We start from the raw sequence: 288358 nt of genomic DNA on the forward strand, positions 1-288358 counted from the left end.
GTGTTGATTCTTAACTGTGTGTTGATTCTTAACTGAAGAAAAATGAAGAAAAAAATAATATTGCGGTATTTCCTCAGGAGGGTCCTCCACATTGGAGAACCCCCGTGTAATTGTTTTTCTTTTTTAATTGTGTTTATTTTTAATTCTGTGAAGCACTTTGAGTTGCATGTTATTTTATTTTAAAAAAGTGCTTCATAATAAAAGTTGAATTGATTTGATTTAGAGTCACTTGTAACATAAGATTTTAGACTGTCCAAAAGATTGTATCTTAAAAAATGGTGCTGGAGTTTCTACCTGACATGACACGTGACACACATGCATGCCTTGATGAAAAACAAATGACTCCAGCCTGGTTTGAAATTACAACACCATCCTAACCATAGATCTCCAGATGGCAATCCTGTACATTTGTTTTTTAATGAGCAGTTGTAATAACCCAGGGTTTTGTTACACTGCAGTGAACACAGCAGATTGTTGAGATGAAGGTGCACCTGAGAAATGAACAGTCCTGCTGATCCTTATAAGCCTTCAAATTTGTTAATCCTTCCACCTAAAAAATATTACATCTTCCAACAACATCACCGGCAAAATAATGAGGGATGAGTGTGAGCCAGGTGATTAGCATAAAGCCTGAAGCTGAAATGCAGCAATCTGGCCATTATAGGGCTGTGAAACAGCCGTCAGACAGCTGCATTTTTGTGAGGATTTTACTGTATGGTGAGGGACTCTACGCAGCACCCTTGAGAAAAGTATTTAACCTTTAACTGTTCCCCTTAATGTCACCATGTCACTGCAAAAGGCCAGTACACAGAAAAAGTAAAATCCTGTAGAGCTATGCTGCCTCCAACTGATGCTACTGAGAACAGCCGTGTCAAACCCCTGATCCGTCTGCAACGGGGATTAATGCAAACTATTGACAAAATGAGCTCTACGTTATATTTAAATCGAGACTAAATTTTGGAAACAAAGCCACAGATAGTAAGGTGGCTTTGAGAGTTCTGTTCAGGTTTCATTATTGTTGTTACCCAAGTCTTCAGTGTTCCTTAACATTTAAATCAAACTCTAGATCGATGTTTTTCATCTTCTGGATCACCCGTTCTTTACTTATCGCTTTGTGGTTTTAATCATCCGTTGCATTGTGAACAGATTACTAATTTATTCTTTAATACATTAACATTTATGTCTAAAATAAAATCTTAACTGACCAATGCAATGGCGTCAAAACATGATTTTTGAGCTAAATCCTGAAGTTCTTGTGAAGGATCCTCACCTTTACTGCCTATGTTTATTTTTTTATTGTTTGTTTATTACGGTTGAGGTTGAGGTTATCTTTACTTTTAAATATAGTTTGAAAGCATGCACTAATCTGGTGAGACATGTCATTTCCTCCAGAATATTTCACACCAAGGGTAACAGTCCCTACAAAGAAACATTCAGGGAGCAGATTTACTGAGACGGGCAGCAGCAGCGTCCACACGTCAACGCAACGGCTACAACAAAAACTGTTCAGACTTGTGTTATCAGTAGCCCTGGGAGTTAAATTGGATGTTTTCTTAGAAGTTTGCTTCAGTTAAGTCATTACACTAAAAGTACCTGAGATTCAATGAATGCTCCTGAATTTAGAAAACCTTTCCTAATAAAGACACAGGGTAGTTCCTGCTCCTCAGGGTAACAAGCTGCATCGTCTTGGTTTTATTTAGCAGATGCTGGTTATTATCCAGCTTTATCCTGAAACCCCCCCCCCCACACACACACACACACACACACACACACACACATACTCACACACAACAACAACAAACATAAAGAGCGAATGGTGAGGATGGGAAGCGCCCAAATTCATGTTGCTTTATTAAAAGGCTATTGAATAAGAGCATAATGTGCATTACATGTCAGAAAGCATAAGGAAATCTGATGACTTTTTAAATTCAGTTAAATTTAATATATTTGACATTACTGCAACATATAGAAAACAGACAGAAAACTAAGCTGAATTAAACCAACAAGAGATTGGTGAAGTCAGCAAGTGAAACTAACTGGGATGGAACAGGAGGAGTGACAAGGGCACAACACAGAATGCAGGAACAAAATACGGGAGATAACTCGACTTAAACATGACAGAGGACCAAAATGAAGAATAAACAACCAAACAAATCCATATTTAATAAAGAGAAAGTTTACAAAGGGATTTGCTCTGCAAGGTTCTGCCAAACATCCCTCCTCAGCACTGTTACAAAGATCTCTTGTGGCAGGATGAAAGTCTGCAGTGGCATCACAGAGTGAAGACTCAGTAAATGGTATTAAAACATTTACAAAGTGTCTCCTGATTTTCTATTGGATCTGACACATGCTACAAAGGAAATGAAAATGTGATGCAGCTACCTTTGCTTCTCAGGCGTGTTCCACGTTCATGATGATGACAAGTAGACAAGTGAGGCCACACACATCAGTAGAATTTTCAAGGACAAAAATGCTAAAATAGATGATGTTTCTGCTCCTTTTGGCTGACAATGTGTCTGTCGTCTTTTGGTAAACATAAGGAAAGCTGATCCAGCGTAGCTGTAAATGTCATGTAACCCCTAAATGCCTTCAAAACAGCACAAAGGCTTTAGGTTACCATGGGAAAATAGGCTCTGCAAATAAGCAAGTGCAATCCATTATGAATGAGATATGGAGTTAGAAATGGTGGACTTTCTCACTAATAATAGATAAAATATAATAGATCATATTTTTGCAGCTTAACCAGAAACTGAAGAACCTGCTTACACTGTGCTGAACAAGTTCCTCCATATTTTAAAATACTGCAATCCAAGATCAGATGAATATTAAATGATAAGTGATGTCTGGTCACATAAGCTGCACTCCTTTTTTGGTGATGGTTTTGAGCAAAGTAGTGTGTGCTGTCCAAGAATATGAGGAGGCTGAGCGATATAACGGATTTTTGCAGACAGGCTGCGTTCAACACCAACAGTTTTACAGATTGTTCTCAGCCCATGTAATAATATCATTTATTTGAACGTGTGTCATAAACACTGTGAACCTCATTGCCCCCAGCTTGAACATAATTTAGAATTTAGTGGACGCCTCTTTCATAGCCAATCATGACGCTATCACCTGTTTCCAATGAGCCTGTTTAACCCACTGAATGATCATCTTTTCCGTCACAGTCTATTAAGATGTAGAAATATTTTGCACGTCATATTTTTCTCCCATCATCAAGTCAGAAGTATTAAAAGTAATGGGTGACAATGCGCAAGCTTTCTGAAACTATATCTCATCACAGTGCTGTGTGATCTGTGGTTGTTTGAAACAACATGAATGAATCATGAAATTAGAGTCCTTGTCTCTGCCAGAAAACACACAGATGATTTTTTTTTCCTATTTAGATCTGAGGCAGTGACAGGATAAGTGTAACTATGGAAACTGGTAATACGAACGCATCTAAACGTGGGATATTAAAGCTGAATGTATGATATGAGAAGTCCTGCCGGTGGAGGACAAAGCTTTCACACTCTTTACATCTTTTGACGTACATCAGCAGGTACACGACTATAAATTGCACGGATTCCCACTGAGCGGTAATGAGTTGACAGCAATGCTTTAAATTCCCGCAGCAAGACAATTTCTGGAAAAAAAATGTCGGTACACTTTGTATGACTGCTTCTGATATCGTGGGGGGGGGAGTTTGAGTCACATCTCATGAGCAAAAAGAGTACCCATTTCACCTCTGCTGCGTGTTTTCAGACTGTGGGAGGAAGTTGAAGACCCGTACGGGAACCGGAAGTTATGGGAAGAAGACGTAAACTACATACAGAACTTCCCACTTTTGGAACACAACGCATTAAAAAGACGTGAAATTGTCTTTATTCAGATCTGCAGTGAGCTAACAGCGACGCTTTTAATGAATAATGTCTGGCTCTTTGAGTTCATACAGATAGTTGTAATTTAAATGTGTTTGACTCCATTGCTCAGTTTTAATTGCTGGTGTTGAAAGATTCATTTTGTGTAATTGATTGTGTAATTTAACCAGATACAAATCTCAATGGCTTTACTAATCATGAAGCAGGAACCCTACTGAGAGACGGTATTAACTTCAAATTTGTCTGTGTGTGTGTGTGTGTGTGTGTGTGTGTGTGTGTGTGTGTGTGTGTGTGTGTGTGTGTGTGTGTGTGTGTGTGTGTGTGTGTGTTTGTATCACAGCATTGATAGTCAATAGGTTCCCACATTCTCAACAAAATAGAAAATGAGTGGTAGAGAATAGGGTATGAAGTCTTTTTGAAAAACTCGTGATTAAACTCTGTTCTGGTAATCAGACCATATTGAGAAGCTTCTATTTGCACAGTGGAGGCAAAATATTTTTTCTGAAGGCTGAAAATTAAATTGGAGCCAAAACAAAGAGGTATTTTGTTTGCTTTCTTCGAGTGCTTGAAAAACACAGCTCTAAAGTAAGAAATCACATTCACAAACTTTATTCCCACAGAGCCATGTCAGAAATGTCATCTGCTATTCAAGAGGGCTCTCTTCAAGTATTTTTATTTATACAGCGCCAAAACATATAAGTTGTTTATTGACACCGGACCGCTACTCTTTCATTTACAGAATCCTACCATTTCTTCATAAACCAACATTCAGCAGCAATGAGGAAAACTTCCTGGACATAAACCTTGAAGCAGGAGGAGACTTGTAGGACACCTCCATCTGCTTTGATGGTTGAGTTGGGAGAAACAAGGTGAAGGAGGACAGAGGAGAGAGATATATCCAGTCGTAGCCAGCGCAACCATAATCATTTCCTTTGTTTAAACAGGAATCTTCATTATGACAAGATATGACAAGAAATGTTGTGTTGTTGTTGTTGTGATGAAGAGTCACAACATATAAAGCACAACATCAGAAAAGAGGAAAATCTTCATCAAAGTACACTTTAAAATAATAAATATGAGCACATCTTTTTGAAGTTTTTCCCAGACTAAGATGTGTTGCATTTAAAATGCGGAATGCCCCAAATCTGTCAAAACCCTGTGTGATTTTGAAGTCAACTACTGTACTGTAAGTGTCTTAAATTGGAGAACATTACAATGACAAAGGAAGATGCGACTGTGTTTGCTGATTCCACATATTCCTGACTGTGTTGTCCTTTTTCCTTTTTAACCACAAAGATCCTGCTGGCTCTTTTTTGACACACAGATTTTCTCATGCTTTCTTGAAGGCTGAGACCAATGGAGGTAACTCATGTCGACCACTTTTTTTTGTCCACAGGCTCCATCTTTCACTCAGCATCCAAAGTCCTTGTAAAGAAGAGTGAATCAAGATTTTGCCTTCCAGGCAGCTCTTCCTTCACAACTGCAGACGCTGCACCAATGCCCCTCTCCTTCTGATTCTGGTCTGATTTGAAATTGCTGTACGCCTCCTTTGGTTATTTGATTCAACTAATAACAAATATCGGGTTTTTTCCTTTACTGCCAAAACTGCATTATTCTCTGCTTGCCAACAATAAACATTTTTCTCTGACAGCAGAGAACAATGTCTGTCTAAGTTTCTGCTTTCATCCTTCACATCAGTGCTGGATTTTCTCTTTGCCACTTACTTCAGACTAGACCTTTTTCAGATAGACAGTTCATCAAGATGACACTTGTTGGCTGAGCGCCTCAAGGTGAAGTATTGTAGATGGCAGGTTTTTTTTTTTTTAATAATGAGTCTCTGAATGTAGCGTCTGAAGAAATGAGCCCCAAAGTTATATTGGTGTGTTCATGTCTTCAGAACGTTATTTTTAAGATTGTTTGTTGGCTTTATTGGAATAGAAATAATAGACTTGAATGCCAAAGTAGGGATTGCAATGAGCTGGCAACTCATTTGGGGTGTACCCTGCCTTTAACCCATAGCCAGCTGGGATACCAAAAGTAAAATAAAACATATAATTCTGGGCTCAAATGAATTTATATTTATGTGCATTTGTATCATTTAGGTGGGAGTGATCATTTAACATAGAACAGTATAATTTATTAATGTAATACAGGGCTTTATAGGGCCTTGTTTTTCATGCTCAGTGATTTTCAGCAGTTGAATATAAAATTTATACAATTGGACACTGCATAGAGAATTCCTCTCAACTCCTCAATATCGATCCAGATCAATCGCCAAGCGTCAAAGCTGACCCAGCGCACAACAAAATATGCTCAGTTTTGTATCACAGTGAGCAGATGAGTTGTATCACAGGAACCTTTTATGCACTTTCATGCAACATTCTCAGTCATACATAACTATTGACATCAACAGAAAACAGAAAAATGAAAAGCCAAATCTGAGATCATGCTTGGAGAAATTATATTACCATGAAAACTGGTGTATAAGTTTCTTTCAACATAAAGGTGATGGAGAGACAGAAACTTTGGCATTTGTGATGCACTATTTTGGTGATGGGTCTTCTACTAGAGGCATAAAATGAATGCTGTAGACACACAGTATCTTTGTAGGGCTTGCCGTAGGAAATGACTTTTCTCTTGTTATATCTTTGACAGCTTGTTATTAATCATCTTTGTGTGTGGATCTCACTGTGTAACCCAGGTCTGTGTCTTGCTCTTGCTGCTGTGCATCATGCTATGTTTGGGTATTTCGTATTAATTATTGGATATGTCACATGTCCAAATTTGAGGCTGCTCTCCTATAGCTGGTTTCTCTTCTGTTTTATCACTAACACTTGTAGCTCATCATCCATCCCTTGACTGACAATGATCTGACCTCCATCCAGTGGATAGTGAACCTCCTTGATGTATTTGCCTCACAGATAACACAGGATATGACATAGAATTCTCTTCAATTACCATTCTGGCTTGTTGTGTTGCAGAATCAACAAGCTTTCACAACATTTATACAGTCATAGTAAAATAACCATTTACCTTGGAACTAAATTCAGTAAATTCAAACGTTTATTGAACGCAGGTTGCTTAGCAACAGGAAATAGGTGAAGTCTGTCACAAATGATCATGATGGGTGCATCAACTGTTATCTGTCTTGTTTCTGCTCAACAGACGTTTGTTGGGTTGCTTGGGAACTTTTGTAGATCAGATGTTCTTTTGTGCAGTTTGTGTATAGACCTATATTTAAACACAGTATATATCATTTTAATTGGTTTGAAGTTATGTACTATAGCTTCCAGAAAGCAGTAGAAATTCACTAACTTTACTTTCCCTGCATCTCTTCCTGCTGTGTAGCTTGTTTAGTGAGCATTTCATTCATTTCATTATCTTGTCATGGGTGGTAAAATAAGAGTGTGCAGTTTCAAACACTGGTCTGTCAGGGTTAGGTCTGCTCATGCTCCGTTGCCGGGGGCTCACAGCTCTGTCAATCAAAGTGACACAACCTTTCATTTTCTAAAAGGAAAAAGCAACATTTTGACTCCTTTTACTTCTTTTAATAATAGATACGATATTTTATAAGTCAAATTTGCATTAATTTTGATTGTAAGACAGTTTCTTGTTGGGATTACTCTGTCACGGAATTACAGCAGATATTGCATTTAAATTCCAGCTGTTTTGCTACTATATAAAGTACATATTGTCTATGTTTTTCTCATACCCTGCACAAGATGTGAATTTACCTCACCATAAAAAAACAAAATGAAGTTTAATTGTTTGGAGTCTGCATCAGAAATTCCTGTGGTTGCAAAGATCCACCAAAACCAGGAGAGACCTTTTGTAGCCAATAACGCTGCATTTTCCACTTAAATCCAATTTATGTTATGTAGGGATACCATGTAACTAGGCAGATGAATAAACACAACCTTCACCCTGTTCACAGCGCAGCTGTTTTGTAATATATTCTCTGTGGAGGAGCTATTCGGTAAGAGGACAGAGTGGGCAGTATTTCTGGCTCAGTGTTTAGGTTAGAACTGCCAAAGAGAAGCCATAGAAGCCCAAGGGACACACACACACACACACACACACACACACACACATAAATGCGCTCATATGTAATATACGTATTGGAGCAAAGGCCAACTCCAGCTGAGCCACAATCAGGGCGGTTCAGACTGTTTGGACTCAGAGTAGAGTCTTGACAGTTTAGTAGATATTTTTGAGTGGTTTTGAGGGTGTGTCTCCTGGCAGGCATTCAGTATTGAGTTTGATATTATTCATTAAGGAAGAGCCTGCAGCCATTGACTCAGTGTACATTTATGAGACACTAAAAGAAAGGAAGCATGGTACAGCATGGCTGTGCTTAGAACAAGTTCATCTCTCTCCTCATAAGTTTGTATTTCTTGGTGTGTCTGAAGGTAACAGCCGGGTAGAGCATATAAGCCTACGGGCATTTCACACCTCGCTGCTTTCACTCCTACCGAGCAATGCCTCCACCGCGCAATAAATAAGACTGTTTAAAATAAAACAGTTCAAGCCTCCCCATGAAGTGTTTCTTGGCTTTTGTGTTGGTTGATGAAGACTTAGTGTTGATGGTGATGATGATGATGATGATGGTGATGATGATGATGACGGTAAATCCAAGCTAAACAAGCAGGTGCTCATGCTTTTCTTATAAATCATGATAGCCTCTTGCAAGTGTGCTATGCTTTTGGATATTGCAAACATGTAGTTTTTAATTAATATGTATATACTGAAATGTGCAGAGAACTTTATTTTCTTATGTTTTTTATGTTTTCTTCTACAACAGAGTTGAAACTATTAACTTCATCCATTTTACATCACTTATCAATGCAGAAGGCCAGGAAAGATAGACCCAACATCTTCTATCTACATAGCAACCTGTTCAACTCTTCCTTTTGAATTAAAAAAAGAACCACTGAATAATCATTGCGCCCGGTTCTGGGTCTGTAATGTGTTGCACCAGTCTGTAAAAGAAGACCCCTGGGTGGTGCTCTGATTTGCATTCCAGAGCACTTTAGTGAGTTCCTCTGTAAAGGAGCAGCCACTCTGTTCAGAGCTCCATCCACGAGCCCAGAGACCAAGGCTGAGCTCACACTGCAGGAGAATTAGTGCTATTTCACTCTAATTCAACCATTACAGATCCATCCATTTGCAGCAGCCCTGTTGGAAACACCTCTGACTGCAGTTATCCAAGGACTCCCTGCCTTGGAGCAATCAGCCCCAGTGTTCATGCTCCCACTACAGCCCGTATAATTACAGATAATACATACCTAGAATGGGAATGTCCATCTTGTCAAATGAAAACCTGGGTAAAACTCCCATGAACCCTCCAATAACCTTGAAACAATGAATGTTGAATACAAGGGCACCAATCCACCGGCTCTCCTGCAGGGAGGCTCAGTGTGATACCCTTGAAACTGCACATGATTAAAACCTACACCAAGCTGTGTCTACGTTAATTACGCGAAAATGGAGCAAAAAATGGCTGAAGGGCTTCTGTATTATAATTATTAACCATGTAGTTTGCAGGACTTTATAAAAGGAAACACTTTGACAAGTAATAGTAGGAACAGTGGAGGAGTAGGAACAAAAAACATCACTGTATTGCTTCTCATTTAATTTACATTACTTCCAATTAGTATATTATTATAGTTCCATATGTAACTACTGTATATATATTTACGTGTGTGTGTGTGTGTGTGTGTGTGTGTGTGTGTGTGTGTGTGTGTGTGTGTGTGTGTGTGTGTGTGTGTGTGTGTGTGTGTGTGTGTGTGTGTGTGTGTGTGTGTGTGTGTGTGTGTGGAGAGAGAGACAGAGACAGAGAAAGAAAGAAAGAAAGAAATGTAATAGTTGTATACTGTGTCAGAGATACAGAAACATTAACATGCTAAAAGCACTCATGTATTCATGTTAATGGAGAAGTGAAGAAGGGGTAGGATTAAATAAGCTTATGATTCATCTTACTACTTTTCAGACATGTTTTGTGTATTATTTTTATTATTATTACTGTTGTCTCGATTATTGTTGTTATTCTGCACGTTTGAAATAAAGTATTCATTCATACAAAATTTTAAAACTGAATTTGCTGTGAATTCAATAACATGAATGCATAACTTTAGGTCTCCTCCTACAACAGAATAGTGGTCACTCCTATATTGTTAAGAAGCATATTTTGCATATTTTTACCATATATTCCATCCATTTTGCTTCACCGATCTATCCACCGTCGCGGGTCACAGGGAGCTGGAGCCTATCCCAGTTGGCTTAGGGCGTGAGGTCGGGGAAACTCATACCTACGGTCAATTTGGAACTGGTCAATTAACCTGAAGCACATGTTTTTGGAGGTAGGAACCCAGAGAGAACCACGCAGACATGGAGAGAAAATGCAAACTCCACACAGAGCGGGACTCGAATCCGGAACCACCTTGCTGAGCGGCAACAGCGCTACCCATTGTGAAACCGTGCCGCTCTAGCATATATTAAACCCGGTAAAATGTTACACCTACACTAGCTTTAAGGATCCAGATCCCTGGAAGGAATAAAACAGAGAAAGCAGTTCTAGTTTTTTGATTACATTTGATTTTGAAATTTGCCAATCTAGATCAAGCTTTTTTTACGTCACAGGTCTGCTGGAGCATATCCCAGCTGACTTCAGGTCAGAACCTTGCTTTGAGTCAACAGTGTTACCCGCTGCGCCATCGTCTGCCTTTCATGAAATACAAAAAAAATAATACTTCACATGTTCTTTGAGGCCTGTAATAAAATAGACATGTAGTAATCGGGCATAAAACTGTTGTTCAGAACTATAATTATGTGATCTCTGCCCATTCTTCTTATCCTGATAAGGAAACACTTAAAGCAAGGTGTAAACAGGTCATTACTGGAATGTGATCTAATCTGCCTGAACAAATCTGGAGCTGTTGTATTCAGATCACTGGTAGATGTTGTGATTTTACAGCCGTAATGTTCAGATTTCTCCTCAGTGGGCGACTAGGAAATGTTCTCTGGTTCATCCACATCTTCAGCATTAGACAGGTGCACCACAGCCTCCTGTGGTACTATAAATCATAGATAAATCTTTCATTTCATTAGAATGCATCAGGGTGGATTTCTGTTGGGAGATGTTTTTCTGCTCTTAGCGATTTTCGATTTAAAAGGTTTCATTAAATTCCATTCATTTTATTCGGAGGCCAGCGGCACAAAAATAGCCCTTGACGGTATTTTGTCACAGGGGAAATTCATTTTTAGTGAGAATGTTTGGTACAATTTGAGATTTGTGTCAGTATTTCAGTCTACCTTCCTGTCAGCCCTTAAACACCAGAACACATCTCCCAGTTAATAATAAAATAATCTTCAGCATTAAGAATGTGTCATGCTCCTGGGGTGGATAGTGATAATGTACTGTCAATAAACAGCATCATGCATCCTCTAGCCTCTTTTTTTTAAACTCACTAGTGCAATAGAGAATGATAATAATATATGACTTTAAAAAAGTTTTTTGCAACAGTTTCATGAAGAAGGAAATTCTTCTAAGCATGCACACAATGTATTTTAGTGAGAAACACTGAGCATAAACACCTTGTTCTAAAAGAAACCTGCAGTTAAAAGCTGAATAGTTTTAATGTTCTTAACTATGAAGACTTGTGTTATTGTAATTTCTATTAATATGAATGTTATTAAAGGTGCAATGTAGTATTACCAGTTGGTACAACCTGCTGACTTCTTACCCTTATGAGATCAAACCCTAACATGCTTATGATGGGTTTACTTGTGCATGGGATTAGTGAATAGATGGGTGTTTTGTTTTTTTTTAATGCAAATGTTGGTATTAACAATTATAATAGTCCCATCTTTTTGGAAGCTGAGGTTTCCATTTGTCCTGGAACAACTTGTAAATGAGTAATTTAACAGGAAACCTGAAAATGTGACTTGAGATTATTTGACATTCTATAAAAAGTCATTTGCTCACAAAGTTGTTTCATTTCATGAAATCAGTCGACTACAAATGTCTCTAATGCGGTTTTGTAAAATTAGATTTTGAGTGAAAGTGCTCTGTGTCACACTGATTTCACCAAATTATAGCAATGATTTTAGACTGACTAATGATACGCTGTTAAGCATAACAGAAAAGAATTAAACTATGAAACACAAACCCAGCAATTACGGTCACACTGTCTTCTTGACAGTTTGCAGGCCTTTGTAACAGTAAGGATAAGAAATAAGTTCACAGATTCCAGTGGCTATTAAATATTTTTGCATAGTTCTACATAAATAGAATCATGGGTAATACTAACAGGTTTGTCCAATTGTGAAAAACTGCATTCCACTGTAAGAAATAAGTTGTTTATTTATGCGTAGCATTAAAGTGCTTCAAGTTGTCCTCCTATGTTTGCAAAATGACAACCATGAACCTATGGCTCCTGTTTGCTTGAACAACTCTGGCATCAGGTGCAGAAAAGGATTCAGAGTCAATAGTTTTCTTCTTCCAACCTGAAGGGTTTGTAATAGAAGTAATAGATTGTGGCAGGGAGAAAAAAAAGCAAACTGAAAAACTTAAAATTGGTTTCTTTCATCTCAAAACTTTGGAATTTAGAATATTGAATGCGGCTGCATGGTGAATACAGAGATACATTTAAATGTAGACTTGGTTGAGTAGCTTCCATGATGGACACACTTGACTCCTTGTCCTCCCAGGAGTTTCACTTTTACCAGTTGTGGCTCCAATTGTGGTGAGAAGAACCTTTAGTGTTTGTCAGCTGACTGAACATCCATCTCTTTCAGGTCTGACCTTTCAGAAGCTCGGAGACAAGAAGCTACTGATCTGCAGCTGAAGCCCTGTGATATTGGACTATTCCGCTCAACAGAACAGAGAATCAGCTTTGTCTTATCCAAACTATTCACTACTTTTAAAATGCTGCGTTTCATTTGACTGCACGGTCAGTCACGGATGGCTAAGAGTCTTTTCATCTGCAATGTAATGTTTATTAGGATTCTGATTTCCACTGTTATTACCTGGTTGAAATTTCTGTCATTCATGCTCAATCACTGTCTTGATGCATGTATGCATTATTTTTTTTATTTTTTTGTAAAACACTTTGCATATCTTGTATAAAGTTAAACCTCATGCAAAACAGATGCTGAGCATTTTGTAAAACCATTTTTGAGACAGGCAGAAATGAAAGAATGATTCACACGTCTGATTCATGGATAAAAGCCAAGCAGTAGATCCTGAAGACACACACATATCTGCTTGGTTTGTCCAGGGCAAAACTTTAATCCGTGTTATAGTGAACATGGTGAGTCCAGAGCTGCTGACGGAAGGCTGTTTCAAAATTAACCAGAAATAACGCCCATAGGCACAGACGCTAGTCAAAAAAAAACATTTGTGTAGAGGTTACTAACTGACCTTCTGTTCACCACCAACACAATGCATCATCAGTAAAACATGACTAAAAAATAAGCACCACTCAGTTTTGTGAAACAAAATCTGCAGGTCATAAAGTAGGCAAAGATAAGTGAGTATTAAACCCAAACCATTCATCATCTGTGACTTTCTGCATTTAAAAAAAAAACTGCTCTCATCATGTATACAAACATTTTATGATGGTGAAATATGTTATTAAGGTTTAAGCCATTTAGAGGACAGTCATTATCTCCTCCACATCCCCGTGTCGACTCAAGGTCAAAGGAAATTTCCATGTTCAAAGGACACTTCTGGAGCTTCACAGTAAAAGTGTTGTGGCGCTCTCCTATAAAACTAAAGACGACGTGGTGAGGAAGAGATGTTATGAAATAAACATGATTTCATACAGCTCTGGTAAATGAACACATGTTCAAACTCTGCTAATGTTTCAAGTGTTGAGGCTATAATGATGGTTTCATCTCAAGACGGTAATAAACATTTATTTCAAATCAGTGACACCGCGTGGTGATTGGCCATGAGTTGTTGGGGTTTTTTTTGCCATTTTACTGTTCAGCTCCAAATGTCTTGTAGATAAAGAATCTTGATTTTCTACAGCCAAGGGGTGAGCAGACTGAGGCTGTTTTAATTTTTGGTGAACTTTTCCTTCAGCATTGACACAACATATCTGGAAACAGATGTGGACTCCTAAACTGAGCGTGGTTTCCTTATAATTCTGCAACAGTGAAAAATTCTTACGTTGTTAGGGACTTTTAAAGAAGCAGGGATGCATTGTTGAACAAAAAAAACACTTTCAGCAGCACTGAATGTGGCATTTACTACTATTAATGTGGCAGATGTGGTCTGAAAACTGAATGAAATTGTCCCAGTTCAATATTTCAAGTGAAAATCATTTCTGTCTTCAGAACATCCCCTCAATACAACTTTTGATCTTCAGTCAGTGGACCTGCTGCTTGAAATCTCCCAATAATATTTTTTTTAAAAATCCTAAACGAAAATCCAGGATGAATTTACTATCAAACATCAGCAACACATTTCTGGTGAGGATCTGCTTCATCTTGTAATGCATAAAAATATCTGTGTTGGAGCTGTTACTACAACACACACAATTTAAACTGCACAACTGTGATGAGCTATCTCTATTTCAGAGATCCGGATGTTTGTTCAAGTTACCGCATAATTATAATTGTTCTCCAGCAGGTGGCGCCATTACATTGCAGTTTATGAGGGCAGTGTCTCAAAACCCTAAAACTGTATAAACAAACTAACATCACTGACAACAATTGGAGCTGTTACTGTATGACTGCATACCTGAAGAATGAATGAAATGTTCAACATCTGTTGCCGGGCAGAGATATTTGAAACTGTCAGGATGTAACATGAAACCACTTGCAGAAATCAATTCTCCTCCATTCATCCGGAGGTGATCAACATCTTAGATCTCTTTAAGAAATTTCTTCTGACGATTAAATATCAAATTTGACACAAAAGGTAATTCTTGCATCATGGCATGAAAGTCAAACTTCTCAAAAGTTGCTATAGGATTTAAAATCTTTTACCTTTGGAGCGTAACTTTAGTCAATGAAGAAACTTCGCTTGGGTTTTGTTTTGAGACACACCAAAATCACTCACAGTGGATCACTGGGTTTCACTACTGTGAGAGAAATTCAAACCTTAAACCAAGTTTGAAGCAACATCTTTGTTATTCTTTAACAACAAATCACCACAGAAAGGGTTACTTATAGGCATCCCAGAATTAGCTTTGATGGGAAGGATGATACTCCATCATGTTATATCAGTACAAGGCCCACAGATCTGTCAAACTTCCAACGAAGACACCGTAGTTTAACTCCGGCTTCCACAAAACAATCTAACCAAAAAGTCTGTCAGACTACAGGGACCAACTTCTTAAGAAATGAGGATTTTTTAAAAAAAAATATATATATATAGTATTTGGGACGTATTTGTGTTATGAAAACTCCACCATTGAAGGAATTGATGAGTCCACAGATGAAACCTAAAATACTGACAAAACCATGTATTGTTGCATTGAACATTCACACCGCTGAAGAATCAGTATTGTTGTTGACTCATCTTACACAGTATACAATGTAGACGTGATTAGCCAATAAGCAAAAAAAACAAACTCATTATTATTGTAACACAGGTGATGAATGTAATATATAGGTATGATAAAATCTAAATATTGTTATTTGTTTCTTTTTTAACATTGTCAATTTGCAGAAACATTATATTGATTTTATTGATAGATGACTGTGGTTCACTTTGTGTTGTATTTAAAACCCTGAACGCTAGATGGCAGTGTTTTAATCTTTCTCCACAACAAATGACTTTCGCAATGCAAGCACAAAAATCAGTCTTGGGAAATAAAATATCACTTTGCATACATAGAGATGTATTGACTCATAACCGCTGTATTGTGATGTTTATTGCACCACCAGGCTGTTGCCAATGCATAGCCCTAAATCAAAGGAGTGTGGCGCTGAAGAGTGCTGAAGCCTTTGGGATTCAGCACTGGAGACAACAAGAAAACAACAACATAAATGGATAAATTTGATGTCAAAGTTCTTTCCGCTGGGAGGAAAAGCTGACAAGATCTGCAGTCATTCCTTTAACCGCCCCATCTTCATCTGAGCTGAAATCAAAGTAACAGACAGCTTCTAGGAAGAGCTCACATTCAACAATGGTGACACTGGGAGAAAGTGTTGATTCCCAGCTGAATAAATAGCTTCTTTTTTTTTTCTCGAGTGTATATCCTATGTGTACTGGATTTCAGAAGATTAACTGCCTGCCATCCTACTACTGTTTGATGCTACACATGAGACCGCAGACATCACATACAGCTGAGATGTATGTTTTCGAGGCCTGCAGCAAAGTAGAAAAAGACGAGAGATTTGCCTTCATCAGTTAATATGCAATGCTTCTTCTCCTGTGTTCAGTATCAAGGGGCTTTCTCCAGTAACTGGATGGTTTTGAACTTCTTAAACGTCACTGTTCATCTTCCCTAATGGAGTTTCTAGCCGTCATCACACATACCAAACCAAATGTCTCCAAGTGAGAGTCTTGGAAGATGAAAACTGGAAGCTTAATGGTTCTTGGTAGAGTTCAGCTCAGGACGTTATGATGACTGTGTTCAATCGATGACGGGTAATCCATATTAATGAGCTCGGTGTGCTTCGGGATGAACTGGAGTTCAGAGTCAGTTCTCTTTCCATCCTCTCCCCCTGCCAAACATTTCTTTCACCCCAACATGAATTTCAGAGTCTCTTTTGGAGGCACAAGAGTTGGTGATAAGAGGCATCCACTTGCAACGTGATGAGACGTGTGTGAGGGGATGTGTATGTGCATGGAGGGTGGGCAGGGGTGGGGCGTGTTACCATATATGGGATTCACAGTGAGTCATTTTAATAACGCCCACCCCTCCACCGAGACGACGATAGTTCATTCCTCCGTACAACCTGAAAAGAGCAAGTGAGATGAAAATGAATGAAAAGAGGAATGTTCAAACATTCTTCAACATAAAAGATAAATTATTTTTCTAAATATTTTGCTGAATACTTTACTTTGCTAAATAATATATTTAATGTTCAGTGATGCTGGAGTGCTAAAATGCAGTGACTCAAAAATTTCTTTGAAGGAATCTACAGACTAGAAAGCAATTATTTTTCCACTCCGGGACAAATTGGATTTCACTTCAATACCAGTATCACCTGATAAAACGACTTATTATATTACACAATCACCTTTTAGCGTGTGAATGACTGACCACTACTACCACTGCCATGTTGAGTGACTCTTACCTCCATGTATTGGCATCAGGGTCGTAAACCTCGATAGTTTTGAGATAAGTTGTCCCATCAAAGCCTCCCACTGCCATCAGCTGACCGTTTACAACAGCCAAGCCGACCTGTAGAAACACACACAAGAAAATATCATTGCCTGTCTGAAAAAACATTTGAGAATATGGCACAACTGACACACACAAATCAAACACAAACACACACACACACACATACCCCACTCCGTCTGGACGTCATGGCCACGACAGGAGACCACTGGTTGGTTCTTGGGTTGTATCGCTCTGCACTGCTCAGCTCCGTGGTGTCGTCTCTCCCTCCGACAGAATAAATCATGTCCTGGTAAACGGCACAGCCAAGGTGCTTTCGTCTGGTTCCCATGGGAGACACTGTGTGCCAGCGGTTCTCTTGAGGATTGTAGCGTTCCACTACAAAATAATGAGTTTTTTTAAGAATGAAAATGACTACAAATCAGAAAATGAAGCAAATTATTCATTTTTACTCTCCCATGAAAAAGACCTGAAAAGAGGGATCAATATCAAAAGAAGACTGATCCATGTGTTCTTTTTGATTGAGGCTTCGTGCACAAAAGTTGTATCATTTCTGAGTCTCATTTGCAAGTGATACCATGAAATAACCCAGGTTGATGGCCAAAAAAAATTTCTTGAAAGACAGGTTGAAAAAGAATCTGCCACAGTGTACCTGTATTTAAGGGCGACGTCCCATCAGAGCCTCCTACAGCGTACAGGAACCCGCCCAGCACTGCAACAGCTACACCCAACCGCCTGGTGCTCATGGAGGCCACACGAGTCCACTTGTTCTCTTTGGGGTCATACCTGAAAAATATTACATTAAGATATAATTATCAACAAAAAACCCTGAAAACAATTTTATTTCTCATCATAAATAAATAACTGCTTCTAGAAGTCAGAATGATCATAGAAAACTACAAATGTTTGGGTACGAACTTGAACTGACGTACTAATCCTTTAGGCAGCAGGTTTTTACTTCAATGTCTGATTTAGATATAACCCTGATATAAGATGGTGAAAGTGTTGCGTTCTCACAGATACCTTTCTACAATGTTGAGACAGGAAACGCCATCCTGTCCTCCTACGGCATATAAATAGCCCCCCAGGACTGCCACTCCCACACTGGTACGGCAGGTGCTAGTAGGAGCCACGTCGCTGCTCCATTGATTGGTCTTGGGATCATATCTGCACACAAGACGTGGAATGAGTCGGTTATCCTTTTAATTGTCTCTTTGAGTACACAAAAACGACCATGAAATATTCATGAAAGGTAAAAGGCCTGAATGATTACCTTTCCACCGAGTTAAGGTACGATGACCCGTCGTGGCCTCCAACCGCATACAGCAAATCATCCAAAACACTAACCCCAACTCCACATCGCCGCTTGCTCATCGATGCCACCATGCGCCACTCATTGGTCTGGGGGTCATAACGCTCCACACTGGAAATGGCATCACCACTGCACCATCCACCAACTGTGAGACATGGGGACAACGGAAAATGTTAATGTAGTGATCTGTTATTAATATTAAATGGGATGCACCAACGTCATCTGACTAGATGTGTGTATACACTAACCTACACAAAATAACTATTTTATCAGACTTAATAGATGTTTTACGACAAATGTATCACTTCAGGATTTATTAGAAGGGTGGCTGCTTTATCAAGAGCTATTTCACAAAAGCTGTTTTCCACTTTTGGACGTAGATAAGAACTCCGATGTGCATTAATAGCACAGACAGCAGAGGTGAACTGATACTTTCTGTGATTAGTTTTTATTGTTTCATCCACTATTCACATTAAAAAAAAAAAAAACCTGGCCCTCAAGACACACAAGCTGCATAAATCCTGTCTCCCTTTCTCCAAGTTAAATATTTTTACATTTGCTCAACTACAGTCAAACAGTTGTTGCTGATGAGACAGACATAGCCGGGAGATCCACCACCCATAGACCAGTTTAAATAGAAATACTCTAAAGGGTTTTTCTTGTGTATGTTTTTCAAAGGGAAAAGGAGATAACATTCAAAACACACGAAGATCTGATGAACTAGATAAATCACCATTTCAGTTTATTTTAGGACTTCAGACCATGTGCTTTAGGTTATTTTCTATTGAATAAAGGTGTTGATCGACCTGCAAAAAGTACTTCTCCACAGCGGATAGGTTTCCTCGGCCGGGTTCTTGGGCCCTGCATCAAGGGCCTCTCCTGTGGCAGCAGCAAGTAGTTCTTAGCTTCATCAACCAGGTCTCTGAAATAGCAGAAAAGCAAGTACAGTACATGATATACAGGACATAATGTTGAAGGTCCCCCCTTCAGTATCTGTAGTACAAAAGATTTAAGAAACCAGAAGAAGGACCCACCTGCACTCTTCATCACTCTTAATGAGGGGGTCTGAACCAACAGTACCCACCAGGAACTTGGGGCTGAGTAACGGCAGTCGGACATGCTGCAGTACCTACACAACATACGGAACCAACATCAGTAACGGAGCCAGCAATAAAGACATTCAAGGTCATAACATGTGTCTTCGGCCACCCACCTGCGGTAGCTGTGGTCTGCGTTCCTGGATGCTGTATTTCACCCAGGCCATCACAGCATTGAAAACCTGCTCCTCACTCCGAACGTTCAGCTCATCGCTGGAAATGATGTCAATCAGCTGGTTGGCAGGAAGCAGCATGAACTCTTCGCTTTCCATAACCTGAGAGGGAAGAGCAGAACAGTCAGTCAGCAAATCTGCCAAAAAAAAAAAAAAAGACAACAGGAAATTGTGACTCTCCTTTATCAACAAATACAAATATTTCCAAAACCACAAAATTAGAGCGTTGTCAGGGTTAGATTTAAATATTAGTTACTGAACCAACCAGAATAACTAAGATTGGAACAAATGCCTGCCACCATATTTGATTGTCCCGCAGTTCCCCTTTCTGACAAAACCCCCACAGCCCCAACACTCATCTCTTCCTCAACAGGCTACAGTAGCGCGCAGTGACTCGTCAACACACACAAACACACACAGGGGGCCTACAGGCATGCGGATGATGGGAGGTAGAGCAGTGGACAGCTCTCACATGGGTTGCACCAAATGAGAAACTCGTAAGGGGACGGTGCCTAGCTCAAGAGCACCTCAGCACAACTGGTACCTCTCACTATCAGTTCACACTCCAAACTTTTAGGCCCACATGGGTCATGAACCAGCCACCCATCGACCCCCAGCCCAGACCTATTAGACTGAGCTATTGCCGCCCCAAAATGTATTTGCTTCATAAGATTTGAAATGTCTGTAATTATGTCAAATGTAAAGAACTATTTTGTATATTCAAAATGCTTTATGAATATCCTGAGATTATTCTTGTGTTTAATATGAAGTGTCTGAACATGTAAAAGATTACTATTTCACTTGTCATTAGTGTTTCTGCTTCCCAGAAATGACATAATTCTCTAAAATTATCACCTCTAGCCAGAAAGAGCACAATCTGTGAGTCAGTCGCCATGCAGCACGCATCAATTTATTTTTTTTGTGATGGTTTTTATTTCAGAGCATCATACACAAACAACAGGGGTACAGTGAAGAAATCTGGGTACCATCCAGTTGAGCCATCAATGTCTTTTGAATCCGCTGATGTTGGCGTCAGCATATGGAAGGCATACCTGGCACCTGCTCAGTAAATGAACTGACCCGAAACGTCACGGTCATGTTTCAAAACAGCCACCATCATACCAGTCCACACGTCCACAATAACGTGCCCAAATGACTACCTTACTGATGCATTTACTCTCATATGGATTAAGTGCTTTGAGAAGAGCATAAAGCAACAAATGGTCTCAAAAAACCCCTCTGGTGTCTGTTTCCTTATTCCCAGAAGCAGGTCCACCTCCAGCCACATCATCAGATAGGATGATAATACACTAGTAGTAGATCATCCTCCACTTCCACCTCCAATTACACTCCCATACAAATGAATGACTCAGCTCTGGAGGCGGAGGAGAGCACAATGTTCTCGTGATGAACATTAACCGTAACCTGAACAGAAAACACAGGACTGCTGTTGGAGAAAGCTCATCAGCATTTGCAACTCTGGCAGGAGGTTTCTCCAGTGTGAGGAACTGTTTTGTGTTGCAGGCCACAAGACACCCACAAAAACAATGAAAATACGAAAAAGCAGCTCCCGGAACTACAAGGAACGTTAAAATTTTACATACTTTATTGGAGATTTGTTAACTGTAGATACATAAAACACTTATGTTTGACAAAGAGTCTTTCTGAACTAATATTTCAGTAGTCAAAGCAACAAATATCCACAGGTAAAATGTTCATCTTAAGTATTAACATGTATCTAGCTGGACAAGGAAATATCTTATAAAAGTAGAGTGGAGCTAAAGCAGAGAAGAGGATCCTCTCTTTTTATTTTGAATGAAATCTGCCTCATATTTTGACCGATTTCAGTTAACCTGCAGCGAGAGGTGCAGCTACAAAGCTGTGGGACATCTGACAGCCTTTCTCCTCTTCTGAGCTGTTAGCGTGTCATGTAGTGTGAGTCAACACTCTGGGCTTCTCACACATCTGTTACTCTACTGTCGGACAGATAATCAACTGAATCAGATACTGTGTGCACAGATCCTGAGGCTTGGAAAAAGTGAGAGCAGTGATTAAGAGCAGCAGACATCTAAACAACTGAACGTGAGCGTCTGTCACATGATTTCCTGTCGATCACAGTTTGAAGCATGTAAAGAAACTTGATCCATGATGCTTCGTTTATGAGTTCCAGTTCGTTCTGATTGAAAGGATCCATATCTTTGCTAATCTTCCTGCGGTAACCAGATTCCAGAGTTTTAAATTGTACTTTTACATATACATACAAACATATCTGTATGCTATGACGTAGTACGACAAATCACTTACCTCTTGAAAATTGTGCTGCGTGAACTTGTCTGCGATGCGTAGCAGTTCACGACAGGAGTGTGTGTCTGCAAAGGCCCTGATACCCAGACAGTTGGAGGGGTCTAGCTGTCTCTTCAGGAACTCGCAGCAAGCCTCCTGAATCTCAGCCAGCTGAAGGAGGCAGGCAGCAGGGAGCAACGTCTGGACGTTTCCTTCTTCTACAGTCACCTGGAGGCAGGAAAGTCAGCACATCACAGACTCTAATGTTCGTCACGCTGACTGAAACCTCTTTAGTGCAGGAGCTGAAGTTACTATAAATGTCTACATATTGTTTTGAGGTCCTGTTAATGAGCCATACAGCAGTCGCTTCCTTCAGATACACTCGACGTGTCGGTTCACAGGCTTTGTCCATTTGCATGAAATTAACTTGACTGCTCTTATACTAATGTTACCTGTGAAGTGTAGGCAAAGTCAATGAGCAATTCCATGGCTCGCTCATCGATGTCACGGATCACCACTTCAGTCTGCCTGCTCTCTGCCAGCTCCCCAGTGAACATCGCCCTTAAGGGTGAGGAAATGAAAATATATTACTCATTTATGCCACAGTATTTGGATCTTCATTTGTTTGGCAGTGGATTTATTTCAAGACAATATAAAATATAGATTGTCTCTTGCCTAAAGTAGGGGCTGCAGGCGGACAGGATCACACGGTGAGCATAAATCTTCTTGGCTCCCACCACCAGCACCACGTCGCAGAGCTCACGGTGTTTCCTCAGCAAGTTGATTACCTCCAGGGTCTGTCGTGGGTGTTTGTCTGAGACATAGGGCATTCGTGCAGGCTGGGGGACCCCTTCAGGGAGCTTGTTGGGGTCCCCCAAAGTACAGCGGCTGGTGATGTCCATTCCAGTGGCGTCTTGGCGTGCACTGGCGGCCCTAAACATCAATCAAATGTCCAATGATTGAGTAATAATAACCAAAAAAACTAGAACAAATTCTGCTCATCAACATTTTAAAAATAAAATCCAACAAATTGACAAAGTTTTGATGGTCTTTATGGAGGACTGTCTACGTGATCCCTAATCAGGACTACATCAACACCACACAAACCCCCATCCCCCCATTCTATCGCTCCATTTTACACGCTTCTGTGTACAGAACACTTTGCAAATAGTATATAGTCTTTTCTTCATAACTTGTATTGACTTACATTGCATTAAATTACTGAGCAATCTGGAAAATATGATTAATTAATTATTGGCCAAATGCAAACATCTAATTTAGACGTGTACTGGTTATTTTAAATGCATTTTCTATCCTGATAAATGCAATTTGATTGCAGATTCACAGCCCCCTCAAACCTGATTTACTGTGCATATGAGATAAATATAGTCAGGCCGTTAGCCACTCGATAGCCAGTGTAAGCTTATCTAGTGCAGAACATTTACTCAATGTAACCAAACATCTGTTCAGAGCTGTGGGATCAATTTGGTTCTGGGACATGGGCCCTTCAGTACCAGCCAAGCATCCCTGTCATCTGGATGCACTGAGTACTGCATGTGGTCTAATCATTACCTGTGACACAGACGATATGTTTTCATAGTAACTGAGCATCAAATTAAGGCCACCTATTCAAAATTCAGCCAACCCGTTCATTTGTAGCATAACCCTTGCTTTCTGCTAAAGTAAAAGACCAAACAAAATCTCACTGAGATGGAGGCAGAGAAGGATAGACGTGAATTTAGTTAAAGAAAAAAAATTAAGATCTAATTTTAATTATATGAAAATCACACACAGTGCCAAATGTCATTGAGGAATAAAACACGTTTTACACCTAAACAACACACCTACCTACGCATTGGTTTTGTGTCCATGCACTGTAGAGTAATGGTTTGTGCCACAGCTTGAGGTTAACCTGCAAAGGAAACAAATCCTTAAAGCAAACTAAACAGAGAGGTTAGAAAACTGCATGTAACTGTAGCAATGTTTACGACAGAGAAGTTAAGTGAGATCCCTGTTACAGATTCAGTTTCATTTTTCCTTTTTGGGAATGTACTTGTTTTGAACATTAAAAGGTAAAAACATCCTCTTTGTTAGGGCAAATACCTTTTTTTCATTGCAGTCTGGGGCATATCCCTTACAAGGATCATCCCATGATATTCTCAGATGTAACATAAACGATCATTGTGACATTTGGATGTAGAGAAAATGGAAAATGATGTGTTTGTAGTTTCAACTAAAATCTAACTTATACCAAACTGTCGATTTCGTGCACTAGTGTACAAGTACTTTATTGACCCCAATTTATTTGAAAGATGGGGTTACTGCAACACACTGCCTTTGTGTGCTTGATAAACACTTCAGTGCAGTGATTCCTCTGAATGCACAAGACTTGCAACATCATCATATGACCAGCGTTCGGATTTGTATTCAAGTGACAAACGAGGTAATGCGAATAAATGCAAGATATAATTTAGCATTAATAAGCAACAATACAACATTTATGGAATGATTACATATAATCTTCATTTCCAGTTTTGACAACCTTTGGAATCTTCATCTATTGTTCAATAAATACACACTTGACACTCAAAACTGCTGTGTTTTGAGCAGCTGTCAAAAGTATAGTGTAGCAGAGTCCTTTAAGATATAATGAAACACAATGAAACCATTGTTAACCTTATCAGAAAACCAAAATAAACTAATTATATACTTGATTGTTGCAGATGAAGGTAACAGCAAAACAGCAGTGAAGACTTACATCAGAAATGAGTCGAAAACTACAACTGAAAAACAGAAAGTACTGAAATGTGTGTTTAATAAATTGTTTCCTTGTTTCTTCTTGGCAAAACAAACACACACAAAAATCTACTAACAGTAAAAATCCGGTTTAAGTTCCCTTTTTCATAAGAAACATGCATTTATGGGATGAGCTGCAGAGCTGAGTATGTAGCATCACTGTCAAACAATGTTTCATTGCATTGTAACAACAAAGACATAACCTTACACACATTTCCCCTTACTTTTATCTTTGTAAACTCAGCTAACCTAGTTTATAACCCGATCACTAATTCCAATTGTACGAGAAAACTTAAAATCCATTTGTGATGGGATTAATCGATGGTTGTGTCAGAGATTAATTCGCTAAATATGGAAAACACGTGCTTCAAGAGCAGTTCATCATATAATTCACTGAGCTAACTATTAATCTTACAACTTTAATTTCCCACGAATATCTGAGAAAAACTACACACGCTATGCTATCGCTAGCTCTGCGGATGGGAATCCACAGGCGATTCTTCCAAAACCCAAGCGTTTATCGGTTACACAAATTGAGAGAACCAAAGAAGAGTAATACTAAGTGACAAACAATAAAAGCAAATATTAGTTAACAGAGATATTGGGTGTAGGATACTGCTTGACTGTCAGTCACCGCATTAAATCTGACACTACGAACGCTATAAACTGTGACTGCTAATGCTAACTAACTTATGTTCAGGTCACAGCTATAACCTAAATTTAAATTATAGCTTATGGCAAAAAATATGAGAAAAGCAGACACTTTAGAAAGATTTTACCTTATATTTCCATCCTCGCGATGCTGAGAAGTCACCTGGTTTTGTTAATATTTACAATTTAACGCCCTCTGTTAAACACGGGAGGTTTCCTTCCGAGGTATCATGCGCATGGCAAATGCTAAGCGCTTCCGGGCAGGATACTTTCAAAATAAAACAGAAGTGTGTCATTACTGATAACATAAGGGAGGAACCTGTTCCAAAATGAGCTACATGTTCATGTTCCTGATGTGCTGCTTGACAATGTTATCTGACTGGGGTCAAGAAGAGAACAAGTTCTCCATTAATACTGTGCCTGCTTGATGTCCCTGACAAGAGGAAGATAATGTCATCCTTACTCGGGGTGCGATTCGTAAAAAAATAAAAATAAAAAAAGAGGGAGAAGTGTTTTTTTAATCATGGAAAATAAGGAATCAACAGGCCTAATTCTTGTTTAGGCTAATGGCACACCAAATGAAACTAAATGTTGAAGAGTTGAACATTTATATTTAATACAAACTTAAAAAGATGTCAAACGCGATGTGGAAGACGTACTTATTAGTCTTCAGGACCATGAAGACTTATGCTTTGTTTGCCTGGACTATATCTATGGCTCTGATACCCCTGTTTCCATTTCCTCTGGGAATGCATATTCTTCAGTGTTTATGTTATGTTCTTTAATTTCACATAGTCCCACTACATCACTTGAAGGACAAACTGCAGTGAAATGCTCCTTTTTGTGACACTGTAAGCACTCCACTTCTCCAGCTGGGCAGTCTTTCCATCATTGTTTGCACTTTCCACCACACCGGCCACACCTGAGAGAGCAGCACACCAAACTACTGCTACTCTTATCTTATAATTACAGAAAAAAGGGAATCTTCTGTTTATATAAATTTATGAAGTTTGGTACCTTGTCTTAACATTTGATTAGTAACTCTATCCTCTTTATCTCAACCACATTAAGCAGAACCAGTGGTTGACAATGAATGAAAGACTACAGTTGTCAGCAAAATTGGTGTTTTGTCCTGAATGACATAAAACAAAAATTTATATCTGAACTGAACTATCAAAACAATTCTTGTGTGGTTATGTTAAAGCAACCACACCCTAAATAGGTATGTTATTTATCCAAACTGAATGTAAAGTTGAGATTGAATCTTTTTCACCTGTAATAATCTACACAGCCCCTATAAGGTGAAATGTTTTATCACACACACACACATCACATGTGACAGCCATGTTCTGTAGTGGGATCTGAGGTTTAACACCAGTGGATCAATTCACCCTCACACAAACACATGCCGTATTAGATGTCACACTCTAGTTTATCATGGTGGGAAAAGTATGAATCATAAATAGATCAGTTTTGTAACTTGATACACACTTGTTTTGAGAAACATTGAAAGAACCACCAGTCTGCTACATTCTGAAGTGAAATTAAGAAAAAGTAGTCAGCTCATTCTTAAATTTCCGCATCTACAGTCACTCAGTTTAAAGAACAAAGTTAATTCAATGCAAGCTTTCGGACATGACCATGAAATTTTATTACCTATATGTCAAACATGTGAAAATCCAACGCTTCCCAGTGTGTAGTTCATACATGGCTTCTGCCGTCATCCAACAGTCACAGCATAAGAAAGCTGTTACTCATTACAATGTTATTTGTCTAACCCAAGCTCCGCTGAAAAACAGTGAGAAATGTTCATCCAAAACTCCACATGTTAATAGTTCCACAGTGGAAGTGCAGATCAGTCTAAATTAGGTCTTTATACACAACTTGTCAAAAACACAGAAGCGAACAAAATAAACTCTTGGTCTGATCTCCAGTGCTTTACTATATGAATCAATCCTGAGATTTTTGAAGATTATTTTTTGTAAATTTACAAACCAACATTTCTCTTCTCTTCAAAAACATCCTCAAACTAAAGTCTAACTGAAAACCACATGAAGTCTCCGTTTGACTCTTTACAAGAAAGTGCTTTATCTCAGTCTTCAAATAAATTAAAGAAATTCATGACATACATATTAACAAAAGTTTTTACATATATCCATATTTTACTTATTCTCACCTGTGAGTCTGTCTGTGATTTAATGAAAATTAATTCAGTGGCCCAACAAATAGATTTTTAAACATCTAGTCACAAAATAGGCAGTAAAATAAACTATTACACTTAATTGATGCTACTTTGCTGAACATTTTACATTTTAAATTTATCTAATTCTCTCAAACATTTATTTAAATGAAAGATACACTTTATATTCCAAACGTCCAGACATTCTCTTCAATTTCCAGGCTGTGGATCAGGAATGGCTGACTGGCAGCTGTGTCAAAGAATGGGAGATGAGTGGCTGCAGCAAAAGTGGGTCAGGAGTTTGAACTGGGGGATGAAAATAAAATTAACCACAAAGGGTTTTTTGTTAAAATCCATCATTTACATAAGAATTACAGAAGAAACTGTTGCTACATATTTAATGATATTAGGAGAAGCATTACAATGCATGTTCATGTTTCTTACCATCCATGTAAGTCAGTGTAGTGAGGAAGGGTGCATCCGGGGAAATATAGGCTGTGTATTGCAAATCTTCCATCAAGGGTGGTGTCAGCGGACCAGGAGTAAGTGATGTCATCATAGTGGAAGAAGCAGTATTTGGGCTTATGTATTTCTTTTGACGAGCTCGACAGTTCTGAAACCAAACCTGGATGGAGGGGACAATGGATTTATAAGTGGTCTGATCTGATTCCTCACATTTGATGTTGCTTTCACAACACTTTCCACCTACACTTTACAAACACGACACTGAGCATTATGTGCCTGTGCCATCACATCATATAACAGCACAATGGACAGATGGAGGGGATAAGGTGGGATGTTGAATAGTAAAAGAGACAGTGCATATAGTTTACTCTACTGCTCTACGCACAAAAATGCTCTGTAATAACAGCTGATCACTCTGTGACCCAACAGCTGAAGTCAAAACATCAATTTGGAAAAAACAAAAACAAAACTCAGTCGAACAACTCCTCCAGAGGCATCAGCAGTTGCTTTACCTGAATAACCCTACGGCTGAGACCAGTCCTTTCTGCTAGCTTCTGGAGAGTCTGAGCATCTGGGTTGTTATCTTTTGCAAACTGAGTTTGCATCACCTGCACATGTAGAGGTAACAGAGGGGACATATTCACATGGTGGACAGGTTAGTGAGTTTGATTACAGGATTTAGCAGGAGATGAGCTCAGAGTTAGAGTGCTGGCCTTCTGATCAAAAGCAATGTTACAAACCACTGCCACTAGAGGGCAGAAAGACATCAACGCTCAGTCGACACAGAGCAGCGTTAACCTTCAGGAGTTATTTGTCACTACCTGATCAATCTAAGCCAGATTCTGTCTCCATTGAACACATGACAATGTAAAGACAAGAGTAAATAGAACCCAACAAGTCTAGTGATGATTTGAGATGAACAAATATATGCAACACTGAGTAAAATAAATATTCTGCATTACCAGTTTTAAAGCTGTTCAGAATGTGACTTTAATAAGAAACCGTGCAGCATTGCTAGATATTTTCCATGGGTGTATTGCTGACTCCTTGCTAATGAATGGCAAACCAGACAACTTATCCAGGAGGTGATAGCCTCAATCTTCTGAGAAGGCGTGTGAAATTAACATTAAAAAGGTAAGGCTCAATCACAGCAGAGTCAGCACACACTAATTTAGTGTGGCAGTACCTGTAACTGGTCAACAGTGAAACTGGTTCTGGCTCTCTTTGCAGGTTTGGCCACAGTACTGGAGTCATCTTTATCCGTGACCTCTGCCACCTCTTTTGGATCATCTTTACAGGCACAGGACACATGATGTAGAAAGAAAACATATAAAATAAATTAATGTTTTCAGTTTGATCAATCACCAGGGATATCTAGGGGATATATCAGTTAAATGGAAAATGCTGCAATAACACTGAAAATGAGATTCTCTTAGTTTAATGAGTAAATTAAGATTTGGGTGATTCATTTTACATATTACACAAAATTTTATTTTTCACTTCATCAGATTATATCTTTTTAAAATCAGTGTATTCACTTTTGTTGTTCCATGATTCAAATGGACCATTTTAGTCATTATTTCATCCTTACACTCACCATTTTCCTTAGTGCGTTTGATGTTCTCCATCATGATGTCATAGTGTGGACGGCAGAAGACTCTGTTCTCCAGGAGTCCACATTCCTCACCAGTGGACAGCTGGCGCTTACAAGATGTGCAAGAAAAACAGGCCAGATGGAAAGTGCTGCCTCGCGCCCGACGGACCCAGTCATTGGAATGGATGTTACGTCCACAGCGAGCACAGCGGGTCCCATACCTCCTGAAGAAAGGTGACAGACAAAAAGAGAGGTCATATAAGGACAGTCAGGTTTAACTGAGGTAAGATTAGAATTGATTATGTGATTGATCAGTGAAGCTTAATATTTAGTAAACTAGAAATTTTATACAGAATTTGAATATTTATTCAGAATGAGGAACAACTCCTCACTTGTAGCGAAATCATTGAAACGAGTGTCAAAAAAAGAATTAAAAATTCCATAAAAATATTTTACCATGAGTATAATGGTGCAAATGAGACCTTCATATACTCTCATAGGTGTGTGTGTGTGTGTGTGTGTGTGTGTGTGTGTGTGTGTGTATGTTATATCATTTGTTCGAATAAATAAGTGTTATTTAAACAGCAGAGAAGCTTTTGCTCAAATCCATTTGGACTTTCCTATTAGTTGATAATTTTTGAATAGCTTCTGAGACTCAAATAAATCACAGATCAAAATCAAAAACACAACACTGGAGTACATTAATAAAATAAAAAATTCCAAAGTGAAAGAGGAAGTATTATCTAACTTGTGATAGTCTCTCATTTTCAACAAAACGTGCAGAAGTACACTTAATCCAGATCCACTGCTTGATGAAAAAAAAAAAAAAGATTACTTTATTTTTGTTTTACAAAATCACATAGGTCTCTGTGTTGAATAAAGTTAAATGGATTTGTTGGAAAAACCTGAAACATCCCATTAAGAAGTTTTTTTTAGAACTGCCGATGGGGAGTTTAACCTAAGGGGAGAGGTGAAGGCTGTTAATCGCCTCGACCACCCACACTAGGTTAAATATCTACAATAGATCATGACCTGGATAACCGAGAATTTTCACAAACACCCAAAACTACATTTCAGATCATTGATGTGGAACCATTGTGTCTTTATGATATGACGTAATGTTCAGTCATGACAACTGCACAAATAAAATAAGACATATCTCATGATATGAAATTTCAAACTTTTGACTTATTTAGTTTCTGATTTTTTATTGGTAAAATGAAGCATGGAAAATAAATTGTCTGAGGTATGACTTACCTGAAGTAGTCAAGTTTGCAGAAAACTTGTTTATCCTTGATATAGCAGCTCACGTGTCGCCCCAGTGATGTCTTACATACACTGCATGAGAGGCAGCGCACATGCCAGCACAGGTTGTTCACCTAAGATTGTTAAAACAAATGGTTAACAAGGATCATTACCTCTGCCAATAATCATCAGCGGTTATGTGATAATTCGTGTTTATGTGTCTTTTTGTTTACTTACACAAAATAATCTATTGCCTATTGCAAAAAAAATAAACAGTTGTTAAAAACTCATGATTTGGATCATAATCTAGATCTGAGAGATGAAACGATCGTTTCTGACAATGAGTTTTATCCATTAGATGTTTCTTGCTTTTATTTTCCTTAGATTGTTTTGAGTTTTGATAAGAGTGACTTTGGCAAAATGTGCCCAAGTGTCATCCGTATTTACGACATAACAATTCAAAGTATAAAATAGGTTAAAAATGTAAAAGTACTGTATATAACCAACATTAACAAGTAGTTAACTGCAGCTTATATTCACAATTAAAAGGTTCTAAAATATAAAAGAATTGTAATTTGATTAAAAGAAATAACAAACTAACAAAGCCACATTCAGCCACAGGTGACACACAGGCCTACACTTTGAACCGCCTCTGACTGTGGAAAATGTGAATAATGGTGCTTTGTGAGCTTATTTTCTTCCTTTAGATAAAATATAGACTACGGATTTTTTTTTTTCTTTCTTCAGTTTAAACCCTATGTGTGATATCTTGTCTTGATCCAATACAGTAAATCTGACCTTGAGCAGGTATCTGTCCACGATTTCCTGGCCGCAGGAGGTACACAGGGATTTCCCCTGCAGAGATGCCGCAGTGGACGAGGACGAGGATAAGGAGGACGGAGAGTAGCAGTCCTCCTCGAAGATATCCTCAGGTCCGGAGGAACCCTGTGTGGAACAACAGCTTATGAAATGCCCAATACTTAGGAAATAAGATGTGATAAAAATGAATGTCATAGGCAAGACTATTAAAGCGAAGCTGTTTGGCTATTTTTTTTTTTTTCTTCGTCTTGTTTGGCTTATGGGGCATCACTTTTTCTGGGGAGCGCACTGTCACACGGACTTGACTTCAGCCGAAGTTTTTTTACGCGTCACTTGTCGTCTTGGAGCGGAGGGGAAACAGCGTTCATTCGGTATTCAACCACCTACTGTGTCGGCAAAAATGTCCCCCCGTATGAAATCAGGCTCCGTTCCTCCAGGGTCCGACATAGTGTCAGCTGCAAATCCCGAGTGACGAACTAACCGGGAGTGACGTCGACCCCGTTCAAATTTCCATGACAACCTCAGCCTTTAGGTCGCGCGCTACTCAGGTGACACCCCCATAAACGGAACTACACCCAGACTTCTAATAAGAATCCCTGCCTCAGAATAATTCATGTGTCTGCGTTATGGAGCTGTGTGAGCAATTTTCTTTGTGTATATTGTATTTTTCTTATTATTCTAATTATTAAATCCCCCCCCCCCCCATTGAGACACACCCGGTCTTGATCACACCTGAATCAGATTCTGATTGATCACGTATCAGCCGCGCACGTGAGCTTAATCACAAGTCATCGATCGGTGCAGGTGAGTTTCCAGCGGTGTCCTCCTCACCTCACCCACATGTAGAGTTCACTCTGCTCTCTTTAAACAATACTTGGGTGGTGTAGCTCTATTATTATTATTTTTTTCTGTGAAACTTAATTTGGCAGCGTAAATTAAAAAAATAAAGAGATGAGCGCATATTTGCATTCAATAGTGTCAAGTTATTTAGTAAGACTCAACTGTTGGAATAGTTAGAGCATTGTTAATATTCTTATATGCATATACTTATTCAATTATAAGACATAAACGGTTGCCCACATGCAAAAAGTGGAATATTATTCCAATCCTGTTGTTTTTAACAAAAAAGTCCTCTTTTCACTGGCTACAGAAAATATCGGCTTTTTAAAAAAAAAAAAAAAAAAAGACTAAAACATAAAAGTTGCATTTTGACTTATTTGTCTTGTTCCAGCCTGTGATTTAAATTCATTATTTTTGTATTAATAATTAACAAGGGGGAAGCGCAACTTTCGCATTGGATTGAGATGTCTCTATCTTTACAACTAAATAAAAGACGTAGACGTCATTTGCACCATTCTCTCCTCAAAAAAGACAACCTGCAGGTTATTTTAAATGTAACCTCAAAATAAAATAAATAATATAAATTAATTCCTAAATTTGCTTAACAGTGTTTCACGCAGCATAATCCATTTAGCAGCGATTATAACGTGGAATTAATAAATTGTATAATATAACAGCATTGGCACAAGGATGTAATATTAGGTCTTTCTAAATTGTAATTTTATTTTATAGAGAAAATAAATTAATATTTGTTTTATTTAGCAACTGATGTGTTAACAAAAGCTATAATCATTTTTGATTTGTTATTTTGAATTAATATTTAATATTAAACACTTGGAAGGACAGAATGAGCTGAAAACCATCTCTAATTATAGTTCAGACTATCCGCAGCATACTCACCACGCTGTTAGAGACGGAGTTAAACATTTTCAAATAAACATCTGCTGGTTTCTCCACTGCATCCCCGTTCAGCCAGATGTTTTTATCTACAGCAGCAGATTGGGAGCCTGGGAGAAATCCACCGCGCTCCAGTTTGGCGACCCGCTTCCCCACTGAGTTTCTGCTCCTTGCAAGTCTCCTTTACGACTTTTTTTTTTCTTTTTTTTTCCCATTTTAAGCCACCCTGTGCACCTCCCACCGTCGGCCTGATCTGCCTGCTGCAGCTTCATAAAAGTACGGATGATCATGGCGCTTTATTTCTCTCTCTCTCTTCCTCTCTCTCTCTCTTTCTAGATCTCTAGAGTATTTAACTTGAAAGTAAAAGCTGCCTCATTCAAAGCAACTTCATTCAATCCAGGCACATAGAGAAGAAAAGTTACACGATGACAAACAACCAGTTTTGCACCCACCAACAGACAGTTTAGAATCACCAGTTTACTTTAACAGTATGTTTATAGACTGGAGCAATCAGAGGAACCTGTGGAGTTACAATAAAAAGAAAAGAAAAAAGCAAACCCCAAAGCCCCAGGTATGGATTTGAAACCAGAACCTTCTTTCAATAAATGAATAAATGAATGAATGAATGAATGAATGAATGAGAATAAAAATGATGTAAACCTCCAAGAAGTGTCCACTAAAAGTGTAAATATTTAAGAAAACTTAATCTTCTTAAAAAGTCAACTTTTAAAGTGATTTGTTGCCATGAACAGTATTCCTTTTTTTCCCCCTTCATGCCACTGGGGACATTATGAACACAGCTCACAGGTCGAGCTTATATTTATTTAGACATCCACACCGTCTGACCAGCACTTTCAGGGCAGCTCACAGACATGGCAAATGATGTAAACCTGCTCAGTGTGTTAACCTTACAACTTGGTTTCAGGGATTAAGTTACCTGAAGGGGAGATTCTGTTTTGTTTTTTTATGGTAATTCGAAGTTGAGTATTTTTACTTCCATGATTTAGTATTTTTAAAAATGAGAATCCATAGCTGTTATATCGTTACCTGCTTTACGGGACCATTCGATAATCCAAGAACATCAGTCAGAGGGGACCTTGTGGTGTCAAGAGGCCTGCCCTTATATAGAAAACACTCATCTACAAATACTTTGACTTTAAGTGAACATGATATAACCAAAGACCCGATCAAACATCATGGAAGAAACATTCTTGGGCTACACTTTGCCAGTGGCAATGTAGGAATCCTTTTGGGTCTTATCTATGCATTTGTCTAGAATCTGATACGTCAGTCTCCATGTCTTCCAAACAGGCTCTTTTGGACAAAATTTAATAGTCTAGAAATTGACTAATATCTAAAACAAAATTGTAAAGCATGTGAATTTAAACAAATCCCAAGTATTCATTTCATTAGTAAGGTTTAACTGATCATTTATGTTGTTATTTTTAAATAATATGTACAACACTTTGTTGAATGTAAACAACAGGATGGATTTTGTTTTAAGACTAGAAATAATACCATTACATTAAAACCTGATATTCTGGTGTCAATTCCATCTTGCCTTGATTTTCAAATATGAATTTTGGACAATAGTAATTTGCACTTTTTAATAGCATGCAATGAAATAGTCGAAGCCCAACAGACATTCATAATAAGATCTGTTTACCTACTAGCTTTACACACTGACTTATATTTTTCATGAAATTGTTGTTTTGGCATCTAAATGATTAATGACAGTTGTTCTACTTATTCTGAGACATCTATAGATTTTGATGCTACAGCCACCTGAATTATACATTTTCCAATGTTGAATTACTTTTCTGCAAATACTGTGTGGGTAGCTGCCATTGCTGAGTTTGCATTTTACATATAGATTTCTAAATTAAATAATTCTATATTTTGGAGTAAAAATACATCTTATGGATGTAATAATTTCCTCAAATATTGATTTCCTTATCCCCACTAGGAAATTCTCTAAATTTAGATTGAGAAATAAAACTATGGCATCCATTTTCACAGGGTTGAAGTATTTTGGAAAGTCCTGCTGAGAGTTTGTTTGGTTGTCTAGGTGATCATCATCATGTCATTAAGACGTCATGTTTAAGGGCCTCTGGCCTTTTGTTTAATCCACTTGGTTTTCATTCACATAACTGCCCAACAAGAATGACTTTCCTCCGACAGCCAATCAACCTGACTGAATTGTCATTTATAAATCGGTTAAATTTATCAGTCTGCTCGCCATTGTCTCCAGTTAATTTAACCCTTTACACAGCAGAATTATAATGGATTAACCACAGTGCATGGCTGCTTTGTTGACCAAATGTTCAGAGACAAGTGGGATAAGGAGTTTCGAGCGCTCAGGACAACATGAATCCTAAAGACACCTGCACCTCAATGACAGAGAGGTTCTTTACTTGTCAGACATGTTATTGAAAGCATTGTTGAAATGGCCAGTCAGAAGGGAATTCATGAAAATGCCAGATGGATATCTGGAAATAAACAAAACTAACAAGAAATTACATGATTTCTAGGTCTGATGAAACCATCTGTAAGTGTATGATGCTTGATTTAACATTACGTTATTTATTTTGACCACACAGTACAAAACTGACTAGTTACACAACACAGTGACACCCCTCCATGTCCTGTATATATATATATGGGTGTAAGTCTGCGTAGCAGGAATTAATACTAAGCCTGGACCACAAAAAAAGCAATTTTGTATTCCTGGCTTCAATAAATTCAACAGCCAAACTGTCTTGAATGAAGCGAGTATAGAAAATGAATGAATGAATCCATCCACATGCTTTTCAGTGGCTGGCATTTAGTTTTATTTTCTCTCACCTGTTTGTGTAAGACCTGATTGATGGAAATGACCAAGAAAATGTCACTACTAAAAAAAGGGTTCTTCATTGTAACAATCTGCAGTGAAACAGAAAGTTGTCGTACCCAATAGATAGAAAAAAATCAGACTGAAATTAACCCTCATGGTCATTGTTTTATTTTTAGTTTTTTAAATTAAAAAATAAATAAAATGAAAGCATTGCCTACTGATCAATGTGTTATTGAGAGCAGTCACCAGTAGTCATGATAGTGATAAGAAATGCACTTTTAAAAATATGTCAAAGTAAACAAAGCTCTTCTTCTTTTCTGTTGAAAAAACCTGGGCTGATATATAGTGACAACTTGTTAAGACAGTCTGCAGTTGATCAGTTTAGTGAGGGCATATAATGATAATACTGTATATCCCAGGCATGTTGAACTTGGTTTGTAGTGCAGACCTCCACACAGATCAGGACATTTTATTATGTTGGTATCTATTATTTATCTCTACAGAGTAAAGCCACTGTGAAGAATAGATCAAATGATATCCAATAATTAAAGGCCATTGCCCATTTCTACCTCCTGAACTGCTCAGTAGTTCTTTATCATCATGACGTCAGTGTTCGTGAGCAGTGCCAGTGTTTGTTACTGGGCTTGGTTTCCCTCCACGGCCAAAAACATCCCAGCATCCGACAAACACACAGTTGTTTTTGGTTTAAAGCAGCAGTTGCTTTTGGTTTGGCCATGACATGTCGTGCTTATCTCTGTGCTTGAAGTGTCACGATACGGGTGTGTCACCATAAATGAATCTTGTGTGTGTGTGTGTGTGTGTGTGTGTGTGTGTGTGTGTGTGTGTGTGTGTGTGTGTGTGTGTGTGTGTGTGTGTGTGTGTGTGCATGTGTGTGTTTTCATTTACATACAAGTGCATCTGAGATTACTTAGCTTGATTTCAGGGAGAGTCACTGAGGAATGATTGAATATGACGGCACGTGCAGTGTGTGTGTGTGTGTGTGTGTGTGTGTGCGTGTGTGTAAATGAAAGAGAGAGAACTTTCCTCACCGACTGCCATGTTTCCATTGGTTATCTGACCCTGACAGGAAGTGTTAAGTCGTGACAGGTATGGATGGAAGTGACATCACATGACTGGAAGATGGTGGTCCTTTCATTCTGCACACTGGAAGCAATACAGATGGTTGCAATTAGGGAGACCAGTGTGTGTGTGTTTGTATGCGTGTGTGTGTGTGTGTGTGTGTGTGTGTGTGTGTGTGTGTGTGTGTGTGTATGAGAGAGAGAGAGAGAGAGATTTTTATATATATATATATATATATATATCATTCACAGTAGATATTTTATTTTAAAACAAATAACTAAATACATTTTCAGCACTGAATTAAATCACATGACTCATGACACATGACATTCAGAACAAGATTATTAGATTACTATTTCTCCATAATCAACATAAATCTCAAATCTGAAGTGCAGCAACTGAGAAGTTGGCATTTAGATTTAAATTACTGTTTATGACTCTGACATCTCTGACATCAGTTTTACATGAGAAGCTCTACATATCAATCATCCAGACTCCACTTATAAAGCTATAAAACAATCAAAGGTTTGGTTTTCACACCAAAACTACTTGGTAAGCTTCAGAAAAAAGGTGCTTTTTCTGAAAATAGTGACATTCAATAACTTATCTTACAGGGGTGGCTGTGGGTGGCTTGGCTGCTAAAGGCAGTCCTCCATATATCAGAAGTTGCTAGTTGGATCCCAGTTCCCTTCTCAAATATTTCAAAGTATCCATGAGTGAGATGCTGGACCACATCTCATTCTTCTGCGTAAAATAGTGACAGACTTCAGTCTCAGGAATGGGTCAAATACAGAGAAGAGTTCCTCCTTCTGGGATTAAAAAAGTAGACGTGTCTATTCATTCCATTGGGTGAAGTGAATATGAACGAGGATTGATTTGATTCTTTCCTTTCCAATCAGTTTTGATCCCCTTTTCAACAAGCTATATATTTTTCTAACATTCAGATGATAAAAACATTTTTATATGATGAGCAAACCAGGAGAAATTGAACCTAGTTTGAGACCTTTGTCTTTCTGAGAAACGGATGCAACTGCCCACATTGTAAAAAAAAAACCCAAAACGTTCTTTACATCACATTCATAGTCATTACATGTAATGACTTCAAACTGACAAAAATCACAAGATTTATTCACAAAATTAATGAAAATGATAACTGAATTAACACAACAGATAAAATCAATTCCAAAATTGAGAGGCAAAACAGCATAACAGTCTAAAAAAAAAAAAATCTAGAAGAGTCTCACTCCTGATGCTGAACTGGAACGTTTAAACCCTCATCTCAGAAAGGGGCTCCTAATGATCACTCTTAAAGCAACACCTGAGCAGACATAAAGAGGAGGGAGGGGAGAAGAGAACCAGCACACAACGTAAATTCATTAAAGCTCATTTATCTCTAGTACCTATTTCATCTCAACAGTCTCCATGACAAGGAAACGTTGTGGGATTCTGGGTTCTGTACTGATGGGACAGCAAAGGATAAGGGAGTGTAGAATGGTGGAACCAGAGGAGCGCCACATCTGGCCTTCATTAGCTTCACAGGCCAATGACAGATGACATCTATTCTTTGTGGTGACACAACACTAAGCGGGATGGTGGTCTACATTAACAGAAAGGGAAATGACATCATAAATGTAAGGGAAGTGCTCTCCAGGGAGTCTTTTATTGACCTGGAGGGATTTCATGTAGTTCAGTATTAAGATCTCCTTTAAATGACAGTAGTAATTGTTTTGTGGTGGTCCAAAAGATCTTGGTGGGGTCATCCAGATTTAAGTTTACGATTGTGTGTGTCCTCCTGTTGGTTAGGGCTTGAAGTGGCCCAGTGATAATGGGTAACTCATCAGTGACTATTACAAAGACAACCATCTCATGATGCCTGTAAATACATTGCTTCACAAAACAGAATTAAAAATACCTTAAATAAAATAAACGTTAAAAAAATTAGTTGAAGAAAAGTCTTCAGCACCAGATTGTTATTATTAATATTGATCATGACAAGGATCATCATCTTGTGCTGTTAGCACGTAGCTGTAAAGGACTCAGACGCACAAATAAGATATTACGGCGCTGTATTGTCTCCTTTCATTGTCATCTGTAGTGAAAATATGCGGTGCCTTAATTTCAACATTTTTTTTCAAAGCTCCCTTGCTGCTAAAAAGGAAATCATACTTTCTCTTCTGAGCTAGTCTGCTTTGACCTCTGCTAGGATTGGTGTGGTCAGTTGAAGCCTCTGGATTTCATTGGTTTTGTTGCAACGCAAATTTGAGAGGTCATGGAAGCACTCAAATACTCAAATCATGAATAATGGATAGAGCTATCGCTTGTCTGGTGAGATTTCATTGTTTTTATAACATCCTCATAGGTTATTAGACCTGTTGGTTAGAAGTCAAGATGTCCAAAGGCTGATTTACATTTAACAATGAAAGAACACAGACTGTAGTACAGCATGAGGTCATCAGCTAACTATTGATTGAATTATTCAGATATTCCATTACAGTAGTGCCTTCAGAAATGAGTTGAATTTGTTCCGTGACTGAGCTTGTAAGTTAAACTATTTGCAACTCAAACAAATTTTTCGCATTTAAAATAACTAAAAGAATTTCAATCTGTTCCAGCCAAGTAAAAAAGCCCCAAACCCCTTTAAATTATGGAGAAAAAAACCCCACGAAAGTCAGGCGCAGACATGAGCTACGTCTGTATCCGCTGACACCACATGGGAAAGAACAAGTTGGTCCTCAGGTCAATAAAGTTGTTATTACGGTAGTCTTGGGTCCAGATATTATGTATGTGCTAGTCAAAGTATAGCATAAAATGATCAAGTAAAGAACCTTAAGGTTCTCTCTAATATTTTAATTTAATTTGATTCTTTAAGATCTTGAAAACCATTACCTGAATTGTGTTTATTCATTCACAATATATTGTAAAACAATAAGATGGACGTAATATTGTCTGGCTTGTCTTGGTACTGAAAATCAAAGCCGTCTGTTGGTTTCATCAAAAGTTTGAGTCACGTCTGCTTTTAGAAAACTTTCATCGCTTCATCTTTTAGGGCACTGGCAGTAACTCACCACCATTTATCAAATCGTATCAGTCAAACCACTTTTCACTTAGAAGTGCACTTCAAAGCCAAATGAGGATATTTTTGGTAATTCTTTTCATGCTTCTTTATTTCTTGCTTCATTACGCCAAATGTTTTTTCTTCCTTTGTTTTCCTTCTCCTAGTTTTCCTCTCTTATATTCTCCCCTCTTTGTGCAATTTACCTCTCACTTTAAACCCCCTTTCCCCTGCCTCTCTTCCTCCTATCGCTCCCTCCATCTCTTCTCGTTGACATGTCTCCATGTTTCCTGTCCTTTGTGAAACCCACCTCTCTGTCACATCTTGTTTTCCTCATTCTATCCTGTTTAAATCCAGTTCCCGCCCCCTCGAACAGCAGAGTCACGCCATTGGAGGAAATGAGCGAATAGTGGCTGCTGAGTGACAGGTTATTCTGGGCTCGCTGTAGAGGTAAACACAGAGAGGTAATGGAGGTAAACGTCTAGTCAGTTGGCTGTCTGGTCCACAAACAATAGGCCAGTAGGTACTGACTGGGCAGCACCAGCCAGGACTCCTGCTTCTTCAGACAATCCACCCAAAGTAGTACATTGTGACGACCCCAGCTGGTGGTCGTGTGGCGCTGTTCAGGGCAGCATATATTGTTTGAGTGAATTTATGTGAAATAAATATTTTGTTCTTCCTTTAAAACACGGTGTGTCTCCATATTTGGCTTTGAGAGCCAGGCTGTGACAATATGCATAGATATTTGTCTTAATACTATTGATAAGCAGCACCGTGTATTAGTGGTCTGCCTGCCTGTGACAAATCATAGATAGGCCCAAAGTTGGTGTCTTCTTTGGTTTCACAAAGACCTCACAAGAAGATTTATTACAGGCTTTATCTGTGCTCTGACATTACAAATATGTTATCTGTATGGGGACAAAATAGAGCAGACATGTATAGTAATATTTCAGGGCTTAATTATTATTGGTATACTGTATTACCGACCCCAGACTACTTTATGTTGAAAAGAAAATGAATGAAAGTTTAATTCATGACATAGTTCGAATCTTTACATTAGAATAAAGAAACAAAATAGTAAAGACCAGTCTTCAATTACCCACAATGCAACAGATTCAGTACAGCTGAAGGTGTCGGTGATGAGAGATTAGACATTTTGTATCAGAAGTAAAGGCTGTGCAAAGCCATTCCTTCAATCCAAGCAGGCGGACTGCTACGGTCAATTCAAATGCTTCTGTTTTGGTCTGACCTGCACAGCTCTGTGCAGCTGCAGATGTAAGGTGCAGAAGCATTATAGTACTGTATACACATCCAGGCAACAACACAATACATGACAAACAAGTACAGGCCTACTGCCTGCATTACATCCAACAACATATGGAACTGCTGGTTCCTGTGATATGGACACATTTTAATTTAATTATGATTATTATGATAATGATATAATTGCGATTATTCCAGGATTGATATTATGTACAAGAAGGCTAATGAATAGATACATATTCCCGAACATACATTCAACATAGCCAAAAATGTATGATTCGACAACAAGATCTTTCAAATAGGACAATTTTATTGCAAAATGAAATAACTCTGTATATTTATCTTGGAAAACGCCACCATCTTAAATTTTAGTTGGCTGTAATGGGTTTTATCAAAAGAGCACAGCAAGTAAGTGTGACAATTTTGGTGTTTGTTTCCAGAAATGACTGATTGTTACAGCTATCTGCTCCACCACAGTGGAAAATGTCTATGCATGTTCACATATTGCTTTTTTCCCTCAGGTCTGTCAGGTCAGGTCTGGCCTGCCTGTCATCCCAGTATCTGAAGATAATGTCTCTGCATGCTCAGACAGAGGACATGCTGCTACTTTTGAATAGCAAATAAGGGTTGCGTTTGTGTGTGACTACCGTGCATCCCTCTTGCTCTGTGTGTGTGTGCATGTGTGCGTGTGTGTGTGTGTGTGTGTGCGCGCGCGTGCGTGCATGCATGCGTGTGTGTGTGTGTGTGTGTGTGAGAGAGAGAGATGGCACAAGCACTGGTATGGACCACACTTTGCCACATTTGTGCTCTTGGGCTGTGTCTGTCTATGTCTTGTGTTACTGTATCTTCTTATGTGGGCTGTCTCAGTGTTATGGCTGGATGCTCTCAAAGACATCCCTGGAGATGCTAGAGATAAATGTTAAGAGAAAAAAAATGAAAAAAATGTAAAAGACTTCATGATACTCTCACAGCATGCAGGGCGGCATCAAAGAAATTAGAAAACTACTTTCATTTTAATTCAACATATTTTCTTCCTCGTCATTTCATGCCCCACAATGTGTCATGACCTTCAAAATTTCTATCAGTAATTCAGAGAGAGACAGAAATTTGGACAAATTTAAGGTCTATCCTGGATGGTACAAAGTAATGTGTGAATGTGCTTGTCATTGTCTGTCCAACAATTACATGTTACCACTGGATTCAATGTGTCTTACTGACTGAATGTCAAAAAAAAAAGAGAAAAAGGACAGGAAGTGTCTGTCTGGCATTTTGGAAGACGGTTCTCTGGCAGTGGGACCTCTCAGTTACAGTAATTTATTCACAATGTTGGCCAACACAAACCAACTCCTAGGATTACAGTCTGATTGACACTCAACAGTTTGTGTGATCCTACACACAAATATGTGCTGCCACACTCATACATTTGTTAATAATGAATATCTGTGCAAATCATGTACTGGAATAATGTCATTAAGGTATTTCAAGCAAGTCTGTTGTGGACAGAATTATTTTCTGCCTCCATTCATAGTTCAGACAGTTGTGTTAACAGTGGAACAGATGCACAGAGGCAGCATTTTCTCTTGGTTTTTGGTTTCCAGAGCAAATGATTCCTCTAAATCCTAACAGGAAGAACCATTCTTATATATTCTTAAATTTGAACTTATACAAAGTCAGTTTTAATCTGTACAGCTCCACAATAATATGATTACTTTTTGAGTACCATGTCATGCAAAGGAATAGAATTTGTAATTCATCAGACTACATTACATAAATAAATAAATAAATAGATTGCATTAGGGACAGCTTTTTTGCTATGTGACTGAAAGATAAATGTAGAAATAAAATTGTCTCATTTCTCTACAGGAATATTATAAAAAAATATTATATTATAATGGTTGTGTGTTTTTAGTGTCTGAGAAGATGACAGTCTTGTCATTCTTGGAGTGATTTAAATAAAGAAAAGTTTGAAGCAGAGTTTTGCTGCCCTCTCTAGCTGAAAGTTTCCTGCCTGTTTCACTTTTGACTGCAGCCAGATTTAAAAATGTGAGTGACTGAGTGTGATCAGAGTGTGCTCTATGTAACATGTTATATGTTTATGGACATAAAAACAGGTATCATTAATGTCATTGTTCCTATCCGTGTCTTGTCATATATTCCCATATATATTCCCATACCATCTTTTTTCACACTGTATGAATTGGTGAATAAGTCCAACTGAAACCATATGAACTGTTAAATAATGTTACTTCATTACTTAAAATAATTTAAACATTTCAAAATGACTTCATCAAATTAAATTAATTATCCAACTTGGAACTTTGTCACCAAGTGTCATTCACCCTAATACCTCCTCACTTCTCAAACCAAATACTGCTGCTGAAGGAGATACCAGGGTCTGATCACCTGCTGAAGGGCTGTGGCACATTTCCTTGTTTGGTCTGGACATCACCATCTGCAGAATTGAATCCTATTAAACAAATGTCCTTTCAAATGTTAAAATTATTTGAGCTATCACAAATTATATCTTTTAACAGAGCGAGTTGCCTGATGTAAAAGGACATAAGAATCAATTACTGACTACTACTGTTGAGACAGTGGTTTCTCTGTCTGCTGTCTTACATCTTAAATGTATATTGTAAATGTTGATGGTATGCTGTTGAACAAAAGTGGAGCTCAGTGAGATTAAGAATCATGTTTTGGTCCATGAACAAAATTTTAAGGTGAAATAGCCTGTCTGTGGAGATTCTCCGTCATCCAGGTGGTTTTGTTTTTCCAAGAAGCCTCTTGGATGAGAGGTGAAACATCTCAAAGTCCTATTGACTTTATTTGACATATACAGTAGATCTTACATGTATGTAATGACATGTAACATTGCTTGGAGGACAGAACTGATGGTGTCATGTTGCAGTATTTTTCAATGATACCAAATCAAAAGGAATGAAAGAAAACCAAAAGATGATTTTATTTTATGTTAATCGTTTATTTTACTGCTTTTTTTGCAGACTGAAAGTTTTGCCAACAAACTATGAATCAACATAATAAATGTGTGCTGCAGAAAGCTAGCAGTATGCTCACCATTTAAAGTCCAATCCTAAATCTTTACACTATATATATTACTCTTCATTAGCTTGTGAAATGAAGACATTTCATCTGTCGAAGAGAAAGAGGGAAAGAAGATTTTCTTTTCCTTGCTTTAGATCAGGAACAGAACATAATTAGCTCTTTTATTTTCTATAACTGTGGGTCTCATTCTATTTAGTGTCCATCATCCACTGCAGAGACATGGAGGATGTTTGTGTGTGAGCGGCAGAAAAATGTCCAACTCCTTAATGCATTCTTTTCATCTTCACTGCTATACATCCGTTCTAGTAAATAAATACACTCACGTAAAACACAGGAAACTACAATTATTCCAGCAACTGCACCATACTAATAGATTTTGCACACGGACAGATGTGATCTTGTCTTTAGGAAATGAATGAATGAATGAATGAATGAATGAATGAATGAATGAATGAATGAATGAATGAATGAATGAATGAATGAAATGAACCTTGTAAAAACTCACCAGTAAAGTGGAAACCATTCCAGGTGATTTCATCATGAAGCTCTTTGAGAAGGTTTGCGAAGCTGTTATCAAAGTTAAGTTTGGCTGCTTTTAAGAGTATAAAACGTAAAACATACTTCGATCTTTCACAATTTTTTATTTGATACATAATACCATACATCTTGCTTCATAGTTTTGATGTCTTTAGTATGTTTCCACAATGTAGAAATGAGTAAATATAATGAAAAATCATTGAATGAAATGGTTTATCCAAACTTTTAAATCATGATAGTGTACATAAAACAAACTATGTGTACTTTTGAACCTGTAATCTCCAGTGCAGACAAAACTTTGATGTGTTTGGCTGTGTAAATGCTCCAACAATGTTTTTAAAATGTCAAATGATTCATGCCTTTTAAAAATGAGGTACAATGATTCTCACATGCATTTTCAAACCGTTGCAATTTCTGTGGCAGACTGGAAGTGTCCTTAATCAACCGTCACATGCAGGAAAACAAAAGCATTATTTCCTGTGTCTGTGTTTTTCTTACATTCAGTCAATTAGACACATTGAAGCCACTGGTAACATGTAATTGTTGGTCAGACAATGACAGGCACATTCACACATTTCCTTGTACCATCTAGGAGGAAGCTTTACATTTGTCACTCTTAAGTCTCTCTCTCTCTCTCTCTCTGTATGTTTGTCCTACCGCCAGACTCGGAGTGTAGTAACGTGGCCGTGCAAAGGTGCTGACAAGCAGCACCGACTTATCCAACAATGGAAAATGCCTCGCTGCGAGGCTTATTCATACAAACATGGAAGCGAAGGAGGAAACCAGTTTGAATGGAATGATGAAAGAATGAGAAAGGGTAAGTGGCTCTGAGGTCTGAGTCCTGATGTCTGTGTGTTGTCTTAGAGAAAGGACCGGTTTTCATTTCAACCCATTATGATGTTTCTATCTATTCATGAATGCTCTGGTAGAACAATTTACCCAACAAACACATCCCAAGCAGGCGTGAGAAAAGTCATGTTAACTCTACTGAGATTAAAAATGAAAAATCCTATCATCTGCTGAAGTGGATTTGTAGCTGGAGTAAGCTCCTGTAGGTACACAAGAGTAAGTCAAAGTCAAGACAAAATGCACTCAAAAATAACTGCAGCAAGAAACTCCTGCACTATGGGTTCTGTCAGTGATGGCACTCTAATGACGATGTTTGGAAAAGACTTTGTAAAGATTTCATCTATTTTTTATTATTTGAGAGCAACAGTTCAATCAACTCATCATAAAGCCCCTCTCTTTCTCTGCCACCATTTTCTTGAAATTCACTGACTGGTTAACTAGTCTTTCCACAATCCAAAGACATGCAACCCTATGATGAACCTCTCACAGATATATCACCATGGAATGATTGATGGAAATTCCAATTATTTACATGTACATTGAAAAACGTCTTTTGTCCACTAGGTGGAGCTCTATAATCATGTTAGTTCTGCCCTCTGAACCTCCTTGACACTGTAATGAACAATTTTTGTTTTACTGTATTACAAAGAACCCCTCAACTGGAGATTCACTGCTGCACATCTATGTAATAATCACACCAGTAATAAAATAAACCATTTTGGAGATGACAAAGCAGGAGGATTTTGGAAAAGGATAGATGCACTGACCTGCGCTGCATAGGGCCTTGAAGGCGTTTACAGGTGCCAAGTTTGAATGTAATCTCAGGGATGCAGAGAGTGGAAGCAGATTTTCTGTGCCACAATACCACTGAAAGTCATTTACACATTTTCAAGACTGTTATAATTACAATCCTGCAAGATGTGTGACAGAAAAATGTTTGTGATGTTTGACAAGATGTTTATTCATGCTGAAGACATCTGGGATTTAAGATTGTATTAAGCTGCTTTATTATAGGGGTTAAATGAAGATAATGTCTTTTTTTTAACCCTTGTATAAGTATGAAGAAAGAACATAATTTTCATTCATTAAATTCTTGATTTATAAGGATATTTTGATTTTGTAATTGTAATGTATGTAGTCATTTGGAAGCCAGCTAGATTAGAATGTCTCTGCGGGGTTCCTGTATCTCAGACCTTCCAAAACTTGACAGTCAAGCCATACATTCCTATTTGTGAACCCAAAGCTTCCTCACCCATGTCATCATTTCCCTTCTCCCCAACTTCACACCCTTCTAACCCAGACACCCCCTGTGCAGTCTTTCCCAAATCCCCCTCCAACCTCAAAAAAAACTCTCTCTTCCAAATCTTCTTTCTCCCAGTCCTTTTTATTTCCAGATCCAAACTGCCCACATGCTGCGTATCATTAAATAAAATTATATCAATGGACCTGAAGCGTAATTAGGACATCTTCCATATCGTGGCTGGCACAAAAAATTAATCATTTCATGTCTTTTTAAGTATGCATTACATTTGAATGTTCAGCTGTTTCAGAATTTTGTTGCCTAAAATTAACCTAACAAAGAATTAGGCCTGTTGATTTCTTATTTTTTCATTCACTCCTGTCTTTTTTTTTTATTGGACCAATCTCACCCCTAGTGTATCAGCTCTTTAATCCCTCAGCCAAGCATTGACTCCACAGGGGGTTCACTCCTTAAGTAGGCCATCAGTTGGTTATTAAAGGGTTAAACTCCTTCTGATTGGTGCAGACTAAAAAGGGTGGTGTCACCTCCACCAACTGGTTGGTGTGGCCTAAATTCTGCACAACTCTCACATGCTAATGTGGCGGCCATTATCATAGTCACACTATTTTATGTGAGGTGGTGTAAAAAAATGCCCGTTATTACATAGTTTTGAAATTAGTATATTGATGTGGTTTTCCCCCTGTTGGAGCCAAATGATGTGTTGGGTCTCCTGGGGATAATAGGAGATCAGTTATAAGTAGGAACCAATGTTGGCCAGGTGTCTGCCCAGAAACATAAACTGTCTTTCAACCACTGGACTCTGAATGTTTTGCTATTTGATGTCAACTATTGGTTGAGTTAAGTGAGAAATTTAAAGGAAATAGAGTAATCAAGGATTTAGTTGAGTGATTTAAATGCTAAACATTTGTCATATCTATCATTGTGGTTTCTGTGCTACTAGTTCGATGTTTATATACAGTAATTACATTCTTTTACGAACTTGAATGGATTTATATGAAATTTGGTCGGAGCAGCGGACGTCTGACAGAGACAACTACATTATATTCTAACTTTCTTTGATATTATGGATTTTTTAATGAACTATGCACAATATACTTGAAAGATTTTCATAAAGTCTTTGAGATTGACCAGTGACCTGAATTTTGGATTAAGGTGTGATTCAGTTAAACGAGAATGTTCGGTCATCTTGCTGTATTGTGGCCTTCTTCATGTGATCATTAGGCCTTTACAGTTGCATTGCTTGACTGTTTGGGCCTCTTATCATGTCCAACTGTAGTTAGTTCTTTGGACATTGTTGACGTGTCTTATCAGAGCCTGAAGTTGCACTCTTGTCTGCATGTCATTTCATTTTAGATAGTAAGAACTATATTCAGAGAAGAACGCAATGATGAGTAAAAAAAAATGTAAGAGATGAGATATCAGATCAAAGGTATCACACCATGATGGGTTGATTCATAAAGATCAAATCCTGACCGAGAAGATCAGAGGACGTGTTTGAGAAAGCATTAAAATCAGCATTGATCAAATAAGATTAGAATTGGTAATTACATTAAGGACTGGTATTTGTGAATATTTTGCATAAAATAAAGGGTATGATAGGAATGAAAAGATATGTTCTGTACATATTAATGTATGTTATTTGATGTACAGTATGTTTGCAATGTGTTTGTGTTTGTGTACCGTACACAGTATGGCACATTTGAGACATTACAAACAAAATCATCGAATCAAATGGGAGCCATAATCCTAGATAATCCTATAGAAACCTCTGCCTCTCCAACCGACAACAAGTCATCTGGCTAGCTAGCTTCATCAGCCTGCAGCTCAGTCAGTCAGTCAGTCATTCAGTCAGTCAGTCAGTCAGTCAAGCCAACCTTCATTTTGTTCCCAATAACACTATTAAACAACACAATGACTACTGGAAGTGGAAGAACTGACAATGAAATCAGACTGTTTGGGCATTAGACAGGCACCGGATTAATTTTAATATATTTAAAATTGTAATATATAAATAAGTAATCAGAACAAATTCTCTATAATATCATGGCTGATTTATGTTTTTATGAGGTGATCTGTTTTGTTTTGGGGTTTGTTTGTTTTTTAAATTGGATGATTTAGTGGTGTGCATGAACGGACGGATGGATGATGGGTCCTTGGATGTTCCCTTTATTTTTTTCTTCCAACATGCTTTGATTTTCACATTTACGGCAGTCCCTGAAGGCACCAGCCGCCTTGCTGCCTGCAGATTCAGGGATTCAGGGCTCTTTTGGTTCGCGCACGCTGATTGGCTGAGGCGGCTGAGAAAGGATGTGCTTTGCGCCTGAGTCCTGGCACCAGTCTCCTCATCCATCAGCGAAAGGTGGAGAGATATTCACATCACACACTGATCGTTACACATACACACACACATACACACACACACACACAAGCACGTACACACTCAGCAAGGGGAACGGGATTGAATCGGTGAGTTTCGAACACATTTTGGCATTGACGTCTTTAAATATGATGTGTCGGGATTGTGGCTGGCTGCTGTATTCTCTGGCGTGTGCCCACAATGAATGATGGAATTCACGTCATATTTATGGCGTTATCGAGGTCTCTCGTTGCAGCGGCGTGGATGGATGTGTGGCGTGGATGTGGGTCATTCTTTAGATTTCTACATGGAGGACATGACATTTTATCACGCTGTCTCATCGCCGCTGGGGGGGGGGTAGGTGGGCGTGTGAGGGGGGGGGAGAGCTGGCTCCCATACGCACGTCCGTGGGTTCGCGTCCCTTTGTTATGGTGGTGCCGCAGTCGGGATGGTGCATCCCTCTTGCTGAAGAAACACCACTTAAATCCGGGAAAAAAATAAAATATTCCCGTTTTTTTCCCCCCAGTCTTGAGCTCAAGATGCATCATCTATTATTGATGCGTGTACACAAGAGTCCTTGCATCCCATAGTGTTCCAGACTTCATCCGTGTACCCATGATGTTCCCATCAGTACCAAACAGACAACAGGAGTGGATTTATCTCCATTGTATTAATGGACAACTCCAGAGAAGACTTGTTATATAAAGTTGTTGTTGTTTTTAAACCTTGTTAAGCTTACAGTTTCAGTCTGTGACGTTCTATACGGACTCATCCCGTCGTTATACAATAGAACCCCCCCCCCCCCCCATCCTCCATATACAGTACAAACTGTCCACACACACACATACAGCTCAACTACACACTCCTGTCGCTGTGTGGATTAGTACACATTATTCCATCTACTGTGTCATCCTCTGTCTGTCTAGTTGTTTCTTTTTTTTTAGTCTCTTTCACAATAGAGTTGAAAAAGAAAAGTGAGGTTTTATAATAATAAATTCCTTTTTAATTTCGTCTGTAAGTAGGCCACCACTATATATATATACAGTACACGCTGTAGGGCTAGTCTGGAACATCCTTGCTCTCCTATATATTCCTCTTAGAGTACAAGGAGATATAAAGTTTAAAGGTCATAGTGTCTTTAGAAGGTTTGTGGTCAAGATGACAACTTGAAATTATTTTCTGTGGGTTAGGGGACTTGGTGTGTGGTTAATTGATCGGCCAATGTCTCCTGCAGTATTGATTAGGCCATTTTTCTCTCACTATAGGCTGTCCACTCTCCTAGTTCAGGTTTGTCTAAGTCTGTCAGTGATCTGTTACTGGTACTGAAATTTGGAAATATCCAACAAAAATGTGCCTGACCAGCTAACTGATGATATGATGACGATGTAAAAGTAATTGTTGACACTGTCTCACACTCTCAGTTTTTTGTTCATATGTGGTTCAACTCTTGGTGAACGAGCCAGGCGGTAGCTACAAATGTGCATGTTACCTGAGGCTGCTGCAGGGACTTTGACCCATTCAACACAGTATTCTTTAGCTTTTAGATACATTTCGAGTTGCTAAGGTAGTTATATTATTTTTATATTATTATTTCTCTCATTGATATAAAGAATTTCCTTATAAGTTCCTTATATCAATGTTTGCATCTCATAATTGGTTTCTTTACTTGCTTATTGTTATATTTGAAGTACTGTTGAAAGTCATTTTTTACTTCTTTATTGTTGATATTCACAGAGTACAGGTGGTCTTCACTATAGGAACATTCAGAGTTCCCCTTTCTGCCACAACCTCGCTGAGCACCACCGCTGAGTTCGCATATCCACCGCCGAGTTGGATACGCTTAAAAAACTGGTCGAGAGTTTCTTGAAATGCTTACTTCTTCTCTCCCTCAAGGATTAAATTGTAAGGAGCTAAAGTTTACCGTAAGCTTATCTGAAATCAAAAGCAATTGCCTTAATCACCAGTGATGCTTAACTGTAAATATTGGGACAATATATTTTCACATGATTATATGTTTTTATTTGTATTTATGGTACAGTAACATCATATCATATGGTTTTGGCGGTTTCTAGTGATTTTAAGAGTCCAATATTTGCCACAGACGGACAAAGTCAAAGAAATGATGTAAAGTTGGTTTAATTTTTAATTTTTTCTGTGTATTTTTTGCAAAACCAACGTATAATCGAGAGTGACTTAACTCGACATGACCTGTACCAGTATTTTATTTTATTATGTGATGTTTTTATGTCCTCTTGTTTCTGGTAAGTCTTAGGGAATAGTACGTTTGTGTTTAGAGTACTAATGGCATTTAAATGACCTCAAATGGTGATTATAGACTGATACTTTATTTAATAAATAAAGACTTATGAACTGTTTAACTTACGAACAACCTCACAGAACCAATTGTGTTTGCATACTGAGGACTACCTGTATATACATGATAAACCCTATAATCCATTCTTATCAGCACAGATTGAGTTTTTCCAGTAAAAGCAGTAAACTGTTGGTTTGTATGTAAAACAAACAGACCTTGGAGAGATAAAAATCAAGAGATGGACAATGATATGAAAAAATGTGTCATACTATTCATGAAAAAACAAATCCTTGCACATGTGGAAGAATCTTCTAGCAGTACAGGTTAGCAGTACATCAGACAATCATCTGTTGAGTGTGAGGAGACACAAACACACGCATACAAATATTATACTTTTTTTTATAACTTTCATACATACTGTTGAAGTATCTGATGAAGTAGCACTGAGTACAAATCAATCCCTGTGGTAAAATAGCTGCAAATATCACGCAGGGAAAGTCACCTCATCCTAAAAACAATTTGTAACTACCAGTACTCTGTCAGATCTACTTTTGTTTTTCCTGCTGGGACAGTCAAAATATCTGCTGTTGAACGGTTCATTACATCTTATGAGAGCCTGTTTTCACCAAGCACAATAATCACAGGTGATGCGACTTCACGTGAAGAGGCACAACAACCAGTTGACCATGCTCCTCAGACTTTGTAAATGTTGCTAAAAGGTATCCATGGGTGTTTCTAACATTAATCACTCATGGAATACAGTCTCACAATTTGACACAATATTTACTAAAGAACAGAGTCTTCTAGCTATTGAGGATGGCAGAACAGAATCACTTGAACTGAAGACTATGCCCAAATTGATACCAAGCATAGTGTTACATTTGTACTCTATCTTTGTACTTCCGAGCTTTATGGACCATGACTTTTCAGTTATTGGTGTCAAAAGCATCTGCACCACCATGAGTGGGTTGATTGATCGAATCATAATTCATCTTGGTGGTGATGTACACTTTTATTGCCAGGGAGAAATAGACTGTAGTTAAATAGCACCTTCCAAGTTTGACAGACCATTCAAAGCCTGACTATCACATTGAAAATCTAATTTCAAATGCAATAGCTGAAATGAAATGCCTGTAAGTGAGCAAAATTGAAGATACAACATTCCAAAAAAAACAAACATTAAATATTATTTTTAAATATTTAGCTTCTCTCAGTAAGGTGGAGGTGAAATGATGATCTAAACACTGATGAGCTTCTGACTGGACTATCAGCAAAGTTCTAATGCCTACCTGGTGTGATGATGATGATGATGATGATGATGATGATGATGATGATGATGATGATACTAGTCATCTAACCATGAGTACCATGGGTACAGTCAAGTGTACAGACATGCAGGAATTCAGAGTTACTGTTAGTTGTGACTGTGAGGCAGTCAACCAATCACAGCTTCCGTCATGACAGCGTCATCATGAACAGCCCCTGGTGCCCCTGGAATTTGTCCGTTGTCCAGTCGTTTGTGTTTTCCCTAGAAGTTCATAAAAGTACACATGAACATTCAATTTTCTTCATGCCATCTGGTCTGCTACAACAGTGCAAGCAATTCAAAGTATGTGGTTTATTACGTCACCTGAGTTATAATAGAGAATTAGTACTGTTTAGTTACCTACATTAATATTCAGGAGGTTCGAGAGACAATGACATGGATGTCAGAAATTTTCAAAAACATTAACCCTGTGAAATTGACCCTCCCCCCCCAAACATTTCTGTCTATTATAAATAAACTACCTGATGGAATTTTATAAGATTTGGTAGAAAAGTTTGACATGTAGCAAGGATTAACCAGTTAAATTTAGAATTTGTATAAAGGATTGATTCAAGTTTTATTGCACACGTTTGAGTATTGAAGAGTAAGGAGTTTTTGAATGTTTTTGTCAAATATACTCGAACATATACTCGGCGTGGGTCCTGGCAGAAAGGGGAACTAATTGGAAGTGGTGCATGTTTCAAAATACAAACTTGTTTGAATCTCGAACATTTGGAGATATTTACATCCACTGTAAATATTAGCTCATGCTATCATTAGCCACATCCTCTCCATGAGAGGGGTGTGTAACAGCCAACACAGGCCTTGACAGACGGAGTTCATTAGTATTTAATGGCTAGCCCAGAAAAACAGCCTGTTCTCAATGAAACTCATATGAGCAACTTTTAGACAGCTGAAATCTGGGACCATGAGTCAGTTTGGGGCAATATATTTTAAACACAGTGTAGTTGGCCACCTGACAACTGTGTGACATTAATTTAAAGAGTATAATATGGGACCTTTAACATTTTGTAAAAGCAAGGTAGATAAGTGTTTCTGGAAATAGATTCTTTATCAATGGTGAAGTGAGATTCAGATAACTAAGTGTATTTTTAAACTCCTGTGGTGACCAATATGTTTTTGTTACAGGAAAAACGAACATGTTTATTCCGAGGACGAGTACATGAGATTTTTCGGTGACATAACATTAACTTTACCAATGGATACTGTAAACTCTTGCCCTTATATTGTGTTCAGCTAAGTACAGACGCAGCCTGTTCCATCAATTAGTCTTAATAATCTGTTGAAGGTATGTCAATGTTCTTAATGTGCTGTGTGAACTTTTATCCATTATAGATGACAACAGATAATTATGTCACCTTTGAGATATCTATTGGAAATACTTTTTTATTTCCATAACCAGATCCATGGTTCCACATTTATTATCTATTATTATTTGATAGAATAAACAGGAGTACTGTGTAGGGGTGTCATCCTGTAAACGCCAATCAACTAGATTACCACTATTGCTAGTTCTAAAATCTATATGTAGATGAGTTGGGAATATATTATTTATTTATATAAAATGAATCGTATTTTTCTTCAGCTGAAGCTCCTGTGGCGATAAGGCTGAATGTGAAATAATATAATTGAGAGGTTATGCTTGCTTCATCTTTCTATATTTGTTGTATAATTTGACGGACAAACATTTAGCTAAAAGTCAAATACCTAAATCAATGCTTATACTCAACCTTTTTAAAGAGACACAATCAATATATACCAAAATTGAGCCAATGAAGCGAAGTTCAAACTAAAAAACAGAAAAAAGGTCATTCTCTCCTGCTGAGGAAAGAGGCAGAGATTCAGACCTGACCTGACATCATACGGTACAATAGATCCAGGCTGGGATGAGACTGTTGTTTTTCCATTTTCATCATACTCTTCCTCTGCCACCGTCAGATGCGAAACAAGCAAACATCTCTTCTGTCCTGATGATCTCAGGAGCTGACATTCAGATCTGACCTGACGCAAACTATTAAGTAGAGTGAGAGAAAAAAATTCATGAAATGTCTCCTTGTATTTGGTCTCTGATGCATTAAGGGATATACCCTGTGCAGGTTGACAGTAAAAGTTCATCATTTCAGCTCAGAGTTAGTTTCTTTAGACGTTAGTGAATAAGAGAGTTGAAAATGATAATAGTTACATGCATCATGTTATTAGCTTAATTTCAGTACACATATCAAGCACAGCCAAGTGGGAATTCACCAACCGTGTGACAAATTTAACACAACAGTAACCATGAACATGGAACATCTGTAAATAATGAACCACTGCACAACAGGCAACACTACAAAATGGGAGAAACAACCAGTTATTCGGTTATCTATGCGGGAATGTGGAACTCAACCTAGCAATGGGAATATCTTAGAATAGGCAAAACAGTTTATTTTTGTATCGGAGCCCTTATGTTAGCAATTTTTATGTTTAAATAGATGCCTCATTATCATTCTACTCTTCTGTGCTCTTGACTTTTCCATTGTTTGCCCTCCTTTGGTTATTTTAATATTTCTTTTCTCTTGTGGGATTTTGATCTTTTGATCCTTTCTCATTCTTAAAACACACAAAAACATCATAGAGCCACATTTGACTGATTCGCTAATCATCGTCTGATTGAATATGCATCTTTCTCCTATATACTAATGCTTTGTGGAAGTCTGTGTGTACATGTATGTTTTGGTGTGTGTGTGGCTGGGTTGGTACAGTGTGTTGTCAGCAGTAATCTAAATTCCTGCTCATCAGAGACGCAGTGTGTGTATCAGTGCGTGTGTGTCGTGGCTTGTTCCTGTCAAGAAGGAGACAGCGAGGAGCTGCTGAGTCACCATGACGACTGGCTGGGCCATGATGGCAGGATTATATCAACTGTTTGTACTGTATATCAGGATGAAAAGGGAAACATGTGAGGAGTTACAGCCTTAGTGATGTATTTCTTTATAATTTCTATTCACCATTGATGTCCGGTTGATTTTCTTGAATCCCTGTCTGGTGGTTGTTGTAGGTTTTGTTACCAACAGAATGCCAGAATGAAGTCGTCCGGATGTCGGTAGTCTTGACCATAAGTTTCGAAGCCAGTAGCTGTGACGTTTTTAATCAGCTTTTAGACACGTTTCAGCTGTCTAGACTGATCATATCTTTGCGTGTACTGGTCCTTGTTGATGAGCACAATGGAACAGTCAGTCATTTTAGGAAATACTTTTATTTCCAAACAAGTGGATGATGTGATATTGATCTTCTGTTTAAGCCTCATTAGACCACATTATTTTAAAATGATTGATGAGGAGATTACGCTACATCTAATGCAGAAGATCATTATTAACATACAAGCAGTTGTTTCTTTACACAGCAGATCCAGATCTACACATACGTGAATATGTGTTCCCGGCCTCTTGATTAGTTAAAGGGTTAACTGTGCTTAAACAATGCTGGTTTGCTAGATTTGATGTCCAACCAAAGAAAGTTGTTCAACTACTATTTTTGATCTCCACTAGTTATTTGAAAAATAACTTTGTGAGAATAATACATAGTTCTTTAGCAGCAGCAAAAATCCCTCACTGTGTTCCCAGCGACTGTTAAACTCCTTTGTTCTGGGGTACAGATTCTTTCTAATTCAACATAGAAATGAAAATGCATTGTTAAGAAATTCTGTTCAGGTCTGTGTGACATATTTTCATTGTACAATAAAGGAATAATTATGTCATGAATGATTAAGTAGCTGTGTATATCTCTTCCAATGTAAAAAGAGAGAGAACTAACGTCACGCAGCTAGTTAACTGGTTAGTTAACGACAGTTCAGGTATAGCCAGTTAACTCTCAGTATGTTGAGTTATACAATAACTCATTTATGCTTTTTTAACTGATTGTGCTACTTTATTATTTCGATGTTAACTTGTAGACAAAGAGAACTTGAGTTGTGATGAACAAAAACACATTATGCTGCAGTAGTCCAGAAGGATTTTTTGACACTATACTCCCATTTATGGGCTTAATGGAAGCAGCTATCAAATTAAGTGCAACACCTGGTGTCTGTGGCGTTTTCATTTGAATGTTCCACTAGTCCATCTCTACTGAAAACTACTTCAGTACAGTACTGCAGTACCTCGACATAAGAGCGACTCGAAATACAAGCATGAACTGGTGGCATGTTTTTTGAATCAAACAGAGTTATGGTTGTGAATGAATGAATATTTTCTATTTTATGTTACAACAATCTCATGAATGCAGAGGGAAGCAGCACCTCAGGGCCACTACTCTCTCCATTCACTGCTGTTACATCATTAGCAGATATTATACTGTGACTCATCATTTAGCCGGACTGAGCTGCAGCTCGCCTTTACAGGCAACCTGTATCACACTGTGGAACAAAAACTGTTCGCTGTTGTGGCTTTGTTGTGATGTCTTTTGTATTTTGAGTCTTCACAGGTGTCTGTTTGCTTGTCAGCAGGATTACGTAAAATATCACGTGGATCTTCCTGAAACTTGGTAGGATGGTGTGTGACCGAGGAACTGGGTTAAGAGCTCAAAATTATGGCATTTTCAATATTGTTGCCTCATAACATGACATAAGAAAAAAGATTTCCTCTTAAGGCTGTAGATGGGTTTGGTGTGGGTTAGGCAAGCTAACCAAAAATGGATGATTGTCAGTCTAAGTATGTGCTCTACTGACTATGTGCTCTACTGACTATGTGCTCTACTGACTATGTGCTCTACTGCATAGTTGTGTTACTATCTTTGTACTTTCTTCTGACCTGTCCTCCACCTCGACACAGTGTATTGTGCAGTTCAGTCAACAACAGTGAAAATAGTAAAAGTTGAAAATCTAGTATAGATAGATAGATGTCTTTCTATTATTTTATTTAATGGTCTTATATCCCCTATAATAGTGATAGTATTATTTGACTGACAATTAGCTGAGGTTGTGCTGAAACTGAATATGTGCAAAACTTGACAATACCACAGAAAAAAATGAAATTAACGATGATAATACAGATAAAATTTTCCTTTAATCTGAGTCCTTATCCAAGAAAAAGGTTAATACTCCTCAGTAGTTTTTGGGGTTTAACCCAAGTCAATGACTTGACCTATTTGATTATAAAATAATACGATTTCATTGGACTGAGATTATGAAAATTTGATGTAAAATTTTGGAATTAGAAGTATATTTATTTAAGAATATTAAATATGTTTGATCCACGTTTACTTAGTCACAATGTTTATTTGGAGGTTTACTCAGCCCATAATCATTGAGAGAAGTACTATACAGTATTATGTCTTGTTTTTCTTTCCAGTAACAGCAGACTATGGACCTGAGCCTGCGAGATGCTCTGGGTGGAGGCGCAGGTGGGGTCCCTGCTGGGGCCCCTGCTGAGGCCCTGCTGAAGAGAGACTTTGTCGCCAAATTGGAGAAAGAGAGCTATGATGACAAGGTGGGAGAGACAGTCTCTAAGAGCGACTACCGACCCTTACTGGATGGAAAGGACATCAAGAGTGGTAAGTTGCTGTGAGCGCTACTGCAAAGACAGGAGGCAGGAGCGATCCTAATGTGATGCTCCTGCAGGGAGGTTCTGTTTTCTGGAGGAGGTTAGAGTTGAGGTGGCTGGCAGGCTTTCAGGGAAATCAGCCCCTGGATAATTTGGATAATCACTGGCATTGAAGCGAAGTTGTTTCTGTGAAATTGGCCTCAAGTTTCAAGCTTGGTAACTGATGGAAGCTGACAGTGTCACTATAATATGTGTGTTCACGGCGCCTGGAACGGACCACTCCAGTAGTTTTGTATATTTAAGCCACACGAGTACTTCTTGCCTCCCATTACCACCAATAATAATGTTATCACACTGTTGTACCTTGTGACAGCTGAAACTTTGGAAGTCATTTTGTCACATTTTCGCTTCAGCAAGTGAATACATCAGCAGCAATGATTCAGCCATTGCTTCGCTTTTAGTGACCAAACTCTATAAAGAGCAGCTTCACAAGAAAGTCAGTGTGGACACGTCTTTCTTCTTTAAGAGTTAGGATATGATGAGCAACTTTCAAGGCTTGGTAAGTTCGTGTACAACATGAACTGGAACACAAATTTCTTTTTTAACCTGGGGTTATCATGTGTAATTATTAACTAACATTCTAGATTCAAAAACTAATTTTAAATTCTTAGTTGAGTACTTACAATAGAATCTGTTAGTGTTTGTAAAGAATAATGTCCATTTTTAGGAATAAATTGACATGTCCGAACTGTGTATGCGTAAATATAAAAAAATAATTTGACTACATTCTCTCTGTCTGGTGAAATGGAGCTGTGGTGGAGGACCCTGAGTACTTCATGTTTGTTTAGCCTTGTTTAGGCTTGATCCAAACACATTTTACATGTGCCTGTACTCTCATGTTTGACTTATAAACCTATTTCTGTGTAGAAAATTAATTCATTTAAACAAGGCAGATCATTAGTTAGCATAGGAATTGCTCTAACATGGGATCACTTTAAAGTATTTCAAAGTGATTTTCCATTTTGAAAACACAGATTCTTCATCCTCAATATTGCAGGGAGGGATTATATGCCCAGCGTAAACACGTTTATCTTACATGAATGCAGTGAGCAATGGATAGATGAGAGGCCAAAGGAAATGGTAGAGCTGTGAGAGAGAGGTACTATGGATAAGAACAAACAGGATAGTTTTTGGGAAAGTACGGTGAAAGATAGAGAATAAAAGAGTAATAAGGGCTGGAGAGTTAAATAGAGCAGACACAAAAGCCCTTTTGACACAATGAGATGCGGATTATTATATTGGAAAGGGTTGTTCTATTTTAAAGTGGAGGGGGTGTCTGTTTTTGCAACAAGGGACTGCAGTAGTTTCCTCTCTCATGAGGGAACATCCGTGTGTAGCTGCAGTATTTCTCTGTGGTCCTGTACTATTGTGTAATGATGCCATGTTGGAAATATGTTGTATTTTTATTTAGAGCATCTTTTTTGTGGAATGTTAGTATGATAAACAATGTACCATTTAAATTAATCTGTCCCTGTATTGGTGCATGATGTACACAGAATTCAATAAGATAAAAATGTGACAACAAAAACACTGATGGCTGCTTTTTTTCTACAAGGAAAAAGGATCACAAATCTAGGTCAAGATTATCTAAAGAAATGTGTTTTTGTACGCTGACAGTTTAATGTGGTTTAATTTTCCTTTTATTTAAATTATGACTTCTTTAAAGTTGTGATATTTGACAACCCCAGTAGCTTCTTTAGCTAATGATCGTCTGAATCCACATCCCGATTGATGATAAAAATCGGCTTCAAATTTGAAGGCGATGTTCCTCAAAACTTTCTGGAATCTTTGGGAATCATCCCTCCGCAAGATTGAAATCCACCCAAAATATTTTGAGATATCTTGTAACAAATCCGACAAGTGAAAGTGAGTGATCACATGACCATCGACAAATAACTAAGGCAAGTAAATGTTTACAATGTATGGTTTAGCACACTAAAGCATGTTACAGATTGATTTAGACTATGTGTTCTCAATTATGTTTTTAGCAAATTTAATTGAGAACACAAAACAAAAAGTAACTGATCCTCAGATTCTGCTCTGTATTTCAGAGAAATGTGTGTGTGTGTGTGTGTGTGTGTGTGCGTGTGTGTGTGTGTGTGTGTGTGTGTGTGTGTGTGTGTGTGTGTGTGTGTGTGTGTGTGTGTGTGTGTGAATATTATGTCTTCAACACATCACCCTACCCTGTCTAGACTTAAATTAGCTGTAGGACTGTCTTTTATCTTTGTCCTCTTTATTTTTTTCCCGTCCTCATTCCATCCATATTTTTTTTAAATTCCTTTTTAAATTTCTCTTTTTTTCAGTCTATTGTTCCGCCTGTCCTCTCACTCTTTCTCTGTTCCTGTCATTGTTGCGCTGTGTCAGCCTGGAGACAGCGCTGTATTAACATCATCACCATCACTCACGCACATGAGCACCCAGCCATTGGCAGTCTGGTCAGAAGAGCTCAGTGTTAACCTGCTTTGCTGTCTGTGTTTGACATGCAACAGTCCCCAGCTGTGGGGACCAGGAGTTTGGAAGCATCTCTAATATTTCACACTTGCAGAGAGATATGTTGGCCTGATCTAGTCTGGTGATGTTTACATTCATGTTGTTGGATGACTCAAATAAGGCAACTTAAAATAAAGAAGTACAAACAGTAAGGGATGAAATACCCCGAAAGTTCCAACCAACTGTACAAAAATGAAGTTTTCTAATGAAAACTGGAAAAAAAAAACTGTTCAATATCGTTCCTCAATGAATGCATCAGGGTTGATTATTTGTCCTCCTCACTTCGCAGTTGTTCTGTGGCTGCATATTTATTAAATACACTTCTTAACTAATCTTTTATTTTGTGTACTTGTCATCCTAATGTGTAATCTTGAGTCCTTCTGAATATAACTAAGTACAAAATGTACCCAGAATTTGTTCCAGACATATGACAGTCACCAAAATGAATGTCACCAAAATGTGACCAGGCCTTTTTTCCCCCATTCTGCTTAAAGAAAATATCATATAACCACATAACAGTGATTGACGTCACCCCGGAATAGTGAGTAATGCAATCAGTAATCGCCACTGAAATCTATCACTTCATTACCTTGATACTTGCAAAGGCCTCACAGGATGGTTAATTCTAATTTAAGATTAGATGCAGTTCTCAAAGAAAGTTTTTTTGTTTGTTTATTTTTTTTGTAGAAATCTACTGATCAACGTTGGAACCCAACAAATACCAGTAATGTGTTGTTCAGTAGAACTTTGACTTGAGATATAAGGTTGCAACAATCTTAAGGTATTTCAAAAATTATTTTTACAGTAATTAAACCAAAATAAGTTTTTCTTGCTTGATGTTTTCGGAACAGCTTCACATGCATCACTACCTCCTTCTGGAGACGGACATACTGTCATTCAACAACTTAAAATTTTATTAAAAATGTAAACTGGTCCTAGGTTACAGAATGATGAACATGATTCCATGGTCAAGTGTATTAAAGTTACTCTTAGGTAATTAATAATATTTGATTCATGATGTTAAATCTGTGAAATCTACATTTATAACATATGTAGTTAGTTAGATATGAATTCACCTTCAAATGTTCTTCATGGTTGGATTGCTGGTGTCGGACTTAAGATCATCAGGGAGGAAATTTCCTTTTACTGAGGGCTCATGTTGCAGCACAACTGGGAAAGAGCTTTGTTTGCTGAGGCATGATAACTCATCCCTGCTGTGTGTGTGCTTTCTCCTCACGTATGTGCAAGGACGGTATGAGGAGGGAGGAAGAGAAAGAGCCAGACGGAGAGAGCTCTACATTAGCAAATATTGTGCGTGTGTGTGTGTGTGTGTGTGTGATACAGTACAAGACTCTGCAGTCACAAATGACTGCAGTACAGCTGAACATCACATGCAGGTACTTCTGATGAGGTCATCACTTGCACATCTTAGCTGTCAATGTCAATAATAATAAAAGAAATGTGTGTGAGAGTGCTGAGTTTGGTGAAGTATGACAAAGTTTTAAAGCACTTCTGAAGCACAACTGACTGAATGGAGGTAGGACAGACACACAGATGAAGAGTTTAAGCTAAATTTTCATTTTAATTTATTACTTTAATCAGTAATCAGCAATTACACAGCTTTTAATTAACAAACTAATTCTAAATATACTCCAGTGTGACTGCTATATTGATGATGCACATGCAGCAACACTTTTAAGACAGGATCGCCAGCAGCGAACTTTACTGAAGGAACCGCTGATGCTTTCATCCTCTCTTCGTGTATCCACGATGATGATTCCTCCAGTGATGTGTTGTGTCTGCGTGCCTCACTGTCAAAAACTGTATGAGATACACACTTTCAGGCTGGGCAGGCTGGTGTCAGGCCTGTTTGATGGTTGAACAGCTGACAGGGCAGACAAATGGGTTCAGGTGCAGTTTTCAGTCTCTCCCTATGTGGTGAGATTTAGGATGAGGCCTCCAGGCTGCATGGAAGAAATGTACTGTATATCAATCAAACTGAGTTTGTGTTTTTGTCTTTCGTAATATAAAGTAATAATAGGCATAAAATACTTTAAGCATAATATAGAAAATTCAAGTGAATGTTTACTCTGGGCAACGCTGTATAAAAGAAACTTGATCTAAGCTTCCCAAGCAGTAATCAGTTAAAAGGAAAGTACTGCAACGTCTTATTGTCATGAAGCACTGGTCACGTTTTTGGAAATCATGAATCTTCATCTGACAGATTTCAGATGAAGCACAGATTTTATATTTGGATGAACTATTTCTTTTTTATGCAGGATTAATAATTGTTTTTGGTGCTGGAATTATGAAAGAATAATTTATGTTTTGGAATTGTATGATGATTTATTTGACTAAGCTATTTTTTTCCTTTAGGTCCTGGCATGGTGTCATCGATGATGTCATTGGGGGGATGCCAAAACCCACCAGGACAGACTGCATTCAGCTCTGACTACCTGTCTGGTGAGGGCAGGATGAGTGCTGCTTATTAACCCTACTTTAATTTGCAATTTGATCAATCTCAAAATAACATCTTGAGGAGTTTGGGCCCAGTATTTAATGTATATAATTTCTCGTGAGACTAGTTCAGTGACAGCACTCAACCTACCTTAAGCAAGCTTACAAAATACGTGCAGCGATCTGTCTTAATTTCCCTCCAAGAAGGAATTAAGAAGAGGGATGAAGGAAGCACAGATACTTATTGTTTTTCCACAATTCTTTTCCCCACACAACAGCTATTTTCTCCACTCAAGTAAAACTTTATTTATAAAACACATTCAACCAACCAAAGGTTTACCACAGTGCTGTAAAAGTTGAAATAAATATAAAAGGGAAGAGCAGACTTAAAAATACAATGCTAAAACCAAATAAGTGAATGCAAGAGTATACACAAAATATTTGGCTAACATCGATGAAACAAAAAGTGTCCTTAAGTGGTTTCTTTTTTCTGTGTAGGAATATCATTTCATCACTAGTAGTTCTACATTTCTACAGTTAAAAGGTGATGTTCTGAGAGTCAGATTTGTCATAGATGAAGGTGTCTGGGATACAGCTCAAATCCATATCTAATTTTTTTTTCCACAAAACTTGATGTATACATTTACTGCTTTAATTTTCAAAATGTATTTATTTATTTATTCTTCTCTTTAAAAATGTGACATTGTCATATACAGTATATAGATCACAAGAACTGCAATAAAAAGGGACAACTCAAATCACTTCCTCCTTCATAAAATGAGCACATGGTGGGATCCTGAGTATTTTGTACTTTTTAGGGTTGTACTTCTTCATGCTGTATTCCACTGAGCCACTCCATTCTTTTCCTCATTACTCCTCATCATTCACCTCTCTCTGTCTGTTCTGCCACTCATTTTGAATTTCTCACTGGCTCTCTGCTCCACTGTCCCTCTAATGCTGTTACCTCCCATGCTTCTTCATCTGTCTGTGTGTCTCTCTCTGTCAGGTCCTAGGATGGGTGGGATGACTGATCAGTGGAGCCCGAACAAGTCAAAGGACAGCAACATGCCTGCTTCATTTCTAGGTCCACTCCACTTTCTCACCTTTATCTCTCACTCTCTCTCTCTCTCTCTCTCTCTCTCTCTCTCTCTCTCTCTCTCTCTCTCTCTCTCTCTCTCTGTCTGTCTCTCTCTCTCTCTCTGTCTGTCTCTCTGTCTCTCTCTCTCTCTCTCTCTCTCTCTCTCTCTCTCTGTTTCTCTGTCTGTTTATCTCTCAAAAACAAACAAAGCAAACAAAAACAAATCAAAAATTGAACAGAATTCAGAAGGTTAAACATATGTATGTAAGAGCTTTTTTTTTTAAAATTTCAAATCATTCAAAAATTATTCTGACATGCTAAGCTAAACTTTAAAGCAGCTGAAAGTGGCCACAGCACTTGTATAGTTGGTTCCTAGTGAAATGCAGCGTTGTGAGACCAACGTCACTTCCAGTCTGTGATAGAATATTTATTGTTCACTGTAAATTTTATTATTACATGTAATAATTTAAAGCCACTGTCCATAAATCATCATGAAACCAAAATATTCACACAGCAGTCACAAGACTATTTGTGTTCATCGGTCCAATGGCACCTGACTAATGAGCCATGGCTCTACCTTTAAGTGACCAAGTGTCCAAAGCTGACACCTACTGGACCAGTTTGGTGTCCAGCATCATGTCAATCGAGAGAGAGAGAGAGAGAGAGAACGAGAGAGAGAGAGAGAGAGAGAGAGAGAGAGAGAGAACGAGAGAGAGAGAGAGAGAGAGAGAGAGAGAGAGAGAGACAGAACACAAACATAAATGTTAGTGATATATCTCTGTCTTCCATGTCTTCCATGTCTCCATCAGGTTTCTCACAGCCAGGAATGGGAGGGACCATCGGGTCCAGCCTGCCACCAGTCCAGATCGGTACTCTTGGCCAGACTGGAATGGATACCCAGAAAAGTTCAGGCGTGCTTGGAGTGGAAAACAAAATTCCCAGTAGTACCAGTGGAGGCAGCCCTTTTAAAAGCAATGATCTGATTTCTTCGGATGGCCCAGGAATCCACTCTATGGATCATTCTACAGGTATTAGACAGAGGGCTGGTTGTATTTGTTAAAATACACCGTGGTCAGCAGGGGGCTCAGGAGAGGGAAAATCAGGAAACAGTGAATAAAGTACAGATAATTGTTTATTGTCACTTGGACCATTAGAGAGATAGTGATTGAAAGGCATCTGCCCTGAGTAATAGCGAGATAAATTCACCATCAGTGTCCAGACACTGTTAGTGGTGGTGGCGGCTGTTGACTCTGATGGGACAGATGAAATAATGAGGTGTTGAATCTACGACACCTGGGTGGTGAAGGTGAAGGATTATGCATACAGCAGCATACATACTTTAGCCATTGAGAAAACTACAATGCTATCCATTAGGGGTGGGTGATATAGCCCTAAAGTAATATTGCAATATTTCAGAGAATATTGGTGATAAAAATATGATACAATATTTTGGATAATTTGACAAAAATTTCAAAGTACAGTTGTACACAATAACTTTTTTATCAGAATAAAATGCACATATTGCTCTTTACAATGTTGCATGTCAAGTGCTGCTCACTACAAAAAAACAAAAACAAACAAACATGTCTTGTCAACAAACATAACTTTTTCTTCAAATGTTCACTGTCTAGCTTTTTATCAAGCTGTTTGAAGCCGTCCTACTCCATTCTTTGGATTGGCACCATACCTTTTGCCAAACAGATGGTGACTGCTTCGGTGATGTCTCTGCAGCATTTGCTTTTGCTATCATACAGAGTACATGTAGTCAAAGAGGAGTCAATGTCGTTTTGAACTAGCTTTTGTTTTGTGGCTAGCATTATCCATTGAGCACTCCTCTTAAGCTTTTACACACGCCTCTATCGATCAGATGCTTCTTTCTGAGATGGTAAAACAAATCTGACGCATTTCATCATTTTTTTAATAGTCTTCTTGAACTGTTTGCATTTTACCGTATCTCTGCCTTTTCACTTTTTTCAGCCATGTTTGCTTCATAATGCTAGTGTTTTTAATTCCTGCAGCTAAATAATTGTACTGGGATTGTCCTGAATGATACAATATTGCCCATCCCTATTACCCATAAAGCTGTATCACTTTTTTGTTGTATCGATTTGACCAGCATATGCATCAGAGGTAGGAATGACAGGATGTTATGTGGAATTGAAAAGGAAAGGAAATAAGAATGGGACTAATTTCACTCACAGTCAATTGTCTAAATATTTATGGGTAATGCATGTTTCTTTCTATATCTTTGTGGAGAAAATCTTTGATAAGAAAGTTTACCTGGCAATCAGAAAACCAAAATACTGAGCAGGTGTTTGTTGAACATGACACACATTTATGGAGACAGTTTACTTATCCACTAGAAAGTGAATGTGGATGTCCTGCAGCAGAGCAGCAGCTGTTGGGTTCAGAGGAACAGTCATGCTTTGAGCAGCAGAGGGCAGTCTTTTCTTGTTGTTTCCACTGTGGGTGGGACAGCTGCTCGTAGCACATGGCATCTGCTCTGTGATATTCTCTTTATCTCTTGACTCTTAGCTAAATGGGATTTATGCATGGATGTTTTAAGATAACAAAGGGGAGCAATAGCTTTTTATTCAGTAGTCAATGCAGTCCAATGGGGAAAAAAAACCCCCAGATTATTAACAATGTACTACTTTCCTATAGTATCTAGCTGTCTTTCATTATATATTATTTATGTCTAAATGATAAATAGCTTAAGTGAGTGTCAGCAAACGTTAAGTTGAATTAGTGGCTGCTGGGCAGGAAAAAACACAACTACTGTTCACTTTTTTGTGATTGGCATGCAAAGAGTTTTAAATCATATTCTACTGTAACTATTTAAATTACTCAGCATCTCACATTTAATAGCACAGGACTTACAAAACATTTACCAGCTCTTATTTGTGGGTTTTAGTTTAATTTCTTTTCTTTTTTGTTGCTGTACCAATAATAGCCCTGTCAGATTAAACCCAGCTATGGGTACAGGCTGGCTGTTATGCAACGCTTACTATGCTAGTTCATTTGTTATTGAAGCAGATATAATGCACTGCTCACACCCATTCTTCTGCACTTGTTCAAGGCTCCAGGTTAACACTCGCAAGTTGCACTTTAGCAAAGACAATATTTAAAATACAGTCAAGTTCTTAGCAGTTTTCCAGATTCCATACTAAAATGTACTCCCAATAATTACCTCATCACTTTAAATAGAAATACCAAATCCCAGACCTAGTCCATTAATGCTTATAACTGTAAGCATCATAATCCAAAGGAAGTAAATATCAACTTCAATAACTTTAAAAATACAGTAAAAGCTTCCAGATTTTAAGGAAATAGATCCTTTTCCAGATCTGAAAATAGACAATGATGAGGTGGGAGGGTGAAAACTGAGTTAGAGAAATAATGATTAAGCCAGGGATACATTGAGATGACCGAGAGAAGGTCAGCTTTATTGTTACATCCTGTCCATCTCTTTTTCTGGTTCTCCCTGCCTGTCTTTGTGTCCACTCTTCTCTGATGAAGTGCATGTCATAAGTAATTGAGAAATATGGCTTCAGAGGAAAAACGAATATCCAACTGTGATTACATCACCACAAAACAAGAGAAGATAGTGGAAGCAGACAAATAAAGGGGTCATTTAAGGGCAAACTGAATTTGCATGTACACAGTTTGGCATCATTTTGTGATTGAGAAACACTTTCTTCTTCATATCATTTAATGTGTCATTTTGGATGGATTAAGTTTTCTGCAGCTTTGACAACGTTTTTATTTTTAAACATGCATGTTCTATGTGAAATCTGCTGGATTCGTTTATTTTTCTTTTCTACCTCAATTACCTTATAGATTAGTTGTTCTCAATGTTTTGTGCATGTGACCAGCTCTGCCCGATGATGATGATGATGATGATGATGATGATGATGATGATGATGATGATACAGACTAATTTAATTCATAGTTATACATAAGACTACCACGTTTCTTATTAAGAACAAATTATAAAATATGGCCAGAATTTCAAGTCTCCTCCAAAAACATATAATCAGAGTTACTAATATTCACAGGTGGCCATGGCTGGACAGTAAAACTTGATTAAGGTACGACCATTGCAGTTGTGACTTGAAATATATGAATATGTCTTGATAATTTAAAAAGGTAAATATGTTGATCTTCAGCGAAAGGGATAAACCTAGGTTTTGAAGGAGAATAAATGTATGAATATTTGCTTTTATTTTTTAGTTGCTTTTTAATTAGACTGATGCAAAGAGAGCTTGATAAACACTACAGCAGAAACCTTGCAGCTCAATGCAAGGCTTTTAAACTACTATTATACCAGCAGAAATGTAAACTCACATCACAAGATGGCACAGGCACTGCGAACTGGTTAATGTGCTAACTTCAGTATATCTATTGAACACAATACAAAGATGTCTATGACAAAACTACAATAGTATTGCTTATTCACATTCAGTTGAATGTACTGCTTTTTGAGCAATGTAAAAAGAAATTCTAGCCATGTGAAACAATTACTTCTATTAAACAGCAGCTGTAAAGATTTGTTCATTGAACATAAATGATATATTCAGTTTGCTTTTGTAGCAAATCTGTAACAAAAAAGGTGAGCAGAAGTTGAATGTACTTATAAAAGTGGACACCATCACCGTATTTAATTATTACAAGTTTAAAATGGTCCCACATCAAAGAGATTTCAATAAATTATATTCTCCATCCTTTATAGAAACAACATCATTCGATAGGACAGAAAAAGTTGTGACACATAATAAGAGGGAGAGTGGAAAACAAAAGCCCACAAGCCAGAATTTGACCCATGAACATCTTTCAGAGACTAAATTGTCTGCACATGGGGCACACTTAAACTCTTGTCCCTGATTTTTTTATATCTAGATATCGAGCAGTATTTCCAGATACTGGATATATGTATTTACCATGGAGAATGTCTATGTGTTATTTGTTGATTTAAGACATTGTCAGATTTAAAAGCCCATTCATTCCTGTTGGCAAAACAGTGGAACTTTTAGTGGGAGCTTAGCCGTTGTTAAAGTAATGCTAAGTTAAAAGACTATTGTAACTCCCCTCAAATGAGTACACTTGTAATATATAATATACATAGGTATATAACATGGTCTCAGTGACTGTCTACATGAAAGAGGAAGAGTAATTTATATTGGTCTGGCCTAAAAACACAAGTTATTGATCCATTTACAGTTGGGATAATTGTACAAGCCCCCTCTCTGTCAAACTATCATTTAAACTGTCATGGACCTCATACTTGTGTGATCAAACATGACACTTATTTATTGCTATTAGTAGAGTGAACAGTTCAACTATGAACCAATGAATGCCATCTGTGGTAACCACAGTTTAATGGCTTTTTGGCAGGTGATTTTCTAAAACAGTATGTGATTGGTTCCTCCTCTTATAAAACCTTCCCCCCCTTGGCAGCTCCCATCCTCTCTCACAGTGGCTCAATGGATGACAGCAGTCCCACTTCCTCCAACTCTGAACCCTTCAGCCCGGAGAAAGTAGGGTTGGGGTATGATGCTGGAATGCAACAGCAGAGACAAGACAAGAAGAAGAAGAGCCACGACGAGGTTGACTTCCTGGGCAGCCACGACAATAACATCGGCCAGACTAACAAGCATAGGATGCTTGATCAGGGCAGATGGAAGTCGGAGGAGGATGAAGATGAGGAAAACTGGGAGTGGGAGATCAGAGAAAGTGGAGGAGGGGGCAGAGTTAAAGGCAAGAAGACAAAGAGTCGTGCAAGACTTCCACAGGAATGGGGAGCCCCCCAACAGCCCAGCTCCCCTAGGCTGACTCCTACCGGGGCTACAATTGCAGATTCTGGTCCTCTGTCTAGCCCTGGCCTTGTTTTGCCCTCTTACCCTGTACAAATACCAACAAGTTTCACCAATCATTCCCATGCTAGCCTTGTAACAGACTCATCTCCACGTTCTTATGAACCAATGTGTGTAAATGATTTGCCAGTGTCTCCTAAAGTTGGTTTAAAAGCAGATGAAGAGAAAGTTTCAACAGGCAAACCAGATTCTAGCAGTAGCTCTGCTGCCTTTGCTGCCACCAAGGGTTGTGTAGCTGGGGATGCTAATGGTAGTCTTGCATTGATGACAGGAGACAATCTGAGCCCAGTTTCCCAGACATTCTCTTTCCTTGATTCAGTCCTCCAGACCCCTCCAGGCTCTACTCCTGACTCACAGACCACCACCCCAATCACCAACACTCCCCCTCTTGCTACTGGTCACCTGATAAAATCCAGTCCAACAGAAGTATTCAACCCAGATTCACAAGCCAATTCTTTCTTAATCTCCCCCAAAAGTACTCAAGATCTTCTGGCTACTTCTACTTTGCACATCAGTCCCTCACCCGTATCTGTCACGTCGACTCACCTACCATCACTTGCAGCTGGATCAATCCTTAATGTTGATGCCAAACCTTTCGTCCCATCAGTTTCACTGATATCTGCTGTAACTACACCTGGTATGGCTACAGCCACTCTTGTTAGTACAGCAGAAACAGCAGGAGCCGCATCAACCACTGTCCCTGCATTCTCTACCACCCCAACCACAGCTCACAGTCCCTCCACCCCCAAAATTCCATCCACTCCCATTAGTACAGTAGGAGCCACTCCCTTTGCCCCCATCACTCCTGCAGCCCCACCCTCTCACCCTGCACACTCAGAGCACCAGGAGTCCTCATCGTCACAGCTCTCCCCATTGGAAGGTTGGTGTACTACAGAGAAGATTATGACTAACATGGGGCTAATTTTATTCAAGGTTAAGATAGCAGGAAGTAGTTACTTTTGTCTTCCTGTTTGCATGTCTCGGTTCATTGAGCACCAGATGTGTCTGGTGCTTGATTCTTTCTTTTATTTATCTATAAGAACAGGAAAGGACACGGGCAGGACAAAAAAATATAGCATTTTATTTTTGTAAGAGATTTCAAGATATTTATTTTTATTTAACCTGTGCCTTGATCTACATAAATTACAGTTTTTTACTACATTCAGATCAGTAGGAAATATGGTATAATTTCTCCTGGAACTATTGTGCCCAGATATGTAACCCATGTCTGTTGGCATCAGTGTAAGATACAAATGTACTGTTCTTGTCGGGCCGTATATACACAAATCTGCTGATGAAGTGACAAGTTGCCCATGTTAATTTTCCTCTGCCTGCCTCTGTGCATCTGTTACCATGATCATGACAACTTCCTTATTTGACCTGTTTTTGATTTATCCGATATCTATGCTTGCTCAACTGTCCACTGTTTCATTTGATTGTCAGTCACCTGTCTAATCTCCCACTATCTCCTCTTTGTCTATAGAAACACAAACATATTATGGGTCCCCTCATTGTAAAGCTAGTTTGCTAACGATGCTTTGCTTTGTAAAGCCAATATTATTGTTGATATAGTTAATCAGCTGCATAGGGCTAAAATTATGTAGTAGTGGAGAAGCTAACAGTAGATATACTGTAGGTGTGCAGTAGCATATAACATAGTTCAGATCAATAAAATGTCAATCTAAATGTCTTAAAGACTGTTTTACATATACAGTATGCTTAAATTATGAATATCAATGCTGTCTTATACTGTAAATTTCAATCTGAAGAGGTCAAAACATTGCATAACAAAACATTATGAGAGACTCACGCAACATTCCACAAGCCTTGACTAAACTCATACTGTTTAAGGGGTGCATGCATTCATTTTTCTGATAAGAGGCTAGCGGAGTAAGCTAGATACTTAAATTTTTTATCATGTCTTTTGGCATAAGCATTATCCCATCCATGAGTAGATCTCTATTACCTTCTCTGTTTTGATACAGTGCAGTAGTTAAGAAAAAATTTATTTCTAGATGTAACTGCTCGCAAAAAAGTTTATGGGTTATCTTACATAATTTCACTACAGGTGTCTTCTGTTGATACAGGATTTTACTATACCTTGAAATATATCCTCATTTAATCTGTTAAACAATAATCAGAATTTGACAAAAACAATTATGATATAAGACCATACTGTATGTCAGTGACCAAACATGTCTTCATTGAAAATCGATTTGTCTCCATCAGCAGCTTTCTTTACTCTGACATACACCAGAAATGGCCTCTAGACAAAGATGCTGAATATTGTTAAAGATCCCATATTATGCAAAATTTGCTTTATGGTTTCCCAATAAAAATTTCCTGTTTGTCTAAAGACCACCCAGATATGAGTAAAAAAACTCATCATCTTTCTCTTTTGCTTACTAAACTAGGAAATATGTCCCGGGAGGCACCACTCAAATGACACCATGGTTGAATTCATTCAGTGGACGCGAGGTTTTTTTCAAACCAGTTCTGTGTCATGTGCAACAATTTCAATGACCTCTACGATCTAGTGTACCTAATAATTTGACACTGAGTTTTCAAGGTCAATTCTTACAGTGTCTAAAATACCAATAATTGATTATTAACTATGTGGAATCTAGTGGAGTAGCCTTTCAATAAATAACTCTTTTTTTGTCCAGTTCAAATTCTATGCCACTGTAGAAACGGAAGTCTGGTAAGCTAACATAAATGATAATGCTGATCACATCAGATACCACTTCAAGTAGTTTCCCCCAGTGATTTCAGTACATTGTGGGCTTTGGGATTGTGCCAATCGTAAGATATTGTTTGGGTTAATACTTGCCATTTATATGATTCTGGCATGACTAAAAATGTATATTTCTCCCCTTTTCTTTTTTCTCTGTTTCATAACAAAATGTCACTGGACCTTGATCAACAGGTAAGATGTTCCTTTTTCTTGTATGCATATTCCATTCTCATAAAAGATGGTGTTTTACACTATAGAGACGTTACTGTGACTCCATGGTACATAGTTATTTCCAAGCGGTTTTTGGGAAATTAGGCATAATTTGTATAAAAAAGTGATAAAGTCACCAAAGATTTAGTTTTGTCGGAGCAAATTCAGAAAATGATTTACTGTTAAATGCATGCTTATTAGCATAACTTATCAGAACTGTAATACATTTATATTATTATGAATAAAGGTGGGCTGAGGAATTATTATTAAGTGATTTACCTGTCAACCCTTATAACCCTCTAACCCTGTGAAAGTGACAGTGAAGTGTTTAAATTGTCAACAAATCAGCACCAACCACAGTAAACTAACAATGACCTGGTTCTATCAATGCCATTGAGTCTGGGAGACTACTAAAGTAAGACTTTGAGTAGAGATTACCTCTGGAGACCGTTGATTGCTGTTGCGATCAGATAGTGGTCCATGCTGCTGAGGGTTATTTCAATAGCAGAGTTCTGTTGAGGCTCAGCCCTGGTTTTTGGCTCCATCAGGTGTCTGTTGGGACAACTGCAGCAGAAGCTTGGGAAAGACAAGAATGGGCAGACAGGAAAAACACATCTTGTATTCAGAAGTTCACTTTTGAAAAACTTTTACCAGACATAGCCTCAAGCATTTACAAAGAAGCGCAGCTCACTCGGCCGTCACATTCTGTTTATTTCACAAAGCCAAGATGGAGACAATTATTGTTCTTGTCTTGAGCCAGCCTATGCTGTATCATGTTGGCAGATGTTGATTTCTGTTACAGCTGACATTAAAAAACAGAGATAAGGTGCATGACATTTAGTTTTATTTTGCTTTTTTTTTTAAATTTAAACATGCATTTATGCTAATATCTTTGATACATTTGCTCATCAGTGCAAACCCTACTGACAACAACTTTGATAATTAGTTAAGTTAGTTAAGTCATTAATCAAACCATTTTCTATTGTTTATAAATCCTAGAAATGGCTATGCTCTACAGGGGTGTCAAATTAATTTTAATCAAGGGCCACATCAGCATAATGCCTGTTGCCAAAGGGCAGTTGTACCTAATAAATGTAACTAAATGTAACGTAATGTAATGTAAGATAAATGTAACTACTCCTTAATGTTAAATCATTCTGAATTTATTATTTTTTCAAGTTACAACATTGCAGTTGCACAGAAAAAATGTTTGCCTACTGCTCTGTTTAAACATGAATTCTTTTAGTCAGGTTATGAAACAGACTTAACTCCATCAGTGAAGTACTAAACTATCCAAGTGAATGAAGAAAAATAACATCAAACACAATTTAAGACATTAACTTAAAAATGTTTGTGTCAGAGTTCAAATGAGTTTAATTACTAAATTGTGGGAAATGTAGTTTCTGGTCAAAGCACTCTACCTATTTATCTTTACACACTCTGACCTATGCTCTCGGCCACAAAAAATGATGTGGCGGGCCACATTTGGCCCTGGGCCTTGAGTTTTACACATGTGCGCTACATCAATCAGCCACAACGATCGATCACAACAATACATTGTTGCTGTAGCTGTTGGTGCTTTTACTTTATGACTGAGTTATTTAATTTTAGTCGAGATCATGAGGAATGTCTTTATACTGTGGAGTGGGTGCGTACATGTGTGTGTGTGTGGTGTCATTTACGATATGACAATAGCAGCGTCACAGCTTGAAATCTATTTATTTTCTCAATGTTATCATTTGCTTTCTTCATCCCATTATTTTCCACTGACTTCATCTTCTGCATACAGTATGTGCAAAGAATTCCCGCTTTTCATTCCTTATCTTCTGCGCTTGTCAAAATGCCTAAAAAAGTATTCATCCTGCCTCCTGCTTTCCTGCCAAATCTGATACACTGAAATTTAAACTGCGATGTTAAAGCTCAAAGCTGCCGCTCTTTTCTTTTGAAGTACTGATGGAAGTATTAATTGGTGTTTTTCATCATGTTAAAGGTATCAAGTCAACATACCGTCTGATCATATCAACTCTAATTTCCCTTCATAAATAGTGTTCAAAACAAGTTACTCTAATGGAATCGACAGACTAGATTAAAGAAATGTTAGTAAGTTTATAGTTTTTGGAAATAGTTTATCATCTTGTCCTGTTTTCTTGCTCCTGTAACCCCAAATCTCTCCTTTATTATTTCTCCTCTTCTGTCTATTTGACTCTTTTGTCTCAAAGTATTTGGTTCTTTTAATCTCTCCTAACACTCCCCATACTTCCCCCTTTCTTCCTTTCCCCCATTATTGTTTATATGTTGCCCTTCATGGCATCTCATCTTTAGCTATTCCCCCATCCCCCCTCAGTCTCTGTGTACCCCCCTCTGTCCCCCAGCTTCCACCACTCTCTTCTGGTGCCCTTTCCTTTTTTGCCCTTCATCTGCATCACATCTTCCTCTCTCCTGCTCAGACTCCCTGTGTCGCTGTGGCACCATAGTAATCACCACACTGGTGATTCGGAGGAGGGGTGTTGTCAGGGAGACATGAGAGGCGGTTGTCATAGAAACAAAAAGAGTCAGGGAGAAAGAGAGAGAGAGATGGAGGGATAGCGTAGGGGTGGACTGGGTGTGACAGTCAGTGAGGTTGAAGAGTAAAAATAGAAGCTCTCTGACAAGATTCTCCTCCCTCCTTCTCTTCCTTCCCATCTCCACACCTCCATCCCTCTTATCCCCCATTGTTCTTTTGCTGTCTGCCCAGCACCATGGGCAGCCAGCTGTAGCATCTTGTCTTCAACTGATGTTCAACAGTCTGTGACCTTCAAGGATGGCTCCGAGTGACCTCTGTGATTTTTGTCTGAACTGAACACTGGCTATCAGATTTAATTTGATCTCTCTGGTGATATTCTAAATATACAACTGAGGAACATGTATTTGTCTTCCTTGTATCTCACATAGCGTCTCTCTGTTCTGAGATTTTGAGATATTTTTTCCAGGAAAACTATGTTTAACAACATTATTTTTATAATCATTAAGCAGAATTTTAACTCCACTTATTAAAGTTTTAGTTGTGTGTATCACCAGTATACAAATGAAAGTAATTAATGAATGCTATCTTAAGTCAGTTTTCTAATGTGACTTTATTTCAGCCAGTAATCTAAAAGCTATAATGATGACAAAACAGTGGTATCAAATCGGAGAACCACTATGCATTAATGTAAAGCCTACTCAAAGCTGCAGACATAAAATGGAATAGAGGAGGGAAAGGAATATGTAAATGTTTAAAAAGTGGTGTTCATCTATTTGTGAATGTAATGAGAAGGGCCATTCATGCGCTGTGTGACTGGACGGGAAGACATATAAAACTGAAAAAGTAAGGCGGGTAAAGTAAATGTCAACAGGTCCATTAGTTCATACTGAAGATTTGAACGTTTAACAGTTATAAATGTCCACAAATTTCCCCAAAGTGTCTGCAGCTGTAGTCAGGAGGAACGAGTCATTCCGCGAGGACTATTTTCAGCAGTGGATTAATCCACTCCTGCTGCTCCAGTGACTGACAGCAAGGCGGTATATGTGGCACTAAGTCAAAATAAACTTCAATGTGTGTTTTATTGGTAATGCAGGAGCACCAGGGAGGCAAAACTACATTTACTAAGATTATAACCTGTCAGTTACAGTTAGAGATGTCACTTCGTTTTTGTAATACAGTCTTTGGACAACAAATGTTTATAAATTACTGACCAGCTGAGAAATAGATTTTACCAGACGAGTGGTTTAAGGCAAAGAATTAAAAAAACAGCTATTAATGCTAATGTTTAATATTGAAAAGAAAGCATTTTAGCTTGTAATAATGAAGAAATAATATTTATTGATGCTTTCATTCGTCCAGTCTCTCTGCTGAAAAACATATTCACATAGTTTGTGGATATGGCTGTTTCTTCTCCGAAATACAATTTGGGTTTGAAATTTGAGTAAAATAATTGAATTTAGACATTGAATGTTTTAACTTCTCCACTATGAATAAAATCAATGACAGGAAATAGTCACGAGCATTAGTAAGATTGACATAACTATACAAGGTGTTGTGTGTATGGGGGTTTCAAACTGTGAGGCGTGCCTCGAAGAGGGGCTCCGACTGTGTGGGGCCACATGGAGTGACAATAGACAGATACTGAGAGGTACTGTATGTCAGTCTTCTGAGGGAAGGTGTTGTGGCAGAAACGCACAGCACATGGTTTTATATTTACAATATGGACTCTATTCTTGCATCTACATAGTGGTGTGTTGGGTCTTCTTCAGTCCTGTGCCAGAAACCTTGATTTTTGGAAATTCTGTATTATTTCTGAGTTGTTCTTACGTCTGCATTCCTCTGGACAAACGCTTCAGCTGTCAGCTCTATCATTGCTGCCACGATATGGTTCAAAGCAGTTTTAGATGGACAGAGGCACGATTATCTTTTGATAGAATCCAGTGAAATATCAGCTAAAGGTCACTAGCACGCTTTCAGATGTGACAGTTTGATAAGACTTAAGACTTGCTTTATTATTGTCGCTAAGAAGCCAGAACCTCAGTTGCCAATAATACAAATTGCTGTGCTCAAACTAGAGAATTCATTTGAATTTTGTCATATCATTGCTTAGACTGACCAAAAGTTTAAGAATATGAAAGGTGCATTTCTTGCATAACACCCACTCTCTCAAAGTCTGTGGAAACTGAACAACCCTGTCTTTCTCTCTCTGGCTGTCTCTTTCTCTGTGGTTACAGTAGACAATTTGTTTATGGAGGATTATGCAATAATTCTCATTCACAATCAGTCATGCTTGACAAATTGCTCATGCTATTTTTTTGTGCCGGCCTTGTGTCTGCTGGGGTGATGTCAAAATAGCATGAGTTGCTATTTTCATCCGTTTCTGAACATGGAAAATTAATCAGGCATTTGTTTAAGTTTTAGAATAGAGACCATAAGCTAGCTAGTGATTTTTAACATTATCAAAAGTCCCTGTCACCTCACAAAATACATATTATACTGCAATTATTACCTGGTTTTAACTCAACATCTAATAGAATAAAATAGAAAAAAATGGCAAAAAATTTTGCATTGAAAATGGTTTATTTATAAAGGTCATCTTCGCTGTGATATAATATTCTATAAAAGACATTTTTCTTGACATTATTGGATGCCACTTCTCAGGAACAGAAGGGGAGATTGTGAGCATATTTCACATTTTGTCAGGTACTGAACTGGTGACACAAAATTGAAACTCTGCTAATGCAGTGAAAGCCTCCATTTTCTCAGGAGGTAAACAAATTTCTTCGAAGTCTGTGCTGAATTTATGAGACAGGGATTTTGCAAAATGTTTTCTCACTGCGAACTCTGCATCTTTTTAGACAGGGGTGAACAAACCCTTAGCCCCAACATTAGCCTTAACCCAACCCTGAGTTTTGCACCAAAACATGAACAAAAAGGCAGGATTCTAACCTATGTTAGCACTCAACAGTTACTATTTATAGTTATATTCTATACTTTGACTCACACCTTACCTCCTTCTTCCATGAGGATTGTACTAATATCTTCTGACATACAGGAAATCAAATCCAGAGCAAGAAGGAGATTGGCAAAGATCAAACTCAGGCTAAAAACACCCAGAATACCTGTATTTGCACCTTTTCTTCCTGTGTTTGTTTGTTATCACATATAAGTTACATTACTTATGCTCAACATTATCTCACAACGTCAGTGTTGTAAATCACAGTCTTTATTAGATAGAGAGGGAGTCCACTAGTTTATCCAGGATAATTGTAGTCTTCAGTGATGTCTCAGTAATCTCTCCAAATGTCTTTCACTCTGTATCAGCATGTGAACACTTGCTCTCATATGGCAACTGAGTAACTGTGACAGACATTGAGCAGTCTGTGCGGATCCAGGTTTGCCACGGTATATGTGTGTGCAATCATATGTTTTCTTGAGTGCATGCTTGTGCACGCTTGTCACTAGGGGCTTGATGCTGAAATGATGTTCCAGCGAATGAGGAAACATTTGGGGCTGTCATGTGACTTTGTGATGTCAGAGAGAGAGAGAGGGGGAACAGAGATAAAGAGAGAGAGAACAGAGATAGAGAGAGAAAGAGAGAGAGAGCAAGGTGCAATTTAGCCCCACAGCTGATCCGTGCAGCGCTCAGAGAGAAACCGAGACGACCAGACATACAGTCACTCTCACGCCTCTGCTTTATCTTTTTCACACACACACACACACACGCACACACACACACACACACACACACACACACACACACACACATGCGTGTCATGCACATCAGCTCATTTATACATGTACACAACCGCAAGGCATTTCTTTAAAAAAGAAAGGATGTACTTCTTCTTCGACTTTCCCAGCTCAGAACACTTTGGATATTGAGGACATTTCTGCCTCCTGGACAAGTGTAAAACTGCACTTACTGGTGATAGAAAATAGCAGGAGACAGGAGGAAGAAGCAAAGACAGGTAAAGAAAAACATAAAGACTGAAAAGGCAAAGGAGAAAATAAGAGAGAAAATAAGAGAAGAGAAGAGACCAAGCCAGCAAAGAGTGAGCCAAGGGGATCTGACAACAGACCAGGAGAATGTCCTTCCTTTCTGGTTCGTCCTGGCAGCAGCCTGGCCTCACACATGGCAGCAGTGCATTTGGACAACCTTCTGCTGGGCATCAGAAACAGCAGCAGCATCAATTGCAACAAAACAATCTCTCTGGTGCCAGCATTCCTGCAGTCCTGGCCTCTTCTGCACTATCACCCTGCAGCCCAGGCTCTGACCTACAGAGTGGCTGGAACTGCCAGACCCAAATGGGAACCGGGGAGAAGGCTGCTTCTGCTGCACAGGGTGGGTCCAGAACAACACTGATGGAAGGTGAGATTAAATTAAGCCAAGGTAGGTCTGAGGGGATGTTTTCTGGGAATGTGGCGGAGGCCCCAGGAAGTCCAAGCTTCAAGATGCCAGTGTTAAAGATAGAGTATGAGGGATCCAGAGGGGCGAGGCCAAGGGAGGATGCACATATGAGAGAAGCAGGAGGGTCATTAGGGAGTTCAGGACAAAGCCCATGCAGCCCCCTTTCTCCCCACTCATCCCCTTCTTCTTCGGTACCTTCCCCCCCTGTCTCACCTGGAAGAACCTTTCCAAGTCCTGCCTTTGACCATACACTCACATCAAACTCAAAATTTGGTCAAAGTAATCAACATCAAAACTGCACTGGCAGCAAAGATGGATACATCCAGGGATCACAAGTGTCTACTCAAGCTGAACAGCTTTGGGAGAGAAATACATTAAACCCTTGCTTCAGCGGAAATGCCAGATCAAGTCCAGGAAATAAAGAGGATGAGATTAAATCTGTTACATCCTCTACATCTGCTGGCCTGCTCGGATGTGCGACAGAAGAATCTGTCCCAGTTGGAAATCAAACTATCAAGCCATATTTTGAAAAGCAATGTGTAACTGGTACAGTCCCTCCTGTTGCTGACCTAATCACTGGAAAACCTGAAACAGGCCTGCCCCCTGAGCTTCAGGTGAGGGCTGGAGGAGGTAGTGTGGAGGAAACAGAAAGCTTAGGTCACACTGAAAAGGGGAATATGGGACCAACACCAAGCAGAGGTGTTGCAGGTAATGTTGCAGTTCATTGCCTCTCTCAGGATATAAATCATGCTGATGATGGGAAAATGGAATCACGTGTTAATTTAAACAGAGAGACAAAAACTAGGCAAAGCAATGAACTACCACAGCGGACTGCAGTGAGACGTGCAATGTCTGACTGTTCACATCTGGCTGTTCCCATGGTAATGGCTGGAACATACCCTACTGGTATTGGAGGCTCACCAGTGATGGCACCCAACATGCCGAATTTTTCTCAGATGGGAACAGTGGGTCCTCCAAGAGCGCCCTACCCACATATAGCTGTTCGACGCTCACTCACAGTCACAGACGGCAGAGAACCTGCAGCTGCAATGGCAACAATGATGTCATCCACACCCATGACATCACCATTAATGCCCTCATCCCCACCTCCTAAAAGGCATCATGGGAGTTGCGAGACAAATTTTTTAATTGCTGTTCCAACCCCTGTGGGAACGTCCATTAACAGCACTCAAGATAATAAACTAAACATAACGGGTAAGAGTTTCTTCTTGTGTGCCTGTGTTGAGATGGATGTGAGAAAAGGTGTAAATAATAGTGTTTATATTTAATTACCTTAGTTTTGTTCAATATTCCTGAATCAGTGCCTGGATGTTTCATTTAAGTTATTCTGATTGGACTGATGTTATGCCTACGGATGGCTGTTTCCACCAACTGAAGAAACAATTGCCTGTTGGCTAAGGCTGCCATAATAACAGTCACTACCATAACTACATTTCTCGCTACCTAGCTACATTCACCAACAACTATGAGAAGCATGCATAACATTGACAATCGAGTAGTTTGTACATAAAGGACAAAATTAAAAATGGTCCAACAGCATCAGAATCTTGTAGGAGCAGCAGGGTTAACCAATGACCCTTATACTCTATGCACAATCCACATGACATAGAATTTCTAAGACCTGAACCACTAATGCCACTTAGCTGTACACACTTTGCTGATGTGCCTTGAATTGAGGCTGTAAATTAAACTTGCATCTTGTTTACAGCCTGATAATTACCTGAATAATTAGATTATCTGTCTCTGCAGTTACTTGTATTTTTATGTCACACAGATCTTACATACTTTTACATAGAATCCTGAAAACATGTTTCGTGTTTTCTTTCTTCATAGGAGTTTGTGTAGCCTTTCATTTTACCATCAGTTTACAGTGAGATCATAGAGTGCAATTCCATCAGGTGTCTTTACATGCGTTACATTTATTGTCACTGCTCTTTTCTGTACTAAGTTGAAATCGCATTTCATGCACAACACAACCATTGGCATCCCTTTAACATGAAATGATTTCTTGTATTCTAATAATGTTTTTAGACACAAAATGTGTAAGCTGAATACATTTTATATTCTGGAACTGGAGTCTAAACAGGAGTCTAAAGAAGCCAATGACGTAGTAACAGCCTCTAAGGTATACATTTCCCCATTTTTTAAATGCAGTAGGTCAAAAATGAAATAACTGAGCAGTAATAAAAGTCCTCAACCCATAAGATAATGAATTTTGGCTACTAACCTTATAATTAAAGGGTAAGGGCTAGGGTTAGTAATAGTAATAAATTATTACATTATTGGCCAAAAGTTATAACGTTATCGGATCAGAACTTTTTTTTTACGTTATTGGCCCATTACATTTCAAAAACGGGCAAATTAACACATTATCGACTGTTATTACTTTATCGAGTAATAAAATGTTGCTGGATTTAACAGGATCCAAAATGTATTTAATAACTATTATATTTTTATACCTAAAAGCAACAGTGCCATAATTTTCATTCATAATTTGAATGTATTAATTGCACTGTTAGCATTACCATTTGATGAACAATTTTAGAGCACTTTCAAGTAGAGGTTACTATTTATGTAATATAATGGCAATTAACTGACAATTTATTTTGCAGAATTTTCCTCTTGTTGGAAAATATTTATTTAGATTCAGTATTTAGTGTATGTTTCTCTGTCTCTGTCGTCTTTCTGTTCAGCCATGTTTTGTTTTTCTGAGTGCAGTCGGCATAGAAAAGCTGGGACATTGATTAGACATTGACTGTGACTGTGCTCTTTCAAATATAGAACAGCTATTTCCAGCATATTGTGTGTGTTTGTGTGTGTGTGTGTGTGTGTGTGTGTGTGCGTGCGTGCGTGCGTGCGTGTGTGCCTGTGTGCGTGTGCCTCTGTGTGAGATGAGCTGTGAATCTTACAGAATTTAAAGGCACACACCCCCAAAGGCATGCTGACGTAAATGGCAAAGGTGCAACTTAAGGTGTGTTTTATTTGTTTGGCACAGAAAAGCATCACCGCTGCAAAAAAATGCACAAACACTTATGCAGAAAAACACTTATGCAGAAAAATACCACAGCTGTAAGAGGAGGAGGATACAAGTGTGAGTCTTGAAGCCAGAGCTGAAATGACGCTGTGATAATACGCAACCAGTTTCATCGGGCAGATGGGCTCAGCTACCTGCAGTCTTGATTAAAAACACTTCTTAATGTTGGAACCAGTATTACTGAAACTCTTCTGCTTCCTGAAATGCTGCCTCTATGGATTTGTTTTATAACTGTTTGAGGACAGAAGAAAAAACAAACAGGACTGGACTCTTTGCTCAAAGCTTGTAGGCAACTGTTAAATGTGTGATTACTGGAAAGGAAATGAAGGAATCATGTGAATGTGAGCAGGAAAATCCATATGTAGAGACATGTCAAACATAAGTCGAGGAAAAAGGTAATAAACGGTGAATGGATGAGTAAAAATGTGGTATAGGTAGTGATGGAGATGTTATTACAGCATGAGAATTTTACAAAATGAAAGTTTGCCAGACACACTGCAACACCTCACTGAGGGTAAAGCCAGTGTTCTGTGTAATGTATATGAAATAATCATGTCAATAATTAGTCTATCACTGTCTATTGATTGTCCTGTCTATCATTTATCATGCTAGTATGACCTTCGTGTGTGTGTGTGTGTCTGTGTGTGTGTGTGTGTGTGTGTGTGTGTGTGTGTGTGTGTGTGTGTGTGTGTGTGTGTGTGTGTGTGTGTGTGTGTATAACAGAGAGAGAGAGAGAGAGAGAGAGAGAGAGAGAGAGAGAGAGAGAGAGAGGCTGCAGTTAAATATCCCTACACAGCTCCGTATCTATTAATGTCACTAATACTCTAATTACATGATGGTCAACTTGATCTCTGTCACAAACAAGCACAGACTGTTATATATGCACAGTTGCATACAAACATAGTCACACACACATACATGTAAACACACACACACACTACACACACACACACACACACACACACACACACACACACACACACACACACACACACACACACACAGATTGCCAGCAACAGCTGTGTATGGTAGCATGGTATTGGTAAGAAAGACATTAGTTTGTATTGAAGCTAAATAATGAAGTCATTGCATATTAAGTTTTTGCCCTACTGTGTGTGATATGTGTATATTTTGTGAGTTATGAACTTATTTTTGGAATTTAGCTGTTTTTTATTTAACCTATAAGAGGATGGCTTTGACCTGGATGAAACACAAGTTTTGTTTCTTTTGAGTTAGTTTTCAACTCTGGTGGGCTCACACCTGCAAAGGGAACCAAACAGGATGGGTGTAATGTGGATTGGGAGGCAGTGACAGTGGGACTCATGCTTTGTCATATGATTGTGTGATAGGAGAAATTTATGAAGATTAGTAACTTTATACGGTTTAAACTAACTTCAGAGTGAACACTGATTGATTTAAACCAAGTATCATTTAATGTCACATTTAAATTATTGCATAAAGTAGTATGACTATGCAGGTGTGCCAGTGGCTCAGGGCTGTTGGATTAGAACAGTATATCTACATCATGGAAGCAAAGAACAACACAAACTAATGCAAAGCCTGAAGAAAAAAATGAAGCCTCTTATTGACTTAAGTTATATATTATACATACATACATAGATAAAATCACATATACAACATGCACAAAGAAAGGCAAATGTAATTCTACAGTACCTTTCCACAATGAGGTAATAAAAAGACATGAGCAGTTACAATATTATTACAGTTACATCAATAAATCTACAATACATCTATAATATTCACCTGTTTTGGATTATGCATTTTCTGCTCCTGTATAATAAATATTCTACTCCTCTATATTAAGTATACTCTCCTTTATATTATAAATATTCTCCTCTATATTACAAATATTACACTATTCTATATTATGTGTAGAGTAATATAGTAATAATAAATATAATAATAAAGATAATATAGATTGGTGTAATATAAATATTGTAAATACATGTAATATACTGTAAAATATAATATTATAAATATTACACCACTCTGTATTATGTAAACTGTCCTTTATATGTACCTCGATAATATAAATATTCTCCTAATCTATATTATAATAAGGGTGTGATTTGTTGGGGAAGTGGGGGCAGATTATTTCCCCTCTGGTTGCATATCTAACAACAATAGCCAGGGTCAACTGTTGATGTTGAAGATTGATGGTAGTCTGATGCACACCATCACACCATCATCACTGTAAACATTTGACGTAGTGGAATCATTGGTCTCAACCAGTTTACCACCCAGACCTAGAATCATCTGCTGGTGTGACCTACAAACAACAACCCACAAAGACATTCCTGTCTATAAATAACTGAAATATATTTGGAAGAAGCAAATTATCTTATGTTAGATTTTGTTGTTGAAACCATTCTTACATAGTGAGCTCTAGGTGTGTCCACCACAGAGGTGGTCGACAGTGTTTCTTGAGTCAGGTACCAGATTGTGTTTTTTTGACCATTAATAACTTCATAGCAAAGTTTTTAATATTTAACCACATCTACAAAAATTCAGGAGTTCAATGACTGATTTGTTTAAATGTCTGGAATATTTTAGTATGCTCTTTAGTCTGAACCTTTCTGAAATTCTCAAACATTTACAACTACTGGGAAAAAAATCTTGTATTTAAACCACAAAGCATTGTTTAAACCAAAAGTTTAAAGTTTAAAGTTTTTTTGATAAATAAATACAATAATAATAGCAAGAAAAGGCTGTAACTGATTAATCATTCCCAATTCAATAAAAAAAAATTCTATTGCTATTGCTTCTATTACTCACTACCTAAGCAAACTTTAATAGTTTTCAAATAAATAAATTAATAAATATGTGTCTTGCAGAACAGCAAACTCTTGTATGATAAGTAGAAGGACATTCAGTCAGCTGCATACTAAAAAAATTTCAAAAAATTATTTGAATAACATGAAATTTAATCCAAATATCCAATTATTAACCAAATAAAGTGATCTGTATCAGAATAACTGGACCAAAGCCAGAATTCTAACAATATGAAATGAATCCCTTGAGAAATATGAATCCAACCCTTTATCTGGATCTATTCCCCAAATCAGTAGATCTATTCTTCTTGACCAATATGTTAACAATGATATCCCCTTTCTCATAGTGAAATCTGACAATAAAGAAAAACAGGAGAAGATAAACAAGATTAATCCCTTTGACAAAAAAGAGAAAGAAGAGCTGCAGAAGCAGAACAATGGACCAGACAAGGACCAGAAGTCTGATAAAATCATCAAAGATGAGGACAAGTTGGAAAAGATGGATGCAGAAAAAATCAAGACCAACGAGAAGGTAGAGAAGGTGGACAAACCGGAGAAGACCAACAAAGATGACAAGAAGGAAGACGAGAAAAAGCCAGCAGAGAAGAAGGAAGAGAAGGGAGGAAAAGGAACGACCAAGACTCCCCCAAGCAATGGAAAGAGTTTGCGTAGTCCTGACAGCAAGAGCAAGGTGGGTCTCACACACACACACACACACACACACACACACACACACACACACACACACACACACACACACACACACACACACACACACACACACACACACACACACCAGCAGTGCAATGCAGTTTCTGTTAAACCTTACATTTTTGTGGAAGTTTTTCGTTTTGGTATGTTGTGCCTTTGTCATATCAACTTCAGTTGAAAAGCAGTTGATCTAGCTAGCTGATTTTATTATATTCTATGGACAAATAAAACTTAAATGAGGTGTAAGTCTACAATCCATCCTAAGAAAAGGTTCCTCTGCAGCACCTAGTGAACTGCTGACACAGTAGTGAAAGAATAAGTGAGAAAAACAATGAAAGAAATGAAAGGAAATGAGATGAAATGTGAGATGAAGTGTGGGTGAAGGAGCAGAGGAGAGAACATGAAAATGTGATAGGAAAATACTGAAAAACAGGTGGGAAGACATGGTGGTTGCAGTTATTTTAGATGTGAGTTAGATGTGAATTTAATGTTTTTGCAACTACACACATTTTTAAAGAAAAAATTCATCTAAGATTCAAAAGTATTTTTCCCTATACCTGCAGTGCTATTTTCTTTTCTAGATTGTTTTGGTGTGAGGAGATATGTGCATCTTTCTGTGCAAAAAGCTCACTCTTTGTTCACATTTAACGTTGTAATTTTCCCTCATGAAGAGCAATAAAAGGTGAAAAAGTTGTCATCATTAAAGATGTTCAATCTCAGGCTCCTTCTAGCGATTTGGATAATTAGAATCTACATCACTACATTTCCAACACCACCTGCTGAATGAAGGTGCTTCTTTATTATGTTCAATGTTGGGTCTGATGTGCGCTATGTGTTTAGTGACTTCACCAAGGAGTTTATGTATTAATGTGTTCAATATCTGAGTCCTGATTTCTGTATCATGAGCTGATTGCTGCTATTGGAATGCTTCTCCTTTCATTCTATTTCAACTTACTTTTTGTTTTACTGATCATGAGCTAACATGGCTATAAATTGCTAACTTATTCTTCATTTTAATTTAAAAATGCCACATGGTTCCATGGCTGTGCCATATCATGCTGTCATTGCAATCAGTGATTGCTTTTTCTTTCTTTCTTTTTTGGTCTTTTTTCAAATTTATTTCCCTTCATTTTTGTTATTGTGGCTTCTCTTAATTCCATTATTGTCAGCCTGACCTGGGTTCCTCTAAACCAAGCTCTGCCAAATCCCGACCATCCACGCTCTCCACCAATGGAGAAGCTATCTCAGCTAAACGCCCCTCCCCTACTGCAGCCTCAACCAATAAAAAAAGTCCTGTGCCCAAGGCAACCACACCGACTGCTGCCAAGAGGCCACCAATGGCATCTGGTTCCATCAAAGCTGCAAAGGTGAGTTTAATGTCTCTGCTGGTGTTCTCAGGAATTTGGTGCATCTCATGTGGTATTCCCAGTGAAAGTAAGTACTGGATAAACTCAAATTGCCGTGGCATAGCTGACTAGATGGAATCTCAGTATCAGGTTTAAGTCCAGTATACACCTACACAGATATTTTACATTTATGCTGTGCAGGCTTTATTCATCTCGAACAAGCCTTTTATTCACAGTGGCAATGTGCAATCACCAGACTTTGGCTGAGATTCTCATGTCCGTTCCTCCTTGAACTTGTCAAGAACTAAAGGTTAACACCTGATGAATGAAAGGTCTTTTTTTATCGCAGATTTCAGCTTCTGAATCATAACATGTCAAAAAAATTTACATAAATCTTTCCTGAATGGTAGTGTTTTACAATTTTTCAATCCAGTGTCTTTAGTGCAAAGTATATCTTATTGTGTTTTTTAATGTGACTGAAAGACTGCTGTCTTTTCCCCCCTCCAGTCCAGATGAGTTTGCCATCACCTTTATTTCTTCTCTTTGCTTTCCTTCTCTGCTTCTGTCATACTTGCATGATTCACATCTCATGATGCCGGAAAATAGGACAACATATGTTTTATGCGCACAGTGGCAGCAGTACATGAAATATTTGTGTACATAAACTCTCACACCCTGCCAAACAACACACACACACACACACACAGTTAATTGCTCCTTTGGTATGATTTCCAGACTCCAGATAATGCTACAACTGAGAAACGCCCCCCTGTGCAAAAGGCTCCACCAACATCTCGTGCAACGGCCAATAAGAATGGTTTCTCTGGCACTTCTGCAACCAAAACTGCAGGTACGTACATGCACCAAAAATAATTTGTTGTATTCTATACTATCTGTTTGTCCTTTGTGCCTGACTATGTGATATGTTCTGAGAGACAGTAACTCCTCTCTGCTTTAGCAATATTTAGTGCAATATGACCTCTACAGGGACCTCAGCTCACTACATTGGCTCATAAATGACTCACTGGCACCACTCCAGGCAACAGGATAACTGAATTTCTACCATATGTTGCATTTAATTGGATTCGAGAGCCGATTTTTGAAGACACAAGACTGATATTTTTATCCGCACACCACAAATAGTATTGCACCTCTTTAAGCAGGGCAGCTATGACTCAGTCTGAGCTATGTTATTCAAACAGGTCTTTTCCTTTTGTGCACTTCAGCTCAGTACCCTCAGAGAATATGATTCATTCACACAAATCTCAATAGCGTGTTTTGGTTGCACAATTCAGCATTACTTTTGTGGAGCATTGCGTCAGACCCCATAATCCTTCAGCGTCACGATGGCAGAATACGTACAAGAGCAGTTACCCTCACATCACTAGTAGAGTTAATCGATCAAGAAAACTTGGAGAAAACTGCTGGATTTTGTTGGACAGGAAATTCATAGGTAGCCACTGTGCAATCATCAGCCATTAACATCAGCCCAAGCACATTCTTCTCCTTTTGGTGAAAAAAAAATATCTGACCACCTCTTACCACGGTTTTAGCTCAATCAGCTGTTCCTGGGTGTCAACAATGTGGCTGCAGAGTTGTAATGAAAGAACATCTAGTCATCAAACAAAACGACTAAAAAACTTAAAACCTGTATGATTATTCTAATGAAAATAAGTTAAAAAAATAAGTGGGAAACAAGTAGTGATAAAGTAATAAAGTTGCAAAAAATATAAAATGGAGCCGAGCAACTTTAACAGCCTGCAGACACGTTGGCTCATGTGCACTGAAAAATGATGCCAGATAAGTACCAAATAAAAATTTCCCCACTACAGTATATGATAAACCCTGGTACACTGATAAATACTGCCAGAATTATTTGTCTGTCTGGTGTTTTAAAGGCTGTATGCTATGATTGCTGTATGAATACACTTTTCCCCAGGGTACTGAGCATAAGTAATTTTTTTATGAATACAAGGTCTAAAATGCTGCTAATCTGAAAGCACAGCAGTGTCTTCTACATCCCTGATCAATGAACTGCTTAAACAGTTTAATAGGGCATTATGAACACATTCAGCCTGCATGATTGCTTTATGACAGGTAAAATGATGGGGTTACATATAAATCAAAAATCATCACTATTTCTGTCACCATATTTTCCACCCCTTTGCAGCCCGTCGCCCACCTTCTTCCAGTGCTCCTACTAATCAAGCCCTCTCCACTAATGGTGAGGCAAACTCCACTCATCGCCGCCGGGTTATCACCAAACCCCCTGTGCCCAAGCAGACCCCAATGGAGAAGAAACCCCCAGTGCCCCGTGCTCCTCGAACCCCCAGGCCTATCCATGCTCCTACACCTGACCTTAAGAATGTTCGCTCCAAGATCGGATCCATTGACAACATCAAGTACCAGCCTGGTGGAGGAAAGGTAGGCCAAAAGAGTATGAGACACGTCTATGAGAATTTTCCCACAGTGATAAATATGTTGAGATTCCAGGAATGATGCATGTGTTGGCAGTGGTTGCTTCGTAATTCATGTAGCTGTTTTATGATGTACATCAGAAAAAGGTTTTTAATTCAGAGAGGTTTCTCCAGACTGCTGGTATAAATGCTGATCAGTCTGCGTAAACCTGTTTTAAATGTCATGTTGCTGCATTGCAAAGTTAATCTTTTTTTTTTTTTTAATTTATTTTACATTATTTTTCCACTCTTTATAAATACACACACACGCACGCACAGACACAGACACACGCACATGAGACTTATAAGTAGTCGAGTAGATTGGGAGAGGATGATGGTAGAGCAGTTTGCTGACACATGGCGCCCGACTTGCGGGGGTTGGTGTCACTCAGCTACCACTGAGTTACACCTCCCCCCTTAAATGTTTTTTTTTTTTATTATATTGTAATTAGTTACATAATAAGGTAAATATTAATTCCATTAAGAGTGCATTTGTGCATACATTTATAGCTGATGAACTTAACTTAAATCTTCTTATATGGCTATAGGATTATCATTGAATATTATGTTCTTAGTTCATTCATGCATCTGATGTTCAAACACATAGTCCACATAATTAGCCCAGCTCTTATGCTACTTAAATGTGGTGCAGGAACACTGCTGTGGCAAATATTTTACACACAAGCCTTTCTAATTTCTAATTAAATGAAATCATCAAACAAATCCATTCATGCTGTATGTAGGGTTTAGTTTAGGTTAGAGCCTGCCATTGAAGTTAACTTCTGGGTTAAGACATGTATTGTCCATTTTTGGATGTTTTTGTTTGACACTTTTTGGTGACTGACAGTATGTTAAAAGGGAATCATCACTGATGGATTTAGAAAAGAGATGGAAACACCAAACACGAGCAGCGACAGAGTCATTTTGCCATTCACGTTTTTTTTTCTAATTGTAAACCATCATTTCTGAGCTTTTCTTACAATGGGATTGCTCTTAACACAACTTAATGAGCCATAGGAGACACAAAGTGCATTAAGCGATGCCACTGTTGATTGTGTTCCATTTATATCCAAATTAGATTTTCGGAATGTTTATCAGATTGAGCCAAAAGAGAGGAAGCGTGAGCTTTACATGCCAACTCTGAAAATGAGTCATGTGTCTCAAAATGAATGCCAAAAATGGGATCAAAGTTTAAAGCATGTACCTTAAACCTATCTACTTGCAGGCTCAACCCCGCTGATGAGAAGTTTATATCATAAATGTTTTATCTTTAGATATAAAATCTGGAGTTTTAATCCATCCAGCCAACCCTCATCAGGTAGCTTTTAGTACTTCAAGTAGTATTAAGATATTTAGCCTTTGAGTGTTGAACCTAAAGACAAATGAGTGACAAAGTGAAAGTGGAAGCAGAAAAAAACATAATATTTCTGAATTAAAAACGTGAATTTGGGCTACTTTGGCTGTGCGCTGTATTAATAACTATCAAGGAGCACTAGAACACTACATACGCTTTTGAATTCAATCCAGAGCAAAGTGGGTGCTCTCCTATTTCCAGGAGTGTTGTACATGCCTCTTATGTGAGTCTGCATAGTATGTCACAACGTGTAACAGAGACTTTAAAGCATGTGGTTAGCAGACATCCTCAGCTCATCTTCTAAAAAATGTTCCACAACATCCCAGCATGACTTGTAGATCCTTCACTTCTGCATTTTGCATTTGTTGTTGAGGTGATCGCCATCACACTCTAATTGAAAAGGTAACAGTCATCTGTATCGATAATTGTCTTTGTGTTTCCTTATGCTGGCGTTTCTCATCCATCCACCTTTTAATTATCTTTCATCCACTTCCTTCTATCCTCCTGTGTTTGCTAATTCAATCTAACATGCAATATTGGCATTGCTTGTCTCTGCATACTGCGTTCATTTGTGTCCCCTACCACCTGCTGTAACACACACACAGTGAATCATTTTCAATAACTAGTTGGAAAGTGATATTTCTCTCTCATCCCCCGTGATGAAGACGCCTAGCATGTCAAGAACTGACACACGTCAGACACTTTGCTGTATTTATCATCGCACAATCTTTGCGAGTTTGTCTTGACAAAAGGTTTGTGCAGTCGCCTTGAATCACAAATATTGTCTGCTCTCTCTCTGTAATGTTATCTGATTTAATGTGCCAGCTGGGTTCATCTGGTTTCCTGAGACTTGCTTCACCATTAATCCAATAAAATTGAGTGGAACTGTCACTCTTATTCAGTACTAATCGCATAACATTTCATTTTATGTTCAGCAAATGTAGGACAATTATTTTTTAGTAAGTTTTTTGTTGAGTTCATTAGTGCTAGCCCTCCTGGACATGGAAAAAAGGTTTACATGGCGGTGTATTAGGTTAATTTTACAAAATTGAAAACAAATAAGTTTCTTGTCAATCTGACTAAAATCATTTGATAGCACCGTCTCTTTTATTGGTTGTACATTGTTATTCAAAGGCAGTCCAATATGTAGTATTGCAGCTAGTTTTGTAGCTACTAGTGCAAAATGCCCCCCACTGCCGTTTCTAGTTTCTTGGTGCTTCACCCAGAATAACAAGGTGGGCATAAAGCACACTCATTTACATTTTTCTGTCATATTTTTCAGTTACTGTAGCTTGAAAAATATGAAACAGCTACTTTGACTGCACATGATTCCGGTCTCTATGACAGGCTAAGATAATCATCTCCTGGCTTTAGCTTCATATTTAATGGAGAGATTGGAAATGTATTAATTTTATAATCTAATATTTACAAGAACAATATGAATAAACAAAACTAAGAACATTGAATAATATTATGTATGTATTATGTACTTTATTTTAATATTGGAGCTATAAGTTTCCCTAGGTCACAGTGAGCAAAGCTTTCTATCTCTTCAAATCTTTTCCAAAATGTGGAACTTTTTGGAAGTATTTGAGCTAACCGTTACTGTGTCTTTCTTATATTTTATACTGCTTATAATTGTTTATTCTTGCAATAACTTTTAATTTTTTCTTGTTTAGCATCATATTCAAAATTAATCTGTGACCTTGTAGTCATTTCTCCATATAAATCTGGAAGTGCCTCATCTACCTCTATTGTGCTTTTATTTTCAATGTAAACATCTGCTAGTTCAGTCCGTTGGGACTGGATTTAGGAACTGGAGGGCAGCCAGCGTTGTCCACAGTATGGTAGCTAGAGAGCTGCCAGTTCATCTCCTGCTGAGGTGTTGAGTAAGGCATCGAACCCCTAACTGATCCCATGGCACCGGCCAATCACTCCACTGTCTCTTTCCAGATTGCTTGTGTATAGGCTGTGTGTGTATGTGTGTTGTTGTGTGTGTGTCTGTGTATGTGTTTATATGAAAAATAATTTCCCCATCTGTGGGAGAAATCAGAGTTGTTTTCCTGTTTCTAATACACTGACTGTAATGTGTGTAACTTTCCATGTTCTAAAATAGGTATAAGTTTACCTCCTATATATTTTGGTCATATTTGTCCATCCATCCACCTTTTTTTTTCTGCATGGTCACAGAGAAGGAGGCTAACATGAAGTTTTTTTTTAATTGGCCATCTAGGTAAACCATTGAGAAAATCATTGCAGATGTGTCATACCGTGCAGAGGGGACATCTCTCCTACTTATACAAGGAAATGATGCACATGTGCTGTTCTTAGCAACACCTTACTTTATATCCTCCCTTCCTTTACCTCTATCATATATATCTGTTTAGAAATCACATGGCCAGTTAAAGCTAGATCAATTTTGAAAAAGGGCTTCGTTCACTTCTCATATTACTCATTTACAATTGGCCTAAAATCATATTCTCTTTCCACAAGATAACATCAGAGCACAGGGAAATGGTGCATAGTCTCTGGTTATTAGCATCAAACTGTAATTTGGTAGGAAACTATTCCAGTTGGAAAGGCGGTTTGGTTCCTGTTGTGTTCTCTCTCTCAGAAATAATACTTCTTCAACTTTACTAACTACAGTTACATGTTGCACACTGTATAGTAATTATTTTGTTTAATACAGTTTCTTCAAGCTTCAGACATTTTCGGGACATTGGCAGCAAATGGTACTTATTGTGTCAAATAAAAATGTGTATCAGCATATTTTTAAAAAATTCCTGTTCTCATATTTTGGTCATATTGTCTGCACATGTATCTGTTTTTCTGGTTATTGCACTGTGCAGATATTTTGCACAAACTATATTTTATTCTTATAAATCTGCCGTAATTCATTTCCTTATTCTAAGGTGTTTCATCTTGTCTGATTTACTGCTGTCATTCATCTGCATACGTGGTGATTTCTGCTCCACAAAACATCTGCTCATTATCCTCACATTTGATTAGTTCATAATTAGGTCATTCAAGTAATTGGTGTCACTATTAGACTTAGTTGGAAGTGTTCGCCCACACACATTGGTCTAATGATTTGATTTTGAAGTTGGTTCAGTTTTTCTCCTTGAACGATCCTGTTTTTGCCGTACAACCATACAGTGTCTTTATTGTTGGTTTGGCTGCAATGCAACCTTCTACTTAGACCAAAGTTCATACATTCACCCCACCGGTGTTCATTTTCCCTCCTCCAACCACCTGCTCTTCCATTCTATTTATTGTGGTGTTTGGATGGAGGTTGTATTGACCAGGGGGTGCTTGTTTCCCCAGGTTTTGTCCTCTCAGAACAACAAGACATCAGACCCTCCCATCCCTGCTGCCAAGGCCAGAGTGAGTCCTTACCATTCACATCTTCACACCTTCTCTCAGCACACACATCACCCCTTCTACATCCATTCACCCAGTATGCACCACACCATGCTGTTCACAACAGTACTTCAACAAATGAGAATATACAGTATCTGTCCAGTTTGTCCTTCATTTCACTCTGACTTATTACAAAACAGCAGTTTTCATGATAAATGGATGACGAGGATCACGTTCAGTGCCTTTTGGCCACTAAAACAAATGCACATAGGGAACATCTCTAAACATCAACAACATTATTATTATTCATTCATTCATACTCTGCTTCATCTGCTTGACTTGTGCTGCACCTTGTTATAAACAGAATTGTATAGAAATCGTCCTGAAAATGCAAATGTGCAATGGAGCTCCAATTCAAGTCAAATAATTTCTTTATGTAGGGATTGTTTTTTGAAATTTTCATTGTAAAGTCATAATTGCCATTTCCAATCAGCTCATTTTTGCTTGATAAGAATCTATGCCAGTTCTTCAGATTAGTCCACCCGTCTTGTACATTTTAACATGTGCTACTTTATTAAATTACTTATGAGCTGCTTGTGATGTTCAGCGATTTGATGCAGAAATGCATTGTGAATGGTTGATGAACTTTCTTTAGCGAAATGAAGGAGAACTGATGAATCACAAAGTTGCAGCGGCAGGTATCACAGGTATGCTGAAATTAACAAGGCTGATAACAGTGAGAAAGGAATATGTACATATGTGTGCATTGAGCGAATGCGAGGCGCTCTATGAGTCATCCAGTGCTGGAGCCACCTGCGTCATCATGCCATTTTCATCCTGAAGAAAGAGAGAGAGACTCGGGGAAGGTGTCTTTGCTTCAGGGCATTTCACAGTGCAACCACAGAGACAATGAAGCCAATATCACAGCATAATGAGAAGGAGTTACTTTGTGTGTCTTGTGTTGGTTACTTAATCTGTCAGCATGTCTCTTTTAAACACAATAAGTGTTCATCCATTGTCTATTATTCATTGATTTATGTATTGTGTTGTCTGAATGCTTCTGTTTGGTTTTTCAGGCCCTTTTTTTGACATTCTTTGTGGAATAACCTTCTGTGACATTATTTACTCTGCTTATCAACACATGCAACACGGCTGATTGTGATCATCCATTAATATTAAATTAATCAATGGTTCAGACTCTACAATCACTGATTATTGCTTTAAAAAGCTTTCTATCCTGACCCAAACTTGTACTAGATGTTTTAAAGACGGAATGCAGGACAGGGAAACAGGCTGATAACATCTTTTTTGTCTTTTATAATCTTATTTCAGCTGCTTGTCATTGTGTCTGCATAAAGCAGCATGTGCTAACACAAAAACACTGACTTACCTGTGTACTATTGTGTTGCATGCACCATTTTGAATCACAATAACTTGTTGTATAATGTCCCAAAATATTTTTTTGCCGATGCTCTGCTCCAGTTATCACACAATACATGGAGGGATTCCTATGGAGGAATCAGTTGATTAGAATGACAGGGTCTCTTAACCTAGTTATATAGAAAACCTACTCTATTTCCTGTCACGTGAAGCTGCCTGCTGATCTGCTCTTCACTGCTGCTCTTTTCTTTTTTCTTTCCTTCTTTCTTTTGCCCTCTCTATCTCTTCAATCCCTGTCTTGTTTGGGTGTCTGCATGCCCGTCTGTAGGTCCAGTTAGTGCACAAAAAGCTGGACTTCAGCCATATTACGTCTCGCTGTGGATCCAAGGACAATATTAAACATGTCCCAGGAGGTGGCAATGTAAGTACAGCTGTAGCTGGAGGCAGACTCTGGTGAGGGTGGATATATATTGGTCTTATGCCAATTCAGTCCTTATCTTGCTTTTTGGCTGAAACTGGTAGAAAATTTTGGAATTGGGAAGCTTATTTTATCCTAGCTAGAAAAGGAGGAAATGAATAAAATAAATTAATTTGGTTGGATATTACATGCCTTTAAACCTAGTTCATTCAATTATAAGAGGATTTAAGACTAAACTGGAAAGAAATAGAATCAGGCTCACTTTGCATGAGTTTACGGTCTCCATATATCCTGTGTTATTCTTGATTGAATGGTTACAAAAAAAAAAAAATCAAAATATTGATATGGAGATGTCTTTATCTTCAGACTAACAGGATGATTGCCCTCTGGTTTGCATGTTTATTGATCCCTCTATTTCATTCCAGATGTATTTCCTTTATAGTTAACTTGCACAGGTCTTTCTGCCGATCCTTCCAGATGTTGTACTTCTAACACGTGCTTCTCTGTTATTTTCTTTCTCTGGGCTGCTCTCACAATCACCACTGTTCTGTCTTGGATTAATTCAGCAAAATGTAAAATAGATAACTGAAATGTTCAAAGAATCCCTTCAAATAAATTTATATGCTTGATCAACCACATACATTATATCACAAGACCAGCAACCTTTGTCTTAGTCATGAAAATCTACAATTTAAGTTTAATCATTGCAGACAGAATATACATGATTGAATGAACAAAATCAGCCTATTTGAATGTGAATTATTGTACCACAATATAAAAAGTCTCAATCACCTTGACTGCTCTCATAAATAGCTCCCAACCATTGTGCTATTGTATTTTGTGTGTATCTTATTTTGGTCTTCACTGTTTCATGTCCATTTCTGCCTGTCCTAATTTACACAAGATGCTCTATACTTTTTATGTGCTTTTGTTTTACATGCAAAACATCTACAACACATAAAAAGTATGTTCAAAAGCATTTTCCATGTAAACTATTGCTTATAAACAAATGCATTCTTCTAAGGTGCAAACATTAAAATGACCTGTCTTATCATGAATTTAAATATTTGTGTTTATTTTAGTGTATTTTAAATCAGATCACAAATGCAGTCTTCTTGTGAAGAAAGTTTTTTGTTTGGTCGCTGACTAATGATGCCTCCTTTCTGTCATCAACTATGTGAATATGATTGATCTTATAAAAGACCAGTTGACCCGATATTCAAATCAAATAGAACCAGCTGCCTGCAAACTAATCTGAATTACTACCTGTGCAAAGCCCCCCCTTGCGAGGTGATGATGATATAATACCTGCATTTTCCCAACCTCCAATTATAGCCTGTCCCATTTTATCTGGAAAGATGGAGCATTATGCACCAGCCTTACAAAACAAGAGGACGCCTTGTATAAAATAAAACTCGTTAGTCAGGAATAGAGATAGCAAGGTAGTCTGTTCTCCTACATACTGCATTTAACAGAATTAATGCATCCGATGCATGGCAGTATGGAATCAGTATGGTGGATTTTGAAGTAAAGACATATAGTCTGAGTGAGGTAATATAAAACTACATTATGATCTCTTCTTATTCTCAGGTGCAGATCCTGAATAAAAAGGTTGATGTGAGCAAAGTGACTTCCAAATGTGGCTCCAAGGACAACATCAAACATAAACCAGGTCAGCTTCAAAATGTTTTCTCCTCCTTATTCTCCCCTTTCATACTATTTGTGCTCTTCTTGTACTAACTTCCTTTTTTCTTCAGGTGGAGGTGAGGTGAAAATCGAATCCCATAAGGTAAACATTAAAGCGAAGTCTAAGGTTGGATCCATGGACAATGTGGGGCAAGGCAACGGACAGACCAATGGACACAAGGTCAAACATCAGCACATTACCAGTCAGCAGGCTTTGCCTTTGCTGTGTCACTGCTTTTACTTGCTGACACCACTAGATGGTGCAGTAATAAGAAATAATACAATAAAAAATGTTTTTCATGTATTCATCTTTGTGCATCTATTTTTGGCTACAGGAGGAGAAAACAGAGGCGAGCCCATCTCCAAACCCCGTTGCTGCTTTGGCAACAGCACCAGGAGGTGTTGCTAAGGAGAATGGGGTGAAAGAGCCCCCACCAACTCTTTTTGGGGGAGATGAACTGAGAGAGCCCCGCATCTTAGACAAGCGCATCGCTGAGACAAGTGAGTACACACAAGCAGAACAGTCAGTGAGAGAGTGTCTCATGTGCAGTTCACATTGAAAAGAAAGTGACTTTTAAGTATTTACAGCACAAAACTGTTCAATATGCATGCAGGTGTTACGTTGATTAAACCCTAGATGTAGACAAAACCTGAATAAATAGTAAATTACTATCATCAAACCAACCTGTAAGATGTGTTTACCAAAGAAAAGCAAGCATTTCATTATTTTTAAAACATGGCCAAACTCTGCTTTTTCCTGTAAAAAAAAAAAAATCTATTGAATTTTCGTAGTGACATGTAAAAAAAAAAAATTGAAAATAAAATGGTTTTATTAAATGTTAATATTAAAAAATATGAATATTAAATGTTAAATTTATCCATAATATTTATGAGCATTCTTAAATTGTTTACATTTGACGTGGTTCCATCACAAGCTTAAGTCGCCACAAATTGGCTGATAAGAGTCAACAATGGCAGGATACACATTGCCATAGTTGTTTACTGACCACCTGACACTGGTGACCAACCAGCAGCCTAGAGTCTCAGGATCAGTTCATTTGTCAAATGTGCTGCAACGTGTGTAGTAAAGAAGCACATTGTCCTTGGCATCAAAACAACACAGACTATCTTCCAAACTGTTGAGATACCAAGTATAGCTCCCAATTCCCTGCTGCAATAACAGGCTTATGTATCTAGTTACAGTTGCTATGCTCTGATTGGACGATAGCTATTCATGGGTTTTGCAAACGGCTAATTATGGAGACCAGTAGTCTGCACGTGTATGCACGTGTGTATGCCTTCTCTGTCCTGTGTGTTTGATGGAGTGGCATGGTAAACATAGCAGCTAATTTGCTATAAAATTAAATTATGAAGAGATCTACAGGGTCAAGATTAGCCTGTTTTAGAAGATAAATCCATCCCTGGCACTGCATCTGGCCTCCGAGTTCAGAGGAACAGCAGACTTCTACCACCCTGAGTGGTTTCCCAATCAGCTTAATTGATGGATGACTGCAATGCTAATGCAATAAAGTCAGGAATGTTTTATTATTTGTACCTTAACTCATATGAATGAGGTCCAGACAAGAAGAGCCATCGAGATCATCTAGCATAAATGAAACTAAAGGTTCAACCTCTGTTCTCTCCTTTTATGTACATCCTTTTTTTTTTATTCCGGGTGCTTACATTCTCTTATCTTAATCTTACCCATTTTCCTCCACAGATTGAATCCCATTGACCTAGATTTTGGTGGGATGCACATGGCATTTGCCGACCCCACCAATCAACCAACTAACCAGCCAACCATGGCGTAGTCACTTCCCAATGGCCCCACCCTTGATCTCGCCCACTGCAGCACCAAACAGACCAATTGCCTCTCCGTATTTCCCAGAGGTCCACCTGCTAGCTTCCTGCAACTAATCTGAACCTGGACCTCTCAGTGCCCGCAGGTTGACCTTCAGTCCTGCCTACAGCAGAGAAGACCACTTGCTATTTGTCTGTGTTTCTGTGTGAGTTTCCACCAGCATGCCAACTCATACATTTCCCTCATAAGCACTGATTCCCAAGACTGCAAGCTCAAACTCCAGTTTTAGAACCCTACTGCAATAAATCCACCATAGTTGTCAGTGCTGTATGGAAATATACAAGTATAGGTATTTTCCTTCATAAGACATTTCCATATCTCATGCTAATTACTGTTTAAACACTGATCTGAATAGCCAAAACCCTCTGCCTCAGACCTTTCTGGGGCTAACCTGCAGTCTCTCTTACAGGCTTTAACTTCCAACCTTGTCAGTAATTCTATGCTAGAGATTATTAGCTCAACCTCATTTCCACATTACATTAGTCTGTACCAGCAGAATAAATACTGTCAAGTCTGCTTTAAACATTCTAACCAGAATGTATTTCAAAATCAACGTTACCTACAACACTGCATGCTTTCTCATTATACATTATACAGCTTAACAATGTCTCCTTATACATCTCTTTGTTTCGTTGCCCCAGTTTGTCTTCCCAAGCTTTTTTACAGTAATGTTTCTTAATGTCTAGATTATTGATGTCTGAAATTAGCATTGGTGGATGCAGAGGACGGGTTGGACTGTATGGGCAGTAGAGTAGAGAGGAAACAGCTGGAGAAGTTAGGAAATGGATCTAAAGATAGATCTTAAAATCAGCACAGAATGTCAGACAAAGGCTTCCTTTGGCAATAGTTACTGCAATATTTAGAAGCTGTGCATCCGCAAAGCAGATGAATGTTCTACAGTTAGAAACAACCTATGGTGATATTAGTCTGTGATAATCAAGAAGGGTGGTGGTCAAATGATTGTGGAGCCTTGTTTCACAAAAGTATCACTAAACAGGGTTTAGGTCTTAAAGCCAGATATGATTGTTAAGTTCACAGTATTTGACTTTGAAGGAGCAAATACGAAATCCAGCTGACTCTCCAATGTTGAACAAGATATTAAACCCTTAACTATTAATCTTAAATGGCTTCTTATTGCACCTTTTAGGAGACGAAGGAGACGAAAGAATCAATGCACAGTCTACTGTATGTAGCACTTTTCTTGGAGAGCATCAATCACAATCTCACAAGCTGTTAATCAACACTAGAATTTGCAATAAAATAAAGTAAATAAAAGGCTTGTTAGCTGTGCCATTTATCCACCTTTACTGGAATATATTCTGCACATTGGGTATGAACAGTGCATCTATGTCAGTGGGACACTAGAAAGAACCTGCACCACCAGATAGTTTGCTCAAATTTCAGACCCTTTGTGAGGTTTAAAGTTTGAGTGCACGGACCCCATTTACTCTTAATCTGATCTGTCACTGTGCATGCAAACCTGTTCTGAGTCTTTGGTTCCTATATGTCTAATCTCTTTGTCCCAAAGCTGCTGTTTAACCCTCAGCGTTACTCATACACATGTCCCTATTCCTGTGAAGGACCCCAGCAAACACATGCATTTCACATTAGACTTTTAGAGTCAGTCAGACAGACAGACAGACAGAAAGCACGTGCCCTCTCTTATAGTTCTGGCACTTCCTGGTAATGTGGTTTCCCCTAGTGGAGAGGGGCTGGGGCCACAGCACCACACCCTCATTTAAGTCTTTCTACTATCTTAGAGTCCTCTCCGTGAAACCTGCTTAAGTTTTTCACACAGAGACACATTAAAACAGATGTATGCAGGAAAGCACACACATGCAGGTTGGTATGCATGCACAAATGCACATAGGCAAACAGAAATCAGCTCACACACACAATGAGACACACAAGACAAAGTAAAAGAGTATGCTGTTCATAGAAGCATATCTCAGTTCTAGATTGAAAGTCTTTATTGTATTTTGGTGGTCTATGCTGATTTTGTTAAAACAATAATGAGCTGTGTTAGTGTGCTGTTCCCATCTTAGTCACTGTCAGTCATTTTAATCATAGGCTCTCTTCAGTCAGTGGAAATTCTCATCTGTTTCCCCTTCCTGTGTTTCAATCTCTCTGACAGCAATACAGTGATGCACAGGCAGAGAGGGAAGTACAGAGATAGAGAGCAGCCATACAGATTGGCAAATAGTAAAGAGAGACATGAGTTCACTTGCAAAGAGAACTGTCAACAGAAGGGAATAATTTTACATTCATGGCAGGTGTAAAGTTGGTAATTTCTATTTAGTCTTCGTTATCTCGCAAATTGAACTCAGAGCTACTACCAAGCCACGTGAGGTGACTGCTATATAACGTTTTCTAGCTATCTATTGTCTCTGGCATAGATTTTACACAACATCTGTAGTGTAAATAGATTTAAGTAAATAGCTTTTCAAAACATATTTGTTCAGTATTTTGTGGTTTGTGGAAGGTAACACGACAAATGTTCACAGGTTATTTTATTTTTTAGTATTTTAGTACTCTGGACAGCAGGAACTGCCCAGCCCCAGGAACGCCATGAATGCATTGGTATTTCAGCAAAGCAGGGCCAAGAAGGGCTTGCAAGTACTCTCATTGGGACCACCTAGTGGTACTTAGTCTACTCAATGTCTATTCAACTGATCTGTACTTTAAACTTTAAGCCCAGTTTAGATTTTAATAAAAACATTTAATATGGTCCTAATAAACTAATAGTTGATGAGAAATACCATAAATTCCGGATTATAAGCCACTACTTTTTCACATGCTTTGAACCATGCGGCTTAAACAACTATGGGCCTAATGTAAAAATGTTTATGGGCTAACAGCCTCTAGGGGGCGCTCTAGCAGGAAGTGCAAGAGCGAGACAGACAGGGGAAGAGATGATTGACCGAAGAAGACACTAGTTTGTGTTTGAACAGACATTTTGCACATCATGCATTCCCTTAAGATGGAAAACACATGAAGAAAGCCACATGATGCATCTTTTAAGTTAGTCCTTTTAAAATGTAGTTGACGCGGCTTATATTCAGGTGCGTTTAATAATCCGGAAACTATGGTAGCCCACATTTGTCAGATATTGAAATACAGTTTTTAGATATATATTTTGCTCATTTTCCATAATTGCTGAATATATTTAAGGAATTTAGGGGAAGAAGAAGTTAGAAAGGGTTCTAATTTCAACATGTTTGGTTTATTTTATGAAATTACTAAATTCAGTTAAAGCATTTCAGATTGACTCAGAATTTATTGAAACAACACTGTGATGTGATGAACGTGCCGAAAGCGTTGTTATGTCTAAAACTTGTAGGAGTAGCCACCTTCATGGGGAAGGCCCTGTCCACTCACTGGAATCCTATGCATTGTGTATCAAAGGCTTGGTGGGTCTCCACTGAAACTATGACGGATTAGTGTTGTGTTAGTGGGGTATTGCTGTAGTTGTCAGATGTGTGAAGTGTTACTACTGCATCCATCCTGTAGAGAGCGCTGTTTAGCCTCTGAAACACTGATAGTCTGGCTCTGAGCCATGAAAATTGGCTGACTGAGAAACCTTACATCACCTGATGCTTCAGTAGTGTTACACACTGTTCTCATTTAGCTTCGATGGGCAATCAATGTTATTGTGTTGGGAATATAATCTAAATCATATTAATGATGTGCAGTTCCCCTTAAACCTCGGAAGTTATGTGCACTTTGAACACATTATTGTCCATCTATTGATGCACTGAAGTGTTATACAAGATGCTTTACTGTATATTGGTAAACCATTGTCAACTGTGTACTGTAAATGTGTGCTTTTGAGAACAAAACAGTCAGTGAGCAAATGTTCAGTTAATTGACAATAAAGATTAGACAGCTGAAAGGAAAATAGAAACTTACATCATAGTGAACTGCTCCCTTCAGATTAGCCCATAAATTTCCTAAAAGCAGAACATGATACATAAGTGTGGATTATATGTGACAAAGATAATGTGAACTTTCCTCAAGGATAGAAGAGTAGTGCGTTGAAGGCATTTTGATAGGTGTAGAGACAGTTTTTTGTATAATAAATATAAACAAGTTGTAGTTTTACCTTGTGTTTGACGCTCATTGTGAGAATATGTTGATATATGATGGGATGGTGTCTCTTGGATGACACTTTGGTCCCCTTCTTTTCTTTTCTTTTTGGGTCATTTTAGGATTTTAGTCATCAGTGTTGTACTACTGGCTATAATATAACACTCAACTATCCAGTCTGTCCTCTTGTTGTTCCTGTTGACATTCACTGGTTATTACTGTCTGGTCAAGCTACAAACTCACATGTACAAACTAGAGAGTGCCACTTGATATGCCGATATCGAAACCATTTCCATTAGAGCATTTAGTCCTTTCTCATGCTCACTCCTTACATTTATACTAAACATAGTATTATTATAGTATTATAAATTATAATCAAAATACATTTTGTCTGAAACTATGTGAAATTAATTCAAAGCTTCCTGTCCTCCTTTTATACAGCATTGTCTCATTAAAGGAGCATCCTCTCAGTGTATTGCGGGAAATTTTGGTTTAATGGAATTAACGAGTGATCGAGCTGCATGTGGAATCACTGTCAAACAGTTACTGCATTGCTCTCCATTTAAACAAATAGTAATTTTATCTTGGAGATTGAATAACCTGAAATTCAAGAGTAGCTGAATTAAATTCACTAAACATGTTTGTTATTCTTCTCACTCATATAACAGTAGCTAATGTTGTTTTGGTTGCCATGAGTACGGTACATTAGTAACATGTACAGTTTATGAAGGATTTATTTCTTGACATGAGTCCATTTAAATATCTTATTTCCGTTGTTATTGCATTGGATGTATTTTTTTCTCAATCAATTTAAGTTTTATATTAAAAAACCCAGTATTTTTCAGACTATACTTTCCAGACTGCATGCTACAGCAATAACCAAAGGAGTTATTCAGTAGTGATATTGATAAGAAAACCAATGGCACACATTGTCCCTTAAATTTAAGATTTAACATATTCAGAAAGCGTTTGGTTAGGTTTCAGCTGTAGCTTGGACAAAGGGTAATGACGAGTTTTTCTTATGTTCTGTTGAGTCCCCAGGTGTAGCATCATTCCACTTGTATTCCACCTTGTATATAGTTTCCACCATGTTTTTATTACTTCAGAAGAAAGTCAAAGAAATTAAGATAAAAAAAGACAAAAACTTGACTTCTTAACAGGATGCTGTGGGTGTCAAAAGATGAGCTTTCACATTAATAAACCTGTTAATGTTAAGATTAATATTAGTATTATCAAACGCACCAGAAAGAAGAAATGTACATTTTCCTGAGTCTGCCTTTTTTCCTCCAAGAAAAGGGCTGCTGAAGTTTCAAGAATGTTTTTAAAAATGTATTTACAAAAATGCAAGATTCTGAATACATGTATGAGGTTTGTCTCTGTTCAGTTTTGGAAAATATCACATATGGAAAGTAATTGCGGGGCAGGAAGGGAGTCAGTGTGTGTCGTGTTTGTTGTGGTCTGAAATATGACCCATTACAGAAAGAAAATCTGGGATCACAGAAAACAAAATAACACACTCCAGTACTGTCAACAGTGTGAGTACTACTGTACTCTTAACATGTTAGTACAACAGACAGAAAAACAGAAAGAAACAATCCGATTGGTGTCCACTTTGGTTTGAAATTTACCACTATTCATGTTTCACTTGACACACACTTGTCATCCCTTTCTCCTGTCTTCTGCCAACCCCTATTATAACTAACTGGACTTAATCTCTTGGTATGTGGTAGAAAGTAATGCTCTGTATTAGCTCTTTCAGACACCTTGGCATACCTACCAACATGTGAGAGAGTAAAGGCAAGACTTGATCTCTGACCAAATTGTCTTCTCAGCGAAACAAAGCCTGGAAATATTGGAAAGATTTGGAACAACTTGAACTAATGCAATGCTTATGACAAAATAACTGAATGCTGAACTGAAATAGACCTGAACTGTCCTTCTAAAAGAGACAACTAAATGCCTGATATGGGATAATATCTGGGAAGAATGAGGAAATCCAGGATTAAAGTGTTGGTAGATATGCACATGGAGCTTGTATTCGTGTCTCTTCCTAACAGAGGCTTGTCAGCATCACAGCACTGAAAAGTAGATTTCGCCGCCTGTATACTTCACCATAAAGACAGTACCATCCAGATAATATTTCAAAAAAGTAATATTTGAGCTATTTGGTAAGGAGAACATAAATACTTCAGGCATAGACTGCTCTGTACAACATTTATATTCATTTAATGCACTTTTTATAGGATTTTTTTTTCACTATTCGTACTATTTTTCAAATATGTCATTACCAATGAATAAGAAACAGGCTAAAGCATCTACATTCCAGTGTTGTGGCTTGGATCCACTCTAGTGTGTGCTGTATTATTCTGTAGGACATGACACCGTAACATGCAAAGGAAAACAACTGCTGGTTGATAGAGGCATCTGTTCTAATAAATAGGACTCATCTTCCCCATAAATTCTGAATATTTGGTGTGAAAGAGATGTTCATTGTGATTAATTGTTAACTAGTGATGTGAATATTAATCATAAATAAAAGATGAGCAAAATACAAGGCGGTGTTGTGTCATTTTTCCTACAGTGACTATACTGATTTAATGTTTTCTACTATAATTTTACATAATGTTTTAAACAAATTTAACTCCTTTGGTTTAGATAAAGTGAATATTTTGGCATTATGTACACATTTTAAATGATAAGACATGATTAGAATTCTTTGTAATTTGCTACTGTCGATGCAGGGTGGATTGAACTGCAGGTCTGAAACTGCGGTTGAATATGAACAAGGATAATGCTGTTCATGCATTAGAGATTGTCATCCCAATTCCTGCAACGTGTAAAACTGTTTCTTTTATTTCTACCACTGTAACTATTAGTTACAACTATTATTTTTAATATGTCATTGAGTTTAAAATAAGCATTATGGCCTTATTACAACTAGTTACATGTTTGCAAATGCTTAGTAGCACAGCTGCTAACATGTTTACTTATACCACTGTCAAACATGAGCTGGTTGGCATGACTATCTAGTGCTAATGCTGAATTACACCAAATAGTATTAATTTAATAGCTAATTTAATATCTTCTATGGTCAAATTAATTCTTCCTAAAGATTGTTACCATTTGTGAGACTTAGTATTCCCCTGGCTGAAGAGGAGACAGTTTTTTAATGTACTATAGTAAAAACAAAAATTTATTTGTCAGCTTTAAATCTATTTATATTAACTATATATTATTGAAAATGCATTCATAAATAAAGTATTCTGGTTGAGCCTGGAGACTGAGTTATACCGAGGTATACCCGTACATAGTTTGTCAGTGGTTGATAAATTATTCTCATCTTTTATTTATCATTTAGGTTGGGTAACATTCTCTTTCCTTTCTGATATAATGCAATACTTTGCAGTGTATAACAACATGGACTGCAATATATTGAAAAATATCTGCTTTGAGATGAAATTCTTTGTATAGTTATGGAATTGTGTCATGCTCTCGTCCTTTTGTCCTCCTAGCATTGTCCTTGCTTGGAGGACAATGTCCTAGATCAGTTGTGAAATTCCTACTGGTTGCCTTCAATTCGCTGATGATTTAGTGGACAACTTTGACAGAGGAGTGATTTATGTGGAGAGGAGCTGATGACTGGGCAAACGGGAGTCGTTACAGTAAGTTATTGGTCAACCATCTGTAATAGTAAACAACACTACAACACAAAATTACATATGCAAACTATTTACACATTTGTATTTGTATTTTGATTTTTAAAAAATGAAAATGTCACCAGTGTCACCTTTTTTCCCTAAGGGAGCATTAGGCTCATTTAAATTTGTTTCTTGTTTTTCAGGTAAGGTGAAATCCTGTAGGTAGAATTGTAATGAGCTTTTGGTTATTTCTCTGCATCAACTGTACTGTCTGATCAAGTAGAGAGGAAGGTCACCTCTGTTGACAGTGGCCGTTCCTATTTCTGTCACAGAGAGGCATACCTATGAAGCTGAAACAGTGTTATAAAGATAATATATGGTGTTTGGGAATCAAACAGATATGTAATTTGGAATGCAATGTGTGTTTTTGAAGGGAATATACACCTGGTGCAATGCAATTTTTAAAGTTGGTACTGTTTTCAAATCTGGTACGATATAGTTTCCAATCTTTCAGAGTGACATACGACTCAGCATCAGGACTGTGGATCCTGACAAAATACATAGATATTTATGTATGCCACGATTAGATAGTATCTCTGTGGACACTTCAACTTAACATTGGTTAAAGCTGGTGGTGACCATGATTTTGTTGATTATTGTATTGCCAACATTATCTCAGGAAGTACATTGGTTCGGAGAGGGGGGCATGTTTTGCTTTGTTTTTGTGTAGCAAAATTTAACATAAAAAAAAAAAAAAACCTGCACTTGTTCCATTGCAGACATGTATGACACAATTCTAAATCTCTCATTTTGTATGACCATTTACCAGAAGTCTGTATCAACTTTATTCGACAATGTTCTATTGCAGGTTCAAGGTCTGTGATAGAAGTTTTTGGCCCAGTCTGGGCTCACATTATATTTAATATTCAATTACAGCAGTTGAAGAGGGCATGGCCAAGATTCAGAAGACAATGATGGAGAGGAGAATGTAAGTGCCAAGCTACTCCCAATGTTATTCAACAAAAAACCTGTATACAGTAATGTATACACAGCCTGCAAAATAGTCGTAAAATCTCCAAAATCCTGGATTGGGTACTCTGTACATTGTACTGTACATTAAAAAATATCTAGAAAAAGACTGTATTTGTGCTGTACGGGGTTGTTCTAATGTTATCTCACATGTGTCGAATAATTTCTAAACCAAGGAAATAACCATTAATAGATTTCAGTTTGTCACACATAGCTGAAAGTTCCATCAAAGAGTGAGGAAGAACTTCCATGCATATTGCTTATTGGGACGTGAAGAACATTTGTAAAACAGCCTCTAAACATTTACAGCTTTTCATAAATGACACTGTTTAATGATTAAGACAATAAAATGTTGCTTTTCCATCTCTCAATTTTAATGCTTGTTTTATGAGAGGGTGTTGCTTGAAGCAGGTTGGCAGTGAACCAACTAGAGTTATAATCTGCTAGTGTGTCATTCTTACACATTCATTAAATGACATTCAGAAGGTCCTGATTTAGCATCGCCTTGAAAGTGAACCTTATTTACCCTTGGTAGGAACAGGATATTCTTTGTATTCCATAAGGTGGACATATACGTATATTGCTGGCAGTCTTTTTCTTCATACCAGGATACTGTGCACCTTTACTTAGCTCTAAACTATTCCAGACTTTAGTGGAAGAGTCAGGTCAGCATCAGAGGGCCCATTCCCAGCTGTCTACAGTCCTTGCATCTCTGACTTCTGGAGTTGTAGACAAGGTGTGAGGCATCTTCTCTCTCCTAAGTTTGAAATCTGATCCAGCAATGGTTTCAAAGGAGGTTGCTATTGTTAGAATTATTTCTGTTTACTGAAGGTGACTTGAGGAGGTGCTGAGTACTGGATCCTGCCTCCATGTGTCCTTCCCTTTTCTTGCTTTGGTTGCAAATCTTCATTCAGGCAGTGAAGGTAGTTGTTGGTGTGTTTGCTCTCAGCACTGGAAGCTGTAGTACAGTAGAAGGTTTTATACAGAGGACTGATAGCTGCACATACATGGATAAACAGGTAGGCTTTCAATGAACTTGTGTATTTTCCATTTTGTGAAATGCAATATGACAAAATCCAATTTATTCATGTTGAATATTCGGTTTTACAGTGTCGTGTGTTGAGACGTGCACTGAAACTGTCAGAGGAGAAAGTTTTAGAGAAATATGCTTTATTGATAAAAGTGATAACATAATGCCAACTGATTTTTGAGAACATCTCTATAAAATACACATTCATTTTGGTGGGATTAAATTATTCATTTATAAATAGAAATTTTTGCTTAAATGTCTAATATTTTACAGCAGTTCGTGGAATTCTATTGCTTTCAGATACATTCTAGGTTTTGTGAAACAAATCTTGAGATGCCTTTCAAAAAAAAACTAGTGAGGCACTTATTGAAACTGAAACATGATCATTAATATGTTGTGACGAAAGTATATTTGATAGATGTCATAATTGGAGTGACCTTTGACCTGTGATGTATGAAATACTTTCTGCATTATTGGTAAATCAGTTATGTAGATTTTAATATTCGGCACAAAACCAAATTTTATAATAACAATGTAAACCTTTTCTTCGTCACACATTTTGTTGTATCCATCAAAGTAATGGGATGAAAAGGTCTATCCAGTGCACAGTATTTACTTTAAAAAGTAAGTTCTATCGGGACAGTAATTATTGTTTTATTTTTTAGCCAAAAGACACCACATTTCTTGGATAACCCTCTATTTTTATCACTTTAGTGGCCTCCTAACAAACTAAACTCCTCCAGATTTTGAATGATGATGGTTATGATCATGTATATGAGTTTACTAGCCATGCCGGCAACTCTGACGCTGACATTCCTTCTCCATTTAATCACAGGACAGGGAATGGATGTTTTCCTCCATAAACTCAAATAAGATCTCTATCATCTTTTTAAAGTTGTAGAAAGATCTAATCTTCCTCAGGGACCAAATTCTCTTCATTTTGACCTTGCTTTGTAAATTAATTTGCTCAGCAGGGTTTATTTCAGAGGCACTTGTTGTTTTTGCTTATTTGATTTGTTGTGCAATGATTTAGTTCCATTCTTCTATTTTGTGTGCATAATAAATAAAAAGCAAATCCTCTCTAATAATCTAGCATACAATAATATTAATAAAAACAGTTAAAATGTTATTTCTATCATAAGATTTTAGTCTTGGAATACAGCTGTAAAAATTGGTAAAATACAAAAAGAGCCAAGGCCAAACAAAGTTGAGCAGCAGATAAATTTTATTCTACAGAACAAATGTCATGCTTAAGGAGACGCTGTTTAGATATCACATGCCTCAGAAAAGATTATGTTATTCCATGGGCTTCAAACTTCATCGAGTCCTTTCTGAAATAAGAAAAGAATAACCAGTTAAAAACATAATTTTTTGAAAATTAAATAATTGCTATTTAAAACTTTTAATGTCATTAAAAACTTTGAATTATGTACGTTCACTGCCCTATTCATCAGTTAGATTAATTTGTACTGTATTTACCTGTTGATTTTTAGTAACTGGCTGCCTGGTTCATCAATTATTTTCTCATGAATTACAAGTATTTCCATGTTGTATATAATATTCCATCTTTCTAATGCAACAAAGATATTATCATTTCATTAAATGACTTTTTTATATATATTTTAATAACACTAGATCATCCAGACTACAGAAACATTATTGCTGTATTTATCAATTAGATAAAAAAACATGTGTATTCACTGTGATCAACACAAAACAAAATAATAAATCAATAACTGACCTTTGACCCAACATCACGGCTCTTGGCACGCAACTTGTTGACCTGGGACTCAGCGATGTCAGCTCTCTCTTCAGCCTCATCAAGCTCATGTTGAAGTTTACGGAACTTAGCAATATTATTGTTAGCCTGTTCTTCCTGTGTTAAAGAAACATACAGTACTCATCAGTTCGACAAGCCAGTTGGAGGAAATTCCCGTACACACACCAGTACCCTTTCAAGGGTACACAGTTGGTCCAGTGTTCCACGGCCGGGGCAGAAAAACTTGGATTTGAGGTTCATTCTCTGAATGATACATTGAATTTAGTATGCAGACTCTTGCTGTGGGCCTGGACCAATCTTACTTTTTGCTTTGTTTTTTGTTTTTTTGTCCAACCTTATTTTCTATGAAATATTTAGAATACTCACTGCCCCCTCTGCGGCTTTCTTGTAGGATTTGACCTTTAACTGTAACTTGTCTGCCAGATCTTGCAGACGGACAAGATTTTTACGGTCCTCTTCTGCCTGAAAACAAGAATAAGAAAAATAATAAAATTATATATTTTTTTCAATAAAAGTTAGTCAGTATTCCATCATTTCCAAAGTGAACTGAAACCTACCTGATAGGTCAGTTCTTTGATTCGTCTCTCATATTTTCGTATTCCCTTGACAGATTCGCTGGATTTTCGTTGTTCAGCCTCAACTTCACTTTCCAGTTCTCTAATCTGTTGAGAATAAAGAAATTACAATATTGTGATACGTTTTCTTTAACTATTTTTCAGAACCTGAATAGTTATAACTTCAGTATTCCTCACCAATGCCCCTAAAATTATTTACACGTACCCTGGCCTCAAGCTTCTGCAGCTGCTTCTTGCCCCCCTTCATGGCAATCTGCTCAGCTTCATCCAGACGGTGCTGAAGGTCTTTGATGGTCTGCTCCATGTTCTTCTTCATTCTCTCCAGGTGAGCGCTGGTGTCCTGCTCCTTCTTCAGCTCCTCTGCCATCATGGCTGCATCAGTGATGGCCTTCTTGGCCTTTTCCTCCGCATTTCTGCATTCCTGCACTGCATCCTCTACTTCCGTTTGAAGCTGGGACGTATCAGCCTCCAGCTTCCGCTTTTGGTTGAGTAGACTAGTGTTCTGGATGAAGAATTTGTCAATGAATTTAGTGAAATATTTGCCAATGAGAACACAAACGAATGAACTGCATGTGTGTTACCTGTGAGTGCAGTAGCTGCACCCTCTCACTGACATCCAGCAACTCTTGCTCAGCAAGTTTACGACCTCTCTCCGTTTGCTCCAGAGCAGACCTGAGTTCCTCCAGCTCAGCCTGAAGTAGGTTGTTGCGCCGCTCAACAATGGCAATGTTCTCCTTCATCTCATCATTTGCTCGCAGATATTCATCAAGCTGGAGCTGAGCATCCTGGAAGATCATATATTTTTGAGACATGTATTATGAAACAAGTTGCAGTATATATCCACAAAGTCGCCGAAAAAATGAATACCTTGAGATGTGAGTGAATAGCCTTGAGTTGTTTCTGGGCCTCTGCTGCCTGCCTGTTGGCCTGGCTTAGCTGGATCTCCATCTCATTGAGGTCTCCCTCCATCTTCTTCTTCAAACGCAGGGCCTCATTCCTGCTGCGAGTCTCAGACTCCAGAGAGCTCTGCAGGGTGTCCACAACTCGCTGTTGATTTCGCTTCGCTTGCTCCATTTCTTCATCTTTCTCAGCCAGCTTGCGCTCAATTTCTGCTTTAACCTGATTGAAGTCGAGCTGAATTCTGAGAATCTTTCCCTCTTCGTGCTCCAGTGAGGCCTCAAGAAGATAGAAAATAAAGATAGAGTGTCAAATATTATGCAAGCTATTACCATTTGTCAAACATATTTGAGATGCAAGAACCTACCTCTGCTTCCTCCAAGTTAGTTTGTATCTCTGATTTCTCTTGTTCCAACTGTTTTCGAATTTTCTCAAGCTCATGAATAGCTTTTCCACCCTCACCAATTTGTTCAGTGAGGTCGGATATTTCCTCTAAGAAGCAGAATGTAAGTGAATGCAAATGTCATTGACTAATTCATTACAAAAAGATTTGAAAGGATGTAAGATGGTGTTTTTTCTTACCCTGCAGATTCTTATTTTCTCTCTTCATGGTTTCAAGATGTTCCAGCGATTCTTCATATGAATTTTTCAGTTTGAACAGCTCTGTGCTCAGAGACCTGGCTTCTTTCTGTGAGCTCTCCAGTTCTGTCTGAGACTCTTCATATTTCTGCTTCCACTCTGCCAAAATCTGTAAAACAATTCACATTTAATACAAAGCATCTGAAACAAGCATGTTATAGAATTTTAAATTCAACCTTGTCAAAGTTTCTTTGCTTCTTGTCCAGAGCAGCAGCAGCAGCATTAGACCTCTCCACATCCACCATCAGATCTTCGATCTCATTCTGCAGCCTGTGTTTGGTCTTCTCCAGAGAAGAACATTTAGCATTCACTGCTTCCACAGCCTCCTCAGCCTCCTGCAGACGCTGAGCCAGCTTCTTTCTGGATTGTCATTGAATTCCTTTTAGTTTTACTCGTGTTAATAATGATTTATGATCATTAATCATTTCCGAAAATTTTCGCCAATCATTACTTCACATTGATTATAATACATTTGGTCACTATCCATTGCTTTTAAACGTTGAAGCGTTTTGTGAGTGAAGATGTTTTTTACTCACTTGGCCTCCTCCAGTTCCTCGGTTCTCTGGATGGCGTCAGTTTCGTACTTCGTTCTCCACTGAGCCACCTCAGAGTTGGCCTTGGACATCCCACGCTGGAGTTCACCCTTGGCTTCCTGCTCTTCCTCATATTGCTCCCTGAGCAGATCACAGTCGTGACGAGCAGACTGCACTGCATGAGCTAATGCATTCTTGGCCTGAAATGAAAGCGTATTATAATGCCTGACATGTGCACACATTTAATTTATTTGTATTACTTAAGGTTTTAGTTGTTTGTTACCTTGAGTTCTTCCTCCAGTTGTCTTTTGAGATCCTCAATTTGTTGAGTGTAGGATTGTTTCCCTCTGCTAAGTTGAGACACTAGGGAATCCTTCTCCTCATTTTGCCTTATAAGTTCACCTTGGTTTGTGAAATAGTAAAATTAGAAATCTTTTTTTTCCCCCTAAACAAACATTTTTCCAATCTAATGCATACCATTCTCAGTTTGAAGCTTTGCTTTTTGCATTGTGAAATCATTGATGGTACGCTGTCCTTCTTCGGATTTTGTTTTGTACTCATTCATTTGATCTTCCAGAGACCTGCACATCTTCTCCAAATTGTTCTAAAAAAATGAAAACATCCATGAATAAATATTTCAAAAATGTTTCACAACAGCAATGGAGCAGAGATTAAATTAATTAAACGAGTATATAAGACACAAAAGTTTCGTACTTTAGCCTTTAAAATGTGTTCCATACTGGAGACCACATCATCCAGCTCCAGTCTCAGCTCACTCTTCTCCTTCTCCAGTTTCTGCTTGACTCTCTGCAGGTTGTCAATCTGTTCCCCCAGGTCAGCAACACTGTCAGCTTGTTTCTTCCTGAGCGTGGCAGCGGTGGATTCGTGCTGCAGAGTGGCCTCTTCAAGGTCTCTGCGGAGCTTCAAGAATTCCGCCTCCCTCTTCTTGTTCATCTCGATCTGGGCCGTTGTTGCTCCTCCAGCCTCCTCCAGCCTCTCGCTGATCTCCTCCAGCTCTCTGGCTAAATCTGCTCTCTGTTTCTCCACTTTAGCCCGAGCAGCTCGTTCTGCTTCGAGCTCTTCCTCCAGTTCTTCAATACGGGCCTAAATAAAAAGGGATTTTGTAATTGAATAATTATTATAATACATATAAACAAATGTTACATTTCTGTTCAATAAACCTCACTTCCTTCACTGGAATTACCTGTAGCTCCTTCAGTTTTTTCTGGAGCTGGGCAGTCATTGCTTGCTCATCTTCAATTTTGCTACTTAATTGGTTGATTTCAAAATCTTTCCTGTGGATAAAACAATTGTTAAATAGACCAATAGACCAATAGACCAATAGACCAATAGACCAATAGACCAGTAGACCAATAGTTTTTCAAACACTGGTGCATTTACAAGGGCAATTTTTTAAATTACTTTTTCAGCCTCTCTTCAAGTTGCTGTTTGTCATTTTCCAAGTCCATGATACTCTCTTGCGCTAACTTCAGGTCTCCTTCAAGCTTTCTCTTTGCTCTTTCTAGATCCATACGTACTTTCTTCTCTTGCTCAAGGGATCCTTCAAGCTTAAAAAAAATAGCATTTATAGTATATTAGTTGTAATTATTCATGATATTGAATTTAAGCCAAAAACCCAAATGTTTTGTTGTGTCCTCACATCATCCACTTGTTGCTCCAGCTTAGATTTGGCCTTGGTCAGAGTGTTGACTTTGTCTTCTTCACTCTGCAGATCATCCAGCGTTTGCTGATGAGCCTCCTGTAAGGCTTTCTTTTCCTTTGTCAGCTTAGCAATGATTTCATCCAAAGCAGCCATCTCCTCCACCAGGTTCTTTACCTGTGATGGTGTTGCAGTGATCAGGTTAGAAACATGTTAGTCCTTCATGCATTTGATATCCAGGAGTCTTTGTTGTACCTTGTTCTCAGTGGCGTGCTTCTCTTTCTCCACTTTAGCCAGAGTTAATTCTAAGTCATCGATATCTTTCTTCAGCTCAGAGCACTCGTCCTCCAGCTTCCTCTTCTTAGCCGTTAGCTCAGCATTCATCTCCTCTTCATCCTCCAGCCTTTCTGTCAACTCTTTGATTTTTGCTTCCAGCTGAATCTTGCTTTTGATCAGTCCTTCACATCTTTCTTCAGCATCACAAAGATTATCTTGCTCCTGTTGGTAATGCGTTAGGGATATTATACATTATTAGACACAGTGCATAATTTATATATCATTTGTAATAGATGTTTTAAACCTACTGAGTGAACTTGGAGCTGCAAGTCATTCTTCTCTTGGATAAGAGTGACCATTTTTTCTTCGAGTTCCTTTCTGCGGGCTTCTGATTTTTCAAAAGCTTCTTTAAGTTTGGTAAACTCTTCCTTCATGTTGGCCATTTCCTTCTCAGTCTCTGCCGACTTTAACAGAGGTTTAATCTTGAAATACATCTTCATCCAAGGCCAATTTTTGACTCCCATGAAGGCACGGATGTTCCATTGGATCACAAGTAATGCATCCCTACAGACAGCATATTGTGTTTTGTTTATATAGTGAATATATATTTGTCATCATCAATCATCGTGCCTCACTTTGTTCTCCTCCATTAACTAAATATGAAGTGCTGTCAATGGATTGAATTTTTTCCATTTTAATGTCTACTTAGTGTTTCATGTTGCTGTTTTATGTTTTTTTTGTAAAGCAGACTCAACCAATGTGGATTCGTTGAGCATTTTTCCCCCAACTTTGGCCTACAGGATTTGAAAGAGATTGACTATACTCAGAGAACTTTTCCATCATGGGAGAAAATACCTGCGTTCAACAATCTTCTGGAATTCAATTCTTGCCAGAAGGCCTCGTGACCTGGCTTGAATTCCAGTGATTATCAGAGCTAGTCTGTCATCTCTCATCTCCTCTAGCTGACCCAGAAGTCCAGCTTTGAAGAACACCTATTTCAAAGACAAGTGTTTGATAATTACTAATAAATGACCTGATATGGAAAAAAAAAATCATTTTTCTTTAAAATAATATTAGAAATACTGACCTTGGTGTGCCCAAGTTTGTACTGGCTGTGGTCAATATCCAGAGAACCCAACAGTTTTTCCGCCGCCTTCTTGTTGTCAATGAACTGTCCTTCAGGAATTGCATTTGGGTTCAAAATACGGTACCTTTGGTGCAAATATGAAAGATAAAAAACTTGGTTACTTTAAAACTATCCTACAAGAAATATCAATTCTTACAAATTACTTGTTCGTCCTTATAGGTATTTTGAAAATTGTTCATCATATTCAAACCTCTGTTTGAAATCTCCATAGAGGATCCTGTTGGGGAAGCCCTTCCTGCAGATCCTGATGCCCTCCAGAACACCGTTACAGCGCAGCTGGTGCATGACCAGTGGGTTCTCCATGGCCCCAGGAGTCTTGGTCTCATTGGGGATGATGCAGCGCACAAAGTGAGGGTGAGTGGACCTTAAGTTTGTCATCAGCTTGTTGAGATTCTCCTGTGGAGGTCATTTGAACAACCAGTTAATTTAAGAATTTTTTTCTTGTATACATCAAAGTAAAATAGTTTTGTCGTCACAGTCGGCAATGTGTGTATCCTAACCCGATGCAAGGCAGAGACAGTTTGGAAGGATGAACCCTTCTTCTTGCTTCCTTTGCCCTTTCCAGTATCTGGAACACAACACAATTTTACAATCCACTGGACTGCATTAACAGACACAGTAAATATCAATTCAAAGTGGAGGTTTATGTGATATAATCAACTTATTCTTACCTGAATCAGCTCCAGCATAATTTACAAACAAGAACGACAACAGCTTGAGAGTTGATTTCTGATACAGCCCCACAACCGTTTCATTCAGAGGATCCTTGTTCTTCACCAGCCAGTTACCGATGTTATAATCAACAGTTCCAGCATAATGAACCAAAGAGAAATGAGCCTCTGGTTTCCCTTTGACAATTCTGGGCTTCTGGAAATTGTTTGACTTTCCTAGATGGTTGTCATAGAGCTTAGCTTTAAAGGTGGCATCAGAGGCTTTGGGAAACATACACTCCTCTTCAAGGATGGACATGATACCCATGGGCTGATGAAGATAAAAGTTTATATTTGCTTATGCATGGCAAGAGAAAAAAAATACATAAAACATGGGTTTCATACAAAATAATTGGAATCACTCAAAGATCATCAAATAACCTTTAAACTCACCTTTTCAATCAGGTCAATACAAGCCTGCAAGTCCATGCCGAAATCAATAAACTCCCATTCAATGCCTTCTTTTTTGTACTCTTCCTGCTCCAGCACAAACATGTGGTGGTTGAAAAACTGTTGCAGTTTTTCATTGGTGAAGTTGATGCACAGCTGCTCAAAGGTGTTGAACTGTAATGACATTGTGAGTAATCAGAAATGAGCTCCAGAAATAAGATTTTATTCATGGTAACACACTTTTCAGTCTAAACTTACATCAAAGATCTCAAAGCCAGCAATGTCCAGCACACCAATGAAGTACTGACGGGGCTGCTTGGTGTCCAGGGATTGGTTAATTCTCACCACCATCCATAGAAACATCTTTTCATACACTGACTTGGACAAGGCACCCACAGCATAGTACACCTAGGGAGGAAAATCAGTAATATCTTTTAAATCTAACTTGTCATGAAATCAGTTTGTTCTATATATCATATTTTCTTCAACTCATTACCTGGGCAACATTTTGTCCCTTGGTGACCCACTCATTTCCTACTTTAACCCTCGGGTGACAGAGACCTTTAATGAGGTCAGCAGAGTTCAGGCCCATCAGATACGCAACTTTGTCAGCATCTGTGAAATTGAACATATAATGTGAACTGGTTACTTATGCATTAGTCTGCTTCTTTAACCTCACAGCTTTTGTGAGCGCCATGAACTGCTAACAATAATTGTTGATTATAACACGAATTAACATATTTTTCTATATGTAAACAACAGCCCATTATCTACTGAAAATTAGGGTCATAATACAGTATATACATATTTAAACACATAAAATGTTAACACATTTAGCAACTGTTTGACAGTTTAAACAACATTTTTACTTTTATGTCATGCACTGCACAATTCATACATATAAATACATTTTTAAATCAAAATCAACATGAAATACATTTGTTGATACAGTCTCAATTTACTTTCAGAATATTTCTAATAATTCAAAGGTTATATACACCATTTTATTCCTCTATTTTTCAAATTCCGATGATGTAAGTAAGTCATTTGTACATATCATGAGTTAAGTCCTCACTATGTCACTCGCTAATATTACTTAATCATGGATCTAAGGCTCGTTGTTGTTGTTGTTGTTTTTATTATTATTATTATTATTATTATTATTATTATTGTGTCATCATCATCATCATCACCATCATCATCAACAGCTTCTGTTTACCCTCAGTGCCATCAGCCTCTGCCTGCTCCTCTCGCTGCTTCTGCTTAAACTTCATGTTGCCATAGTGCATGATGGCACCAGTCAGTTTGTAAATGCTGTTTTTTTCCTCTTGAGTGAAGCCCAGAACATCAAAAGCATCCTGAATGAAGGTAGAGAAAGTTTTGTTTTTTACTTATATCAATAAGAAGGGTAAATTCCTCAAAAACACCATTTTTTGTTGTAAAGTTGTAAAGCTCACATCAGTGGCCATCAGCTCTTCAGCATCATTGATAGAGGCGACTGTGGTCTCTCCTTGGGAGATGAAGGCGTAGTCATAGGGGTTGTTGGTGATGAGCAGCATCTCTAAAAAGGTTTTTTGACGGAATAGAAAATATTTTTAGGATACAGTATGTGATGCAGTTACATGATATCCATGTCAGATATTTAATGTACACTACCTAGAAGCTCAGGCTTAACCTGAGACAAGATTTGGTAGAAAATATGGTAGTCCCTCTCCGCTTTTAATTGGTAGGTCACTCGAGACTTTTCCAAAAGATCTGTCAGACGTATGACATATTTTTAATAAACATTTGTGTGGCCATTTCCAGTATCACAAAGTTTAGAAAAACATTCAAATTAGATTAGATTAGTTGGATTAGAGACTCAACAGAATAGAATAGAATAGAATAGAATAGAATAGAATAGAATAGAATAGAAGGCTTTTTATTGTTATTGTACACTGTGTACAGCTCTTGGTGAAAAATGCAAGCACAAAAAAGAAACCCAGCGAAAAAAACAACACGATTAAAAAAAAACAAGTAAATTACGTAAACATATTTACACCAAGCCAACAAGAGTGAAATGCGCAACACAGAGCTCGATAACAGCAGCTATTAGATTCACTCACAAGTCTCGATGTCAGCAGATGATAACTTTCCTCTGTTGTCAAAATGAATTCTAATGAATTTACCCTGAAAAAGAAAAAGATTATTCTCATTCAATTAATGAAACAAATAGCCAGATTACTCACGTAGAGACTCACAAATCTGGATGAGTTGTCATTCCTGATGGTCTTGGCATTCCCAAAGGCCTCCAGAGCAGGGTTAGCCTGAATGATTTGATCCTCCAGGGTACCCTGATTTTATTAAAACATTAAAAAATTCATAAAATGACTGCAGGACAAAAAAAAATCCTTCACTTTTTGTTGACGTGACACTTTGGCAACATAAAATATGTGTGTTTAATACCAACCTTCTTCTCAGCAGATTGGTCTTTCTTTCCACCCGGCACAGCAGCAATGCTGGCAAAGTACTGAATGACACGTTTGGTGTTGACAGTTTTTCCGGCACCAGATTCTCCACTGAGTTGAAAAGAGTCAGAAAGTTTTAACCCTAACCCTAACCCTAACCCTAACCCTAACCCTAACCCTTCACCCCTAGCTGACAAACACAATTTTGCCCTTGTGACTTACGTGATAAGGATTGACTGGTTTTCTCTGTCTGTCAGAAAGAGATATTTTGAAATCATGAGTAAAATCTTATGTCTGAAGTAAATAATTTATCAAGATGAAGACTCAGATGAATTATCTACCTGCCAACATGTACTGGTAGGCATTGTCAGAGATGGAGAAGATGTGAGGAGGAGCCTCAGCCCTCTTCTTTCCTCTGTAGGCAACAACAACTTCTTGGTTGTAGACTGGCAGCCACTTGTAAGGGTTGACAGTCACACAGAACAGTCCAGAGTAGGTCTGTCATGTTGATGGATAGAAGATAGTGGCTTCACAGACTGAAATATCTTATGAATGAAGGTAATTACAGTTTTGCCTGTTGTCTTACATAGATCATCCATGCTGCGTAACGCTCTTTGAGGTTAAACAGCACAGCAGGCTCGTGGAGGAAGGTGAACATGGCCATGTCTTCAATTTTATCAAACTTTGGTGGATTCTGAGGGTGTACATCACACTCCTTCACTGTGACAGTCTACAGAAAGCAATAGCACAATGTTAAATAAAGGTCAAGACTCACATTAACATACATTTAGAGAGAACTGATGTTATATACTATAATGTATATACCTTTCCAAATTCAGTGTGAGCAGTGACTTTGTCACCATCACGAGAAGTGACAGATGCTTTGACATACTCGGCTTCTGGATCAGGAACAAAACACTCTTTTTTCATGTCAAATGCACGTGTCTGGGACTCCAGACGCTCCTTGTCTGACTTCCTCAGATAAGGAGCAGCAGGCCCAAACTCAGCCATGGCAGCATCACCCATTTTTTAACCTTTAAAAAAAATTAAACGTCATTTACAACCTGTAATCTATATATTTGCATGTATACATTTAGCACATTGTTATTTCACATTGGACCCAATGGGAAAAAACACCAGACAAGTGTGGGTGAAAATGGATTAAAATTTATTGGACATGAACGATCCTGGAAAATGTTTGTATCACAAAAAAGTGTTCATCATAAAAATAATTTCACAAAAACTTCTAAAATAGTGTATATATATTTTATTTTTATTTGTGTTATTTTAAATTTAAAAAAGAATGACATTACCACTAAGAATTACAAGAAAAAAATAATAGAGAAACAATTAGAAAATATCAGAATCAGAAAAGGCATTTGTTGCCCATGTATGAATGTATAGAAAGACCTGGAAATATACCAAAGATATTAAAGAAATGATGTAACTGATGTGCCACATAAAGAAAAATGATTGCATTAACATTTAAAAATATGGATGTGAATTTTACCTGAAGTGTTACACTCCACAGGAAACTGATGTTTATGTTCTGCAGACCTAATCAAACCAAATTGTGTCATATTACATTATTTCTCTATGAAGACAAAAGTTCAATTAAAGCAAAATGTACTCATTAAAATTCATTATCTAGCTATAAAATCTTAATATTTATATCGCAGACAAACATTCTTATAAGGTATTATATGATAACTAGCATGCATTATTCAGGTGATTTTTTCCTTACCTTGGACTATCAGCCTTTGTAAAATGAAATGATGACTCCAGTGGCTGACACCAGGCTGCTTCCCCATTAATAAAGGTTGTTAGTCAGCCAAATATGGGTATGAATATCATAGATATGGCATCCAGGTTGCCTATCATCAGAAGCATTCTCCAAATTGGGTGCAGCCAAGCTTAGCTATTAGTTGCTGTCACCTTGTGAACAACAGACAACCACGCCAGACAGGACAGGGCAAAGAAAGGGGAAGGCAGAAGGTGGGGGAAGGCTACAGTCCATCAAGTAACTGTGTATGGTCTCAGTTATACAAAGTGGTGTGCAGTCTAAATGAAGGCTCAGTATAACAAGGCTAATGGAAGTTAATATAATGCTGTAAATGTAATTATCCAAAGATAGTTATAATAAAATAAATCTTGTTAAAATATAATTATGATAGAGAGTAGATAAATCCATTCCAACTTGCTGATACTCGAATTGACCATGAATTAATTAAGAAGATGACCTGCAGTCCATATTTTCACTGATTAAACAAATTGGATGAAATACAATAATTCATATATTTACCACATTCTGTAGTGCAGTAATATAATGTGTAAGTTATGATCATATGGTATTATTCAATTTAGACGTGTTTTACCACAGATTGCCCCTATATTCATACCTAATTAAGTTGTCGAACATGTAAAATTTATGGCATATGACATATATTCTAAGTTCAACAATAGTATGTCAAGTCATGGGGTGTGAAATTCAAGAGGGAGAATAAAGAGCTGCAGCTGTTGTCTACAGAGAGGCAAGACAAGACCAAGGTCACAGCTGTGAAATCCCTTTATTATCACTCACCACTATTCACAGACATACAGTATGTCCTAAGGCTAATCACAGTCACTTGACATTGTTTCTTTGTTTTTTTTTACCAACAAGAGAAATTTCCATACGTTATTGCGATCAAACAACTACTGTACTTGTACTCACCTTTTTCAATAACATGAAATTACGCGTAAGTTTCCCAACCTGATAGATAAACAGATTTGTAGAAAATTTTTTATACCCAACGAAGATATGTTATGAGTCAGCTGAGATACTTGAATTCATATATTTATTTTTCAAACTTTTGAAGTTTTGCATGTGAAATAATTTCCCCTTCCTGATGCACAGTTATGCTACAGTTCAACTTTGCTGTCCTTGTATTTGGAGCTTCAAGATGCACATTTTAAAACAGGTCTTGTTTGTCGGCAGGCCAGTCTAGTACTCGGACTTCTTTACTGCAAAGCTATAAAATTGTGTAAGAAACATCCATGACAAAGATGTCTGGATGGCAGTATATGTTGTTTTAAAAACTGACTGGAACACTGCTAAATGACACAAGTCGGCAACTGATCTATACCATCATGATGGTTTTAAGCTTGGTCAGACTCATTTAGATGATCTGACATGAAACCATCTGAAAATACAACATTGTGACTGTCAAAAGCGTTTTGAAAAATGGATTCATCAGTCCATAGCACACTTCATTCATGATTCTACAAATTATTTACACTAAGCATTTATATGATTCAATATATATGTATGGTTGGCACGTTGGTGCAGTGGGTAGCGTCATCGTCTCACAGCAAAAAGGTTCCGGGTTCGAGTCCTGCTCTGTCTGTAGTTTGTATGTTCTCCCCATGTCTGATCGGGTTCTCTCCTGGTTCTCCAGCTTCCTCCCACCTCTAAAAACATGCACTTCAAGTGAATTGATTGTTGCAAATTGTCAGTTGTTGTTTGACTGCAGTGCACCGGCATCGCACCCAGAGTGTCCCCTGCCTCTCATCCATAAGTCCGCTGGGATAGGCTCCAAAAGTGAAAACATCACTTACAAATAATAATGAATGAATATATGTATCCTGAGTTTGTTTTTCATGCTCACTCAGTTATGCATAAGTGTTTGTACAATATTTTAGTTGTTTTGGCATTTGTATTTCTACAATAAGTTATGCATAACTGATGTGCATGTCATTATATTCAAACATGTGATGTGTAATTTATGAAACAATTTAGATGGCCTGTGCATGGTTATAACCGTGTTATCGTATTCCAGTATTCTTGTCACTAGTGTGATGCTTCTTGTTACATATTATAAGAAAAAAAAAGTCAGACCACAGATGCAATTACAAGGAATGATATGGATACATAATTTTATATGTGAGTACAGGTGTTTGGTGTGGGGAAAGATTTTTGGGGAAGCCCAGTTTAGATGTGTGTTCATTGGCACAGTGTAGGGTAACCAAATGAGCACCTTTGACACTCCACATATCCATTGCTGTTACATTTATGATTTTCAACATGGACACTTTCATATGCTCACAATCCTACAAAGGTTCCCATAAATGTGTACATTGTCTTATTAATTTATGCTATTCCTCAATTCCAGTAGCTTTTTTTGGTGGTGGGAGAAAAGATCCAAAAGAAGACAGTAGGAGCTTGTGGTACCAGCCATCTAGTCCATGCTAAGAGTATCCTCATTAAAACTCTGAAATAATCTCAATTTAAAAATGAAATTTTCCTGTTAGTCTGGCTTCAAATTTAATTCTAAGTTGTCTCTTAATAGACAATATGAGTTTTCTCTAGAAACTCCAAATCTTTCAATACAAAATAAGGAAAATGCAATACTTTTTGATAAAGAGACTGGCGAGCTGGCTTTTGTATGGTCTTCACACACTTTGCAGACATAGCAGTGATTAACCTCATCTGGTTGGTTCGTCAACTCATTATTCTTTTATTATTTAAGATGATTTGACCTCCTAAGGAACAAGAGAGTCTACAGTAGGAGTACAACCACTTGTTCACTGTGTAACCTGGGTTTGGGCAAGAGGTGGTCTTCCAATGTTATGAATAGCTCCGTAGAATTAAAGTGTTTTATTCAAATGGCAACCTCTTGTGAAAACTACCGGCAAAGCCTTGCTTTCCCTTGTTTTATGGAGAAAACTCCACTATAAGTGGTCTTATCTTGGAAGTCAAAAAAATTGGAATATAAATGTGTAGTTGGCTCTGGTCAAAATAAAGTAATTTAAATTACTTAGCTGCAGAGTTTTGCTTTGGGAACCAGCTGTAGTTTATTCTGGTGAATACAGCAATGACTTTTATATGACCATTAAATAAATCATAGGACAATGTTGATAAAATGTTCTGTACAATCTACATTTTGCAGATGATGGTATCCTGTTTATGTACAAAATAAAGTATTATCAAAATATATTTAATTTTTGTAATGAGGGTAGCTGTTCCTCAATACATCTTCAACTATTTTTTATCAAATAATAGCTATATTACCAGAGAAAATTTGTCTATGATCAAATGTTCATAGTGAAAACTTATTTTTGGCTTGTCACGTTTGGGGTCGCCACAGAGTCCCATCCTTTTTTTAATTTTTAGCAAAGGTTTTACACCGGATGCCCTTCCTGCCTCAACCTTCTGTATTTTACAGATTTATTTAAAAATTTGAATTTCAAGATTTTTTTTTTTTTCCTCACATGCTGTAAATTGTCATCTTGACATGCTTGATGTGCATGTTCTTCACAATGTTAGAAGCTGCACTCTATGACTTCTATGCAAAGGATGCCTGCTGGAAGTAGCCTCTGTCCCCATGGCATTGTTTTCTTCCCTTTATCCTTGAGCACAAAGATAACTTGTGAAATTCCTGCTGGCTGCCATTCGGGACTTGGTTGTTCAGTGTGTGGACAATTTGTGACGCAGGTAGTGCGAACAGGTTTAAATTCTTTGTTTGAACCACAGCAACAGGTGATAAGCTCTTGAGAAAACATTCATGTACTGTATGTAGTGAAATATTGGGTCCTTCCATTGTTTATGCATAAGAATTTAAGCAAATCTGTATTCCGGTGAAATTTTTAAAATAAGTTTGTTGTATTTTGAAGGACTGTGAAGCAAATCAACCTGAAATTGTTATAAATGATGGATAGAAATTTGAATCAAACTATCTGGAACAAATGAGCATTTACAAAAAATGTTCAATAATGTAATGAAAAACATCAAGCAACTTCATGTCTGTTCCATCATTTCTTAGTAGGTTTTTTTTTTTTTGCCTTCGCACTAGAATTTAGATTTCCTTTACTTATCCTATTATCTATTCCAGGAGCTATCTTTACACTGAGTCATCCATTGAAGGTCTCATTCTCAGCTGTCCATAGTTCTTTTGTCTCTCCCTTGTACAATCACACGGACTCACAAGGGAAGCCCTGAAGCACCTTGCCTTACTTAAGTGTGAAATATGAGCCAACATATTGTTGGTATCTTGCTTGATGTTTGAGGTCACTTCTAAGGGCGTATTGATTTGTGGTGAGGGAGAGGAGCTTGCCATTCTCATGCCTTGTCTTCTCCCTGTGTTTTGTAGACGAGGGGAGTTTTGTAAAGACGCTCCGTCTGAGTCATATTTGTCCACTGATAAGGCATCAGCCAGGACTTGACAAAATAACAGAAAGGTAATGACAAATATTTAATACATTTATTATCTTCTTTTGAAAACTTCTAACTTCAGTTTGATAAAGGTCTAATTTATTCATGTGATATACATATTTTCAATGTCCTACTTTGATCGATATGACACATTTCTTGAGTTATAGCTCTTTCTTGCAGGACTCTACCCATGAACACCAAGTGAGACATCTGACACTTCTTTGTGTTCCAGGCAACCTTCCTTCTCTCACCACTGAAAAAAAGATGCTTGCTCCTGCAGAAAGACGGATCTGCAAAGAAAAGGTAAGGTCACCTCTCCTAATAGGTATTATTTTTCAATTGCTTTTTACATCTGTAATTGATTAAGCATTCATTTTATCTTTTACACACTCTAGAGTGACATTTTTAAAGGAGTACTGGTAAAATTATACCTGTATTGTGTTATTATTGTGTTATTATTTGTATGTGTCTATATATTATGCACCTGCAATAACTGAAAATGATCCACTGATTTTCTTTTTAGAGCAATCAAAAGCTCAAAACACATGCTTTTATGTATTGGTGACTTGTTAAGTGGTGAAGTAAATACCAGAAGGCAGACTGACATACAGCTCTGCTTTTACAGAGCTTTTTTCATTCATTTTACTTAAATTCTCCTCATGGTCATTTACGAGTCCTCTTATTTTAATGTCAAGTAGGGCTTCTTTCCAACAGCTGCCAACTGGGAGATGCCCTGAGTACAAAGATAACTTGTGAAATGACATTTATCCATCTTTACAGCACACCTTCATACGAAGGAGAGAAATTTTCTCCTCAGTATTTACTCAAGACACTGGCTACCAAATTTAGTCTTCAGAAATAGTTTACTTTGTTAACTTGAATTTGCACAGTGCTAGAAAAGCAAATAATAATAGCATATAATATCATACATAAAAGAAACAATTCAGTAAATAACTTGATGCTCTGCTATATTGTTTATTTTGATGATAACTTCTTATGCGGATAACTATTAATAATAGATAATTCCATTTGTTGTGTGCTTTCTTATTTCAAATATTAATTAAATTGATTAAATGTCATATACAAAAATTAACAGTCAAGACAAAAATAGATCAGAAGTGAGACGTGTTTACTTTGTTGAAACACTGTTATATTGTACACATAAAACAGTGGATGTACAAAACAATTACATTAAATAAGAATTATAAAGGAAAACGTTTTTTCTTTGTAGCTGTGAACCACTGGAATCTTTAATATGACAAGAATTCCTTTCACGTACATGTTAGGGAGACACCATATTTCAGGAAAATCAATCTTTTGGGGGGGGGGTGTATATGTGTGTGTGTGTGTGTGTGTTTGTGTGCGTGCGTGTGTGCGTATGTGTGTGTGTGTGTGCGTGCGTGTGTGCGTGCGCGTGCGTGCGTGCGTGCGTACGTGTGTGTGTGCGTGCGTGCGTGCGTGTGTGTGTGTGTGTGCGTGCGTGCGTGCGTACGTGTGTGTATGTGTGTGTATACACCGAATATATACGTATTGTACATACAGTATATACATATATATATACTGCATGCATATGTACAGTATATATGCATATATACACACAACATAAATATATACATTTATGTATACATTTGTGAACACACACACCTCCTGATTTTACTGTATAATATCTTGAAGGTAAATGTGTCAAATTATTGTGTTAATAATTTGTAAGTTCACTGACCTGCAGGATAAATAACGCAGTCATCCAACATCCCCTGTACTTTACATAGAATACTATTTTTTCCCTCATGTTTACACAAACCCTTGCATCAAGCATCTGCACCTACTTCCTACCTCCCTTCATAACAATATGCTCAGCTTCATCCAGATGGTGATGAACATCTTTGATGCTTTGCGCCACGTTCTTCTTGTGCTCCAATTCTCTCCAGGTGAGCACTGGTGTCCTGCTCCTTCTTCAGCTTCTCTGTTCACCATGGCTGTATGAGTGATGGCATTCTTTACCTTTTCCTCTGCATTTCTGAATTCCTGCACTGCTTCTTCCACTTTAGATTGAAGATGGGATGTAACAGCCTCCAGCTTCTTCTCTTTTTTATCAGACTTTATGTTTACATAAACAAATGACACCAATGAGCTTATGAATGTTGTTATTCTCTCCTTGGATGTGGCCCAAACTATCAAAGGTATCCCAAAAACATTGATATCAAAAAATTCTGGAGTTCATCAAGTGCATTTATTATTTAGTTTTTGACTGAGCGCTGAAGATTGGTCTCACATCACTGTGTATCAGCTGTTCAGAAATCATAGAGAGTACCATTGTGATAAGGCTCTCTACGCTTTGAGCTGAAAGGTCACATGAGACGATTCCAAAAAGTTTATTAGAGAGATGAACTCTAATCGTGGTAGACCTTAAAATTTTTCACATTTTTAGTTAAGTTTCACAATCATCAGACTTGTCATTCCTGGTGGTCTCACCTTTCCCAAAGGTCTCCAGACCTTTTGGGAAAGATGAGACTTTATTAAATTTATTTTTAAATAGTGCCCTCTTGTTGCACATTAGATTTAGAAATATATTTTGTAATGCAGACCTTGTTCTCAGCAGACAGATTGTCATCTGGGACAGCGGAGTAAAGGAAACAAAAAAAAAAAGTGTCTTTGAAATACTGGATTCTCCCCTGAGTCGAGGGGTAAATTTTAGGCCCAGACTACCTATCCATCATTTCAAAGATGTGGCTTACATGATAAAGATCATATTTATGACTTCATCACTGTCACTGATAATGGAAGCTTTTACATGTTCAACCAATGGGTCGGGGACAAAACACTCTTTCATATTGAAGGGATAGGTTCAGCAGTAAAGTCCTTATGCAACTTTTCCATGTAAGGAAAATCCATCCCAAATGTCATCATGACAGCATGAATCATCTTTCAACCTGCATTTATAAATGTTTGGTTATTCCTTCATTGACTTAAAGCATCAGCATGCACTTAAATTTACATATATGCCATCAAAGTTGTCACAATTTTTCATATATCATTGTGCATACATTTATTTATTACATATTTATCAAGCCCAGCAATAAAGTTTTTAAAAAATTACATTTTGAAGGATATCATTCAAACCTGACTCAAGACATGTCTATAGCAAAGACAGCGCATTTTAAGACATCTGTTCTATGACTACCCATCGCATTGATGTAAACATCTTTGCTTACCTTTGACTTACCAGTTAATCAAGTGGAGTGAGCTCTGTAGCGACAGCAGCCCGTTCATCATAAATTAGAACAGTTTATTTACCAAATATGACTGAGTCTTTGGAGAAAGTTCCTTATTGTGCTGCTGCTATTGTTGCTTTCACGCTGTGGCAAACAACATGTGACAGAGAAGATAATACATGGAACATAGAGAGGGGAGGGCAGGAGGTGGGGATGAAAAGCCTGATATCAAGTGACAATTATTTTATTTATGTAAATAATGACATTTATTTATAAGTTTATTATCTGTAACATCTTTGTAGTTGTTTAATTTTATTAGATTTGAGGTATTTTGTAGTTTAGATAGTGGACTTGTTTCTTGATGTTTGGTTAGTTTTTCAGTATTTCATCACTTAACTTTAAGTATTCAGGTTATGAATGAATGAATGAGTACATTTATTTCGAATAACAAAAAAATAAAAATAAAAATAACGATAACAAACAATAATAAATACACCAGAATGGTGTGAACAATATCCGAAAAGGAGTAGGAATAAGTGTAAACTTATTGAACTCCTACCCCCTTATTACTGCCTGTCTTGAATTGTTAGTGGGAGCAGTAATATAATGACACATTAAAAAAATGGTTATTCAGTATATTTTAACTAGGGTTAAAAAATAAATAAATAAAATATATTTTTTTGTGCGGAAAAAAAAAAGTTAAAACAATAGAATCCACAATATTTTTGTAGTAGCCTCTTCAAATCACCATTGAGTTCAGTTCCTTCATCCCACAGACAAGTGGCAGAGAAGAATAACTAATAGAGCAGGTCTGGACTTTAAGATTCCTGATCAAAAACAACGTTTGGCAAAAATTAATAGCGTCAAAAATGGTGAAATACATCGCTACAGCCTGAGACAATAGAATTTTGCAGCTGTTGTGAAGCGCGTGTTAAGGTCAAGGCTCTAGATTATCACTCACTACTGTTTTGCCAATCAAGGTCTCCACCCTTAGTCTAATGGTGTCGTCATGGCATTGTTCCCTTTTCTCTGGCCTTGAGGACAAAGATAACCCTGTGAAATTCTTTCCTGGATTTGTTCCCTTTAATTGGGAACGGTGTCCTTTCACTGCCCTTCTTAATCAGACTTTGAAATGCAGACTCCCTGATGCCAGGGGGTGATGAGGAGGAACAGATGAGGAGAAACAGATGCATGCCAGGAAAATCCCCTTCTTGTTCCTAAGCAGATATTTTATCAATACTTGTCATCAATACTTTAATTAACATTCAAAAATGAAGTACATACATTTGCTGTTTGTGTTAATTCTATGTACGAGTTAGTTTCATTCAGGGAAAAAACGCATTTAATATTTTAAATAATATTTCAGGGGTATTATTCAGTATTTTTAGATGTGATTTTGATGTTTGCCTTTCTTCGTGGAACATGTACAGCTGTCCACTTTCACCTTTTTGCATATGAAACTAAACATAGAAAATGTGTTTCCTCCGTAAAAATTGGCAGAATGAGTCCACAATGATCTTCAAATGGAAATTACAAGAGATGTTTAGAATTTGCTTGGGCATTGTTGGACTCATTCTCACTCGCAGCTGTCTAATTCCCAGGCGAAATCATCTGTTATTTTGTTCCCCGCCTGGCTTTCATCCTCTTCTTGCTGTATGGTCAGAGTTGTAACCAGATCCTTCTAAGTGAAAGCCAGTTGTTGGCTCATGGTCTTTGATGGAAAGTACAGATGGTGTCATGCTAATGCTATTGTTGGAGGAGTTTGCTCACTAAGAAATAGTTCTAAGCATCCCAGTTCCACAAATTGAACAAGAAGAAGTGGCAGCACGGTGGCGCTGTTGCCTCAGAGTAAGATTCCACCTAGGGAATTTCTGTGTGGAATTTGCATGTTCTTCCCATGTTTGCTTGGGTACTTTCTGGGTTCTCCCTTCCTCCTTCTTTCAGAAACAGAGCAGTGTTGAGTTAGTTCAGCAAAAAATATACCACAATTTAATTTACAACTTGTAATGTGTATATGGCGTTCTTATAGGCGTGGGTATGACGATAAAACTGTATCCAGCCTGGAGAGGGATGGGCACCGCCAGGTTTGTTGCCCAAGATGCGACATGTGATGATAACCACAACTTTGCCCATATCAGCTTGGTCGTTGCCTGGGTCACCAAGGACAGAATCTACCATTGGACACCAGGACAAAGGTGAAAAATGTGAAACTGGGAAACAGTTTGCAGATTCTACATTAAGGATAACATAGTTGTGGGAACCAAGGAGGTCAAGTCTGTTCTGAAAAGAAAGAAGCAGGCATTCAGAAGTGGGAAGAAGTAGGAGATGAGGAACAGGAAACAGGAACTTGGACTCTGCCTGAGGAAGGCCGTAGGGAGACTACAACAGGAAACTAGGGTGCTACCAGGTGCTGTCACATTACTACGACTACCACCAACACTAGCATTGACCGGGTGACATCAATGCTGAGGAGGAAGGGAGCCAGACCAGACCAGGTCTCTCCAAGACTTTGCTGCTGAACTGGGCGATCCTCTTCATCAAGTATTCAACCTCAGGCTGGGGAGGGTCCTGTCTCTGTGGGAAGACCTCCTGCATTGTCTCTATGTCTAAGAGGGGACGCTGCACTCAGCTCGATGATTACTGATTGGTCGTAATGGGGAGCACTGACCCCTTGTCAGTCTGCCTATCAGGCTCAGGTTGGGGTTGTCGACACCGTCCTGTATCTCCTCCACCATGCGATCTGTTATCTTGACGCCAGAGGTTTGCACTGTTAGGCTGCTCTCCCTTGATTCCCGAGTGACCACCATCTATCCGTTTATGCATCATGAATTTTTTACTTTCATGCAATGATCCTCTCCTGAAGCTGTTTGGGGTCCTTCTAGTCCCACTCTGCCAACCTCTTATTTAAACCATCACAACCTACTTTCTTTTGTAAATATCCAGATGTTTTACTCTTACTCAATTTTATCATCATTTTCAGGTATCATAATTTCAGTTATTTGTCTTTTTATCCCTGACACGTACAATAGATCTATCAACTAGGGGGTGTTTCTTATTGATAATAAGGTAAGTGCAGCTGAATTAAACAAGGTGGGATATCAATTAACTTTCGCCAAATAAACTCAAAATTTTGAATAATTATAACATACCTTAATACAGTTTTTACATTGCAGAAGTCTGCCACAGGTGTCTTTAGCTGGTTTAGCTAGTTTTATTTGTGGTGTGGTTTTCATCTGTAATGACAGAGTAGGCTACAGGAAATGAGTGTCCAGACGAGGGCAAAAGGGGGCCACTGTACAGGTTTGACAAACTAACTGACACAAATCAAAACTGAACAATAAGACAATGTGAATGTTATCTCAGACGGAGCTCCCTGTAACTGAAATAAATGATGAACGTACACATTATTTTGAATCTGCTTTGTTTTATTCTATTCTTTATTCAGTTACAATACTTAGAAGACAATGGGGACTCCATCAATGGGAACTCAATAGGTCACAGGGGGCCATGAGTTTTACTCCTCCTCTAGCCCTTTCTGTGAAGAGGAATAATGACAGAAAATGAAGAGAAATATATTATTGACAGAGGAAAGAGGGACAACAATCAAAAAGTTTTACATAAAGTATCACATCAGAATTGTATTTCCCCCCTTAATATTGTTGCAAAATATTAGTTAGTCATAATGAATTACCATTACCCTTCAAGTTGTGTCAACATCTGAACTAATTAGTTGAATCTCAATAAAAGTGACGTATATAAATACTGCTCTGGTTTATTCATCGTCAACATGATGAGCAGCTCTACTATTTCCAATTTTGCATTAATAAACAGCCTGTAATAGAAATGTTGTGCTTACCTTTGACCCGACATCACGGCTCTTAGCACGCATCTTGTTGACCTGAGACTCAGCAATGTCAGCTCTCTCTTCAGCCTCATCCAGCTCATGCTGCAGTTTACGGAACTTGCTCAGATGAGTATTCGCCTGCTCTTCCTGCAGAATTCAACAAAAACATGTGTCACAATATTATATTACAGTTAAAAATGAACCTATAAGAGAAGATGTAACCATTAAATCTCAATTTTTCATAAGGAACTAAATTTGATTTAATCCTGAGGGCAGGTTACAAATGAGAAACAATATCTCCAGCTAAAACTCACAGCTTCCTCAGCGGCTCTCTTGTAGGCTTTGACTTTCAGCTGCAATTTGTCAACCAGGTCCTGCAGACGAACAGTGTTCTTGCGATCCTCTTCAGTCTAAATAAAATGGTAGCAATAGCAAACAATATCACCCATTTATTCAGCAGCATTATTTTTCATGAGTATCTTACTATTTTACGATGTGTTTCTCCTGTGATAACTTTTTTTTAAATTACCTGGTATGTGAGCTCTTTGATGCGTCTCTCATATTTGCGAATTCCTTTCACAGCATCGCTGCTCTTCCTCTGCTCCAACTCAATCTCAGCTTCCAGCTCCTTCACCTGAATAAATAACATACTCATTTAATAATGTATTGAAAAATAACAGGGTCACTCAATGACAGCGCAAAGCAGATGCCGAAGAGAAAGATCAGACAGCTGTTCAGTTCTACTGAGCTTTTTAGGTCTAAAGTTTACTCTCTGTTGGTTTTTGTTGTACAATTAAAACAATGCCCAGGGACAAAGCTAGTACAGCTATGTGTTGGACCAATCTGATCACCTCGTAAACTAATAATTCATACATTTCCACTTTGGTTTGATGGAGATCGAACTAGTTAAACAGTCAACCAATGGTGATGATAATATTTGGCATCTTTAGGATATACAAGACGGCCAAAATTACTGAAGAAATATAAAACTAGTAATGAGATCTTTCTATAATTTCAAAGTTGTCTTACCCTGGCCTCAAGCTTCTGCAGCTGCTTCTTGCCCCCCTTCATGGCAATCTGCTCAGCTTCATCCAGACGGTGCTGAAGGTCTTTGATGGTCTGCTCCATGTTCTTCTTCATTCTCTCCAGGTGAGCGCTGGTGTCCTGCTCCTTCTTCAGCTCCTCTGCCATCATGGCTGCATCAGTGATGGCCTTCTTGGCCTTTTCCTCTGCATTTCTGCATTCCTGCACTGCTTCTTCCACTTCAGATTGAAGCTGGGACGTATCAGCCTCCAGCTTCTTCTTCTGGTTTATCAGACCAGTGTTCTACAAATTTTGAAGATGAAAAATGTATAAGTATAGGACAGCACAAGAAACTGATAACCTTTTTAGATTGAGCTTTATATACTGGGCAAGAAAAAAAAGCTGTAGTAATTGTATAGAGCCATACCTGTGAGTGCAGTAGCTGCACCCTCTCACTGACATCCAGCAACTCTTGCTCAGCAAGTTTACGACCTCTCTCCGTTTGCTCCAGAGCAGACCTGAGTTCCTCCAGCTCAGCCTGAAGCAGGTTGTTGCGCCGCTCAACGATAGCAATGTTCTCTTTAAGATCAGCGTTTCCTCGAACACAGTCATCCAGTTGAATTTGGCAATCCTTAATGAGGTGGCACAAACCGCGTTAAAACTTAATATCCGATTGAATTTGGAACATATTTAGAAAGGGACACTTTCATCATCCTCTTTACCTTCAGATGGGCATGAACAGATTTAAGCTGCTTCTGGGCCTCTGCTGCCTGCCTGTTGGCCTGGCTCAGCTGGATCTCCATCTCATTGAGGTCTCCCTCCATCTTCTTCTTCAGGCGCATGGCCTCATTCCTGCTCCGACACTCCGCTTCAAGAGAGCTCTGCAGGGTGTCGATCGTCCTCTGCAGGTTCCTCTTGCTCTGCTCCATCTCCTCATCTTTCTCAGTTAGTTTACGTTCAATGTCAGCTTTAATTTGATTGAACTCAAGCTGGGCTCTGAGAATCTTTCCCTCTTCATGCTCCAGGGAGGCCTGATGCACAGGAGGGTGGAGAGTTATGCAAAACAGGAGACAGTGGTGCTGAAAACATTTTGTCCATCAAAAAGAGCCTTTACCTCAGCTTCCTCGAGAGCAGACTGGATCTCACCCTTCTCTTGTTCCAGTTGTTTCCGTAACTTCTCCAGCTCATGAATGCTCTTTCCGCTCTCACCAAGTTGCTCAGTGAGATCAGAAATCTCCTCTGTGGAACGTCAATCGGTGTGATTATGATGGTTTGATGGGATTAAGAATTCCGAATGTCTTTTGAAACTTGGACTCAAACCCTGCCATCAGATCTTACCCTGTAAGTTTTTATTCTCCCTCTTCATGGTCTCCAGATGATCCAGACACTCCTCATAAGAGTTCTTCAGTTTGAAGAGTTCGGTGCTCAGAGCCCTGGCCTCCTTCTGGGAGCTCTCCAGCTCACACTGAGACTCCTCATACTTCTGCTTCCACTCAGACAGTACCTGGGGTAGAGAGAATGAAAGTCCAACTATAGTTGATTGTGGTCAGGAAAAGTAGAGAAGACTACATGGATGGGTTTGGATGGGTTTCCTTCATTTATTTTGTTTTAATCCAGAACCATTTAGCTCAACCATTGTTAAAGATATGGGGATGGGGAGTTACTTTCCCTACATAAAGTATTTTTTTACAGACCTCATTATGGGCTTCTTTCGTAACCCTTCTAGTGAAAGGTACTACTAGACTCTCAGACTGTACTGTCCACAATAGATTGTGTATTTCACCTTGTCGAAGTTTCTTTGCTTCTTGTCCAGAGCAGCAGCAGCAGCATTAGACCTCTCCACATCCACCATCAGATCTTCGATCTCATTCTGCAGCCTGTGTTTGGTCTTCTCCAGAGATGAACATTTAGCATTCACTGCTTCCACAGCCTCCTCAGCCTCCTGCAGACGCTGAGCCAGCTTTTTCCTTCAGAAATAATTTAGTCTCAGTGCTGTTGGGCTCGATGTGTAAATTTTAATTGATTTAATAAACACGGCTGCTTGTTCACCTAACAAACAAACTTTTTGTTCGTCTTACATTTTAATAGGAACATAATACAAACAAAAAGCTGATCTGCTAGACAAAGTAAAAATGCAACTTAAAGCATTGCATCAGGAATTTGTATTTCCAACTCACTTGGCCTCCTCCAGTTCCTCGGTTCTTTGGATGGCATCAGTTTCGTACTTCGTTCTCCACTGAGCCACCTCAGAGTTGGCCTTGGACATCCCACGCTGGAGTTCACCCTTAGCTTCCTGCTCCTCCTCATATTGCTCCCTGAGCAGATCACAGTCATGACGAGCAGACTGCAATGCATGGGCAAGGGCACTCTTTGCCTGTCAAACCAAAATTTCATTGACGTTTAGTAATTTTTTACTAATGTTGCAGAACATGTCATTCCTGAATCACTGCCCAGGCCTTGTCCGTGTTGTCTGAAACATCATGTCACCTTGGTTTCCTCCTCAAGTTGTCGTTTCAGATCTTCAATCTGTTGAGTGTAGGACAATTTTCCTCTTGTCAGTTGAGACACTAGAGAATCCTTCTCTTCCAGCTGTCTTGAGAGTTCACCTAGTATTTTGGCAAAAGCAAAGTTTTATTGTCCATTGTCTCAAGAAACCTTGTATTATCAACAAAATTAAATTGAATTCCAGTGTTAAGATAGTTTGTATTAAAGCAAAAACACCATTTTCTGTCTGAAGTTTTGCTTTTTGCATGTTGAAGTCATTGATGCATCGTTGAGCCTCTTCAAATTTGGTCTTGTATTCGCTCATTTGATCTTCCACAGTCCTGCAAGTTTTCTCTAGATTTGTCTAGATATAAAGTAAAAACACAAGAACGCTGTTAATTCTGACATATTTGTGAGATCCTAATAACAGCAAAAAGAACAACTATGTTCAACCTTTGTCTTCACGATATGTTCCATATTAGAGACCACATCATCCAGCTCCAGTCTCAGCTCGCTCTTCTCTTTCTCCAGTTTCTGCTTGACTCTCTGCAGGTTGTCAATCTGTTCCCCCAGGTCAGCAACACTGTCAGCTTGTTTCTTCCTGAGCGTGGCAGTGGTGGATTCGTGCTGCAGAGTGGCCTCTTCAAGGTCTCTGCGGAGCTTCAAGAATTCCGCCTCCCTCTTCTTGTTCATCTCGATCTGGGCCGTTGTTGCTCCTCCAGCCTCCTCCAGCCTCTCGCTGATCTCCTCCAGCTCTCTGGCTAAATCTGCTCTCTGTTTCTCCACTTTAGCCCGAGCAGCTCGTTCTGCTTCAAGCTCTTCCTCCAGTTCTTCAATACGGGCCTTTAAAGGCAGAATTATTATTAGCAAACCTCCTACTAAGTATTTTTCAAACTTTTAAAGCACACATTCATCAATTACCTGTAGCTCTTTTAGTTTCTTTTGAAGCTGAAGGGTTATGGCCTGCTCATCCTCTATCCTATTACTCAGCTGATTTATCTCAAAGTCTTTCCTGTGGAGATCAGTTATAAGTAGAACAAATGCCATCTTTTCTGCATGCACCTTTGCAGTTCCATTGAATAATGCAAATTGTTTTTTAAAATTATGCATTTACTTTTTCAGATGCTCTTCAAGGTTTTGCTTGTCATTTTCTAGATCCATTATGCTCTCGTGTGTCAATTTCAAGTCACCTTCCAACTTCCTCTTTGCCCTCTCGAGATCCATCCGGACCTTCTTTTCTTGTTCTAGTGAACCTTCAAGCTGGAAAGTATCATTAAAGTAAGCCAAACTGCTTTTCTAAACACATTTTGTGCTTAAGATTAAGATGGAAACAACACTAAAATTCTCACATCATCCACTTGTTGCTCCAGCTTAGATTTGGCCTTGGTCAGAGTGTTGACTTTGTCTTCTTCACTCTGCAGATCATCCAGCGTTTGCTGATGAGCCTCCTGTAAGGCTTTCTTTTCCTTTGTCAGCTTAGCAATTATTTCATCCAAAGCATTCATCTCCTCCACCAGGTTCTTTACCTGTGATGGTGTTGCAGTGATTAGGTTAGAAACATGTTACTCCTTCATGCACTTGATATCCAGGAGTCTTTGTTGTACCTTGTTCTCAGTGGCGTGCTTCTCTTTCTCCACTTTAGCCAGAGTTAATTCTAAGTCATCGATATCTTTCTTCAGCTCAGAGCACTCGTCCTCCAGCTTCCTCTTCTTAGCCGTTAGCTCAGCATTCATCTCCTCCTCATCTTCAAGTCTCTCAGACAGCTCTTTGGCTTTAGCTTCCATCTGGATTTTGTGTTTTATCAACCCCTCACATCTTTCTTCAGCATCCGCAAGATTATCTTGCTCCTACATTGAAATGAATAGTATTTTGATAACTTGTGAAAACATGTTATGTACATAATTAATAAATAATTCATTGGCTCACCGCTTGAACTTGGAGCTGCAGGTCGTTCTTCTCTTGGAGAAGAGTGACCATTTTCTCCTCTAGTTCCTTTCTACGAGTTTCAGATTTTTCATAAGCCTCTTTCAGCTTGAGGAATTCTTCCTTCATGTTGGCCATCTCTTTTTCTGCCTCTGCAGATCTCAACAGAGGTTTGATCTTGAAGAACAACTTCATCCAAGGCCAATTTTTGACCCCCATGAAGGCACGAATGTTCCACTGGATCACCAATAGTGCATCTCTGTCAATGATTCACCAAGAAACATTATTACAACATAACACAAGATCATGAAATGATTAAGAAATCATGTACTTTGTTCAAATTGATTTTTAAATTGCTGATCCAACTAACCTCCTTTCAACAATCTTCTGGAACTCCACTCGTGCCAACAGACCTCTAGATCTGGCCTGGATTCCAGTGATAATTAATGACAAACGGTCATCCCGCATCTCCTCCAGTTGTCCAAGAAGACCAGCTTTGAAGAACACCTTGAAGAGCATGTCAGACATGACATAAATATGTATTCTATATTCAAATGTATTAAGCTGTACATATGCCTATTTGTGTAGATTTCTGTTTGTGGTCACAAAGCATGCAAAAAAAACATTTTTGATATGAAAGCAGAACTACTATTGAAGTCCTAGAAGCACAATAACGGTTTAACTCTGTTGCTAATCTGTCAGATCCTCTTTTATACGTGCAGCACCAGCAATCATTATTATTATTAAAGACCTTGAGGGTAGTAAAAGATCTAGCGTCCATATTAAAATACACTTTACTGCCTTGTGATTGAGGATCAAGTTAAAAGACAACTGGGAAGCAATAGTTCCAATATAAATAGAGATTTCAAGATTTTTTCTAGTCATTTTTGTAATGGGTGATATTTTAGAGAATGTGTCTGACGTGCACACATTCCTAATGCACATTCTAAAAGGCTATAACATGTTCATTAATTATATATCAGGCTGTAATTGCACTAAAATATTTTATCATTTGTATGAAGTTAAAATGATTTTAAATATAAAATGCTGAATTCCTAAGGAATTAACAAACCTCATGCTCATTGCATTTGTTACTTCTTGCCTGTTTGGTTTTACATAATTTGTTGAAAATGATGGTAAATATTACTGAAATATCACTAAAGCATCTTGCTTCATTTCATAAACACGTTATGCCAAATTGAGATTTGATTAGTCTTGTTTGATGCTATTTCCTACTGCTCTTTCTCCACATTAATTACTTTGGTGTGTCCAAACTTGTACTGGCTGTGATCAATGTCCAGAGATCCAAGAAGTTTCTCTGCTCCCTTCTTGCTGTCAATGAACTGACCCTCAGGGATGGCAGCAGGATTCAGGATACGATATCTGGAAAAGAATAAATTAAAGTAAATTCTAAATGATTTTTATCTAACTTTCTTTTGAAATCTCACCTGATCTGTTTAATTCAATACCTCTGTTTGAAATCTCCATAGAGGATCCTGTTGGGGAAGCCCTTCCTGCAGATCCTGATGCCCTCCAGAACACCGTTACAGCGCAGCTGGTGCATGACCAGTGGGTTCTCCATGGCCCCAGGAGTCTTGGTCTCATTGGGGATGATGCAGCGCACAAAGTGAGGGTGAGTGGACCTTAAGTTTGTCATCAGCTTGTTGAGATTCTCCTGTGGAGGTCATTTGAACAACCAGTTAATTTAAGTATTTTTTTCTGATGTACATCAAAGTAAAATAGTTTTGTCGTCACAGTCAGCAATGTGTGTATCCTAACCCGATGCAAGGCAGAGACAGTTTGGAAGGATGAACCCTTCTTCTTGCTTCCTTTGCCCTTTCCAGTATCTGGAACACAACACAATTTTACAATCCACTGGACTGCATTAACAGACACAGTAAATATCAATTCAAAGTGGAGGTTTATGTGATATAATCAACTTATTCTTACCTGAATCAGCTCCAGCATAATTTACAAACAAGAACGACAACAGCTTGAGAGTTGATTTCTGATACAGCCCCACAACCGTTTCATTCAGAGGATCCTTGTTCTTCACCAGCCAGTTGTTAATATTATAATCAACAGTTCCAGCATAGTGCATCAGAGCAAAGTGGGCCTCTGGTCTCCCTTTGACAATCCTGGGCTTCTGGAAATTGGAAGATTTCCCAAGATGGTTGTCATAGAGCTTAGCTTTAAAGGTGGTGTCACTGGCTTTGGGAAACATGCACTCCTCTTCAAGGATGGACATGATACCTAAGGGCTGAGGAGATACAGATATATCATCACTGAAAAATAAACAAACATCAGTCATTCTGCATAGCTGAAAAAGTAAGTAAACCTCACCTTTTCAATCAGGTCAATACAGGCCTGCAAATCCATACCGAAGTCAATGAAAGTCCATTCAATGCCTTCTTTTTTATACTCTTCCTGCTCCAGCACAAACATGTGGTGGTTGAAAAACTGTTGCAGTTTTTCATTGGTGAAGTTGATGCACAGCTGCTCAAAGGTGTTGAACTGTAACGCAAAGTGACAAATTTAAAATTAATCTTTATATTTGCATCTTTGCTACCTCATTGAAATGGAATTGAAGGAATTGGTGGGCCTTGATTTGCATTTAGTATATCAACTATCAAAAAAATTTTAAAAAAAGGAAGCTCACATCAAAGATCTCAAAGCCAGCGATGTCCAGCACACCAATGAAGTACTGACGGGGCTGCTTGGTGTCCAGGGATTGGTTGATTCTCACCACCATCCATAGAAACATCTTCTCATACACAGCCTTTGACAACGCGCCAACAGCATAGTACACCTAAAAACATCACACTCGGAAAATTAGAGTGTGTGCTATTGTGCTTGTTATGCCAACCCGGTTGCCACCATCTATTGAAATCTATTGGACAACTTATAATAAAGTCATCGCTTGCATTTTATTCTCACCTGCTGGACATTTTGTCCCTTGGTCACCCACTCATTCCCTACTTTAACCCTCGGGTGACAGAGACCTTTGATGAGGTCAGCAGAATTCAGGCCCATCAGATATGCAATTTTGTCAGCATCTGCAGAAATGCATTAAATATAATGTGAAATTTTTAAGTCTCTCAGAAAGCTTAATGATTCAATGAACTCCTGACTTATTTCACATACCAACAATCACATTTCAGGACCTCAGAAAACTTCTCTTACCTTCTGTGCCATCAGCTTCAGCCTGCTCTTCTCGCTGCTTCTGCTTAAACTTCAAGTTGCCGTGATGCATGATGGCACCAGTCAGTTTGTAAATGCCATTCTTCTCTTCTTGAGTGAAGCCCAAAACATCAAAAGCATCCTGAATGAGAACAAGATAATTATTCTTGATATCATTGTAGAGAACCTGCCAATATCTGACTTTCATTATAACTGACCCTGGACATCTAATCCAATCTATTCACACTAATTTAGGGTTTTGGGGTTTTTTTTCAAATTATGAAGTTTCATAATCCCACGCCAGGTAAATTGATACAACACATAGGATGCCGTTTCAAATTTCAGGTAACCCTCAATTTACGAACGTTAAACTTATGAAAATTCAAAGATAAGAACAAACACGCGTCACCATATCCAATTATTGTACTGCAGTTCCCCTTTCTGCCACAACCCATGCCAAGCAGCACCGCTGCTTACCCACATCTCCAGCACTTAACTTCGCCTCCTGTTCTTGTATGTTGTTGTGTCTGTGAGCATCTCAGAGCATCAGGCTTCATAAGCAAAGGCTACTGAAGATAGTAGTAGTGGTAACCATCGCTCTGATGGCAACTATGCCTCTCACCAACAATAACTCCCCTCCTCCTCCTCTTTCTTCACGTTAAAGGTAAGCTACATTCTACGTGCTACACTCTGTAGCACCTTCCAGCGGATTATCAACAACAACAACAAAGAGCAAATCTACTATAAACTAATCTGAATTCCAAACAATCAAGAGTGATTGCTTAAGGGTAGACATTTGAATGATACAAACTTATTTTAATATGAAATATGTTTTTATTCTTAGTTATTGAACAGTAACATGATATTGTGCTTTCAATGTTTTTGTAGCAAATTTAAGACATTAAGTCAAGTGAAATGATGCAAACTTGATTATTTTTCCATGTATTTTTTTTCTTTTGAAAACCAATATATAATTGCCAATGATTTAACTCGAAACGACTTGTATTTTGGTTTATCATGTGTTTTTTCATGTATTGTTATTGTTTCTAGCAAGTCTTAGGGAATAGTACTGTCTTGTAGGAACTGAGAAACAATTCAACTAACAAACAGACTCTTGGAACTAGTTGTGTTTGTATGTTGAGGACTACCTGTACCTTTTTTATTTTTCATTCAACTCAAAAAAACAAACAAACATTAGAGCAACTTTTACTTCATCCTATCAATATCAAAGACATCATGTCACATCCGTACTCACATCAGTGGCCATCAGCTCTTCAGCGTCATTGATGGAGGCTACAGTCGTCTCTCCTTGGGAGATGAAGGCGTAGTCGTAGGGGTTGTTGGTGATGAGCATCATCTCTGAAAACAAAACGTACAAGTTACATTTTGTATGTGACAACATTACAACTACAAGGTGTTCCTGATCCAGAGATAACTTCTTTTATTTACCCAGCAGCTCGGGTTTCCTCTGAGACAGAATCTGATAGAAAATGTGATAATCCCTCTCAGCCTTCAGCTGAAAAGTGACACGGGACTTTTCCAGCAGATCTGTAAAGACATTTCAATTATGTAGGTGGTAGGTTGATAATTCTGAGCATACAGTATGAATTAACAATGTAGAGGACAGATGACTTACATGTCTCAATATCAGCTGAAGCCAGCTTTCCACTGGCCGCAAAATGGATTCGGATGAATTTGCCCTAAAAAGTATCACAAAAAACAACATTATAAATCAATAACAAATAATAAATAAATTAGAAACACAGGTTTCTTTCATTTCATAAAGAAACTTACAAATCTGGAGGAGTTGTCATTCCTGATGGTCTTAGCATTACCAAAGGCCTCTAAAGCTGGGTTAGCCTGGATGATTTGATCCTCCAAGGTACCCTAAAAAAAATACATCACAAAATTGATTCAAGCAGGTAAACATCAGAGGAGAAAATGCAATCTCCTTAATAGTTCAGTTTTTCCATGATGGCATTTTAACCTTTTTCTCAGAGCCTGAGTCCTTCTTCACACCTCCAGCTGCGATGCTGGCAAAGTACTGGATGACTCTCTTGGTGTTGACTGTTTTCCCAGCACCAGATTCTCCACTGAAGACACAATTTCAATTGTGTTGAACTTGGCAAATGAATAAGATGCCGTACGTTGTTGTTACTGTTATTAATGAAAGTTAATAATAGCATAGCCTATTTTATTTTTATTTTTATTCTTGTTCCACAAATTTCCCCACTGTGGAACAATAAAGGATTTTCTTATCTTATGGCTAATTAAAGTAGCAAATTATCACAATGTTGGCAACATCAACGACTTAAAACTGAATCAAATCACATCATACAGCCCAATTTGATTTACTATTAATCACTATTAAATATATTATTTACTATTAATTAACAAAACTCTTTCACATATGTTGTTAACATGCACCGCTGTTCACTGTACTCTCACAAAATCTCACAAAAGAAACAACATGCAAACAATATAATATTTAATGCACAGATGCTGGTTGCCACTTCACGAAAACTCTAATATGATGCAAATCATAGTTGTGTAAAATAAATAAAAGAAAAGACACAACTCACGTGATGAGAATTGACTGATTTTCTCTATCTGGAAAGAGAAGGAAAAAAAATGTATAAACTGCAGTACTTAGTCTCTAATCTTCTTACTATCTAAATTTTTTGCTTTCTCTCTCTGTGAACTTTTAATTGAGTTGAAATTAAATTACCAGTTAGCATGTACTGGTAGGCATTGTCAGAGATGGAGAAGATGTGAGGAGGAGCCTCAGTCCTCTTCTTTCCTCTGTAGGCAACAACAACTTCTTGATTGTAGACTGGCAGCCACTTGTAAGGGTTGACAGTCACGCAGAACAGCCCAGAGTAGGTCTGTGTGACAGGCAGATTGTTTCTGATTTAATTACATCACCCATTGATATGTGAGTGTTGTGTGTGTTTAGATTAGCGGTACTTCCTGTAATGTTTTTAAAGATTTCCAACTTACATAGATCATCCATGCTGCGTAACGCTCTTTGAGGTTAAACAGCACAGCCGGCTCATTGAGGAAGGTGAACATGGCCATGTCTTCAATTTTATCAAACTTTGGCGGGTTCTGAGGGTGTACATCACACTCCTTCACTGTGACAGTCTGAAAATGGAGATAGTAAGCATTAATTCATTCACTGCCATCCGTTCTGCAGAAACTTCACATCACACAAATATTCAAACTTCACTCCTTCTGACTACACTGTAGGCGGAGGGATTGTGATGCATTGAGTGCATTAGGGACTTCTTCTATGATTTAAGTGCAAATGATGCACCCAAGTGGTGCCATTCATTATTATTGTGTCTCCATTCAGTTTCATCTAGAGCTGCAGCGCTCACTAACCTTCCCTTTGGCAGTCTGAGCAGTGACTTTGTCGCCCTCACGGCTGACAACGGAAGCCTTGACAAACTCCTCGTCATTATCAGGAACAAAACACTCCTTCTTCATGTCAAAGGGACGGGTCTGGGCCTCCAGACGCTCCTTGTCTGACTTCCTTAGGTATGGGGCTGCTGCCCCAAACTCTTTCATGGCAGCATCACCCATTTCTGCCCTATCTGTAGAAAAACATCAAATCATTTGTCATCCATTTATGTAAAGACAACTGCAGGTGAAAAGAAAAAGCTGTACACATTGTCATTTGAAATAAATGTTTCATTAATCCAGCTGTCCTTACCTTATTTATCCGTTCTGAGAAGACTGAGGCAATCCTAAGGAAAGAAAGAAACTAAGGATGAGACAAATATTTATTCTTTACAAATGCAGATAATGCTGGAGTTTTTGCATGTAGGCACTGACTCATAAGTTCCTGCACCTTACCTTGAGATAGAATGGTGACCTATTGGGGGATGCACCATGAGTTCTCTTTATAAACAAAGCCTCTCTGCCAAATATGGAGGAGCCTTTCGGAGTCCAAGAATGCTATTGTGTCTGAGTTGGGTTGGGGGGGTCCATAAAGAGAGGGAAGGGAGTTAATGAGCAGCAGAGAGCAATATAGAAATCAGCAGGTCGTAGTCTTATCAGTGATGGGGTCTCCTGACGAGGCCATATTAGGAGCTCCATGCAGTGTGGTGATTAATCATAGGTATCCTCAAGCAGCCGGGTGACCACAACTCAATTTTTAAATAGACACATGGAGGAATTCCTTTCTCCTCCTCCCTTACAGTATGTCTGCCCTTCTGGTCCAGGAACAATGCATCTCATATTGTTCTTAATGGAACCATCCTCACACAATACAGGCAAGAATTATAGATAGGAAGTACTCTTTAAATGTGATTTAAGAAACTGATTTAAATCAAGTGAATTTGTCATAACCTTGCTAATTGTATTGTTACTAAAAGTGTTTTTATCAGAAGGTTAATCATGTGCAATCTACAGTAATTGATTGAATAGAAAAATTACATTCTTATTGAGTTGAATCACCTCTGTCACCATTATAATCCTATTTTAGAGAATTATTTATCATTTTTTTCTTTCTGTGATCTATACTGATTATTTTGTTTGATAACGGTTAAATACCTTAAAAATCATCACTAACTAAACTAATTTTTTTTATTTTTTTTTTACATTTACAGAACATAAAATGTTATTTTCTGTAAATGATATGTTCTGTAAAAGCATTAGGAATGATGACACTCAGAATATCAATAGAAGCAAACAAGCATTTACCAGTACAGTTCTCTTAATACAAAGGAAGATGTAGAAAATGTCTGGGGAGATATTTTTGAGAAGTGTGTCATGCATGGGTCTCAGTTACACACAGGGCTTAGACGAAGTCTCTGTGAGACGTTGGTAACATATTGTTTTTAGATATTATAGAACAGACTTTGCAGTAACACAAACAACCATCACATTCTGAGTTAGTCCGTCTAAATAAAGAACATTAGTCTGTGTGATTAACCAGGCGACAAGTGCAAGGCGCACAGACCAAGGTCCGCCACAGGTGACATGCTTGAGATTCACCAAAAGGCAGCACTGATGACACACAATAGAGCACTATATCAGTGTGACATGCGCCAGTGTAATGCCAAGGTCACTGCAGAAGCCTTCTCCCATTATCAGACACCAGCTAGTGAAACCCGGCCCCTCAGTTACAGTCCTGTTGACATGGCATTGTGTCTTTGAGGACAAAGATAACTGTGTGAAATTCCTGCTGAGAACTCTGCACTGATTGAGGAGAGCAGCCTTAGATTCTTTCAGGGTCCCGTTCTTGCCTTCGTCTGATGAACTGCCTTAAAGCGGGCAGGCACCAACACAAAGAGTGGCAAGTGTCTCCTGCAGCCCGTCGTATATCATTGTTCAGCTGAAAATGCTGAAAATGTTGAGTGTATCCTGTGCTGCTCCAGATTTTATGCACTCTCTTTTAATACGTCATCAGATGATGGTATGTTCAAAATAAACCTGCCAGCTGCTCACTCTTTAAGTGCCGTTCATCAAGCTGACTGGCTTATGCTTACATTAACTTATATGACAAGCATTATTTACTGTGGTAAGTATGTATAGCAAGTACAATGCATAGCAAGTCACTAGCACCCATAATAGCAGCCCCTTTAAAGGTTAAGAGATAAAAGGAGGGTCAACAACTGCTGACAAGTGCCGAGATTATTTCCATTCTGATAATTTCCCCAGCCCTGTTACCGACAGCTGGCGTCAGAGCGCCAAGTTGAAGTGACAGATTCCACGGTCCCCCTAAAGACTAGGTGAAGATAAGACTGACCTCAGAGGTCAAACTTGTATTCATTAAAGGACACATTTAAATGCCTTGTTTTTGGCGCAGCAAACACACCTGTAATTAAATACATGGTGTAGAAAGACATTTAAACAGAGCACGTATACATATATCAAGGCTTTGGTCCCACAAGACCCCTTCACAATAGGCACTTTATCAGTGTATCAGCTACTTTAAATCCCTTCTATACATACAGCTCATCGAAGGGGGTCTGCTACACTTATGTTGCGGCTCACATTCTGTATATATAATACAAATTGTTATTCTGACTCTGAACTGGCAACAGATGCAACAGCATGGAATCCACAAAGCTGATGAGGTGACAGGACCAGACGGGAGTGATGATGGATTAGATGTTTGACTCAGAGATGTGAAAAGTAACTAACAGTAGTTGGTAACTAAATCAAACAAGAACTCAGCTAAGAAAATAAGTCTAAGGTTTAGGTTTGGGAAATCCTCAAGTGGAAGATGAGAATCATCAAATCTCTATTGCAAACTTCACACAGGAAGTTATCCATAACTTGTGTGTTGCTTGGACAATGTCATCAGGCAATAAAAAACAAACATAAACACACTCTAGTGGCATTATGCTCCACTGTAAATGAGCAATTTAAATGTCTTGAAAGACTTGATGAGCTTTCCTTGAATATCACTTTTCCAGCTCTGATTTATAAAGCTGTCATTCACTATCACTGCATTATAGCAATGAATTTGAACTTGGTCTCATTTCCTTGTTAATTATTAAAAATAACTACAGGTTAATGACATATTTATTGCTGGCTCTAGTTTTTATGAAAAGATATTTTCTTGTTTTTGTTAGCTGTAAATTAAATCAACATTTTTTACTTTTGAATAAAATATGACCTTGACAGATTACATAATTCTCCCTGATTGTACATCATTCATCTGGCTTTAATATTAATCTTTATTGTTTAAGATCATTTAAGTGATAGCTAGAAGAAACATTGTCGACCTTTGCAACAGTGTCAGATGTGATTGCGTTTAACACTTGAGACCACAGGCATCATAGTGGGGTACTCTCATGAAGGTGGTCTATTTATAGTTACAGTGAATTGCTCCATCTTTGGTCAGTCCTCTTATTCATTTGAGCATGACTCAAACATCCTGTTAATCATACTGACAATCCTACACATATACGACCCTCAACATGGTGCAGAGGTGTGACAAGAAGTGTGAAGGGGCCTTTATTAGCTAATAGATACCTGCTTATTCACTCAGGGAGTTAAGGACATGACATGTAATAAGAGAAGCGAAGGGCCTCCCTCGATTTCACACAAAGTGTGTCTGGGGCTTCCTTCTCCTCCCTAATCCTAATCATTATTTTAGTCTTCAGCCAAAGCAGCACAACCTCAGACCTGACTCCTTCACCCAGACAAACTAGACAGACTAGTGTTAGGGGTGGGGTTCGGACCTATGTACAGATCACCAAGGGAGAAATCCATATTCATAGTTTAATTAAGCAAAATCAGAGGAACAGGCAAAATCACGCCGAAACTCAAGAAACCAGCAGACTAGGTTGAGTCACTACAATTTTGGCAGCGAATTGAGGTCTAAGCAGGGCTTAAGTAGGTGGAGCCTAGTTTGGGATGGGAAGCAGGTGGCTGCAGCAGCACAGGTGACAGGAATGAGTGGATGAATTCAGGATACAGAGGACAGGAGGGGAAAACGGGAACTGGGACCATGACAACTGGTAAGAAGTTTCTTCTTAGATGATGGTAATAATGAAACATTCATGTGTCTATATCACTACATTCTGCTATAAGAGCCTACTCAAAACTCCAAGTCTAGAAAAGAACTTCTTTTTAAATTGAAATATTTGTAAGATAATATATGTTTTTGGTAAAAATGAACAAAACAAATTAGACGTGATTAGAAGAATTTCATGTTGATTTTATTTATTTTTTTCGGTTGATAAAATAGATACTTGATTATTAAATCCTTAAATCCTCCTCAGGCCTTTAGAGGAACAGGCAGACTTGAACAGGGATTTGCTGAGCAGCTGCGAGTGATAATGTGTGGTATTATGTCAGGCCTGAGAATGAGTGTTGGTTTATTGTTAACCTTGAGGCCTAGGCTCTTGGGATTTTTTTACTGCTATTTTCAGAACAAACCATTTTTTCTCTCCCTCAATTTTTGGACCAGTGCTATCAGTAAGTATTGGTCCTTACAGTTTTCCTGCTTAAGTCAAGCCTAAGTCTTCTTAAGTCCTCATGTTCATTTGAATGTCTGACCTTCATCATGACATAGCTCAAGACATTTCAACCAGTCTCTCTTCATATCCTAGTGTAAGACAACGGCATTGACAATCCTCTTATGTCATTAACATGATATAAACACATGTGAGTATTTCCAGGCATGAGTGCTACAGTTTGCCCTCGTTCCTCGCGGTTAATGCATTCCAGGAACCACACGTGATTAACAAATTCCGCGATGCAGTGACGAACAATTTATCATACTTACGGTAATTTAAACGTTTATGAACCCTACCCATACTAACATTTAACAACCTTCTATCTGTATTACCTTTTCCACTCTCTAATCGACTGTTTAAAGCACTTTTGTGTCACACGAAAGTCAGAGACTCACGGAACTAAGTGCACTTCCGAATGCCGTCACCCAATAGAATGTGCCTACGGTATCACATGACTGCCTACCAAAAATCCGCGATGAATGGAAGTCGCAAGCATTAATGCACAAAGGCGCACTGTAGAACTTATTCCTGCTAACCAGTAAATATACTAGTTACAGGGCGTACAGTGTGTCCTGTGGAACACAGGACACACTGTGAACATTAATAAAATAATGGAAAAATACATTTGGTGCAACAGCTTGATCAGATTTTATTCAGTACTACAGGTCGTGAATAGTGATGGTTGAGGGGGTCTATGGTACACAGCAGGCAAAGGAATTTCTGTAGGCTCCAAAGCTTCACTCCTCATCAAACCCTTTCTGTTGCAGGGTTTAGGAATTGAGAGGAAAGAGGAAGGGGGGGGGGGGCAGTTGGAAGGAAAAACAAAAAGAGAAACAGCGTTTAAGTCCACAGATTAGTATTTCGTAAGTGCCACAAAACAATGTATTCAATGGGAGTGTCATATGAGCAACAAAAAAAGAAAGAAATGCACATGTCTTTGTTATGATTTTCTCGACAGCCATTCATCCAATCAACTCCACATTCTTTATATGTATTGTGTATGGGAAACCAAGGATGCATAGTGTTGAGTGTGAAATCATTTGAATGCGCACTTCACCAAGTTTTAAAACACCACCCTGTGGATCTGATGATCCCCTGCAGGTCCAGATAGAACACATGCAGTCCTACAGACGTAGACACCGGAGTGGATCTGGAACTGCAGGTTGATGATGATGATGATGATGATGATGATGATGATATTGAAGTAGTGACGTGCAGCAATACAAGAGGCCAAGCAAGTAATTAAGTCCAAACAGGGATGGAATGGGCAATCAGTAGTTTGTGTTGAGTAAAGCACCATGCATTTTACATTCAGCCAACAGAGGGCAGCATTTGTTAGTCAGACCAGATGTCGTGCATCTGCTATGGAGCGTGTGATCCAAACCTTGGCGCCAGAGTCACGACTTTTGATCCGCAGCTTGTTGACCTGACTCTCAGCAATGTCAGCTCTCTCCTCAGCCTCATCCAGCTCATGCTGCATCTTGCGGAACTTGCCGAGGTGAACATTAGCCTGTTCCTCCTATTGAGATTAAATAAAAGAAATAAGGTGCAGACTGACAGTGAATGAAGACCAAAACTTCATGTTTCATCACTTACAGCCTCCTCAGTAGATCTCTTGTAGGCTTTGACTTTCAGCTGCAGCTTATCCACCAGATCTTGGAGACGGACGATGTTCTTACGGTCCTCCTCAGTCTGTTTAAAGAGGAGACAAGGTTGATTTCCTCAAGAACTTTAAACACATGCAAATGTCCGCATCTAGTTTCATTTAACAAACCTGATAGGTGAGTTCCTTGATACGACGTTCGTATTTACGGATGCCCTTCACAGCTTCGCTGCTTCTCTTCTGTTCCATTTCCAGCTCATTTTCCAGCTCCCTCACCTGGTGTAGGACAAAGCTTTGCTCAAAAAGACGTTCAACATCAATACGAAACAAAAATCACAAATGTGGAAAAAAAAATCGTACCCTGGCCTCAAGTTTCTGCAGCTGCTTCTTGCCCCCCTTCATGGCAATCTGCTCAGCTTCATCCAGACGGTGCTGAAGGTCTTTGATGGTCTGCTCCATGTTCTTCTTCATTCTCTCCAGGTGAGCGCTGGTGTCCTGCTCCTTCTTCAGCTCCTCTGCCATCATGGCTGCATCAGTGATGGCCTTCTTGGCCTTTTCCTCTGCATTTCTGCATTCCTGCACTGCATCCTCTACTTCATTTTGAAGCTGGGACGTATCGGCCTCCAACTTCTTCTTCTGGTTTATCAGGCTGGTGTTCTTTTATAATTTAATTGAAATGTGTTACAAAATATTTGCATCTATGTTTTAAAAAATTGAAACTTTCTCAGTTGGGTATTGGCCCTACCTGTGAGTGCAGTAGCTGCACCCTCTCACTGACATCCAGCAACTCTTGCTCAGCAAGTTTACGACCTCTCTCCGTTTGCTCCAGAGCAGACCTGAGTTCCTCCAGCTCAGCCTGAAGCAGGTTGTTGCGCCGCTCAACAATTGCAATGTTCTCCTTCATCTCATCATTGGCTCGGAGGGAATCATCAAGCTGGAGTTGAGCATCCTGAAAATATTCAACACATCTAGTTTCAATTGTAAAATAATGATGCAATGAAAATGAAAGTTGGTTCTGTTTTTTGTTTCTTTACCTTCAGATGGGCATGAACAGATTTAAGCTGCTTCTGGGCCTCTGCTGCCTGCCTGTTGGCCTGGCTCAGCTGGATCTCCATCTCGTTGAGGTCTCCCTCCATCTTCTTCTTCAGGCGCATGGCCTCATTCCTGCTCCGACACTCCGCTTCAAGAGAGCTCTGCAGGGTGTCGATCATCCTCTGCAGGTTCCTCTTGCTCTGCTCCATCTCCTCATCTTTCTCAGACATTTTACGCTCCATGTCTGCCTTAATCTGGGCAAACTCCAGCTGGGCTCTCAGAATCTTTCCCTCCTCATGCTCAAGAGAACCCTGAAATTAATATAGCATTTAAAGAATGTCTTTCCAACCATTCTCTGATATTTAGGTTACATGTGAACTGTGCACACGTGAGAACGATTGGTGGGTTTTAGTTGTACCTCCGCTTCCTCAAGGGCAGACTGTATCTCACTCTTTTCTTGCTCCAGCTGCTTACGGATCTTCTCCAATTCATGAACGGTTTTTCCTCCCTCACCAAGTTGCTCAGTGAGATCAGAAATCTCCTCTGTGTATGAAAGCAGTTGTGTTTAATTGTCTTTTTTGACATATGCAAAAGGCATGAGTTTAACTGACATATTCTGTAATATATTACCCTGAAGATTCTTGTTTTCTCGCTTCAGGGTCTCTAGGTGGTCCAGAGATTCTTCATATGAGTTTTTCAGTTTGAAAAGCTCAGTGCTTAAAGATCTGGCTTCCTTCTGAGAGCTCTCCAACTCACACTGACTCTCCTCATGTTTCTGTTTCCACTCAGACAAGACCTAGACGTTGAGAATAATGCAGCGTTTGAACCACCAATTTTAAATGTGCAGATTTTGGCAATTATATGTAATTTTAAAAGACTGTGTTTGCACTTAAATAATACTTTAAAAATATTTGTTTTTATCCACAGGTTGCTAAATATGTGCTATGGAATATCATTGATTCGATTTCTATTTCATCTTCAACAAGATAACAAGCGAGATTGACCTCGAAACGATATTTGAGTGACTTTAGTCAATGTATTCAATCATGTAAAAATATTGTCAGATTATACAGACTGTACTACCTTGTCAAAGTTTCTTTGCTTCTTGTCCAGAGCAGCAGCAGCAGCATTAGACCTCTCCACATCCACCATCAGATCTTCGATCTCATTCTGCAGCCTGTGTTTGGTCTTCTCCAGAGAAGAACATTTAGCATTCACTGCTTCCACAGCCTCCTCAGCCTCCTGCAGACGCTGAGCCAGCTTCTTTCTGAAAATGACGAGCAAGCATGTATTTACTGGTGCCCACAGGTTTTTCTATTTTCAGGTATTTAAAAAATGTTAAATTTTAGAAATAGAACAAGGAACAAGGTCCCTCTGCGGGATTTAAATGTTATGATGACTATATGCAATTTGTGATACATCTACATTGGGCAATTACAACATAATTATGATTTTGAATGGTTCATTTTGGATTGCTTCCTTTCTCTAATGGTCTTTGTGGCTAGCTGAGAGGAATCTATTGTAGCTGCTGCTGCAATATTCTTCCAAGCGTCCCTGTGTGAGTTGACTTTTTTGTCCTCTAGGTTACTGTAAAAGGCTCAGCGCACTGGTTGATGAGAATGGTTTTATGGAAGTTGAGGAATCATTTCACAATTTCTTGGAAATTCATCTATCTGTGTTCTGCCTGCTTTGTTGATTCATATGTGATTAACCCATTTATATTTCCACGAAGTCTTGTGTCACATTTTTTAGTTTTTTTGTGAGTATTGGACTCACTTGGCCTCCTCCAGTTCCTCGGTTCTCTGGATGGCGTCAGTTTCGTACTTCGTTCTCCACTGAGCCACCTCAGAGTTGGCCTTGGACATCCCACGCTGGAGTTCAGCCTTGCCCTCCTGCTCCTCCTCATATTGCTCCCTGAGCAGATCACAGTCGTGACGAGCAGACTGCAATGCATGAGCTAATGCATTCTTGGCCTGGATGAAATAATAAATTTGATCAGGAATTGATATTTTGAGTGATTATCTTAGAGACATATACATTTCCCTGTCTCCTCACCTTTATTTCCTCCTCTAGTTGTCTTTTTATATCTTCAAGTTGTTGATTGTAGGAATTTTTTCCTCTGGTCAGCTGAGAAATAAGCGATTCTTTCTCCTCCGTTTGTCTTGTCAGCTCATCTAGAGACGGATACATTGGGTTTGGTTGTCTGTTCATTTGTCAATGTTAAACAAGTTTACTTTCTCCGGTGCCATCAGTACAACACTGACCATTCTCTGCTTGAAGCTTGGCCTTCTGAGTGGTGAAATCATGAATGGTTCTCTGATTTTCATCACACCTGTTCCTGTATTCATTCATTTGATCCTCCAAAGTTCTGCAGGTCTTCTCCAAGTTAGTCTTCAATAGAAATATACCATAATTCACAGTATTGTTTTTAGATATTTCATCAAACTTTCTTTATGTATTCTTTATATTGCACTAACAGTTCCAGTTTAGAGGACGAAAGATTTTATGTTGGTTTTACTACCACCTAATGCACCATCTAATAATTTATTCAATAATAGATAGCCTGTAAAGTGTCAAACTATTACGCAAATAACTTATTTTCCAACTATTTTCACTGATGTGTGAATTTAACTTGAGCATCTATACCTTAATCTTGACTGTTTGTTCCATACTGGAGACCACATCATCCAGCTCCAGTCTCAGCTCGCTCTTCTCCTTCTCCAGTTTCTGCTTGACTCTCTGCAGGTTGTCAATCTGTTCCCCCAGGTCAGCAACACTGTCAGCTTGTTTCTTCCTGAGCGTGGCAGCGGTGGATTCGTGCTGCAGAGTGGCCTCTTCAAGGTCTCTGCGGAGCTTCAAGAATTCCGCCTCCCTCTTCTTGTTCATCTCGATCTGGGCCGTTGTTGCTCCTCCAGCCTCCTCCAGCCTCTCGCTGATCTCCTCCAGCTCTCTGGCTAAATCTGCTCTCTGTTTCTCCACTTTAGCCCGAGCAGCTCGTTCTGCTTCGAGCTCTTCCTCCAGCTCCTCCACACGAGCCTAATTTTTAGAACATGTTCAAATGTTCCAGTGCTTTAGAATAATGTTTGCGTGTTACAATAAAAAAAATTTAAAAAATTAATCACTACTGCACTTTCTAACCTGCAGCTCCTTCAGCTTCTTCTGGAGTTGAAGGATGATGGCCTGTTCGTCTTCAATTTTGCTATTGAGCTGGCTGATCTCGAAGTCTTTCCTGCAATATTTTATTGAAAAAAAACATTTGTGAAACTGTCAACATAATATTTTATGACCAAACTGAACAGTTGATTTGTCGAATCAATCATGATAAATTTCTACTTTTTCAGGCGCTCTTCCAACTGTTGTTTGTCATTTTCCAAATCCATTACAGTCTCGAGGGTCAATTTTAAGTCTCCTTCCAGTTTTCTCTTGACTCTCTCGAGGTCCATTCGAATTTTCTTCTCTTGCTCAAGCGATCCTTCAAGCTTCATGTAAAATCAGATGATTACAGAATATGTAAAAACTCTGACTACAACAAAGTCCAAATTAAGCAATGTTAATAACAATTCTCACATCGTCCACTTGTTGCTCCAGCTTAGATTTGGCCTTGGTCAGAGTGTTGACTTTGTCTTCTTCACTCTGCAGATCATCCAGCGTTTGCTGATGAGCCTCCTGTAAGGCTTTCTTTTCCTTTGTCAGCTTAGCAATGATTTCATCCAAAGCAGCCATCTCCTCCACCAGGTTCTTTACCTGTGATGGTGTTGCAGTGATCAGGTTAGAAACATGTTAGTCCTTCATGCATTTGATATCCAGGAGTCTTTGTTGTACCTTGTTCTCAGTGGCGTGCTTCTCTTTCTCCACTTTAGCCAGAGTTAATTCTAAGTCATCGATATCTTTCTTCAGCTCAGAGCACTCGTCCTCCAGCTTCCTCTTCTTAGCCGTTAGCTCAGCATTCATCTCCTCTTCATCCTCCAGCCTTTCTGTCAACTCTTTGGCTTTAGCCTCCAGTTGGATTTTATTCTTGATCAGCCCTTCACATCTCTCTTCTGCATCACAGAGATTATCTTGTTCCTGCAAAACAGTGAATCTCATTAGCACATGTCTTAATTAGGGGTCACCTGGAGCGTGCATTCACAAAGCACAGTAAGTAAAGTAACAAATATTAGAGAGTTTTTGAGAAATCGTCCTTGCAAAGACACACAAAAAAACAAAAGTGTGTAATGTCGGATTGATGCTGTTCTCACCGCTTGAACTTGGAGCTGCAGATCATTCTTCTCTTGGAGAAGAGTGACCATTTTCTCCTCTAGTTCCTTTCTACGGCTTTCAGATTTTGCATAAGCCTCTTTCAACTTGAGGAATTCTTCCTTCATGTTGGCCATCTCCTTTTCTGCCTCAGCGGACCTCAACAAAGGTTTGATCTTGAAGAACAATTTCATCCAAGGCCAATTTTTGACCCCCATGAATGAGCGTACATTCCATTGGATCACCAACAATGCATCTCTACAAAAGTTCAAAATAAATTACAAGGCATTTGGTAAATGTACAAATGACAGTAATCTATTCTGACCAGCTTGATTTAAACTTCAAAGATACCTGCGTTCCACCATCCTCTGATACTCAATACGAGACAACAGACCACGGGACCTGGCTTGAATAGCGGTGATGATTTTGGAGAGACGCTCATCTCTCATCTCCTCTAGCAGACCAAGCAATCCAGCTTTGAAGAACACCTAAAAGCACCCATGGATATTTGATGTTTTGTCTTTTTTCAAATTTTTCCATATTCTTTTTACTCCCAATATCAAAACAACTTCCGATGATACCTTGGTGTGTCCAAACTTGTACTGGTTGTGATCAATGTCCAGAGACCCAAGAAGTTTCTCTGCTCCCTTCCTGCTGTCAATGAACTGACCCTCAGGGATGGCAGCAGGATTCAGGATGCGATATCTGGGAAAGAATAAATAAATTATATTCTAAATGATTTTTATTCAACTTTCTTTTGAGATCTCACCTGATCTGTTTAATTCAATACCTCTGTTTGAAATCTCCATAGAGGATCCTATTGGGGAAGCCCTTCCTGCAGATCCTGATGCCCTCCAGAACACCGTTACAGCGCAGCTGGTGCATGACCAGTGGGTTCTCCATGGCCCCAGGAGTCTTGGTCTCATTGGGGATGATGCAGCGCACAAAGTGAGGGTGAGTGGACCTTAAGTTTGTCATCAGCTTGTTGAGGTTCTCCTGTTAATATCATGAAGCATATTTTTTTTAAATTCTGGCTAAAACAAATTATTAACAATCAACATGCATTATTGCAGTATAAAGAATATAAAATTACAGTACCCTATGAAGAGCAGACACAGTCTGAAAGGATGATCCTTTCTTCTTCTTCTCTTTTTTGCCTTCAGTATGCTCAGTTGAAACTGTTCAGAAAAAAATTGCAACATTAGAACCTAAAATTTTTTTTTTTTTAAACTTACTGGATGTCAAAGATTTTTAGTTATGGTACCCGAATCAGCTCCAGCGTAATTTGCAAAGAGCACAGATAACAGCTTGAGAGTTGATTTTTGGTACAGTGCAACAACAGTTTCATTCAGAGGATCCTTGTTCTTCACCAGCCAGTTGTTAATATTATAATCAACAGTTCCAGCATAGTGCATCAGAGCAAAGTGGGCCTCTGGTTTCCCTTTGACAATTCTGGGCTTCTGGAAATTAGCAGATTTCCCAAGATGGTTGTCATAGAGCTTAGCTTTAAAGGTGGTGTCACTGGCTTTGGGAAACATGCACTCCTCTTCAAGGATGGACATGATACCCATGGGCTGAGGAGACAATAATACACAATGTTAATATATGTTCAAAGCCAGTTTTAAAATTGTGTTTTAGTATTGTGCAAGTATGTACATTGCCCAGGTTCTCACCTTTTCAATCAGGTCAATACAGGCCTGCAGATCCATACCGAAGTCAATGAAAGTCCATTCAATGCCTTCTTTTTTGTACTCTTCCTGCTCCAGCACAAACATGTGGTGGTTGAAAAACTGTTGCAGTTTTTCATTGGTGAAGTTGATGCACAGCTGCTCAAAGGTGTTGAACTAAAAAAAAAATGAAAATATTCTAATTAATTCTAATTCTATTATTTTTTTATATTGAGAAAGGGCTGGTATAGTAGCGTAAAAAGATTACATACATCAAAGATTTCAAATCCAGCAATGTCCAGTACACCAATGAAGTACTGGCGAGGTTGCTTGGTCTCGAGTGACTGGTTGATTCTCATTACCATCCACAGGAACATCCGTTCGTAAACAGCTTTTGAGAGAGCTCCAACCGCATAGTTCACCTCAGGAACAAGACACATTTTAGAAGTTTTAGAAAAAAAATTCAATTTTATCTACTTTTTAATGCAAACATACAGCCTTTGCAGAAAAAAACATATAGAAAACATAATGAGTTAATTTATGACCTATTGAGTGTTTTTGCATAACAAAGATTTAAGGCTGAACGTAAGCACAACTGTAGGTGAAGGGCCAAATTTCAACTTTTTTTTTTTTCAAATGATGTTTGAGATTGATGATTTTGTGAATTTAGACATAGAGCATGTGTCTTGTTTCTTACCTGGGCAACATTTTGTCCCTTGGTGACCCACTCGTTCCCTACTTTAACTCTCGGGTGACAGAGACCTTTGATGAGGTCAGCAGAGTTCAGGCCCATCAGATACGCAATCTTGTCAGCATCTGTCAGAATAAAGTGAATTCTGTAAAACTCTGTAAAAACACTTTCTCCCTTTCTCGGTTCTAAGCCAGAGGACAATCCAAGCCTGTCTTACCCTCAGTGCCATCAGCCTCTGCCTGTTCCTCCCTCTGTCTCTGCTTGAACTTCATGTTGCCGTGATGCATGATGGCACCAATCAGCTTGTACACAGAGTTCTTTTCCTCTTGTGTGAAGCCCAGCACGTCAAAGGCATTCTGTGGAGGTGACAACGCATCCAGTGTAACTACATGACAGCAACGCTAATTATTCTTGACAGCTTTGGTCTCATTGTTATCTTAAAACAGTTGTAACAAGACAAACATGTTATGTAATTAAATAAAAGAAAGAATAACTGTGTTGTATGTAGTTCAGTATCATCCTAACTATTCAACAGAGAATGTAGACGCTGCTTAACACCTTTCATTGTTTAGTATTACAATTTATTAAACTCCTTTTTCATTATTATTAGAGCTCAATATGAAGTCATAATTAGAATGAATGTGAGCCTGACATCTGTTGCCATCAGTTCCTCTGCATCATCAATAGAGGCCACTTGTGTTTCCCCCTGAGAGATGAAGGCATAATCATAGGGATTATTTGTGATCAGCAGCATTTCTGGAGGACAAAGAGACAGAATGAAACAAGGTCAGACAGATGAGCATGTAATGGAAGTAAGAAGCAAATGATGTCCTTTTTTTTTATGGTTACTGGTCACCACTGAGGATAAGAACCACATTTTGTACTTACCCAGAAGTTCAGGCTTCTTGTTGGACAGAATCTGGTAGAAAATGTGGTAATCTCTCTCAGCCCTAAGCTGGAAGGTCACGCGGGACTTTTCCAGAAGGTCTGACAGACAAATTAAAGAGTGGCTATAAGATTAACTGTATTACTTTATTATTACTGTTTAAATTATACAGTATATGTAGGATAAGGGTGTTTGTTCTTACATGTTTCGATATCAGCAGAGGCTAATTTTCCCCTGGTATCAAAATGAATTCGGATAAATTTACCCTAAAAGAATAAAATGTGTTGTTATGAGCATAATGTTGGCAAAACCTGTTGTTGATTGTGTTTTCATGAGACTGGAATAAATTATTCACTGTTTACACAAACATAAGACACTCACAAATCTGGATGAGTTGTCATTCCTGATGGTCTTTGCATTCCCAAAGGCTTCCAGAGCAGGGTTAGCCTGAATGATTTGATCCTCCAGGGTACCCTGTTATAGACGAATCGTGTGTTTGCTGAGTTTGTTCACAAAACTACACAAAACAGCCTTCAATAGCTGCAGTTTTTTTAAAAAAATCCTAATCTGCACATTAGATTTGGAGGGAAAAGTAACACCAATGATTGTGAATTTGTATTTGTTTGATATCTTAACATTTTCACTTTAGACCAATTCAGTTAAATGATTTACCGTACTCATTTAATACAGTACGAATCAGCGTTAATTATTTTTTATGTGATTCTTTACTTGTAGCAGGTTTTAAGAGCCACAAAATCCCTCAATCAGTTCATGCAGTCGATCTTTATTTACCTTATCCTTGGCATTGGGGTCTTTCTTTATGCCTCCAGCAGCAATGCTTGCAAAATACTGGATGACTCTCTTTGTATTGACGGTCTTTCCTGCACCGGATTCTCCACTGGAAATGCAAAATGATTTGTGTTAATGTAGGGTTCTTTTCATTGTGTAGCATAAAGTGTCATGCTTTAATAATGTACTAATAATACATACGTGATCAGAATTGACTGGTTTTCCCTGTCTACAAGAGTAACATTGCAGATAGTTTTGTTAGAAATATTTTTTAAATCTTACAAGAGTGGCATTAGCTATTATCTGTCATTATATTTCTTACCTGCCAACATGTACTGGTAGGCATTGTCAGAGATGGAGAAGATATGAGGAGGAGCCTCAGCCCTCTTCTTTCCTCTGTAGGCAACAACAACTTCTTGGTTGTAGACTGGTAGCCACTTATAAGGGTTGACAGTCACGCAAAACAGTCCAGAGTAGGTCTGAAATACATCAGTACCATTTTAAGACCAGCCATTTATAAATTTAAAAACATTTGATTGACTGAGGAGTTCAAATTGTGGATACATTATGCTGTCGCTCCTGCTAAAGATAATCTTTTGAGCAATGCACAGTACAGGTAATTGTTTTTCTTTTTTACTGCTTACATAGATCATCCATGCTGCGTAACGTTCTTTAAGGTTAAACAGCACAGCTGGTTCATGGAGGAAGGTCAACATGGCCATGTCCTCGATCTTGTCAAACTTGGGGGGATTCTGTTGTAATATCTGGGAGTCCTTGATCGTTATGGTCTGAGGAATGTGAATACAAAGTTTAGATTAATATATAGTGGTCACATGAAATTTGCCCATGATTGTGATATTTATGAGTATGTTAAAGCATTCTGTTTCTTTATGAGTTGTATTAAGTGTGTGAAGTACATTTTAACCCAGATGGCAGCAAAGACTCAGCTGCTCAGCGTAGTGAGTGGAGACACAATGAAGTAGGAGTCTAGAGTCATCTATATGAAATATATGCATATATATATATATGTGTGTGTGTGTGTGTGTGTGTGTATACAGTATATTTACAGTATATACAGTATATACTGTATATGTGTACTGTATACACACACACATATACAGTGTGTGTGTATATATATATATATATATATATATATATATATATATATATATATATATATATACACACACACACCTTGATTGAAACTTGGTCTCATAAACATGTCCCACATTCAAACACTCAAAGTCACATGTCATTGGTTTCCTGCTGCTTTAAACTAGATGACTGTGCTAATCACAGTGTCTAAGTGGATTGAGGCAAGAGTGGTTTTGACTTTTCTTGTGCCATTCTAAATTGTTTCTATCCAAATACATATGTAGTACACACTGTGCTTCTGAATGTCTCCAGACTTTTATATTTGTGGTATTTTAGTATTCAATATGTTAGGCTAAAATTTTATAGTGCTGTAATTCTTTTAGTACAACTAAGGACTATTTGTTTGATGATTTAATTTGATGTCTGGTAAAATGTGACCACTGACCTTCCCATGTTGTGTCTCAACAGTGACTTTGTCTCCATCTCGACTGGTAATGGTTGCCTTCACAAACTCCTCTACTGGATCCAGGGCAAAGCATTCCTTCTTTATGTCAAAAAGACGTGTGGATGCTTCCATTCGCTCTTTATCTGACTTCCTTAGGTATGGGGCAGCTGCCCCAAACACAGCCATCTCTGCATCCCCCATGGCTCTTCTAATGTACATGCAGAATAGTGGTTAACTAAGGCCTTATTCAGTGTGTATATTCACCTAAAACCTCAATTAAAATACTGCTGCATTCAAGGACTTTTTATCATTCATTTTACACCATTTTGGTTTCAACAATTTACAAATACAATTTTGCTTGTTATTTCAATCATTAAAAACTTCTATGCACAAATTGGAAAAGAAGAATTTACCAGTGCGTTCAACAAGGATGACAAGAGAGCTCAGTCTTGAAGTGGGCTGGGAAAACTGTAACAGGATATTTTAAAATTATTATGACAGGTTTTCATTGAATCATCATATTCACATCAACCTTTATAGAACTAATAGGTGATAATTAGTTTAGTTTCGTCAGCTGGAATACTCACATATATCTGGCATAGATATTTTTATTAAATACATCAACACCTTGATAAGCAGGGACAGCATGTGACTCTTGAGTGAGTCATTTCCATCAGTTTTAAAATATTAAATCTCATCATTATATATTTTTAATATCTTGATATTTTTAAAACAGTAGAAAATTACAATGGGAATAACATCTTAAATACAAAATAAAGCAAGTTGAGCAAACTTACAGAGACCAGGTGAAGAGGATGAAGCTGCTAGACCTGCAGGGAAAGCAGGAATCAAATATATAACCCCAGATAACCCTGCCTTACAAGGCCAAGGGCACCAACCTGACCTGCTGAATAACACACACACACACACACACACACACACACACACACACACACACACACATTATGGTATTCATCATCACTTATGACAGTGCTCTCATGATGTCTGGCTGCCCTCTTTCCCCACACCCAAAGATGTGATTTTTTGGGAGGACAGCCAGGAACTTTCTCCTGCATAACTCACATGTGACCGGCCCAAACATAGCCTCTCTATCTCTAATTCTACCACACTTTTTAAATTCCTTTTCCAAATGAAGACTGATTATGGACTGGCACCAGATTCTATTTATTGCCTTTGGCCTATTGATAAAATAGGGGGGTGTTAAGAAGAAAATTAGAAGTAGTCAAAAGTATAAAAGATGTCTCCTCAACATTGTTTATATGAAATGTATGTAAAATTTTCAGTGCATCAATAACCTGGCTTCTGTAGGCCGATATGGATTGTGTGTATCTGTGGTGAGTGGATTCTAGGTAAGATGACTTTGTCTATGACCTATGACAAAAGGAATTTGTCTGTGTAGGCTCACATTTATCCAGGTCTTGGTTATCCAAAGTTGTTTAAATCAATACACTTTACTTTAAGAAGTATCATCCAAGATACCTCTTCAGTTCTGGTGATGGTTAATAAGCTGAGACAAGACCAACCACCACCAGAACTGAAGAAGCCTCTGGGATGAGAGGTGAAATGTTTTCAAGGAACTTTCTTAACATCCAGTGGATTGCTTTAAACAACTTTGGATGACAAAAGGAATTCTACAGTCAGGGTTGTATAGAATATACTTTTTGTTTTCAACATGTGTGAAGCTCTGCGTATTGAGTTTGGACTGAGTCACCTTACACTCAGATGTAGATGTAGTAAACATACATGGCTATGCACAGAAAACTTGTTACCACCTCAGCAGTCCATTCCAAAGCAGCTATTCTTCTGCAAAAAGTGTGATCATTAACAGAGCTGTGAATAAACTTCACCAAGGACACTCATTGACTTCCTTTGTGATTTAAGACTTGCTATGTAGTGCTTGTTGGACACATCCTGGTCATGGATTGCCCATGACAAATAGCTTAAACCAGATGATGTAGTTAGTCTTTAGATTGGTGGTAACTCCTACAACTGTGTGTATTGGACTTGCCAAGACAAATAATTGAAGTAGTGGGTGATGCAATTGCTCCATTTTTGATCCAAACAAATTTGCCTTTAGGTCAGGTGAAAATGAGCCCCACAACAATACCAAAGCAAGACTAAAAGCTTGCATCACAGATGCAGAACATTCACATGAGTTCAGGCATTAAATCTCAGTTACAAAGATATGAGGAGGGTGATCCAAAACACCACGGGCTACAAAAGCAGGAATACCCCCATCATGCATGAGGCCAAGAGCTAAACACATTTGCTTGTTCTGCTTCCAAAGGGCTAGCCACTGTCAGTATCCAGAACGGATGTCAGAAAAATCCTGCTGACCATTAATATGTGTAAAGCTGCTGAACCTTATGCCACACTGGCCTCGCATGAAAAGCATGTCTCTGTCAGTAAGCCAATGTTATTGCTGACAATATTTATGTATTACTTTCACAGGAGAGTACTTTTATCAGCCATTATCATACCGGTACCTAAAAAGTGTGCAGTCCTGTCTATATGTTTATTTCTCTGTGATGCTCGCTTCAATTCTGAGGTGAATTGAGAAGTTGTTTGACCAGAACATTACTCAGCACTCAGTCCAGTCTCTCCATGTAATCTTAATGCTGTATTCTGTAACATTAAATATCATAATATCATAACCAGACATCAGACAATCCTCATTCACATCCTCTCCTCCTGCACTCTATATTGCTCAACTCTGCAGACCCCCAGGGTTGTGTGTTCGGCCCCCTTTTGTGCAAGCTAAAAAGTAACCACGACTCTAACTGACATGGAGAGAAACTCAGTTATGCAGATGACACCATGTTCGTTGATTATAAGCAATAATCAAAAATCATTGGGAAGGCACTTGTCAACCTTGCAAGACTTTATTGTACAACTCAATGTCAACAAAATTTCAAAATTTTCCATTTACCTCTGACAGATGAAATGGATCAATAAAGTGATATTTGTGGTGAAAGGCTGCATCTAAGAACAATTTACAGTATGATCAACACTTTGGTGAAATAAGTCATGTTTATTCAAATTAAACATATATGAAATAAGTTGAAACATATTTATTGTTTTGAACTGAGCCAAACAAACAAAATGTTGTCTTCATGTCTTCACGTGCGATTGATCTATCATCCTTTCATCCTTGTTAATTCTTTACTGACACACAATCAGATTTTTTTTTAAATTTACACAAACACATATGGGCTAAAGTACATACACATACACGTAAACATGGTGGGGTGATGAAGTGAAGGGTAGTTGCTTGGCAATGCCCTGGGAGCAGTTTTTGTAGGTTTGCTGCCTTGCTAAAGAGAACCTCTACAGTGTCCAGGAGGTGAACCAGCGAACTTACACGTCTGAAACATCACATCAGACATCAGAACATATACTGGGACCAGACTTTATCACATATGCTCATATTGATCTATCAAAGGAAGCTGCACTCCCTATTGTTGTCTCATCATTTTGGTATTAAGCATGTGAGTGGTTTATTAATAGTCCAAGTGTGAAGGATATTAATATACCTTTTGTCTGAAACTTTGCCTGGCACCCAGGCATTCTGCTGCATAAAGAAGCATACCGCCAGTGTTTGTTTACTCTCACACCATCCCAGGCATTTTCAACCTGATAGCAGCTGGGATGATAAGAACTCACTTTCACTGGAATTGACCTAAACCACAGTCAGAGGACGCTGAACAATAAGGGCAATTGTGTGAGGAAGGGCTTCACCTGATAACCTATTCCTGTTTATTCTCTCAGTCAGTTTGGCTGGAATCTAGATACTGATATTTGTGAGCATTCCAACAGAAGTGATCCATTGCACTTTATTTCTACATATTCATTCAGTCACTAAAAATCATTCATATTTCTATCTTTTCTTAGAATGAACTCGATGCCTCTGACATGTCCATCAGTGCCCTTCTTTTCTGACTTACTTTGAAACATTTTCAGCAGCACCACAGGTCCGAGAAGATCAGACAGACAGCTGCTCCAGCTTTTAGTCAGTGTTTTTATGAAGGATTAGAGGTGAGATCCCACTGATGACAGTCACACTGATGCCAGACCCTTTCATGGCTCAGCACAGGGAGGGGTGAATGTGTGGCACGTCGTTTTACTTACAATCTCAAACCATTCACTGACCTATAACCTTTAAATCATTCAGTGGAAAATATATAATTATGACTTTGACAGTAAAAAAAATGCCTTTGCTAATCACTCACACTTTGTACCAAACTTAAATTTGTCTTCACTTGAAGGAAACCTGTGTGCAGTTGTTTCTGGATTGTAACTCAAAAAGATGTAATATTATTTCATGAAACTTTGTACACACATCACTATTTTTGATATGAAATAGTGCCTTTTGTTATTTAAGGATTTTACACACGCATTTTTACAGAAACCTCAAAACTCCAAATCAAATTTAAAAAATTTAGATTTTCTTTGTCAGTTTCTTCTCTGTCCTTTAATCTGCATGGTTGCCATTTCTGAACTGGGTGTACTATGATGTTAACTTCACATGTACCCTGTGTGTCTGTACACCAGCTCATATATTTGTAACACTATCATCTTTACTTCTACATGATCTTTCTATTACTTCACATTCAGATCTTTCCGGTATGAATCAGGCTTGGTAAAGTTCAAAGCTCTTTGGCTGGCACATTCGTGACTGATCTAACAACACCTGCTCGGGTCAAGTTCTAATGACATTCTTGGAAGGCAGGTATAGAAGTTTGGCAGAAACTCTAAACCAGCCTCTGTGGAAGAGAGTCCAGGTTTTACCACACGGTCAATGTGACCCACATCTCATCAGAGACCACTGCCCGTACTCTTCCTCTAATCCATCTTCTTTGAATCATATTTTAAGTATTTTTTAAAGTAGGATTTAAAATCTTTCTCCTCTTGGTCAGGCAATACCTTTATTGTTCATGTAGTTCCATATTAATCAATGAGAACCTCATGCTCCCAGGATGCAGGTTTACTTGTGGTCCCTAGAGGCTCTAAAAATAGAGCCGGAGCCAGACCCTTGTTATCAGGCTCCTCTCTACACCCTCTCTACGTTTAAGAGACGGCTTAGTCGTTCCTTTTGTTCCAGTCAGAGAATGTGCCAAATAAAGCATGAATAAACATACATGTGTCTGCCCACAGTGCATCGTGGGTGTGGAGGGAGGGGGATGATCCCAACCAGGGACAGGTATAAGAATAAGAATTAAGGCATCAGAATTATTTTATCATGAGCAAATGTTGCATATTTGGACACAAAGAAACCAGGCTGATATGCCATATAAAAACTTTATTGCTCTGAAGATACAAGAAAATCAGCATAACGTGCACTGAATACTTCTTGGCAATACAGTATATCAACGACTATTGTCTTTGCATTTTTAACACCCAGTTCAGTCATGAACCTGTATGAAGTTCTAAATGTCTGCTACACATGAACTTTTAAAGTCACCTGTAAAGGATTTAGAAGTTTTAGTTATCACATCAAGTTAATGAAGTAAAATGTACATAGATACCTCTACTTACGAATGTCTGTACTTATGAAATTTTCTACTTACGAAATTTCTCAGCAGGAAAATATTACCCACACCTATGAAAGAAATTTCGACTTACGTAATATAAAAACCAGGGCTTTGAACCGGTTCATGGAACGAAAACGAAAAACCGGAAACTTTTTTGGTATTTTGGCAGGAATGAAAACGTCATGTCATGTAGTGTCTAAGTAGGAGGCATAAGCCTTAACTACAGTGATACAACTGTCATAAAGCAGATGTGTAGTGCTGTGGTAGTTTACTGTAGGGTAGGGATATATCTATAATTATAGTCTATAGTAGATTAATTAATTGCCTTAGTTGCCAATTTAAAAGTCCTTAAATTACCGTATTTTGCGCACCATTCGGCTCATTTTATAAAGACGCGGTCTAAATAACGGAGTGTATCTGGTACATGGTTACTAATGGAAGCAAAAAGCTGACTGTGGTTGGACTGTGTTGTACTATGTATTTAAATTTAAAAAAATACACCGACATTTTAAAAATAAGTTTTTATTTCATTATTTTTTTCATAAATCTGTGCTAAATCCTTCCAAGTCCTCATCTCCGGTCTGCATTGAATCTCTCGGTAGTTTCTCCACCGCTGACCGGCTGGTTTCCGGGTGTCTGTCCGGTCATGATGCCGGCTTTTGGGAAACATCGGACAAAAGTCGAAGCAGACACGTTAGTCCAGGATCCACAACCCACCACATGTTGTGGGGGTGTAACTCCTCGGCACTGCCCCCCAGTCCTGGTAAACGTGTGTTCACGTCTCTCATCCATCGCTCCACGACACACGCAGTTTAACTTTGAACCAGAACAACCGGAACTGATTTCAGGAGTTTACTTGTTGCGTCGTGAGCGCGTCGCTGACGTCATTGTCGGGGGTCTTCAGCCAATCAAATGTGGTTACCAGCATACCTGCGGTACAGTACCGGCATATCCCCTATACCGGGACCTACCGGGGGTGTGCCGGACGGAGCGTGGCGTCATGTTCTCTAATTGGTTGATCGCTGCCGGCGTACGTAGTGACGTAATACGTCCTATTTCAGTGGACAAGGGCCGATCTGGCGGAGCGCTGACTGAAGTCACACAAAAACATTTTTACAGATTTTGGAACTCAGTGTACACATAAGACGCTTAATGTTAAAAGACGCAGCGTTGATTTTTGAGAAATTTTAAGGCTTTTAAGCACGTCTTATTGTGTGCAAAATACGGAACCTACATATTTATATTTACAAGGAACGTCATTAACCGCTTCAGGAACTTTTTTTTGTTCTAACCGCTTCAGGAGCGTCAGTTTATGGGTGGAACGCAAAATCGGAAACGTTGTAATTCCGTTTCTGTTCGGAACGAACCGATTGGCAAAAAATTCTGGTTTAAAGTCCTGGTAAAAACACAGCATCGGCTGATACTCGAATAAAAACACTGTATCAGCTGATACTTGAATCTCCCCAGGTTCCTGAACGCAACATTCTCATAGCTGCTCTGCCATTGGCTATTACCTACTACGTACCTTCCTGCCATCCCATTGGCTAAGAGGGATGCCACTCCACTTCTGTGTGGCGCTCGAACGGTGCTTATGGAGTGTCTCGGCATTCGGCATTCTGATAGTTTTTCGCAAATATAATAACTTTGTCAGTACGTATTCACTAATGGAGCCCAAGAAAGTGACGGAGAAAAGAGGAAAAGAAAAGAAGAAGGAAAGTTTTTTTTGTCCATAGAAACAAAGCAAGAGATAAGAGAAGAGAATGAAAAGGGGATGCGTTTGGTTGATCTCGCCAAAGAATATGGCGAAAAATCTACAATCGACACGTTATTAAAACAAAAGGAAGTTTAAGGAGTTCAAGGCATCTCGTGGTTGGAGAAGTTCTAAAGGAGGACTGGAATTCACTCAGTTGTTCGGCATCGTGAGATAGGAGCGCATGAACCAAAGAGGGCAAAAAACAACGAGGACAGCTGTTAAAAGCAGGGCTTTGAACCAGATTTTTTTGCCAATCGGTTCGTTCAGAACAAAAACGGAATTATAACGTTTCCGGTTTTGCGTTCAACTCATAAACTGACGCTCCTGAACCGGTTAGAACAAAAAAAAAATCCTGAACCGGTTAATAACGTTCCTTGTAAATATAAATATGTTGGTGTCGTATTTTGCACACAATAAGACGTGCTTAAAAGCCTTAAAATTTCTCAAAAATCAACGCTGCGTCTTTTAACATTAAGCGTCTTATGTGTACACTGAGTTCCGGAATCTGTAAAAATGTTTTTGTGTGACTTCAGTCAGCGCTCCGCCAGATCGGCCCTTGTCCACTGAAATAGGACGTATTACGTCACTACGTACGCCGGAAGCGATCAACCAATTAGAGAACATGACGCCACGCTCCGTCCGGCACACCCCCGGTAGGTCCCGGTATAGGGGATATGCTGGTAACCACATTTGATTGGCTGAAGACCCCCGACAATGACGTCAGCGACGCGCTCACGACGCAACAAGTAAACTCCTGAAATCAGTTCCGGTTGTTCTGGTTCAAAGTTAAACTGCGTGTGTCGTGGAGCGATGGATGAGAGACGTGGACACACGTTTACCAGGACTGGGGGGCAGTGCCGAGGAGTTACACCCCCACAACATGTGGTGGGTTGTGGATCCTGGACTAACGTGTCTGCTTCGACTTTTGTCCGATGTTTCCCAAAAGCCGGCATCATGACCGGACAGACACCCGGAAACCAGCCGGTCAGCGGTGGAGAAACTACCGAGAGATTCAATGCAGACCGGAGATGAGGACTTGGAAGGATTTAGCACAGATTTATGAAAAAAATAATGAAATAAAAACTTATTTTTAAAATGTCGGTGTATTTTTTTAAATTTAAATACATAGTACAACACAGTCCAACCACAGTCAGCTTTTTGCTTCCATTAGCAACCATGTACCGGACAATAATATGGAATATACGGAACCTACATATTTATATTTACAAGGAACGTCATTAACCGGTTCAGGAACTTTTTTTTTTTTTCTAACCGCTTCAGGAGCGTCAGTTTATGGGTGGAACGCAAAATCGGAAACGTTGTAATTCCGTTTCTGTTCGGAACGAACCGATTGGCAAAAAATTCTGGTTTAAAGTCCTGGTAAAAACACGGCATCGGCTGATAATTGAATAAAAAAACACTGTATCAGCTGATACTTGAATCTCCCCAGGTTCCTGAACGCAACATTCTCATAGCTGCTCTGCCATTGGCTATTACCTACTACGTACCTTCCTGCCATCCCATTGGCTAAGAGGGATGCCACTCCACTTCTGTGTGGCGCTCGAACGGTGCTTATGGAGTGTCTCGGCATTCGGCATTCTGATAGTTTTTCGCAAATATAATAACTTTGTCAGTACGTATTCACTAATGGAGCCCAAGAAAGTGACGGAGAAAAGAGGAAAAGAAAAGAAGAAGAAAAGTTTTTTTTTGTCCATAGAAACAAAGCAAGAGATAATAGAAGAGTATGAAAAGGGGATGCGTTTGGTTGATCTCGCCAAAGCATATGGCGAAAAATCTACAATCGACACGTTATTAAAACAAAAGGAAGTTTAAGGAATTTAAGGCATCTCGTGGTTGGAGAAGTTCTAAAGGAGGACTGGAATTCACTCTGTTCTTTCGGCATCGTGAGATAGGAGCGCATGAACCAAAGAGGGCAAAAAACAACGAGGACAGCAGTTAAAAGCAGGGCTTTGAACCAGATTTTTTTGCCAATCGGTTCGTTCAGAACAAAAACAGAATTATAACGTTTCCGGTTTTGCGTTCAACTCATAAACTGACGCTCCTGAACCGGTTAGAACAAAAAAAAAAATCCTGAACCGGTTAATAACGTTCCTTGTAAATATAAATATGTTGGTGTCGTATTTTGCACACAATAAGACGTGCTTAAAAGCCTTAAAATTTCTCAAAAATCAACGCTACGTCTTTTAACATTAAGCGTCTTATGTGTACACTGAGTTCCAGAATCTGTAAAAATGTTTTTGTGTGACTTCAGTCAGCGCTCCGCCAGATCGGCCCTTGTCCACTGAAATAGGACGTATTACGTCACTACGTACGCCGGCAGCGATCAACCAATTAGAGAACATGACGCGACGCTCCGTCCGGCACACCCCCGGTAGGTCCCGGTATAGGGGATGTGCCGGTACTGTACCGCAGGTATGCTGGTAACCACATTTGATTGGCTGAAGACCCCCGACAATGACGTCAGCGACGCGCTCACGACGCAACAAGTAAACTCCTGAAATCAGTTCCGGTTGTTCTGGTTCAAAGTTAAACTGCGTGTGTCGTGGAGCGATGGATGAGAGACGTGAACACACGTTTACCAGGACTGGGGGGCAGTGCCGAGGAGTTACACCCCCACAACATGTGGTGGGTTGTGGATCCTGGACTAACGTGTCTGCTTCGACTTTTGTCCGATGTTTCCCAAAAGCCGGCATCATGACCGGACAGACACCCGGAAACCAGCCGGTCAGCGGCGGAGAAACTACCGAGAGATTCAATGCAGACCGGAGATGAGGACTTGGAAGGATTTAGCACAGATTTATCAAAAAGTAATGAAATAAAAACTTATTTTTAAAATGTCGGTGTATTTTTTTTAAAAATTTAAATACATAGTACAACACAGTCCAACCACAGTCAGCTTTTTGCTTCCATTAGCAACCATGTACCGGACAATAATACGGAATATACGGAACCTACATATTTATATTTACAAGGAACGTCATTAACCTACGGCAGCGTAGAGCTGCCACACAAAGAAAATAAAAACCGGGACGTATCAAGTTATTTCGTGATACGTATCTCGGAATTTCGTGATAGTATCTCGTTATTTTGTGATACGTATCACGAAATAACGTGATAGGACTTTTTAAAGTGGTTTCATTTACTGTCTGCTGGCCATCAGTAAATCATAGCTCCTTTACATGATGCCATTGAATTATATTTCATGCTTGGCTTGAGACATGGTGAGATTTTACAGTTATTGGGCTCCGTGGATGACATTTATACAAGCATGCGTACCCTAAGACGACACTTGAAAAAGATGGGGCTATACCGGAGGAAAAACGAGTCGGACCCTCTTGAGGGTCGTTCCTCATTGATGAGCTGGAGGGACACGGCCGGCTGCATGGATACAAGCTCCATCATGTCAACATAACATTCATTCATTCATTCATTCATTCATTCATTCATTCATCTTCTAAACCGCTTAATCCGCAAACGCTGGTCGCGGGTCAACATAACATTTTATCACGAAATTCCGAGATACTATCACGAAATTCCGAGATACGTATCACGAAATTCCGAGATACGTATCACGAAATAACGTGATACGTCCCGGTTTTTATTTTCTTGGTGTGGCAGCTCTACGCTTCCGTACTTCCGTATTAACCGGTTCAGGAACTTTTTTTTTTTTTCTAACCGCTTCAGGAGCGTCAGTTTATGGGTGGAACGCAAAATCGGAAACGTTGTAATTCCGTTTCTGTTCGGAACGAACCGATTGGCAAAAAATTCTGGTTTAAAGTCCTGGTAAAAACATAGCATCGGCTGATACTCCCGAATAAAAACACTGTATCAGCTGATACTCGAATCTCCCCAGGTTCCTGAACGCAACATTCTCATAGCTGCTCTGCCATTGGCTATTACCTATTACGTACCTTGCTGGCATCCCATTGGCTAAGAGGGATGCCACTCCACTTCTGTGTGGCGCTCGAACGGTGCTTATGGAGTGTCTCGGCACTCGGCATTCTGATAGTTTTTCGCAAATATAATAACTTTGTCAGTATGTATTCACTAATGGACCCCAAGAAAGTGACGGAGAAAAGAGGAAAAGAAAAGACGAAGAAAAGTTTTTTTTTGTCCATAGAAACAAAGCAAGAGATAATAGAAGAGAATGAAAAGGGGATGGTTTGGTTGATCTCGCCAAAGAATATGGCGAAAAATCTACAATCGACACGTTATTAAAACAAAAGGAAGTTTAAGGAATTTAAGGCATCTCGTGGTTGGAGAAGTTCTAAAGGAGGACTGGAATTCACTCAGTTGTTCGGCATCGTGAGATAGGAGCGAATGAACCAAAGAGGGCAAAAAACAACGAGGACAGCTGTTAAAAGCAGGGCTTTGAACCAGATTTTTTTGCCAATCGGTTCGTTCAGAACAAAAACGGAATTATAACGTTTCCGGTTTTGCGTTCAACTCATAAACTGACGCTCCTGAACCGGTTAGAACAACAAAAAAATATTTCCTGAACCGGTTAATAACGTTCCTTGTAAATATAAATATGTTGGTGTCGTATTTTGCACACAATAAGACGTGCTTAAAAGCCTTAAAATTTCTCAAAAATCAACGCTACGTCTTTTAGCATTAAGCGTCTTATGTGTACACTGAGATCCAGAATCTGTAAAAATGTTTTTGTGTGACTTCAGTCAGCGCTCCGCCAGATCGGCCCTTGTCCACTGAAATAGGACGTATTACGTCACTACGTACGCCGGAAGCGATCAACCAATTAGAGAACATGACGCGACGCTCCGTCCGGCACACCCCCGGTAGGTCCCGGTATAGGGGATATGCCGGTACTGTACCGCAGGTATGCTGGTAACCACATTTGATTGGCTGAAGACCCCCGACAATGACGTCAGCGACGCGCTCACGACGCAACAAGTAAACTCCTGAAATCAGTTCCGGTTGTTCTGGTTCAAAGTTAAACTGCGTGTGTCGTGGAGCGATGGATGAGAGACGTGGACACACGTTTACCAGGACTGGGGGGCAGTGCCGAGGAGTTACACCCCCACAACATGTGGTGGGTTGTGGATCCTGGACTAACGTGTCTGCTTCGACTTTTGTCCGATGTTTCCCAAAAGCCGGCATCATGACCGGACAGACCCCCGGAAACCAGCCGGTCAGCGGTGGAGAAACTACCGAGAGATTCAATGCAGACCGGAGATGAGGACTTGGAAGGATTTAGCACAGATTTATCAAAAAATAAATAAATAAAAACTTATTTTTAAAATGTCGGTGTATTTTTTTAAATTTAAATACATAGTACAACACAGTCCAACCACAGTCAGCTTTTTGCTTCCATTAGCAACCATGTACCGGACAATAATACGGAATATACGGAACCTACATATTTATATTTACAAGGAACGTCATTAACCGCTTCAGGAACTTTTTTTTTTTTGTTCTAACCGCTTCAGGAGCGTCAGTTTATGGGTGGAACGCAAAATCGGAAACGTTGTAATTCCGTTTCTGTTCGGAACGAACCGATTGGCAAAAAATTCTGGTTTAAAGTCCTGGTAAAAACATAGCATCGGCTGATACTCCCGAATAAAAACACTGTATCAGCTGATACTCGAATCTCCCCAGGTTCCTGAACGCAACATTCTCATAGCTGCTCTGCCATTGGCTATTACCTACTATGTACCTTCCTGCCATCCCATTGGCTAAGAGGGATGCCACTCCACTTCTGTGTGGCGCTCGAACGGTGCTTATGGAGTGTCTCGGCATTCGGCATTCTGATAGTTTTTCGCAAATATAATAACTTTGTCAGTACGTATTCACTAATGGACCCCAAGAAAGTGACGGAGAAAAGAGGAAAAGAAAAGACGAAGAAAAGTTTTTTTTGTCCATAGAAACAAAGCAAGAGATAATAGAAGAGTATGAAAAGGGGATGGTTTGGTTGATCTCGCCAAAGCATATGGCGAAAAATCTACAATCGACACGTTATTAAAACAAAAGGAAGTTTAAGGAGTTCAAGGCATCTCATGGTTAGAGAAGTTCTAAAGGAGGACTGGAATTCACTCTGTTGTTCGGCATCGTGAGATAGGAGCGCATGAACCAAAGAGGGCAAAAAACAACGAGGACAGCTGTTAAAAGCAGGGCTTTGAACCAGATTTTTTTGCCAATCGGTTCGTTCAGAACAAAACGGAATTATAACGTTTCCGGTTTTGCGTTCAACTCATAAACTGACGCTCCTGAACCGGTTAGAACAAAAAAAAAATATTTCCTGAACCGGTTAATAACGTTCCTTGTAAATATAAATATGTTGGTGTCGTATTTTGCACACAATAAGACGTGCTTAAAAGCCTTAAAATTTCTCAAAAATCAACGCTACGTCTTTTAGCATTAAGCGTCTTATGTGTACACTGAGATCCAGAATCTGTAAAAATGTTTTTGTGTGACTTCAGTCAGCGCTCCGCCAGATCGGCCCTTGTCCACTGAAATAGGACGTATTACGTCACTACGTACGCCGGAAGCGATCAACCAATTAGAGAACATGACGCGACGCTCCGTCCGGCACACCCCCGGTAGGTCCCGGTATAGGGGATATGCCGGTACTGTACCGCAGGTATGCTGGTAACCACATTTGATTGGCTGAAGACCCCCGACAATGACGTCAGCGACGCGCTCACGACGCAACAAGTAAACTCCTGAAATCAGTTCCGGTTGTTCTGGTTCAAAGTTAAACTGCGTGTGTCGTGGAGCGATGGATGAGAGACGTGAACACACGTTTACCAGGACTGGGGGGCAGTGCCGAGGAGTTACACCCCCACAACATGTGGTGGGTTGTGGATCCTGGACTAACGTGTCTGCTTCGACTTTTGTCCGATGTTTCCCAAAAGCCGGCATCATGACCGGACAGACACCCGGAAACCAGCCGGTCAGCGGTGGAGAAACTACCGAGAGATTCAATGCAGACCGGAGATGAGGACTTGGAAGGATTTAGCACAGATTTATCAAAAAATAATGAAATAAAAACTTATTTTTAAAATGTCGGTGTATTTTTTTAAATTTAAATACGTAGTACAACACAGTCAGCTTTTTGCTTCCATTAGCAACCATGTACCGGACAGTAATGTGCACCGTGTGTCCGGTTAAAGTACAGGAATAAACTCCGTTATTTAGACTGCGCCTCTTTATACAATGAGCCGAATGGTGCGCAAAATACGGTTAACTTAAGGACTTTTACATTTAATTGGCAACTAAAGCAATTAGTTTATATACTATAATTATAAATATATCCCTACCTGAAGGAAAATATAATCAAATATATTCTCAGGTTTTGTATGTACTTTGAATTTCATCTAATAATGATATAGCTAAATACATTGTGTAATGGGCGTCCACCGTTTAGCGGACGCCGGCTGTGTCATTTGTTTGGCTCTTGTTTGGCTCTGGTACTGGAGACTGGTACTGGTGACTGGTACTGGTGACTGGTACTGGTGACTGACACTGGAGACCCAAATAAGGAAAAACAACCAGCCAGAGAAAGACACCATGCATATGAGTTAATGTATAGCGGCTCATCCTTAAGGTGGAGCCTGGAGACGGGCATAATAAATATCTGAGGTTCTCTGGAATGTGTCGTTCCTGCCCCTTGTCACGGTTCAGACAACACCAGATTTCGTGTTAGGGACAGAGAACCCAGATCTGCTTAGAAATATTGTATTAGGATAAAAAATACATATTTGATGAACGAGACGGTTTGTTTCTTGTTCTTCCTTCCGGTTTTGAACACGCACAACTGCTCTGGGTGGACTTCGGGATAAAAGTCCGTTTACCTAACACTACCCTACAGTAAACTACCACAGCACTACATCACTGCTTTATGCAAGTTGTATCACTGTAGTTAAGGCTTATGCCTCCTACTTAGACACTTCATGACATAAGACAAGAATAACTTCCACCAAGTCATTTATTGCTGAACAGATCTTCATTGTTCTTCTCCCATAGCTCAGTATTATTACAAAGCGCTGGCAGTACGGGGACACACTGCTCTGAAAATGACTGCAGCCAATGATTTAATGACTAAATCATACATTATTCAGATCGACACACTGCAGTGTTTACATGTTATGATTAAATAGTGACTGGGAGACCTCCCTTTTCTTAACTGCTGCTGATAGCCGCTACTTCTCTCTGCTCTCATCCCGCGTCCAGTGAATCACAGGAAGTCAAACATGAGGTCAAATAATTTTTTCAAGAACGAAAAACAAAACCCCGGTATTAACCGGTTTACAATTATTTTCTGTTCCGATTAAAAAATATAAAGTTTCCGGTTTTCGTTTTCGTTCCATGAACCAGTTCAAAGCAAATCAAATGTATTTTTATGCTTTAAAAAACATTTATGTCGGAATTTTTGTGGGGTTTGAACGGATTAGAGCATTTGCGTGGAAAACGCGTCTCTACTTACGTAATTTTCTATTTACGTAATTTCTTCCGGAACCAATCAATTTTGTATTATTATTTCTGAAAAGAAGTGAAATTATATTGTGATTTCATGTTTCTTGTGCTACCATGTCATACTGTCTGGTTATGATTATTATTCTCTCTATGTGTGTGTGTCTCACTGCCTCTCTTGCTCTCTCTAAACAGAACCGCGGGGGACACTCCGGGCACGACGCCAGTGCACCGAGGAGCCACACACAAAGACAGACAACCATGCACACACACTCATTCCTATGGGCAATTTGAAACGGCCAATCAAAAGCTCATACTTTTGGAGGTGGGAGGAAGACGGAGAGAACCCACGCAGACACGGTGAGAGCGTGCGAACTCCGCACAGAGCGGGACTCGAACCCGGGTCCGCCGTATTGTGAGGCGGTAGCGCTAACCACTGCGCCGCCGTACTTCATGCCGGTGAATAAAGTTTTGATTTAAACATCTTCACTTTCTTGAGTGGTGCTTTGATAGAACTTATGTTTTCATTTAAGGTTATGTAGATAAAATCAACTGTAAATATATTCCTGAAAGATTTGAAGTATATGAGAAATATATGGTAAATATGATGGTAAATATATCTTGACTAGATCTCAAATATATTATCAATATATTATAAGTAGAGTGTGATTATATTGCCTGTAGAGTAAATATGCTTTGCTCAGAGATTGTGAACTTTTTAGTAAATAAAATTATTAATTTCCCCTTCATAGATATTAAATAACAGATATTGAAGTATCAATATTATTATACCTTAAGACTTCTTCTCTGTATAAGACTTGAACCACATACTGTCACAGAAAGTTGGGAGGTCTGTGTTTATTCTGCTGTTTTCGAAAAGTGTACAGTTTTAGCCTTTGGCTCTGACAACTAAAGATGGGACATAAAATTGGGAGGAAGTGTGTGTAGAGAGACATGAGGGGAAGAGTGGTCAGCACAAATCAATCCCACAGCTGCTACTGAAGGACTGTAGAATACAAACACTATGTGTGTGTGTGCGTGTGTGTGTCACCAGAGATTTTGCTGAGCACCATCTAGTGCCCTCCCCACTCTTAGAGCCGTGCCACAGGTCCTCCACATGGTGGCAGTATGCTTTAATGAATTCATACGACAAAGAATTTTTTGTGTAACACGAACATAATAAATCAAATGAAAACCACTGAATGTTTAAACTGAAAAGTATTGGATGTAATAAACTTTTGATGACATAATGTCAACAAGGGAAGTGATCGATAGATACATTAATAATTCCGGAGGAAATTGCGCTATCTATCTATCTATCTATCTATCTATCTATCTATCTATCTATCTATCTATCTATCTATCTATCTATCTATCTATCTATCTATCTATCTATCTATCTATCTATCTATCTATCTATCTATCTATCTATCTATCTATCTATCTATCTATCTATCTATCTATCTATCTATCTATCTATCTATCTATCTATCTATCTATCTATCTATCTATCTATCTATCTATCTATCTATCTATCATAGCAACAGGTGATGACAGTAACAGCGTTGATGATGAATAAATTCCTCTGTCTCCACTGGATGAGCTGGATGCCACCAGCTCATCCAGTATCCCTTTTATATGTGTCTTGTTGCAGTAGCTGCTCTTCCATTCCAGTAGATGTCAGCAACAAACCACGATGCATCAGCTGAGACATTAGTCTTGAATCTGTTGCTTACCTAAATACCCCTTCAGTTGGAAAGACACAACGGACAAGATTAAAGCTTTGACCACAGGTCAAAGGTAACAGGTTACAGAAGTTTGAAACAAGCTGAGACAAACTTAAAACAACGTACAGGAATGGACAAAAAATGTTCTAAAATTTCTCAATCTACAAAGGGAATGTGCAATAAATAAGAAGAGCCTACCTAACATTGAAGACACTCCTATTTTTCTGTTTTTAAAATGATATTTCAAGTCTGATAAATCTCACCAAACATTTTAGTCAGGTTAAGGAGTAGAATACAATTTTCCCAAGAATGGGTTTTACTAAGATGCTAAAGTCAACTTTGACCTTCAAATGATAACTGGGAACACAAAATAAGAAGCAGTAACCCTTCAACAAATGTGAATCACCACAGATACAGTAGCAACAACACAGATGCATTTGGCTAATTCATTTTAAACAGCAGGGGTTGTGGATAGGTCACAGTCTGAATGCCAGCTACTGTTTTATGGATTGGACAGTGGTGCTGCCAGAATTGAACATGTGAGCCAAGCTACTTTTTACTCCTTTATGGTTAAGGTTCAGATTATTTGGCATGTTCTGAAATTATATTCTAGCAGCATTAAGACAAAAACTGGAAACGGTTACTCGAGTCAAGTTGGGCTTTTGTTGTTAACATTTAGGGTCTGTGGTGACTAATTTTAACAGGTTGTTAATCCATTTACATTAGAGGTGCAAAGTGGTTTTAGGTGGGTTGCATACCATCTTGTTAGCATGAAGCAATGTATGAAGTTATTCAACATAATGTGATGTGAGAGACAGTGTGTGTGTGTGTGTTGCTATGTATTGATTGACAGAGACAGATGCTGCAGCAGCTGAGTCTAAACCTAGATACAGTACAAAGGTTACTGCTATTAATACACATGCACACAAACGCACACACATAATGAAAAACATTCCATCTAAGTTGGCGTAAATTTTGACAGAAATTCGTGACTTTTCCATGATGCTGGTTCTGCTGGAACTGCTCAGCTCACTTTTTGCCTCAGACTCTCCTAATCATTAAGAATAAATTAGCTAAAACTCAGCAAAACACATGTTAACACCAAGGAAACAGTGTCAGTCCTTCAACCTTTATGTACCCTCCGATCATGGAAGCAGGAGCAATGTGACACTTTGAATGCCCACGAGGCCTGTGACACAGCAAGAACAGGGTCTGTATTTCTATGTGTGGGTGGGTGTCAGTGACTGAAGAGCAGGAAAGCTACAGTTACTGTGAAGATATTTTGAAAAGGGGAAGTATTCTGAAGCTGCAACTCTTGGACATCTGTCAGGGTGACACAGTGGTCACCGTCGCTGAATGGAATATGTACGTGGCTTGCTTTTCTGCAAAACGTTATTGAGAGGCGGTCCACTGGTGATCACTGCATGAGACGAAGGAAGGGATACAACGAGAAACCTGCTGGACAAGATCAGAAGATTGACGCTCAGCTCACCTTCCTGCAGCTGCAAGAAAGAAACCAAAAAAAATCAAAGCAATAGCTAGATTGCTTCGGTGGGATTGTTGTTTGTCGGTGTGACTAAAGGAAATTGCTGGTAACTAAACAACTAAGGGATTCTGGTTGCTGAAATAATAAGTACTGGATTGACAGGGTTCCCGATTGTATTTCAGAGTGTGTTCACGTTTGCGATCTGTGGAATGTTTATGCCAGCTGTCATTCCGTTCATGTACATCCCATAGCACGCATGGATACCCAGCACCAGTGGTGAACACCGACAGACTTCAGCTATTAGCAACTACATTTTTGGATTTCTGGATCTGGATTATGAAGGTGCAAACAGACGCACCAATGATAATCCAGGACATCAACTAGCGTGTTGTCCACATTCTAGAGAGGATACAATTCTTTAGCTAGAAGCAGTACATGCTAGTAAGTCTGAGCTAGATACATGAGCATACTAGTGAATTCAGAGCCAGTGGTTTACTTACTTGAACAAATATTAATTTGAAACCCAGTTAAAAGTTTGGTTCTCGGTCCAGATGTTCCTCAACACAGTGCTGGTGGTCCTGACGGACCTGGCTGCCTGTTTGCTGGGTAACACTGCATTCAGGCAACATTTCCACCTATTGCTGTCTGCAACGGTGATGTTTGGTCCTGCACTGAGCCTCTGGGTCTCCCAGCACAGCGTGTTTGCAAAAAGAAGTCACTTCCTCTACAGGTGAGGCCACTTCCTGTTCATTTTCTGCTCACCTGTCTTTTTCAGAACCTGTGGATTATTGTTCCACTGATTTGTATCTATGGTGGCACAGTGGTGCAGTGGGTAGTGCTATCGCCTCACCTCTACAAACATGCAATTTGTTTGAATTGATCAATCTAAAGGTGTAGTTGTGAGTGGTTGTTTGTGTTCCATGTGACTCTACGTTTCCATTGTGAACCCATCTCTCGCCTGTAGTCAGGTGGGACGGCTCCAACAGACTTGTGCCCTGCAAAGCAGAAAATGTGTTTTTGAACAGCTTGTGACACTATTTCTCTCTAAATAGTGTCACTTGTCTCAAAGATGGTTATGGTCCTTGACCAGCATAGTTCTCTGCCTCTGCAGTCTCCCAGTCTTCTGTCACTTGCATGTCATATTTAATTAAGGAGAAGGGCTGCCTCCCGTCCTCGTGTGTATTTTCCATCTTGCGATGTATGAACTGTCTGCAGTCTGCACAGTGAATCTGTTTAGAATACAGCAACATTCCCCATAAAATGTCCTGCTTTTTTGCTAGAGGCACATTTGTCATTTAAGACAAGAGCAATTTTGATTTGTTGGAACTTTGATGGAATTTGGATACTGATGAAAACTGTTTTTTCATTTTTCTTCCTTGAAATTGATTTGACGCTCTTTCTGGTACCTGATGATAGCAACCCATGGAAATTAACAAGACAAAATTCTAAAAGAAATAATAATAACTGACCACTGGTGCACATGCATCGTAAACTTACCTGTATAAACTCACCAGTGTACCCTGAGAATTACAAACTCATTTATCTATTAATGTGTCCCTCATGTTTAAATTTGATTTTTAATTGTCATCATGACAACAGCATGTATTTCCTGCCATTATGGTCTCCACTTTCAGTCTATCTATTAACTTTAAATCTGGTCATATATCTCCTCTCCTTCATGCAGGACATTCTTGCACTCTGGTTGGGGCTGGACCTGCATCTTTGTTGGCTCCTTTGTCTTCATCCTCTCCTTCTCCATCCGACGCTCCCTCTCTCTTTCCATTCGCCACCTCTCCCGGCTTGCAGTGGCTGGTGTATTGTGGGTGGGTTTCTGCAAACTCCTGGACTTTCTAGAGAACACCACAGGAAGCTGCTATGAACCCTTACACACCACACCAGAGGTGGCCGATGGGCAGCCCCTGTTGGTGTTAAGGGAAGGGGAGAGTAAGTCTATGTGCCTGAAAGCTGGGATGGTGTGGAGGGGGTATGGAGTATCAGAAGACGTCTTCCTCCTCTGTCTCTGTTGCCTGTTGTTGGCAGAAGAAACGGCTGTGTTCGGCCCTTATCTGAGCCTGGGAGGATTCTCAGATGCCCCTTTGAGAATCTTGTTTCTGTTCTGTGTTCTCCTGCTTGGGCTCTGGATCTTTCTGCTCCTCTGTCTCCTGGCTTACTTCCCACAGTTCCCCACACAGTTGCTAGGGGGCGCTCTGGGGTGTCTGAGCTGGAGAGGGCTGTACCAGGGCTGGTACAGACAGGGGCCCAGCTGGTGCTGCCCTGGGAGGCCTGGGCTGGGATTGCTAAACACCAAGAGCAGGGGTACTGAAGAAGAGGATGTTAAACTGATTCATGACAACTGTAATTAAATACATTTAAAAAGAAAACAGCAAATATGTATTTCACATTTATTGCTTATTGTGGTACAAAGACAAAAATGTTCATCTTTGAGATGTATTTCACCAGCGAAACAAAATCATTAAAATTCACATAAAAATGAAAAGGAAACATTAAACCCATAAACAAGGTGGCTAAAAAATGTTTTTCTACCAGTGAATCATTTTCTGTGACATATTGTTACTTTCATCCTGATTTAGTTCATGCCAGTCTCTTTCCACCCACTGATGCATTTAAAAAAAATGAAGCTCTGATTCAGATCCTACATTTGAGTCTCCTGCTGAACTCATTCTCAAACTGTTTCCACAGTTTTCACTCATTTTGACAACATCCATACTAACGGCACTGAGACCATAACTCAAGTCATGCTAACTTCAACATACTCATCAATGCTGGCAATTCCATATATAGATGTTAAGAACAGTAGTTACTGATATGTCAAATACTGTATAAGCATGTTCTTAGTATTTGGATAAAATAGCATGATCCTGTACTCTAGATTGTTTGATTATCAGATACAGGTATACCTCACCATACATACAGACACAAGTCAAGACATGACAAATTAACTTGAAAATAGCCATTCCCATTCCGAACTGTATTAAAAAACCAATTCTAAATAACATTTTTAATACAAATATCTTTTTAAGGTTTACAAATGTTTTTAATATAGTACGGGAGAAAACAAATTTACAAATACAATTTGACACCCTTTACCATACACCACATACAGTACGCTCAATTTATAAGTTATTAAACAAATTAAGTCGAGTAAAATCACAAACTTTTTACTTTTAACCCAAAGCATAGCTGAAGTATAGCTGCAATTGACAGGGAAATTAGGAGAAGTAAGAATAGCTGAATATTCATTTTCAAAGCTGCTTCTTTTGCTTTTGTGGGTGATTTTTGAATTCATTCATTCAGTTAAAAATGAAAAATATTTCACCTCCCTGTAAAGAAAGACAAGACACATTTCCTTCATTTGCTTTATTGATAAACATCTCTGGAGAAAGAAAATTAAATACAAAAAACATCAGCCATTAAACAGCAGATAAGCTCTGCTTGAACGTTTGATACAGCAAACTAAATGTTAACCTCACAATACATGCAGTTTGCCACCAGTCCAAAGGTATTTAAGAGGTTTTTGATGTCTTAAAATAATCACCTGCGTCATTTTTTCTACTTCTCAGGAAACACAAAAAAACCGAACAATTTGTTGATTTAAGGGGGAAAAAAAATAATCTTTTTTTATAAAGAAAAACACCGACTTAGGTAATTATTTTAAGAGGGTGATATTTATACAGTATATCAGTGTTAAGTCACATTTGTGATTAATAAGTGTGTAAAAATCAACTACACAGTGAAATTGCCCAAATAGACCATAATTTATTACAAAAATAAAACAAATTGAGGAACACTCCACTAAAACTGAGCATGTCAACTACTGATCTTTTACAGTGGTCCCTCGCTATAATGCAGTCCACCTTTCGCTGCCACGCCGTTTGTTTTTCGTGCAATTTTGCATGTTTGTTTTTTTTTAACAGCGCTTTGTGTTCTGCATTGTGTGTGTTTAAACATGAGTGAAATGTGTAAAATTGTTAATGCCGGTCTGAAAAAAGTGAAATACACAGTTCTCCAGTTTGGGATCAATAAAGTCTATCGAGGGGTTTTAAAACATCCATAATAAATGTAAAAAAAAAAGTTATTATTTCGCCGATTTTGCGTATTGCAGGTTATTTTTATAACAAAACTCCCGCGATTAACGAGGGACCACTGTAAATACGAAATAAAAATTCTATAATGACCACCCCAGAGCGCATCGGCCAATGACAGTTAAGGCATAGTTTCAACTATTGTCTTCAGGGCCATGTTTAACTTTCGATGACGTCTCTTTCACGTCAATGTCCCTCGGATACGTCATTAAAAACTAAAGCAATGGCACAACATTTGGTTTTCTGTGTGCCAGTCAACTAAAGTGATGGTTGCTTGAGAACTTCACCCCTAGTGTTTCTAGGGGTTAATTGTATGCAAGACAGTGGACAAAGTTATTCAATATTACCAACATGGTAAACAGTGAAATTAATTGAACTCTCAGTGGACTGATTGTACTCTCTCCTTCAGTTACAGAAGTCCTAAGACAAAAAACCAAAGGCAGATTATGGGGAGCACAAACTCAGAAAAAAATTAAAAAGGATTTAAAGAGGAAACCAAAGAACAAGAGTTATCAAGAGAGGGCAGGAATGGGGGATTCAACAGAGTCCAAGGGTTCCCAGCGACAGTCCATCATGGCATCATAGAGCTCCTCGCTGCGCTGCATAAAATCCTTATTCCACTGCTCCACATCACATTCAGGGATGGGCTCTGGAAAATATCAAAAGGAGAATTTAGTAACAAACCAATGACTCGTCCACATCCACATTTGTTCACGCTGAAGATTCATTCAAAAATGCTGTGAATCACCTGAAAACTCCATTAACTACACATCACAAAGACCGTTCAACAACAACAACAACAACAACAACAACAACAAAAAAACCACAATTCACAGATTTATCCAGTGTGATATTTACCACTACAACAACTGAAAACTTAAATGTTTACTACCTTTACATATATGGCTGATAAATGCCAAATGTGGAATATACGAGATAACATCATGTCATGTTTTTTAACCCTTGTTTTTTTGTTGTGCATATCGTGGACAGTACAAGGGTTAGGAAAACAAAAATTAAATACCTTCTGCATTGTCTTCCTCCGCAGCCCCAGACTCCTCTTGACTCTGCTGGAGGAAAAACACCAAACATTGAGAAAAAGTGTTTTTCAAATACATGATGAGCATCACTCTGTACGCCATATCTCTGCCCAGCCTGAACAATCTTTCATGTCTGAACAGCTTCCTGTCCCACATGTCCAAAAGTCTTCAGCTCAGTGGTTCAATTGTAATCAAAACTGTCTAACAATATTTAAATTCCTAAATGTTTCCAAAATTTTGCAGGTTCACTCTTGACCCATGTCCCATTCTTCAGCCAAATTCTATGTAAATCAGTTCATTAACGTTAGTGTCAAATATATCAATGCTGACCAACAAGCTAACAAATAAAGACAACTTCCAGGCTCAGATACTGTAATAACACAGCAATCTTGTAATTCATTCAAGAAAAATTGGTGTTATATATTTCCCTTACCTCACCAGTTCCGGACATGTCTGTAGGTGGCATCCCCACGGGTGGTGGTGGCATGTGGCCTGGAGGGGGGTATCCATATGGTCCATAGTTGTAGTTGTACCCCGTGTTATAGCCACCCCCGTAGCCGCTGTTGTAGGCGCCGTTATAGCCGTTATACTGGTCATAGCCCCCCCATTGAGAGTAATAACCCTGAGCTCCGCTGCTATTGCCTCCATAATAACCGGTCTGGGACTGGCTGTAGTTACTATGGTAACCCTGACCCTGGCCCCCATGGTAGCTGGTCATCTTCTGGCTGCAGCACAAGACAGAAAAGAAAGTTAACAGTTAATGTATAGAATAATTCCATTTGTTGTTGGTGGCTAAGTACATCTCACTCATACTATTCAGAGAGCCAAGTTTACAAAAATAGACAGCTTTTTCTTCCTTAGCATTGCTTAATATGTCTCACTATGGGATGCAGAGACCTCTAGACAGGCTCATGCATATTTTGCTTTCATGTTTTCTTGTCAACCTCTTACCTCTTTGCCACGGCGATACTGAGCCGCAGCGGCTTCCCACCCAGGATGGTGCCCTGGCACTCCTCGATCGCCTTCTTCTGCTCGCCCTCCTCCCCAAACTTGACAAATCCGTAACCTCTGCAATTCAAACAACAGTCACACTTCCTCTCCACATAGTCACATGCTCCACACTTGGCATTTAATAGCCACTTATGAGAAACAGAATATAATGGGTATTATTATGGTAGAACTGAAACTTGTTGTTTTACTTTTAACATGAGGTAGCATCACTTGAATTGTGAGTTGCTCTTGCTTAGCCTATATGGGGAAAACAATAGTTTCAGCATAAGACGGTCAAACATTTGTTCAGCCTTTTCGAAAAGAGATGAAGATGCACTGGTGGTCAACGTCCACAGCACTGTTATCTAAATAATAAGAAAACACAAAAACCTGGACACAACTTTATATTACTGTACATGTCTTACTATTATATCCAAATCAGAATGTTGCACAACACAAATAGGAAATTAAACTAAAACGTAATCAACTGTCTGAATATTTTAAGTAGTTCTGAAGTCTGCCCATCTCTGGGCCAACATACCGAGAGTATCCGTACTGGTCAGTGACTACTTTGGCACCCTTGCAGGAAAGGTACTTCTTGAAAACTTGATGGAGTTGGAAGTCGTCAACCTCAGAGGCCAAGTCGCCCACAAAGACTGAGAACTCTGGCCTGAGGGAAAGAAGACATTGAATCATATATTCTTCATTTGTTAACAGACATTGTACGAAGATTACATCACATAAGATTTCCACACCTCCTCTTGGAGATGCCAAAAGCTTTGAACTACTTTTCACAGAGTTTTAGAAATAGAAATAATTAAACACAAAAAGGCCAAAACTGATCTTTCATTCTCATTCTCCAACAGTGACATGCACAAGATGAATGAATCCCTTACCCTGCCTCTGGCCGTTTGCCATACGTGGCATAGTTTAGCTTAAACTTCCGGGGCTGCATAGTGGGAGAGAAAACGCACACATTAAGTACACTTCAAACACCAAAAGACGTGTAGTATAGCACTGATATTGCTGGAAATGAAGAGTGGAGTTATTATGGTCATTATTTGGGTTTACATACCTCCGAAACCCAGAACAGCCTTTAGCCCATTCCTCAGTTAGTTCCTACCAGAGACTCTATTCACCAGCTTCAAACAAAGTACATTCATGTACAAGCAGCCTCTCTCAGCCACCTTCAGCAGCAGGTACAGGCCGGTGGACAGGGGAGCCCGGCAGCTTGGCCAGACACAGGGCCAAAAGCACTTCAAATTCAACAGCAAGCAACTAAAGCTCACAACTTTACCCCAACTTCAGACTGTGTCATCAACATTTCAAGCCAGCAAGTCTTTCTTTGTTGTAGTTTCATAATAAAAAGTTATAGATGCCATGCTATGCTTTTTGGGTCTTTCTTTTTCTTCAATGTGTTGTTTAGCTGTTTGGTGGAGTCTAATATCTGTATCAGATTAAGATGGCCCATTGTGGTGCCACGCCCAATTCATAATGGCTCAGAACTAACCCTCCACGCTCGTCTTAATTTTATTTACATGACTGTGGGGTTTAAACGACCCATTCATTATCAAAACAACTGCCAGGCCACTCCAACCTTGCAGGGGCGGGAACTTACAACCCATGGAGAGACGTAGATGAAAGGGTTTCTACAACTCCCTTTGTGAATTAACAACGTAGGAATCTCCAGACCATTGTATAATTGTGCGAAGACAATAGTAAAGCTTCTTTTAAAAGTAGTAAGCAATAGTAAGAACTGATGATGAAAAGATGCATTGATGCTTCTCTGGTTGACCAAACACGACTATGTGGGCAGTGCCTGCTCAGTAGGTAGGAGGTAGGAGCAAACTGATCACAGCAGACTGGGATTCAACAGGCAGGAGTTAAAATGAGTTTCAACTAAAAAAAGAATAGATTATAATCATTAATGCATATACTGCATACCTAATCTGGACAACCACTTAAACAGAAGCAACAAATAAACCCCAAAATTAGCACAACATGGCATCCAAGTCAATTACCATTGCATCTACTACAGAATTCTGATTACCCTGATGGTATCTAATATTTAGAAAAATTAAAAAGAAATTATTTGGGGCATTTATAAAATGTATTAGCAAGAATCTAGTTCATTTGAAAATGATCTATATGACATTGACTGAAATACATTCAATTGAATTAATGCAATGTGTGTGTGTGTGTGGGGGGGGGGCAAAGAGAATTGAGCTCCACTATCCACAGCTGAATCAACAGTAACATTTTGCATAACTAAAATACACACACATATAGTGAAACAATTACACACCGTAGTAAAAATTGCATCAAAGAAAAAGAGGCCAATTATTTTATAAATTATACCCCTGAACTGACCGGGTTCGATCCTGGAACCAGCTTTCCATTGAGTCTTTGGACACAGCGATCAACACTAGCTTCATCTGCCAGCTCCACAAAGCAGTATCCCGCTGAACCCCTGCACAAAAAACATTAGGAAACAAGAGAAGAAGATGAAAACTTGGGTACACCACATGCATAACAACTCATCACAGTTCTACAAAGCCTGAACACAGAGCTTCATGGTATGAGCTGTGTGGACATCGTACCCTGTTATCCTGTGAGTGATGATCTTGACTCCAAACGGTGATTCTCCCATGGCGCTAAAGGCCTGCTTGATGAAGTTTTCATCCATGTATGGGTCCAACTAAACACATGAAAAGAAATTCCACATGCATCAATTTGAAATTATAGAACTGAGTTTAGTCAGTGTCCAGCGTCTGACTTGGGTATTAAAACAGTCACGTACTACTTCAGATCAGTAGATGACCGGCTAGAGATGGCTACGTACAGGAAACAACTGTAGTGAGAGGTGTTTGGTGAATCATTAAAACTACTTTGGCTGACATTAGTGTTGACAAAACGTGTCACGCCAAGTTTTACTCAAACAGATGTTACGATTGCGAGTTCTGGCTAAAAACTGCCATCAAGTAGCGCGGCTTTGCTAAACTAGCTAGCTAGCGAGATAAACAGACTTTAAACATACATCACCCATCCACAAGCTCGTCTGTCTGTTGAACATCATGAGTGCGGCAAAAAGGTGAAACTGTCGAGGGTTGAACTGGTGTATGATAGGAGTGCTAAGAGCAACACGTACGAACGCAAAAGTTCAGCACACTTTTTAAGCTAAGTCCAGATCGTTCGTCTTCCGTCGTCTGGAGCGAACGTGAAATCACTTCCGGTTTTATAACACGTGTTCTCGCGATAGGTACACAATTCTCGTTGAGCTTCTGTTTCGAATTAATTGTAAATCCGATGTTTGGATCTATGACTAAATAAAAGACGGAACATCAAATACATCATTTGAAGTGACTCTTCACAACTTTAAATCTTTTTTAATTTCAGCTTGTCCCCTTTGATGTCGGCACAGCGTGACATCCTTGTCCATGTCAGCCTCTCTCCTACGTACTCCCCTCTAGCACAAACTACGCTTATGTCTACAACCATTCACCGTCCCTTTGGTCTTTCTCTTGACTGGTAGCTCCATCCTCAACACTCTTTTACCAATATATCACAACTTTATGTAATATGGGATAGACATGTTCTCTGTATTGATTAATTTACAAACCAACAAAGTTGAATGATTATGGGTCCTCTGTTAAAGCAGTGTTTCTATAAACTTTTAATGACTTCACTGCTAACTAGACAGGGTCTGCCCAAGGGAAAAGACAGGTTCCACCGAGATTTGAACTCGGATCGCTGGATTCAGAGTCCAGAGTGCTAACCATTACACCATGGAACCACCCATACACTTTGGAGAAAAACACAACATTATAAAAATAAAATAAAGAAAATATTAAAAAGGTATGAGGTCATTTCCCCTCTGATTACACCTTTATGGAGATACTTTGGCATAATGACAGGAACCTACAACTCACCAACTTTTTTCAGACTGAGCTACTTGGATTCACGGAATACTAGTTTGATATACAGTACAGTACTCTGGAGTAAATTTCTTCAATTTAATTTAAATGTTTTATTATTAATAGTTATCAATATTCATCTATAAGAAGACGCTGATCATATAAATGATTTCTCACAGTAAATATCAAAAAGTATTTAATAAGGTAGGAGAAAGAAATATCAATATATAGCACTTCATTTCTATAAATCTTAACATGTATTTAGATTTTCAAATTTTCTACAACATTCCTATGAAATCACAACATTCCATTTTCACTGGCCACTAAAGATATTTAAATAATCATGCATTATGTTGCACCGTGGGTGGTAATAGGTCAGTCCGCAGGCATGGCGTAGGGACTGGTTCAAGTTCAGGGTGGATAAAAGTGTGCAGCCTCTTCAGCGCGTGATCGCTCAATGAGCTCTTTGTGAGTCCAGCTGTTTCTCCTGCTTCGATTAGCTTCTGTCTCCTTGTCCGTCAATCTGAGGTTTGTTAGTTTGCATGTCCTCCACCTGGTAACACATGAAAAATGAATATGACACTGCATTCAAGGAACTATGGAGGTTGTCAAAGAAAGTTTTGTACTAAATGAGTAGTAAACTATCAACAAACTCTTGCACAAACCTGGAGTAACTTTCTCGCAGCTTTCCCAACCTGGCCAGATCTGTGCGGGTCCACCTGCTCATAACGGCTGATGGTAGCCTGAGCCTGTCTTTGATGGATGTTAGCAACCGACAAGTGATTCACTGTCTGCGCCAACAGAGCTTTCACACTAAAACACACAAAAAAGTAATGTGAGGAATATAAAGTAATATAAATTTCACCCTCAATACATCAAACACAATGGATCACAACTTTGGGTGCTACAATTTATATCTATGAATAACAACAGCTTCTAGAGCTGAGATGAACAAATATACCTGTCCACACAGCCCACCCTTCCGTAAATCCCTAACCGTAACTACTCGTATAAGATACTTATACCTTATATGAATTGATTTCATATGGAAGCTCATCAAATGTTAGTCTCTGTAGTTCTTTAATATTTCTGTTTTGTTCCTGATAAAAGGTTTACACATATAAGCCATAGAAATCCAGCCAACAGAATGCTAACCTGCAGGGAGGCGTAATGCTCATCTGATTCCTAGTGTGAGTCCTGCGAGTTGTCTTGATGGAGCCTTGAAGGTCCAGCTGTAACTGGGTCATGTCCATTAAAACAGCCTGCAGTTCATACTTTGCGCTCTGGATCTCCTTCTGCATCCACTCTTTCTCCTGCTCCCATTTATCAGTGGTCTCCAAGTTACGTCCTTCAAGGTGATGTTTGTTAGTCTGTGTGTCCTCCGCCTGGGAACACGATAAAGATGAATATAACACTGCATAAAGAGAACTTTAGAGGTTGTCAAAACAGTTTTGTTTTTGACAACCTCCTAGTTTCTGCAACAGTTTGTTGCAGAAACTTGGAGGAACTGTCCCGCAGCTTCCTCAGCCTGGCGGGATCTGTGGGGGTTTACCTGCTCACAACTGCTAACGGTACCCTGAGCAGTCGACAAGAGATGCATTGTCTGCGCCAACAGAGCTTTGATACTTAAACACACATGAAAAAGTAAAGTCAGGAAACAAATTTCACTCTCAATGCATCACAAACGACACTAGGCACATTGACTGAAGATACTAGCTGTGTCTAAATGATGGATGAACTGCCATAGATGGGGGTCAGGTTAGGAGTCACCTGGCATTTTCTTTTTGAAGCTCTTTGTTTAACATCGTCTGTTCATGCAGCTTGGAGCTGATGAGCTCCTCCTCTTTCCACAGTTTCCTTTCACTGGGCTGTCAGACAGGAATAAGGTTTGGTCAGATAAGAAGGGTGTCATTAAAGCTGAACGTGGGTCTAATCCTTTCACACAATCTTACCTGCGTTTCCCTTACATATTCCTCCAGTTTGGTTAACCATTTGTGGACCGTGGCAGCCTGACGGGCGAGCACCTCAAATATTTTTTCCACCATCAGTCGTTTCTCTCCATTCTCAAACTGACGGACTTCCTCCTCTATTCTTTTTGCATGTGCGTCAGCCTCGGACGGCATCCTAGGCAGAAGTTTAAAGGTCTGATCAGGACTGGGTTCTTCCTCTGTAAATGGAAACACAAAGACGAAAAGAGCTGAACAAAAACATCTTGCAGGAGACAAAGGTGTTAAAAATAGTCAAACTTCTAAAGATACAAGAACAAACAATGTGACCAGGAAAATGCCAAGTACAAAAGTGTCACAATAATAACATGATGAAAACATCTTGTTGGAATGTCTGTCCTGAAAGTGGATGATGATCCATCTACCTTTACTGCTGAGAGCTGGTTTCTCTTGGTGAGAAGAATGGGCCAGCGGGGAGTTCTCTTTCTCTTCGCTCTGACCTTGAGGTAAGGAGTTCATCTCGTTTTTACACCGTGGATAATGGCTGCCGATCAGAGCGCAACAGCTGCAAGAGAGTGAAGACGTCATGATTCCAAAGGTTTGCTCCTGCTATTTCACATGAGCTAATGTTCATTCATAACTCTAAAAACATGAAATGATCAATATGTGGGCTTTGCTGGCTATGTGGGCTTTGACTTTGACTTTTGTTTAAGAAATAACAAGATAGAAGCAGGTTTAAGCAGCAGCAGCTTCTCAAAACACATTAACTTGAATTATGCCTGAAATATATTGATCAGTCAGTGTGATTGAAATCACACTGACGTATTGATCCAGTTCTCATTCCTACTCACACCACACGTACAGGCATACACAGAGGAGATACTCATCTATGAGCACAACTGCAAAGACAAGAAGCCTTGACTTACTCATGATGCCCCATTTCCCTTGCAATGTCCAGAGCTGTGTTTCCAAATACATCTTTTGCTGTAACATCGATATTGAACTTCAACAGCAGTCTGATCATGTCCATTTGTCTTTGTTTAGCGGCGAGGAATAACACGGTCCTGCGGGTAAAACCAATCACAGCCACAGAAACTCAGTTACCATGATAACAAATAGCATTAGCATCCCACTTAACATCTGAAGGTGAGATAGCAGGTGAACAAAGAGTTCTGCACAGTTTGACAGTTTTTGTTTCTGGGCAGCCAAGACCCAGAAGTCGTTTGTGCTTTCGGGAACGTTGAAGACACAAATCATCTCCATCGTCGTGAGTCCGACAGGATGTTTGACTGAACTGACCTCATCTGAAATTAGAAGACATGTCCCACTGCTGTGATTGTCAGTGCTCACCTTTCCATGAAGTCCAACATGTTGATGTCAACGCCCTGCTTGAGGAGAGACTCTACCATCTTTAGATCGTTGTTCTTGACTGCCTTTATCAACTGCGACATACTGGTCTAGAAGTGACATCACAGAAGAAGTAAAAATGTTTAAGCAGGTCTTGTTTGAGTGAAACGTTCACTCAATGGTGCTCATCTTGCTCACTGGGAAGCTGAAGTTCAATATCATGGGAGAAATTCTAATATTCATCTTTTAAAAATTCTAATATTCACCTTTTAAAATTCATTTTATAAAACCTTTACTGCAGCCTTCTCACACAAATCAGTGATGGGTTTATTCAAACAATTTCAGAACAATTCTGGACTAAGGCAACAAGCTGATGTGTTGAATAAATCTTCTGTATTCAAAGTTGGATGGATCCTGAAAATAATCACCTCATTTTGCATGTTTTTAGACCCCTTCTTCTTCATTCTTGTAAAGAAGGGAGCAGTCGCTTTTGGATGGACTTCTTTAACTCCATTCATGTCCACCTGGTTTGACTTCTTATTCTTCCTCAGCGTGGTCTTTACAGGATCTGCCTGCTCATGCTTGTTCTCAATGAGGAACGCCACCTTCTTAGCAGGAGATTGTGCAGCTCTACAACGGTGGAGGAGATCATTTCATTATCGTTCATAAAAAGCAGGCATTCTTTATCAAACTGAAACATCTCATAGTTACAACAATCTGTAGAAGCAGTTTTAATACATGTGTGTTACATTCAAACAACTGATTTTTTTATTGACGGATTCCAACACCTGAATCTGTTTTTGAGCTTGAAGACTAAAACATCTCCGGACAAATAACTAGTTGTTGAGACTGGCCACGTCTTTTGTGGACTGTCTCATCCTTTTCAAAGCTGTTTTCATCAAATCTGGGACCCATAAGCAAATGTCAAATACTGGATATCACTTACTAAAAACCAAACTGACCAATCAGAAAAATATTACAGTATGCAACCAAGACTGAACAATAAACCCTAAAGCTTCAAGTCTATTTCTAGTACTGAAATAATTTTAAAAAACATTGCTATTTTAAATGCAGGAGAGTCAAGTATGTTTCTGCGAATGACTTCATTTGTCTGGGGTTATAATTTGGTGTTCTAAAAATCTGTAAATCAAAGAATGTGTTCATGTGATGTGACAATGGGTCGCTTACCTGTTTTGATCAAGTTTGAGGATGCCTTTCCTTTTGACATCTATCGTTAAACTATCTTCATGATGGTTGTTGGATTGAATCTCCAATCCACCACCAGTGGCAACCCATTGGGAAACAGTTGATTGCTTCTCCTGATGAAATACTTTCAATATTCTCTTCATTGTTTTATTAACTTATCTTCTGGCCCTGAAAAGGAATGGATTGGGGCACACTTTGCACAATAAACAAAAATATTCAAATTGTTATTTAAAAAGCTCCACAAAAAAATTACCAGCTAAAGAACAATTGCCAAATTAACAGAGAGAACATTTCCAAATGAAAAGTTTCAAATTAATGAAAGTGCAGTGGATTGATTTAAACAGCTTTGTATCCAATAAAACACATTATCATGCTTTAACTGTGTGTGAGCCTGTGTGTTCTGAATTAGAGATGACTACTTCTTCTCCTTTCAGCTTCTCCCTTCAGGAGTCGCCACAGCGAATCAGTGGCCTCCATCTAATCCTGTCCTTTACATCCTCTTCTCTCACACCAACTACCTTCATGTCCTCTTTCACTACATCCATAAACCTCCTCTTTGGTCTTCCTCTAGGTATATTCATGTCCTAACAGCTCATTACAACGTTAGCCGATGCTGATCATTTGTCCTAGCCCCGTCCATCAATTCGTTTCTGTTTCAGTTAATTTATGTTTAGTCTTACCTGAAACAAGGCAGTCACAGACTGCGACTTCCCGCGACACCCCTGAATTCAAAATATTACCCTGACAAAATATTACCCTGACCAACATCACAAAGATCAAAGCTAGTGCTCTGACTTGCTTTCGTAGATCAAAGCAGTAGCTTTGATCTATAGTCTCACTCACATTGGCCTTCTCTCTCCCTTTCATCAGTTTTATCAGTAAAGAGAAATTGCATGAATTCTCCACTAGATGACAGCCTGACATTTGCCTCCAAATCACATTCACGTAAGTTTAGTTCACTCTCAATGTGGAAATGGGTCAGAAAGAGAAAAAGAAATGAAGAAAAGAAAGAAAAAAGTAAAACATGTCAGTTGAATAGGAGTAGAAAGTATTCTGTCGTCTCACTACTCCTACTTTAGATTCAAGAAAATGTTGAAATAATTATCCAAAATGTATCTAAAACCCAAATTTTCATCCAAAGTAAAAGTTTCTTTGAAAAATAAATAAGATTAACTTCTCACTATAGGTTTAATCTAAATAAAGTTAGAAGATAACTCAGTTTCCTTTGACTTAGTGTTTACCTGCTGCTCCAGAACACAGAAGTACGTATCCACCTCAGACTGGAGATGTGACGATGCTTTTGAGTCAAAATCTTCACTGGACTTAGTCTGTAGTCTTCTCTCTCTCTCAAAATTCACATTGCAGACACTGTGAAAATACAAATTAGACTGTCTGAAGTGTTCCATTTAATTGTACAATTCATATAAACAAAAAAACATTCTGGCCAATAAATTAAATGACAGCCTTGTCTCAAAATCACACCTCCATGAGATAAAGTAACACTCGTAATACACGTAATACTCGTGCATTTCATGAAAAAACATCCTTTTGTACTGCAGTTTGGTGTTTAATTCATTAACTAGTGTGTTAACTAGTCACATCAGCTGAAAAACAACAATCTAAACACAGTCTACATTTGGAAGCCGTGGAATGTTGCTCCCTCTCCTGACATGAAAATCTAGAATCTCTACTCAGGTCTCTTACTGTTCAGCTTTCTGCCCGCAACCCCCGACAGCATATAAAAGTGGGTGTAGAAGATGAATGAACGAATGAATGAACGAATGAATAAAAGCCATGTCTTTTACTATCTTCAGTTCAAAGACATCAAATACATTAGTCAGAGACATCAAAGAACTGACCAGCCATTCAGCCACTCAGCCAGCCAGATGGACAGATGGACAGATGGACAGATGGACAGATAAACAGATAGATAGATAGATAGATAGATAGATAGATAGATAGATAGATAGATAGATAGATAGATAGATAGATAGATAGATAGATAGATAGATAGATAGATAGATAGATAGATAGATAGATAGATAGATTTCATATCTCTCTACTGAATGACAGACACTATGGCAGGTAACGCTGTCGCCATGGCAACAGTAACATAACATCCACTCGTTGGAGAAAGGTGCGTAATGACATCACCACAACAAGAGACCTTTAAATGCGTGTCCTCTGGGGCTTCAGAGACCACAGATGAGCAGGTCGGACGTAAGGAGGAGGAGGACTGTTTCGAGCTGAAGGATGAAGTTGAGAGAAGCGCTTTGCTCACCGCCGCCATGCTGGGGCGCAGCGCCACGGTCAGAGAAATGATCACCAATGGAGCTCAGATCGACGAGCAGACCGTCAGGGGTGAGATCTTTGTGTAATAAATGAACACTTCAACAGGTGACGCTTCTCAGATTTAAGTGTAAAAAAAAAAAACAATGAGAGAGAGAGGAAAAAAAAGCGTTGGTGAAATTTAACATCACGACTAACTAAAGAGGTAATCGCCAAACAGCCACGACGAAATTACGCACGAAATTATTTGATTTTCCTGGAATCAACAAATCTGGGTGCCATACATCGAGCATTTATTAACTTTATTTTACCTAAATGAGGTAAATGAGGAATCATTTCCTTTTATTATAGCCCACCTGTAAGCAGCAGAGACACACAATCCATAGGTGCTTCATAATGAGGCATCTAAAATGACCAGAACTGGGACTCTGGCACACAATCTGTGTAATGAGGGTCTGAATCCTTCATGTGAAAAGTTTGGGAACTCCAGGGCTGGTCTACAAGATCCATACAATTAACTGGAATTCATTACCATCAAAGTTTTTCTGTCCTAAATTACTTTAGGTATTTTTAAAGTATAAATTCAGATATCCAGATATGTAGTTAGTTAAAGTCAGTGTACATACAATACTCTACATAGTCCCAACATCCCATCCCTACTGGACTCTTTGCTCTGCAGGTTATTCAGCGCTGCACCTCGCTTCTTGTTGGGGACACCTGGAGACGGTGAGGACTCTGACTGAACTCGGAGCTGACATGCAGTCAAAGACCTTCAGAGGAGAGAGGCCTGTCGACCTGGCCAGGAAATACTCCAAGACAGACTGTGTTGACTGTCTCATTCTGGCAGGTGTGACATTATGGGTATGATGTGTTTTTACATTCTGATTGTTAACATTTTGTACACAATTGTTGTTTATCTCTGTGTAGAAGTTAAACAGGACTTTGTGTCATACGTTGCCTTTGTGAAAGACCTTACGTCTGATCCAGAGAAGAACCTGACAAAAGCTGAAAAGGTAACACATTTCAATACTGTACATCAGTATTTTCTGACATATAGAATAAGGGCGAGTTATTACTAAATCAGTTATAACTCAATTATCTTCACAAGGTATAAATACAACCAAAAATCCAGTTAGTTTCTTATTTGACAGATCATTTTTGAAACTTCACAAATCATTGTTGAAGCATTCTTTTTAATGTTTTTTCTTTCTCCCTTCAATAAATTTAAAGTGTGATGATTTAACCAGACAAAATAAAATGCTCTTACATGGAATTACAATGGAATAGCAATGTCCGTATTCCAAATAAATGGACTTTGCAGACCAAAGTCCATTTATTTAACGTATGCAATCAACAGAAAAGAACAGTTGTATTACATCACAGGAAAATAAAGGAAAAACACATTTTAAAAATGTTTTATTAAAAGAAGATCAGCCAGACAAAGGTCACTTTCTACAGATTATCAGTTCTTGTTTTATGAAACTAAAATGAAGGCATCCTAATTTCTTGTCTCCTTTTTAAATGTGTGTACAGAACATGTGTATACGTGTCTGTTCGGACAAGTCAGACTGGATTCTCAGTGTACAACACCCGACGGTCTCAGACTTCATAGCCCAAAGGAAAGATTTGGAGGATAATCTCCAGGCTATTCTCAGCAAGCTGACAGATCACTGTAAGTATTTGAATTATTGTAGCAGTGAGTTATGGAATAAAAAATCTAATCAATATAGGAACCACCTGAAATTAAAATTATGATCGCCATTTCTGGTTTAAACTGTTTGCTTGGTTTGCTTCTCAGTATATTTTACAAGGATTCATCTTATTTTTCAGGATTGAAATGAATCATCACATGAATCATCATATTTGCAGCAGCTCTGGTATCTGTGGATCCAGACAGACAAGTCTAAAGCAGACTAAGACCTGTGTGACCAAGAATTGTGGGAAAAATGGTCTATTTTAAAATGAGATTTTTAATAATGAGCAAACTGTTACATGTGCCTTTGATTCCATTAAGGCGTTCTGTACCTAAAGGCACTATTCCAATTACATGTATCTCCTGTGGGACTTCGTAAGATCACTCAAACTTCTTCAAATAAAAGCAGAGCAGCCCAAACCATCATGCACACCGGTGTTTTATTGGACACACATGATGAGAACAACTATACAACTGGTTATGGCAGACAAACACAAGTAATGTTCAGTCACACAAATGTTCTTGTATACCCCCTGGTATACAAGAACATTTATGCACAGATCCAGTCATATTCTCTGGAATCCTGCATCAGTAAATCTTTCTGGAAATCTTTCTGATGGGCAGAGACGTGTGCTTCCATACATGTGATCTCTCTGTCCTGCAGCTAGGTATCTTCTAGAAATTATTTCAGGTTTTTAATGAGTCCACATTTCCACCTTTCACTCACCCCAGAGGATAGTTGCTTTGGAGGCACATTGGTCAACGCTTCATCCTCTGCTTTGTGTTTATAGACCCCCGATCAGAAAACTGCACAGTATTTCAATTTTTGATTTATTCACTCCTCTCCCACCCCCTACTTTGGGAACCACTGGGTTAGAGGCAGAATGGCCAGTTTAACCACAAACTGCTGTATATCAGTCATGGTTTCACAGCTTCACAACTCTCTGCTCACATGCACCGACGGAAGACAAAGTAGACATATTAAAAGCTTTTACTCAGTTTTTTTTAAACCAATCAACTAAATTTATTAAACTTTCTTTCAGCCCCACATGAAAAACAAAATAAAACTCCTTCAGAGATAGGAACAAGGATGTCATGTCTCTCAAATGCTATTTTTCCCCAGTATATCCCAAATACCAAGCATGCACAAAACACATCAGAAATCACACCAAATCACCTTCAAAGTTCCAGCTCTGTGCACATCGACTAACACGTAGCAGTTGAGAGTCCTGGATCGTACCTGAATCGGAGTTTGAGCAATTTGGTACGCCATGTTTCCAACTGCTCACAACTCAAAGCTGCTAGAATTCTGACGTCTGATAAAAGGATACGATCGGTCACAGGGTATTCACTTCAGCTTCACCTCCTGACCGGAGATTAGTTATTTTTAAATTCCTTTTAAATCTTGCTAGCACAGATTTAAAAACAAATGATTTTCTTCTGTAATGCTCATTTGACAGATGAGTTACGTTTAAAGTCACCCTAACCCTAACCCTGACCATAACAACAACCAGTCTCACATCTGGCCCCACTGGACCCATTAGCTGCACTTCTGTTCCCAACAGTCTGACGCCAGGGAGCACGGCATTAAGACTAAAAACTTCAGCCAAACTCATTTGATCTTCACAGCCAGCCGTACAGCAACTTTTCTGTGACACTACACAGTAGACACACCTAGTTCATAGAATGTTGTGCTTTATTTGTGTGTTATAGGAGAATAAAGCAAACACCTGTCACAATATCTCCACAGCTTTCCCTGAGAAAAGCTTCATCCGTCCATCCATCCATCCAATTTTCCTCCATTTTTCATTTGCTTTTTCATTTGACCAATTAATCTTGATATTGTGACATTATTTTTGTGACTACATGGGCTGTGAGACATTGTAACATCGGACACTTTGTGACCCCTTCACAGCCTTGAGTTGAAAACCAATGTAGTGTAAAAGTGAGATGGATTGTTTTCTACATTTCTAGCCATTCACTATTCATCAAGTCTCACATCAGCAGATAAAATCCAAACCAGTCGGCCGACATTAGACTGTTCAGGGTCACTGAGGATTGCTGCTGCATCCAGTCTTGTGTAATGATGGTGGGACTTTTTGGCTGGTGATGACTTACAGATATTGTGCCTGTCTGGCTCCACGGCACGTTTCTCTGGAATACCACGGAATGACGAGTGAGACTTAACACGATGGACGTTGTGTCGATCACTCCAGGTGCTGTGTTGTCACGTTCAGCTTTGTGCTTTTCAGTTTAACATTTAAATGAGCGTCATCCTGTTGTCCAGTGTTCACCAAATGCTGGATGGAATGTTTCTCCAAGCTGTCAAGTATACTGTACATATATGTCCAGCAGCGTGTTAGTGTGTGTGAGTGTGTGTGTGTATGTATGTGTATGTGTTTGTGTGTTCAGAGCCATTGTGTCGACCACTGCAGTTTCTTTTAGCAGCCATGCTGGTTTTAGGCCTGCGAGGGAATCGAAGCTTGTGACTGACAGGTGTTTGATGACATCGTGCAACTACTAAAAGGCGGTCACATGTTGCCCTGAACACAACCAGACCGAACCACCATTGGCTCTGTGTTTGTGTCTCAGTGTTTAACGGGGTCCCACTCCGGTAGTTTGTCCAGTAAGGCCTTATGGTCCACACCAACACTAGCAACCAGTCCTTCTTTGTTGAGTGGTGTGTCACTGTAGTCGATGCGTTCTCCCTTTAGGGTGGTCATTTCTCCTCCTGAAACCATTGTGATGAAGTGTTATTGACACAGTGAATTGCAAGTATTTAACATTAACAGATAAAAATTCTTTAATGTAAAAACAAGGCTTCACATTTGATCCTTCTATCCAGATCTGTTAAAAATACTGATGAATATTCAGTCCGCTGCAAGTGACTGGTTACACAAGGCATAAACCAGTCAGTCCAGTTTCTATTACATTAAGACATTTAAAATTTGGCATTGCATAATGCTATTTATCTGTTGACTAACACGCTGACAATAGCTGAGGATGTTTGCTTGTCAGTTTAGAAACATTTCAATCTGGGTCAAACCGTACCCACAGGGTCCAGATGATTCTGATTAGAGGATTTTAGCCTATAACTCACATAACACTGAATAATTCTACTACTAAATACCTTTGCCTTCACTATATAATCATAAAACAAAATCAGATTTCAAAAATAGAATTAGAAAAGTCTAAATATAGACATATAGTCTGTGTTGACTTTTTCAATCAATCAATAGTAAATAATGAAGCAAAAAAAGGTAATACAAAAGAATAACAGCCATTGCATTACCTAGAGCATTCAGTAGCGCTGCACCGGCACAGATATCCCACTTCTTAATGAAGGTGATGTGGATGTAAGCATCTGCCTTGCTCATGTCTTCAGTTGTACTCGACGGCATGTCCAAAAGTGACAAGACTTTATATCCTGAAGAGAAAAAGAGATGAATATGATTCGTTCATTCTCCATCACCATAGTGCTCTGCTGATAGATAGACAGTCGTCTACATGATGCATGTATTTGTTTATCACCACAGTGGTAAAAATAATTGATTTACTAATTTTGTGATCCTGTAAAAGAAGTATGAGCATAATCTGCAACGCAAAAGCACAAACTGCAGGAAAAATGCATGTCTGTTTAAAAGGGAAAATGACTGATGACATTACGTGGTAATTCGAATTGATCTAACAAATACAACTGCAGCTGTCAGAAAAATCTCCTCACCTGCTCCACCTGCTAAAAAGACTGTTGTGCTGTTGCCAAAAGCACCACGAACATAACTTTCCACTTGCCCGGAGTGAGACCGGGATATAATCACAGTTGGATGGTTGACATTATAGGATGACCGGGGCTGCATATTTGACCCCTGACCTACAAACCCCCAGGCTGGGAGAGAGACAATCAAACTTTAATATGTTTCATTTTGTTGACCAACGTCAACTAATTAATCTCTCTTAAGTTTTGGAAGGAAGCACACAACACACACTTACCAGTAAACCCAGTGAATGGCTGGTGTATAACCCCAATGATAGGTTTACCATCTACAGCCACACACACCATTGTGGTCACATATTTCACCAGATTCTCTATAGAAACAGAAGAGATGAAGATACAAAAAAAAATAAACAATCAGAATACAAATGGAGGGAGATGAACATAAAAATGATGAAGGGAGGGGGGGGTAGAAGAAGCACAGAGCACCCAAAATACAGAGAGAAATCATTTCACTTGTCCTCTAAACTGGTATGAGACTTTCCACATTTGAAAATATATTTTTAAATATATGTTTAATTACTTTAATTCATTAAAAATAGCTTGGAATGCATTTCAACAAACAGAAGTCCTTGCAGGTTTTTCAGGGTGATAGCAGGATTATTCCATTGTTTGATTGCTGTGTAGAAAAAGCAGATTATGCCTGAGTGTAGCCACATATTGGGACTTTGTAATCTCCACATTTACAATTCCTGAACTGTTGATCAATTTCAAGCCGTTTTGATGTTTCACACTTAATTCACGTGAATGACTTCATCAGTTCTTTCCATATAGTTATGTTAGACATTAAAAAAAAGACTTCACAGCAGGTGATGGTGCCACTAAGCAAGAGTAAACCTTTTAGCCTTTTAGGCTAATGTTAAGTAGTATTCTACTGCAGACCTTCAGTTGTTACTTTGAGACGTTCTGGATTAGTTCAGTTTTAGCACAAATCAATGGAGTCCCAGAGAATGGAATTTGTTTCAGTGGAGCAAAAGAATAGCAAACAGGAATCCTAAAAGGCAACACCCAGCTAAAACAGACGCAACACTCACAAAAGGATTATATGTCAGACAAGTCTTGCCACAACATTTCACACACCCATTGACATTAACACTGAAGTTTCTCTGACAGTTTTATCAGAGAGGAAAATTTAAAGCTCCACTTTTCACTTCAAAGATTCCCAGGTCATCAAGTGACGTTCACACCTGTATATTCCTGTGTGGCATCTAGAGGATCGATCCACACAGTCACGCTGTCAGCAGGAACAATCTTGCCTTCCTCTACCTTATCCAATATGTCACGTGGAATCTGCTGGCTCCAGGTAGCCTTGTCCTCTACGTTGTCATGCTCCTCACTATTCACCTGGACAACACACAATACACAAAAGAAAAATCATGAGCCCTGAGTCTCCAAAATTTTTCAAGCCACCACATAACTGTTTTCCTGTCTTTTTAGTCTCACTGAAAACTTATAAAATGAGATCTGGAATGATTAAAAACAAGAAAATTGTTGCAACCAGTGAGACAGTGTGTAAATATAAGTGACCGACCGAACAACTCTGATGTTGGAGCTCACCGTGAGTCCAGGGTAGGTGTTCTTTAGGAGGTTGTACATCTTTCTGTGAGACTGCAGGTCACCCATAGTCAGAGGCTCGCTGGCTCCCTCCCTCGTCTTTCCCTTTGACTTCTCTTCCAGGTTATTTTCATCTCGCACTGCTTTCACCTGGAGGACAAAATAAACAACCCACTTGCTGACACAAATGTGCACTTTGGGTTTCTTTTAAGAGTAAGCCAACACAGCTTTTCAAAGCTGATTTTAGAAAACAGGTTTTGTGATTTGGTTGAACTATTAATTAAGAACATGTCCTGTTATCAAGCAGTAATAAAGTGAAAATGTATGTAAATGACTGACTTTCCAACCTGTCAAACTTATACACTGCTTAATGTTGAAGCTTAAATTAGACTCCATACACCGCTGAACCCAGGAGCACAAGAAATGAGTTTGAGCCATTTTATGTCTGGAGCAAGAAAAACGAAGCATCTCAGATCTCTACAAAGTACTAGAGAAGCATGCTGTTGAGGCTCAAATTATTATGAGACTGCACTAGGTAGAATTTAGATTCGAGAAAAACGACTCTAATATTTGTTGAACCAAGTGGAGGAGTTCAGGTATCTTGCGGACTTGTTCATGAGTGAGGGAAGGATCGAACGTGGGATTGACAGACAGATTGGTGCAGCGGATGCAGTCGTTGTATAGGTCTGTCGTGTGAAAATGAAGCTGAGTCAATAGTTGAAGCTCCTGATTTATTGGTCAAACTACATTTCTACTCTCATTTATGGTCATGACCTTTGGGTCATGACTGAAAAAACAAGATCCCAGATACAAGTGGTTGAAATGAGTTTCCTCTGTGGAGTGGCTGGGTGAGGAGCTCAGTCACCAGGGAGGAGCTCGGAGTAGAGCTGTAGAGTCGACCCTGCTTAGATTGTTGCCTCAGCACACTGGCTCCGAATATCGGTTGAAGATGGATGAATAGACAGACGGATGGATGGATGGATGCTTGGCAATGAACAAAACATTATCAGTGTGAAAGCTTACGTAACCTTTGTTGAAGGAGTTGTTTTTTACCTCTTTGCCACCGAGGACTGCAGCCTCCACTGACACAGCTAACAGGTCCCTCAGATCCACGGTTCTCCTCCCTCTGCACAGATGAACAGAATAAGAACACTTTCACCTTAAGACAGGGCAGGCTAGCAGCGTTCAAACACACCCATAGAAACTACACCTGCCAGATCAGGTTTTGAGATGTCAATTAAGACAATACTTCAATCTTGTTTGTTTTGTGCCTACATTCTCTGTCTCACAATAAAACATCGACACTAAACATGAAACGCCATCCAATGGGAACGCTTTAGGTTCAACACAGGGGATTATTTCTCAAAACACCCCTCTTTATTCCATATGTTGTATGTGTACAATGGATTATGCACAGTCCCTTCTGATTTTCAGCGAAAGCAGATGTATTCCTCCGTGTTTCCTGTTTTTTCCCTCTCTAACTCTCATCGCTGCTTCTTCTGTCTTGTCTGGAGAACTCCTTGCTGTACTCTCCCTTCAAAACCATCTGGACAGATTATGGTATTGATAAGCTAGGCTAAAATCATTTAGACAAGGAATGCTGGTCCGAGGGAACCTGTCTGACGGGAAGTTCACTGCGGGCTACGTGAGGGACCCGTGGGAGATGTGGAGAGTCGAGTGCCTGGCGGCTCCCAGTAAGTCAGTACGGAACCTTACTGGGAGCAGGTGAAGTTGCTACAGAATGGGGGTGACGTGGAGAATGGAGGGGTTTTTGGTGATAGTGCAATCAGCTGAATTCTGTGGTCATAGAGAGTTCAGAGTTGATTTCGGTCAGGTTGATTTGGGGCTAGTAATAATACAGTTTATAATTACAGTTAAAACTGAAGGAAGATGGAGGAAAAGCAGAATTTTATTTAACTGGGGAAGTCAGTAAGAGGAGGAGGGTGGAATAGGATTCGTTGGATTGGTAGAACAGAGTTATCAACGTAGCAGTGGGAGTGATGTCATGTTTATGGAATATATTGCCAAGGGAAGGAGGTAAATTGAGAAGAGCCCCCAGGACCACTCCACACACGCATTGGATTTGCATTAAGTTTAACTGGTTCATGCACATTTAGCAAATTGGAATGGACAAACTTGCAGGCGATTAGACATTTAAAATATTTAAATGTTTGACAGTTGAGTTTCTCATTACAGGTATAATAATATACTTTCAAATACCTCCATGAAACCTACTGAAATCCTTAATAACCACATTAACTTGACTATGATTGCTTGCATTGACTCCTTTAGTAAAGCCATATCCCAAATCAAACTCATAGTCCTTTAACAACAATTGAAGGTGATTGGATCAGCCAACTATTCAAATCTACTAGTTTGTACAAAGACTGACTAACACGCTTCTTTTTTTAAAAAAACAAAACATATTTGCACTAAGAAATTAAAGAAATGCAAAAGGAAAGCTATTCTTATTCTTATTATTAAATAAAGTGGAAAAACTCCCATCCCTGAATCCCTTAATTTCAATAACCCAAGAACAAGACAAATTGTTCATGAATGTTGTCAAGCTGACAAACTGGTCAGTACACATAATCTCTACGGAGGAGTTAGGAAAAAAGGTCATCAAATTGTGCTTATCAATTATATATTTCATTATTAATGCACATTCCAAGGTTATGATTTCGATACTGTGCTAATTATCAATGCGACTGCGTATATATACTAATATATTTTTATTATTGAACAGACTCTCATGTGTGCTACACTCTCACTCACAGCTTTCACATTTAAATATTAAAATCCAAGTATTCAAAGCCTTACAAAATCCCAACAAGTAGCCCTTAATAAAATCAATATATATAATAAATCACCACTCATAGTTTTCACATCGTCTAACAAATTTCAGTTTTTAGTTTTTCGAAAGGTGAAACGCCCAAGTAGACTGGCTGAGAGGTGAGAAGATCTTTTGGAAGCATCAACCGTGTTGTCTCCGGCTGTTTCTGCCTCAACAACAGAAACAGTGTAAGAACACCTGTACGTCGACTGTACAACAATGAGAACCAGCTGGCGTGTTGTAAGATAGAAGACACTCACCTGAAAGCAGCGTAGCGATTGGAAATGACTCCTGCGTATAAGTGGTAGATGACACCGACGGCAAGCAGGCAGAAGACCGCCGCGCCGAGCGGTGACAGCCGGATTCCCATAGGAGACATGGTCGGGAAGGCTCGTAGCACAGCTAAACCGGATTGAAGCTGGTGCTAGGTGACGTGTCAGCGTCACCCGAGTCTCGTTCACTCGGTAGCGAACCGGCTGCTCCCTACCTGGCGTTAGCTTTTCAAATTAACACGTCGACTGTCACGTAACTAGCGGCAGAAAGGTGGATAGCTGACACACCGGAATGCTGAACTACTGTCAGTAAGACATTATAGTCGTCCGCCGTCTGCCTGATGGATTTCACCGGTCAGCCGTCGCTCCCGTTGAGACATTTTACAAGTTAAATAACTCGTTAACTGTCCACTAACTAGTCTAGGTGCTCACTGGAGTCGAAAGCTAAGCGACACAATCACATCTCTGTTCAATTTTCTTCTCCGGCGTGACGTAGACAGCGCAGAGGTCACGGACATGCTGATCCCTTCTCTTCCGGTTCAGCACCTGTGTCGTCATCACTTCCGGCTTCGATTTGTTTATCAGTAATTATTCATTGAGGGGATAAAAGAACGTCAAAAAAAAAAGGTCGTAAAATCAATTACATCAGCTCCGGCTGTGTGGAGACATTTCAAAGGATAACAAAAAAATATAAATAAAACTATATAATAAATTGAACAAATTAGTAAAATATTAGAAATGCCAATGAATGGAATTCATTTGACAAGGATGAATCTCTTAATTAGCCACTTTATATTGGTCATCACTGTGTTGAAACTATGTTGCATGACTACAATGTCGTGGAACTGCTTAAAAAATATGACTAAACCAAAATGATCAAAAACCTTATTCATCAAATGCTTTGAACAACTAGAGCATACCATTCATTGGTCATATTCATTTTAAGTTTGCAAAGAGTTTTATTCTTATCAAAAGAGAACATTGTCATCAACATTTGGACCATTATGTGATACATACCAGTACAAAATTTAAAAAAACACTTTGCATCCTTCTAATGTTAACTCATTTGATTTGTGGTAACTTTTATTAAATAAAAACGATCTGTGTTGGTCTGAGAGAAGCAACAATGAAATTATTTAGTTTGACTTAGTTTGCTTTTTGTTGAAGCTGCTGCCTCCACGACCCGACTACAGATGAGCGGATAAAGATGGATGTGTGGATAGTTTGCTTTTCTTTGGTGTTCCAGATTTACATGTTTCTTCTCTTCCATTTAATATCAAAGAGTACTGAGATACAATCACAATATCTCATCCTCCCACTCATATCTGTCGGCTAGCTGGCAGACATCTCCACAGGATTCAGTGTCAACACCATCTGCTGACTGTCTGCTCATCTCTGACTCCTTATCCTCTTGTCTGCTGAGAGAGCAGGCGGTGTCTCTTCATCTCTTTGTCTTTACCTCATGTCTCCTCTTTTTCTTGCTCTTCTGGCCATTTGACAGATATGTGGTAAGATTTTAGCTCCTCCTCAGATATCAGGTCAGGAGCACAGCTCATCAGGTCGCGTCCTCGCACTGACTTTGGGAAGGCAATGACATCACGGATGCTGAAAGCCCCCACCATGATGGCAACCAGCCGATCCAAACCTAGAAGAGGATGAAGGAATAGTTGGACAATCTTTACTAAAATCGCAATTTTGAATATTAATATATGTATGCTCTGCTCAACTTACAGTTGCTACTTTAACTCTGAAGCAAAATATCAAATTATCTATGGAATAAGATAATTTTATGTCTGCCTCTTTTCTTGCTGTACAAGCGTAGCCTCAACCTTACCCAGAGCAATGCCTCCATGAGGTGGTGCTCCAGAATCCAGAGCCGCCAGTAGGTGGTGAAGAAGACTTGGGTCCTCCTGCATCATAAGTAGTAAGATGACTGATACAATATAAATTGATTTCACCCGTTACCAATGCAGGTGGATCCTGAGAAAACAGTACAATGAATACCTTTAGGATATTCTTCAGGACATGAAGTTGTTCTGATGCCTTATGAATGCGAATGGAGCCTCCACCAATCTCATTGCCATTCAGCACCAAGTCATAGTGCTGCCCACGTACCTGGGAATGACAGAACATGTGACGCTTGATGCATTCCACATGCATATATTAAAATAAAAAATAGTTTAAAACTCTCATGTACGAATCTTAGTGATTACCTTCTGTGGCTCTGTGTACAGTAACTGTGTATCCTGTGGCAGAGGTGCAGTAAACGGATGATGGGCTGACTCCAGCTGCTCCGGATCTTCTTCTTTGGGCAAGAAAAGAGGAAAATCCACAACCCACAGGAAGTGGAAAGCTGAGGGGCAGCGGACTGAAATGCCACACGACTCCAGGAGCTCTGCACAATGCAGGCGAAGATTACCCATCAACGGACGCTAAGGGGGATGCAAGGGTGTGGTGTTGCAGAGAGTAGGATGGACACACATTAGACACATTATGTAATGTTTTATCTTTATCTACAAACCCATTCCCCTTTGTCAGTCTTTATGGGATGTGAGTTTTTACCACAGTGTGGCGGGAACCAGCAGCCATCAGCAGCAGGTCTCCTGGTCCGGCTCCAGTCATCTGCAGCAGCTCATCTGTGTTTGTGACAGACAGCATCTGCTTCAGGGCAGGCTTGATTGTTCCATCTGTCGCGATTGGAACCACGGTAAGGTTCTTAGGATGGAACATAGACACATGCAGAATACAGAAACAATCACAAACAGGAAATGATAATATACCAAAAAAAAAGCTGAACAATGAAGCTTAGAAGTTTTTAGCTAAAATGTGTCAGCGAGAATTGCTTCTACTCCAGAGCCTCTGATGAGGTTGTTTGAGGATGCAGTTTTGTTTTTACTTCTACAGATGTAATGTGATGATGTAACATAACTGTCTCTGCATCGCGTGTTTTAATGAACATTTAACATCGCTGCACTGTGTTCTGTTCCCTTTAATATTCTCCCTCCCATTTTTTCTGCATTTTCATATATGACAAATAACGTTATAATTCTGAATTTCTTTTTAGGGAGACTTTGTAACATTTGACCCAGGACTTTAAGTGAAAAATAGCCTCTGGGCTAGCTCTGGCACATTTACAGAAATGATAATTAGTGCATGGTTCCTCTTTAATAAACCAAACAACCAACCAACAAATAAATATTTATAATATGAATTAACATTTCTCAGATTTCTCAGAAGTCTCCTTGTGAAGGGAATCATCAGAGAACATCATTAGTCATCATTTTATACTCTCATGCACATATTTAATGCTTATGTGCTTCTGTAAGTATACATCCATTCACATTCATAATTTCTGCCACACAATAAATATATCCATACTGTATATCTAGATTGTGAGCAGAATTGTGATTTCACATCTTTTTGTCTCACATCCCATAATTTTCCAACTGATACTGAAACAAGGGCCCTTGCAAAGAAGAGAGAGAAGCTGAACTCACCTGACCAAACTGAGTCTTCGTGGTTTGCTTAAGTTGTTCCTGAACCTTCCTAGAGAATAGTTTCTATAGTCAAGAGATAGAAGCTCATTTGAGTCCAATGGATGTGAAGAGGGCAACAAAAGTCAAGACACATTGATATGAAACATCTCTGATGAATTTCCCTCAGCAGGAAGCAGTTTTGTTCTTACCGCTCCACTGGGGACACAGATGGCCTGAAGACAGCCTTCTGGTTGGCTGAGAGCTGGTAGCATGACTGTAGTACCCTTCGATAGGAAATACTCACTGAGGTTGATTAGCTGGACATACAGATAGGAAGAATGACAGGGACAGATAGTCAAATAAAGATCGTCTTATAGAAATCCTCAGACAAAAATGCTATTTCTGCCTTGAGCTGCCAGAACACAACTGTTTGTCTCATACAACATAAACTTAGGGTGGTTTGGCTCAAATAAGTGTACCGGTATTTAGGATAGGCACAAATGCATCAAGGCACCACTCCCTGGTCTCTCATTGGTCTATCTTGGAGACCAGTGTCTCTTTGTTTTGGAGTGCTCAACGTCTCTTTAAAAAAATTACTGACGCAAAAAAAGAATAAAAAGTAAGATACAGAAGTACAGTTTCAAAGTTTAACATTTCACTGATCAGAAGAGTGACATACCTGTATGACATGACAAACTTGCTCAGGAGCATATTTAAAATTGCATGCAGGGTTTTTTATATATTAAGTAGTGACCTAAAACCGATGTGTGAGTCCTCCTTTTATTTTGTGCATGTTTCTGAAGCATCTGAACATAAGTTTAGGAATTGAAATTATGAAATTATGCTTTCCACACACTGTTTTTGTTTTACTGTGCACATAAGAAATGTCTCAATAGTTTTCACAAACGTTGTTGGATGTTTGGGCATGAAGCAAGCCATCACCCACCTTCATACTGAATCTGGTATCAGGCTTGTCAACGCCATAGTCCCTCATGGCCTCTTCATAGGTCATTGTAGGGAAAGGAATTTTAATGGGACCTTTCTCTGCAGGCCAGGAGTACTGTAATAAACCCTCCACCAGGGACATGATTCCTGCCTGGTCCACAAAAGACATTTCTATGTCTACCTGGGGGGAGACAATGACAGATTTACTGAGGAAACACACGAAGACTGCAGAATAAAACAAAACTCAGCACCTAGACTGAATGAACAAGAAACCCTACTGTCTGTTGTTCACAGTCGTCACTGCTCTTCAATGGACAGAGATATGTGAGATATGAAATAATTTTAATAATAAGAAAAAGTGAATTTTACAAGAAGACATCAGAGCAGTGTTGCTCCCACACTGGGCAGCTGTTAGAATTTGATAATAAAAGAGAAAACAAAAGAATTCCTAGTTTTTACCCAGGTGGCCTCGGTTCGACTCGCAGTGTGGGAAAACATATGAACTAGATTTAGTGCTTCTAAAATAGGATCAGCTCTTAAACCATTTTGATTAATTTAGCAATTTTAATAATAAGAAAAGGCCTGAAAGGATCCACAGTAACAATAAGCACCGCTCCTTTGAGTGGATGCTGTCCAAGTCTTACTTGGGTGAACTCAGGCTGCCTGTCAGGCTTTGAACCCTCATCTCGGTAGCACCGGGCAATCTGGAAATATCTGCACAGCAACAACAGAGGTCAAGCCCTGAATTGATTAGTACATGACAAAAAAGTGCCCAAGCACAGTCTTGGACATTTGATGAAGTGTCAAAGCGACAAATCACAAGTTCAAAGCATACAGAACTGGGATCCACTCTTCTTTAAATACACTACTATCCTATTCAGCTCAGGTTTGTACCCACCTGTCGATACCGGCCACCATTAAAAGCTGTTTAAACTGCTGTGGGCTCTGGGGTAGAGAGTAAAACCGACCCGGCTCTCTGGAGGGAACCACAAACTCTTTAGCTCCCTGAAACACAAAAGAATGAAAAAAGTCTGGGCATTAATGACCCTGTTCAGACCTGATATGAACATCTGTCCTGAGAGATCTGACTGTAGGTGTGAATGCCTTCAAAATACGAGGTCAACATTCAGAGCTAGGGTTTAGCTCTAATACTTTCAGCAGCTCCAAAGTCCATATTTGTTGCACCTCTTCATCCACCTCTCCTACCGTGATGCCCCAAATTCTCTAGAATAGAATAATTCTGGACTCAGACTCATAACCTTTCCCTATTGTTCTGGAGTACAACCTTTACTCTTAACAATATGATGTGGATATATGTTGTGATGTGCACTGGGCTTTTGTGAATGTGTTCTATGCTGACATCTATTTTGTATATAAATTATTTTAGCAACAAAAGCTCTTTCTCCGCGTTGTTTTTGTTGCTTTATAGAAGGATATTACTGTTGAAATGTTTGAGATGTCACTAATCTGAACAAAGAAGAGTCTACTCTTTCTTTTAATACTTTCAAAGTGTATATAATCATAAAGGTGGATCTCGAAAGATCAGTCAAAATGTTCTGTGTTAAAAAGGACCTTCTTACTCCTGGAGTTCTTTTAAACAACGTTGGAGTTTCCACATCAACAAATCCTACAAATTAGAAAGAAGATGGTTAGAGTCAGGTGTTTTGAACATCTTGAGCAAACTACTTGACCAATTTCTACATGAGCTTCCAATGACAGGCAAGGTCACATTAAGTGAAGAGATGAATGAATATTCCTACCGTGCATGTTACAGAGAAATTCTCTCATTTTCATCACCAACTGAGATCTCATTCTGAGGTTCTTCTGCATCTCAGAGGACCTCAGGTCCAGGTAGCGAAACTGCATCCGGAGAGACTCAGACTTCTACACCAGAAATACAGAAGAAAAAACAAAACAAGGGAAATATTTGCTGCAGCATTTATAAATAGTGCACATGTATGCAATTCTGGCTACTTACTTTGACAAAATCTTTAATTTCAAATGGCAACTTGTTACAGACACTGAAAACCTCCACGTTCTCAGCCAGGAGTTCTATTTCTCCTGTTGGCATTTCCTTTCAGTACAGAAGATATGAATCACATTAAAATATACATAACTGCTTCACAGTGCAGAAGAAATCTTCCAAAATATGACATAATGCTCTAAATCAGACAGCAATTAAGCACTTATGAAACTTAATCAGACCGATCAACACAAACCTTGTTTGCCTGTCCCAGTGGTCGGTGTTGGACTCTTCCTGTGACCTGAATGACAGACTCTGATGTCAGACCACACAGGACCTCTCTTAAATGCCTGGCAGACTGTAAAAACAGAAAACTAAAATTAGATCATTAATGAGTTCATATGCTGTGTCTATCTAAACTTAAGGATTGTGAAAGTTCAGATTTTTAGTTCAGTAAATTCCTCTTCTCCGAGTTGAAAAAAGATTTACATAAATATTTACTGTATTTTTGCTGTCATTGCTGTCATGGTCAGGTCAGAAGAGTTCACATTCTTACTTCTTCCTGAGGAATTAGAACTTGTGTCAAGCCACTGAAATCTCGCAGGATGACAAACAGATTGTGTCTGTTGGAGACAAAAACAGTTTTGTTTGAGACTCTTTGGGAGTAAAACAATCTGTAGTTATGTTACCTCTGTCCTTCCACAAAAATGTTTGTAATTTTGAGTTTTATTGTGGATTCTGTTGATCTCTGGTCACCTCTTTGTGCGTAATGCTGATTACCTGAAGTACTGGACCCATCCACACAGAGTGACTTTCTCTCCCACGTGACTTGATCTCAGTTCTCCACAGGTGTGACTCCTGAATGAAAAACTACTGCAACCTAGAACAGAACAAGAACTAAGATTACGACTGGATGACAGAAGAATAATTGAACTTTATTGATCCCCTGCTGGGGAAATTATTTTTTCACTTTTGATTATTACATTATTTGTCACATGCACTTGTATGTGTGGGTACAGGCCCGTAACACATACACACAAGGGGCCTGTAGGCATGCAAATAATGGCCAGCTCCGTTGCGGTGCGCCCAGTGAGCAACTTGCTAAAGGGCACCTTGGCAGTGCTCAGGAGGTGAACTGGCTCCTCCCACTCCCAGTTAGTTCACACCCCAAATGTTTTTGTTCCATGTGGGCCTTGAACCAGCCACTCTCCAGTCCTCAGACTTAGCTATTGCCGCCCCAGTTGCTCAGACTACTGCTTTAATGGTGATAAATGAACTCTTACCACTAAATTTTTATTCAGGCTTCTATAAAAATATCCAAGGTCTAAATGAATGATTCCAGGCCCAATGTAAAACAGCAGTCGTCCCGGTCCTGAGTTCAAATCCACCTGAGACTTTTCTGTGTGTAGTTTTCAAACAGGTTTTCTGCACCTGTTTGGGTTCTCTCCAGCTTTCTCCCACCAACAACACATGCGATATAGATGAATTGATGACTCCAAATGTCCCCTAGGTGTGAAAGTGAGTGCTTTTTTTTGTTTTGTTTGTCTTTAATGTGGCCCTGTGATCAACAGCAGAGTTGTCCAGGTCCTCCCTGCCTCACGCACCAGGATAAGCTAAAAAGTGATTTTGCTGCAACGACTGGTTTAAACGTGTACTGGTAAAAGGTCTTGTTGGTCCCACTAATCACCAAGTGACCCCTGAGTTGGTCATTTTAATATGAATCAAACTATAATTTAACATCTGCTCCCTGTATAAAAAGACTGATTTTGATGAAGTCTCAGGAGAACACAGCATAATAAACATGATGGAGAAGACTCTGTCAGTCAGTCGTGGACTGATTTTAACTTTAAGTACCTGAGGGGAGGGAATCAGACTCATGAAGTCTATGTGAGCAGCTCAGAAGCCTAAGGTGAGGCTTCCACAGCTGGCGTCCTTGACTTGAGGTCAGAGTTGCAGGTCGACAGGAGGTGGAGTGGGCTCCACACCCACTGAGTAATCTTCGCAGCAGGTATCTGCTCCTCCACGCCATCACCGACACGGCGTGAGGCTGCGTTTACGTGATCTGATGAATATCGGAGTTATTGACTGCTGTTCAGTCAGTGCGACTTCCTGTTTGAATAAAGCACGTCGGCGCTCTTCCTAGAAGGAGACAGGCTGCTGTGGACTCCGACTTGATGTCATGACACCTTTAGTCAACAGTGAGACTGTTAGCGTCACTAGTCCGGTCAGAAAGTCACCGCCATCCACTGCGTCCGGTTCTCACTCCACACTCTGTATCGTCTTGCGCCGCGCTCTGGAATCGACTCGACGGAAGTCTCCTAATGACGTCATTAGGCTAGAGTAATGGTTATGCAGCATAATCGATCGACTCGGACGTCAACACGTGGAAGGCAATTTGTACGTAAAGAACAAGGATGGGTGTCTGGTCAAGATATATTTACATACTGTATTTCTAATTAACACTAACAGACCAACGTCACTGATCAACGTCACTGATGATACGTCAGTGATGGTATTATTTCCTTTTATTATTAAAACAAACAACATACAACAATAACTAACTTTGTAAATGTTTCTTGAGAAAAAAACAGTTATTATTCCTATTATGTTATTATGCTTGTTGTTAATATTAAAATTACTATAAAAATAATAATAATAATAATTATTATTATTATTAGTAGTAGTAGTAGTAGTAGTAGTAGTAACAGTATTATTAGTATTATTTATATGAAGAAGAAGACGAAGCATAACAAGAGAAATAAATATGAGATTTGCAGTTATATTCGTAGCAAGGACAATTTATAACAGGTATTCATTTAGTTATTACGTATGTATTGACCAATACAATGTGTACTGACTACATCTTTGAGTGTTTTGTAATAACAATCTAGTAGGTTCAGTTCAGCGTGTTAATATTCAAACTTGGAGGCTGATCTTTAGTCATGTAATCTTTGATCCTATCTCTAAATACACAATGTACGGTGTGTTGCAGAACTGGAAAGACTGGGATAGATCACGTCACCTCCTGACAAGTCATTAATTCCACTCTCAATTTGATTATGTGAGTCAGTTTGTTGTCGGTAGATCAATGCATTTTACTCAGTTAGAATAATATTTCATTTTTGCAAAGCGCCAAAAAACCCTATGACTTTGGATTGATTTAATTTGTATAATCATTAACGCATTCTTTGCCAAACCAGGAAACTACTCTTCACTCCGGCCCAGGTGGTGTCGCTAATACCGGATTGAAAACTCGGGAGAAGACCTGAAACGCGCACTGTTGGTGGATCGATCCCAACCCTTCCGCTTGATCAAGTGGTTCCAAAGAAGATTTAGTGGAGTGACAGGGCACCGTGTGTGACATAGAAACCATGTCATGTCATGTCATGTCGGGCAGCAGGCTGATGAGAGCCATCAGAGTGGCGGAGTTTGGAGCCCCATCGGTCCTCAAACTTTGCAGTGACGTGATTGTCCCTCAACCTGGACACAAACAGGTAGGTGACAGCTCCCACGTGGAGGCTCCACGGTTAAAGCCAGTTCATCAAACCAGTTAAATAAAATCACCTGTCAGACATGCACACGTAAAAAGAACTAATAAATATCTGCACACATTACTCCCATTCTGACGAGTTATAGTAGAAATCACCAGGCTAAGAGCCAGACACACTCAGGCTCTTTAAATATCGAAACGATATTAAATCGAAATTAGAAATATCAAAACCCAGAGACTGGGGTGTCTAACGCAATCCAGACTTCAGGCTGTAATTAAAAGCAAATAATTTGCAGCCAAATATTAAAAGTGAAAGTTTGATTTATGATCATTTATTTATTAATTAAAAAATGCTTTTCATTCATTCATCTTCTGCCACTTCACGGGGAGCTGTGAACGGGGACCTTATCCATTTCCAGATATTAGCCTTTTATCCTAGAGCATAACCATGTTTACAATCTTCCTTGGAACAGCATTGTTTGTTAACATCATGGATCTTCAAAACAAGAAGTTGACCTTGCCAGTGTTCTGGCAAGGTCAATACAATGATCATAGTCACCTCTTTCAGCAGATAGTGTTTATACAAGAATTAACCAGTTTGTTGACACTTTAACAGTTTCACGTGGTATTATATTGTCAAAATATATCAACATGCTCTTTAAGTTCTCAAACTTAATTTTATCCCATGTTATCAGAAATCCATGTTTTTTTCTTTTATTTGGTGTGTTCATTAATCCATGTTTCTGACATTAATGTTGTTGTTTTTTTCATCTGTTCCATGTTGATGTAGAGCTCCCACTATTGAAATGATTCTGTTATACAGATCTTTGGTGCAGTAACAACTGTTGTCCGTCTTTATTGCTCGTATTTCACCAACTCCTCTGCACTCCTGATCACCATTGTTTTCATCTGGTCCGGAGAAAGCCCCTTTGTTCTGATGAAGATCCTGCAGTTGTTGGTACAGGTGTTGTCGATCAGCCCATTCTTCTTCAGTTGTCAAGCTTTTTTAGCGATATCAGCATTCTTTTTAGTGAGATTCTCATTAATGTAGACATTTTTTTCTTTCAGTTTGAAGCCTTGTTTCAGAAGAGCAATTTTGTGTTTACGATTCTGGAATTTTATCAGCACTGCAGGTGGTCTCCTACCTCCAGATGGTAACATGTAACAAGGGTAACATGTCTCAATCTGGTCCGGATCTATAGATATCTCCAGATCCCTCAGTTGAGAACTGACTTGTTGCTCCAAAGATTTGAGGTCAGCACTGTGCCGAGTCTTATCTCCCCTGGCCACAACATTTGTGCAATTCCTCAGCTTGATTTTGATGCCAATGATGATCACATCATTTATACGAATGCTTTGTTTCAAATCATCCATTCTTTGTTGTCCCTGTCCTAGACAACAATTTTTCGGTCTTTTTCATCCATGTCTTTCAGTATTTTCTTCATTTCGTCCTCCATTTCTTCCATGTCGTCTAGCACCGGTTTTAGCTTTTCTTCCAACTTTCTATCAAAGTCACTCCTTAACTTATCAAAGTCACTCTTTAACTCTTTAAGTCTTTCATAGAAGAGACCATCTGATGTAGAGTATCCTTCATATTTTTTTTCCCATCCTCCTCCGATTTTCCTCTTCCTTTCGTCATTTTGCAGACAATCAGTGAGAGTCAGTCTGGGTATGAGTTAGACAGACAGCGACAACAGGAGACAGAAGAAAGACGTCTGCTCCTGTTGAGAGTCAGAAGCTAGGTTGTCCCATTTACTTTATTCCCTTAACAAATAGCACAGACGATGTGACTCCTATACCCTCCACCTGATTTGCATGTAAATCCCATCAAATTAAAGGTGAACGTTTGCAGTTAGTTAATTTTGTTTTCATTTCAAATCCATTGCAGTGGTGTCAAAAAAAAAGTGTATTGTGTCAACGTCACAATATCCATGGCCCTCACTGTGTGTCCATCACGACAACAAAGTTTGTGTATGTTAGGAAAAAAAACAATTTATATACAACGTAAATTTATAACAATTATTGGACTAATGCATTTAAAGGAACTATCCAGGAACACTTACATCTGTTATTGTTGACCTTTGGCATTAGTTTGGTCATTTTAATTTTTTTTATACGCTTATAAAAACTGTATGCATGACCATAGTAATAATGTTTTGCTACTGTGTCTCCATCCACGATATCTCTGTCTTGTAGGTGTTGATTCGGGTCCATGCCTGTGGAGTAAACCCTGTGGAGACTTACATTCGTGCTGGGACGTACGCTCGTAAGCCCACCCTGCCGTACACACCAGGCTCCGACGTAGCTGGAGTGGTGGAGACTGTTGGAGAAGGAGTCACTGTTGTTAAGGTCTAATAAAGATGATTGTATGGACTCTTAGTCAGGAGTAACTATGATTTCGGTACATGTGATATATTTGTTTTTTACTTTTACACCCTTTCTATGTATAGATGGGGGTTTTATGTTTGTCTGTGCTAAATGTTATTTTTAATTTCATTTTAACTTTTCGATTTACTTTTACATTTTTGACTGTGTAGTGAATTTCAGTGTTTAAAAGTGAAATATTAAGCTGTTTACTAGTGGCTCTAGTGCAACTAAAAAAAAAAGACTTTTTAAAATATGAATAAAAACAGCAAGCAAGGATTAGCAAATTATTGTCTTTGAAAATATCACAAAACAACATATCAAATGTTGAAACAGAAATATTGATGTTGATGTCACATGACCGCCATCGTTGGATACAAGTGATTATTCATATGTATTTTTTTAACACAATTCTAATCGTTCAAATTGTGCTTCTGTGTTTCCCAGGCAGGAGACCGTGTGTTCACCACAGCTACAGTTAGTGGAGGTTATGCTGAATACACGATAGCAGCTGACGACTGCGTCCACAAGCTGCCCGACGCTTTTGACTTCAGCCAGGGTGCAGCTATCGGGATCCCTTACTTCACTGCATACAGAGCTATGGTTCACAAGTAAGACGCCATTAAAAAGGACATATTAAAGTTTGTGTTTTTCTTTAATGTGCCTGTTTGTTTTGCTTGAGTTCAATATGGCATTTTCATCAAACATGCATGTACTGTATATGAGATGAAATGAAAATACCGCAAAGTTTACCAATAGGAGCAATATCATTGTACTAAACAATTTGTTTCAATTTCACTCTCAAAATGTCATGAAAAATCATCCACAGAAAACCTAAAATAGGAAGATAAACATAAGACCTTTTTAAAAGAGTGGAAGAGGGGTTTTTTTCTTTTGTTGTTGTGCGCAGCAGCAACCCATTCTGCCTTTATATCTCAGGTGTCATTATCACGTTTCAAAAGTATGGACGAAGCCGCGGTTCGTATCTCAAGGTACTTCTGTATTTTAGTGTCGCATTCGATAAGAGTTGTGAATATAAGAAAAGCGTCAGTTCGCAATAGTTGCTGTGAAAAAATTGTGTGATCAAAGACGAGCTCCTTGATATTGTGCCACTAAAAGACTCAACCGCGGCACAGATGTGAATTTGATGTGATTATATTTTTATTTGTGGACTAGCTCATGTAATTGTGGAGTCATAAGTGTGAGAAAAAGTCAAATCCCAAAAACTAATTTTGTGTTGCAGAGCCCACGTCAAAGCTGGAGAGACCATTCTCATCCATGGAGCCAGTGGAGGGGTACACTTATTAAAATGTTTCTCATCTTTCTAATCACATTGATAAATGGCATACATGTGTGTAATTGTCTTTGTGTGTGTGTGTGTGTGTGTTTAGGTCGGTGTAGCAGCGTGTCAGATGTCCCGTGCAGTGGGCCTGAAGGTGTTGGGGACGGCAGGGACGCCGGAGGGAATGAAGTTGGTTGAAAACAACGGGGCTCACCTGGCCTTCAATCACAGAGAAGATGGTTACACAGAAAAAATCATGGTCAGTACCCCCACCAGTCACACCATGCTAGAACACCAGAAATAAAAGTCCTGAAGGAAGATGTTAAATATGTAATATGTTGATCTGATCCAGGAAGCCACAGCGGGCAGAGGCGTAGATGTGATAGTGGAGATGTTATCCAACGTCAACCTCAGTAAAGACCTTCAGATGTTGGCCTATGGAGGACGTGTAGCGGTCAGTATGACTAGTGCACTGGTCTAATCCATCCCAGCTGTTTCTCGAATGTCTCCCACAATGCACTGGGTGGATCAGTTCTTTTTTTGCCCTGTGCTCTATTTTTTTTACACTCCGTATGAATGCTTTCATTCATTCATCAGGATGTTGTTGGGAGGTTTGTGGAAAGGTTTTTGTTGTATTTCTTCCTGGATCTGTCCCACGTGACATTTCTGTTGGTGCAGTTTAATTTGTTATTTAATTCATTAGTGCTCGGTCCATTGTTTTGTTCGAGATACGAGCAGAAATTGAGTTACGAGTCGTATCTCAAGGTACTGCTGTAAGTCTGTCCTGTTCTCACACATGATTAGTTCATAGGTCACTGTTTTTTTCCTGGTGTACATTTTTATACGCCATTAATCTGTCTTTTTTTTGTAGATTGTTGGCAGCAGAGGCTCCATAGAGATCAACCCCCGGGACACCATGGTTAAAGAGAGCTGCATCATGGGAGTGGCTCTCACCTTTGCTACACCGGTACATCATATGGACCATTTTTACACACACTGTGATAGGTTTTCTTTTTCTTTTTTTGTAGAAAAAAAAAGACAGCTCACACTTTAGATGATAAGTTTACTTCAGCTGTAATAGCAAAGATGAATGACAGTTAAAGTATGACTATATGTAAGTAGATGGTACTGCTTTAAAGGGTTTACTACTAAATCACACACTCCTTAAACTCGGAATAGTTCTATACACATTCTTTCATGGTCGGCGGAGTTATATCCTTTAATTTCTACTTTGTTAATGGTTGACAGAAAATGCTGCTTCTCCTGTTTATAACAAATCCATGAATAATGTAGCCTCCATTTCTGTCCCCTGAGAAGACTGTTTTGCATAACCCTTGTTAACCAGTTAAGTGAAAATAAATTCTCTCTTATGCAGACTGTTGGAGGGATACACAGCTGATGATCATTTTAACATGAAAGTGAGGAAAATTGCTCCTGATTAAGTGTTGTACCTTTTGCCCTGTTCTCGTCTCTCAGGAGGAGAAGAAGCAGTGTGCAGCGCTGCTCTTTGCAGGGATGGAAACGGGTTGGCTCCGTCCAGTCATCGGTTCCCAGTATCCACTTGACCAGGCTGCCAAAGCCCATCAAGACATCATTCAGTCTCCTGGAGCTACTGGGAAGATTGTCTTGACCATGTGATAAAATGACAGGTCAAAGGTCAACCATAAAGGGAGGACTAATTATTCAATTTGAAAAAGATTGTTTTGGCCACTTGGGGGCAGCAGAAAGCACAACATTATCAGATGACCGACATCCTGTCAGGTTGTGTTCTCAACATCATTTTGATCTTCATCAATTCTGAAGGAATGTTTAAAATGAGTGGATGTGATAATTCAATATTGATTCCTATTTTATTCTGTCTAATTTAGCCAAGGTGCTAAATATCTTTCTAATGAAATTGTTGATTATCCAGAATCCCGAAGTAAGTAGATTTTGAAACAGTTTCATTGTTGTAGAAGATTATCGGGAGGTGACAGATTATTGGAAGAAGATGATCCACTGTGACAACCCTAACAGGAACAAGATCGTTAAAGGACATGATCGTGATTCTTAAGTATCTATATGTGAAATTAATAAAAGGAAATAAAGCTGAATAAATTTAAACTTATAAAAAATGTTAGTTTCAAATGTTTTATTGTACTATTTTTGGAAAGGAATCCAAGTGAAACGGTCAAAGCCTTGTTTCTGATTCAGGGACGTGAGTCAGACATCTGTGGCTCAGGTGACAGCCTACTCTACTGAGCATGCTCCAGAGAGGGCCAGGTAACTTAAGCTAGACGCGTATGTTTAAACAGAACCTGTCACTGGGCTGTGACAACCAGTAGACGCTGCAGTGGTGGACGGTACCTCAGATCTCTCATCTGCTATGTGACTAGATCGCACCATGTCTTCTGCAGGGGTGGGTGTTTGGGATCTGTTCAAGAGGTAAGGATTGTGTAACAGTAAAAAAAAAAAAAGTTGTACTGTAAACTCAAAACTTCAGTGTCACTGTGTGGTGTGTTGTGATAAATGTGAGCTGTCTATCAGAGTCCCGTCACCAAAGAGAATGGAGGCAGGGTATTGAACTGGGTCGTACTGATAAGTTGATAAGTTTATACATTATGCACACACAAAGCATAATTTCCCATTTGGAAAGTTGGGTCTGTAAAATTTTATTTTTAGCCTAGTATTGGTACTTTTCTTGTAACAAGTCAGTATTTCAGCTAATAATTATATATCCAATCAGGCAGCCCTCCTGGGATAGTCAGACCCTGATGACCCAGACCCCATCAGGTCTAAAGGGCCTAGCTGTAGCAGTTTTGGATGAGTATTAGCAACAGTATATAGGGAGTGAGTTAAGCCATGTTGTGCTGTCATCTTTCTCTAATGGACAAATTAAAAACAGATTTTAGAAGCAACCTTTCTTAATTCAGTGGTTATGAAAGAAGACCGTAGGATACAGAGACTTCATTTGGTGAAAATATGTCAGACTAATGTAACCACATTGCTGCATGCCACAAAATGAATTTATATTCTGTCATGTAGTTTAAAAAGTTAAAAAAATAAAACAGGATGAGATTATGTAAAGAATACAAATCTTGATATCAGGTTTTAATTACCATGAAACTATAATTATACTGTGTATATACGGTATATACTGTATGTGAATACTGAATACTAAACCAACGACGTATAAAATGAATACAATCGCATTTTAACGAATAATCATTTAAAATTACAATTCTGAACTTCATAGTGTTGAATGACAATTGAGGTATGCGCTGGTTTACAGCAGCCATGACCAAAACAGAATATCTTATCACTTCTCATCATGTGAAAATTCCTCTAAATCTGGCAGTAGAACCATATTCTGTTGCACCAGTTCTCTCTTCTTACATCTTGTTCACACTGTGATGATCCACTCATGACACACAGTTTCTGTGTGTCATGAGAATCTTACAGTGGTGGAGTAATTCGTCAGCTCATTATAGAGGGCAGCTCAGGAGAGGCGAATCCATTAGGTGAAGCGTTTGAACAGAAACATGATCGGCCTCTTTCTGCTACGATGTCTGGCTGCCATCCATCAGTCAGCATCCTCTGGGGACGACCCCAACCCCAGACACAAATATTACCAACACCCTTTACATTGTTTGTCTGCCTAGCAACTCAAAACAAACATTACAACTCATTTGTTGGTGGGTTATTGATAGAGATCACTGTAGTAAAGTAAGTAGATGACGTTGTCCGAGAAGGCCTTAATCTGCATCAAGAGGCTCACAAACTTTTATCTAAGGATGTGCTTTTCTGATCAGATCTCAGAAACTGAAGAAAGTAATGTAAATTTGGTTTTTACTCTGGTTTTGTAAGGCTTTTTGTGTAAAATATATGCTACCAAATCCACACCAAATAAATAACATCATGTAGAACAAAGGCAAGGATATATGATGATACAGTATATGTTTTATCTGTGCATTAATAGGATGGGGTTACAACCCTGTGGACGAGTCACCACCTTGTCACCTTGTTACCTCAACTGTAACACATGACCAGTAAGTTAACAGCTCAAACCGAGAGAGAGATGGCCTGACTTCATGAAACAAGTTGGCATTGGATACCGATTTTATTTGTAAGGTTTTTGTCTTCAGGTATTTTGCTGATGTTGTTGATGTCCGTATTCACAGCCCAGCATGTGTCCTCTGTCTCATCCTATTCTGCATCCTGTTTTGTTTTTCATGATGATGCTATTATTTGTAACAGACTGGTGCAAGTCATGGGTAAAACACAAATTTCCAATAAAAGACAGCTTCTGTGTTCCATCCCGGCCAGAGTAAATTATAGTAATTGGTTTTATTTTCCCTCACTTGCAGTACATACAGTGTAGTAATTAATATTACCCATGAGACCTCATGTGTTTACAGGATTGTGCTCTGTGTAAAACTGTGTGTGTGACCAGATGCTGCAGACACAGCCCAGGCTTTGCTGCTAACAGAGGGTTCCATCACCACAGTGCAGCCTGCCTCGCTGTCTGATCTCAATAACATTACAGTCATAGGTTAGTCAGAACCTGTGTGTGCGTGCCTGTGTGTGTGTGTGTGTGTGTGTGTGTGTGTGTGTGTGTGTGTGTGTGTGTGTGTGTGTGTGTGTGTGTGTGTGTGTGTGTGTGTGTGTGTGTGTGTGTGCGCGCGCTCCAAATAAAAAAAAAAACAACAATTTGGTGTGGTGATGGCATTACATTTTAGTCATGATGTGGTCAAAATCTAGATCCACATTGTTGAAAGAAAACTTAACTGTTGTGGGACATAAACAAACAGCGACATCCCCATAAGACCTTTGACATGTTTAAGACTGATATGGGTCCATGCAAAAAATATTGTGAGTCTGGTGACAGAGAATGCATAAATTTACGGAAAAGCTGCTACTTTGAGATACATAATGCTGCTAAAGACTTGCAACAAGTCTTATGGTGTTTGTCTGTGGTGGGTTCATGATTTATTCAACAATGAACTGTTGTATGTCTGTCCCACTTTCAGGTCTGAGTCATAACCGCATCTCAGTGCTGGGTGAACAGAGTCCTTCCATTCCTCCACACATTACTGCCGGACCACAACCTCCAGCCAGGCTTTACAAGGCGGAGCTCTGACCAATTTAAGACGTACATAATACAGTATATCATATAAAACCTATTTATTGTGACTGTGAATACTCTGTAGAACTGAATAAAGCCTGTTCCTCTCCCACTGATATTATTGTTTGCAGATCCAAGGAGGCTGGCTGAAAGGCAGCAAAGCCCTGCGGAGTGTGAAGCTGGAGGGAAACCAGTTAACCAGTTTGGATTCTGGTCCCGTCCCTCAGAATGACCTCAAATACATGGAAAATCTGGATGTCTCAGACAACCTGATAAATAATCTGGCCAAAAACAGGTTAGATTAGAATGTATTCTGCTATTTTTTTTTTGCCTCAAACTTCGCTTACAGTAACATTTCTCATTATGTTTTATATGTTTTAGTTTTAGAAATTAGTTTTAGTTTTAGAAATTAGTTTTAGTTTTGGTGGGTTGGGGAATCTGCAGACAAAATTAAGGATTGTGTTTATATTTACTCAGATAGCTTTCTTTAGCTGTCAGTGTATTCATGAAAAATTGCAAACCTGGTGGAACTGAATTGGAAACAAATGACCTCGGCATACAAACTCTTATTTATGGTCCAATCCTTCATTTTAAATGGTCTTATAGAGCAGATGTTCATTAGTCGTTTCTTAAAAAATGTGACCAGCTCAGAGTTAAACCAGAAACTTCCTCCCTGCTGCTTTCAGAACCTCTATAATGGACAAAGGATGGTTTGTGGGAGCACTAACAACTGTGTCCCGTCCAATCGAAACAGTACAATACAGATACAATCAGGAGATAGTGTGACACCTCAATTGTATGCTCGAGATTTGGCCATCACAGCTATCATCTGCTTCATTGGTGAGATGAATATAAAGGAAAATAATTCTTTTAAAAGTTTGAATGTGCTTTGCTATTGTGAATGACAAATCCTATCATGTTACAATGTCTCCAACGTTCAGGGATTGATGCTAAATGACTTTAAAGACAAATGACAAAAATGTTGGTCTGGACTTGACTGTGTATGATTTCAGTATGTATGTTTCCTGGGTAGAACAGTCATAATGAATGTGAATATCCATTTAAAATATGTTTAACAACGTATCTATGATGTCCTACTTTAGGTGGCATCGGCTTGACCCTGCTGACAGTCCTGATCTATCGGGTTTATATAAGAAAGAAACTGAATAGACAGAAGGTGGAAGAGGAGGAAAGTGGGACAATGGCCAATCATCATGTCAACCATCTCGATATAAGTGGAAAGAAGAGAGACCACTTCTTGCAAACAAATAGCAGCCAGTACTGGGACAAGGAGGTCACAACATTGGATTCTAGGACAAATGGTTACAGTCGCCAGTTTAGGTCAAGAGTCAATGAAAACAGCAGCGAGTTTTCCTGCCCAAACTGTAGCTCCTACAGTCAGAGAGGGATGGAGACAAACTCAGTGAGGTTTGACAGCAGGACAAGTGCCAGGATGGAGGCAGAGGAGGACGTAGAGAAGAGGAGAGTGACGATGATGACAGAGGAAGACAAGTGGGGGCGTGGGACTCATCAAGGAATCTTGGGCAGGGACTTTCCAATCAAGCTTCTTTCTCATGGCAACAGTAACTCCTCCTGGCATTCAAGGAAAGAAACATTCATGCAAAGACCAGAGATAGGTGACAGCTACAGGACTGAGGTGGATGGCAAAAGTAAAGGACATTTACAGTGCAAGAGCTGCCATAGGACTTACAGACCGCAAGGGATGATTCACAACGTGAGAGACTATGTTCAATCTAATGGCTTCCCTTCTCAGTACAAACAGAATGACATGGGTATGAATGTTGGCCGCAGTCAGTCTGACATGATGAAGAACACAGAGTTTAGAAGAGGAAGTAGGAATGTCACATTTGATCTAGAGAGGTTGAGAAACTTAGAACAAAGGAACAGTGCAGGCAGGAACAAGAGGGTCGAAGAGGGGAAGACCTCCAGAGACAAGGAAAAAAGAACACATAAGGCCAAAGTCCAGTCAAGTCGAGTACTGAAGGTTAAACTAAACCTGAACCCGCTACGAAAAAGCAAAGTCCATTCAGAGAAAAGCAGCCCAAAGAAGAGTAAAGACAAAAGACAAGGTGGAAAAGAAAGACAAGAGAGGGATAGGAAAGCAAAGTCAGATAAGAGCATAAAGGGAAGCACTGAAAAGGTTAAGAAATCTAAAAGACCAACCGAAGATGTTGAGAAAGATGTTGAGAAAGAGGATGACCAGGTTGAGCATAAACACCAAGAGAAGTTAGAACCTTGTGATGTTACCAACACTGCTGACAAGTCAACGCCTGCTGTTGCCATTGGACAGGGACAAGCAATGGACGTACAGGGAGACAGTATTCAGTTTCAGGGAGCTGGATTGGTTCTGGGGAGATCTCAGCTTTCCTCACAGCATCACTTATCCATCTCTGCCACTGACAAGAGTGCCCTTATGTCCCTGTCTGGTCCAATGAGGCCCCAACTGGCTGGTCAAGGTCTCTCTCTTCAAAAAGGGAATTTCATGCTCAATACTATGGTCCCAGGATCTAACGCAGTGTTCACTAGCAATTTAGCCAACCCTAACCCTAGTATAGCAATCAGTGGGCCCCTAATGGCTCCAGGTGGGGCTCCAAGCTTGAACAGGGATGCTGGGTTAAGACTCCTGACTTCTGCTACCTCTGCTCTAGTTAACCCTCTGCAAGCAAGTTCAATTACATCTCCTCTTCATACCAACCAACCAACAGGACTTACCTTAAGCTTACCAGACAACCCAGCTGTTCATCCAATACCTGGCCAGTCTCTATCACAGACTCAGCTAACTTCTGACAGCTCTGCAACAACAAGACTCCAGGCTGAGCCGGCCCAGGGACCACTCTCTCTGGCCAGCAAAGGTGTGAATCAGTTGCAACCTGAATCTCATGCAGTGGACTCCAAAGATCCCACCACTCCCATTTCTAGGACACATGTAAATGTGGATGGTCTTCCTGCGGTGTCCACTCAGGCTCAAGGGCCAGGGACTACTGAAGACAATCTGTCAAACAATAACAGTCAAGCAGGACCTGGGCATGCCCATGCTGAGTCCATGGTCAATGTCACATCTGGGGTTGTGGTGTTAACAGAAGGACTTACAACAGGAGTGTCAGAAGACCACATGCATGCAGCAGATGTATCGGGCGGCTCTACATCCACCATGTCTCACCATGGAAATGGTTCTGTGCTGTTGCAACAGGAGTACGTTTCAGAAGAAGGATCCTCCCCCAGGAGGAAGCTGAGGCTGGTGCTTCCTGAAAAAACCTCAAGCCGACCCCCCACCGCGCTGGAAAGGAAAATACGCTAACTGTACATATCAAAGTCATTGGATAGCATACAGTATATTGGTGTTCTTTGAAAAATGTCAGAAGATACGCTTCATCATCGACGTTTATTTTTACCTCGATGCAGAACGTTTTATAACTGAGACTTGTGATTGATTTTTTGTTTGTTTTTTAATAAATGAATAAAAACTGAGTAAAATAATCTTTCTCTTAATTATGGATGTTGTAGTTCATATCAGAATATCATCTCAGAGTCCATATAGTAGCTGTGCTGACGTTATATACTGTGGTTGTGAGAGATACTTACCAGTAAATGTACATTTTTCTGAGTAACTTCAGGACTTGATTCAGACATTGATTTTTAGTCAAGAATCTTTGTCATATTTAGGACCCGCGACAGCATGATGCAGTAGTTATTAAATGGACTTTAATGTGGGACTGTTTCATTTGCTGGTATCTGGTTGGGTGGACAATTGTACACAGATATATTTGACTAAAAATAATGTAGATTTTTTGTACCATATTTTGTTTTATCTTTGTATACATTTCAAATAATTATTTGTGATACTAGCAGTTACACTTGAGTTCAACATAACCTAAAAATGTTTTGATAGTAAAAAAAATAATAACTACAATTACTAAATGAAAAATTGCAGTGAAATACAGTTACAGATTGCATTACTTAAAAATAACCAAGCAGTAGATCATTTGGGAAAGGGTGAGACAGCATCAGTCAAACTGCACAGAAGCAATGACATTGACCTGTATGCTAATTGTAGAATGTTGGCGAAGCTTCAGGCGTGTCATTGCTGGATTGGGTTTTGTTTTTCTTGGCACTGCGGATGGCAGTGTGTTGTATTTCGCTGGTTCTCACATTTATGACCTCTAAATTCAGCTTAAAGACAAATCATAGAAAGCCTACAAGAGTTTAATTTTCTGAGTGTCTTAGCGAGAACTACTGTATATAATAACTGCATGTGTGATGTTAAACTCAACCATGCAGCTCAAGCCGTTTTATTTGTTCACCGGTTAACAGATTTCTGTCAGGCTGCTGTTTGGCCATGTAGGTAATGCTGAGTGTGTTTATCAAAATTTTTAGCTGATTAGCTGTCTGCTGGAGAGAAAACGGTGTTTATGAGAGCAGTGAGATATTCAAATCTGTACAGTTGAGGTTATGAGTGAATTTTATAGGCATGCTTGGAGGAGCAACACACATTCCTCCATTGTTAATACTGTATATGAAATATTGATGAATGCAGCTTGAATCATAACTTTAACAGCACCCACGATAATAAATCTCTTTTTATCACTCATTTTTCATTGAACATTCAATTCATTCAAAATGACAAGTAAAAGGAAATACTTGTCATAGATATCCGAAATAACAAATTTGACAAAGAAAATCTCCAAAATAATCTAAATTGTTTAAATTAATCAGACACTTTCTAGCCAGGTCGCTCTGCTGTACATGCATGCTATGATTTTCTCACACAGTCCTGGCTCAAGCGAGCCCCACTACCACCTGTTTCCTGCATATGCAAGCTTTAAAAATCATGCACAAAAATCTGATTCCACCACTGCCATATTTTCAAAAAATACAACTTGCGAAAGCTTCACTGATCTGTTTTCTAAAGTTCATTCTAAAATGTATTAATAACTTAGCACCTGAACCACTCGCTCGATTTATTGAGAGACAAAGCAGAAAAAGAGTCCTAAATTGCAAAACTCCCATTCTACAGGACAACATTAGGGGCAGTCATTCTGAGTGTTAAACCCTGGAATTCAGTCATTCCACTTAAAATTCATCTGCGATATTAAGACGTTCATGACCAGAACCAAAACCTGGTTAAAGACAAAACACAACTGTTGTCATCTGTGAACACTGAAATGCGTGGGTGAGTGAGTGAATGAATGTAAATGAATTAACTACAACCATTTTTAATGATTCATATTGTACATTGTATCATGTCACAAGGTAGGATTGTTTTTAAATGATGTATATTTAGATTGGACAGCAACGTTGTGGAAGAGGCCAACCGGGGACTGGAGTTGAGAGTTAGCAATAGCCATAAACTACTGTATGTGCACCACATCAGTTGTAAGCTTATAAATATGTCTGACTGCAATAAATAATAAATAAAATCTTTATACCCCCACAGTGTTAAAGAGCAGCACTACCTACAGCAAAACTATTCAGATACAGCTTTTTATTAGATTCTCATTAACAGCACAAAAGGCAGTGGATGCTTGAGATTTTGTGAAGAGGTTTTCATCACTGGGCTTTAGATTTGATTTTGTTTTTTTCTGTGTTTGCAGTTCGTCCTGCCAGCAGTACCCCGAGTACTTTTTTTCATTGGAAAAATGTGAGATAGTCATTCGAAAGATGAAGAGTGGTCACTGTCACCCATTAAATCCAAAATTTCTCAGTGTCAAGACTCACTATGGGACAAAATTTCAAGTGTTTACACTAATGATGTGTTTAAGCACTGTTAAAATTAATCAAAATTCCAGCCACATCTTTGCCCCTCTTCAGATATGTAGATTGCAAATCTGATTTTTTTACTTTTCACTTCACCAATTTTCAGATTAAAATGACCTTGAGCTGTGTGTAAAATGAAGATGCAGTACACTCCATATGCCTTTAGGGGGCACTGTGTAGCTGTTCACACAAACCCGGTAAACTCATTATGAAGAATTGAACACTTTCTGTAGGCAAAATATAATTAAAGCAGAGAAATACAAATCTGTTTGATACACACTGTGTGTGCAACCTAAACACATTATTTTACAAAAGAACTCATTTATTCAAGGAAGCCAGAAAAGTCTAAAAAAAAAAAGAAAAAAGAAAAAAAAAAGGTAAGGCATTTAAGGTTTTCCTCTAAGGTTTATTTTTTAAGGTGTAACTGAGATTTGAAATGCATGCAAATCTCATTTTAATGAATGTGGGCAACAAATGACACAACCATCACCTGACTGATTACTACCCGACTCCTATATACTGGGGATAAGAGCCAACAGACCATAGGTGACACATATGGTCTGCTTAAAAGTGAGAAGACAATATAAGTTATTACAATTATGCAATAGACTCATGTTGCAACCAAATTTGTTGTCAAACTCAGTAGGATTGCTATTTGACAAAAACTGATACAAAAATAAGTCTAACAGAGTTCGGACCAGCTGAATAATATTTCCATTGCCTGCACAAACACGTGGTTCTGATTTCTCCATTTCTGTTAAAACTGTCTTGAGAAAATTCAATCGGAACTACGAGGTTATAAGTACATTTTTTCTGAGCCTTCAAAGACATTTGTTTTGCAATTACAGCTTAGCGACTGTGCATAAAAGCAAAGGCCAAGGCACCAACACAATGTGTGCTGTATTGCATGAGTGGTAAAGGTGTACATTATTACTGTATGTGCAGTTAATTAAAGAAACTGTCACAAAGCATTGAGAAACAAACAACATGAAAGAGGCTGGTTTCAGAGCAATGTCTGCACATCAATGCAGCACTGACTTTATTCCCAAACACATTATTAGAATCTAAAAATAAGAAAATCTTCATAGTTGCTGCTCAGAGTCCTTTTATCTGCCCCCTCCCCCAAAAACACATTAATACAAAGAGATACAGAGCAAGAGATATGTCCCTCATCATCATCAACACTAAAACAAAACTTGATTTGATTAAAAACATTAAAACACAGCCAACCCAGCAACAGTTATAGTTTCTTAAATAGCCTCTGTGTACAGAGAAATAGAGATGACAAAAGAGACCATGCAACCCAATCAACCGCTCTGCCTTCTCATTATCACTTCACACACAGTTTGTATCCAAATCAATATTATCAACAGACATATGCCAGGAGGAGGAGCTGTCATCGTACAAAGGAGTATTTTTCATTTTGCTTTTCCAGCAAAGAATTATTTGACATTTCATTATTTCAACTAAAATACACTGGAGATCTGAGCCTCACTGCCAGAAAACAATGAAAGCTCTTTAATCGCGCACAATTACTCACAGTCGGCGCCTGGTTAAAATGACAACACTGCTTCACCTCTTTCTGCTGCTCCTCTTTAGCTGAATAAAGCAGAGCGAATTCAGCCATTATCACTGCATTCAGCACTGCTTTGGTTCAGAATATCTATACGTTCTGTCTCTACAGAGTATATGAGACATCGGTCAAAACTGAAACAAACCAAAGGTTCATTTATATAAGCCAAGAACCAGTGGGGGGGAAACACTGCCTACTATTTGGTTATCAACCATTTGTTTGTACGCTGTGTTGACACAGCCACCGTAAGGTTAAAAAAATTAATTAGATTTAACTTGACAGCTCGAACATTTATGTTACAGAAATATACAGCAGCTCTTCAGAGCCTGTCGGACCTGATGATTAACACCATCTTTACAAACTGAGGAACTAAATATACGGATTGCAGACAGGAAAAGAGACAGAATATCCCCATCTGTGGGAGGGTGGAGTATATACACCTATAATCATGGTTCACAGCACAGATGTCCACCTCTCCCCACTGCTAGACACATTTTCAATTCAAATCATAGCATGTCTCATGCTGTGAACAATCAGTACAAAAAAATACAGCCAGTATCAGACATGCAGGAGTTGGATGAGGGTATTTCTACTTCCTGTTCCTCAAACAATCCTTGTTGAGTAGATATAATTTTAATAAAATACACAGAAATGTCCCATATTTTATGGACTGAAGTGGTGAACTTTAGTTCAAATGTGGGTGTCTTGTTGGCTGAGTCCTCAGGGGCTAAGGTTGGAGTCAACTGGGTGTAGAACAGGGAGTGGCTGTAGAGGGGCATCACTTGGTGTCCTTTGTCCTGAGATTAGCTCAGATAGGGATTTTTGTCTCTCTGAAGACCTCTGCAAGAGAGGAGAAACAAAACGTGAGGATGCAAGACTCTTTCCCATTGGTCCACAGATGAGGCTGACATCAGCGGATGCAGCTGACAGTCACGTAGACCATATCAGAAAATGTTTTGGATTCAAATGACATGTTGAGATCACATTCCAAAAAAAACCGAGTGTAGCCACAGGGGGAGTCTGGGTTCCCCACAAAACCGCTCTTTTTTGCTGTTGTTCCTTGTTGTTTTACATATTACCCAGTCGGAACACACTGTTTTTGTTCAGAGACAATCATTAAAATTCTGATTAGACCATTTAAACAAGATGCTAGCAACACTAATAAACTCGGTCTTATGTCAAGATACTGTGTTAATGGCATCTCAGGCCCCAGAGGCTCTTCTTCATAAACAGAAAAACAATGACTAAACCGCTAAAATGAAAATGTGGTACAGAAATTTCAAACAACTGTATTTTTCGCACTATAAGGTGCGCCATTCATCGAAGCACACCTTCAATGAATAGCCTACTTTAAACCTTTTTCATATATAAGGCGTCCCGGATTATAAGGTGCATTTGATATTAAGGTGATGTGTGTGTTTGCGTGAGTGTGTGTATGGGTGGTTTAAAATGTGTCCCCACTAAATTGTGATGTCAGAATGTCCTCGGTTACACCTGTTCATCACCGCAGCAAGGTCAAGACCAGCAGAAACCCGTTAACGGTCCCACCTTAATACAGACCCGTTGCCATGGTAATCGGTGCTCCAGTCCAGAGAGGTGTGGTGGTTTGGCGTGTGTCGCCCCAGCTGGTGGTAGTCCATTGATGATGACATCACCGCTCCACCGCTGAGCATCCCTCCTCCTATCGACTGGTAGTCGGGCTGGAGGGAGGGAGGGTAGCCCTGGATTCAAGAACAATTTTCATTATTTTCACTTCATTGTGAGAAACAGTTCATCATAGTGATGAGGAGAATGTAGCTGAATGCTCCTCTAACGTGTGGAAGACTGCTGCGTGTCCTTCGAATATAGGTGACGCCGGAATGAAGGTGTATTTTAATGGAAGTTGGTGGATTTTCTTTGCTATTAAAAGCAAAGAAAAGTCATGAAAAATGGGTACTAGTGGTTTCCAGCTTTAAATTTACCAAATGCTCACTTAGAGTTAAAAATAAATAAATACTGGCTCTGATACTTATTTTAATGTATCAGGTAAAAGTTTTTAAAAAGTAAAATTTACATTCATCACATTTTAATTGTGGAGGTTTTATTGTGAGATGCCATCACAGTAATGATAGCTTATTTACATCCTCCTCAGCCTGAATGAATTAGATGAAGCTAATGTTTTTAGCACAACAACCTTAAACTCCTCCTGGAGGAATACTTTCTGATTAACAAGGACACGAATGAATAGAGACACAGATCAGTCACAGGTTCATCGTCAGTAATTACAGTTTTAAGTGGCTTACTGATTTTGTCATCTGTCAGGGAGAAGGAGGAGAGCAGAGGACAAGTGAAGAGGAGATGAAAAGAGGACAGGAGGAGCAGGAGGAGGCGAGTGTGTCTCTTACTGGAAGATACTTGGAGGAGAGACAGAATGAGGGAAATGAGCTAGCGCAGTGACAGGAGTGTGAGCGAGAGAGAGAGAGGCTGAAAGGGAAGTTAATCTGAGTGTTGTGAGTGAAAGAGGAGAAAGAGAAGGACAGCAGGTGGTTGGGTTCTCCCCCTCTCTTCCCCCTCTCCTCCTCTACCTCACCTATTCATCCATTGTTGAACAAATTCTTCTCCTTCACTCCTTCACAAAGACCCCATCTGCCTCTTTTGTCTCTCTTTCCCCTCTCTCCTTCTCCCTTCCCCCACCTCTTCTCACCCTCCTCACTCAAAAAAAAAGTCACTGTGTCCTCTCCTTTTCTTCCTTAACTTTTTTGCTGGCTCCTTTTTTATTGCTTAAAATATGCAAAATGTGGGAGAGAGAGGGGGATTATAGAGTGTGGGATTTAAAAGTGCACTATGAAAACGGGGATGAAGTGGGAAGTGGGACCCAGTGGAAAACCACTCCCCCCTATTAAACTAGGAAATGCTCATCATACCATCTAACGCTACTTTAACACACCTCCAAATCACAGATGCTCTTCTTTTCCTTCCTGCTTTGACAGAGTAACTGTCAAACTAACAAATGACACTGAAGGTAAAGGAGCTGACTGATTGAGTGACTGTGTTCCATTAGAGAGAGAGGGTCGCAGCGACAGACACAAAACATGATATCAAGCTGACGTCGGGTTTTCATCATTAACTCCAACAAGGGGGTCATATTTCTCCCAGCGTTGGTTTGTATCTGTTTGTCTAGTCGTAAGATTTTTATGGCAAAAGGAAACAATATCTTGGTGAATAATCTTCTAGACCTTGGAGTTAATATTATCATTATTATTATTATTATTAACTGATTAAAACTGATTACTAGGAATGTGTGGACTGCCTCCTGGGTAGAACTGAACTAGTTTTACTAGTCGGCATGTCATCGCACGTCACTCTTTCACACAAAAAAACCATATCTAATAATGGCATATTCAATCAAGACACTCTGAATGGACTTCTTTTCAATTGAATACGCTTCCAGTCAATTTGGTACTGAGGTCCACGAAAAAATGCTGATGCATCTCGCTCCAACACCCATCTCATTTCCACAGTGTGCTGATATATTCGTCCTTCTCCATCCACTGCTGTGCATATTTTGAATCAGCAAAATATTCAGACTTTGAAGAAATAGAAAAAGCCTCACTCTATTTCTTCCTCTCTTTCCCTCTGTGTGTGTGTGTGTGTGTGTGTGTGTGTGTGTGTGTCCATTTGAAATGGTCTAATAACCTGTGAGATGCACAAAACATTGATGACTCTTAGGGAATAAATAGCTGTGTCCTAATTCTGAAGTGTTCCTATCAGAGAAGGAACAAATTAGGTTCAGTCAAATAATAAAAGATGAATAAAAAACATGGTTGGTTTTTTTTGGATCGAGTTATTGAAGGACAACCAACAGGAAATAGAGATGATGCAGTGCAATTAAGTTATAAAACCATGAATGGTGGAGCAGTGGCTCCAGAAATATCTCTGGGATTAAATAGAAGTATTAAATCTGTAGAAAAGCATCTTGTTTGTTACATTCACATTGCATGTTTCTCTCTATGTGTAAAACTGCAAAAGGTGTACATGCCTTCTATTCTGAAACACAAAAACAGTAAAATGCATGTTGCTGATAAACTGGTTTTGGATTTAAATGTATAAATCACATGACTGTTTTGGCATTTACCAAAATGGTATTTAATTTCTTCTGGTGTTCAGTAGCAATTCGATCACTGATGGATTAGATAGTTGAATTTAATACCACTATTTCATCTATATGCGTATATGAGTATCCTAGTAAGTAACGTGTTTTCTAAATGATTATTGATAACAGAAGAATCTAATACATATCAGTTATCAGTGGATTTTCTGATTGGTCCTAAATAAGAGGCTTGTTTTTGTTTTCTCTCCCATGTCAGCGCAGGAACGGTCATTTTCCATTACCTCCGTTTGCTGGATAATTGGTCCAATTTATCGTCTGACTGTTTAATTTACTGCTAAATAAACTAAACTGCTGAGGTACTCTTTGAGTACACAATGCTTTGAATAACTTTGGACTAAATAATTGTTCAAATAACGCTGTTGCAATTAATTGGTACTGAAACTACTAGTAGAACATGCCGACAGTAAATTATTTCCAACCCCAAAAGAACAAATATTTTAGATAACACAGCTACATGGAAGAAGTAAACATCTAAACAACATTTGCCACTTATGATGCAACTTTTCCATCTTGCTCTGATTCACCATCCTCTGTTCCGTCACATGATCAGTCGTGATGATGCTAAATTCCATGATTAGAAGCCTGATTTCCATTGACAAGCTCTGCCAGACCATATCCCCATCAATCCTTTTAAAAAATGTAATTCACATCTATAGTTGTCAGTGGTAACCAGTGGGTTAAACCTTGAGATTATTTAACAAAGACTGAATATCGGAGTTCATTTTACCTCAAGAAAGTAGTGCATCCCTGGGATGTGCTTCAAAAACATTTGTGCAGCCCATCGTAAAGTTTATGCATCCCAAAAGTAATAACAGAATATATGGTAGAAGTCGTATGCAGGGATTGACTTTTGCCAATAAAACAATATAAATACTAAACAAATTTTAATGATTTTATTGATAACATCATAAATGTTTAAGTTGAAAAAAAAAAGTAGAATTACATACTAATTTTTATCAAAATGTTAAGTCCTGGTAGTCCTTCTTAAAGATAAACAGTTTTAGAAATAGACATGTGATACAGTTTTTTTTTCACTTTTCACTCAATATTTTTCTCCGTCTTCTTACACAGATTTTTTCTTGATTATTTTTGTTGAATGGAAGCGCATTTTTTCCCCAATATTATATCAAGGGAAAAGGTAGCATCGCTTTATTTATTCTAAGTATTTAAAGCTTGCGTCCCAGACTGATGATCGTGCCTCCCTGTCAAAAAATGTGCGTCAAAGAACGCAGGGACGCACGCAAACGAGAACACTGGAATATTGTGTTTCTCTGTGTGAGAAAACATTTATTGTTATTATTTCAATTAAAATCAGGAAAAATGTAGACAATCCAACTTGAAGGTCTGAAAAGTGTACCAGTATGATTTGAGTGACATTCGCAAATTAGTCTGTGTCACTTAACTACTACTACTGGGGTAAACAGGATGGATTGAAATCGCAACAGCAAAACAATAAGGTTGCTGTAATGTTACAAAAAAAAAAAAAATCCAATGTGTGGAAAATGACAACAGTGAATTCTTTCCTAAAGAGTAACTGAGTATCAAAGCCCGATATGTCACCTTCCTCTGTATCACAACGCTTCATTGTTGTGAAGAAACCATTAAAAACACGACACACTGTTGCGCTTTGCAACACGTTCATTTATCACCGTAAACACACTGTAATTTGACTTTGACCCAGTTGCACACACACTTTCATGCTACTAGATACACTCATTAGAAAGCCATAAATGGGTTAATCCGCAGCAGGAAACTGACCCTGACAAACACACCTCCACCTTTTTGAGTTATGATGGATAAAAACTACAATGAGCTGTTAAACTACAAATTTGAGCTTGTGTGGGGAATGCTATGAACTACACTACCACCCTAATGCTAACCCATGTGATGCACCTTCAGAGTGTGACGTACTGTACCTGTGTGATGGCAGGCGTGTGTGTCATTCCCAGTGGGTGTCCACTGAGCTGCTGTTGCTGGTGCTGATGGTGAGGACTGTGCAGCCCCCCCAGGTGAGCCTGGCTGTGGAGCGGGGGGCTCACCTGGAGAGGAGGGGTGGACGCTGCTGTCATGCCTCCAAGGGACAGAGATCCCTGGTGGGGGACGCTGGTCCGTGGGACTGTCCCTCTGGAGGACAGAGCCTGGAGCTGGGGGTGGATCTGGGGGTGGGAGGGGAGGTGCGGGCCGAGGCCGGGGCTTGAGGTGTGGGAAGGGTGATGAGATGGGTGAGGGTATGCCATGTACATCCCTGGGTGGTGAGATGGAGGGAGAGAGTGGGGGTGTGCGAGGGAGCCGGGAGAAGGGTGCTGGCTGGGGTGACTGGGGTAGATGGAAGGTTTGGGTGTAAACACTGAGTTAGAGGAAGAGGAAGATGTGGAGGAAGAGTGGGGGGGTTTCATTTCAGATGGATCGTTGTAACTCTGGAGAAGAACAAACGGGAGAACAAAAAAAAATCAGCTTTCAGATTGAAAATCGCAAAGAACTCAGAATATTTCGTGTGTGTGTGTGTGTGTGTGTGTGTGTGTTACCTGAGAGACTAGACTGGCCCTGTAGGCAGCTAGTTGTTTCAGATACTCCTTCTTAGCAGTCTCTGTTCTCTTCTTGTACACCTGAAAGAAACATTTAACTTCTGTTTTACTATTTATTAACACTTGAAAATATATTTTCTAGCATTAATTCAATGAGCAACACAATATTAGTTTAGGTACCATCAGGTGCGAGTGTGTTCTGGGGCTGTGAGTACTGAGCAGCGAGGCAGTCGGAATTTTGGCTGCATTAAATCATCATAATTTCATGACATGACGACAGATACAACCGTCACGGGGCTCATCATGAATTTCCCTCTGCTCAGACAGTTATGTAATGACACACAACCACAATAATGAATTCCCACAGTCAATATTACAGCCAAGTGATCTTGTGGTTGATGTGGTTTAGTCTGATGTTTTCCTGCTTAAATGTGGGATTCCTGTCAGACGTCACCTTTATTTCTACTGAAAGGAATGAACGCATCATTTCTTCCCACCAGATTTTCTTTCCACTTATCATCCATTATTGCCAGACTTGTGAAACCTACAGAAAATTAATTCTAATTGAAAAAAATTGGACACCTGATCTGACGGTGCTCCACAGTGATTGAAAGATTCAGATAATTGATTAAAATTTTCGCTCTGAGGAAAATGAATATATAAACTCTACTCTGAGACTTTGCACCACCACTTCACTGCTTCCAACGGCTCTCTTGACATCCACTGAAAACAGTTTTGGTGAAACGCTCATTCACAAAAAGTGTGTTACGCCAAACTTGAAGTACATTTATCACGCCTGAACTCAGCTGAAGTAGTGCAGAACGTAGTCTTCTGTGTTCTGAACACCAGTTGCTAACAGCTAACTTATGTTCCAGCTTTTTATACAAATGTTTATCTGTTCATCTCAGTCTGCAACCTTCAATCAAATTAATTCACCACGACCTTTAGGGTCATTTTCCTTCAGGGCAATGAAAATCCGAATGCAATGAAATGATTTATTAGCAGTGAAGCGCACAGTCATGCCGCATCACCGAACGAGGGGTTACCTGTTTCTGCTCCTCTCCCAGGCCGTCCCACATGGAGGCCACTATCTTTGACACCTCCCCAAAGGTGGCGTTGGGGTTCTGGGCCTTGATGTTGGCTTGAGTGTCCCTGAAGAACAAGGCATAGGCAGACACTGGCTTCACTGGCTCATTGGGGTCCTTTCGCTTCTTCTTTTTTGGAGTTTTGGATTTCTTGGAGATGTCCAGTGATGCTGGCCTTTTCTCTCCTCCACTGCCCAGCTAAAAAAAAAAAAAAGAGGAGATAGTGGAATTTTACCAAGTTCAGTAGAGTCTGGCTTGACTCTAGTGACTTTAAAAAGTCTTGTTTACGATAGCAATTAGACAGATATGAAAATATATGTCCACAAATCCTGCATGGCTACAACAACACACCAGCAGCAGCAGTCTTCCTCTTTCTGGTGATCTAATAACTTCACTGGATGTTTTCTCAAACTAACCGCATAATTTGGCACTAAGTACCAACAAAGCAGACACAGTGTTTAATCGGTGCACCGAATTAGCAATTAATGAATTCCAGTTGAATTGGCAGTCATTTGGTGAGAGCACAGCAGTTCACAGCGCACCAAACTGCTGAGTGAAATTTGTCTACAAACAAACACGATTCAATAATATCAGGACTGTTTCTGACAAATAATGATCCCTGCAACGACTTGAACACGCACACGAAGAATGGTATGTAAAATGTATTGATCGATTTTCACCTTAATTATTACCAACTGTACATAGTTCTTAAATAGATCTCAGGCAGAGCCTTTGACCAATGGTTTCCAGAGATTCTTGCTAAAACAGAAATGAATATCATTATTCTGCTAAAGGTGTCTACTTTGCATGGATGATTCAGACATTCACCATCTTGTTTGAATGACCTTATTGGATTACTACAACAGATGTCACACATTATAACAGCCTATACAGCAGATATGTAGGTTGATCCACAGGTTAGGCACATTTAGATCAGGAAAAAAAAAAAAAACCCTACTGATTCAGGCAGGGAGATCAATAATGAGAAAATGTTAATTTGTGAGTGAGCGAGAGAAAGAGTGAAATAGGTTTATAAGGTTTCATGAAGTTTTACGTTTTTCTGCTATTAAACAATAATGAACATTGTTTGGAACAACTTTTCTGATTATATAACCTTGATCAATGCTACCATGAGCAGGAATAAGAGAAAAGTGCGACAGGATTTCACCTTAGGGAGGACTACATCCGTGCTGCCTTTATTCTCAATTCTGATTGATGTGCCAGATGTGCAAATCACCGGCAGCCTAAAAAAAATGGGATGTCTTTCACTTTTTAGATATGACGTTTTATTCTTTGAGAACTGAAAATGAAATTTTAACATTCAATCTGTTCTTCCAGTATTCAGAATGATGCAGCTGAGTGATTCCAGACCAGTTGGGCCCAAAAGAGGAAACTTCCAAAAGATTATTGGGTGATGATATTTAAGCATTGCCTTCATTTTCATTCTCCATTTTCACTTTTATACTCACTTCATTTAATGATTAATCAATCCAACAAATATTTTTTGTGTCATTGCAGAGGAACTGAATTATATTTTTGCCAGCAGATTCTTGTTTTATGAATACAGAGTTTATCTTGATGGAGATAAGACCAACTCCGCTTTTATAGCTAATATTATTGTGAAAGATTTGTAGAGCAGATAACATATCTCAGTCCACTTTAACCAATGAGAGAAGACACAACTTCAACAACGAGCATTCTGATAAGATATCTTTTATGATATAGGAAATGAATTGCAAGGCGTTATGAATGAGATATGAATCTCTTTGAGAGGGTTCAAAAATTATTATGTTCAGTCCAAATCCTATCCACACTGTGTGGATAGGTTTGATTTCATTTGTACACAGCTCTTACAACATTACTATTTTCTAAAATCTCTCGTGTTTGTTGATGCATTTCTGATCTTAAAGATGGATGATTGTTAAGTGTGTGTCCAGTCGCCTTTGATTTACTACAAGTACAAATTCATCCTATGTCTGACATGCACATCCCTGTGATTTTAATTCTGACATGTGTCTACAGTGTGTCAGGCTTCTACGGGTGGGAGTGTAGCCAAATACGCTTCTGTTTTATAGCAGTGTAATATCTGTTGAACTCAGACACAACAAAATCCTTCTTAAGCATCTAACCTTGACTTTCTAACAACAGGTGTCAAGGTCAAAGACTTCCTTGCCAAAGAAACAAAGATCCCGCACTTTGCTAGCTGTTAAAAACATAGCTTTATGAATGGTAGCATCTGTGCTTTAAATAAAACGTATTGGAATTATGTTAAACATTCCACAGAAGTACAAAAAATAATAAAAAAGCACTTAAAACATTACCTTCTAAAATGAAAATTGTCCTAGAATCATAAAACTGCTCGCACAACTGAATCATACAGGTGAGTACAGCCAATATAACACACCAATTTAAATGTGTTTCAGTGTTCTGTTAGGAAAAAAGAAATAAACACCATTTCTCCTATTTCATTAAATGTTCATTTCTACATATTTGCTTAAAAAGTCACTATTCCACAACTCACTCCTCTAAACACAATCAATGCAGATGAAAGGTTCAGTAAATATTACTCAGCATTAAAGTAATGGTTTCATTTTCCCCGAATGTGAAGAGCCAGTTTGGTGCGGTATGCTTGTTTCAGTATGAGACATCTAATGGTGAAGGAGCTGAATTCCATCTTGTTGATATGCAGTGAGAATGGGTCTATTATGACACATAACATTAAGATGACTGCTCTCTACCGTCTGCACATATGCACCAACAGACGGTTGCAGCCTAGCGAGATTTGATAAAGTGACACAGACACAGGATACAGCTTTTGTGAGTGTATTTTTGTGCTGTTTTTTTTACCCGAAGTCCTTCATCATTCTCGTCCTCATGCGTGGAACTGGAGGGAGACGGTGTGGCAGATTTGCTTCCAGGAGGGGATGGAGAGTTGTGGCCAACAGAGTTGCCACTCAGCCCCAGTTGTGATTGGGCAATGGCAGGCAAGTGAGTTTGCTGACTCATGCCTGACTGGTTCCTCGGTCCAAGCGCTGCTTCCATTGGCTGCTGGCTGCTGGTAAACCGAGAATCCGAGTTGACCATCTGTTGCATCTGTGCCAAAACAAGTGATAACATTAGCAACTGATGACAAAGATCAGGTTTCCTCTGGAGATTGAATTGATGCGTGTTTGACGTTATATGTAATCAGTAAACCTTTTCACTTTCAAGGGTGTCTTTTGCCAACAGACTAGTCTGTCAATCCAGCTTTATCACTCAATATCCTGTAGGATCCTTCAGTAAAATCCTTTCATCAAAAAGCAGTTCCAATAGAATGAAGAAATAATCATTTTACAGTTCGTTCCACTTTCAAAAAAATAGAAAATACCAAATCAACCGTGGCATCACTAGGGTAGGTCATTCTCTGCACTCAAATCTTATCTTGGATTTTTGAGCGTTATAGTGTTCATTTAAAATATCAAACTACATTTAGCAGGTAGCTCTACGAGATCATGACTTGCCCTTGGTATCATGAATGAGACCGAGCTGGGCTCTAAGAGTTTGCCCTTGCATGACAGGGTTTGTTCAGTGTGTATCAGCCTGGGATTCACTCCTAATGATACCTGATGGCGATGGTAGCAACATGCAGCCGTGTCAGCTATAGGAACATGGGAACAGAAAAATGTGCACACACATCAATAGGGATTCTAAGCTAAATTTGCTCCACTGCTCAGCTGTTGATGCACAACCATCTGTGGGAGAGGTTATGTCATGGCATACTGATTGAAGTAATGCAGATACTGCTTTATTTCCTTGAACATCCAGCTCCTAAATGTGTTGCAAAGCTTATGTGCTGCAGGATTTTAGATGAGCAGACAGCTGTCCACAGTTTTACCGTCGCATCTGTGTCATGAATGTTTTATTGTGCATTGTTAAGAACCACCAAACAGACAGTAAGACAAGTCTTCAAGACATTTCATAGAACTGAAGCAAGAAAATAGAACATAGCTGAATCAATCATTAATCAAATAAAGTAAATGGTATTTCATACAACACTGTGATTAATGTAAACTATTTCATGTCACATTAAAATGTGCAATTAAATAAAATTTTCCCTGCCATCAAACAAGACCAACCAAGCAGCTGTTCTGTGTAAAGTTTAAACTTTGTAGCACAAACCTTTCGTTATAAGGTTTCTCTTAATGTGAGCGGTCTCGATTTGAGTCACTTGTAAATAATATTCAGTCCATTTCTCTGGAAAACAAAAGTTAAAGCAAAGCAAACCTCACTAGGGGAACTTTAACACCTATCATCAAACCAAAGGCAGGACATGGGCTGATGTGAAATTAAGACTTTCCTCTGAAGTCGACATTAAATAATAGCGGATGTGGTCTGCTGCTATGTGCCTCCTTTTTGGGAGACTGTTACTTAAACCCTTACCGTCTCTGTAGACTGCTGTGGTATTTAGATGGAACACTAAGTGATATTACTCAAAGACATGACGTTCTGAGACTGACTGTGTTGGTAGAAAAACAAACGCTAATAGCTGTGGTTTGGCACTGGTTGGGTTGGAACTTCCATGAATGTCAAATTAGTCAACCCTCCATACAGTTTTCAGGCTGTTTTATTTGAAAGCTTGCCATACATATCTGTGTGTGTGTGTGCGCGCATATTTTTATAATAGAAATCATCTGAAGATATTAATTTTGTTAAACAAATTAAAACCAAATCCTTTATATTTAAAAGCATTGCTCTTTTGCAGATCACAAATAATGACTTAACATTTTTACTTAACTTATATTTTTTTCAATGCCACTTTGAAAGAGTAAGAAAATTTTATATTTGTGACACTGAAAGAACGGAAAGATGTCACAAGTTCAAACATATACTGACAGTATAAACAATAAGAAAATATAAATGTTCTTACTCTCAGAAAAATTTGTCAATAACCTTAAAAAACTAGAGGGCCAACCACAAATTTGAGTGATGGGTGATTCTCATAATAATGAAGAAAAGCTCTTTCCACCTGTGTGGTTAATGACTATATCTTAGAAGTGTAGCTCTGTTCCCAATTTTAGGTTGTTTTTTTTTATATTTTTCAATGCACAAGAAGATTAAATATTTAAATATTGAATGTGATTTTGTGCTTGCCACAACAAAACAAATATGAAAAGAAAAAAATCCTCAGTAACATTTTTTAAAATTGTTAACTTTCTAAGCATTCCAATGTGCAAACTTCGTAATTGTGCAAAACTATATTTTTATTACTTGTTTGCAATGAGCAACTGTTTCCACTATCAGTCTGTCTACAGAATGTTTTCTTTATTAATCGCTGATTTTATCGAACATAAGATATACCAGTCAGAAACTCAAATACTTCAGCAGCCCAAACACCAAAATGCCTAAAGTCGAAGAAAATAAACACATTCTCACACTGAGTTTTTAAAAACATATTTATACATTACTTATCATACTCAATGAAAACTGCTGTTATTATTGGGGCAGTGACAACATTTTAGAAAAAAGATTACATTGTGTCCAAAACTGGAAATCAGCGGTGGGTGATTTAAAAAAAAAAATTATTCTAATACATTCAGAATACAGAAATTCTAGAAACTGCAGACAACTTGTGAAATGTTGACAGGTTTACACTCTGTCACAACAGTTAAGTAAAAATGTCATGATTATGATTTTGGAACTGCACAAAAGCAAAAGCTTTAGTTGTGAGCTAATCATTTCAGACATTAACCTTCAAACAGAGGGCAGCCGAGCTCTTAAAAAAAGAGCAGTTAACACTTCAATATTAACTGTAACTGAGTCCTCTTCCCTCTAGGAATAATACACACACACAAACATTGACTTGAATCTTTCTATCCCCCACCCATCTCGATTAGGCTGAGCCAGGCATGGTTGCCTGGCAACCATCATTCATGGACTGGCAGTAAATGAATGTTATTATGAGAATATAAAAGGGAGGTAGAGAGAAGGAGAGAGAAAAAAAGGTGAGAGTGAGACAGACGCAGATGGAAAATAAAACCCTTCAGGACACTAAAATAATTATCTCTGCTGATACTCAAGTTAGTCACAATAATAGAACACTGAAAAGAAACTAGTTAAGTTATTAAAAAAAACATTACATTTTATGATGTTTTAAAGACATTCTAATAGAACTACAGCCAAGGTTGAGCTTATGGTGAGCTTTAATATTATAGAGGTAATATAGAGATGAGAGAAGAGAGAGGGAGACGTGAAGTTTCATTCTTAATGAAATGAGAGAAATCTATCACAGATAATGACACATGGTATATCTCGGTTTCTATGACAGCTTAAGTACCTCAGTCTGAAGCAGTGCTTTCATTTCTTCACTGTATGACACAGTCAGTCACATCTGAACGTGACAGCTAAGATTTTCACTTTACTGTGAAATGAAGACTTGAAATATGAGGAAACTGTCACGTCGACAAGCCGCCATGATTCATATAACACTGCCAAAGGCAATATCCTATTTCACTCACTTAAACTGAATAAAATATGAAAGAACAGTTCATATATACCAGCCGGCTGTCAATTCAGATCCTACGAATCACTGAAATTCTCCGACTTCTTCCACCAGTGTCTTTGAGTTGAACACAAATACAGGGCACTGTATTCCATCAAACAGATTGACAATTATTAAACACTGGGGAAGGAGACAACATGACAGAAGCAGACTGTGCTGCAGCACTGGTTTAACAGGTCCAGTCTATGCTGTATCATTCTCGACAAAGTGTGGGAATGTTACACCAACAGTTGGGAGTGCTATAAGAAAATCTAAAGAATAAACAAGTCTCCTAACGAGACAGGCATCCTTCTTTCTGCCGTTCCTTAAAATCCTCCTTTGCTCAAATGTGGACTGTAATCATTCAAAAACATTTAGTTTATTTTATTTCATATATCTCATCATAGCAACCAGCAGCGTAAATTGTGAAATGTGAATTCGTCCATCTAGGTCAAACTATGTGGAGAGTTTTCTTGGCAGAAGATTGTCACGATGAACGCAAATTTAATGAAATGAATTGTTAAAATAATCTGAGGATTATTTCTCAGTATTGGTATGTGTTTTTTCTGGTGTAGAAGGTATTTGAGCATACATTCCTTTTAATTATGGGATGGGCTGATTGAGTGTCTGGTGTGAATCGAACACCTTATTAAACAGATTAGGTTTCAGCCTCTCAAAGAAGGAGGGAATAAGGTGAGGATGTGCTGCCATGAGCATTTACCTTAAGAATTTTATTTTTCTTTGCGTTTTCCCTCAGTTGTTCATACAGTGGCGACAAGTGTAATTAAAAAGTCACCTCTTGAAAGCCAGTGTGACTGAATTTAATTTCCACTCACCCTGTTTGATATTTGAGCCAAACTGCTCAACATTGAAATAATTCAAATAATTATTTCATCCAATTTTGATAAAGTAAATGAACTTCTGTCTTTGAATGATCTCATATCATTCAAAGACAAGTTAAAATGTGTCATGAATGGAATTTTAAGGAAGACTAGGACTAGATTGCGTATCAGCATAGACTTGACAATTGGTGTTGTTCAGCTCTTGTGTATTAGAAAAGGAAACACACCCATCTCCCATTCATTTCTCTCCTACGTCCTACTAAAGAAAAACTGGTGTTTGTGAACTATTGCTGACCACTTACCACAGACAGAGTACTGGTCATCGGGCCACCAGTTGGGCTGAAGGTACCCCCATCTTGGTTCAATATACCAGCAACATCTTGTCTACTGGGCATGCCAGGAAGATCCATTCCCTGCAGATGGTAGGGGTGATGCGGAGCTGAGCTGGAGGGGGGGTCCAGAGAGTGGTATGGACCAGAGGTTGAATCATGGGGAAGATGGGGGGGCAGCATGTGGTCTGGCAGGGTGGGGGGAGTGATGGGTGGGATATTGAAGTCCTCATCACCTAAACCACCCACTGAGAATGACTAAAGAGACAGGGAAGAAAATATCAGGTAAAATGCAATCAGTCACCCGTCAACCTGTGCGGTTTATTATGCATCAGCATTTTTATTTGTCACATAGCCGTTTTCCTCTTTGATGTGGCACAAAGTCACATTTTGGCAAGCTAACATATCACAATAGAGATTGCATGGATGTTCACTGTTGCCCTCAGCAGAATGACAACTTGGGGAAAAATCAATGAGAATTACATAGGGGACCATAAGAGAGCAAAGTGTCACAAAACATTACTGTCAGAGCTAAAAGATTGAAGAGATGGAAAAACTGCCCAGCACCATTACCCCAGAACACTGAATCCAGTCTGAAGCACTCTGATCACAGACTAATTACCACTGATGAGATTCCCAGCCTAGAACAAAAAGCCTTGTGAGCAAATGCCCACTCATCTGGCAACACAACGACACAGTTATGTATACGTACAAGCCGCCATCGCCATGAATTTAACGTGTAAAAATGTATCAATGCCAATCCGACACTCAGAAAAAGAAAGCCAGTAGCAGTTCTACAGATGATAATGAATTATTCTGAGAGCAACTACAAATGAGAGGGAGACATGCGGAGGGAAATGGAGTGAAAGAATCAAGCAAGAGAAGAGTGAGAGACATGATGGTGAGGAGAGAGAGGTAGTTAGAGAAGCTCTCTCATACTAATCTGACAGAGGAGATCTTTTATAGAGACTGACAGCCTTTTCTGCTTGGCTGGCCACACCAGTCTCTCGCTCTCCTCCTGCTCTCTAGCTCTTCATCTCCCACCATCCTTCTCCTTCCACCCCTCTTTCACTCTCTCGCTCTTCTAATCTCATCCTCAATTTCTCTTTCATCTCTCTCTTAGTCTTTCATCTCTCACACATTTTCATGTCTCTCTCACTCTTTTCTACTCAAACACACATTGCACTGTGGAGTTATGTGTTGCATGACCCGTGAGCTGAGTGACGGGTTATATGTATGTGTGTGTGTGTGTGTGTATGTGCGTGCTGTGTGTACGTTTGCGCGCGCTCACTTGGGCTATTTAACTGACGCTGTGCTAAAGCCATGATTAGAGTCAACAGTTAAACCACTCATGAATTAAAATTTAGAGACAGAAAAAAACAACCGCACAACACTAAATATTTAAATTGATCAAACATCTCGTTGGCATTTTTATCAGGGAGGTATTGCACATCACAAGATAAGACTGAAACTTGGAATCTCTATTATGAAGAGCCTTGTCATTTAATAAACAGTTTGCGCTTCCAAAAGAAGGAAGAAATTGGTGCATTGGAGAAACAGATATTTTGTCCATATTATAGTTGACGCTGTAACAATGCTGATTGCTACACTTCTCATAAAATAACAACAGCATATTCTTTATTTGGCAGGACTAGCAGAATTTCTCTTAGATGAAGATTGATCTGCAACAGTCACATGGGACAAAGCTGTGTAGTCTCATTTAATGAATTTAACCTGCCTTTTCTTTGCTGTCCTGATCAGAGAATTACAAGTGCAGCTAGAACATTTTAACAGATAAGCACTACTAGATCAGGAGAGTTCTTCTGATGTATGGATCACTTGTTGACCAACTCTGATTTCAGTATGTTTGTCTGAATATAAAAAAAAACCTCATGAGATCCTTATTTAAATGACATTGATTGGAAACTTTGGGCTGATTTGACTTCAGAAACAATTGTAAGTTTATTTGGTAATTTGTAGATGATTCCAAGTATTGTAAATTTACAAACACATTTTATTCAGAGTTTAAACCATAACACACTTAAAATTCAAAACTACATCTACTTTCAATATATTCACTGCAAATTTAAAAATTCAATTCAGGTCTACAATTACTCGAAATAGTTTGTCCAGACGCTGCAGCTCCAATCATCAAGCAGTTGCTCATATTATCTGTTTCCACACATTTGTATCTTTGTATAACTATGGCACATGTTTGATTACAAATCTCAATATTACTGGAGTCAAACTGTCAGTTTCATCGTCTCACTCTTAGACTCTGGGTCCTGTTGGAGCTCAGAGCTCTGCATAAATTAGACTGATTGTCGTCTCTTTGCCTCTCTCGCTCTACTTCGTCCACTCTCTATCGCTTCTTCAAGTTCTGCATAAATTACTTCTCTCCCTGTCTTTGCTATTCCATTCATGTCCATACAATAGCTTGTTCCCTGTGCACCAGGAGCTTCCAGAAAGACTAATGTAGTCAGGATTAAGTCCTTCATGAATACATGTTCATGACTGTTCCAGATAATATGATGAAGTATATGTGTGACCATCAGCATCCATTTCTATCATCAAAACGGTGATTAAATGTCTCAAAGAATAAAATATTTATGCTCTTCTGTGCGTGTTTGATAAACTGTTTTGTCGGCCCATTAAAAAGGAATATATATGCCAGTCTGTAAACATTAAATTGTGGGATCTTTGCACATGCTGCAATGTCTGTACCATGTACTTACTCGCAAAGCATGATGCATGGTTTGTTTGTGTGCCCAGGTAATCACAAATTTTGATGGGATGGAGCACATTTTTTGAAATGGAATTGCATGAGACACTTATTCATGGTCACAACAGCAGATGGTGGTCACCATGCCTCGGCTTTGAAGGAGCAGATAGTACAAACAGATGGAAAGATGCGAAATGTATTGTGTTCAAGACTAGTCGTCAAAAGGAATGTGAGCATTCGTACAAAAAGATGAGCTGGAGTGAACTCCAGACAAAGTTATAAACCGAGTCGGCCATTGATGAGATCAAATAGATGAGGTGTAATATACGGAGTGATAATCATAATGTGTCACCGAACTCGAAGGCGCCACAGTTTGAAGGGGTTCACAAATGCCCAATGAATCACATAACGCCAAGTTACTATGACAGGTGTAATTGCTGGTAGGATTTTATCCATGCATGAATGAGCATTCGAAGAAAGGAAAGGTGCACTAACTTAGCAGTCAAATTCAAAATTAAATCATACCACTAACTGCACACAAAGCACTTGATGGGATAGTAAAAAAGGAAAAAATATTGCGACTATTTTGTGCATAAAAAGGCAACTGAACAAGAAGCTCCCGATAATATGAAGTTAAATTCAATTTAATGTAGAGGAATTATAAATAATTGCAGGCGAGAACAACATTTACATCATCAAGAAATTATGTTAAAAAACAGTCTGCACATTTGTGATATCTTGGATATGTGACCGTAAAAGACAACATTACTGACACTTTGCCCTTTCACACCCCATGGTGAGGTCTCTGAGTTATGGCGTAACAATCACTACAGCCGCTTCTCACATACACATTTTTTTGGAGGACAGTGTTTGACTTTTCACCACTATGCATTGATTTCTTCTTTGGTTCAATCCTGATGTTGAAGTTTGGACAGGTTTGAGTTAATGGTGTTGAATCAATCCATGAATCAATGTCAGCTCAGTGTTTATAAGTGAACTTCAACGTTCATTTAGTGTGAATGTGAGTTGAGTATTCACCCAAGGCAGACGGTGCGAATCGGCCATGTGTGTGTCCCTCCTCCATTGCTGTGGGGGTTGGTTGTGTGGCGTCACCTTGCCTAGAGGGTGAGGAGTCTGTGGCACACGGAACTGTGGGAAGAGGCGCAGACATTAACAATAGTTCAGATGGAAACTGAGGACAGGACAAGGTCAGAGGTCAAATGAAAAGGTCAGAAAGACAAACTGCAGGAGGGTAGAGAAACAGATTCTACAACGTACTGAGGTAACACACAGAGAGCCACACACACAGGCAGGTCAAGGCCATGATTCATCGTCATCATTGAGGGTAATACTGCACTTACTTTTGTGTTGCGTAGCTTACATAGAAACGTCAGTCACATGTAACACTGTCACAAGTGGGTCGTGGGGTTGGTTTGAAGTGTATTTATATATTTTGAGAACTACATTTTATTAGAATAAATTCTAAAAACATTCATGTAGGATCTCAAGCCACTAGCTGGTTAGCCTAGCATAGCATACACACTGAAGACAATACACACACAAACACTCCGGCTCTTCAACAAACCACACTTTGTTTCACGACATTAGATATACTGCCGATGATCACATTCACTTTAGGTGAATTGTGAGCTTTCTGGTGATCTAACTTTTAAACTCTTGTCAATATCAATTCACAGCCATCATTTTAAAATCTTTTTTTTTTTTTGTAAGCAAACACCAGCAAAACCTACTGGATTTCCCATCAGCCTCAGCAATACTATTTTGATCACGGGGAATGTTTTCATTTTGAAAAAAATTAGCTTGATGGTATTGTTGTGTGTGTTAGTCTTGTTTGCTTCCGTCTTCCATTCAGAGTGGGAGTATAAACACTGACTTTCCCTCTGCAGTGTGGTCACCTTGTTAAAACAAAACTATATTGGATCTGTCAATGGATAAAAGCAGGACTTCCACTTTAATGTTCAGAGTCAACCTCCATGTCATGCTTAGCCAACTGAAGCATACATAGAATTATAAATGACAGGGAATGGGAGAAAGGAATGTAGTCGTCCTTGTTTTGGCTTGAACACAGTAACGTTACACGGCTGCTCTATTAAGAATTCAAAAACAGACAAGGTTGAGGGTCAGACTGGACTGAAATTGGTCACATTCATCACAGCAACCTCTGGCTTTGCAATAGTACTTCAATAATAAAGCAATACATTCTTATTCCGCACACCCCTCTCCATCTTCTTATGGCACAACACTATGAATAAAACATCAAATCATAGATTCATATACTGCACAATATTCTCTATAGTGTACTCCATGAATAATGCATTTCTAGTGGAGTTTCTTATTAATATGGGCTTTGCTTGGTTGTGAGGTAATTCTGTACTAACAAACACAAATCTCACTCTCTAGAGGATTCACACGGCCTCTGGAGATGCTCGCTGAATGCAGTTAGAGCACAGAATAACGGTTTTCTACACAGTGCTGCTCCAGTGCTGTTGCTAAGTAATCTTTTTGGTCGTATTACTCAAGTGACATAACAGGACAGCTGTACATCATCAACCAGCCTTGAAACCTAGATCTGATTTTATGTAACACACACACACACACACACACACACACACACACACACACACACACACACACACACACACACACACACACACGCACACACACACACACACAGACACACACACACAGAAATTTCCCTTCATCTACACTTTCAAACTAACCTGTTCAGCGAATCAGGAAGATGAATACCGTCATAGAACTAATTTAAAACATTCTTGACAGACTTTTCTTTCATTAAAGTGTGAATAACTTTATTAACTGCAAACAAACTAGTATGTATAATTATTGATTTGAATACAATAATGTGACTGAACAGTCCACAATATAGCGACAAACTATTTCTCTTATGATTTACGGTAATTTAAACATTTATGAACCATCCCCATCCTGATATTAAACCACCTTCTATTTGTATTACCTTTTCCCACACTCTTATCAACTGCTTAAAGCACTTTTGTGTCTCACGGAAGTCCGAGACTCAAGGAACGTAGTTCACTTCCGGGATGCCGTCAGCCAATAGTATGCGCGTATGGTATCACGTGACTGCCTATCAAAAAACCGCGATGAGATGAAGTCGCAAGTGTTGATGCGCGAATAGGCACTGTACCACAATGTAGGGAATGTCAATCAATTACTTCATAGGGAATGAACCATCACACACACGCACACGCGCGCACACATACACACACGCACACGCACTAACCTGATTGTTTGAGGTGAAGTCAAGGCTTGTGTCTGGCATTCCCAGGAACATGGTGTCCCCATCCAGCTGGAGAGAACAAAAAGCAAGAGCAACAATGTCAACAAACTCTAATCAAACAAGGCAAACTGAGAGCAGCCAGCAGAGAGACAAAGAGTGGAGATGGAGGTAACAGATCCCTGGCTGGTAGCCAGTATGAACGGTTAGTCGGCTATCTGTGTGCCATCTCCTTCAGACATTAAAAATCCTGCAGGAGGCCTGGATTCATTATCAGTTCTTTTTACAGATTTAAATTTCTTTAATAACCAAGAATATGTTCAAGGTCCATGATGCAGTTTCCTCTCATGGTTTTCCCAAATAATTTAAGACATTTGTAAGTAGGGGGGGGGGGCATTATGCAATTAACAAATGAATTGCTGTAGAAAGTTAACAACTGTTCCTTCTCAAATGTTCTCCCTGTGGAATGTCAGAGGATACCAAACACAACCATCTGAAGAAGATTCTGTGACAATTTCAAAGATGAAGACTGCAAGGTACAACTAAATGCTGAATTCACAGTGAAACCCATGCTGATGAATATTGTTTGATGGAAGAAATAACTGGTTCTAACAAAACATTTTATGCTTTATGCCATCACTTGAGTCTATTAATGTATCACTCTAATTTGTCCAGTTTCCTCACTGCCAGGCTTATGATGACAATCTGCACAAATGATCTTTCAAATATATAACAGGTACAAACAACAAGATCTGAGACATCTTATGCAACAGGATTTCATCAAGACGCGTATGAACACCTCACGTAATCGCTCCAGGAGCCGCTGTGCATCTAAAAAAAATAACGGCTGACAACTTACAGGGAGAAAGAAAGTAAAAAGAACAAATGAGGATGAGGAAATGGAGGTGTTGGCTATATATATATATATATATATATATATATATAGTATGATTCCTTTCATACCGCCCATCAGTAGAACAGTAGGCAGGGTGGTAGAAACACAATAAATTGTGCAATGTCACTGATATGTAATGTTCATATCCATCAAGGTATCGTTATAACCTAAGCTGGACTTGGTCTTACCAAAGACACAGAAATACAGTATTAGTGCAAAAGAAGTGCAAAGCTGTCACGTGTGTTAACACCTTCTACAAAAAAAAGAAAAAGAGAAATCAGAACACTCATTATAATGGTGACTCGTTCAATCAAAACAAACATTGTTCACCCCCCAGGTGTAAAAACACATGTCTGAAGCTCATGATCAGCCAACCTGGGCTGCGGTAGAGCACTGCGATGGTTTAGTTGGAGCAACATCTAAACCTAGAACCACAGAATATATTCAGTTTCTACTTTAGTGTCAACAATTTAGAATCTGATATAAATCTGACATATGGTCATAAACTAATTGTGTATTCCTTAGTTATGCTGTGAAATGGTGTCCAGAAAAGACTAGAACATCATGACACTACAGAGAAGTCAATCGTGACCTTTTGGGCATAAAACGTCACCTCTTTATTATTTAACACATTTCAGTTTAAGTTTGGCATTATTTGCTTTTCTATTCTTCAGCTGTTGCTGTAAATGTGTGTATCTTTATTTAGAGGGAACAGCAACCTTTTACCACTTAATTATAATCAATTTCACCACGAGAACTTTAGGTTAAGAGAAATTTTCCTCCATGTGTCCCTGAGAAATTGGAATGGACTGACAAACAACTTGAGAACATTATGCACTGAATCATATTTGAAGATTAAAGTTTGTGAAGAAAACATGAGTAAATAAAGGTTATTAGCATGTATTCTAGAGATGTGCATTGCTAACCTGCATTTTATCCCCTTCTCTGTCTGTCTGATAATAAACAACATGCTGTCTCCTACACAATGAATCCTATCACATTTTTACTTCCGTATGTCCTTCTCTTATCTCCAGCACTTCCTCATGTTGATCCCTTTATATCATCCCTCATGAGCTTTTATTTGCCCCACGCTACAGATAGCAGGGGGAACAAAGGTGTGGATGTCACTGTGCCTGTTAGAAGTGAACACTGGACAGCCGCTCATACAACCCAATCCACTTCAAGTGACGAGAAACAGGGACTGTGTGTGATGAAAGTTGTTACTGTTGTTGCATGATTATCCTACAGGATATATAGTCGGGAAACACATTTTAATAAATCATGAATAAGTTGCAACTTTTTCCAGATAAGTGCTCAACTTTTAAACAGTTTCCCAGAAGATTTATTAAAAATAAATCTATTCTACTTTATTGATGTGGGCTGAAGTGAAATCAAATAGTTTGCTTTTATATATAAAAAAAGACAAGTATTAAATCCTACAAAGTGAGAGGAGAAAATGAGTGAATACTTATTATTTAGTACTGAAAAGTAAAAACTAAAACTTCTCTGTAAAATTGTAAGTGTTTAAAATGACAGGAAAATATATTTAACAGCTTTTAATTATTCTTAGCAGTAGTAGAATTAAAGGTCCTGAACACTGGCTGAGGTAATGGTAGCTGGCGTCAGCCTGAAACTAATATCAACTGCAGTGACCAGGTCAAACTCTACAACACACTAGCAGAACAAATGCATCCATAAACCACATTCAAATAATTCATGATGGCCTGGGCACATTTGATGTCTTGATGGCTTGGTTAACAAATGCACACACAGAAACACACACACAGACGCACACACCTACGCATACAAATGCACACACACTCCCACCACACACGCAGGTAGACAGTTGGACAGACAGGTGAAAATGCCTGATCCATTTGCCAGCTGTTGGTTATTATGCAAATGGGGTGTAGGTTTACAGAGACAACAGGCAAGGTAAACAGTGATGATGGACAAGAGACGCGTGCGTGCGCACACACACACACACACACACACACACACACACACACACACACACACACACACACACACACAAAAGATTAGCTTAGATAATACAGCCAGTTTTTGGCCTTGAGCTAAACATCTTCCTTGCTTTCCTTTTATTTTTCATACAAAACAGACAAGAACAACAACCATGGTAATGCAACATAAAAAGGTCCCATATGATGAAAAACATGCTTTTTCTGGTCACTACAAGTTTATAGTGGTCGTCCCTAATCCTACCAACTCAGACAAACGAGTCCTACATTGACTTTAGAGCCCACAAAACTGGTGCTAAAACACGCTGATCAGAATCAGCTCAGCTTGTGATGTAAGGAGTGATTTGCATAGCCCCACCCCATCTGCGTAAGAACACTCCCTTCTCTCCATGCTACTACACCCTCCACATGAGAGGGGCGTGTAACAGGAAAGGTGGGCGTTAACAGACGGGGCTCATTAGCATTTCTCATTTGAGAAACTTTTAGACAGAAATTTAGGACCCTAGATCAGTTTGGGGCAATGTATTCTGAATGCAGTGGAGTTGGACATCTGGCTGTTGTGTGAACTTGATTAAAAAAAGAACCAAATGAGACCTTCAAATCAGCTTCTCCATTTGTCTTTGAAAGACCTGATATGCAATACGTATCACACACTGACACACTTAATGCATGGCAGCATGTAAACACAGAGGTTCAAAAGCAGCTATAGGTTATAAAATGCCAGTTTTAGAAATTGTTTGGAGATCAACTCATGGACTTAAACATCGTACCACAATGTAATGGAGTGTAGCAAGTGTAGCCACCTGCCCCCATCTTAAACCACTTCAACGTGCTTAAGTTTATGGTCGACCCTCAGCTAATACACTGAAGATGATGCAAGTCCAGTCCAGAGGTTTCATGCTCTGCATTAATTACAAAGAAACTGCAAACCAAAAAACTAAAACCGGAAAATAAACATGACAAAGACAAGTGTTTGAACACACTGTGGTAAGAATTACATTAAACTGACTGAAGCCAGAAAATCGGTAATTTATAGATAGCATTATAGATGCTTATGTGTTTCCACTTTCTAAAAAAAGGCCACTGCAGATAATGTCAGAAAAAAAAGAGGTAAAAGGGGTAGAGGACAGAAAAAAAACTCTGAGGGAGAAGCAGAAGCTCAGGGTGACAGAGCCTCCTTCCTGGGGGGATCTTCAGAGGACATTGTTGACCCTAACTTTATTTACGTCTGCTCAAACCGAAGAGGTGAAACTAAACTAAAATGATTAAAACCCAAACTAAAAATGGGAGTGTTATCATGCCATACAAAATTCTACTTTTGTTTTTACATCACCAAGGCAGAGGAGAGAAGCCTAAAGACAATATTATTCAGACTGGAAGTTATTAAGGTCAGACATAATGTAAATACGCAGCTATGTTATCAACACTGTTTTATGTCTAACATTTATTAAATAATAAGTTGCATGGAAAAAACTACTAAAGCACTTCCCTTGTTCTTTAGTTGGCAATTACATGAACTAGACAGGAATAGAATCGTTTGTCCTTTGCCATGTGATCTAATGAATAGCCTTTTACTGATAATTCTGCTTCTTTGTCAAATGACTAATTTAATTATTGTAAGACAAACATGCACAACACACATGAAAAGGAATTGCTGGATCTATTTAAATAGTAATCTAATCTAATGTTATATGCTGTGCAGGCTTTATGATATGATACGATTGGTGCGTATTCTATGCTAACAGTCTTTTTTTTTTATCATGAATTTATGCCACCATCAATCCAGAGGTTGTTTCGATTTCTTCCTCAAGCCAACACAAACCATTTTTCATTTCGGGGCGGCACAGTGGCGCAGTGGTTAGCGCTGCAGCCTCACAACACGGCGGACCCGGGTTCGAGTCCCGCTCTGTGCAGAGTTCGCATGCTCTCCCCGTGTCTGCGTGGGTTCTCTCCGGGTTCTCCGGCTTCCTCCCACCTCCAAAAGCATGCGCTTCAGGTTGATTGGCCGGTCCCAAATTGACCATAGGAGTGAGTGTGTGTGTGAATGATTGTTTGTTTCTATGTGGCTCTGCGGTACACTGGCGTCGTGCCCGGAGTGTCCCCTGCCTCACGCCCTGAGACTGCCGGGATAGGCACCGGCTCCCCGCGACCTGCGTTAGCGGATTAAGCGGGTTGGAAGATGAATGAATAATTCATTTCTATGCAATTGTATCCAGTAGTTACTTTCGTTTTTTACTAGTTTAAAGATGATCCTGCATCACATTTTCAGTTGATGTTAATAGTAACACATGCTAAACAGACACCATTAACTGAGCAGCTGCATATCAGCATGATGCATTAAAGATAGCATACAATAACCGACAAACTTGAACTCATATAATTTATGATTTTGGACAAAAAAATAGTACAGTAAATTTAATCAGAGGTATAAAACTATGACTTCATTTTAAACATATGTGATGTTTAGTAATTAGTTTGTAAAATGTCATATCAATACCGGTTAATCAGGCAAACCAATAACTCAGCTGATCTCTACAACACATTGCACAACAAACTAAGTCAGCAAATGAATCATACTCGTCTTCGATATGGGATGCACTTTCTAGAACAAGAAAATATTTTGACAGTGTGATGGCTGGTGCGTTGCTCCGCAGCTTGTGTGACGAATGCCTCCTTCACATTCTGTGATCTCGTTTGGGTGGCATTTGTGTACCATATGAGATCATTTGTATAAGAATTTCTCTGCAACATTTAAACAAAGCCACCAGCTCAATAACTCTGCTGTCATATTTACCATTCCAGAGATGGGGTAGCACCCCTTGCCAGGAAAAACCCTGTCATTGTTATGCTATGGTAATACTGGAAAAATGTGAGGCGTTTTTTTCCCCATGTATTTATGTTTTCACTGCTTGATGATTAGAACTGTTGTGATAGTTGATTAATCACTGTTTGGGTGATAAAAAATTAGTTCAATCTTTGTTTTCAAGCAAAAAAAAACTGCTTTTATCTTCTGCAGAACGGAGGGCTTTCTGTCGTCACGCACAAAATAAATGAAGACATCACCACAGGGCAGAAGAAAATGTGAAGTAAATGATTAATTGCTAATAAAAATTGTAATCTGAAAGCATTCATTTCTGTGGGTGTGTTTCCTTTAAACATTAGATTGAGAAAAATTAAAAAACAGTAAGGTTTATGGTCAAAGCAAATTACCCTCTCTGTCTCTCACTCTCTCATCTCACATACTGTGTGTGTGTGTGTGTGTGTGTGTGTGTGTGTGTGTGTGTGTGTGTGTGTGTGTGTGTGTGTGTGTGTGTGTGTGTGTGTGTGTGTGTGTGTGTGTGTAAAGCAAAGGTTTGAATAACAAGCAGCCAGCTAAGTGGGTCAGGGTCGGGGGAAGGGGGGAGAAAGGAGAGACTATTTGGATGACAGACAAGGACAAAGGAAAACAGAGAAACACACTTTTTGAGGAAAAAAAGGAGCAACGAGGTTGTGAGAAATTAAATGTTTAGCAGAAAAGATAATGGAGAAAGTGGTAGAGTGATAGAGTGATGGAGACTAGGGGAGTGAAGACAGGAGACAAATGTGCATTGTCAGTTTCTTTCAATGCAGACCTTAATTTCCACTGATATCTTTATTCAATTCTTAAGGCATTCATCTAAGCTTTTCAAAACTTTAACAATAAAATAAAGCCTCACTGTAAAACCATTCAATCATTTTATGTTCATTATGCAAAACTTTAATTAGGCAAAATAAATCCATGTGTAAGCTTGGCTACTGCAGAATAAAAACAATCTTAAACCACTGTTGGGATTTTCATGCAGAAAAAAAACTTTAAGGGTATAATAAGAGATTTGTATTAGATTCAAATTCAAAATAGTCACATATTCATAAATATGTTTCTCAGATGGTTAAAATTGAACTAAATGTATTGTAATAAAAGTTTGCATTCTACTGTGGCAAAATGTTTACATTGTGGGGTGGGACTGTGTCATTGCTGGAAACATGATGTGTCTTCGGGTTGTGAGGCCATCTTTGTGTAAATGTGTCAAGTTGAATTTATGTAACTGCAGGGTTTGGATGACATGTGAAACTATTTGGCTGAACTGGATTACACAGATTACAGATGATTCTACTATTAACTGCATCAAGGGGATGGACACAAACTCACTCCACGGTGTGGAATAGATGGCAAGAGGATGGCAGGCTAATCGTGCGTGCGTGTATGGTGTATGTTTGTGCATGTGTGTGCGTGTGTGTGTGTGTGTGTGTGTGTGTGTGTGTGTGTGTGTGTGTGTGTGTGTGTGTGTGTGTGAGTGAGCGAGAGAATAGGGAGATTCACACAGCTGTGCTTGTTCAGCTCAGCAATTGTTTATCCGACTTATCTCTGTCTCCATGACAGCAACATAAACAGTGTTTTATTTGCTAAACTGTATTACCCTGACTGTAAGTCTGGACTGTGCATGTGTGCATGTGTGTGTGTGTGTGTGTGTGTGTGTGAGTGTGTGTGTGTGTGTGTGTATGTTGTCTGTGTGGAGGGTATCACATTGTTTACGTGCACTTTTTTCTCATAGTTTTTTTGTCTTTTTGTCATATAGGGCTCAGTTGATCTATAAAAATGGTAATCAAAAATGTGTTATTGGAATAATATTTCTCGTTCTCTTGTAACGGATGTCACTTGCTTATTATTTGCAATGTTTGTCCGCCTCAGGTGAGTTGTACCTTTGTGAAACATCCTCCACCAATGATGCTAACATGCGGCCAATAGTGCCTCAGTTCTACTATTAAAACAGTTACATGAGAATGTTTAACATGGCTATCATGTTATTTATCTCTTACCAGCCAATCATGTTAAAATCATTGCAACCAGAACGTACATAGATATTTCATACCACAAGTCATAAATTGTTTTCAATGTCATTCAAGAAAATTTATTACACATTTCGTAAATCTCGGACTTTATGTATCCTGCTGTCAGACAAACCAACATTGCCTACTTCACTTTAAACTTTACAATGGTTCAACATAGATTTATTTACTGACTGGAGTAATATGTAAGTAGGATTCTCGGCTGGATTTTTTTTTTTTAATCCAAGGTAAAGGTAAAGGTAAATATTGAGAGGCTTCACAACTTGAAGACAAAGTACTCTGAGATACTTGGCTACAAATGTTCCTACATAACAGTTGCATTGCTGCGATACGACATTTCAATTTGCATTTCTTATAGAACACCGTCTCCTTGGATGATGGGGGGGTATACGATACTTTTACAGTGCGTCCTCGCACATTCACGCATCAACAGTTGCAACTTCACCTCATCGCGGATACTTGGTGGGCAGTCACGTGATACTGTAGTGCATTCCATTGGCTGACGGCATCCGGAAGTGCACTAGTTCAGCAAGTCTCGGAGTGAGACACAAAAGTGCTTTAAACAGTCGTTAAAAGTGTGGGAAAATGTAATGCAGATAGAAGGTGGTTTAATATCAGTATGGGGAGGGTTCATAAACGTTTAAATTACCTTAAATCATAAGAGAAATAGTTTGTCGCTATATCGCAGTTAGTTATTCACATGTGGTTCCTGGAATGCATTAATCCAGAGTAACCAGGGCAGACTGTATTTAGCGTTTTGAACCAGGTGGGGTCCTGCTTCACTGAGACATGCAGATGCACCATATGCAAATCAATGAAATGCCTCAATCAACCCCGATGACATTGACAGTTAGACCCACTCCTGGTGCACTATTCGAAGAATTTGAGTGCTTGTTTCTCTTTCATGTGGCTCCGCGATGCACCAGCGACATGTCTGGAGTATACCCTGCCTTTTGCTAATAGTCAGTGGGGATAGGCTTCAGCAACACCTGTTTAGCAAAGTGGAAGAGAGGCTCATGACCAGACAATTAGATGGATGTATCTTCTTATTTCACATATTGAATTATATGGCGCAATTCTTCTGCAACCCCAAGTAGAACAGTACCCGGGAGAGCCAACCAAATAATTAAATTGACCTATCTTCAACGGTTTTAAAGAAGATTTGCTCAGTTTTTGTGATGAACATGCTTACAAACAACAACCACTGGAATCCACAACTTCATCCCCTGTCCACTTTGTAGCAGAAACAACAAAATAAGTCTTTCATACTCAAACTGCATCTGTTAAAATTAAGATCCAGTGGCAGAACATAATCACACAAGCAGAAATCCTAGTCAAACACATTTTTACCAAGAAACATGGTGAAAACTTATTTATTTTAATCTTCCTGCAGTAATTAGCACAAGATAACCACAGTTATTGTGTGATCACGAACAAAAGCTGAATGCTGCAGAAAAAACGGATGGCAACAACTGAGGAACTGATCCAATCTCCTTCACCATAAGTTAATTGATCCAAGTCATTGCCACTAATACAGTACACACACACACACACACACACACACACACACACACACACACACACACACACACGCAGAGAGAGAGAGAAAACAATGCAGCAATGATTGCAGTATGTGATTTGATTGCAATATGTTTGTTTTGGAAACGAAATCCTGATAATTAGTCTCTTCTGGCTGTGCTCTATCTACACCCATCTGTTCCACTTGGCATGCCTCCACCAACCAGGAGCCCCTCATCACTCCGTCCCCATGATTCAACACACTGAAACGCTTTCAGACACACCAACACACAAGCAACAGTGCTGTAAGTCACCCAATAGGCAGCCAGCTTAAGAGGAGGGGAGAGAGTTTGGGGTTGTCTGGCGAGGTGTTCGGCAATGACGGCCAACATGGACAGACGGGTGGACAGATTGACTGGTTGTGTTCTGATAGATAATTAGAGGAGATGCCGACACTTTGGCTTGATAGCAAAAAAAAAAACTGTATGAAGAGACAAAGACAGGGTGTGATACAGTACAGTTCCCAGTGATAACGCACCCCAGTGACAAGCAATCAGGAGGTTAACAACATTGGGGAAAAAGTTTGGCGTTGTAAGGAATGTTTAAAGTGTGTGTTGTTGGTTGAGTGTTGAAGAACAGCAGCAAAGTACTGCTGAATGAGACAGAAGTTAGTGGTGACTTATGAATGAGGTGGTAAACAAAGAGCTTATAAAAGCTATTGGAGGCAAGAAGACACCACAAAGAAAGGCCTCAAGCAGAGATTCCAACCTTTCTATCAAAAAGGAAAAAGTACCTGTTTCTAAATCACAGCAGCAGCCCTAAAGATAAATGGATTTGATTAATAAAAGCATCTTCCTCAAACTCTTCTTCCCTCTCTTCACTGATTATTAGATTGGCTCTTTCCTGCCTCTGCACTGTTGTCTGGATCAATTATCAATAATCACTGCATGCCTTACTGAGACAGTCACAGGTTTGCTGAGATGACAGTCCGGTGGAACTTTATCGCTGTAAGACAGGATACAAAACGGGTGCATGTCGGAGATTGTGTATTCTGAACTGTGAAACTGCAGTTCTAGTTGTAAAATATTTTGGCTGATAACTCCTGCAATCAATCCAGCCTCAGAAAATAAAAAAGCCAATATTGAACACATAGACACATACTCCTTTGTGTAAAACTATAAATATCTTGTTCATTAGCAGATTTCTGCTGATATATCTTGAGAAGCAGTCAAACTGATTGCATTAATTCAGATACATGACATCCGTTTTAAATACTGAAAAAATCCACTCTAATTTTTATAATCCTGATTGACAGAAATTGTTCTTTAGAATGGAATCACCGCCGTAAGGGCACAGTAGTGTGGATCATCCTGTTTATGTCGGAGCTACTTGCCAGGGATCCTAATATACAGTAAGTTCAGTCAGCCAACTCACAGAGAGCGAGTTTATTGTTACACGATCGCCCGCGAGGACCCCACAGGTGTACAATAAGCCCACCGCAGAGTGAGGATTACAGAGTCACCCGCCGTGACTCAGAGCCTACAAACAGGTGGATGCTGGGGTGAAGTTTATAGAATATTGAAAACACAGCAGAAAGAGTTGAAGTGCAGGAGTACAGTAGAATCATTGGAAGGTTTAACTTGTGCAAACTTACCTCTGATGATGCGATGAAAGCACTTTGAAATTTTCTTTGGTGTTTGTTCATATTGAATGTTCTTCAATTGAGCGTGCACCTCCATCAAGTACCTCTTTATTCAAATAAAACTCTAGACTGAATTTCAATCATACATATTTGTCAAAGTTTTTTGTGTCTGATAGAAAAATCCTGATTCCCCAGATTAAAAGAAAGGACCTTGAAGAAAGATCAGAAATGGTCCCTCTACTGAAAATAAAATACTGAGAATACTCATGTCACGCATCCTGATTTTCAGGCCTTGGCCTCCCCTTCTAGTTCTTGTGATGAATGAATCTGGTGCAAATATGAGTCTTCAAATGTCAAAAAAAACAAAAAACAAACATTCCTTCACTCTCTTCAGCAGCCATAGTGGCATGAAACAGCAGGTAGACAACTCATATTAATCAAAGTTCCTGCTCTGCTTAGCACAGCAGAGCCTTTCTGGCGAGTCAACAGGCCCCGCCCACACTCTATGTGACCTAAATAGAACACAAACTAATTAGTATCAGGGGTACACCTGTGTGTACCCTTTCATTTCACCTTAAGCTGGCCGCTTGAGACGGTAGAGGACGGTCCCCTGGTTTACACCTGTGACTTTCCTTCTGTCACATCAGAAAATGTTTTCCGTGATGGAGGAATCACAGCCTCAACTTCCCATCAGTCCACTCTTACACTTTGAAAGCAATTCATTTGATCATATGGTGGCCGATGACTGATGATTGTGCTGGGATCTTATTCATTCATATAATTCTCTACATTGTTTTGCATACGAAGAAAAATCCTCATTCATTCTGGGCTTCTCTTAATTCCCTTCCCGATTACCATAAAGTTGTTTCTCTCCTTGTATCTATATTTTCCCCTGCTCTTTACCAAGACCTACTTCTCTCCTCCCAGTTCTCTCTTCCTCTCTATTTGCTTTAGAAATACCTCACCCAGCTTTCACAATCATCATGTTTACATTAGGCCCTCTCTCTCTCTTCCCTTCCTCTACCAAATTCTCCAATGCATCCCATCTCTGTTCCTTTTGGTTTCTTTCTTCTCACGAGGCTTCACATTCAATTCAGTAGCTCTGAATTTAACTTGTTCTAAAACAAGCACTGATTGTGTTAAAATCAACTTGTGATAGAGGAAAGTTACAAAAATCAACTTCTGTTTTAAATCAATCTCTTTTCTTCTCTTGCGCTGCACTGAGTGGCATCACAGCGTTTCATTCAGTCGCTCTTCCACGTGACTCATCCATGTATGTTAATAACACCGACTCTGAGCTGGGAGCACGATCATCTTCTTTTTGTGAACGTTGGGAAACAAAAAGCGTACTGTCCAGATGATGCTGATGCAAATTTTAGAGCAGGGGTGTCAAACTCATTTTCACTGAGGGCCACATCAGCACAACGGCTGTCCTCAAAGGACCAGATGAAACTTATAAATGTAACTAAATGTAACTCAATGTAACTACTCCTTAATGTTAAATAACTCTAATTTATTCCTTATTGAAGTTACAAACATTACGGTTATAAATGTTTGTTTCTCTGTTAAAACATAAATTATTTTAATTTGTCGGGTTATGAAACTAACAGAACCCCATCAATCAAGGATCAAACTATATCCAAGTGAAAAAAATAACATTAAACATGAGTTTTTGTTCTAAACGTTTCTGTCAATGTTAAAATGTGTTTAATTACTGCATTGTGGGAAATCTAGTTTTGGTCAAAGCACACTTTTGACCTATTTATTATTAGACAATCTGATCTTTTATGCTCTCGCAGCCACATAAAATGATGTGGCGGGCCACATTTGGCCCCCGGTCCTTGAGTTTGACACGTGTTTTAGAGTAAAATCATGTCAAAAATGAGAATAAAGATTTTAAAATATAAAATCTTTACATTTGAAAGAATCATTAGATCACCATTTTAGAATCATCATGTCATTGTTAAGCAGACTATAGATTTCTTTACACATTAAGTAGTCATTTAGTACACATTTAGTAGTCATGTAAATAGCTTACCAGGCTACAGAAAACCCATCAGCGTCTGCCTCTGATGTTTTACAAAAAAAGGAAAAAAAAAGGTGCTTTGGATTAATCAAAAAAATTCATGGCATCAAGGATCATTTACCGTCTGTATTACACAGCAGTTTATTTCATCCTCTACTCGATTCCTAAAGAGCTCCAGTGCTTAAGCTGCCTTTGACTTTGAGCTAGAAGCTAAGTACCATTTTAAAATATCCATGTTTTCAAATCAAAACAATTAAATCCTATTATTAAAGTGATTCAGTGTTGTTTGTCTCTGCTCGTGACTCATATGAAGAACAGTAGTTCACATTTAATCAAATCGTAATCTTTTCTGGCTAACCCTGGCCACAATTTGGAGTTTGGACTGGAGCCACTGGCTGCTGACATCAAGAGACATAGCAGACGTGGCTAACACCCACACCAGCCACCTTACAACATCAGTGTATAATACAGACTCATGTTATTATTTACATAGATAAAAAGAGTGTCTTTCAGAGAAATAAGTATTATCAGTGAACACAACACAGATTAAAGCAGAATAACTGTGTATAAAGTCATTTAAAAAGACAGGGTGCCTCTACTGATACGTATGAGCATATTGATAAGGCATTACATTTATACATTGGTAGGAATTTTTCTGTTGGTGCGAAGCAGAGGATTACCATTTGGTGAATGCTTAATGGCAATAATTAGCACAAGTGATCAATCATTTTAGACCATTATGTGATTTCCAGTTATAATGGATTTCAGTTTTGCTTTTGATCACCACCAGCTGTGACTCACAGTTTGCCCATCGTTTTTCAATTAAAAGTAATTGAAGTCACAGCATAAATTATCATCAAGCCAAAAATCAGTGAAACAAAGATAAGATTTACATTCAGTGTGTCCATAAACCACCATCAAAACAACACTATGTATCTTTCCTTGTGAAAGACTAAATCAGATCATGCATGTATTAAAAGTAATTTCAGATTATAACAGCCAAGAAAAAAAGGGTCTACACCCAGAACACTTAATTAACAGGAGCCTGGTTGACAGAGTTCCCAACACCAACAGCAGGCGGTGAAATATTAGCTTTTCAAAAGGTAATTGTGCTGATAATTCTGTCTATTTAATTGAAACGGAAAAATGTAGACCATCACTGGTGTTATTATCTTCACATTAACACATCTGGCTGCACGCGCACACACACACACAAGCACACACACAAGTACGCACACTTGAGCCCTATCCTTCCTTTATTTTGGCACAATCTTTCTTTCTTCTGTTCCTCTTCCTTCTCTTTTCTTTTCTCTTTATTTTCTGCTTCCTCCTTCCCTTCTCCATCTTTCTCTCTCTCTCTGTTCCCCCACACAGTAATATGATCTTTTCTACCAGGCCAACAGAGACGTGAATCAAAAGACACAGAGAGAAATATAGTACAAACCTTAGTGGCCCCACCCCCACTCCCTCTCTCTCTCTTCCACAACATCCCTACCCCCAACACCCTCCTCTCCCTCTCTCTCCCTCTGTCTCCCTATCTCACTCTCTCCCCAGTCCCTACCCCCAACCACACATAGCTCACTCTTTTCTCTCTCCATCCACAACCTCTATCTTCCATCTCTCTCACTCTGAAACAAATATACCCAGTGACAACAACACAGTGCAATAACGTGTGATTCTGTGTGCGTGGAATTTCAACACATGTAAGATTCTGTGATTTAAAGAAGCACGTTGGCATAAAACACAGTGAGTTAGGAGTGAGTCATGAAACATGTGGGGAGAAGGTTAAATAAAACATCAAATAATAACCATAATTTAGCTCAAGAAGATATTTGTGTCATGCTTTGTTCGCATCCAATCAGAACTGAGTGATGTCAGAGGTCAGTGAGCTGCAGAACAGCTAGAGAATAAAATGCTTTGCCCCAAATCTTTCACCTACTGTTTCTCGTGGTAATCACACACAAGAAATCTACAGCAGTTCTCCTCCATACAGAATCAGAGGAGTATTTTGGCTTTCCAATGTTTTTCTACAGCTGCCTCGGCACAATTTAGTTTTTCCACAGTTGGAAGTAACTTCATTTTCTTTGTACATATAACTGCTGCACTTGTACTTTTTGGCTTGCCTTTATTGTGACCACTCAAGCAGATATAAGAAAGAAATTGTATGCATTATAAGAAAACTCAAAGCACACTACATCACCAACTTCTGCAGACATGCGGTGGGGGCTTTTTTTTTTTCTCACTTTCAGCACTAACTGAACTACATGGACATTGACGGGGCACAATCAGAAAACTGCATGGCTGATAGAGTGTGTGCACAGGTAAAGCATCACCTTATTGACCTGTCATGTGTCCTTAAACGCTCATTTCAGGATGATAATTCAGACGTTTTTATAGTCACAACTTCACTCTGTTGTGGCTACGAGGGAGTAACAGTGGAATACCAGTCTGAAGAAACCATTAATAAGTGGCCTGTGAACAATCTGATACAACAGCAAGTAAGCGATGATGGAATAATCTGATATTGAACAGTGTGTCATGTCAATCACGTAGATCTACTGGAAAAAAAACATTTAAAAAAGGAAAAGAAAGAAAGATCTGAAAGCGTAGTGAGTCCCTCTGGTGTATGGGATATGACATGATGTCATGTTAGTTCACACCCCTTCTTCTCATAACTCTCTACCTATCTGTGTCATACATGTGTGAGTATTTTAATCAGTTACCTTTAAATGCCCTAGCAACCCAAAACTCCCTACATGTCAGCAAAGAAAAACTGAAATGTAATTAAATTGAGTTGTGATGAAAAAACCTGGCTACTGACTATTTATTTTTTTTGTATTTGACTGTTAAAAACCTAAATGAAATAAAATGTTCCATTTTAGTGTCTGAAACCAAAAGAGAGAGCTTACAATTAGTTCAAAACTTTCATAACCTTACACTAATCAGATCCACCCAGTTTGACACTAGATAGATAGATAGATAGATAGATAGATAGATAGATAGATAGATAGATAGATAGATAGATAAATAGATAGATAGATAGATAGTAAATGAAATCATATGATCACAACAATTGTACATCCTGCTATTAACCAAGTTCCCTCCCAGCTCCAGTTGTTAATCTGACCCTGACCTTTGACCTTGCACTAGAGGTAGAAAGACAACAGGCCGTCACAGAGAACCCGATTAACATCATCATTAAACATAAATGAGAAGTACTTCTAAGGAAATTTAATACTGAAAGATAAGTACACTCATTAAAGTTGCCATGATAGGATTCTAGCAATAACAGTTACAGTATATTATATGATCCATGATAAAACTAATTACAAGAGATGGAATAAATTTTGAATAAAGGTGTCGTTTCACTGCTCGCAGCAAAACCGGTCAAAAACGACAAATGTAAGCAAATGAAAACAAAAACACTGACTTCATCAACCGAGTTCTAATCAAAAACTAATTGCTGCTTAATTGACAGAGATAGAGCGAGAGAGAGAAACATAGTGATCAATGCATGACACAATAAAGGTTATAGCTCAAGATTACAGCAAACCGGATGAATAACATGACGTTATTGTTTATTTTCTTTTCCTTGCTTACCTTGTTGGTCCCAAAAGACGGGTCCGAGTAAGAGAGCTGACCCAGCTTGGTGTGGTCAGCCGCGTTCAGAGGCTGCGGAGGAGGCGGGTAAACTGTTACATCCATGGCTGAAAATACATCCACTTCTCCCTCTGTTCCAGTCCCTTTCTTCTCTTATCTCTGCGTATGTGATCAGACACTACTGATAACCTTTAAAGTTTTGGGGTTTTTTTCTTCCTGAATTACCAAATAGATTCAAACTACTACCGTCCAATAAAGCAAGGCTCGGCGGAATTAGCTTGAACTAAACTCATGGAGTCAATGAAGTTTAGGTGTCTGTGCTCCACTGCTCCTCTCGCCGGCTCTCAGGCTCCAGTCACTGCTGCTGTGACAGCAAACTTCTTCCAAAAAAAAAAAAAAACTTCTTCAATTCCTGACATTAGAATAAGCCTTCACAAAGAAAGGCTACGCTTCAACAGACGTTGTGTTCCCTCCGTTTCACGCCGCTCGTCTTCGGTGTGGACAGGGGACTTCTGCGGACCCTGCCTGTCCCTGACTGGGACAATGTCACTGCGTTGCTGCTGCTGCTGCCGCGCGCGTCTTTGGTGCTGTGGTACCTCGCGGACCAGTGATACAAAGAGCTGCTGCAGCAAGCTAGCAAGAGTTAGCCGCAACAAACAGGAAGTTCCATGGTTTATAAAATAAAAGCACGGGCCCTGTTAAACAGGAAGTAAAAGCATGCGACTACTCCAAAATAAAGATGTAGCGACACGTTTTGTGAGATAGTAACATCTGAGTGTTGAGAGCTTTTTGATGTGAGAGGGACGATAAATGTATAGATGAGTACAGAAAGACTGAATGCCCTCCATTCAGAGGGAGAATGTGAGAAGGTTATGTGTGAGTTCCTTGTGTGAGTAAGATAACAGATAAGTAAGGGCTGTGATGTCACACTTTTAATTTTCTATGCACCAGTGCCCACTTAAGCATATACAAATTCATAACAGTATTATGAGAGGAAAACAAGGAACTAAAATACCAGATATGAAAACAATATGACATTATGGATATTAGAGTGGTAGACATTATACATATATACTACTATTATCACAGAGCAAATATAAAAATTGTACTAATGTGAATTACATTACATTATTGAACTACTGATGCACATGCTATGAAATCACCTTCCAAAAAATGTGAAAGAAACAGCATAAAATTACCTGGATTCCTTTCAAAATTAAATCACCTCTTCCCAATTTCAAAGGTTAGCAGTTTACAAAATATCTATTGAAATCTAGTTAAACCTTTTTGAGATATTCTATTCATAGTAAATATACAAATCAAAAAACGATGACATCAGTGGAGGTGACGCTTAAGATATACACAGTTAATACAGATAATACAGTTGTATTAAAACTAATTACCACACAAGTCCATGTGCTGATTTTGTTTTATTTGAAGGAAAGAGGTACACATTACAAAGACAATTGGAGGGGGGAAAAATTGCGCCCTTGGAACTTGAGCTATTTTGTGTTTGATATTTAAGTATCTTTACAATTCTTGTATTTCCATATCTGTTCCTGCTCTCTACGTCAATTTTCTTCCCCTGCCTATAGTTGTTGTGACAGATCTTCTTGTATACCGACAATTTATTGTGCAATACGAGCTCATATTTGACCTCTAGCATGACGGATTCATTCTTCAGCTTCCACTATTCAAAGTACCGTAGAATTTGCTAAACACCCATCTGTGCATGTAGCTAGAGTTTCATGCTATTCTACCTTTTATTGGACACTGACTGGTCCAACATTGAGCTGCAGTTGGAACAAAAGTAGGTTTGATTTTGAGAAGTGTAAAGGTAAATGGTGTACTAGTTGAGGTATAATAGTTCACCACTAGCCACAAAGCCACTTGTTGTAAAAGCTACAGAAAATCAAGTTTGTCCATTTAAAAATCCTATGTGTTACTAAATACTAAATGTGGTTTTTATTTGTGGTTTATTTTATTTGACTATATTCAGGTAGAACTAGAATAGTTTTTCTGCAATAAACTGGTGACTTATCCAGCCTCTACCTATATTCAGTTGGCATACAGTAGGTTCCAGCATAAAACCACAACCTGGATTTGGACAAGTCACTAAAGAAATGATTAATTATTGCCTCATATTCAAGATAATGAATGACTGAATCCAGAATGCAAATAAAAGCAAACTGATAATGTTCAATTTTTTGATTGCTGTTTGAATTTTTTTAAAGAACTAATTCAGTAGCTGGACAAGAGGACATTAAAATTATGTATAAATGCTAGCCTATTGAGACCGACAGGTTTTGCGCTGGTTTATTGTGGCGTTAATGTGTCAGAATTTATGTAAGAAAAGTGGAAATTCCAACTGCATATTAGTGTAAATTGAGCAAATGATGCAGATGATGAGCTATAAAAGGATGCTAATAAGAGAATATGCTTCCACAGTACAGCTACACACCTAGCATCAGTTACACCTACAGGTACACCTCAGCTTACATCTTCAATAGTTCCAGGAGACGCAATAAAAAAAAAACCCGAACATAACCAAACTCATTTCTGTACTGTATTTTATTTATGAATGCATTTTCAAATACATTTGGTTGATAGAAAATTATGTCAAGCTTTTTCATAGCAACCTAGAAACTACATTAGAAGATGTGGTTATGTTGTTTGTTGTCTTTTTACTAAAAGGACTAACATTATCTATGATTTTTGTACATCTGGGTTTGATTTTATTGGTCTTTTTGAAACAAGTGGGATCCTCACAAATGTTCCGTTGTGTACTTTGTACAGAGATAATTATATTAAATTTGTGATATACTGACTTTACCTCTTAAATAATGAAACTTTTGGTCAGACCAAACCAGAATGAATACTGCTGTCTTCCTGTCTGGATTATTCTTAATGACAGAACAACCATTACCATTATAAATATGGAAGTAAACATGATATACACATTCATACAAACAAAGAGATCGTCTCCCACTCACCACACAAACACACACGTGCACACAGACACACAATCACACACTCTCTCTCTCTCTCTGTTTTTTTTTTCTTTCTCTCTCTCTCTTTCTCTCTCTCTCTCTCTTTTTCTGTGATTAAGCATACAGTCACACTTGCATATTAAATAAAACTTCCTCTCACACACATAAAGTACGCACAGACATATTCATAATTATACTACAGTAATAATGTCTGGATGTGCTCTCAGAGACAAACACACAAATATTACCATGGACCACAAGTACATAAAAATGTACACACACATTTCAGAGTTTGTTCACAGACAAAGAGGTATCATAAAGAGCATTTCAAAACACTCTCTCTGTGTCATACACACACACATACACACACACACACACACGCACACACACACGCACACACACACATGCGCACACACACACACGCCATGTATCATCCCACACATACATACAGTTTACGATCCACCCATCCCCCCACATACACACATACATATATGCGCCCCTCCCCTCTGAAAAGGCATAATTCACTTCCACATTTTCCTCCTCCCCCACACAGCGCTGTACTTACAACACCACGCAGACACAAAAGCATGCATGCACTACACACACACACACACACACACACACACACACACACACACACACACACACACACACACACACACACACACACACACACACACACACACACACACACACACACACACAGACATACAGTATATGCACTGCACCAATCAAGTGCATATGTACACTGAAATGCTGTCTTACATATATGTACACACCCACACATGAACACATACTCTCTCTACACACGTAAACACACACAAACACACACCAACATACACGCGCACGCGCGCACGCACACACACTGACACACACACACACACACACACACACACACACACACACACACACACACACACACACAGTAAAGCATCCCTATAAACATGTAAGCATAGCATGAATGTCACACTATATACGCATGTATTCAGTAGTATATACAGTAGTATATCATATATTATATTGAACTACGTACTGTATATACAGCTAACACACACTCACACACACACACACACATATATATTGTATATGTATATATAGCTAACAACACATGGTGCACACACTCCTATTACACACACATACACAGATCTCTCTCTCTCTCTCTCTCTCTCTCTCTCTCTCTCTCTCTCTCTCTCTCTCTCTCTCTCTCTCTCTCTCTCTCTCTCTCTCTCTCTCTCTCTCTCTCTCTCTCTATCCTAACAGTTCTCAGATTTCAATGCATGAGCTTTCCACACACAGTATCTGATGGGTTGAAATAGTAACGTGCTGTAGCATTTGAATGATGTGTGTCTCTTTATGTTGGCGATTACATTATAGATTCATAGTGCAGCAATCCACTCCTGGGTAAAAACTGCTAGCCCTTATGGAATTATGACTTTCAAGTGTGAGGGTGAAGATGTAGAAGAACTCCAGAAAATAAGCAGAAAAAGAAGATTATTAGTATAAAAGCTTAAATTTCTAAAGCATTTGAAAAATTTCTCATGATTCACTTCCAAGACAAAGGTTTCCTATTAAATTGGATATCTGAGATGCCACATCTCTCAATGTGTGATAAAGCTGTAGCTGTCTAATCTACATGAATGCACTAAAAGAATCTAATGTTGCAATTATAGACTTTAGAAAGCTGCTTTTTAGTGTATTTTGGTACATTTCTACTTTAAGTACATTTTATTACTGTATCAATCAAGTGTGGTGTCTGTTATGCTGCTATGGACTGAAAAAATACCCAATAGTATAATAACACGGCCCAAATTAAGATTTATTCATCTTCTGTTTATCCCTTATTCAACAAATCATTACTCACATTTCAGTATTTTTGTTTCTCTTGACCTTTTCTCACAGCAGAAATATCTCAGGTGGGACTAATAACGCTAATGTTATTAGTGTCAAATTGAAAGAGTATGCGCAACACCAGGACCCATGAACATGTTACCCAGAACCATCGTTAATGTTATTAATTATGGTTGTTTCTTGCCGCAATGAGTCAATACATCTCCTGTGAAAAGTTTATTAGCAGTTGAACTTGAAAGAGAGACATAGTTCATGAGATTAAGTATGTGTTTTTTTGAAGTTGTGTTATTATATCCATGTGGTTCCTTTAACGTAGGCAACTGAAGATGTAAGGAGAATGGAGTAAAGGCAAAGCCACAACCAGGGACTAACTGGAGTTTCCTGTTGAGTTGTTCCATGTCTGCTGAACTGGGTCTGATGAACTCTTCCAGCCCACATACTTTTATGGCATATCTTAATGAGAAAAGCTCAGGTGCAAACTAAAATTGCACTGGAGAGCATACTTACACTGTGGCCAAACAATATTATTTTGTATTATTTAGAAAAACACGAAATGCACGCAAAATGCATGTAACTGTATGAACATCATAAATACAGAAATAATGCATAAGTAGAGGTGAAGGAGAACAAACATCTCATCAGTGGTAACTGAAAATGTCATTCACTACATCACATGTCCACATGAATGTGATTATATAGGACATACTAAAAGAAGGTTAAAAGACGGAGTGACAGAACAATAGCATTCCATTAAGACCAGTAATATACAGTAGATTCTCCTGTAGCCCATACATCTTCCTGAATGTGGAAGAGTTGTTAAAGCTCAATCAGAGACAACATCTTCTAAATATATTATTATTACTAAATTATGTCAAATTACTGTATGCTAACTGATCCTTTTATTATAATATAAATACATCTTTACAAGGGGGACGGGTCTTTTTTTCAAATTCACTGTTTTGAGGCATCTAAGCGTTAACGAAGAAATAGATTTTAGAGTTGTTTTAATACTGATTATTGCAATGGCTGTAAATGATTAACAAGTTAACGTTCTGATTACCAATAGGTTTCATTGTCTTTAAATTTATTTCTCTGAGTATCGTTTATAATCCTACATAGTGTGCTGTTATATATCCACTGAGTTATCTTCTGGGATAGAACTAGCAGACCCTGTTTATCCAAACCTGTTGGTGATGTTTTTTCTTCTTTCTGGGATTCTGTATGAAATGTTTTATTTAGTTATTCCCAAATCAATAGAGTTATTTTTGACGCATCCTTTGCATGATGTTAGCCTGCCTTAAGTAAGCTCAGAGGCTTCTCTTTCTCAATGTTGAGCCACAGAGCTTTCAGTGTGCATCAAGCTGTTCTTTCACTGACATTCTTCCAATATTTTCATTCCTCTATTGAATACCACTTTCAAATAAAGGAAGGTCCCCAATAATTACATGAAAAAGAAAGAATTCACTTTTAACGTGACCATATTTAAGCAAGGATGTTGCCACTACTAAAAAGAATGTTAATCAACAAATTTTCATTCACTTGTTTTTATGCACATTTCAAGTGTGTGAAAACATGGATATTTTTATTTTGCACTCACTTTTTCTTCAGTCTTAATCATCACTGTTGGTTACTGTCACTTACAATGAGAGGAGAGTTGAACTACAAACAGTACAGCACGACGTATGATCTGAAGTGTCTCTTGTGTTCCCACTGCTGCCCTTAATGTGACTGTCAGAGCTGCCCTACCATGCTGAAATTAAATTTTTAATATGTTTCTATAAAACAGAACTGCAGAGAACTTCAAGTCCATACCTTAAATGATTGAAGCTTTAGTTCCTTTTGTCAGCTAATATATTAGACCACATAAGGTGCTGTCAGGAGCTGCCAGTCCCTGCTCTGACATGAACAGCATGTACTGCAACATGACCTTCAGCATATGACTGCATTAAAACATTTTATTTTAGCCTGCTAACAAAAAGCACAGCTTTATTTTGTCAGGTTGAAAATGGACAAAGGGGGGGAAAAAGCCAAATTTACAAGTAATTGACATTTAAGATAAGTATAAAATACATTATAATATGCTATAATCTATATTATTATTATTATTATTATTATTATTATTATTATTATTATTATTATTATGTTATTTTATTTTTTATTTTTATTTTATTAGACTGTTTATTCAAGTTACAGAATCTTCACAGATTCTTCACAGATTTCACTGAATTGGTATAAAGACTGTCCTTTAATGTGGAAGAAATGATTCGTTTTTGAGAAGCATCTAAACTCAGGAATAATTTTTCTTGATGAATGTTAATTTTCCATTCTCTTTAATGTTTCATTCAAATTTTTAACTTTTTCTTCTTCTTTTTTTGCAAATCTACTAAATCCAGTCTTGCTCTGAGACACTTGCATGTATAGGTTATATCAGAGCGTGATTTATTTTGTTTGATTTGGTTGCACCTACACTATCCCTGCTTAACACCATTCAACAGTAAGGTTACTTTATTTATGCAGCACTTTTATATGAGACAATTCATTGGGCTTTACATGATAATGACCCATAAGAAAGGTGAAAAGTTTATTATTCATAGACTAATAAAACAAGAGAAGCAAGATTTCAACACAAACCAGGGTAGTTGAAAAGAAGAAAAAACAATTAAATGGGCCAGCATAGCATGGTGGGTATGTGTGGAGTTTCCATGATCTCCCTGTGTCTGTGTGGGGTCTCTAGCTTCCTACAACCACCCAAAACATAAACTATAAGTAATTTGATGACTCAAATTTGCCCATAGGCATGATTGTTAGTATAAATGACTGTTACTCTATCGAATGGCTCTGCAATAAACTGTGACTTGTCCAGGGCGGGTGTAGGCTCCAGTCATCCCATATCCCCTCCCCCCATTTGATTTAAGATTCACAGAGTCAGGCCTCATCTAATAACAGATAACAGTTAATTCTGGGTCCGATAAAATGTTGCTTCACAGTATTTGGACCTGATTCTATAGCGAACGAGGATGCCGAGCTCAGCTGTCCTGTGTTTTCTGAAAGGTTTTACCGTCACATGAATTTCAGTTATATTTCAGTCTAGAGCTCTGGAACAACAACCGTTTTGACAAAATATTATGCTATTATCCTTTTTGCAAGATGTGTTCCTCTAACAACAACTGAGTGCAGATTTCTTTGTTCGTGACAATTCCTTCTAATCATTCTAATATTTTATAATTGTATTACCATTAACTATAATCATAATTAAAAGAACCGAATCCTTTGTCAAATAAAAACTGATATCTCGATAACGCTGCCAGGTAGAGTAGATGCTGACCGTTAATCAGAGAGTCGGCGGTTACATCCCTGCCACGTCTTTGTTCTGAAATGTCCTTGTGAGGATGATGAACTCCATGTTGTTGTTGTGTTGTGTGAATGGTAATTACTACTGAAGAATGTGTGAGTGAACTGGTGAATTGTGGTTTGTTCAATACTGACCTGTTTAGTAGGCAATCACAGAATATTTGTTCACTGGAAAAGAAATAGTAGTAAACTGACCTTGTTGTATATTAAAGGCTTATGTTTAACTGACTGGATGAAGTGATGTAAGGACTATTAAAGCGTATCTGCACAGATCTATAAGGATGTTGGTCACAGGTTTCAGTCAGATATAATACAATCTAACCTATGTAATCTGAAGTTATTCTTATTCTTAGATTCATATGTAATCTAAAGTTATTCTTCTAAAGTTAAAGTTATTAAAAGTCAAATATGGAAATTTCTGACATTATCCATCCCTTCAAATCCAACAGCATTAATGCAGGTCGGTAATTGGTAATACGAGAGCCATAATCTGTAAATGCAGTTGAAAAATTCAATTCAGACGAAATGGAAAACAGGTAGAAGACATGCAACAGGAAGGAAAAAGGAGAACCTCAAGTTGTGCTGATAAAAGATACACACAAACCTAGATTCATCATTAACTTTTATGACCCTTGTACAAACCAACATATTCCCTCTTTCTCTCATTTCTGTTTTTTAATCCAACACACACACACATACACACGCATGCAAACACACGCGTGCACACACACTCACAGCTCTTCTGATCCGACAGTTTCATATTCGATGAATGTCAAGTTCACTGAATTCATTTGCACATTTTTTGCTGGAGGTTGATGCATCATTCAAGCCTATTTTTCCCTGCTGTCACTGTTTTACACCCAATCTCATTATTATTTCATATTGGGTTATTTATTATGCTACAGTACAGCACACATGCTCATACACCCTCTCTCTCTCTCTCCCTCCCTCTCTCTCTCTCTCTCTCTCTCTCTCTCTCACACACACACACACACACGCATGCACGCACACACACACACACACACACACACACACACACACACACACACACACACACACACACACACACACACACACACACACACACACAGACAAACACACACAAAGTGATGAATGCATTGCACAAAAAATGTACATGTTTTACCAAAGTTAAAGTCGTCACTGCACTGAGATTTCTGTTCTATTTTATTTCTATGTGAATTCTCAGCTTATTATCACAGCACAAGTATTATATAATAGTTAATATAAATGGTTATACTATATTAATATAATTTGTACTGCAGATGAAGGATTGGTAAAACATGCACAAACAAACTATTTGCAAATAATAGCGCCATTGAATTTTTTATGCCTCAAAAAGTGACTGATGGGTCCTTTCTTCACCCACCTGCAACCAACCAATGAAATAAATTCAAATATTGAAAGGTGTATCCCCAAAGAAATGTAAAAGATGAAACATTAAACAAACCTATACACCATTTACGGTAACCTTACAGTTAAACCAAAGAAATGATGACCAGAATAATTTTTGACAATTAAGACAAACAAATTAATGCAAAGAATTTAAAATATACTAATAAACTATACTTCTTTCAGCATGAACAGATTTAAGCCTCGACTTGAATTTAGATAGATCAAAGAATGAATCCGATGCGTCTGTTTTTATTTGAATAACCAAATGAAATCAAAAAAACTACCTCCTTTACAGTATTTCAGTTTCAGGTCTTGACACGTCATTGGTGAAACAGCCCTCCATAGATTTCATCACTTTATAGCACATCCCAAAGTTTTCACTGAGAATAATATCATGCTTTTGCTGTCATTTGCCATTTCCATCTCAACCCAAATAGCTGTAGGACAGGAAATGAGTTGCATTTTGCACAGGAGCATTTTGAGGTGATCTGGATTGGAAATGACACAACTCCAGCTGAACTGTTTTCCTGTAAAGGCCATGTAGAGCCCTATGAATATAATAGGGAGCTACTGACACTTATTGGAAAATGAATGCATGGAGTAAGTGTTTCCATATTACTGATAATGCAGTTTATTGAACAATCAAAGACTTACTCGTGGAATAGATATAAATCTGTAACTGAACTCATATTTCACTGATCAACAAAACTTAATTTAGCATCAAGGTCAGGAGTGGCAGAAAGAAGCACATTTAATCCACGGTCTTTGTTCAACAGACTTTCAAGGAAACACTGCTGAGAAATCAATGAAAGTCTTAAACCAAAACACAGCAGGGCGGTTTGTAAAAATGTTTTATTACCAGAAAACATAATTCATTTTGAATCTGGTTTAGTTTAAGTAGATCATTACTTTATTATTTGCCTGTAACCTTTATTTTGTAATCTCCTTACTTTACTGTTGCTACAGCGGTTAGATAACAACAACAAAAACGTCACCATTATAAAATATAGGTAATCTATCATGTATGGCATTAATCTGAATCACCTAAGCCTATGTTAATGAATACACCGATCAGGTAAAGAACCCTGAAGGATTTCTGTCTCTCTTCTCCTCTTCTCTTCTGTCCCTCTTCTCTTTCAGTTTGTTAACTCACATTGTTTTGAACCCACTATTGACCTGGTGCTGATTCTACTGGATAAAAACAAAAATAAAATAAAATGGTGAAACTAATGTTAACATCCATCCACTTTTTGTAGATGGGATGCTCACAATCATTTTGTCTACAGCTACATGTCCACCTTGCTGGTTCCAAGTCTGCCAGAACTTATCTCAGCTGGCAATGCGTGAAAGGTAGGGTACACCCTGAATGAGACACCAGCTCATCGTGGGGCCATAATGTTGTCATATTGTAATAAATTATTTGGGACTCAGAATTGTGGATCAGTTTATATTTAAAAAGTAGACTGCTACATGTTTACAAAAGACTGTTTAGGTATCGTGTTTTGATATATTTATAGGTTCTTTACATGTGATTAATCTTAAAATGCAAGAGAAGTGGAGGTGACACTTGAGCGATGGATCGCAGACACAGCGTCACCATCACAGTTTAGTTTCCATGTAAAGGACAACACACTTTATTTCTAAAAACAAAGTATTTTTTCCGTCTGAACTTAACAAAACTAACGTTAATCATTCTGCAACTTTCATGAGAAGCGCAAGGACACCACAGTTCAAAGATGGCTTCCTTTTTTGTTCCAAGGACACCCTGACAGCTGAGTAAGGAGTAAGACATGACCAGTGTGTCTTTGCCACCATAGCCAGCATGTCAGCAACACTTCATTAAAGGCCTTTTAACTCTGAGTGAATTTCAAATTTTAGAAGCAACTGATTTTTTAATCATGAAAAAATAAGCAGGCCCAATTCTTTTGTAGTTTAATTGTAGGTCCTATGAGCCTAAATTTTGGACAGTTTAGCATTCGTATTTAGTAGAAACTTAAAAAGACATGATATATTTAATTTTCTGTTCCGGCCACGATGTGGAAGATGAAGATGACGACGCCCAAAAAGGCCTCTGGACCATGGATAAGATCACACCAATGGATGGATGGTAACGTTCATTCATCAGAGGTACAGATGATCTACTGTGTTCAGTTATTCCACTGAGGCTGGGGAGTATTTAAGATGATATTCAAAACTGTATTCTTCCTGAAAAGAGACAATTGTCTTTGTAGCACATTTTCAGTGTGTACTAAAATGTAATAGAGGTGAATTAAAGGACGGAGGTGATCATTGGCTGCTGCCTTTATGTGGCCGCCTGAAAGCTTTAAAGACACTGGGTCAGGGAAATGACGGAGAAACAGAAAAGACAAATATTTGATGATAGATTGAGTAGTGTGTGTGTGTGTGTGTGTGTGTGTGTGTGTGTGTGTGTGTGTGTGTGTGTGCGTGCGTGTGCGTGTGTGTGTGTGTGTGTGTGTGTGTTGAGAGGAAGAGATAGTGTTGCTGACAGCCTTTCAGTTTGCATAGACAACTGAGTGATGATGAGGTCTACGCTGTTTTGACAGATCATCCCCCCCCCCCGCAAACACACACACACACACACACCCACACACACACACACACACACACACACACACACACACACACACACACACAGATATGAGTGTAGGACTTTTTCATTTTGAGAATACTGGATTTAACTGAATATTCTCAGTTACTTCAGCGAACTACAGTATACTGATGCAGAGGTGGGTTTCTTCATTGTCGTGTTGTGTTCTAATCCAGAGTTGGTCTTCCTGAAGGAAATTTGCATGTTTTTTGTGTGAGTGAGTTGTTATGGACTATTCTGTCTGTGACAGAACAATTACCACGCATCGAGAGCATTCATTTGGCTTTTTTTTTTCCTTCACTGATTGAATCAATGGTTGAAGGTTACCTGCTTTTCAAAACCATGCTTTAAAGTAAAGGGGGATGCAGCCCACAGAGGTTAAGATGCAGGTCGAACTGATGTCACATTAAGTTCTTGGTTCTATAACTGTAGCCTGAAAGCAGAACCAACCAGATCAGATGTTGAGTTATACGTTGCTTTGGTATTTATTTGATTAAGCTCAGCCTGTCATTGATTTATGGCAGGAAAAAGTCAGTTTTCTCTGGTTGTCTGCCGGTTTTGTGGCAACAATGGAAAAAAAGTGATTGACCTGACATTTATGAACCCATTCTTTTTCCACACCTTTACGAGAAGCTGAACTGATCACCTGCTGATTCTAAACACATACATGAAGGTGAGGCCGAGTCTTTCTATCAAACTACAGTCAGAAAATAAAATTAATATGAACACAGAAATTTCTCGGGGTGCTAAACTATTATTTGAGGTATAAGATATGAATAGAAAAAGCAGCAAAAGTAAGAAAAAAATCATTTTAACTGCATTTTATAAAGGAGAGGAAATACAAAATGACAGCAGCTTTGCAATGTAAGTGTAATTTGTGTGAGTATAGAAGGTGTGTATGTTTTTAACTTAGGGAGAGGTTAAAATGCTTCATGGTGAACCTCAAGAACAAACAATCTGAGGAGTAGAAGCAGTATGTCTGAGGTATGACCTTTGTAATATATATCCCTAATGGCTTACCATAAAAAGGTTAACAGATCCTATAAGATGGCAGAGAACGCAGAAGTCAAAATTAAATTAAATTACTCGCATAGCAGACATGATAAAATAAGGCATGTGAAACGTCAGAAATAAATCTATGTATTATTTTAGAGCCAGGTGAAACAGACGAATGTGACCCGACTGTTAAAGAGATTTAAAGAGCATTCTTACAATGAAAAAGCTCTGACAACAAGGAGAAAACAGAATACAAACTAGTAGAAGGTGACATCATACATGATAGACTTTACATCTTAAAGAAAGAAATGCATCAGATTTGTGTTACACAGAGTTGTGTGACATTTTATTCCAGTTTGTCCAAAAGGAAATTGCTTCTGGATGCTCACACCAACAAGCCTGGCCAGTAAAATAATCCTTTTTAACATTTATGGAGCAGAGTATATTACAGGGCTATCTAATATGACACTGTAAACACACATACACACTCACAGTGCAAAACAGCTACACACACACACACACGCACACGCACACACACACATGCACACACACATAAAATGCTTGAATGTTCTAATGCAATGACACAGAGATTGATTCAGGCCACGTCCCTTCATATGAATTATTCTTTTGTGTAATCCTACACTGTGGCTTTTTTAATTACAGTTTTACTGTTTCTTTCTGCGTTGTACCAACATTTTAATGATTTGTGTATTTGCATTTCCACGTATGTTCACCTCCACACGAATCTCTCTTTTCATGGCAGCACAGACACAGAAAAACGATGAACAGACAGACAGATAGACAGAGGGAAAAAAGTGAAAAGCACAGAGTCTAAACAGGGAGAAATGGAGCACAGCACATCAATCATTAAGATGATTATTATGGCAGTTGCCATGGCAACACTCGCCCATCCCCCCTCTCCTCTCCCACTTTCCAACCCTCCCTCCCTTTCTTTTTCTCTCGAA

General features: G+C 38.8%; 15 protein-coding genes, 1 long non-coding RNA gene and 1 other non-coding gene across 25 annotated transcripts; 6 read left to right on the plus strand and 11 right to left on the minus strand.

Moving 5' to 3' along the window:
* Window positions 1–12947: 12947 nt before the first annotated feature.
* klhl20 (kelch-like family member 20) lies at window positions 12948–25710 on the minus strand. Its single transcript, XM_068340714.1, has 14 exons — window positions 25605–25710; window positions 23878–23941; window positions 22705–22962; window positions 22482–22590; window positions 22051–22257; window positions 19690–19848; window positions 19511–19605; window positions 19283–19398; window positions 18438–18621; window positions 18188–18331; window positions 17817–17950; window positions 17334–17542; window positions 17118–17224; window positions 12948–16775 (listed from the first exon to the last, which is right to left on the minus strand). The coding sequence occupies exons 2-14, from the start codon at window positions 23898–23900 to the stop codon at window positions 16691–16693; spliced, it is 1830 nt and encodes a 609-aa protein (XP_068196815.1). The 5' UTR covers window positions 23901–23941; window positions 25605–25710; the 3' UTR covers window positions 12948–16690.
* Window positions 25711–27111: 1401 nt separating this feature from the next.
* Window positions 27112–33690, minus strand: lhx8a (LIM homeobox 8a). Of its 2 annotated transcripts, XM_068340973.1 has the most exons (8): window positions 33519–33690; window positions 31758–31904; window positions 30972–31093; window positions 29718–29938; window positions 29307–29410; window positions 28633–28728; window positions 28100–28280; window positions 27112–27961 (listed from the first exon to the last, which is right to left on the minus strand). In XM_068340973.1, the coding sequence occupies exons 1-8, from the start codon at window positions 33543–33545 to the stop codon at window positions 27885–27887; spliced, it is 975 nt and encodes a 324-aa protein (XP_068197074.1). In that variant the 5' UTR covers window positions 33546–33690; the 3' UTR covers window positions 27112–27884. The 2 variants fall into 2 exon arrangements, with proteins under 2 accessions (XP_068197074.1, XP_068197075.1); XM_068340974.1 differs by lacking the exon at window positions 28633–28728.
* A 16091-nt stretch (window positions 33691–49781) lies between these two features.
* On the plus strand, window positions 49782–101788 carry LOC137611772 (microtubule-associated protein 4-like). The gene is made up of 16 exons (XM_068339867.1): window positions 49782–49919; window positions 58772–58973; window positions 63890–63976; window positions 64977–65054; window positions 65858–66076; window positions 70506–71801; window positions 86974–87317; window positions 88507–88704; window positions 89419–89533; window positions 90854–91107; window positions 95818–95877; window positions 97562–97654; window positions 99242–99323; window positions 99409–99518; window positions 99673–99838; window positions 101058–101788. The coding sequence occupies exons 2-16, from the start codon at window positions 58784–58786 to the stop codon at window positions 101060–101062; spliced, it is 3297 nt and encodes a 1098-aa protein (XP_068195968.1). The 5' UTR covers window positions 49782–49919; window positions 58772–58783; the 3' UTR covers window positions 101063–101788.
* Window positions 101789–112188: 10400 nt separating this feature from the next.
* LOC137612602 (myosin-7-like) lies at window positions 112189–123592 on the minus strand. The gene is made up of 38 exons (XM_068341213.1): window positions 123546–123592; window positions 122861–123069; window positions 122622–122765; window positions 122377–122533; window positions 122258–122285; window positions 122038–122146; window positions 121829–121921; window positions 121694–121757; window positions 121245–121343; window positions 121046–121149; window positions 120808–120946; window positions 120085–120203; window positions 119847–119996; window positions 119592–119762; window positions 119160–119469; window positions 118989–119056; window positions 118679–118884; window positions 118429–118552; window positions 118197–118333; window positions 117650–117905; window positions 117321–117563; window positions 117066–117242; window positions 116828–116973; window positions 116610–116700; window positions 116120–116509; window positions 115883–116009; window positions 115689–115807; window positions 115409–115605; window positions 115049–115232; window positions 114816–114981; window positions 114601–114725; window positions 114204–114512; window positions 113918–114121; window positions 113542–113838; window positions 113319–113423; window positions 113128–113223; window positions 112723–112857; window positions 112189–112312 (listed from the first exon to the last, which is right to left on the minus strand). The coding sequence occupies exons 2-38, from the start codon at window positions 123059–123061 to the stop codon at window positions 112292–112294; spliced, it is 5811 nt and encodes a 1936-aa protein (XP_068197314.1). The 5' UTR covers window positions 123062–123069; window positions 123546–123592; the 3' UTR covers window positions 112189–112291.
* Window positions 123593–128112: 4520 nt separating this feature from the next.
* On the plus strand, window positions 128113–164474 carry LOC137612604 (uncharacterized). Of its 2 annotated transcripts, XR_011038855.1 has the most exons (5): window positions 128113–128251; window positions 128458–128528; window positions 142202–142344; window positions 159553–159695; window positions 164338–164474. It is a non-coding gene; the product is annotated as an uncharacterized lncRNA (long non-coding RNA). The 2 variants fall into 2 exon arrangements; XR_011038854.1 differs by lacking the exons at window positions 128113–128251; window positions 128458–128528; window positions 142202–142344 and adding an exon at window positions 150463–151369.
* LOC137612603 (myosin-7) lies at window positions 134842–147487 on the minus strand. The gene is made up of 37 exons (XM_068341214.1): window positions 147276–147487; window positions 146892–147035; window positions 146620–146776; window positions 146474–146501; window positions 145879–145984; window positions 145686–145778; window positions 145528–145591; window positions 145341–145439; window positions 145147–145250; window positions 143895–144033; window positions 143649–143767; window positions 143371–143520; window positions 143055–143225; window positions 142662–142971; window positions 142491–142558; window positions 142181–142386; window positions 141971–142094; window positions 141082–141218; window positions 140715–140970; window positions 140393–140635; window positions 140138–140314; window positions 139903–140048; window positions 139710–139800; window positions 139242–139631; window positions 139026–139152; window positions 138792–138910; window positions 138482–138678; window positions 138088–138271; window positions 137643–137808; window positions 137419–137543; window positions 137027–137335; window positions 136732–136935; window positions 136311–136607; window positions 135811–135915; window positions 135596–135691; window positions 135294–135428; window positions 134842–134972 (listed from the first exon to the last, which is right to left on the minus strand). The coding sequence occupies exons 1-37, from the start codon at window positions 147474–147476 to the stop codon at window positions 134952–134954; spliced, it is 5808 nt and encodes a 1935-aa protein (XP_068197315.1). The 5' UTR covers window positions 147477–147487; the 3' UTR covers window positions 134842–134951.
* Window positions 151570–165130, minus strand: LOC137612600 (myosin-7-like). 2 transcript variants are annotated; one of them, XM_068341212.1, is made up of 39 exons: window positions 165112–165130; window positions 164728–164782; window positions 164315–164522; window positions 163419–163562; window positions 163097–163253; window positions 162976–163003; window positions 162778–162883; window positions 162367–162459; window positions 162188–162251; window positions 161988–162086; window positions 161752–161855; window positions 161317–161455; window positions 161106–161224; window positions 160681–160830; window positions 160415–160585; window positions 160006–160315; window positions 159840–159919; window positions 159532–159737; window positions 159323–159446; window positions 159093–159229; window positions 158744–158999; window positions 158328–158570; window positions 158073–158249; window positions 157839–157984; window positions 157644–157734; window positions 157152–157541; window positions 156770–156896; window positions 156561–156679; window positions 156282–156478; window positions 155589–155772; window positions 155136–155301; window positions 154924–155048; window positions 154508–154816; window positions 154219–154422; window positions 153834–154130; window positions 153645–153749; window positions 153467–153562; window positions 153255–153389; window positions 151570–152628 (listed from the first exon to the last, which is right to left on the minus strand). In XM_068341212.1, the coding sequence occupies exons 3-39, from the start codon at window positions 164513–164515 to the stop codon at window positions 152608–152610; spliced, it is 5820 nt and encodes a 1939-aa protein (XP_068197313.1). In that variant the 5' UTR covers window positions 164516–164522; window positions 164728–164782; window positions 165112–165130; the 3' UTR covers window positions 151570–152607. The 2 variants fall into 2 exon arrangements, with proteins under 2 accessions (XP_068197313.1, XP_068197312.1); XM_068341211.1 differs by lacking the exons at window positions 164728–164782; window positions 165112–165130 and having other exon boundaries at window positions 164315–164533.
* A 17938-nt stretch (window positions 165131–183068) lies between these two features.
* On the plus strand, window positions 183069–186021 carry fitm1l (fat storage inducing transmembrane protein 1, like). Its single transcript, XM_068341230.1, has 2 exons — window positions 183069–184013; window positions 184968–186021. The coding sequence occupies exons 1-2, from the start codon at window positions 183835–183837 to the stop codon at window positions 185644–185646; spliced, it is 858 nt and encodes a 285-aa protein (XP_068197331.1). The 5' UTR covers window positions 183069–183834; the 3' UTR covers window positions 185647–186021.
* Window positions 186022–186646: 625 nt separating this feature from the next.
* trnau1apb (tRNA selenocysteine 1 associated protein 1b) lies at window positions 186647–192618 on the minus strand. 2 transcript variants are annotated; one of them, XM_068341424.1, is made up of 9 exons: window positions 192454–192618; window positions 192017–192114; window positions 191787–191886; window positions 190313–190365; window positions 189958–190086; window positions 189378–189494; window positions 188860–189151; window positions 188411–188453; window positions 186647–188035 (listed from the first exon to the last, which is right to left on the minus strand). In XM_068341424.1, exons 1-9 carry the CDS (start codon window positions 192490–192492, stop codon window positions 187899–187901), a joined length of 1008 nt encoding a protein of 335 aa, XP_068197525.1. In that variant the 5' UTR covers window positions 192493–192618; the 3' UTR covers window positions 186647–187898. The 2 variants fall into 2 exon arrangements, with proteins under 2 accessions (XP_068197525.1, XP_068197524.1); XM_068341423.1 differs by having other exon boundaries at window positions 188411–188456.
* A 519-nt stretch (window positions 192619–193137) lies between these two features.
* Window positions 193138–193209, minus strand: trnaq-cug (transfer RNA glutamine (anticodon CUG)). Its single transcript has one exon. It is a non-coding gene; the product is annotated as a tRNA-Gln (tRNA).
* A 453-nt stretch (window positions 193210–193662) lies between these two features.
* Window positions 193663–195868, minus strand: LOC137612451 (outer dynein arm-docking complex subunit 3-like). The gene is made up of 7 exons (XM_068340984.1): window positions 195702–195868; window positions 195283–195497; window positions 195101–195198; window positions 194883–194955; window positions 194486–194715; window positions 193996–194143; window positions 193663–193883 (listed from the first exon to the last, which is right to left on the minus strand). Exons 1-7 carry the CDS (start codon window positions 195862–195864, stop codon window positions 193827–193829), a joined length of 984 nt encoding a protein of 327 aa, XP_068197085.1. The 5' UTR covers window positions 195865–195868; the 3' UTR covers window positions 193663–193826.
* On the plus strand, window positions 195451–202087 carry ankrd45 (ankyrin repeat domain 45). Of its 4 annotated transcripts, none has more exons than XM_068340988.1 (5): window positions 195451–195874; window positions 200026–200190; window positions 200798–200965; window positions 201046–201131; window positions 201652–201888. In XM_068340988.1, exons 2-5 carry the CDS (start codon window positions 200118–200120, stop codon window positions 201871–201873), a joined length of 549 nt encoding a protein of 182 aa, XP_068197089.1. In that variant the 5' UTR covers window positions 195451–195874; window positions 200026–200117; the 3' UTR covers window positions 201874–201888. The 4 variants fall into 4 exon arrangements, with proteins under 4 accessions (XP_068197089.1, XP_068197088.1, XP_068197086.1 ...); XM_068340987.1 differs by lacking the exon at window positions 195451–195874 and adding an exon at window positions 201949–202087 and having other exon boundaries at window positions 199873–200190; window positions 201652–201790; XM_068340985.1 differs by lacking the exon at window positions 195451–195874 and having other exon boundaries at window positions 199873–200190.
* bpnt2 (3'(2'), 5'-bisphosphate nucleotidase 2) lies at window positions 201940–210744 on the minus strand. Its single transcript, XM_068340983.1, has 8 exons — window positions 210231–210744; window positions 208191–208263; window positions 207141–207287; window positions 206771–206927; window positions 205802–205897; window positions 205536–205697; window positions 205104–205238; window positions 201940–204542 (listed from the first exon to the last, which is right to left on the minus strand). Exons 1-8 carry the CDS (start codon window positions 210347–210349, stop codon window positions 204400–204402), a joined length of 1032 nt encoding a protein of 343 aa, XP_068197084.1. The 5' UTR covers window positions 210350–210744; the 3' UTR covers window positions 201940–204399.
* A 449-nt stretch (window positions 210745–211193) lies between these two features.
* Window positions 211194–218924, minus strand: dars2 (aspartyl-tRNA synthetase 2, mitochondrial). The gene is made up of 17 exons (XM_068340397.1): window positions 218481–218924; window positions 217407–217506; window positions 217183–217249; window positions 216883–216984; window positions 216642–216737; window positions 216424–216547; window positions 216244–216290; window positions 215562–215668; window positions 215308–215377; window positions 214665–214844; window positions 213928–214035; window positions 213740–213802; window positions 212805–212957; window positions 212456–212674; window positions 212247–212357; window positions 212077–212152; window positions 211194–211887 (listed from the first exon to the last, which is right to left on the minus strand). The coding sequence occupies exons 1-17, from the start codon at window positions 218653–218655 to the stop codon at window positions 211703–211705; spliced, it is 1983 nt and encodes a 660-aa protein (XP_068196498.1). The 5' UTR covers window positions 218656–218924; the 3' UTR covers window positions 211194–211702.
* A 713-nt stretch (window positions 218925–219637) lies between these two features.
* Window positions 219638–225845, plus strand: cryz (crystallin, zeta (quinone reductase)). Its single transcript, XM_068341076.1, has 9 exons — window positions 219638–219687; window positions 219827–220120; window positions 222313–222465; window positions 222928–223091; window positions 223724–223775; window positions 223872–224021; window positions 224115–224216; window positions 224634–224729; window positions 225239–225845. Exons 2-9 carry the CDS (start codon window positions 219998–220000, stop codon window positions 225398–225400), a joined length of 1002 nt encoding a protein of 333 aa, XP_068197177.1. The 5' UTR covers window positions 219638–219687; window positions 219827–219997; the 3' UTR covers window positions 225401–225845.
* A 2986-nt stretch (window positions 225846–228831) lies between these two features.
* lrrc53 (leucine rich repeat containing 53) lies at window positions 228832–232185 on the plus strand. Its single transcript, XM_068339868.1, has 4 exons — window positions 228832–228893; window positions 228998–229161; window positions 229553–229706; window positions 229970–232185. The coding sequence occupies exons 3-4, from the start codon at window positions 229574–229576 to the stop codon at window positions 232183–232185; spliced, it is 2349 nt and encodes a 782-aa protein (XP_068195969.1). The 5' UTR covers window positions 228832–228893; window positions 228998–229161; window positions 229553–229573.
* Window positions 232186–235694: 3509 nt separating this feature from the next.
* On the minus strand, window positions 235695–274750 carry tox (thymocyte selection-associated high mobility group box). Of its 2 annotated transcripts, none has more exons than XM_068340583.1 (10): window positions 274188–274750; window positions 257668–257733; window positions 255423–255533; window positions 251636–251920; window positions 246822–247067; window positions 243936–244172; window positions 242890–242970; window positions 242281–242781; window positions 237775–237935; window positions 235695–237054 (listed from the first exon to the last, which is right to left on the minus strand). In XM_068340583.1, the coding sequence occupies exons 1-10, from the start codon at window positions 274290–274292 to the stop codon at window positions 237018–237020; spliced, it is 1830 nt and encodes a 609-aa protein (XP_068196684.1). In that variant the 5' UTR covers window positions 274293–274750; the 3' UTR covers window positions 235695–237017. The 2 variants fall into 2 exon arrangements, with proteins under 2 accessions (XP_068196684.1, XP_068196683.1); XM_068340582.1 differs by having other exon boundaries at window positions 237763–237935.
* Between the last annotated feature and the right edge of the window lie 13608 nt (window positions 274751–288358).

This window comes from Antennarius striatus, chromosome 18, assembly GCF_040054535.1.
Source record: "Antennarius striatus isolate MH-2024 chromosome 18, ASM4005453v1, whole genome shotgun sequence".
Taxonomy (NCBI): domain Eukaryota; kingdom Metazoa; phylum Chordata; class Actinopteri; order Lophiiformes; family Antennariidae; genus Antennarius; species Antennarius striatus.

What these genes read in the sequence shown, in the direction of transcription:
- ankrd45 (XM_068340985.1), top strand. Translation starts at nt 199,974, where the DNA reads ATGACATCACCACAACAAGAGACCTTTAAATGCGTGTCCTCTGGGGCT. An exon ending in CGACGAGCAGACCGTCAGGG is followed by an intron (nt 200,191 to 200,797) that starts GTGAGATCTTTG and finishes TTTGCTCTGCAG; the next exon opens with GTTATTCAGCGCTGCACCTC. An exon ending in TGACTGTCTCATTCTGGCAG is followed by an intron (nt 200,966 to 201,045) that starts GTGTGACATTAT and finishes ATCTCTGTGTAG; the next exon opens with AAGTTAAACAGGACTTTGTG.
- LOC137612600 (XM_068341211.1), bottom strand. Translation starts at nt 164,533, where the DNA reads ATGTACATTAGAAGAGCCATGGGGGATGCAGAGATGGCTGTGTTTGGG. An exon ending in CAAGAAGCCTGAACTTCTGG is followed by an intron (nt 161,856 to 161,987) that starts GTAAGTACAAAA and finishes TTTGTCCTCCAG; the next exon opens with AAATGCTGCTGATCACAAAT. An exon ending in CTGGATTTGAAATCTTTGAT is followed by an intron (nt 160,586 to 160,680) that starts GTATGTAATCTT and finishes TTTTTTTTTTAG; the next exon opens with TTCAACACCTTTGAGCAGCT.
- dars2 (XM_068340397.1), bottom strand. Translation starts at nt 218,655, where the DNA reads ATGGCGTGGAGGAGCAGATACCTGCTGCGAAGATTACTCAGTGGGTGT. An exon ending in GTCTGATTCCCTCCCCTCAG is followed by an intron (nt 217,507 to 218,480) that starts GTACTTAAAGTT and finishes GTTCTGTTCTAG; the next exon opens with GTTGCAGTAGTTTTTCATTC. An exon ending in TCCTGAAGAATATCCTAAAG is followed by an intron (nt 212,153 to 212,246) that starts GTATTCATTGTA and finishes CTTATGATGCAG; the next exon opens with GAGGACCCAAGTCTTCTTCA.
- trnau1apb (XM_068341423.1), bottom strand. Translation starts at nt 192,492, where the DNA reads ATGATGTTCAACAGACAGACGAGCTTGTGGATGGGTGAT. An exon ending in GACCAGTACGGATACTCTCG is followed by an intron (nt 189,495 to 189,957) that starts GTATGTTGGCCC and finishes TTTGAATTGCAG; the next exon opens with AGGTTACGGATTTGTCAAGT. An exon ending in GGAGGAAGACAATGCAGAAG is followed by an intron (nt 188,036 to 188,410) that starts GTATTTAATTTT and finishes GATATTTTCCAG; the next exon opens with AGCCCATCCCTGAATGTGAT.
- LOC137612603 (XM_068341214.1), bottom strand. Translation starts at nt 147,476, where the DNA reads ATGGGTGATGCTGCCATGAAAGAGTTTGGGGCAGCAGCCCCATACCTA. An exon ending in ACGCAGCATGGATGATCTAT is followed by an intron (nt 146,777 to 146,891) that starts GTAAGTTGGAAA and finishes CCTGTCACACAG; the next exon opens with ACCTACTCTGGGCTGTTCTG. An exon ending in AGGGACAAAATGTCCAGCAG is followed by an intron (nt 143,521 to 143,648) that starts GTGAGAATAAAA and finishes TGATGTTTTTAG; the next exon opens with GTGTACTATGCTGTTGGCGC.
- bpnt2 (XM_068340983.1), bottom strand. Translation starts at nt 210,349, where the DNA reads ATGTCTCCTATGGGAATCCGGCTGTCACCGCTCGGCGCGGCGGTCTTC. An exon ending in ACACCTACCCTGGACTCACG is followed by an intron (nt 206,928 to 207,140) that starts GTGAGCTCCAAC and finishes TGTGTTGTCCAG; the next exon opens with GTGAATAGTGAGGAGCATGA. An exon ending in AGCGCTACTGAATGCTCTAG is followed by an intron (nt 204,543 to 205,103) that starts GTAATGCAATGG and finishes CAATGGTTTCAG; the next exon opens with GAGGAGAAATGACCACCCTA.
- fitm1l (XM_068341230.1), top strand. Translation starts at nt 183,835, where the DNA reads ATGTTCCTCAACACAGTGCTGGTGGTCCTGACGGACCTGGCTGCCTGT. An exon ending in AGAAGTCACTTCCTCTACAG is followed by an intron (nt 184,014 to 184,967) that starts GTGAGGCCACTT and finishes TCCTTCATGCAG; the next exon opens with GACATTCTTGCACTCTGGTT.
- LOC137612451 (XM_068340984.1), bottom strand. Translation starts at nt 195,864, where the DNA reads ATGACGTCTTCACTCTCTTGCAGCTGTTGCGCTCTGATCGGCAGCCAT. An exon ending in AATATGTAAGGGAAACGCAG is followed by an intron (nt 195,199 to 195,282) that starts GTAAGATTGTGT and finishes CCTGTCTGACAG; the next exon opens with CCCAGTGAAAGGAAACTGTG. An exon ending in AGCATTACGCCTCCCTGCAG is followed by an intron (nt 194,144 to 194,485) that starts GTTAGCATTCTG and finishes TGTGTGTTTTAG; the next exon opens with TGTGAAAGCTCTGTTGGCGC.
- tox (XM_068340582.1), bottom strand. Translation starts at nt 274,292, where the DNA reads ATGGATGTAACAGTTTACCCGCCTCCTCCGCAGCCTCTGAACGCGGCT. An exon ending in TGACCAGTACTCTGTCTGTG is followed by an intron (nt 247,068 to 251,635) that starts GTAAGTGGTCAG and finishes GTTTTGGCACAG; the next exon opens with ATGCAACAGATGGTCAACTC. An exon ending in GGGCCAGTCTAGTCTCTCAG is followed by an intron (nt 242,782 to 242,889) that starts GTAACACACACA and finishes GTTCTTCTCCAG; the next exon opens with AGTTACAACGATCCATCTGA.
- LOC137611772 (XM_068339867.1), top strand. Translation starts at nt 58,784, where the DNA reads ATGGACCTGAGCCTGCGAGATGCTCTGGGTGGAGGCGCAGGTGGGGTC. An exon ending in CATGCCTGCTTCATTTCTAG is followed by an intron (nt 65,055 to 65,857) that starts GTCCACTCCACT and finishes TGTCTCCATCAG; the next exon opens with GTTTCTCACAGCCAGGAATG. An exon ending in GACAGACCAATGGACACAAG is followed by an intron (nt 99,519 to 99,672) that starts GTCAAACATCAG and finishes TTTTGGCTACAG; the next exon opens with GAGGAGAAAACAGAGGCGAG.
- cryz (XM_068341076.1), top strand. Translation starts at nt 219,998, where the DNA reads ATGTCATGTCATGTCATGTCGGGCAGCAGGCTGATGAGAGCCATCAGA. An exon ending in AAGGAGTCACTGTTGTTAAG is followed by an intron (nt 222,466 to 222,927) that starts GTCTAATAAAGA and finishes TGTGTTTCCCAG; the next exon opens with GCAGGAGACCGTGTGTTCAC. An exon ending in CCTATGGAGGACGTGTAGCG is followed by an intron (nt 224,217 to 224,633) that starts GTCAGTATGACT and finishes TTTTTTTTGTAG; the next exon opens with ATTGTTGGCAGCAGAGGCTC.
- lrrc53 (XM_068339868.1), top strand. Translation starts at nt 229,574, where the DNA reads ATGGTTTGTGGGAGCACTAACAACTGTGTCCCGTCCAATCGAAACAGT. An exon ending in AGCTATCATCTGCTTCATTG is followed by an intron (nt 229,707 to 229,969) that starts GTGAGATGAATA and finishes GTCCTACTTTAG; the next exon opens with GTGGCATCGGCTTGACCCTG.
- LOC137612602 (XM_068341213.1), bottom strand. Translation starts at nt 123,061, where the DNA reads ATGGGTGATGCTGCCATGGCTGAGTTTGGGCCTGCTGCTCCTTATCTG. An exon ending in GTATTGACCTGATTGAAAAG is followed by an intron (nt 119,470 to 119,591) that starts GTGAGTTTAAAG and finishes TATCTTCATCAG; the next exon opens with CCCATGGGTATCATGTCCAT. An exon ending in AAAAACTGAAGGAGCTACAG is followed by an intron (nt 116,510 to 116,609) that starts GTAATTCCAGTG and finishes CTTTTTATTTAG; the next exon opens with GCCCGTATTGAAGAACTGGA.
- klhl20 (XM_068340714.1), bottom strand. Translation starts at nt 23,900, where the DNA reads ATGGACACAAAACCAATGCGTAG. An exon ending in TACCTTAACTCGGTGGAAAG is followed by an intron (nt 18,332 to 18,437) that starts GTAATCATTCAG and finishes TCTTGTGTGCAG; the next exon opens with ATATGATCCCAAGACCAATC. An exon ending in TGTCTCAACATTGTAGAAAG is followed by an intron (nt 17,951 to 18,187) that starts GTATCTGTGAGA and finishes AATATTTTTCAG; the next exon opens with GTATGACCCCAAAGAGAACA.
- lhx8a (XM_068340973.1), bottom strand. Translation starts at nt 33,545, where the DNA reads ATGTTTAACTCCGTCTCTAACAGCGTG. An exon ending in CAAACGCACTAAGGAAAATG is followed by an intron (nt 29,411 to 29,717) that starts GTGAGTGTAAGG and finishes GTGCCTGTAAAG; the next exon opens with ATGATCCAAAAGAGGTGGCA. An exon ending in TCAGCCGTAGGGTTATTCAG is followed by an intron (nt 28,281 to 28,632) that starts GTAAAGCAACTG and finishes CCCTCCATCCAG; the next exon opens with GTTTGGTTTCAGAACTGTCG.